Source organism: Hemibagrus wyckioides, linkage group LG23, assembly GCF_019097595.1.
Source record: "Hemibagrus wyckioides isolate EC202008001 linkage group LG23, SWU_Hwy_1.0, whole genome shotgun sequence".
NCBI lineage: Eukaryota > Metazoa > Chordata > Actinopteri > Siluriformes > Bagridae > Hemibagrus > Hemibagrus wyckioides.
This window is the reverse complement of record NC_080732.1, coordinates 10,140,228-10,428,585: the sequence shown is the minus strand read 5'-3', so window position 1 is coordinate 10,428,585 and position 288,358 is coordinate 10,140,228. Positions and strand designations below refer to the sequence as shown.

The 288,358-nt window shown below is 38.9% G+C and overlaps 3 protein-coding genes, 2 long non-coding RNA genes and 2 pseudogenes across 16 annotated transcripts; 2 read left to right on the top strand and 5 right to left on the bottom strand.

Moving 5' to 3' along the window:
* Positions 1-55,144: 55,144 nt before the first annotated feature.
* LOC131344071 (uncharacterized) lies at positions 55,145-55,786 on the bottom strand (annotated as a pseudogene).
* Positions 55,776-58,768, bottom strand: LOC131344070 (uncharacterized; annotated as a pseudogene).
* Positions 58,769-71,568: 12,800 nt separating this feature from the next.
* On the bottom strand, positions 71,569-130,559 carry tmx3b (thioredoxin related transmembrane protein 3b). Of its 8 annotated transcripts, XR_009203257.1 has the most exons (17): positions 130,404-130,555; positions 130,114-130,174; positions 129,182-129,221; positions 128,085-128,208; positions 123,446-123,491; positions 118,616-118,696; positions 118,123-118,222; positions 111,541-111,618; positions 110,013-110,082; positions 100,255-100,353; positions 99,378-99,435; positions 99,243-99,296; positions 98,198-98,254; positions 97,463-97,592; positions 81,227-81,295; positions 72,224-73,151; positions 71,569-72,122 (listed from the first exon to the last, which is right to left on the bottom strand). XR_009203257.1 is itself a non-coding variant. In XM_058375769.1 (16 exons), exons 1-16 carry the CDS (start codon positions 130,441-130,443, stop codon positions 72,882-72,884), a joined length of 1,377 nt encoding a protein of 458 aa, XP_058231752.1. In that variant the 5' UTR covers positions 130,444-130,555; the 3' UTR covers positions 71,569-72,881. The 8 variants fall into 8 exon arrangements, 7 of the variants coding, with proteins under 7 accessions (XP_058231752.1, XP_058231753.1, XP_058231754.1 ...); XM_058375769.1 differs by having other exon boundaries at positions 71,569-73,151; XM_058375770.1 differs by having other exon boundaries at positions 71,569-73,151; positions 110,013-110,079; positions 130,404-130,554.
* Positions 130,560-131,623: 1,064 nt separating this feature from the next.
* Positions 131,624-133,792, top strand: LOC131343907 (uncharacterized). Its single transcript, XR_009203259.1, has 4 exons — positions 131,624-131,762; positions 131,945-132,165; positions 132,458-132,602; positions 132,769-133,792. It is a non-coding gene; the product is annotated as an uncharacterized LOC131343907 (long non-coding RNA).
* Positions 133,793-136,532: 2,740 nt separating this feature from the next.
* Positions 136,533-139,935, bottom strand: LOC131343947 (mucin-2-like). Its single transcript, XM_058375830.1, has 4 exons — positions 139,869-139,935; positions 137,345-138,913; positions 137,200-137,250; positions 136,533-136,594 (listed from the first exon to the last, which is right to left on the bottom strand). Exons 1-3 carry the CDS (start codon positions 139,933-139,935, stop codon positions 137,243-137,245), a joined length of 1,644 nt encoding a protein of 547 aa, XP_058231813.1. The 3' UTR covers positions 136,533-136,594; positions 137,200-137,242.
* Positions 139,936-143,146: 3,211 nt separating this feature from the next.
* Positions 143,147-269,901, bottom strand: LOC131343903 (dnaJ homolog subfamily C member 13-like). 5 transcript variants are annotated; one of them, XM_058375767.1, is made up of 57 exons: positions 269,744-269,901; positions 260,026-260,106; positions 245,614-245,689; positions 238,140-238,289; positions 231,154-231,195; positions 230,501-230,701; positions 229,915-230,121; positions 228,711-228,806; positions 222,398-222,489; positions 214,671-214,837; positions 214,051-214,130; positions 203,270-203,439; positions 202,690-202,789; positions 201,953-202,060; positions 201,635-201,790; positions 199,395-199,451; positions 199,200-199,321; positions 198,898-198,973; positions 198,637-198,732; positions 198,407-198,547; positions 197,453-197,470; positions 197,111-197,193; positions 190,419-190,572; positions 188,657-188,760; positions 188,306-188,465; positions 184,197-184,259; positions 182,705-182,806; positions 182,442-182,546; positions 175,729-175,931; positions 175,362-175,446; positions 174,757-174,911; positions 174,377-174,422; positions 174,071-174,225; positions 173,720-173,921; positions 171,700-171,815; positions 171,348-171,426; positions 171,040-171,175; positions 170,069-170,253; positions 169,870-169,944; positions 169,541-169,660; positions 164,078-164,467; positions 163,361-163,474; positions 163,011-163,127; positions 162,077-162,254; positions 161,814-161,905; positions 161,545-161,644; positions 161,292-161,366; positions 160,686-160,798; positions 159,902-160,071; positions 158,232-158,274; positions 157,973-158,146; positions 157,704-157,883; positions 155,232-155,372; positions 154,574-154,717; positions 153,862-153,961; positions 148,924-149,018; positions 143,147-144,141 (listed from the first exon to the last, which is right to left on the bottom strand). In XM_058375767.1, the coding sequence occupies exons 2-56, from the start codon at positions 260,091-260,093 to the stop codon at positions 148,963-148,965; spliced, it is 6,738 nt and encodes a 2,245-aa protein (XP_058231750.1). In that variant the 5' UTR covers positions 260,094-260,106; positions 269,744-269,901; the 3' UTR covers positions 143,147-144,141; positions 148,924-148,962. The 5 variants fall into 5 exon arrangements, with proteins under 5 accessions (XP_058231750.1, XP_058231748.1, XP_058231745.1 ...); XM_058375765.1 differs by lacking the exon at positions 148,924-149,018 and adding an exon at positions 269,051-269,205 and having other exon boundaries at positions 269,744-269,898; XM_058375762.1 differs by lacking the exon at positions 148,924-149,018.
* Positions 269,902-269,998: 97 nt separating this feature from the next.
* Positions 269,999-282,560, top strand: LOC131343906 (uncharacterized). Its single transcript, XR_009203258.1, has 2 exons — positions 269,999-270,415; positions 271,092-282,560. It is a non-coding gene; the product is annotated as an uncharacterized LOC131343906 (long non-coding RNA).
* Positions 282,561-288,358: the final 5,798 nt, after the last annotated feature.

The window sequence follows — 288,358 nt, the reverse complement described above, 5'->3', positions numbered from 1 at the left end:
TAAACACAGGAAAGTCATAAAAAATATGAATTTTGATATGAAATATGATTTTTTTCATCAAAGTGCAAAAATTTGTTAGAAACATGGAGAAAGTGATACTCCATGAAAATTCACTTAACAAAGTCAACTTTCATCATTTTTCATCGAACTGCCTCGTTTCCTGCTTCGGCGCAGTGTGCTCTCTGCATTGTGCTTCTCTGGCGCTGAAGCGATTCCATAAGTCTCAGCGCTCTACGAGCAAGGGAAAGCGGATTTTCAGGCAATCGAATGTTTGCAGCTGAATGGGGCAATATTCTTTGACTTTTTCACATGTTTCAGTCGACTATGATATGAAATGTGAATGTTTACCTTAAAATGACAAAATTCATATTAAACACAGGAAAGTCATAAAAAATATGAATTTTGATATGAAATATGATTTTTTCATCAAAGTGCAAAAATTTGTTAGAAACATGGAAAAAGTGATACTCCATGAAAATTCACTTAACAAAGTCAACTTTCATCATTTTTCATCGAACTGGCTCGTTTCCTGCCTCGGCGCAGTGTGCTCTCTGCATTGTGCTTCTCTGGCGCTGAAAACGCGATTCCGCAAGTCTCAGCGCTCTACGAGCAAGGGAAAGCGGTTTTTCAGGCAATCTCATGTTTGCAGCTGAATGGGGCAGTTTTCTTTGACTTTTTTCACATGTTTCGATTCTGCTATGATATGAAATGTGAATGTTTACCTTAAAATGACAAAATTCATATTAAACACAGGAAAGTCATAAAAAATATGAATTTTGATATGAAATATGATTTTTTTCATCAAAGTGCAAACATTTGTTAGAAACATGGAAAAAGTGATACTCCATGAAAATTCACTTAACAAAGTCAACTTTCATCATTTTCATCGAACTGGCTCGTTTCCTGCCTCGGCGCAGTGTGCTCTCTGCATTGTGCTTCTCTGGCGCTGAAAACGCGATTCCGCAAGTCTCAGCGCTCTACGAGCAAGGGAAAGCGGTTTTCAGGCAATCGCATGTTTGCAGCTGAATGGGGCAATATTCTTTGACTTTTTCACATGTTTAGTCGACTATGATATGAAATGTGAATGTTTACCTTAAAATGACAAAATTCATATTAAACACAGGAAAGTCATAAAAAATATGAATTTTGATATGAAATATGATTTTTTCATCAAAGTGCAAAAATTTGTTAGAAACATGGAAAAAGTGATACTCCATGAAAATTCACTTAACAAAGTCAACTTTCATCATTTTTCATCGAACTGGCTCGTTTCCTGCCTCGGCGCAGTGTGCTCTCTGCATTGTACTTCTCTGGCGCTGAAAGCGATTCCGCAAGTCTCAGCGCTCTACGAGCAAGGGAAAGCGGTTTTCAGGCAATCGCATGTTTGCAGCTGAATGGGGCAGTTTTCTTTGACTTTTTCACATGTTTCATTCGACTGTGATATGAAATGTGATTGTTTACCTTAAAATGACAAAATTCATATTAAACACAGGAAAGTCATAAAAAATATGAATTTTGATATGAAATATGATTTTTTTCATCAAAGTGCAAAAATTTGTTAGAAACATGGAAAAAGAGATACTCCATGAAAATTCACTTAACAAAGTCAACTTTCATCATTATTCATCGAACTGGCTCGTTTCCTGCCTCGGCGCAGTGTGCTCTCTGCATTGTGCTTCTCTGGCGCTGAAAACGAGATTCCGCAAGTCTCTGCGCTCTACGTGCAAGGAAACGCGGCTTTCAGGCAATCGCATGTGTACAGCTGAGTGGGGCAATATTCTTTGCCTATTTTCACCTGTTTCGAGACGACTTTGATATGAAATGTGATTGTTGACCCTAAAATGACAAAATTCATATTAATCACAGGAAAGTCATAAAAAATATGAATTTTGATATGAAATATGATTTTTTCATCAAAGTGCAAAAATTTGTTAGAAACATGGAAAAAGTGATACTCCATGAAAATTCACTTAACAAAGTCAACTTTCATCATTTTCATCGAACTGGCTCGTTTCCTGCCTCGGCAGTGTGCTCTCTGCATTGTGCTTCTCTGGCGCTGAAAATGCGATTCCGCAAGTCTCAGCGCTCTACGAGCAAGGAAAGCGGTTTTCAGGCAATCGCATGTTTGCAGCTGAATGGGGCAGTTTTCTTTGACTTTTTCACATGTTTCGATTCTGCTATGATATGAAATGTGATTGTTTACCTTAAAATGACAAAATTCATATTAAACACAGGAAAGTCATAAAAAATATGAATTTTGATATGAAATATGATTTTTTCATCAAAGTGCAAAAATTTGTTAGAAACATGGAAAAAGTGATACTCCATGAAAATTCACTTAACAAAGTCAACTTTCATCATTTTCATCGAACTGGCTCGTTTCCTGCCTCGGCGCAGTGTGCTCTCTGCATTGTGCTTCTCTGGCGCTGAAAGCGATTCCGCAAGTCTCAGCGCTCTACGAGCAAGGGAAAGCGGTTTTCAGGCAATCGCATGTTTGCAGCTGAATGGGGCAATATTCTTTGACTTTTTCACATGTTTCAGGTCGACTATGATATGAAATGTGATTGTTTACCTTAAAATGACAAAATTCATATTAAACACAGGAAAGTCATAAAAATAATGAATTTTGATATGAAATATGATTTTTTCATCAAAGTGCAAAAATTTGTTATATACTTGGAGAAAGTGATACTCCATGAAAATTCACTTAACAAAGTCAACTTTCATCATTTTCATCGAACTGGCTCGTTTCCTGCCTCAGCGCAGTGTGCTCTCTGCATTGTGCTTCTCTGGCGCTGAAAATGCGATTCCGCAAGTCTCAGCGCTCTACGAGCAAGGAAAGCGGTTTTCAGGCAATCGCATGTTTGCAGCTGAATGGGGCAATATTCTTTGACTTTTTCACATGTTTCGAGTCGACTATGATATGAAATGTGATTGTTTACCTTAAAATGACAAAATTCATATTAAACACAGGAAAGTCATAAAAATATGAATTTTGATATGAAATATGATTTTTTCATCAAAGTGCAAAAATTTGTTAGAAACATGGAAAAAGTGATACTCCATGAAAATTCACTTAACAAAGTCAACTTTCATCATTTTCATCGAACTGGCTCGTTTCCTGCCTCGGCGCAGTGTGCTCTCTGCATTGTGCTTCTCTGGCGCTGAAAGCAGCGATTCCGCAAGTCTCAGCGCTCTACGAGCAAGGGAAAGCGGTTTTTCAGGCAATCGCATGTTTGCAGCTGAATGGGGCAATATTCTTTGACTTTTTCACATGTTTCGAGTCGACTATGATATGAAATGTGATTGTTTACCTTAAAATGACAAAATTCATATTAAACACAGGAAAGTCATAAAAAATATGAATTTTGATATGAAATATGATTTTTTCATCAAAGTGCAAAAATTTTTTAGAAACTTGGTAAAAGTGATACTCCATGAAAATTCACTTAACAAAGTCAACTTTCATCATTTTTCATCGAACTGCCTCGTTTCCTGCTTCGGCGCAGTGTGCTCTCTGCATTGTGCTTCTCTGGCGCTGAAAATGCGATTCCATGAAGTCTCAGCGCTCTACGAGCAAGGGAAAGCGGTTTTTCAGGCAATCGCATGTTTGCGGCTGAATGGGGCAATATTCTTTGACTTTTTCACATGTTTCAGTCGACTATGATGGGAAATGTGATTGGTTAACTTAAAATGACAAAATTCATATTAAACACAGGAAAGTCATAAAAATATGAATTTTGATATGAAATATGATATTTTCATCAAAGTGCAAAAATTTGTTAGAAACTTGGAAAAAGTGATACTCCATGAAAATTCACTTAACAAAGTCAACTTTCATCATTTTTCATCGAACTGGCTCGTTTCCTGCCTCGGCGCAGTGGGCTCTCTGGATTGTGCTTCTCTGGCGCTGAAAGCAGCGATTCCGCATGTCTCAGCGCTCTACGAGCAAGGGAAAGCGGTTTTTCAGGCAATCGCATGTTTGCAGCTGAATGGGGCAGTTTTCTTTGACTTTTTCACATGTTTCGATTCGACTATGATATGAAATGTGATTGTTTACCTTAAAATGACAAAATTCATATTAAACACAGGAAAGTCATAAAAAATATGAATTTTGATATGAAATATGATTTTTCATCAAAGTGCAAAAATTTGTTAGAAACATGGAAAAAGTGATACTCCATGAAAATTCACTTAACAAAGTCAACTTTCATCATTTTCATCGAACTGGCTCGTTTCCTGCCTCGGCGCAGTGTGCTCTCTGCATTGTGCTACTCTGGCGGTGAAAAGCGATTCCGCAAGTCTCAGCGCTCTACGAGCAAGGGAAAGCGGTTTTCAGGCAATCGCATGTTTGCAGCTGAATGGGGCAATATTCTTTGACTTTTTCACATGTTTGAGTCTACTATGATATGAAATGTGATTGTTTACCTTAAAATGACAAAATTCATATTAAACACAGGAAAGTCATAAAAATATGAATTTTGATATGAAATATGATTTTTTTCATCAAAGTGCAAAAATTTGTTAGAAACTTGGTAAAAGTGATACTCCATGATAAGTCAACTAACAAAGTCAACTTTCATCATTTTTCATCGAACTGGCTCGTTTCCTGCCTCGGCGCAGTGTGCTCTCTGCATTGTGCTACTCTGGCGCTGAAAATGCGATTCCGCAAGTCTCAGCGCTCTACGAGCAAGGGAAAGCGGTTTTCCAGCCAATCGCATGTTTGCAGCTGAAAGGGGCAGTTTTCTTGGACTTTTTTCACATGTTTCGAGTCTACTATGATATGAAATGTGATTGTTTACCTTAAAATGACAAAATTCATATTAAACAAAGGAAAGTCATAAAAAATATGAATTTTGATATGAAATATGATTTTTTTCATCAAAGTGCAAAAATTAGTTATATACTTGGAAAAAGTGATACTCCATGAAAATTCACTCAACAAAGTCAACTTTCATCATTTTTCATCGAACTGGCTCGTTTCCTGCCTCGGCGCAGTGTGCTCTCTGCATAGTGCTTGTCTGGCGCTGAAAAAGCGATTCCGCAAGTCTCAGCGCTCTACGAGCAAGGGAAAGCGGTTTTTCAGGCAATCGCATGTTTGCGGCTGAATGGGGCAGTTTTCTTGGACTTTTTTCAAATGTTTCGAGTCAACTATGATATGAAATGTGATTGTTTACCTTAAAATGACAAAATTCATATTAAACACAGGAAAGTCATAAAAATATGAATTTTGATATGAAATATGATTTTTTTCATCAAAGTGCAAAAATTTGTTAGAAACATGGAAAAAGTGGTACTCCATGAAAATTCACTTAACAAAGTCAACTTTCATCATTTTCATCGAACTGGCTCGTTTCCTGCCTCGGCGCAGTGTGCTCTCTGCATTGTGCTTCTCTGGCGCTGAAAGCGATTCGCAAGTCTCAGCGCTCTACGAGCAAGGGAAAGCGGTTTTTCAGGCAATCGCATGTTTGCAGCTGAATGGGGCAATATTCTTTGACTTTTTCACATGTTTCGAGTCTACTATGATATGAAATGTGATTGTTTACCTTAAAATGACAAAATTCATATTAAACACAGGAAAGTCATAAAAATATGAATTTTGATATGAAATATGATATTTTCATCAAAGTGCAAAAATTTGTTAGAAACTTGGTAAAAGTGATACTCCATGATAAGTCACCTAACAAAGTCAACTTTCATCATTTTTCATCGAACTGGCTCGTTTCCTGCCTCGGCGCAGTGTGCTCTCTGCATTGTGCTTCTCTGGCGCTGAAAATGCGATTCCGCAACTCTCAGCGCTCTACGAGCAAGGGAAAGCGGTTTTTCAGGCAATCGCATGTTTGCAGCTGAAAGGGGCAGTTTTCTTTGACTTTTTCACATGTTTCGAGTCAACTATGATATGAAATGTGATTGTTTACCCTAAAAAGACAAAATTCATATTAAACACAGGAAAGTCATAAAAAATATGAATTTTGATATGAAATATGATTTTTTCATCAAAGTGCAAAAATTTGTTAGAAACATGGAAAAAGTGATACTCCATGAAAATTCACTTAACAAAGTCACCTTTCATCATTTTTCATCGAACTGGCTCGTTTCCTGCCTCGGCGCAGTGTGCTCTCTGCATTGTGCTTCTCTGGCGCTGAAAGCGATTCCGCAAGTCTCAGCGCTCTACGAGCAAGGGAAAGCGGTTTTTCAGGCAATCGCATGTTTGCAGCTGAATGGGGCAATATTCTTTGACTTTTTCACATGTTTAGTCGACTATGATATGAAATGTGATTGTTTACCTTAAATTGACAAAATTCATATTAAACACAGGAAAGTCATAAAAAATATGAATTTTGATATGAAATATGATTTTTTTCATCAAAGTGCAAACATTTGTTAGAAACATGGAAAAAGTGATACTCCATGAAAATTCACTTAACAAAGTCAACTTTCATCATTTTTCATCGAACTGCCTCGTTTCCTGCTTCGGCGCAGTGTGCTCTCTGCATTGTGCTTCTCTGGCGCTGAAAACGGGATTCCGCAAGTCTCAGCGCTCTACGAGCAAGGGAAAGCGGTTTTTCAGGCAATCGCATGTTTGCAGTTGAATGGGGCAATATTCTTTGACTTTTTTCACGTTTCAGGTCGACTATGATATGAAATGTGAATGTTTACCTTAAAATGACAAAATTCATATTAAACACAGGAAAGTCATAAAAAATATGAATTTTGATATGAAATATGATTTTTTTCATCAAAGTGCAAACATTTGTTAGAAACATGGAAAAAGTGATACTCCATGAAAATTCACTTAACAAAGTCAACTTTCATCATTTTTCATCGAACTGGCTCATTTCCTGCTTCGGCGCAGTGTGCTCTCTGCATTGTGCTTCTCTGGCGCTGAAAACGCGATTCCGCAAGTCTCAGCGCTCTACGAGCAAGGGAAAGCGGTTTTTCAGGCAATCGCATGTTTGCAGCTGAATGGGGCAATATTCTTTGACTTTTTTCACATGTTTCGAGTCGACTATGATATGAAATGTGAATGTTTACCTTAAAATGACAAAATTCATATTAAACACAGGAAAGTCATAAAAAATATGAATTTTGATATGAAATATGATTTTTTCATCAAAGTGCAAAAATTTGTTAGAAACTTGGAAAAAGTGATACTCCATGAAAATTCACTTAACAAAGTCAACTTTCATCATTTTTCATCGAACTGCCTCGTTTCCTGCTTCGGCGCAGTGTGCTCTCTGCATTGTGCTTCTCTGGCGCTGAAAACGCGATTCCGCAAGTCTCAGCGCTCTACGAGCAAGGGAAAGCGGTTTTTCAGGCAATCGCATGTTTGCGGCTGAATGGGGCAGTTTTCTTTGACTTTTTTCACATGTTTCGATTCTGCTATGATATGAAATGTGATTGTTTACCTTAAAATGACAAAATTCATATTAAACACAGGAAAGTCATAAAAAATATGAATTTTGATATGAAATATGATTTTTTTCATCAAAGTGCAAAAATTTGTTAGAAACATGGAAAAAGTGATACTCCATGAAAATTCACTTAACAAAGTCAACTTTCATCATTTTTCATCGAACTGCCTCGTTTCCTGCTTCGGCGCAGTGTGCTTTTTGCATTGTGCTTCTCTGGCGCTGAAAATGCGATTCCGCAAGCCTCAGCGCTCTACGAGCAAGGGAAAGCGGTTTTTCAGGCAATCGCATGTTTGCGGCTGAATGGGGCAGTTTTCTTTGACTTTTTTCACGTTTCGATTCTGCTATGATATGAAATGTGATTGTTTACCTTAAAATGACAAAATTCATATTAAACACAGGAAAGTCATAAAAAATATGAATTTTGATATGAAATATGATTTTTTTCATCAAAGTGCAAAAATTTGTTAGAAACATGGAAAAAGTGATACTCCATGAAAATTCACTTAACAAAGTCAACTTTCATCATTTTTCATCGAACTGGCTCGTTTCCTGCCTCGGCGCAGTGTGCTCTCTGCATTGTGCTTCTCTGGCGCTGAAAACGCGATTCCGCAAGTCTCAGCGCTCTACGAGCAAGGGAAAGCGGTTTTTCAGGCAATCGCATGTTTGCAGCTGAATGGGGCAATATTCTTTGACTTTTTTCACATGTTTCGAGTCGATTTTGATATGAAATGTGATTGTTTACCTTAAAATGACAAAATTCATATTAAACACAGGAAAGTCATAAAAAATATGAATTTTGATATGAAATATGATTTTTTTCATCAAAGTGCAAAAATTTGTTAGAAACAAGGAAAAAGTGATACTCCATGAAAATTCACTTAACAAAGTCAACTTTCATCATTTTTCATCGAACTGGCTCGTTTCCTGCCTCGGCGCAGTGTGCTCTCTGCATTGTGCTTCTCTGGCGCTGAAAACGCGATTCCGCAAGTCTCAGCGCTCTACGAGCAAGGGAAAGCGGTTTTTCAGGCAATCGCATGTTTGCAGCTGAATGGGGCAATATTCTTTGACTTTTTTCACGTTTCGATTCTGCTATGATATGAAATGTGATTGTTTACCTTAAAATGACAAAATTCATATTAAACACAGGAAAGTCATAAAAAATATGAATTTTGATATGAAATATGATTTTTTTCATCAAAGTGCAAAAATTTGTTAGAAACATGGAAAAAGTGATACTCCATGAAAATTCACTTAACAAAGTCAACTTTCATCATTTTTCATCGAACTGCCTCGTTTCCTGCTTCGGCGCAGTGTGCTCTCTGCATTGTGCTTCTCTGGCGCTGAAAATGCGATTCCGCAAGTCTCAGCGCTCTACACGCAAGGGAAAGCGGTTTTTCAGGCAATCGCATGTTTGCGGCTGAATGGGGCAATATTCTTTGACTTTTTTCACATGTTTCAGGTCGACTATGATATGAAATGTGAATGTTTACCTTAAAATGACAAAATTCATATTAAACACAGGAAAGTCATAAAAAATATGAATTTTGATATGAAATATGATTTTTTTCATCAAAGTGCAAACATTTGTTAGAAACATGGAAAAAGTGATACTCCATGAAAATTCACTTAACAAAGTCAACTTTCATCATTTTTCATCGAACTGGCTCGTTTCCTGCTTCGGCGCAGTGGGCTCTTTGCATTGTGCTTCTCTGGCGCTGAAAACGCGATTCCGCAAGTCTCAGCGCTCTACGAGCAAGGGAAAGCGGTTTTTCAGGCAATCGCATGTTTGCGGCTGAATGGGGCAGTTTTCTTTGACTTTTTTCACATGTTTCGATTCTGCTATGATATGAAATGTGATTGTTTACCTTAAAATGACAAAATTCATATTAAACACAGGAAAGTCATAAAAAATATGAATTTTGATATGAAATATGATTTTTTTCATCAAAGTGCAAAAATTTGTTAGAAACATGGAAAAAGTGATACTCCATGAAAATTCACTTAACAAAGTCAACTTTCATCATTTTTCATCGAACTGCCTCGTTTCCTGCTTCGGCGCAGTGTGCTTTCTGCATTGTGCTTCTCTGGCGCTGAAAATGCGATTCCGCAAGCCTCAGCGCTCTACGAGCAAGGGAAAGCGGTTTTTCAGGCAATCGCATGTTTGCGGCTGAATGGGGCAGTTTTCTTTGACTTTTTTCACATGTTTCGATTCTGCTATGATATGAAATGTGATTGTTTACCTTAAAATGACAAAATTCATATTAAACACAGGAAAGTCATAAAAAATATGAATTTTGATATGAAATATAATTTTTTTCATCAAAGTGCAAAAATTTGTTAGAAACATGGAAAAAGTGATACTCCATGAAAATTCACTTAACAAAGTCAACTTTCATCATTTTTCATCGAACTGGCTCGTTTCCTGCCTCGGCGCAGTGTGCTCTCTGCATTGTGCTTCTCTGGCGCTGAAAACGCGATTCCGCAAGTCTCAGCGCTCTACGAGCAAGGGAAAGCGGTTTTTCAGGCAATCGCATGTTTGCAGCTGAATGGGGCAATATTCTTTGACTTTTTTCACATGTTTCGAGTCGATTTTGATATGAAATGTGATTGTTTACCTTAAAATGACAAAATTCATATTAAACACAGGAAAGTGATAAAAAATATGAATTTTGATATGAAATATGATTTTTTTCATCAAAGTGCAAAAATTTGTTAGAAACAAGGAAAAAGTGATACTCCATGAAAATTCACTTAACAAAGTCAACTTTCATCATTTTTCATCGAACTGGCTCGTTTCCTGCCTCGGCGCAGTGTGCTCTCTGCATTGTGCTTCTCTGGCGCTGAAAACGCGATCCGCAAGTCTCAGCGCTCTACGAGCAAGGGAAAGCGGTTTTTCAGGCAATCGCATGTTTGCAGCTGAATGGGGCAATATTCTTTGACTTTTTTCACGTTTCGATTCTGCTATGATATGAAATGTGATTGTTTACCTTAAAATGACAAAATTCATATTAAACACAGGAAAGTCATAAAAAATATGAATTTTGATATGAAATATGATTTTTTTCATCAAAGTGCAAAAATTTGTTAGAAACATGGAAAAAGTGATACTCCATGAAAATTCACTTAACAAAGTCAACTTTCATCATTTTTCATCGAACTGCCTCGTTTCCTGCTTCGGCGCAGTGTGCTCTCTGCATTGTGCTTCTCTGGCGCTGAAAATGCGATTCCGCAAGTCTCAGCGCTCTACACGCAAGGGAAAGCGGTTTTTCAGGCAATCGCATGTTTGCGGCTGAATGGGGCAATATTCTTTGACTTTTTTCACATGTTTCAGGTCGACTATGATATGAAATGTGATTGTTTACCTTAAATGACAAAATTCATATTAAACACAGGAAAGTCATAAAAAATATGAATTTTGATATGAAATATGATTTTTTTCATCAAAGTGCAAAAATTTGTTAGAAACTTGGAAAAAGTGATACTCCATGAAAATTCACTTAACAAAGTCAACTTTCATCATTTTTCATCGAACTGGCTCGTTTCCTGCCTCGGCGCAGTGTGCTCTCTGCATTGTGCTTCTCTGGCGCTGAAAACGCGATTCCGCAAGTCTCAGCGCTCTACGAGCAAGGGAAAGCGGTTTTTCAGGCAATCGCATGTTTGCAGCTGAATGGGGCAGTTTTCTTTGACTTTTTTCACATGTTTCGATTCTGCTATGATATGAAATGTGATTGTTTACCTTAAAATGACAAAATTCATATTAAACACAGGAAAGTCATAAAAAATATGAATTTTGATATGAAATATGATTTTTTTCATCAAAGTGCAAAAATTTGTTAGAAACTTGGAAAAAGTGATACTCCATGAAAATTCACTTAACAAAGTCAACTTTCATCATTTTTCATCGAACTGGCTCGTTTCCTGCCTCGGCGCAGTGTGCTCTCTGCATTGTGCTTCTCTGGCGCTGAAAATGCGATTCCGCAAGTCTCAGCGCTCTACGAGCAAGGGAAAGCGGTTTTTCAGGCAATCGCATGTTTGCGGCTGAATGGGGCAATATTCTTTGACTTTTTTCACGTTTCGAGTCGACTATGATATGAAATGTGAATGTTTACCTTAAAATGACAAAATTCATATTAAACACAGGAAAGTCATAAAAAATATGAATTTTGATATGAAATATGATTTTTTTCATCAAAGTGCAAAAATTTGTTAGAAACTTGGAAAAAGTGATACTCCATGAAAATTCACTTAACAAAGTCAACTTTCATCATTTTTCATCGAACTGGCTCGTTTCCTGCCTCGGCGCAGTGTGCTCTCTGCATTGTGCTTCTCTGGCGCTGAAAACGCGATTCCGCAAGTCTCAGCGCTCTACGAGCAAGGGAAAGCGGTTTTTCAGGCAATCGCATGTTTGCAGCTGAATGGGGCAGTTTTCTTTGACTTTTTTCACATGTTTCGATTCTGCTATGATATGAAATGTGATTGTTTACCTTAAAATGACAAAATTCATATTAAACACAGGAAAGTCATAAAAAATATGAATTTTGATATGAAATATGATTTTTTTCATCAAAGTGCAAAAATTTGTTAGAAACATGGAAAAAGTGATACTCCATGAAAATTCACTTAACAAAGTCAACTTTCATCATTTTTCATCGAACTGGCTCGTTTCCTGCCTCGGCGCAGTGTGCTCTCTGCATTGTGCTTCTCTGGCGCTGAAAAGGCGATTCCGCAAGTCTCAGCGCTCTACGTGCAAGGGAAAGCGGTTTTTCAGGCAATCGCATGTTTGCAGCTGAATGGGGCAGTTTTCTTTGACTTTTTTCACATGTTTCGATTCTGCTATGATATGAAATGTGATTGTTTACCTTAAAATGACAAAATTCATATTAAACACAGGAAAGTCATAAAAAATATGAATTTTGATATGAAATATGATTTTTTTCATCAAAGTGCAAAAATTTGTTAGAAACATGGAGAAAGTGATACTCCATGAAAATTCACTTAACAAAGTCAACTTTCATCATTTTTCATCGAACTGCCTCGTTTCCTGCTTCGGCGCAGTGTGCTCTCTGCATTGTGCTTCTCTGGCGCTGAAAACGCGATTCCGCAAGTCTCAGCGCTCTACGAGCAAGGGAAAGCGGTTTTTCAGGCAATCGCATGTTTGCAGCTGAATGGGGCAATATTCTTTGACTATTTTCACATGTTTCGAGTCGACTATGATATGAAATGTGATTGTTTACCTTAAAATGACAAAATTCATATTAAACACAGGAAAGTCATAAAAAATATGAATTTTGATATGAAATATGATTTTTTTCATCAAAGTGCAAAAATTTGTTAGAAACATGGAAAAAGTGATACTCCATGAAAATTCACTTAACAAAGTCAACTTTCATCATTTTTCATCGAACTGGCTCGTTTCCTGCTTCGGCGCAGTGTGCTCTCTGCATTGTGCTTCTCTGGCGCTGAAAATGCGATTCCGCAAGTCTCAGCGCTCTACGAGCAAGGGAAAGCGGTTTTTCAGGCAATCGCATGTTTGCAGCTGAATGGGGCAATATTCTTTGACTTTTTTCACATGTTTCGAGTCGACTATGATATGAAATGTGATTGTTTACCTTAAAATGACAAAATTCATATTAAACACAGGAAAGTCATAAAAAATATGAATTTTGATATGAAATATGATTTTTTTCATCAAAGTGCAAAAATTTGTTAGAAACTTGGAAAAAGTGATACTCCATGAAAATTCACTTAACAAAGTCAACTTTCATCATTTTTCATCGAACTGGCTCGTTTCCTGCCCTGGCGCAGTGTGCTCTCTGCATTGTGCTTCTCTGGCGCTGAAAACGCGATTCCGCAAGTCTCAGCGCTCTACGAGCAAGGGAAAGCGGTTTTTCAGGCAATCGCATGTTTGCAGCTGAATGGGGCAGTTTTCTTTGACTTTTTTCACATGTTTCGATTCTGCTATGATATGAAATGTGATTGTTTACCTTAAAATGACAAAATTCATATTAAACACAGGAAAGTCATAAAAAATATGAATTTTGATATGAAATATGATTTTTTTCATCAAAGTGCAAAAATTTGTTAGAAACATGGAAAAAGTGATACTCCATGAAAATTCACTTAACAAAGTCAACTTTCATCATTTTTCATCGAACTGCCTCGTTTCCTGCTTCGGCGCAGTGTGCTCTCTGCATAGTGCTTCTCTGGCGCTGAAAATGCGATTCCGCAAGTCTCAGCGCTCTACGAGCAAGGGAAAGCGGTTTTTCAGGCAATCGCATGTTTGCGGCTGAATGGGGCAGTTTTCTTTGACATTTTTCACATGTTTCGATTCTGCTATGATATGAAATGTGATTGTTTACCTTAAAATGACAAAATTCATATTAAACACAGGAAAGTCATAAAAAATATGAATTTTGATATGAAATATGATTTTTTTCATCAAAGTGCAAAAATTTGTTAGAAACATGGAAAAAGTGATACTCCATGAAAATTCACTTAACAAAGTCAACTTTCATCATTTTTCATCGAACTGGCTCGTTTCCTGCCTCGGCGCAGTGTGCTCTCTGCATTGTGCTTCTCTGGCGCTGAAAACGCGATTCCGCAAGTCTCAGCGCTCTACGAGCAAGGGAAAGCGGTTTTTCAGGCAATCGCATGTTTGCAGCTGAATGGGGCAATATTCTTTGACTTTTTTCACATGTTTCGAGTCGATTTTGATATGAAATGTGATTGTTTACCTTAAAATGACAAAATTCATATTAAACACAGGAAAGTCATAAAAAATATGAATTTTGATATGAAATATGATTTTTTTCATCAAAGTGCAAAAATTTGTTAGAAACATGGAAAAAGTGATACTCCATGAAAATTCACTTAACAAAGTCAACTTTCATCATTTTTCATCGAACTGGCTCGTTTCCTGCCTCGGCGCAGTGTGCTCTCTGCATTGTGCTTCTCTGGCGCTGAAAACGCGATTCCGCAAGTCTCAGCGCTCTACGAGCAAGGGAAATCGGTTTTTCAGGCAATCGCATGTTTGCAGCTGAATGGGGCAATATTCTTTGACTTTTTTCACATGTTTCGAGTCGACTATGATATGAAATGTGATTGTTTACCTTAAAATGACAAAATTCATATTAAACACAGGAAAGTCATAAAAAATATGAATTTTGATATGAAATATGATTTTTTTCATCAAAGTGCAAAAATTTGTTAGAAACATGGAAAAAGTGATACTCCATGAAAATTCACTTAACAAAGTCAACTTTCATCATTTTTCATCGAACTGCCTCGTTTCCTGCTTCGGCGCAGTGTGCTCTCTGCATTGTGCTTCTCTGGCGCTGAAAATGCGATTCCGCAAGTCTCAGCGCTCTACGCGCAAGGGAAAGCGGTTTTTCAGGCAATCGCATGTTTGCGGCTGAATGGGGCAATATTCTTTGACTTTTTTCACATGTTTCAGGTCGACTATGATATGAAATGTGATTGTTTACCTTATAATGACAAAATTCATATTAAACACTGGAAATCATAAAAATAATGTATTTTCATATGAAATATGATTTTTTTCATCAAAGTGCAAAAATTTGTTAGAAACTTGGAAAAAGTGATACTCCATGAAAATTCACTTAACAAAGTCAACTTTCATCATTTTTCATCGAACTGGCTCGTTTCCTGCCTCGGCGCAGTGTGCTCTCTGCATTGTGCTTCTCTGGCGCTGAAAATGCGATTCCGCAAGTCTCAGCGCTCTACGAGCAAGGGAAAGCGGTTTTTCAGGCAATCGCATGTTTGCGGCTGAATGGGGCAGTTTTCTTTGACTTTTTTCACATGTTTCGATTCTGCTATGATATGAAATGTGATTGTTTACCTTAAAATGACAAAATTCATATTAAACACAGGAAAGTCATAAAAAATATGAATTTTGATATGAAATATGATTTTTTTCATCAAAGTGCAAAAATTTGTTAGAAACATGGAAAAAGTGATACTCCATGAAAATTCACTTAACAAAGTCAACTTTCATCATTTTTCATCGAACTGGCTCGTTTCCTGCCTCGGCGCAGTGTGCTCTCTGCATTGTGCTTCTCTGGCGCTGAAAACGCGATTCCGCAAGTCTCAGCGCTCTACGAGCAAGGGAAAGCGGTTTTTCAGGCAATCGCATGTTTGCAGCTGAATGGGGCAATATTCTTTGACTTTTTTCACATGTTTCGAGTCGACTATGATATGAAATGTGATTGTTTACCTTAAAATGACAAAATTCATATTAAACACAGGAAAGTCATAAAAAATATGAATTTTGATATGAAATATGATTTTTTTCATCAAAGTGCAAAAATTTGTTAGAAACAAGGAAAAAGTGATACTCCATGAAAATTCACTTAACAAAGTCAACTTTCATCATTTTTCATCGAACTGGCTCGTTTCCTGCCTCGGCGCAGTGTGCTCTCTGCATTGTGCTTCTCTGGCGCTGAAAACGCGATTCCGCAAGTCTCAGCGCTCTACGAGCAAGGGAAAGCGGTTTTTCAGGCAATCGCATGTTTGCAGCTGAATGGGGCAATATTCTTTGACTTTTTTCACGTTTCGAGTCGACTATGATATGAAATGTGATTGTTTACCTTAAAATGACAAAATTCATATTAAACACAGGAAAGTCATAAAAAATATGAATTTTGATATGAAATATGATTTTTTTCATCAAAGTGCAAAAATTTGTTAGAAACATGGAAAAAGTGATACTCCATGAAAATTCACTTAACAAAGTCAACTTTCATCATTTTTCATCGAACTGGCTCGTTTCCTGCTTCGGCGCAGTGTGCTCTCTGCATTGTGCTTCTCTGGCGCTGAAAACGCGATTCCGCAAGTCTCAGCGCTCTACGCGCAAGGGAAAGCGGTTTTTCAGGCAATCGCATGTTTGCGGCTGAATGGGGCAGTTTTCTTTGACATTTTTCACATGTTTCAAGTCGACTATGATATGAAATGTGATTGTTTACCTTAAAATGACAAAATTCATATTAAACACAGGAAAGTCATAAAAAATATGAATTTTGATATGAAATATGATTTTTTTCATCAAAGTGCAAAAATTTGTTAGAAACATGGAAAAAGTGATACTCCATGAAAATTCACTTAACAAAGTCAACTTTCATCATTTTTCATCGAACTGGCTCGTTTCCTGCTTCGGCGCAGTGTGCTCTCTGCATTGTGCTTCTCTGGCGCTGAAAACGCGATTCCGCAAGTCTCAGCGCTCTACGAGCAAGGGAAAGCGGTTTTTCAGGCAATCGCATGTTTGCAGCTGAATGGGGCAGTTTTCTTAGACTTTTTTCACATGTTTCGGTCGACTATGATATGAAATGTGATTGTTTACCTTAAAATGACAAAATTCATATTAAACACAGGAAAGTCATAAAAAATATGAATTTTGATATGAAATATGATTTTTTTCATCAAAGTGCAAAAATTTGTTAGAAACATGGAAAAAGTGATACTCCATGAAAATTCACTTAACAAAGTCAACTTTCATCATTTTTCATCGAACTGGCTCGTTTCCTGCCTCGGCGCAGTGTGCTCTCTGCATTGTGCTTCTCTGGCGCTGAAAACGCGATTCCGCAAGTCTCAGCGCTCTACGAGCAAGGGAAAGCGGTTTTTCAGGCAATCGCATGTTTGCAGCTGAATGGGGCAATATTCTTTGACTTTTTTTCACATGTTTCGAGTCGACTATGATATGAAATGTGATTGTTTACCTTAAAATGACAAAATTCATATTAAACACAGGAAAGTCATAAAAAATATGAATTTTGATATGAAATATGATTTTTTTCATCAAAGTGCAAAAATTTGTTAGAAACATGGAAAAAGTGATACTCCATGAAAATTCACTTAACAAAGTCAACTTTCATCATTTTTCATCGAACTGGCTCGTTTCCTGCCTCGGCGCAGTGTGCTCTCTGCATTGTGCTTCTCTGGCGCTGAAAACGCGATTCCGCAAGTCTCAGCGCTCTACGAGCAAGGGAAAGCGGTTTTTCAGGCAATCGCATGTTTGCAGCTGAATGGGGCAATATTCTTTGACTTTTTTCACATGTTTCGGGTCGATTTTGATATGAAATGTGATTGTTTACCTTAAAATGACAAAATTCATATTAAACACAGGAAAGTCATAAAAAATATGAATTTTGATATGAAATATGATTTTTTTCATCAAAGTGCAAAAATTTGTTAGAAACATGGAAAAAGTGATACTCCATGAAAATTCACTTAACAAAGTCAACTTTCATCATTTTTCATCGAACTGCCTCGTTTCCTGCTTCGGCGCAGTGTGCTCTCTGCATTGTGCTTCTCTGGCGCTGAAAATGCGATTCCGCAAGTCTCAGCGCTCTACGCGCAAGGGAAAGCGGTTTTTCAGGCAATCGCATGTTTGCGGCTGAATGGGGCAATATTCTTTGACTTTTTTCACATGTTTCAGGTCGACTATGATATGAAATGTGATTGTTTACCTTATAATGACAAAATTCATATTAAACACTGGAAATCATAAAAATAATGTATTTTCATATGAAATATGATTTTTTTCATCAAAGTGCAAAAATTTGTTAGAAACTTGGAAAAAGTGATACTCCATGAAAATTCACTTAACAAAGTCAACTTTCATCATTTTTCATCGAACTGGCTCATTGCCCGCTCCGGCGCAGTGTGCTCTCTGCTTTGTTCTTCTCTGGCGCTGAAAATGCGATTCCGCAACTCTCAGCGCTCTACGAGCAAGGGAAAGCGGTTTTTCAGGCAATCGCATGTTTGCAGCTGAATGGGGCAACATTCTTTGACTTTTTTCACATGTTTCGATTCTGCTATGATATGAAATGTGATTGTTTACCTTAAAATGACAAAATTCATATTAAACACAGGAAAGTCATAAAAAATATGAATTTTGATATGAAATATGATTTTTTTCATCAAAGTGCAAAAATTTGTTAGAAACATGGAAAAAGTGATACTCCATGAAAATTCACTTAACAAAGTCAACTTTCATCATTTTTCATCGAACTGCCTCGTTTCCTGCTTCGGCGCAGTGTGCTCTCTGCATTGTGCTTCTCTGGCGCTGAAAATGCGATTCCGCAAGTCTCAGCGCTCTACACGCAAGGGAAAGCGGTTTTTCAGGCAATCGCATGTTTGCGGCTGAATGGGGCAATATTCTTTGACTTTTTTCACATGTTTCAGGTCGACTATGATATGAAATGTGATTGTTTACCTTAAAATGACAAAATTCATATTAAACACAGGAAAGTCATAAAAAATATGAATTTTGATATGAAATATGATTTTTTTCATCAAAGTGCAAAAATTTGTTAGAAACATGGAAAAAGTGATACTCCATGAAAATTCACTTAACAAAGTCAACTTTCATCATTTTTCATCGAACTGGCTCGTTTCCTGCCTCGGCGCAGTGTGCTCTCTGCATTGTGCTTCTCTGGCGCTGAAAACGCGATTCCGCAAGTCTCAGCGCTCTACGAGCAAGGGAAAGCGGTTTTTCAGGCAATCGCATGTTTGCAGCTGAATGGGGCAATATTCTTTGACTTTTTTCACATGTTTCGAGTCGACTATGATATGAAATGTGATTGTTTACCTTAAAATGACAAAATTCATATTAAACACAGGAAAGTCATAAAAAATATGAATTTTGATATGAAATATGATTTTTTTCATCAAAGTGCAAAAATTTGTTAGAAACATGGAAAAAGTGATACTCCATGAAAATTCACTTAACAAAGTCAACTTTCATCATTTTTCATCGAACTGGCTCGTTTCCTGCTTCGGCGCAGTGTGCTCTCTGCATTGTGCTTCTCTGGCGCTGAAAACGCGATTCCGCAAGTCTCAGCGCTCTACGAGCAAGGGAAAGCGGTTTTTCAGGCAATCGCATGTTTGCAGCTGAATGGGGCAATATTCTTTGACTTTTTTCACATGTTTCGAGTCGACTATGATATGAAATGTGATTGTTTACCTTAAAATGACAAAATTCATATTAAACACAGGAAAGTCATAAAAAATATGAATTTTGATATGAAATATGATTTTTTTCATCAAAGTGCAAAAATTTGTTAGAAACATGGAAAAAGTGATACTCCATGAAAATTCACTTAACAAAGTCAACTTTCATCATTTTTCATCGAACTGCCTCGTTTCCTGCTTCGGCGCAGTGTGCTCTCTGCATTGTGCTTCTCTGGCGCTGAAAATGCGATTCCGCAAGTCTCAGCGCTCTACGAGCAAGGGAAAGCGGTTTTTCAGGCAATCGCATGTTTGCGGCTGAATGGGGCAGTTTTCTTAGACTTTTTTCACATGTTTCGGTCGACTATGATATGAAATGTGATTGTTTACCTTAAAATGACAAAATTCATATTAAACACAGGAAAGTCATAAAAAATATGAATTTTGATATGAAATATGATTTTTTTCATCAAAGTGCAAAAATTTGTTAGAAACATGGAAAAAGTGATACTCCATGAAAATTCACTTAACAAAGTCAACTTTCATCATTTTTCATAGAACTGGCTCGTTTCCTGCCTCGGCGCAGTGTGCTCTCTGCATTGTGCTTCTCTGGCGCTGAAAATGCGATTCCGCAAGTCTCAGCGCTCTACGAGCAAGGGAAAGCGGTTTTTCAGGCAATCGCATGTTTGCGGCTGAATGGGGCAGTTTTCTTTGACTTTTTTCACATGTTGCGAGTCTACTATGATATGAAATGTGATTGTTTACCTTAAAATGACAAAATTCATATTAAACACAGGAAAGTCATAAAAATATGAATTTTGATATGAAATATGATTTTTTTCATCAAAGTGCAAAAATTTGTTAGAAACATGGAGAAAGTGATACTCCATGAAAATTCACTTAACAAAGTCAACTTTCATCATTTTTCATCGAACTGCCTCGTTTCCTGCTTCGGCGCAGTGTGCTCTCTGCATTGTGCTTCTCTGGCGCTGAAAACGCGATTCCGCAAGTCTCAGCGCTCTACGAGCAAGGGAAAGCGGATCTTCAGGCAATCGTATGTTAGCAGCTGAGTGGGGCAATATTCTATGAATATTTTCACATGTTTCGATTCTGCTATGATATGAAATGTGATTGTTTACCTTAAAATGACAAAATTCATATTAAACACAGGAAAGTCATAAAAAATATGAATTTTGATATGAAATATGATTTTTTTCATCAAAGTGCAAAAATTTGTTAGAAACATGGAAAAAGTGATACTCCATGAAAATTCACTTAACAAAGTCAACTTTCATCATTTTTCATCGAACTGGCTCGTTTCCTGCCTCGGCGCATTGTGCTCTCTGCATTGTGCTTCTCTGGCGCTGAAAACGCGATTCCGCATGTCCTAGCGCTCTACGAACAAGGGAAAGCGGTTTTTCAGGCAATCGCATGTTTGCAGCTGAATGGGGCAGTTTTCTTAGACTTTTTTCACATGTTTCGGTCGACTATGATATGAAATGTGATTGTTTACCTTAAAATGACAAAATTCATATTAAACACAGGAAAGTCATAAAAAATATGAATTTTGATATGAAATATGATTTTTTTCATCAAAGTGCAAAAATTTGTTAGAAACATGGAAAAAGTGATACTCCATGAAAACTCACTTAACAAAGTCAACTTTCATCATTTTTCATCGAACTGGCTCGTTTCCTGCCTCGGCGCAGTGTGCTCTCTGCATTGTGCTTCACTGGCGCTGAAAACGCGATTCCGCAAGTCTCAGCGCTCTACGAGCAAGGGAAAGCGGTTTTTCAGGCAATCGCATGTTTGCAGCTGAATGGGGCAATATTCTTTGACTTTTTTCACATGTTTCGAGTCGACTATGATATGAAATGTGATTGTTTACCTTAAAATGACAAAATTCATATTAAACACAGGAAAGTCATAAAAAATATGAATTTTGATATGAAATATGATTTTTTTCATCAAAGTGCAAAAATTTGTTAGAAACATGGAAAAAGTGATACTCCATGAAAATTCACTTAACAAAGTCAACTTTCATCATTTTTCATCGAACTGGCTCGTTTGCTGCTCGTGCGCAGTGTGCTCTCTGCATTGTGCTTCTCTGGCGCTGAAAACGCGATTCCGCAAGTCTCAGCGCTCTACGAGCAAGGGAAAGCGGTTTTTCAGGCAATCGCATGTTTGCGGCTGAATGGGGCAGTTTTCTTTGACTTTTTTCACATGTTTCGATTCTGCTATGATATGAAATGTGATTGTTTACCTTAAAATGACAAAATTCATATTAAACACAGGAAAGTCATAAAAAATATGAATTTTGATATGAAATATGATTTTTTTCATCAAAGTGCAAAAATTTGTTAGAAACATGGAAAAAGTGATACTCCATGAAAATTCACTTAACAAAGTCAACTTTCATCATTTTTCATCGAACTGGCTCGTTTCCTGCCTCGGCGCAGTGTGCTCTCTGCATTGTGCTTCTCTGGCGCTGAAAACGCGTTTCCGCAAGTCTCAGCGCTCTACGAGCAAGGGAAAGCGGTTTTTCAGGCAATCGCATGTTTGCAGCTGAATGGGGCAGTTTTCTTTGACTTTTTTCACATGTTTCGGTCGACTATGATATGAAATGTGATTGTTTACCTTATAATGACAAAATTCATATTAAACACTGGAAATCATAAAAATAATGTATTTTCATATGAAATATGATTTTTTTCATCAAAGTGCAAAAATTTGTTAGAAACTTGGAAAAATTGATACTCCATAAAAATTCACTTAACAAAGTCAACTTTCATCATTTTTCATCGAACTGGCTCGTTTCCTGCCTCGGCGCAGTGTGCTCTCTGCATTGTGCTTCCCTGGCGCTGAAAACGCGATTCCGCAAGTCTCAGCGCTCTACGAGCAAGGGAAAGCGGTTTTTCAGGCAATCGCATGTTTGCAGCTGAATGGGGCAATATTCTTTGACTTTTTTCACGTTTCGATTCTGCTATGATATGAAATGTGATTGTTTACCTTAAAATGACAAAATTCATATTAAACACAGGAAAGTCATAAAAAATATGAATTTTGATATGAAATATGATTTTTTTCATCAAGTGCAAAAATTTGTTAGAAACTTGGAAAAAGTGATACTCCATGAAAATTCACTTAACAAAGTCAACTTTCATCATTTTTCATCGAACTGCCTCGTTTCCTGCTTCGGCGCAGTGTGCTCTCTGCATTGTGCTTCTCTGGCGCTGAAAAATGCGATTCCGCAAGTCTCAGCGCTCTACGCGCAAGGGAAAGCGGTTTTTCAGGCAATCGCATGTTTGCGGCTGAATGGGGCAATATTCTTTGACTTTTTTCACATGTTTCAGGTCGACTATGATATGAAATGTGAATGTTTACCTTAAAATGACAAAATTCATATTAAACACAGGAAAGTCATAAAAAATATGAATTTTGATATGAAATATGATTTTTTTCATCAAAGTGCAAAATTTGTTAGAAACTTGGAAAAAGTGATACTCCATGAAAATTCACTTAACAAAGTCAACTTTCATCATTTTTCATCGAACTGGCTCGTTTCCTGCTTCGGCGCAGTGTGCTCTCTGCATTGTGCTTCTCTGGCGCTGAAAACGCGATTCCGCAAGTCTCAGCGCTCTACGAGCAAGGGAAAGCGGTTTTTCAGGCAATCGCATGTTTGCAGCTGAATGGGGCAATATTCTTTGACTTTTTTCACATGTTTCGAGTCGACTATGATATGAAATGTGATTGTTTACCTTAAAATGACAAAATTCATATTAAACACAGGAAAGTCATAAAAAATATGAATTTTGATATGAAATATGATTTTTTCATCAAAGTGCAAAAATTTGTTAGAAACTTGGAAAAAGTGATACTCCATGAAAATTCACTTAACAAAGTCAACTTTCATCATTTTTCATCGAACTGCCTCGTTTCCTGCCTCGGCGCAGTGTGCTCTCTGCATTGTGCTTCTCTGGCGCTGAAAATGCGATTCCGCAAGTCTCAGCGCTCTACGAGCAAGGGAAAGCGGTTTTTCAGGCAATCGCATGTTTGCGGCTGAATGGGGCAGTTTTCTTTGACTTTTTTCACATGTTTCGATTCTGCTATGATATGAAATGTGATTGTTTACCTTAAAATGACAAAATTCATATTAAACACAGGAAAGTCATAAAAATATGAATTTTGATATGAAATATGATGTTTTTCATCAAAGTGCAAAAATTTGTTAGAAACATGGAAAAAGTGATACTCCATGAAAATTCACTTAACAAAGTCAACTTTCATCATTTTTCATCGAACTGGCTCGTTTCCTGCCTCGGCGCAGTGTGCTCTCTGCATTGTGCTTCTCTGGCGCTGAAAATGCGATTCCGCAAGTCTCAGCGCTCTACGAGCAAGGGAAAGCGGTTTTTTCAGGCAATCGCATGTTTGCGGCTGAATGGGGCAGTTTTCCTTGACTTTTTTCACATGTTTCGATTCTGCTATGATATGAAATGTGATTGTTTACCTTAAATGACAAAATTCATATTAAACACAGGAAAGTCATAAAAATATGAATTTTGATATGAAATATGATTTTTTTCATCAAAGTGCAAAAATTTGTTAGAAACATGGAAAAAGTGATACTCCATGAAAATTCACTTAACAAAGTCAACTTTCATCATTTTTCATCGAACTGGCTCGTTTCCTGCCTCGGCGCAGTGTGCTCTCTGCATTGTGCTTCTCTGGCGCTGAAAACGCGATTCCGCAAGTCTCAGCGCTCTACGAGCAAGGGAAAGCGGTTTTTCAGGCAATCGCATGTTTGCAGCTGAATGGGGCAATATTCTTTGACTTTTTTCACATGTTTCGATTCTGCTATGATATGAAATGTGATTGTTTACCTTAAAATGACAAAATTCATATTAAACACAGGAAAGTCATAAAAAATATGAATTTTGATATGAAATATGATTTTTTTCATCAAAGTGCAAAAATTTGTTAGAAACATGGAAAAAGTGATACTCCATGAAAATTCACTTAACAAAGTCAACTTTCATCATTTTTCATCGAACTGACTCGTTTCCTGCATCGGCGCAGTGTGCTCTCTGCATTGTGCTTCTCTGGCGCTGAAAACGCGATTCCGCAAGTCTCAGCGCTCTACGAGCAAGGGAAAGCGGTTTTTCAGGCAATCGCATGTTTGCAGCTGAATGGGGCAATATTCTTTGACTTTTTTCACATGTTTCGAGTCGACTATGATATGAAATGTGATTGTTTACCTTAAAATGACAAAATTCATATTAAACACAGGAAAGTCATAAAAAATATGAATTTTGATATGAAATATGATTTTTTTCATCAAAGTGCAAAAATTTGTTAGAAACATGGAAAAAGTGATACTCCATGAAAATTCACTTAACAAAGTCAACTTTCATCATTTTTCATGGAACTGGCTCGTTTCCTGCTTCGGCGCAGTGTGCTCTGTGCATTGTGCTTCTCTGGCGCTGAAAACGCGATTCCGCAAGTCTCAGCGCTCTACGAGCAAGGGAAAGCGGTTTTTCAGGCAATCGCATGTTTGCGGCTGAATGGGGCAATATTCTTTGACTTTTTTCACATGTTTCGAGTCGACTATGATATGAAATGTGATTGTTTACCTTAAAATGACAAAATTCATATTAAACACAGGAAAGTCATAAAAAATATGAATTTTGATATGAAATATGATTTTTTTCATCAAAGTGCAAAAATTTGTTAGAAACATGGAAAAAGTGATACTCCATGAAAATTCACTTAACAAAGTCAACTTTCATCATTTTTCATCGAACTGGCTCGTTTCCTGCCTCGGCGCAGTGTGCTCTCTGCATTGTGCTTCTCTGGCGCTGAAAACGCGATTCCGCAAGTCTCAGCGCTCTACGAGCAAGGGAAAGCGGTTTTTCAGGCAATCGCATGTTTGCAGCTGAATGGGGCAATATTCTTTGACTTTTTTCACATGTTTCGAGTCGACTATGCTATGAAATGTGATTGTTTACCTTAAAATGACAAAATTCATATTAAACACAGGAAAGTCATAAAAAAAATGAATTTTCATATGAAATATGATTTTTTTCATCAAAGTGCAAAAATTTGTTAGAAACATGGAAAAAGTGATACTCCATGAAAATTCACTTAACAAAGTCAACTTTCATCATTTTTCATCGAACTGGCTCGTTTCCTGCCTCGGCGCAGTGTGCTCTCTGCATTGTGCTTCTCTGGCGCTGAAAACGCGATTCCGCAAGTCTCAGCGCTCTACGAGCAAGGGAAAGCGGTTTTTCAGGCAATCGCATGTTTGCAGCTGAATGGGGCAATATTCTTTGACTTTTTTCACATGTTTCGAGTCGACTATGATATGAAATGTGATTGTTTACCTTAAAATGACAAAATTCATATTAAACACAGGAAAGTCATAAAAAATATGAATTTTGATATGAAATATGATTTTTTTCATCAAAGTGCAAAAATTTGTTAGAAACATGGAAAAAGTGATACTCCATGAAAATTCACTTAACAAAGTCAACTTTCATCATTTTTCATCGAACTGCCTCGTTTCCTGCTTCGGCGCAGTGTGCTTTCTGCATTGTGCTTCTCTGGCGCTGAAAATGCGATTCCGCAAGCCTCAGCGCTCTACGAGCAAGGGAAAGCGGTTTTTCAGGCAATCGCATGTTTGCGGCTGAATGGGGCAGTTTTCTTTGACTTTTTTCACATGTTTCGATTCTGCTATGATATGAAATGTGATTGTTTACCTTAAAATGACAAAATTCATATTAAACACAGGAAAGTCATAAAAAATATGAATTTTGATATGAAATATGATTTTTTTCATCAAAGTGCAAAAATTTGTTAGAAACATGGAAAAAGTGATACTCCATGAAAATTCACTTAACAAAGTCAACTTTCATCATTTTTCATCGAACTGGCTCGTTTCCTGCCTCGGCGCAGTGTGCTCTCTGCATTGTGCTTCTCTGGCGCTGAAAACGCGATTCCGCAAGTCTCAGCGCTCTACGAGCAAGGGAAAGCGGTTTTTCAGGCAATCGCATGTTTGCAGCTGAATGGGGCAATATTCTTTGACTTTTTTCACATGTTTCGAGTCGACTATGATATGAAATGTGATTGTTTACCTTAAAATGACAAAATTCATATTAAACACAGGAAAGTCATAAAAAATATGAATTTTGATATGAAATATGATTTTTTTCATCAAAGTGCAAAAATTTGTTAGAAACATGGAAAAAGTGATACTCCATGAAAATTCACTTAACAAAGTCAACTTTCATTATTTTTCATCGAACTGCCTCGTTTCCTGCTTCGGCGCAGTGTGGTCTCTGCATTGTGCTTCTCTGGCGCTGAAAATGCGATTCCGCAAGTCTCAGCGCTCTACGCGCAAGGGAAAGCGGTTTTTCAGGCAATCGCATGTTTGCGGCTGAATGGGGCAATATTCTTTGACTTTTTTCACATGTTTCAGGTCGACTATGATATGAAATGTGATTGTTTACCTTAAAATGACAAAATTCATATTAAACACAGGAAAGTCATAAAAAATATGAATTTTGATATGAAATATGATTTTTTTCATCAAAGTGCAAAAATTTGTTAGAAACATGGAAAAAGTGATACTCCATGAAAATTCACTTAACAAAGTCAACTTTCATCATTTTTCATCGAACTGGCTCGTTTCCTGCCTCGGCGCAGTGTGCTCTCTGCATTGTGCTTCTCTGGCGCTGAAAACGCGATTCCGCAAGTCTCAGCGCTCTACGAGCAAGGGAAAGCGGTTTTTCAGGCAATCGCATGTTTGCAGCTGAATGGGGCAATATTCTTTGACTTTTTTCACATGTTTCGAGTCGACTATGATATGAAATGTGATTGTTTACCTTAAAATGACAAAATTCATATTAAACACAGGAAAGTCATAAAAAATATGAATTTTGATATGAAATATGATTTTTTTCATCAAAGTGCAAAAATTTGTTAGAAACATGGAAAAAGTGATACTCCATGAAAATTCACTTAACAAAGTCAACTTTCATCATTTTTCATCGAACTGGCTCGTTTCCTGCTTCGGCGCAGTGTGCTCTCTGCATTGTGCTTCTCTGGCGCTGAAAACGCGATTCCGCAAGTCTCAGCGCTCTACGCGCAAGGGAAAGCGGTTTTTCAGGCAATCGCATGTTTGCGGCTGAATGGGGCAGTTTTCTTTGACATTTTTCACATGTTTCGATTCTGCTATGATATGAAATGTGATTGTTTACCTTAAAATGACAAAATTCATATTAAACACAGGAAAGTCATAAAAAATATGAATTTTGATATGAAATATGATTTTTTTCATCAAAGTGCAAAAATTTGTTAGAAACATGGAAAAAGTGATACTCCATGAAAATTCACTTAACAAAGTCAACTTTCATCATTTTTCATCGAACTGGCTCGTTTCCTGCTTCGGCGCAGTGTGCTCTCTGCATTGTGCTTCTCTGGCGCTGAAAACGCGATTCCGCAAGTCCTCAGCGCTCTACGAGCAAGGGAAAGCGGTTTTTCAGGCAATCGCATGTTTGCAGCTGAATGGGGCAGTTTTCTTAGACTTTTTTCACATGTTTCGGTCGACTATGATATGAAATGTGATTGTTTACCTTAAAATGACAAAATTCATATTAAACACAGGAAAGTCATAAAAAATATGAATTTTGATATGAAATATGATTTTTTTCATCAAAGTGCAAAAATTTGTTAGAAACATGGAAAAAGTGATACTCCATGAAAATTCACTTAACAAAGTCAACTTTCATCATTTTTCATCGAACTGGCTCGTTTCCTGCCTCGGCGCAGTGTGCTCTCTGCATTGTGCTTCTCTGGCGCTGAAAACGCGATTCCGCAAGTCTCAGCGCTCTACGAGCAAGGGAAAGCGGTTTTTCAGGCAATCGCATGTTTGCAGCTGAATGGGGCAATATTCTTTGACTTTTTTCACATGTTTCGAGTCGACTATGATATGAAATGTGATTGTTTACCTTAAAATGACAAAATTCATATTAAACACAGGAAAGTCATAAAAAATATGAATTTTGATATGAAATATGATTTTTTTCATCAAAGTGCAAAAATTTGTTAGAAACATGGAAAAAGTGATACTCCATGAAAATTCACTTAACAAAGTCAACTTTCATCATTTTTCATCGAACTGCCTCGTTTCCTGCTTCGGCGCAGTGTGCTCTCTGCATTGTGCTTCTCTGGCGCTGAAAATGCGATTCCGCAAGTCTCAGCGCTCTACGAGCAAGGGAAAGCGGTTTTTCAGGCAATCGCATGTTTGCGGCTGAATGGGGCAGTTTTCTTTGACTTTTTTCACATGTTTCGATTCTGCTATGATATGAAATGTGATTGTTTACCTTAAAATGACAAAATTCATATTAAACACAGGAAAGTCATAAAAAATATGAATTTTGATATGAAATATGATTTTTTTCATCAAAGTGCAAAAATTTGTTAGAAACATGGAAAAAGTGATACTCCATGAAAATTCACTTAACAAAGTCAACTTTCATCATTTTTCATCGAACTGGCTCGTTTCCTGCCTCGGCGCAGTGTGCTCTCTGCATTGTGCTTCTCTGGCGCTGAAAACGCGATTCCGCAAGTCTCAGCGCTCTACGAGCAAGGGAAAGCGGTTTTTCAGGCAATCGCATGTTTGCAGCTGAATGGGGCAATATTCTTTGACTTTTTTCACATGTTTCGAGTCGACTATGATATGAAATGTGATTGTTTACCTTAAAATGACAAAATTCATATTAAACACAGGAAAGTCATAAAAAATATGAATTTTGATATGAAATATGATTTTTTTCATCAAAGTGCAAAAATTTGTTAGAAACATGGAAAAAGTGATACTCCATGAAAATTCACTTAACAAAGTCAACTTTCATCATTTTTCATCGAACTGCCTCGTTTCCTGCTTCGGCGCAGTGTGCTCTCTGCATTGTGCTTCTCTGGCGCTGAAAATGCGATTCCGCAAGTCTCAGCGCTCTACGAGCAAGGGAAAGCGGTTTTTCAGGCAATCGCATGTTTGCGGCTGAATGGGGCAGTTTTCTTTGACTTTTTTCACATGTTTCGATTCTGCTATGATATGAAATGTGATTGTTTACCTTAAAATGACAAAATTCATATTAAACACAGGAAAGTCATAAAAAATATGAATTTTGATATGAAATATGATTTTTTTCATCAAAGTGCAAAAATTTGTTAGAAACATGGAAAAAGTGATACTCCATGAAAATTCACTTAACAAAGTCAACTTTCATCATTTTTCATCGAACTGGCTCGTTTCCTGCTTCGGCGCAGTGTGCTCTCTGCATTGTGCTTCTCTGGCGCTGAAAACGCGATTCCGCAAGTCTCAGCGCTCTACGAGCAAGGGAAAGCGGTTTTTCAGGCAATCGCATGTTTGCAGCTGAATGGGGCAGTTTTCTTTGACTTTTTTCACATGTTTCGATTCTGCTATGATATGAAATGTGATTGAATACCCTTAAAATGACAAAATTCATATTAAACACAGGAAAGTCATAAAAAATATGAATTTTGATATGAAATATGATTTTTTTCATCAAAGTGCAAAAATTTGTTAGAAACATGGAAAAAGTGATACTCCATGAAAATTCACTTAACAAAGTCAACTTTCATCATTTTTCATCGAACTGGCTCGTTTCCTGCCTCGGCGCAGTGTGCTCTCTGCATTGTGCTTCTCTGGCGCTGAAAACGCGATTCCGCAAGTCTCAGCGCTCTACGAGCAAGGGAAAGCGGTTTTTCAGGCAATCGCATGTTTGCAGCTGAATGGGGCAATATTCTTTGACTTTTTTCACATGTTTCGAGTCGACTATGATATGAAATGTGATTGTTTACCTTAAAATGACAAAATTCATATTAAACACAGGAAAGTCATAAAAAATATGAATTTTGATATGAAATATGATTTTTTTCATCAAAGTGCAAAAATTTGTTAGAAACTTGGAAAAAGTGATACTCCATGAAAATTCACTTAACAAAGTCAACTTTCATCATTTTTCATCGAACTGGCTTGTTTCCTGCCTCGGCGCAGTGTGCTCTCTGCATTGTGCTTCTCTGGCGCTGAAAACGCGATTCCGCAAGTCTCAGCGCTCTACGAGCAAGGGAAAGCGGTTTTTCAGGCAATCGCATGTTTGCGGCTGAATGGGGCAGTTTTCTTTGACTTTTTTCACATGTTTCGATTCTGCTATGATATGAAATGTGATTGTTTACCTTAAAATGACAAAATTCATATTAAACACAGGAAAGTCATAAAAAATATGAATTTTGATATGAAATATGATTTTTTTCATCAAAGTGCAAAAATTTGTTAGAAACATGGAAAAAGTGATACTCCATGAAAATTCACTTAACAAAGTCAACTTTCATCATTTTTCATCGAACTGCCTCGTTTCCTGCTTCGGCGCAGTGTGCTCTCTGCATTGTGCTTCTCTGGCGCTGAAAATGCGATTCCGCAAGTCTCAGCGCTCTACGCGCAAGGGAAAGCGGTTTTTCAGGCAATCGCATGTTTGCGGCTGAATGGGGCAATATTCTTTGACTTTTTTCACATGTTTCAGGACGACTATGATATGAAATGTGATTGTTTACCTTATAATGACAAAATTCATATTAAACACTGTAAATCATAAAAATGATGTATTTTCATATGAAATATGATTTTTTTCATCAAAGTGCAAAAATTTGTTAGAAACTTGGAAAAAGTGATACTCCATGAAAATTCACTTAACAAAGTCAACTTTCATCATTTTTCATCGAACTGGCTCGTTTCCTGCCTCGGCGCAGTGTGCTCTCTGCATTGTGCTTCTCTGGCGCTGAAAACTCGATTCCGCAAGTCTCAGCGCTCTACGAGCAAGGGAAAGCGGTTTTTCAGGCAATCGCATGTTTGCAGCTGAATGGGGCAATATTCTTTGACTTTTTTCACATGTTTCGAGTCGACTATGATATGAAATGTGATTGTTTACCTTAAAATGACAAAATTCATATTAAACACAGGAAAGTCATAAAAAATATGAATTTTGATATGAAATATGATTTTTTTCATCAAAGTGCAAAAATTTGTTAGAAACATGGAAAAAGTGATACTCCATGAAAATTCACTTAACAAAGTCAACTTTCATCATTTTTCATCGAACTGGCTCGTTTCCTGCCTCGGCGCAGTGTGCTCTCTGCATTGTGCTTCTCTGGCGCTGAAAACGCGATTCCGCAAGTCTCAGCGCTCTACGAGCAAGGGAAAGCGGTTTTTCAGGCAATCGCATGTTTGCAGCTGAATGGGGCAATATTCTTTGACTTTTTTCACATGTTTCGAGTCGACTATGATATGAAATGTGATTGTTTACCTTAAAATGACAAAATTCATATTAAACACAGGAAAGTCATAAAAAATATGAATTTTGATATGAAATATGATTTTTTTCATCAAAGTGCAAAAATTTGTTAGAAACATGGAAAAAGTGATACTCCATGAAAATTCACTTAACAAAGTCAACTTTCATCATTTTTCATCGAACTGGCTCGTTTCCTGCCTCGGCGCAGTGTGCTCTCTGCATTGTGCTTCTCTGGCGCTGAAAACGCGATTCCGCAAGTCTCAGCGCTCTACGAGCAAGGGAAAGCGGTTTTTCAGGCAATCGCATGTTTGCAGCTGAATGGGGCAATATTCTTTGACTTTTTTCACATGTTTCGAGTCGACTATGATATGAAATGTGATTGTTTACCTTAAAATGACAAAATTCATATTAAACACAGGAAAGTCATAAAAAATATGAATTTTGATATGAAATATGATTTTTTTCATCAAAGTGCAAAAATTTGTTAGAAACATGGAAAAAGTGATACTCCATGAAAATTCACTTAACAAAGTCAACTTTCATCATTTTTCATCGAACTGGCTCGTTTCCTGCTTCGGCGCAGTGTGCTCTGTGCATTGTGCTTCTCTGGCGCTGAAAACGCGATTCCGCAAGTCTCAGCGCTCTACGAGCAAGGGAAAGCGGTTTTTCAGGCAATCGCATGTTTGCGGCTGAATGGGGCAGTTTTCTTTGACTTTTTTCACATGTTTCGGTCGACTATGATATGAAATGTGATTGTTTACCTTAAAATGACAAAATTCATATTAAACACTGGAAATCATAAAAATGATGTATTTTCATATGAAATATGATTTTTTTCATCAAAGTGCAAAAATTTGTTAGAAACTTGGAAAAAGTGATACTCCATGAAAATTCACTTAACAAAGTCAACTTTCATCATTTTTCATCGAACTGGCTCGTTTCCTGCCTCGGCGCAGTGTGCTCTCTGCATTGTGCTTCTCTGGCGCTGAAAACGCGATTCCGCAAGTCTCAGCGCTCTACGAGCAAGGGAAAGCGGTTTTTCAGGCAATCGCATGTTTGCAGCTGAATGGGGCAATATTCTTTGACTTTTTTCACATGTTTCGAGTCGACTATGATATGAAATGTGATTGTTTACCTTAAAATGACAAAATTCATATTAAACACAGGAAAGTCATAAAAAATATGAATTTTGATATGAAATATGATTTTTTTCATCAAAGTGCAAAAATTTGTTAGAAACATGGAAAAAGTGATACTCCATGAAAATTCACTTAACAAAGTCAACTTTCATCATTTTTCATCGAACTGGCTCGTTTCCTGCCTCGGCGCAGTGTGCTCTCTGCATTGTGCTTCTCTGGCGCTGAAAACGCGATTCCGCAAGTCTCAGCGCTCTACGAGCAAGGGAAAGCGGTTTTTCAGGCAATCGCATGTTTGCAGCTGAATGGGGCAATATTCTTTGACTTTTTTCACATGTTTCGAGTCGACTATGATATGAAATGTGATTGTTTACCTTAAAATGACAAAATTCATATTAAACACAGGAAAGTCATAAAAAATATGAATTTTGATATGAAATATGATTTTTTTCATCAAAGTGCAAAAATTTGTTAGAAACATGGAAAAAGTGATACTCCATGAAAATTCACTTAACAAAGTCAACTTTCATCATTTTTCTTCGAACTGCCTCGTTTCCTGCCTCGGCGCAGTGTGCTCTCTGCATTGTGCTTCTCTGGCGCTGAAAATGCGATTCCGCAAGTCTCAGCGCTCTACGCGCAAGGGAAAGCGGTTTTTCAGGCGAATCGCATGTTTGCGGCTGAATGGGGCAGTTTTCTTTGACGTTTTTCACATGTTTCGATTCTGCTATGATATGAAATGTGATTGTTTACCTTAAAATGACAAAATTCATATTAAACACAGGAAAGTCATAAAAAATATGAATTTTGATATGAAATATGATTTTTTTCATCAAAGTGCAAAAATTTGTTAGAAACATGGAAAAAGTGATACTCCATGAAAATTCACTTAACAAAGTCAACTTTCATCATTTTTCATCGAACTGGCTCGTTTCCTGCCTCGGCGCAGTGTGCTCTCTGCATTGTGCTTCTCTGGCGCTGAAAACGCGATTCCGCAAGTCTCAGCGCTCTACGAGCAAGGGAAAGCGGTTTTTCAGGCAATCGCATGTTTGCGGCTGAATGGGGCAGTTTTCTTTGACTTTTTTCACATGTTTCGATTCTGCTATGATATGAAATGTGATTGTTTACCTTAAAATGACAAAATTCATATTAAACACAGGAAAGTCATAAAAAATATGAATTTTGATATGAAATATGATTTTTTTCATCAAAGTGCAAAAATTTGTTAGAAACATGGAAAAAGTGATACTCCATGAAAATTCACTTAACAAAGTCAACTTTCATCATTTTTCATCGAACTGGCTCGTTTCCTGCCTCGGCGCAGTGTGCTCTCTGCATTGTGCTTCTCTGGCGCTGAAAACGCGATTCCGCAAGTCTCAGCGCTCTACGAGCAAGGGAAAGCGGTTTTTCAGGCAATCGCATGTTTGCAGCTGAATGGGGCAATATTCTTTGACTTTTTTCACATGTTTCGAGTCGACTATGATATGAAATGTGATTGTTTACCTTAAAATGACAAAATTCATATTAAACACTGGAAATCATAAAAATAATGAATTTTCATATGAAATATGATTTTTTTCATCAAAGTGCAAAAATTTGTTAGAAACTTGGAAAAAGTGATACTCCATGAAAATTCACTTAACAAAGTCAACTTTCATCATTTTTCATCGAACTGGCTCGTTTCCTGCCTCGGCGCAGTGTGCTCTCTGCATTGTGCTTCTCTGGCGCTGAAAACGCGATTCCGCAAGTCTCAGCGCTCTACGAGCAAGGGAAAGCGGTTTTTCAGGCAATCGCATGTTTGCAGCTGAATGGGGCAATATTCTTTGACTTTTTTCACATGTTTCGAGTCGACTATGATATGAAATGTGATTGTTTACCTTAAAATGACAAAATTCATATTAAACACAGGAAAGTCATAAAAAATATGAATTTTGATATGAAATATGATTTTTTTCATCAAAGTGCAAAAATTTGTTAGAAACATGGAAAAAGTGATACTCCATGAAAATTCACTTAACAAAGTCAACTTTCATCATTTTTCATCGAACTGGCTCGTTTCCTGCTTCGGCGCAGTGTGCTCTCTGCATTGTGCTTCTCTGGCGCTGAAAACGCGATTCCGCAAGTCTCAGCGCTCTACGAGCAAGGGAAAGCGGTTTTTCAGGCAATCGCATGTTTGCGGCTGAATGGGGCAGTTTTCTTTGACTTTTTTCACATGTTTCGATTCTGCTATGATATGAAATGTGATTGTTTACCTTAAAATGACAAAATTCATATTAAACACAGGAAAGTCATAAAAAATATGAATTTTGATATGAAATATGATTTTTTTCATCAAAGTGCAAAAATTTGTTAGAAACATGGAAAAAGTGATACTCCATGAAAATTCACTTAACAAAGTCAACTTTCATCATTTTTCATCGAACTGGCTCGTTTCCTGCCTCGGCGCAGTGTGCTCTCTGCATTGTGCTTCTCTGGCGCTGAAAACGCGATTCCGCAAGTCTCAGCGCTCTACGAGCAAGGGAAAGCGGTTTTTCAGGCAATCGCATGTTTGCAGCTGAATGGGGCAATATTCTTTGACTTTTTTCACATGTTTCGAGTCGACTATGATATGAAATGTGATTGTTTACCTTAAAATGACAAAATTCATATTAAACACAGGAAAGTCATAAAAAATATGAATTTTGATATGAAATATGATTTTTTTCATCAAAGTGCAAAAATTTGTTAGAAACATGGAAAAAGTGATACTCCATGAAAATTCACTTAACAAAGTCAACTTTCATCATTTTTTCATCGAACTGGCTCGTTTCCTGCCTCGGCGCAGTGTGCTCTCTGCATTGTGCTTCTCTGGCGCTGAAAACGCGATTCCGCAAGTCTCAGCGCTCTACGAGCAAGGGAAAGCGGTTTTTCAGGCAATCGCATGTTTGCAGCTGAATGGGGCAATATTCTTTGACTTTTTTCACATGTTTCGAGTCGACTATGATATGAAATGTGATTGTTTACCTTAAAATGACAAAATTCATATTAAACACAGGAAAGTCATAAAAAATATGAATTTTGATATGAAATATGATTTTTTTCATCAAAGTGCAAAAATTTGTTAGAAACATGGAAAAAGTGATACTCCATGAAAATTCACTTAACAAAGTCAACTTTCATCATTTTTCATCGAACTGCCTCGTTTCCTGCTTCGGCGCAGTGTGCTCTCTGCATTGTGCTTCTCTGGCGCTGAAAATGCGATTCCGCAAGTCTCAGCGCTCTACGAGCAAGGGAAAGCGGTTTTTCAGGCAATCGCATGTTTGCAGCTGAATGGGGCAATATTCTTTGACTTTTTTCACATGTTTCGAGTCGACTATGCTATGAAATGTGATTGTTTACCTTAAAATGACAAAATTCATATTAAACACAGGAAAGTCATAAAAAAAATGAATTTTGATATGAAATATGATTTTTTTCATCAAAGTGCAAAAATTTGTTAGAAACATGGAAAAAGTGATACTCCATGAAAATTCACTTAACAAAGTCAACTTTCATCATTTTTCTTCGAACTGCCTCGTTTCCTGCTTCGGCGCAGTGTGGTCTCTGCATTGTGCTTTTCTGGCGCTGAAAATGCGATTCCGCAAGTCTCAGCGCTCTACGCGCAAGGGAAAGCGGTTTTTCAGGCAATCGCATGTTTGCGGCTGAATGGGGCAATATTCTTTGACTTTTTTCACATGTTTCAGGTCGACTATGATATGAAATGTGATTGTTTACCTTATAATGACAAAATTCATATTAAACACTGTAAATCATAAAAATGATGTATTTTCATATGAAATATGATTTTTTTCATCAAAGTGCAAAAATTTGTTAGAAACTTGGAAAAAGTGATACTCCATGAAAATTCACTTAACAAAGTCAACTTTCATCATTTTTCATCGAACTGGCTCGATTCCTGCCTCGGCGCAGTGTGCTCTCTGCATTGTGCTTCTCTGGCGCTGAAATTGCGATTCCGCAAGTCTCAGCGCTCTACGAGCAAGGGAAAGCGGTTTTTCAGGCAATCGCATGTTTGCAGCTGAATGGGGCAATATTCTTTGACTTTTTTCACATGTTTCGAGTCGACTATGATATGAAATGTGATTGTTTACCTTAAAATGACAAAATTCATATTAAACACAGGAAAGTCATAAAAAATATGAATTTTGATATGAAATATGATTTTTTTCATCAAAGTGCAAAAATTTGTTAGAAACATGGAAAAAGTGATACTCCATGAAAATTCACTTAACAAAGTCAACTTTCATCATTTTTCATCGAACTGGCTCGTTTCCTGCCTCGGCGCAGTGTGCTCTCTGCATTGTGCTTCTCTGGCGCTGAAAACGCGATTCCGCAAGTCTCAGCGCTCTACGAGCAAGGGAAAGCGGTTTTTCAGGCAATCGCATGTTTGCAGCTGAATGGGGCAATATTCTTTGACTTTTTTCACATGTTTCGAGTCGACTATGATATGAAATGTGATTGTTTACCTTAAAATGACAAAATTCATATTAAACACAGGAAAGTCATAAAAAATATGAATTTTGATATGAAATATGATTTTTTTCATCAAAGTGCAAAAATTTGTTAGAAACATGGAAAAAGTGATACTCCATGAAAATTCACTTAACAAAGTCAACTTTCATCATTTTTCATCGAACTGGCTCGTTTCCTGCCTCGGCGCAGTGTGCTCTCTGCATTGTGCTTCCCTGGCGCTGAAAACGCGATTCCGCAAGTCTCAGCGCTCTACGAGCAAGGGAAAGCGGTTTTTCAGGCAATCGCATGTTTGCAGCTGAATGGGGCAATATTCTTTGACTTTTTTCACATGTTTCGGGTCGATTTTGATATGAAATGTGATTGATTACCTTAAAATGACAAAATTCATATTAAACACAGGAAAGTCATAAAAAATATGAATTTTGATATGAAATATGATTTTTTTCATCAAAGTGCAAAAATTTGTTAGAAACATGGAAAAAGTGATACTCCATGAAAATTCACTTAACAAAGTCAACTTTCATCATTTTTCATCGAACTGCCTCGTTTCCTGCTTCGGCGCAGTGTGCTCTCTGCATTGTGCTTCTCTGGCGCTGAAAATGCGATTCCGCAAGTCTCAGCGCTCTACGAGCAAGGGAAAGCGGTTTTTCAGGCAATCGCATGTTTGCAGCTGAATGGGGCAATATTCTTTGACTTTTTTCACATGTTTCGAGTCGACTATGATATGAAATGTGATTGTTTACCTTAAAATGACAAAATTCATATTAAACACAGGAAAGTCATAAAAAATATGAATTTTGATATGAAATATGATTTTTTTCATCAAAGTGCAAAAATTTGTTAGAAACATGGAAAAAGTGATACTCCATGAAAATTCACTTAACAAAGTCAACTTTCATCATTTTTCATCGAACTGGCTCGTTTCCTGCCTCGGCGCAGTGTGCTCTGTGCATTGTGCTTCTCTGGCGCTGAAAACGCGATTCCGCAAGTCTCAGCGCTCTACGATCAAGGGAAAGCGGTTTTTCAGGCAATCGCATGTTTGCAGCTGAATGGGGCAATATTCTTTGACTTTTTTCACATGTTTCGAGTCGACTATGATATGAAATGTGATTGTTTACCTTAAAATGACAAAATTCATATTAAACACTGTAAATCATAAAAATAATGAATTTTCATATGAAATATGATTTTTTTCATCAAAGTGCAAAAATTTGTTAGAAACTTGGAAAAAGTGATACTCCATGAAAATTCACTTAACAAAGTCAACTTTCATCATTTTTCATCGAACTGGCTCGTTTCCTGCCTCGGCGCAGTGTGCTCTCTGCATTGTGCTTCTCTGGCGCTGAAAACGCGATTCCGCAAGTCTCAGCGCTCTACGAGCAAGGGAAAGCGGTTTTTCAGGCAATCGCATGTTTGCGGCTGAATGGGGCAGTTTTCTTTGACTTTTTTCACATGTTTCGATTCTGCTATGATATGAAATGTGATTGTTTACCTTAAAATGACAAAATTCATATTAAACACAGGAAAGTCATAAAAAATATGAATTTTGATATGAAATATGATTTTTTTCATCAAAGTGCAAAAATTTGTTAGAAACATGGAAAAAGTGATACTCCATGAAAATTCACTTAACAAAGTCAACTTTCATCATTTTTCATCGAACTGCCTCGTTTCCTGCCTCGGCGCAGTGTGCTCTCTGCATTGTGCTTCTCTGGCGCTGAAAACGCGATTCCGCAAGTCTCAGCGCTCTACGAGCAAGGGAAAGCGGTTTTTCAGGCAATCGCATGTTTGCAGCTGAATGGGGCAATATTCTTTGACTTTTTTCACATGTTTCGAGTCGACTATGATATGAAATGTGATTGTTTACCTTAAAATGACAAAATTCATATTAAACACTGGAAATCATAAAAATAATGAATTTTCATATGAAATATGATTTTTTTCATCAAAGTGCAAAAATTTGTTAGAAACTTGGAAAAAGTGATACTCCATGAAAATTCACTTAACAAAGTCAACTTTCATCATTTTTCATCGAACTGGCTCGTTTCCTGCCTCGGCGCAGTGTGCTCTCTGCATTGTGCTTCTCTGGCGCTGAAAACGCGATTCCGCATGTCTCAGCGCTCTACGAACAAGGGAAAGCGGTTTTTCAGGCAATCGCATGTTTGCAGCTGAATGGGGCAGTTTTCTTAGACTTTTTTCACATGTTTCGGTCGACTATGATATGAAATGTGATTGTTTACCTTAAAATGACAAAATTCATATTAAACACAGGAAAGTCATAAAAATATGAATTTTGATATGAAATATGATTTTTTTCATCAAAGTGCAAAAATTTGTTAGAAACATGGAAAAAGTGATACTCCATGAAAATTCACTTAACAAAGTCAACTCTCCTCATTTTTCATCGAACTGGCTCGTTTCCTGCCTCGGCGCAGTGTGCTCTCTGCATTGTGCTTCACTGGCGCTGAAAACGCGATTCCGCAAGTCTCAGCGCTCTACGAGCAAGGGAAAGCGGTTTTTCAGGCAATCGCATGTTTGCAGCTGAATGGGGCAATATTCTTTGACTATTTTCACATGTTTCGAGTCGACTATGATATGAAATGTGATTGTTTACCTTAAAATGACAAAATTCATATTAAACACAGGAAAGTCATAAAAAATATGAATTTTGATATGAAATATGATTTTTTTCATCAAAGTGCAAAAATTTGTTAGAAACATGGAAAAAGTGATACTCCATGAAAATTCACTTAACAAAGTCAACTTTCATCATTTTTCATCGAACTGGCTCGTTTCCTGCCTCGGCGCAGTGTGCTCTCTGCATTGTGCTTCTCTGGCGCTGAAAACGCGATTCCGCATGTCTCAGCGCTCTACGAACAAGGGAAAGCGGTTTTTCAGGCAATCGCATGTTTGCAGCTGAATGGGGCAGTTTTCTTAGACTTTTTTCACATGTTTCGGTCGACTATGATATGAAATGTGATTGTTTACCTTAAAATGACAAAATTCATATTAAACACAGGAAAGTCATAAAAAATATGAATTTTGATATGAAATATGATTTTTTTCATCAAAGTGCAAAAATTTGTTAGAAACATGGAAAAAGTGATACTCCATGAAAATTCACTTAACAAAGTCAACTTTCATCATTTTTCATCGAACTGGCTCGTTTCCTGCCTCGGCGCAGTGTGCTCTCTGCATTGTGCTTCACTGGCGCTGAAAACGCGATTCCGCAAGTCTCAGCCCTCTACTAGCAAGGGAAAGCGGTTTTTCAGGCAATCGCATGTTTGCAGCTGAATGGGGCAATATTCTTTGACTTTTTTCACATGTTTCGAGTCGACTATGATATGAAATGTGATTGTTTACCTTAAAATGACAAAATTCATATTAAACACAGGAAAGTCATAAAAAATATGAATTTTGATATGAAATATGATTTTTTTCATCAAAGTGCAAAAATTTGTTAGAAACATGGAAAAAGTGATACTCCATGAAAATTCACTTAACAAAGTCAACTTTCATCATTTTTCATCGAACTGGCTCGTTTCCTGCCTCGGCGCAGTGTGCTCTCTGCATTGTGCTTCTCTGGCGCTGAAAACGCGATTCCGCAAGTCTCAGCGCTCTACGAGCAAGGGAAAGCGGTTTTTCAGGCAATCGCATGTTTGCGGCTGAATGGGGCAATATTCTTTGACTTTTTTCACATGTTTCAGGTCGACTATGATATGAAATGTGATTGTTTACCTTAAAATGACAAAATTCATATTAAACACAGGAAAGTCATAAAAAAATGAATTTTGATATGAAATATGATTTTTTTCATCAAAGTGCAAAAATTTGTTAGAAACTTGGAAAAAGTGATACTCCATGAAAATTCACTTAACAAAGTCAACTTTCATCATTTTTCATCGAACTGGCTCGTTTCCTGCCTCGGCGCAGTGTGCTCTCTGCATTGTGCTTCTCTGGCGCTGAAAACGCGATTCCGCAAGTCTCAGCGCTCTACGAGCAAGGGAAAGCGGTTTTTCAGGCAATCGCATGTTTGCAGCTGAATGGGGCAATATTCTTTGACTTTTTTCACATGTTTCGAGTCGACTATGATATGAAATGTGATTGTTTACCTTAAAATGACAAAATTCATATTAAACACTGTAAATCATAAAAATAATGAATTTTCATATGAAATATGATTTTTTTCATCAAAGTGCAAAAATTTGTTAGAAACATGGAAAAAGTGATACTCCATGAAAATTCACTTAACAAAGTCAACTTTCATCATTTTTCATCGAACTGGCTCGTTTCCTGCCTCGGCGCAGTGTGCTCTCTGCATTGTGCTTCTCTGGCGCTGAAAACGCGATTCCGCATGTCTCAGCGCTCTACAAACAAGGGAAAGCGGTTTTTCAGGCAATCGCATGTTTGCAGCTGAATGGGGCAGTTTTCTTAGACTTTTTTCACATGTTTCGGTCGACTATGATATGAAATGTGATTGTTTACCTTAAAATGACAAAATTCATATTAAACACAGGAAAGTCATAAAAAATATGAATTTTGATATGAAATATGATTTTTTTCATCAAAGTGCAAAAATTTGTTAGAAACATGGAAAAAGTGATACTCCATGAAAATTCACTTAACAAAGTCAACTTTCATCATTTTTCATCGAACTGGCTCGTTTCCTGCCTCGGCGCAGTGTGCTCTCTGCATTGTGCTTCTCTGGCGCTGAAAACGCGATTCCGCAAGTCTCAGCGCTCTACGAGCAAGGGAAAGCGGTTTTTCAGGCAATCGCATGTTTGCGGCTGAATGGGGCAATATTCTTTGACTTTTTTCACATGTATCAGGTCGACTATGATATGAAATGTGATTGTTTACCTTAAAATGACAAAATTCATATTAAACACAGGAAAGTCATAAAAAAAATGAATTTTGATATGAAATATGATTTTTTTCATCAAAGTGCAAAAATTTGTTAGAAACTTGGAAAAAGTGATACTCCATGAAAATTCACTTAACAAAGTCAACTTTCATCATTTTTCATCGAACTGGCTCGTTTCCTGCCTCGGCGCAGTGTGCTCTCTGCATTGTGCTTCTCTGGCGCTGAAAACGCGATCCGCAAGTCTCAGCGCTCTACGAGCAAGGGAAAGCGGTTTTTCAGGCAATCGCATGTTTGCAGCTGAATGGGGCAATATTCTTTGACTTTTTCACATGTATCGAGTCGACTATGATATGAAATGTGATTGTTTACCTTAAAATGACAAAATTCATATTAAACACAGGAAAGTCATAAAAAATATGAATTTTGATATGAAATATGATTTTTTTCATCAAAGTGCAAAAATTTGTTAGAAACATGGAAAAAGTGATACGCCATGAAAATTCACTTAACAAAGTCAACTTTCATCATTTTTCATCGAACTGGCTCGTTTCCTGCCTCGGCGCAGTGTGCTCTCTGCATTGTGCTTCTCTGGCGCTGAAAACGCGATTCCGCAAGTCTCAGCGCTCTACGCGCAAGGGAAAGCGGTTTTTCAGGCAATCGCATGTTTGCGGCTGAATGGGGCAATATTCTTTGACTTTTTTCACATGTTTCGAGTCGACTATGATATGAAATGTGATTGTTTACCTTAAAATGACAAAATTCATATTAAACACTGGAAATCATAAAAATAATGAGTTTTCATATGAAATATGATTTTTTTTTTCAAAGTGCAAAAATTTGTTAAAAACTTGGAAAAAGTGATACTCCATGAAAATTCACTTAACAAAGTCAACTTTCATCATTTTTCATCGAACTGGCTCGTTTCCTGCCTCGGCGCAGTGTGCTCTCTGCATTGTGCTTCTCTGGCGCTGAAAACGCGATTCCGCAAGTCTCAGCGCTCTACGAGCAAGGGAAAGCGGTTTTTCAGGCAATCGCATGTTTGCAGCTGAATGGGGCAATATTCTTTGACTTTTTTCACATGTATCGAGTCGACTATGCTATGAAATGTGATTGTTTACCTTAAAATGACAAAATTCATATTAAACACAGGAAAGTCATAAAAAATATGAATTTTGATATGAAATATGATTTTTTTCATCAAAGTGCAAAAATTTGTTAGAAACATGGAAAAAGTGATACTCCATGAAAATTCACTTAACAAAGTCAACTTTCATCATTTTTCATCGAACTGCCTCGTTTCCTGCTTCGGCGCAGTGTGCTCTCTGCATTGTGCTTCTCTGGCGCTGAAAATGCGATTCCGCAAGTCTCAGCGCTCTACGCGCAAGGGAAAGCGGTTTTTCAGGCAATCGCATGTTTGCGGCTGAATGGGGCAATATTCTTTGACTTTTTTCACATGTTTCAGGTCGACTATGATATGAAATGTGATTGTTTACCTTATAATAACAAAATTCATATTAAACACTGTAAATCATAAAAATGATGTATTTTCATATGAAATATGATTTTTTTCATCAAAGTGCAAAAATTTGTTAGAAACTTGGAAAAAGTGATACTCCATGAAAATTCACTTAACAAAGTCAACTTTCATCATTTTTCATCGAACTGGCTTGTTTCCTGCCTCGGCGCAGTGTGCTCTCTGCATTGTGCTTCTCTGGCGCTGAAAATGCGATTCCGCAAGTCTCAGCGCTCTACGAGCAAGGGAAAGCGGTTTTTCAGGCAATCGCATGTTTGCAGCTGAATGGGGCAATATTCTTTGACTTTTTTCACATGTTTCGATTCTGCTATGATATGAAATGTGATTGTTTACCTTAAAATGACAAAATTCATATTAAACACAGGAAAGTCATAAAAAATATGAATTTTGATATGAAATATGATTTTTTTCATCAAAGTGCAAAAATTTGTTAGAAACTTGGAAAAAGTGATACTCCATGAAAATTCACTTAACAAAGTCAACTTTCATCATTTTTCATCGAACTGCCTCGTTTCCTGCCTCGGCGCAGTGTGCTCTCTGCATTGTGCTTCTCTGGCGCTGAAAATGCGATTCCGCAAGTCTCAGCGCTCTACGAGCAAGGGAAAGCGGTTTTTCAGGCAATCGCATGTTTGCGGCTGAATGGGGCAGTTTTCTTTGACTTTTTTCACATGTTTCGATTCTGCTATGATATGAAATGTGATTGTTTACCTTAAAATGACAAAATTCATATTAAACACAGGAAAGTCATAAAAAATATGAATTTTGATATGAAATATGATTTTTTTCATCAAAGTGCAAAAATTTGTTAGAAACATGGAAAAAGTGATACTCCATGAAAATTCACTTAACAAAGTCAACTTTCATCATTTTTCATCGAACTGGCTCGTTTCCTGCCTCGGCGCAGTGTGCTCTCTGCATTGTGCTTCTCTGGCGCTGAAAACGCGATCCGCAAGTCTCAGCGCTCTACGAGCAAGGGAAAGCGGTTTTTCAGGCAATCGCATGTTTGCAGCTGAATGGGGCAATATTCTTTGACATTTTTCACATGTTTCGAGTCGACTATGATATGAAATGTGATTGTTTACCTTAAAATGACAAAATTCATATTAAACACAGGAAATCATAAAAATAATGAATTTTGATATGAAATATGATTTTTTCATCAAAGTGCAAAAATTTGTTAGAAACATGGAAAAAGTGATACTCCATGAAAATTCACTTAACAAAGTCAACTTTCATCATTTTTCATCGAACTGGCTCGTTTCCTGCCTCGGCGCAGTGTGCTCTCTGCATTGTGCTTCTCTGGCGCTGAAAACGCGATTCCGCAAGTCTCAGCGCTCTACGAGCAAGGGAAAGCGGTTTTTCAGGCAATCGCATGTTTGCGGCTGAATGGGGCAGTTTTCTTTGACTTTTTTCACATGTTTCGATTCTGCTATGATATGAAATGTGATTGTTTACCTTAAAATGACAAAATTCATATTAAACACAGGAAAGTCATAAAAAATATGAATTTTGATATGAAATATGATTTTTTTCATCAAAGTGCAAAAATTTGTTAGAAACATGGAAAAAATGATACTCCATGAAAATTCACTTAACAAAGTCAACTTTCATCATTTTTCATCGAACTGGCTCGTTTCCTGCCTCGGCGCAGTGTGCTCTCTGCATTGTGCTTCTCTGGCGCTGAAAACGCTGATTCCGCAAGTCTCAGCGCTCTACGAGCAAGGGAAAGCGGTTTTTCAGGCAATCGCATGTTTGCAGCTGAATGGGGCAATATTCTTTGACTTTTTTCACATGTTTCGAGTCGACTATGATATGAAATGTGATTGTTTACCTTAAAATGACAAAATTCATATTAAACACTGGAAATCATAAAAATAATGAATTTTCATATGAAATATGATTTTTTTCATCAAAGTGCAAAAATTTGTTAGAAACATGGAAAAAGTGATACTCCATGAAAATTCACTTTACAAAGTCAACTTTCATCATTTTTCATCGAACTGGCTCGTTTCCTGCCTCGGCGCAGTGTGCTCTCTGCATTGTGCTTCTCTGGCGCTGAAAACGCGATTCCGCAAGTCTCAGCGCTCTACGAGCAAGGGAAAGCGGTTTTTCAGGCAATCGCATGTTTGCAGCTGAATGGGGCAATATTCTTTGACTTTTTTCACATGTTTCGAGTCGACTATGATATGAAATGTGATTGTTTACCTTAAAATGACAAAATTCATATTAAACACTGTAAATCATAAAAATAATGAATTTTCATATGAAATATGATTTTTTTCATCAAAGTGCAAAAATTTGTTAGAAACTTGGAAAAAGTGATACTCCATGAAAATTCACTTAACAAAGTCAACTTTCATCATTTTTCATCGAACTGGCTCGTTTCCTGCCTCGGCGCAGTGTGCTCTCTGCATTGTGCTTCTCTGGCGCTGAAAACGCGATTCCGCAAGTCTCAGCGCTCTACGAGCAAGGGAAAGCGGTTTTTCAGGCAATCGCATGTTTGCGGCTGAATGGGGCAGTTTTCTTTGACTTTTTTCACATGTTTCGATTCTGCTATGATATGAAATGTGATTGTTTACCTTAAAATGACAAAATTCATATTAAACACAGGAAAGTCATAAAAAATATGAATTTTGATATGAAATATGATTTTTTTCATCAAAGTGCAAAAATTTGTTAGAAACATGGAAAAAGTGATACTCCATGAAAATTCACTTTACAAAGTCAACTTTCATCATTTTTCATCGAACTGGCTCGTTTCCTGCCTCGGCGCAGTGTGCTCTCTGCATTGTGCTTCTCTGGCGCTGAAAACGCGATTCCGCAAGTCTCAGCGCTCTACGAGCAAGGGAAAGCGGTTTTTCAGGCAATCGCATGTTTGCAGCTGAATGGGGCAATATTCTTTGATTTTTTTCACATGTTTCGAGTCGACTATGATATGAAATGTGATTGTTTACCTTAAAATGACAAAATTCATATTAAACACTGGAAATCATAAAAATATGAATTTTGATATGAAATATGATTTTTTCATCAAAGTGCAAAATTTGTTAGAAACATGGAAAAAGTGATACTCCATGAAAATTCACTTAACAAAGTCAACTTTCATCATTTTTCATCGAACTGGCTCGTTTCCTGCCTCGGCGCAGTGTGCTCTCTGCATTGTGCTTCTCTGGCGCTGAAAACGCGATTCCAAGAAGTCTCAGCGCTCTACGAGCAAGGGAAAGCGGTTTTTCAGGCAATCGCATGTTTACAGCTGAATGGGGCAATATTCTTTGACTATTTTCACATGTTTCGGGTCGACTATGAGATGAAATGTGATTATTTACCTTAAAATGTCAAAATTCATATTAAACACAGGAAAGTCATAAAAATAATGAATTTTCATATGAAATATGATTTTTTTCATCAAAGTGCAAAAATTTGTTAGAAACTTGGAAAAAGTGATACTCCATGAAAATTCACTTAACAAAGTCAACTTTCATCATTTTTCATCGAACTGGCTCGTTTCCTGCCTCGGCGCAGTGTGCTCTCTGCATTGTGCTTCTCTGGCGCTGAAAACGCGATTCCGCATGTCTCAGCGCTCTACGAACAAGGGAAAGCGGTTTTTCAGGCAATCGCATGTTTGCAGCTGAATGGGGCAGTTTTCTTAGACTTTTTTCACATGTTTCGGTCGACTATGATATGAAATGTGATTGTTTACCTTAAAATGACAAAATTCATATTAAACACAGGAAAGTCATAAAAAATATGAATTTTGATATGAAATATGATTTTTTTCATCAAAGTGCAAAAATTTGTTAGAAACATGGAAAAAGTGATACTCCATGAAAATTCACTTAACAAAGTCAACTTTCATCATTTTTCATCGAACTGGCTCGTTTCCTGCCTCGGCGCAGTGTGCTCTCTGCATTGTGCTTCACTGGCGCTGAAAACGCGATTCCGCAAGTCTCAGCCCTCTACGAGCAAGGGAAAGCGGTTTTTCAGGCAATCGCATGTTTGCAGCTGAATGGGGCAATATTCTTTGACTTTTTTCACATGTTTCGAGTCGACTATGATATGAAATGTGATTGTTTACCTTAAAATGACAAAATTCATATTAAACACAGGAAAGTCATAAAAAATATGAATTTTGATATGAAATATGATTTTTTTCATCAAAGTGCAAAAATTTGTTAGAAACATGGAAAAAGTGATACTCCATGAAAATTCACTTAACAAAGTCAACTTTCATCATTTTTCATCGAACTGGCTCGTTTCCTGCCTCGGCGCAGTGTGCTCTCTGCATTGTGCTTCTCTGGCGCTGAAAACGCGATTCCGCAAGTCTCAGCGCTCTACGAGCAAGGGAAAGCGGTTTTTCAGGCAATCGCATGTTTGCGGCTGAATGGGGCAATATTCTTTGACTTTTTTCACATGTTTCAGGTCGACTATGATATGAAATGTGATTGTTTACCTTAAAATGACAAAATTCATATTAAACACAGGAAAGTCATAAAAAAAATGAATTTTGATATGAAATATGATTTTTTTCATCAAAGTGCAAAAATTTGTTAGAAACTTGGAAAAAGTGATACTCCATGAAAATTCACTTTACAAAGTCAACTTTCATCATTTTTCATCGAACTGGCTCGTTTCCTGCCTCGGCGCAGTGTGCTCTCTGCATTGTGCTTCTCTGGCGCTGAAAACGCGATTCCGCAAGTCTCAGCGCTCTACGAGCAAGGGAAAGCGGTTTTTCAGGCAATCGCATGTTTGCAGCTGAATGGGGCAATATTCTTTGATTTTTTTCACATGTTTCGAGTCGACTATGATATGAAATGTGATTGTTTACCTTAAAATGACAAAATTCATATTAAACACTGGAAATCATAAAAATAATGAATTTTCATATGAAATATGATTTTTTTCATCAAAGTGCAAAAATTTGTTAGAAACTTGGAAAAAGTGATACTCCATGAAAATTCACTTAACAAAGTCAACTTTCATCATTTTTCATCGAACTGGCTCGTTTCCTGCCTCGGCGCAGTGTGCTCTCTGCATTGTGCTTCTCTGGCGCTGAAAACGCGATTCCGCATGTCTCAGCGCTCTACGAACAAGGGAAAGCGGTTTTTCAGGCAATCGCATGTTTGCAGCTGAATGGGGCAGTTTTCTTAGACTTTTTTCACATGTTTCGGTCGACTATGATATGAAATGTGATTGTTTACCTTAAAATGACAAAATTCATATTAAACACAGGAAAGTCATAAAAAATATGAATTTTGATATGAAATATGATTTTTTCATCAAAGTGCAAAAATTTGTTAGAAACATGGAAAAAGTGATACTCCATGAAAACTCACTTAACAAAGTCAACTTTCATCATTTTTCATCGAACTGGCTCGTTTCCTGCCTCGGCGCAGTGTGCTCTCTGCATTGTGCTTCACTGGCGCTGAAAACGCGATTCCGCAAGTCTCAGCCCTCTACGAGCAAGGGAAAGCGGTTTTTCAGGCAATCGCATGTTTGCAGCTGAATGGGGCAATATTCTTTGACTTTTTTCACATGTTTCGAGTCGACTATGATATGAAATGTGATTGTTTACCTTAAAATGACAAAATTCATATTAAACACAGGAAAGTCATAAAAAATATGAATTTTGATATGAAATATGATTTTTTTCATCAAAGTGCAAAAATTTGTTAGAAACATGGAAAAAGTGATACTCCATGAAAATTCACTTAACAAAGTCAACTTTCATCATTTTTCATCGAACTGGCTCGTTTCCTGCCTCGGCGCAGTGTGCTCTCTGCATTGTGCTTCTCTGGCGCTGAAAACGCGATTCCGCAAGTCTCAGCGCTCTACGAGCAAGGGAAAGCGGTTTTTCAGGCAATCGCATGTTTGCGGCTGAATGGGGCAATATTCTTTGACTTTTTTCACATGTTTCAGGTCGACTATGATATGAAATGTGATTGTTTACCTTAAAATGACAAAATTCATATTAAACACAGGAAAGTCATAAAAAAAATGAATTTTGATATGAAATATGATTTTTTTCATCAAAGTGCAAAAATTTGTTAGAAACTTGGAAAAAGTGATACTCCATGAAAATTCACTTAACAAAGTCAACTTTCATCATTTTTCATCGAACTGGCTCGTTTCCTGCCTCGGCGCAGTGTGCTCTCTGCATTGTGCTTCTCTGGCGCTGAAAACGCGATTCCGCAAGTCTCAGCGCTCTACGAGCAAGGGAAAGCGGTTTTTCAGGCAATCGCATGTTTGCAGCTGAATGGGGCAATATTCTTTGACTTTTTTCACATGTTTCGAGTCGACTATGATATGAAATGTGATTGTTTACCTTAAAATGACAAAATTCATATTAAACACAGGAAAGTCATAAAAAATATGAATTTTGATATGAAATATGATTTTTTTCATCAAAGTGCAAAAATTTGTTAGAAACATGGAGAAAGTGATACGCCATGAAAATTCACTTAACAAAGTCAACTTTCATCATTTTTCATCGAACTGGCTCGTTTCCTGCCTCGGCGCAGTGTGCTCTGTGCATTGTGCTTCTCTGGCGCTGAAAACGCGATTCCGCAAGTCTCAGCGCTCTACGATCAAGGGAAAGCGGTTTTTCAGGCAATCGCATGTTTGCAGCTGAATGGGGCAATATTCTTTGACTTTTTTCACATGTTTCGAGTCGACTATGATATGAAATGTGATTGTTTACCTTAAAATGACAAAATTCATATTAAACACTGGAAATCATAAAAATAATGAATTTTCATATGAAATATGATTTTTTTCATCAAAGTGCAAAAATTTGTTAGAAACTTGGAAAAAGTGATACTCCATGAAAATTCACTTAACAAAGTCAACTTTCATCATTTTTCATCGAACTGGCTCGTTTCCTGCCTCGGCGCAGTGTGCTCTCTGCATTGTGCTTCTCTGGCGCTGAAAACGCGATTCCGCATGTCTCCGCGCTCTACGAGCAAGGGAAAGCGGTTTTTCAGGCAATCGCATGTTTGCAGCTGAATGGGGCAGTTTTCTTAGACTTTTTTCACATGTTTCGGTCGACTATGATATGAAATGTGATTGTTTACCTTTAAATGACAAAATTCATATTAAACACAGGAAAGTCATAAAAAATATGAATTTTGATATGAAATATGATTTTTTTCATCAAAGTGCAAAAATTTGTTTTAAACATGGAAAAAGTGATACTCCATGAAAATTCACTTAACAAAGTCAACTTTCATCATTTTTCATCGAACTGGCTCGTTTCCTGCCTCGGCGCAGTGTGCTCTCTGCATTGTGCTTCACTGGCGCTGAAAACGCGATTCCGCAAGTCTCAGCGCTCTACGAGCAAGGGAAAGCGGTTTTTCAGGCAATCGCATGTTTGCAGCTGAATGGGGCAATATTCTTTGACTTTTTTCACATGTTTCGAGTCGACTATGATATGAAATGTGATTGTTTACCTTAAAATGACAAAATTCATATTATACACTGGAAATCATAAAAATAATGAATTTTCATATGAAATATGATTTTTTTCATCAAAGTGCAAAAATTTGTTAGAAACATGGAAAAAGTGATACTCCATGAAAATTCACTTAACAAAGTCAACTTTCATCATTTTTCATCGAACTGGCTCGTTTCCTGCTTCGGCGCAGTGTGCTCTCTGCATTGTGCTTCTCTGGCGCTGAAAACGCGATTCCGCAAGTCTCAGCGCTCTACGAGCAAGGGAAAGCGGTTTTTCAGGCAATCGCATGTTTGCAGCTGAATGGGGCAGTTTTCTTAGACTTTTTCACATGTTTGTCGACTATGATATGAAATGTGATTGTTTACCTTAAAATGACAAAATTCATATTAAACACTGCAAAGTCATAAAACACATGAATTTTTTATATGAAATATGATTTTTTTCATCAAAGTGCAAAAATTTGTTAGAAACATGGAAAAAGTGATACTCCATGAAAATTCACTTAACAAAGTCAACTTTCATCATTTTTCATCGAACTGCCTCGTTTCCTGCCTCGGCGCAGTGTGCTCTCTGCATTGTGCTTCTCTGGCGCTGAAAACGCGATTCCGCAAGTCTCAGCGCTCTACGAGCAAGGGAAAGCGGTTTTTCAGGCAATCGCATGTTTGCAGCTGAATGGGGCAGTTTTCTTTGACTTTTTTCACATGTTTCGATTCTGCTATGATATGAAATGTGATTGTTTACCTTAAAATGACAAAATTCATATTAAACACTGGATAGTCATAAAAATAATGAATTTTGATATGAAATATGATTTTTTTCATCAAAGTGCAAAAATTTGTTAGAAACTTGGAAAAAGTGATACTCCATGAAAATTCACTTAACAAAATCAACTTTCATCATTTTTCATCGAACTGGCTCGTTTCCTGCTTCGGCGCAGTGTGCTCTCTGCATTGTGCTTCTCTGGCGCTGAAAATGAGATTCCGCAAGTCTCAGCGCTCTACGAGCAAGGGAAAGCGGTTTTTCAGGCAATCGCATGTTTGCGGCTGAATGGGGCAGTTTTCTTTGACTTTTTCCACATGTTTGGGGTCGACTATGATATGAAATTTGATTGTTTATTTTAAAATGCCAAAAAATCATAAGAAACATAGGAAAGTCAAAAGAAATATCAATATTGAAATGAAATATAATTCTTTTCATCCAAGTTTCAAAATTCATATGAAACATGGAATAAATGATATTCCATGAAAATTCACTTAACAAAGACAACTTTCATCATTTTTCATCGAACTGGCTCCTTTCCTGCCTCGGCGCAGTGTGCTCTCTGCATTGTGCTTCTCTGGCGCTGAAAGCTTTAGTCAAAGACTAAGATTTATGCACAGCTTAAAGAAAACTCAGCGCTCTACGAGCAAGGGAAAGCGGTTTTTCAGACAAACGCATGTGTGCAGCTGAATGGGGCAGTTTTCTTTGACTTTTTTCACATGTTTCGCGTCAACTATGATATGAAATGTGATTGTTTAGTCTAAAATGAAAAAATTCATAAGACACACTGGAATGTCATAAATAATATGAATTTTGATATGAAATATGATTTTTTTATCAAAGTGCCAAAATTCATATGAAACATGGAAGGAATGATTTTCCATGAAAATTCACTTAACAAAGACAATTTTAAACATTTTTCATCGAACTGGCTCGTTTCGTGCCTGAGCGCAGTGTGTTCTCTGTATTGTGCTTCCCAGGCGCTGAAAATGCGATTCCGCAAGTCTCAGCGCTCTACGAGCAAGGGAAAGCGGTTTTTCAGACAAACGCATGTGTGCAGCTGAATGGGGCAGTTTTCTTTGACTTTTTTCACGTTTGGGGTCGACTATGATATGAAATGTGATTGTTTAGTTTTAAATGAAAAAATTCATAAGAAACATAGGAAACTCATAAAATATATAAATTTTGATATGAAATATGATTTCTTTCATCAAAGTGCAAAAAATCATAAGAAACATGGAAAAAGTGATATTCCGTGAAAATTCACTTAACAAAGTCAACTTTCATCATTTTTCATCGAACTGGCTTGTTTCCTGCCTCGGCGCAGTGTGCTCTCTGCATTGTGCTTCTCTGGCGCTGAAAATGCGATTCCGCAAGTCTCAGCGCTCTACGAGCAAGGGAAAGCGGTTTTTCAGACAAACGCATGTGTGCAGCTGAATGGGGCAGATTTCTTTGACTTTTTTCACGTTTGCGGTTGACTATGATATGTAACGTGATTGTTTACATTAAAATGCCAAAATTCATAAGAGACATGGGAAAGTGATAAAAAATACGAATTTTCATATGAAACATGATTTTTTACATGAAAGTTCAAAAATTCATAAACATGGAAACAGTGATATTCCATGAAAATTCACTTCAGAATGTCAATTTTCATTATTTTTCATCAAACAGTCTTGTGCCACAGCGCAGTGTGTTCTCTGTGTTGTGTTTCTCTGGCGCTGAAAATGCGATTCCGCAAGTCTCAGTGCTCTATAAGTAAGTGAAAGCGGTTTTTCAGACATACGCATGTGTGCAGCTGAATGGGGCAGTTTTCTTTGACTTTTTTCATATGTTTGGGGTCAACTATGATATGAAATGTGATTGTTTACATTTGTATGGAATCCAGCATCTTGGGTGAAGGGATCTCGTATTCTACCTTTCCTTTGCGCTTCCAGAAAATTTGCTTCATTTATTAAAATTTTGATTCATTCTTTGAACTCTCTGTATAATGATAATCTGACTCCATATAATAATTAATATTACTATAATCTGATGCTGATCACAGTTTAGAGGGTTGACTATTCTTTATTTATTAAGTAGATAGAAAACTGAAATGATTGAACATATCTCTATTTAAACTTAAACCTGGTTTTCTCCATATATGTTTAAGTTTCATTTTGTTCTAATTTAACTTCAAACCGAGGTATTCTCCATTCAAGTTTAAGTCGAGGCTACTCCATTCCAACATAAATCTAGGTGTCTCCATTCCAATTTAAGTTCACAATCTAAGATTAAAGAGGTGTATAATAATGATTTCCCATAGGCTCAGAATAAGTAAAAATTAACAATTTTATTTTGCCAGGCAGGTTCCATTTAAGTCAGTCTATTCAAATAGAAAAATACCAAACACAGTAACAATTAAAAGGATCAGCATAGCATGAAAAACACAAGTTACAGAGTTAAAGTCATACCTGGCAATAGAGACATAATAATAGTGTGCGAAATTTCTGAATGCAGATACTTCCCTGAGTCTTTTGCCATTGCACCTTATATACCCAAGAGAGACGAAGGGTCATACAATCTATGAGTCCACAGAAGGCCTGGTTTTGGACAGGTTGTAAGGACACATCTGGCTTTTAGTTTTGGTTCACACCAAATGGGTTGTAAAGGACATAGTTCAGATTGTTGTCTTGTGACCTGCGATGGGGTTGAATAAGGTCATAAGAACATATCTCCAGCAGGAGTACAGACTATGTGTAAACTTTAGTATACTCTGATTTGGAAATTAGACCTTTTTCAACAATCGCAATAGGAGCTTTAGAATGACATTAAACATGAATAACATCATACAATAAGTATATCATCATATCTTTTCAGTATTCCTTGAGATTAGAACGTGAAGGGTAAAAGAATGTACATTCTTGGTGAGATCCAGAAAATATTTACACCATTGACTTCTTGAAGAGGGGGAGGTACACAGGAATGTGAATTGTTTTATGACACACTTCCCAAAACCCCCCATATTCCCCAAAGTTTCTGTTTTTGCTTGAAGATATAACTTCAATATAACAGTCAATATTAATAATTTGGCCTGCCACATTACAGTACTCCCCTGGTCCCTTGGGACATTTTCAAAATAATTCCCAAGGGGACATTGCTGGGAATCTTATAGTAGCAGTCTCTGAATGGCTGGCACCTATAAGGGGCTAAGTGTGAAAACAGTGTTGGCAGATGTTTGTAAGGAGCGAAGCATAAATCTGAAATAATAGCATAGAAGTGTAGACAATATGAGAACAAGTCCACTGGCAATCACACAGCCACGGAACACCCAGTCCCACCAGGTGTATATGTACTGGGCTGAGCGGGTAGATGAACTTGACAAGATCTCTGCTGTTCCCTTGGTCAGGTTTGCTTCCACCTGAGCCTGGTTCAGATGATACTCAGTCTGTAGTATAGTTTGTTGTACCAAATATATTGTGTCTGTTTTTTTGTGCTATGTTTAAAGAAAGTGACTTCCTACCATGAGGAAACATCTGTGTCCAGTGGTATCCTCCCCAAGATATTTATCTGACCCAATGAGTAATCCTCTGTAACCTCCAAGCAGAAGGTATGGTTTGCAGGGCAGGTCAGACCGCCATAGGTGAAGGAATTCATTTCACTGACGAAACACCACTGTGTGTGAGATACTTGAATTGCATCAGCATGACCATGCAATGAATGAACACTGATAAACTTAGAATCATAGGAAGAGAAGGGTTGTAGTAAAGTATTACATAACTGTATGTATGTGCATAAAGTATTAAATAACATAACTGGAAGTTTCATGATACACTATATTGCCAAAAGTATTCGCTCACCCATCCAAATAATCAGAATCAGGTGTTCCAATCACTTCCATGGCCACAGGTATATAAAATCAAGCACCTAGGCATGCAGACTGTTTTTACAAACATTTGTGAAAGAATGGGTCGCTCTCAGGAGCTCAGTGAATTCCAGCGTGGAACTGTGATAGGATGCCACCTGTGTAACAAATCCAGTCATGAAATTTCCTCGCTCCTAAATATTCCACAGTCAACTGTCAGCTGTATTATAAGAACGTGGAAGTGTTTGGGAACGACAGCAACTCAGCCATGAAGTGGTAGGCCACGTAAACTGACGGAGCGGGGTCAGCGGATGCTGAGGTGCATAGTGCGAAGAGGTTGCCAATTTTCTGCAGAGTCAATCGCTACAGACCTCCAAACTTCATGTGGCCTTCAGATTAGCTCAAGAACAGTGTGCAGAGAGCTTCATGGAATGGGTTTCCATGGCCGAGCAGCTGCATCCAAGCCATACATCACCAAGTGCAATGCAAAGCGTCGGATGCAGTGGTGTAAAGCACGCCGCCACTGGACTCTAGAGCAGTGGAGACGCGTTCTCTGGAGTGACGAATAGCGTTTCTCCATCTGGCAATCTGATGGACGAATCTGGGTTTGGCGGTTGCCAGGAGAACGGTACTTGTCTGACTGCATTGTGCCAAGTGTAAAGTTTGGTGGAGGGGGGATTATGGTGTGGGGTTGTTTTTCAGGAGCTGGGCTTGGCCCCTTAGTTCCAGTGAAAGGAACTCTGAATGCTTCAGCATACCAAGACATTTTGGACAATTCCATGCTCCCAACTTTGTGGGAACAGTTTGGAGCTGGCCCCTTCCTCTTCCAACATGACCGTGCACCAGTGCACAAAGCAAGGTCCATAAAGACATGGATGACAGAGTCTGGTGTGGATGAACTTGACTGGCCTGCACAGAGTCCTGACCTCAACCCGATAGAACACCTTTGGGATGAATTAGAGCGGAGACTGAGAGCCAGACCTTCTCATCCAACATCAGTGTGTGATCACAAATGCGCTTCTGGAAGAATGGTCAAAAATTCCCATAAACACACTCCTAAACCTTGTGGACAGCCTTCCCAGAAGAGTTGAAGCTGTTATAGCTGCAAAGGGTGGACCGACGTCATATTGAACCCTATGGATTAGGAATGGGATGTCACTTAAGTTCATATGTGAGTCAAGGCAGGTGAGCGAATACTTTTGGCAATATAGTGTAACTGATGTGAGTGGTAAACAAGGTCTCATCCCCTTTCAAAGACATATATCCTGTTAGGTGGTCCCATTTAATGAACTGATCCTTCACTACTACACCTATAGAACGTATAGTCGTGGAGTTCAAAAATACTTGCTCTGGGTGTATAAAAGGAAAATTGGCAAAAAACCCAATGCAGCCGGTGGACTCATTCCCAGTGTATAACATCAATGTAGACAGTAATTCAGAGTATTTAATATCTTACATCTTTTCTGATGCAAACCATCTATGCAAGCCTAAAATTTCTATAAGATCATTTAAAGCATGCCTAGGTGTCTTAAGAAGATGAAGGCCTAAAATTTCTTGTCTTGCAGCAATAAATAAATCCTGTGCATATGATCTGCAGGCTAAGTCATGTTCAATGGTATGACTTTGATTGAATAATGTATGGTTGACCAGTAGAAGTGCCTGTACTTCAGATCTAACTGATTTGATGATATTTTCATTGCTATTGGTGATGTGTTGTAAACCAGTGGCCACCTGGTTTGCCAACCAAGCTGAGAATTGTGATTGTCATGTTATTTTGTAAGTGTTGGCAATTGAATTCACAGAGCCAAAGAGACCTGCTAAATTTCCAAACAGATCTCGCTTAGAACGTACAGGTGAAATTTGGACTGCAAGCCTGCCTTCGTAATCAGAGATTAAATCATCGATTCGTGACTGTAGCTGTTTTATCATCCTCACTACAATGTTTCACATAAGCAGACAAAATATTTGAAATGTTATAGGTTCCATGCGTCATTATCAAATGTACATCATGCAATAAAGTCGTATTAATGTTTCCCTTAATAAAACCACCTGGAAGGACCGGATATAATTTTGGGCATTGATTAGGCTTACTATACCCACAAGTGGTCAGGTTGAAACAGTGATGTAGAGTCCATGAACAGTTTTGTGGTCCACTATAACTATTCACATCAGCCTCACATTTTCCCACACAATATGTTCCTTCTCTTCGGCTAGTCCAAATGAAGGCTTTTGGTTTGTTTTCTTCCGGAACATATGAAGTAAGATTAAATTTGTATTCGGTTTAACTCATAAATGTGGTGTTGATTGTTTCAGTGTTTGCATCTATATTCTGCAGGTTGTAGATCCTTAGCATAGTAGCACATTTTAGGATCTACACTATTACTGGGTTTTTCATAGAGTGCGCATATTCCAAACTTCAGCTCCTGGCCCCAATCTAAGCTGAAAACAGACTATTATATTGTTATATTATGAAAGGACGGGTATGCCGGTGTGTCTCCTGAAATGTTTACTATTGTGGGATGTGTGGAACCTGCTTTACAGCAAATTTAGGTTGCACAATTTGGTTCCATGTGACTACTTCTCTAGGTGGTATTGTGCTATACGATGTGGATGACCTCTTTGAACATTTTCTATACCCTTTGGCCTAGTTTGATGCAAGTGTGCCCGGACACCTTCCTTTCATCTGGTCTCCATGGGATTGCTGTGATCAGCCTGAGAAAGAGCACAGAGAAACATTAGTTAATTATTGGCTGGACCTTTGAATAGTTTGCATTGGGACATGTGGTACCATCTTAATTTTCCCTTGATAGACACGGCCACACAGCTATTACAGATAGCTTTAATCTCATTAGGGCCCATGCCACCCAGGAGAGAATGCACTTTGCTTTACAAAGACACGTATCATTATCATGTCTCCTTCTGTAAATTTTGTTTCAGAGGTTGGATTGAAATGAGCATCATTAGTCAGGTCAGACTGTTGCTGTCTCAGCACAGCCTGAACCTGCAACACTTTTAGCCTTTTGTGAAGTGTCGGAACACTCCCCTCCGAGTGGACATATCACAGGGTGGAGTCTTTAACAGTACCAATTTCTATTATTTTCAACAATCATACCAAATGAACTCAATAAACTATCAAATAATCAAATACTCAGCCGAAATGAAGGAGATCTCAGTCAGCAGATGAGAAGAAGCAGGTTTTTTATTCAGAGATGAAGTCAATCACATGCATTTCTGAAGAGAGCAGCTGAGAGCAGCTCTTCCAAATTTAAATATTTCTAGAAATTTCCACATTATACTCAATGTATGTATACTTTTAATCCCTCCTTCCTTAATTAACATACTTACTATATTTTCTTATTTGTCCTGATACTGCCCCTAAATTAAAACATCCTCCCTTTGATGACATCAAACAACCTTTCGGATACATGATGTATGCAACAATGTACACGTACACACATACCGACCTCAATGTTTTCGATGTGTCAAAATTAGATGTGCTTCAATTTCTCTGAAAACCATACTTCTATTTCTAAGTTTAACTCTTTGTGTCTGGAACTAAATGTGCTCCTCTGTTGCTTATTAAGCAATGCTAAAGCTCATAAGATGCCTAGGTTATATCTGGGTGACTATTCTTGGTGAAATTCCCCTTACGTTTGCACTTTTCAGCACAAAACATCTCCTCTATTTCACCCATCTCAGCACTATTTCTGCCTGATGATTATGAAATTTACAAAAACATCCCTATCTCAGCACTGCTTGATGATTATGAAAGTTACACATGTGCATTAATCAAAAGCTCCAAAGCTCCAAAGCCTGATATTATAATATATTTATTTGATATACTTGCATTACTCAAAAGCTTACTACTATTCAGGAGCTAAATATTTTGATAGATATTTGATATTTGATAGATAATGTAATTTCTCCGACAGAAGCTGTTTCAGCAGTCTGCTGTGTTGCAAGCATCAGAGGCCCCAAGCCTGCTGGAGAAATTTCTGGATCAATGAGCAGTTTCATTACCCTTCCAGTCATAAGCTCATATGGGTTAACACCTGTAGCTTTAGATGGGGTTGCTCACAATACAGTCAAACTGTGGGCAATACATCAATCCACTTGTTTTGGTGCTGAATTATCTGTTTAGCAATGTTTTCTTTGATGGTGTGATTGGCATGCTTTACAGAACTATTACAGAACTCTGTGGTCTGTATGCTTTATGGAATTTTTGTTTTGCTTTAGTCTGGATTCTATTTTAGAGGCCCATTCCACTAGTGCCCGACAGGTATTTTCAGGTGCCTCTGCCCTATGGATCAATGCTTGTTGAATGTGGGATACTGCATTATTTTTTAAACGCTGTAGTAAAACTTCCTGGTCCCTCTCTACATCTTCTAACCCTGAGTGTTCTTTGTAAGACAACCACAATTGGTCTGCATACACTTCAAATGGCTCTACTTGCTTATGTCCAATATTTTGTTCGACTCGTTCGATGGTTAAGAGAGTTTTCTGGCACACATCCCTAAGCTCCAGATTATGCACTGATGCTTTCAGCATTAACTTATCCCAGTAGGGCTGAAATGGGCCTTTTAGTCTCTAGTTAACGGCCCTCTGTAGAGTACTAGACCAAAAGCTGGTCATTAGTTCATGTTAATTCTACAGTATTTCTATTGAGTACAACTGAAAAAAGCGGTTTGATTTGTAATGCAAGGGAATCCATTATCTCCTTATCTACACTGCCACTAATATAGTATAGTCTGATTTGGAAATTAGACCTATTCACCAATCGCACCATAACCTTTAGAATGACATTAAATATCAATAACATCATACAGTAAGAATATCATCATATTCATTCAGTATTCCTTGAGATTAGAACCTGAAGGGTAAAAGAATTTACATTTTTGGTGAGAGCCAGAAAATAGTTCCACCATTGCTCTTTGAAGAGGGGGAGGTACACAGGAATGTGAATTGTTTTATGACACACTTCCCAAAACCCCCCAAAGTCCCCAACGTTTCTGTTTTTGCTTGAAAATATAACTTCATCACACTCAATATTAATAATTTTGCCTGCCACATTTTACATTAAAGTGCAAAAATTCATAAGAAACATGGAAACAGTGATATTCCATGAAAATTCACTTAACTTTCCTCATTTTTCATCGAACAGGCTTGTTTCATATCACAGCGAAGTGCGCTCTCTGCATTGTGCTTCTCTGGTGCTGAAAATGCGATTCCACAAGTCTCAGTGCTCTACGAGCAAGGGAAAGCGGTTTTTCAGACAAACACATGTGTGCAGCTTAATGGGGCAGTTTTCTTTGACTTTTTCCATTATTGGGGTCAACTATGATATGAAATGTGATTGTTTACTGTAGTGGAATTTTTAACAAGTAACATAGATGAACAAGTAACCCTCTAGGAACTCTGGTGTGTGTGTGTGTGTGTGTGTGTGTGTGTGTGTGGAGAGGAAGATGTTAACCAGGTGGCTGTCAGTACCAGGAGCGTTTCTACTTGTGGAATGCAAGAACATTGTATATCTTGTCTTTCTATATGCTATTGCTGTTTTTATGGAAGTGAGATGTACCATTCTACAAGAGTTTCAGCAGATATCACACCCTATGAGGCACAGAGTTTCATGAATGGATTAAAAGAGGACATTGCAAGAAAAGTCAAATGAACTTGCATTACTTGGGACACTGGAAAGATATCTGTGATTGAACAACATGCTGTGCACGCAGAAAAGTTGTGGAATGCTGAAAGGCAAAAAGAGAAAGAAAAAAGAACAGAAATGAAACACCGTCTTACTGTAGTTCAATTATCTGAGGCTCAAGGAAATTTTTACAGGGGGAAGGGCCATGGCCGTGGCAGAGGTAGGGGTCAAGGACGGGGCAAGCCTGGATTCCAGAGTGGATGTTTCCTGTGTGGAAAAACAGACCACTGGATACGAGACTGTCGAAGAGACATCGCGGGGGAGAAGCGAACACTGAAGCATGAAGTTTGGTTGGGTCAGGGACGGGTGAGCAGCCAGGGAAGGGAAAGTCTGATCTTTTTGTGCAATGCAATGAAGAAAAGCTTAAGCTAACCGTTCCATTTCCACCTGTCACTAAACTAATGTCTAGCAAAGTATCAGAGGTTGCTATTTCACCTATGAATGAAACTTATGCTAAATATCATGAACCGGAATTTAAGAAAATGTCTGTTATATTACTTGTTGAGCAAATACCAATAGAGTTTCTAGTTGACTCAGGAGCAGAGCATTCTGTGAAACGATTGTGTGAATTTTCTATTTCACCTAGAATGAGCAATCACTCTCTGTGTACTACAGGAGCATAGGGGATGTCAGTAATTGAGACATTCTCTGTGCCCTTAAAATGTGAGATAGTAGCTACACAGAAACAATTTGAATTCTCTTTTTTAATTTCTGAGTGTTGCCCAATAAATCTGTTGGGTCGAGATTTGATGTGCTAACTAAATTTAAATCTGATCAGCACATCACTAGTCCTTAGGATAGAATGAGGAGATAACGCCTGCTTTGTAAAATATGATCCCAGACCCCTGCTCTATGTGTATGAATGAAAACTGAGTAATTCCTCTCTCACTGATGTCACGCACTCTCTAGTAGAGAAAGCAAAAACTCTCACCTCCTTTTCTCACACAGACTACATGATACAGAAAGTGCTGCACTGTATTGCTCACATACACAGATACGAACCAAATGAGAGTTATGAGAAAGAATGGTACAGGAAGTTAGATAGGCCAGACATATTGGGTTTCAGTTCGAGCTGGTCATCCACACCCATTCCAAATGAATCATGGATCTCCACATCTCTCTCTAGCCAAATCCATCAATGACAAGTGGGAATCTTTGGGAGAATGGATGTTACAGGCTACTCAAAGTCATGATTGGGAACCAACTGAGCAGCCAGCTGTTCTTTACAACCCAAAATTAAATGCATATAGCACAGCACTAAATTGGCTGGCTAGAGCTGAGAGAGGCGTGGTGATACTTCCTGATGATGGGACAGATCCCAACCCATGGTACAAAACCAACTTGGCCCTACCTAAATTGGAACTTCAGGATGTACGACTACGAAAAGTCCCCAAGGAATTGTGGGCGAGTGGAAAATATGATGTAGGTCTGATTAAAAATTGCCCTCCAGTGATCATTACACCAAAAAATGATAGGCCAAAGAGGACTCAATATCCCCTAAAACAAGAAGCTATAGCAGGAATAACACTGGTGTTTAATTCTATATTAAAATCTGGAGTTATAGTGCCATGTGAGACGTCTCCTGTGCAAGCACCACTCTTCCCAGTAAGGAAAATAAGAGCTCCAGGGGAACCGGAGGAGTGGAGATTCGTACAAGATCTGAAAGTGGTTAATGATGCTGTGATCCAACAAGCACCTAATGTTCCCAACCCATACACTATCTTGTCCCAAATTCCAGTTGACAGTGCATGGTTCACTGTTGTTGATATAGCTAATGCATTCTTTAGCTTCCAGTAGATCCAGATTGTCAATTTTGGTTTGCATTTTCCTTTAATAGAAAGCATATACTTTCACATGCTTATGTCAGGGCTATTGTGAGTCACCTACAATCTATAATGAAGCATTAAAGAACAGTTTAGATACACTGCAGCTAACTGAGAAATCTGTGTTGCTTCAGTATGTAGATGATATTCTTTTGGCCGCACTGACTAAAGAGCAGTGTGAAAAAGACACCATTAAATTGCTCTGTCACCTAGCTAAAGAAGGACATAAAGCAAGCCTGTCAAAACTGCAATTTGTACAACAAGATTTGAAGTTCCAAAGACATTTAATTTCTGCAGAAGGTAAAAGACTCGAGTCAAGTAGAATGGAAGCTATACAGAAAATTCCCAAACCAGTTACTAAAAAACAGTTAACCTGCATTTGAGCGACTGAAACAGACATTACAGACGACACCCACATTGGGCATTCCTGACCCAGTGGGACCATTTACACAGACTGTGGACGAAAAAGGGGGGTGCATGACATCTGTTTTGCTTCAAGAGCATGAGGGTAGGCTGCGACCAGTGGCTTACTTCTCAGCAAAGCTAGATCCGGTAGCAGCAGGACTTCCTATGTGTCTTAGAGTAGTGGCTGCAGCAGAGAAAGCTGTCAATGCCTCACTGTGCCTATCACCCAGCTAGTGGTGGAGCAATAGAAAGGGAGAATGGCACATTAAAAAATAAATTGGCAAAATGCCGCGCTGAGACCAGTTTGTCATGGGTCAAAGCCCTCCCAGTAGTGTTGATGTACATGCGAGCACGAGCAAGAGGGAGAGCTAACCTGAGTCCATTTGAAATCCTTTTTGGCAGGCCATTAACCACAGGAGTGGGTTTTCCAGGAAGCCTGAGACACAGTATTGGCAAATGTGAAGATCAAATGTTGAACTATTGCATAAATTTGTCTTCTGTGTTATCCGATATTCACAGGCAGGTGAAGGAAGCCCTTCCTAAACCACATGCAGACATCCTGCACGACCTGAATGACCTATCTTGATATGTTCTGTGTTATGCTTTTCTTTTCTCTGATTCTGATTCCCTGACTCAAAGAAGGGAAAAAAAGAAAATTAGAGGGGTTTCAGCAGAGTAACTATTTTTTAAGTTTTAGTTGATGAAGACATCATTGGAAAGCCAAGGGAAAAGATGATGTCTGATGTTGGTCTAAAACTGTCTGTGAAATGTTTAAAGTAAATATGTTACATTTTGTATATTTAGTTTGTCCTTAAGGACAAAAAGGAGGGAAATGTTGTGGAAATTTTAACAAGTAACATAGATGAACAAGTAACCCTTTAGGAACTCTGGTGTGTGTCTGTGTGTGATGTTAACCAGGTGGCTGTCAGTACCAGGAGCAACTCTACTCGTGGAATGCAAGAACATCATATATCTTGTCTTTCTATATGCTATAGCTCCTTTTATGGAAGTGTGATGTACCATTCTACAAGAGTTTCGTGCAGTTGGTCACGTATACATTTGGTTTAGAATGCACCTAGAAGTCCTATATGAGGGGGACCCATGAAAGCGGACCTCGCCTCTTCGCTGTGTAATCTCATTGCACTGTGCTTGAGATGCCTTTTGAAAATTCCTTTCTTATCTCTTTGCTTTGACTCGCACCCTTGTGTCCGTGTGTAGTTTGTTAATTATTCCGAATCAGTTTGCAGACTTGCCACCACATTTACATTAAAGTGCAAAAATTCATAAGGAACATGGAAACAGTGATATTCCATGAAGGTCAACTTTCATCATTTTTCATCGAACAGGCTTGTGCTCTCTGCATTGTGCTTCTCTGGCGCCCCTTCTATGGGGCAGTTTTCTTTGACTTGACATGACATGAAATATAATTGTTTACATCAGGGGCGATTCTAGGATTTTCATTTAAGTGGGGCCCAGCCCCCAATGACGGTATAATAGTAAAAATAAGTAAATAAAATCAAATATAATAAACGTTTGACTAACAGGGTATGATGGTAAATTTATTGCAGCATAATAAGACGGGGAGGAGCCGAAGTCTGCCCCCGTTTTCATATGAAATTTAAAGGGGACTGAGGCGATCACGAATTTGTGTACAGTTCATGGAGAATCGCTGAATTTGTAGGGGGGCTGAGTAGAAATATTAGGGGGCTAAATTTATATAGCTAGATTTATGACGAGTTCACGCCGCACGATTTTCAGAGTGGTCGGATCACGGTTGTTTTCCCACTGCACTACTATCTGGGGAGCATTCAGTCGCTGCTGTGTTCACATTGCACGATGGATCGGTGACAGGAGGTTTCACATTGGGAAATAGGAAGAATCGTCGGCAATTCTGTCTGGTCCGCACACTGCGTTTCACAACCAAACGTACGTGAAAAATAATAAGGAAATAACACAAAATCACACGTGATGTCAGAGTTCTCGCGCGAGATTGGTAATGGAACTCCGCAAAAAGTTCGCGAGCCAAACAGTTGGTTTTGGCCTCGATTGTTGCTGATACCACAGTTCAAGACGCATGTTTTTCTTCGTGTCCTATGTTCGGTAAGTGAAATTATGTAGATATTAAGTTATTTTGTGTGATTATTAAGAGTGAAATATGTTTATTTAAATCCCTGTGGTACGTTTCTATAATAAATGACAACGCAGCCATACTGTAATTACAATATTTCCCGGTCAAACTTTTACAGCGTAGCTATCAAGTAACGATATTTTATTGATGGTTTTGTGATGGTATGATAACTGAGATATTAAATGATTCTGTATTTGATTCGTAATACTGAAACATGTTAGTTAATACACTTAATCATCGTGCAATCGTGTATTTCTGCGGGAAAGAACATGGCAGCCACTTCCAAGACTAGTTAATTTCTGCCCGGTCAACTTGTTTCTTATTTGACCTATGAGAGATACATATTTGATGAAGTCGCTTAATCGTTTTTCTGTGCGAGATACATGACAGCTACTGCTTAACGTTACACCATGTGGGTTATTATTTGCTGGGCAAACGTTGTCAGTGTCGCCATTAATTAAAGAAAAGGCGCAGGTGATGTGATGTGTGATCTACGATGAACCTTAAATGTTTTGAACTGCGAAAGGTGTTAGGCTTTCTTCGTAAGTTGAATACAGGAGGTGGTCTGCCGGAAGCTAGACATTTTATTTTATAAAGTTTTAAATATGGATATTTTTCTTACACAAACATATCGATTCACTTCAGAAGTCCTTTATTAAACCCTTGGAGTCGTTTTATGATGGATGGCTGCATTCATCATAAAGATCATAGGATAAATGTCATTTTTGGGTCACTATCACTTTAACCTGTTTACATTTAAAGAGCCACCTGTGCTCCCATTATTCTAAGCATTTGTCAGAGAATCATGTTGATTTTAAAGCAATAGTTCAAACTAATATGAAAATTTGCAGGAAATGTTCTTACCTTCAGACTACCCAAGATGTAGATGAAGTTGTTTCTTCATATGAAAAGATTTGAAGAAATTTAGCATTACATCACGTGCTCACAAATTGATCCTCTGTAGTGAACAAATGCTGTCCAAACAGCTGATAAAAACATCACAATAATCCACAAGTAATCAACATGTTTGCTGTTTGGACTCATACAGCATCCATTTGCTACGGAGGATCAATTTGTGAGCAAGTGATGTAATGCTAAATTTCTCCAAATCTTTTCAGATGAAGAAACAAACTCCTGAGAGGCCTGAGAGTAAGTACATTTTCATTTTTGGGTGAAGTATTCCTTTAATATATGAATGTGACCAACTTTTTTGTACAGGTCTTCAAAATAATAAACGTCATTTATACTGCATACTTAATGTATACAAAATTCTTTGCAGGAAGCATGTACATTTACATAAACTCAAATGTATGCATGTCAATATAATTTTAGATTAGGGTTAGTGATTAGTTTTTTTCTTAATAAACTTGTGCGCATTCTGATAAACATGCCTTGATGATAAACCTTTGATTCCTGATCATAATACTCTATTTATATCTGTTTTTTCACTAGGTGTCTGATCATCGCAACACTATCCTGGATGTACCAGTGGGGATCTTATTTGATTTGGACACTGATCTTCAGCCCCCCAACTCGTTGCATTTGACTTCTTCAACTGGAATAATTCTTGAAGGCTAAGTGGTGATGGACAAAATGCAGGACCTTCCACAGGCAATGTGTCTTCTCTTCGGTCTAATTTACGCACTAGACCTAAATTACCCAAAATCACTTGCCAACACGTTTGATTTCATCTAGCGTGTACTAATGTCAATGGGACAGAATGCTCTCAAGCCTAGAGTGCAGTCTCTGGCAAACCAGCTTTTTGTTTAAGAAATGTCACTGTGAGACTTTAACACCACCCTTTGTTTTGGATGTTTTCCCCCTGTTACACCTCTGTAGTGTGGTTGTGACTCAATAATATTTCCATTACAGTATAGTCTATATTGTAATATTGTGAAATTTTGGTGAAAGACACTATACATGTTTGTTTTATTTTAGTTTGCACAAGGCATAAACGGTCAAATGTTAGTGTGGCTGTGACCTATTTCCATTTCAGTATAGTGTGTACTGTATATTTATTAATATTGTGACATTTTGTCAATAAACTTAAAGATTAAATATGCTGTTCATTGTTTTATTTCAGTTTGGTGTGCACAAAGCTTGCAGTCAAAAATTTGAACTTCACTGAACATTTCCAGTTAAATTTCCATGTTAACTTAAATATATAAGTAGACTTAAAATTAATGCCAAATTAAGTGAACATAATCGTTTAAGTACACTGAATAAGCAACAAGTTTGGTGAACTGAACAATTTAAGTATAGTCTATATAATCACTAAGTTAAACTTAAACATGCAAATTTTAGAAGAGTCCATTACTCAATTGAATTGAGGGAACGAGTTTACTCAATTTAGTTCAATCAACTTAAGGTTTTCAGTGTACACTGTAAAAAAAAAAATCTGTATATTTTACAGTAAAATACAGGCAGCTGGGTTGCCAGAATTTTACTATAAATTGTACAGACACTGTTCACCATTTTACAGTATGCTTTATTAGCAACCATAAATTTCACAGTTGAACTGTTATTTATTTACAGCAAAAAAGACAGACAGAATGTAAACCTGTTTACAGTAAACTACTGTAACAAATATACTGTAAACCTAATTACAGTCTTTCTCAGATAAAAACCACAACACAACCGCATATCATATTGTATTTTATTGTAAAGTTCAAATTAACGGTAAATTACTGGCAGCTGTGGTTGCCAGAATTTTACCATAAAAAACACAGTACAACACAATGCATTACAGTTGGTTTGCCTAGATTTTACTGTCAACAACGTTTTATGATTAATTACTAAGTGAATAAGGTCCATTGTAAACCAAGGCACAAAAATATCAGTCAGACTAAAGCAAGAAAACATGTACATATTCAGTGTTAACAGTTTGAATTGATCAAATACCTTGTCCAATACTCACAAATTAATAATGAAATCCTAAAAAAAAAAAAAACAGCACGTCCATATGATTGGATAATCCACAGTGAAACAAACATTATGTATCAGGGCTTACTTGCCCTGGCTGAACAAGACAAGTTGAGTCTAGACTTGTGTGAAGACATGGGACAATGGTGACATGACATGATGGACATGATGTCAAGAACCTAAGCTACAGCATGTACTGTCACTAGTTCAGCTTGAGGACTTGCATGTTGTCCACTGTGGGCTGATATGATCCTCTCTGCAGCCAGAAAACATACACAAAGCAAAAGGTTAGATTGTAGGCATCATGCTCAAACACTGCATCAGAGAGATAAACAGCCTTCTAGTAGTTCAAGAAGTGGTTCAAATATGTTAAACTTTGCTCCAATTAATTATACATTAATGAAGGTAATATTTATTAATTAATTAAATAATATAGTTTTGCAGGTTATTTTTTATAACTGATGGTCTCAGGGAGAAAGTTTTCATTTCAGAAACATTTCAAAAGCATTTATTTTATGTCTGTTGGCATGAAGTCTAAACACAGTTGCCTCCACTGAAGCAATCAATAATCAAATTTACTACAACACTGACCAGTAACCAGTCAAACGTACAACCACTTACCAATATTTATCCTGGACAAGACCAGCGTCTGATCAAAAGGGATGATTTGTAGAACAGGAAAGAGATTGATGAGGTCCATTTCAAGAACTGCTGGCAGATGACAGCAACAAAGACTATAAGAAATATATTGCCTTAATTGAAAGTAAAATCATCTCAAGCATTTCTATGTAGGTTGTAAACTACAAACAAATGGCTATATTAAATAAATAAATGGCTAATCAAGTGCCTCACCTGGTAGAACGCGTACCACATACTGTTATTCAGTCAGTCAAGCTTCATTTCCAGCTCAGGCCCTTTGCTGCAAATCATCCCATCTCTCCACTGTGTTTTTACTGCCACTGTCCAAAAAAGCAAAAATGTCAAAAAAAAAAAAAAATAAATAAATTTTTTTTTACAATCTTTAAAATACAAAAAAAAAAATGGTTCGCTTCTTGTAGTTTAGAATCTCACCATGTTCCTGGTCATCACAGCGGGCACGTTGTTTCCTCCAAGTCTATAACCGCTCAGGAGTTTAAATGCATACTTGAAATGTTGCAGAAGTGAAACACTTCAACTTCTTTTTTTTATTTTAATAATTTGTTTAAAATAAAAAAAATCAAAACTGTTCCGTTCACGTGTATGTGTGCGCGACGCCGGACAAACGAGTGTGTTGGTCCGTAAAATTTTGAAAAGCACGTGACTTGAGGCTGAGCTCTGATTGGCTTGTTTCAAATTGTCCTTGAACCCTCCCAGTTTTGTAAGCGAATCAATTTTATTTTTATATATTTGACCTCATGTGATTGGAGCATTCTCAACGAGTCTCATTAGCACATTAGCAGATTGTCAGTTAACAGCCGCAACTGATTGTGATTTTTCTCCGTTCACCGGGTGGGAAACAACCTCAACTAGCACTATAAAATATATTAGAGCATTTGACGTAATATTTCCTTAAAAGAACTCAGGCTTTAATGAGCCATAAACGATAGATATCTACAAAATATGTTTGTGACCATCTCCAAAGCACTTAAATAAACAACGTGGTTTATTTCTGTGAAACCTTCAATGAAGTACAAGTTGCAGCAACAAAAATAAACCGGGGCAATATCAGACACAAACACAACATAAACAAACACAAAACCACCAGAAACACCCAAACAATTACAGCCTATAATTTTTATTTGATATAGCACATTAATGATCAGATTCAACCCATATTTAAACATATTTTAATTTGAAATCAACCTAATTTAACAAACACATTCCATATTTTTAACATTTCTGTAGAAATGAAGGTATGTTTTTGCTGAATGGTGAAAGGTTTTATGTTGTAAATTTAAATAAACATATCACCAAAACCTGTAATTTAGACAGAGTAATACCTTTGATTTTAGGGTAATTACTTGTTTATTACATTATGACATTTTACCGTTATTTTTTGTTCTATTTTCACAGTAACATTGTGTATTTTTTTTTTTTTTTTTTTACATATTAGGACAGTAAAAATAAAAGTACTTACTGTTTCTTTATTTACAGTAATTTGATGTATGTACTACGGTGATATACTATTTTTTTTTCTTTTACTGGATGAACTGATAACCAACAGACAAAGAGGAAAAAGATTTCCATATTTATTTGACTTCTGTCAGCAGACAATATGCATACCAAATAATTAGTCTTTGCAAAACCCATTAACATCAAACACAATAAATTAATAAAGAAATGGTGACATCTTAAAACATGGCTTACGTGAACCTAACTGCAGTTTATGAACTAGCTGTACATGGCATTTTCTTATTATAGAGGACTTCTAACAGTATGTTATTATATATTATAATTTAATGATGCTTAAAAATTTAAAGGATGCATAAAAACATCTTGAATCCCCAGATGGCAGGTAGCTACATAATATAAAAAGGTACAGGCGCTGAAAAGAATTATTTACAACCCCCTACAGTTAATGGTCAGCTTTAAAAATGTTGCCTACCAAATAACATACAAAGAAATAGTTCAGGCCTGGTAGTTTAACTATTTTAAGATTGAAGGCCAAAAAGCTCAAAAAGTTATTCAAAATGCTGATTTTATTTTTAACCATCATATTTGTAACCATCATCATATTACTTCAGAAAATTACCACACATCATTGACAAAATACAGTCTCAAATGACTTTAATGATAAATATAGATTGCCTATAAGTGAAGCCAAACTCTCAACATTGTTTAAAATAAGAAAAAAAAATCATGCAGATGTAACTTTGGGTCATAACGTTTCTTTTGCAGGGAGTAACTGGACTTCATATTCCCAGTGTGTTCAGTGCATACTGTAAATCTAAATCTAAAATGCAGTGCAATGACATTTGCATAACATACAGGCATTCAGAACAGACAGATATAGACTGAATTCATATACACAGATGGGAAGATCTTGGTCAAAAAAAATATTTAAAACATTTTAAATTAATTAACCTGTTCTAATATGTGAAGACATCTTTGTTAAATTAAAGATCTCTCAAAAAAGGCTTTAGCATTAACTGCCCCTCAAACCATAAATAATGCTTCATAAGAAAAGTACAATTAACTTTAACTGTACTGAAAATGGTAATACAAAATTTAGAGAGTACAAAATTTTGAATAAAGTAGATATCTTACTACTTCTATATTCACCAATTGGGCATAAAATAATGGAAAACCCAGACTCAAAACTAGCTTAAAATACACCTGCTTGCATGGCAATGACATAAGCTGAGCCTGTATGTAAAGGCCCCATTAATTTATTTTACATCACATGTAACATTGATTCAAAATACCTTCGCATATCTTGATCAGTCTCTCGGTTTGTTACCACACACACAGAAACCATGACTGGATGATAGTTAGATGCTTGACAAACCTGTCAAATGTCTTTTTCTGTTTTTAGCATATTACCACTTTGCGTTTTGCTTTTTAGCAGGGACATTATACGAAGTCCTATCCTGAGACTTTGTGTTCAAATCTCATACCAGAGCTAGAAAATGGGCAAACTATAGACAATATCTACAGCTAAGATAACTATCAACAACACCAAAGCAGCAAACCAAAGCAAAGGCAATCTGCACAGAGGACATGTATAAACAAGTCCTGGACTAAAACGTTAAACAGAATGACCTGTTTGGCATATAACAGAATGACTGATGAAAGGGGACTTTTACGATTTGCTTACTCAATAATCAGTTTTTAATCCTCTTTATGCCAAGCAGAAAAAACAATCCATTTGGATTTAGATGAACTTCAGAGCTACAATTTCATAAAGAGATGTAAATTAAAAAAAAGAAAAAGAAAAAAAAGGAAATCACTTTTCAAACTCACCTTTTAAACCCTACAGCAGTAAGTCAGAGTTCAGGGGTGTTTAAAAAATCTGAAACTGAGTAAATGTTTAATGTTTGCATTAAATGTCATCTTCCTTTGCATCCATGCACCTCCCCAGCGTTAATCAAGCTTTTTATCTGCTGCACTCTTTTCAACTTGCTCTTCTTCTGCCTCATTGTCCTCTCCTAAGTCCTTGAGTTCTGCAGCCATGTGCCGTCCCACATCTAGTTCATCCTCTTCGTCATCCTCATCTGTCTGTCCTTCTCGCTTTATCAGCTCTGCTTCATCATCTGACTCGGCTGTGCATATACCATAGCACATTAGGCTAATCACACCTAATGGCAAGCCAAAGAGGAAACAGGCCAGGACTGGAGAACTGCGGAAGACAGACTGAGACAAACACACAGAGACACAGTAATGTAATACATTATGAAACATTAATGTGGCATTGTATAAAATATGCATCTACACACAAATTAGAACAAAAATTATATCAAATTAAACTCATACTATTTTTAAGTAGGGTGAAAGGAGAGCCTCCTGATCTACAGAAAATATCTTAGGGCTGTTAGATCAGTATATCCCTCCAACCTAATTGAAGACAGTCAAAAAAACAGACTATTAAGTTAAAAACAGAAAATTTGATAACTAACAATATTATTACATCAGATAAGTGTTTGGAATGTCTCGGTCCCTGTGAGTGAATAATTTAGTTTCACTTATTATTCACTTCTTCAAAATGCACAAAATCCCTTACCTACATGTTTCTTCAAACAGATACACCAGCAGCAACAGAGCCCCATAGGCCTCATCACAGCATAGAGACAGCATTGATTAAAGTGGTAAATGACCTTCTACTGGCCTTTGATTTGAGTGCTGTGTCTCCTTGTTGGTGTTGCTTGAGTTGTTGACACCAATTATCATATTCTACTTGACAGTCCATAGAATGTTGTTAAGTTAAGGCAACAGCCCTCTCCTGTAGCATGTCTTATTTGACTGATCATTATCAGTTTGTAGATGTAAATATATATATATATATACAAATACAAATATATACATACACCATATTGCCAAAAGTATTCGCTCACCCATCCAAATAATCAGAATCAGGTGTTCCAATCACTTCCATGGCCACAGGTGTATAAAATCAAGCACCTAGGCATGCAGACTGTTTTTACAAACATTTGTGAAAGAATGGGTCGCTCTCAGGAGCTCAGTGAATTCCAGCGTGGAACTGTGATAGGATGCCACCTGTGCAACAAATCCAGTCATGAAATTTCCTCGCTCCTAAATATTCCACAGTCAACTGTCAGCTGTATTATAAGAACGTGGAAGTGTTTGGGAACGACAGCAACTCAGCCACGAAGTGGTAGGCCACGTAAACTGACGGAGCGGGGTCGGCGGATGCTGAGGCGCATAGTGCGAAGAGGTCGCCAACTTTCTGCAGAGTCAATCGCTACAGACCTTCAAACTTCATGTGGCCTTCAGATTAGCTCAAGAATAGTGCGCAGAGAGCTTCATGGAATGGGTTTCCATGGCCGAGCAGCTGCATCCGAGCCATACAGCACCAAGTGCAATGCAAAGCGTCGGATGCAGTGGTGTAAAGCACGCCGCCACTGGACTCTAGAGCAGTGGAGACGCGTTCTCTGGAGTGACGAATCGCGCTTCTCCATCTGGCAATCTGATGGACGAGTCTGGGTTTGGCGGTTGCCAGGAGAACGGTACTTGTCTGACTGCATTGTGCCAAGTGTAAAGTTTGGTGGAGGGGGGATTATGGTGTGGGGTTGTTTTTCAGGAGCTGGGCTTGGCCCCTTAGTTCCAGTGAAAGGAACTCTGAATGCTTCAGCATACCAAGACATTTTGGACAATTCCATGCTCCCAACTTTGTGGGAACAGTTTGGAGCTGGCCCCTTCCTCTTCCAACATGACTGTGCACCAGTGCACAAAGCAAGGTCCATAAAGACATGGATGACAGAGTCTGGTGTGGAGGAACTTGACTGGCCTGCACAAAGTTCTGACCTCAACCCGATAGAACACCTTTGGGATGAATTAGAGCGGAGACTGAGAGCCAGGCCTTCTCGTCCAACATCAGTGTGTGACCTCACAAATGCGCTTCTGGAAGAATGGTCAAAAATTCCCATAAACACGCTCCTAAACCTTGTGGACAGCCTTCCCAGAAGAGTTGAAGCTGTTATAGCTGCAAAGGGTGGACCGACGTCATATTGAACCCTATGGATTAGGAATGGGATGTCACTTAAGTCTTATGCGAGTCAAGGCAGGTGAGCGAATACTTTTGGCAATATAGTGTGTATATATATATATAAAAAAAAAAAAAAAAAAAAATAATATATATATATATATAAAACACCTCTGGGTAAAGTTATTCATAAACATCGTACAATTTTACACTGTTATGCTGTTGACACAGTTATTTGTTTCAGCAAAGCCAGATGAGAGGCACCAGCTTAATAAAGCTGAAGAATGTGTGAAGGACAGTGAATGCCAACTTCTGCCTACTTAATTCTGACAATACAGAAGTGCTTGTACAAGGATCACTTGCAGCCAGAAGTAAGCTTTCTGATCATATATAACTCTGGGTGAACTTTCTGTTTTATCATCATTGATTCCAGTCTTTCATTTGAAGCTCGTGTAGAAAACTAGTTCATGCATTTGTTACCTTTTTTATGTTGGCTATTGCAAGGCCCTATTGTCTGGATGTTCCAGCAGGTGCATAAGCAAACTCCAGTTAGTTCAAAATGCAGCACCTAGAGTCCTAACTAGAACCAGAAGATATTAACACATCACTAATTGTACCCACACTGCACAAGCTCCCAGTCAAATTTCAAATTGATTACAAAATAATATTACTGACCTATAAAGCACTAAATGTGTCACAGTAAGTGAGCAAACTTTTTTTTTTTTTTAATGATCCATCACACTTACTTCAATCAAAAGGTGCAATCTATTTGTTGGTACTGTAGACAGTACCTTAAGTAGTAAAAGCTATAGCAGGGAAGTTTAGATGTTGTTGACCCCTACTCTTGCATGTTGACTCAGGTTTGCTGACAGTGGAGTGGCTGGACGCTTTACGTACAAGGACGCCCACATGTCTGCATCCTCTTCTGGCTCTTTCTTTTAGTTATGCAGTCTTATACAGTGTTTCTGGAGTCCCTGTTTGCACTCTGCCCACAAAACATTGTCTTTAACAATTTCATGCATAATACTGTCTCTCTGTGTCCCTCTCTTGTTCGGTCGAGCTACTCATGAAACTTCTAAGAACCCAGTGATCCTGACCGCTTCTGCTCTCTGGACCTGCATTTTCCATACAGATATCCTACTTCTGGTTTGCAGCCTCATCAATTTGAGGGTGTGCACTGCTGCTGAGGATGGCCCCACATGGACTTCCTGAAGATACATGAGACTGCTGTGGAGTACCACTTGGAGACCAGGGTGGTGGCCTTGAACTACTATTGGTAGGGTTAGTTTTGTGAAAGGGTCTCCATCATTAAACATTTGATGGCTTAAGCAGGAAAATATGTTAACTCTATAATGATAAATTATGTTAAAAATATAGTTTAGAAATTAAGCTGTGCTCATACTTAGTTGCTCAAAAGCTCCTGGTTACACAATTTCACTTGACTATATACAGCTATAGAAAATACATTATTTATAAACACACTCTCTGGTGTCACCCATATGCATGCAAGTTCTTTTCTGAGTCTGTTCCTCTCAAGGTTTCTTCCTCATTTTGTCTCAAAGTTTTCACTTGCCATTGTTTCCTCTTGCTTACTCATTCAGAACAAATCTAAATTAAATGTTTACAATTTATAAAATTTGTTCTTAATTTTTAAAGATTCTTGAAAGAAGCTTTAAAAGCACTGTTAAAAAGCACTATACAAATACATTTTAATTCAACTGACAGTGGTTACTGGGATGTCCAACCTTTTAGACATAATCTGACACCCTGTTCCTAAGCTATAAATTTTATATTTTACATTTTAATTTCCTGCGAATGTTTCTTAGTCTTCATTTAATACTCCTCTCCTTCATATTGGCAGTATCTTCAATAACAGTTCAACTTAGGAGGGTTTAATCAGCTGGAAGCTGCTTTAAAATTTCACAGGTCATTTTTTTTTTTTGTTAGATTTTTAATAACAATAATTAATTTTGACCTTGGCTTCAGTGTAAGATAACATGAGTTTACAAAAATTACTGACAGGAAGAATGTGTATTAATCATTTGCTATCCAGACAAATCTGATGAACTCAATGGGGACTGAATACTTTTGCAAGGAACTTTAGGTTGCACTCTACTGCAATGAAGAACAAGGTCAATAACATGTTTCTGCCTCTGCTATCCATTTAAAATAAACTACAAATAGGGGCCAGGCAAATCACACCAGAGGCAGCTATTTTTCACCAATTTACCCAGAACACTAAAGCAACCACATACTAAAAAACTTTGATTACTGCAAATACTGTAAAGTGTATGCTACCATACATACATTTGGGTTTGGCTGATGGCTTCCATGCTTTTGAAATAACCTAGTCCACACAGTAAAAGTCAACTTAAATGTTAGCACAATAGTGCAATACAACAAATTCAATACAAGAATGGAGGGTGGAGTCGAAGGAAGTAAGTGGTAAGGACCTATGCTGAATTATAATAATGAAGAAGTGAGCAGTGGCAGAGATAAAAGAGGAAGAGATGAGATGAGAGAGTCTGCCTGTTGTTTCCACTGTTCTGAACTCTCTGAACTAGCTACAATCACATTAAAAGATGAGTCAGGGGCTCATCATTTTGTTGTGTGCATTTTGTTATTTTCTTCAACCAAAGTAACCTTTTGCCCCAATTTCAGTCAAATATTAAATAACTGATTAAATGGACTCTATAACATTCTCTATAATATGCACTACATTCTGACTGGGTAGATAAAAATCATAAAGATCTCAAACATGAGGTCTTCATGTGCTAAATGAGTACTTCTCAGGTCCTTTTAGTGACCAACACAGCGGTACTGTGTCAAGGACAACCCATATAGATACATGCTTTACAAAAATTAACTTTGGTGTTTCAAGTAATTTATTTCACTCGTGTTTATTTACATTTTACATTCCTGATCTCACATTTCTGCCAGTTTTGCTTGGGGAGAACATACCTTTTCTATATATATACACTGCTCAAAAAATTAAAGGAACACTTTTTAATTGGAGTATAGCATCAAACCAATTAAACCCCTGGGATATTGATCTGGTCAGTTAAGTACCAGTGGAGGCTGCTAATCAGTTTCAACTGCTTTGGTGTTAAAGAAATTAACAAAAGGTGCACTAGATGGGCAACAATGAGTTGACCCCCAAAATTGGAATGGTTTTACAAGTAGAGGCCACTGACATTTTTTCCTCTTTTCTGACTGTTTTTCACTGGTTTTGCTAGGGTCAGTGTCACTACTGGTAGCATGAGGTGATACCTGGACCCTACACAGGTGGCACAGGCAAGTTCAACTACTACAGGATGGCACATCAATATGTGCCATTGCCAGAAGGTTTGCTGTGTCTCCCAGCACAGTCTCAAGAGAATGGAGGAGTTTCCAGGAGACAGGCAGTTACTCTAAGAGAGCTGGACAGGGCCCTAAGGTCCTTAACCCATCAACAGGGCCGGTTGCCTTTGTGCAAGGAGGAACAGGATGAGCACTGCCAGAGCCCTAAAATATGACCTCCAGTAGGACACTGGTGTGAATGTCTTTTACCAAACAATCAGAAACAGACTTCATGAGGGTGGCCTGAGGGCCCAATGTCCTCTAGCGGGTCCTGTGCTCACCGCCTGGCACCGTGGAGCTTGATTGTCATTAGCCATTAAGCTCGATTGTCATTTGCCATTGAGCTCGATTGTCATTTGTCATTGCCTTTGATCTGAAGCTAGAATTGTTAAATATTAGATTTCTTTCATCTGAAGCACTTATTTTTAATGAAACTATTACTGGTCAGGAGTTAATGTATACACAGTGTTTAACAGAAACATGAATTTGCAGATTTCATTTTAAACCTAGTTGTTTACCTTTGTGTACCTCTCAGACAACATTTCCAGGACACTACGCACCATCTGTCTGGTGAGCCATACCTTAGATCACACTTGTAATAGCCACGGTTCAACTCACCATACTGATACAAGTGCACACATAGCTCGTCCTACAGAAACTGTGCATGTTCAAATAGTGAGATCAAAGAATAATTTCGTTAAAAGTTCTCGAAATAATCTAATCACCATAAAACAGCTAAATAAGCAAACAAAAACTATTTCTAAAGTTTGGGCTTCTCAACTTTAGATTCATTGCACCTAAAGCACTTATTGTTAATGAAATGGTCTCAGATTATAGCCTTGATGCACTCTGCCTTACCAAAACCTGGCTTATACCAAATGAATACACTGGTCTGAATGAGTCTACTCCATCAGGATATTCCTATAAGCATGAACCCTGTCAGAGTGATCGTGGAGGTGGTGTTGCAACTATCTATAACAATTTTCTTACTGTTACTCAGAAAACAGGACCCAGGTTTAACTAATTCGAAGTGCTTATCCGTAATGTTGCACTCACTGATATACATCATAAATCCCTGCTATATCTTGCTCTGGCCACCGTATATAGACCCCCGGGGCCCTACGTTGATTTTGCATATCTACTGTCAGACCTATTGATTAATTTTGACAAAGTGTTGATTGTAGGAGACTTTAATATCCATGTATAGATGATGCTAATGATGCTTTAACCAAAAACAGCCTTCTTCCACCTTAGAAATATTGCCAAGATTAGAAACATTTTATCTGATGCAGAACAGGTAGTTCATGCATTCATGACCTCCAGACTGGACTACTGTAATGCATTACTAGGTGGTTGTCCCGCATCTGCAATAAAAAAGCTACAGTCCGGAATGCAGCTGCCAGAGTTATTACTATGTTAAGAATATATGAACATATAACCCCAATATTATCATCCCTGCATTGGGTACCTGTTCAGTTTAGAATTGATTACAGCACTACTTGCATACAAGGCTCTAAATGGTTCAGCTCCCACATATCTAGCCAGTCTTCTAACACGTTACAACCTACCATGCTCCTAAACTTTGGAATAGCCTTTCTGAGAGTGTATGGAGCTCAGACACAGTCTCCCAGTTTAAACATAGATTAAGGCCATATCTCTTTAGCCTGGCATACACATAATTCATCCCATAACCTTGTACTAGAGTACATCAGATCAAATGCACATTATCATAGAGTGCTGCTAATAACATGAACGGCAGCTACGCTAATTCCTTTCCACCTGTTCCTTTTTCTACCCATCCCGAGGCATCTGGAGATTGTGCTAGCTCCAGTAGACAAAGGCCAACCCTGTGAGGATCCTGAGGCATCCAGAGACAGACCAGCTCTAGATTCTGCTTCGTGAGGATTTGGGTAAAAAAAACCAAAAACACTGCCAACCCTATGTGGACTTCAAGGATGACAACAACCTCCTAATTAATTCACACACTTACATTCTACATATGCTGTATCTGAATCACACTACTGACTGTACACGATTGCAGAAAGGACATTGTTCATATCACACTCTATAGTGTTTAGAATAATTTATAAATCACACTCTCCAGTGTCACCCAAATGAGGATGGGTTCCCTTTTGAGTCTGGTTCCTCTCAAGGTTTCTTCCTCATACCATCTAAGGGAGTTTTACCTTGCTAGAGTCGCCTCAGGCTTGCTCACTAGGGATGATTTTGTCTAACATCTATTTTTTGCACTATGTTTTTTGTTTTTTATGTTCTGTAAAGCTGCTTTGAGACAATGTTCATTGTTAAAAGAAATAAAATTGAATTGATTGAAAAGCTACCTTTGAGAACAGCAGTTGTGTCCATCCTAAATTCTGTAGGGCTAATCAGAAGGTAATAGGATACACTCATAATGGAGGTCACATTTGATCTCATTCTAATATTTGAATTAAATATAGAAAATATAGTCACATTTCCACACTCACTTAAAAACTTTCTTAGACATGATATATGCACTTTGCCACATTATTGTGTAAAATGTACATTTTCGTCTGCTACTGCAATAACTGGATCACCATATGATCCCACAGAACTTGCCTATACTGCCCTTCCCAAAACGTTTCTGTTACAGTAGCAAACCAAACCCCTTTTAAAAATATCCTAATTTCTGTTGATTTCCAATTTGGTTCCTTTCAAGGATTCTTTAAAGGTTTCTTCCTCATATTGTCTCAGGGAATACAGCAATTATTTGACAATTTAGGCATGTGTTATTTGAACACTGGTATTTTGAGGGAATAAAATCTATTTCAGTCACTGAGAATTGTCCAGAGAAAGACATTTACTTAGATTTAGATTTACACAATGGTATCCAGATATTAACTAAATTCAACCCATACTTGTCATGTCATGATTAATTGAGGTAATCACTCACCATAATGGTGGATCTGGCATCATAGGCCACACGCTTGAGTCTCTGGAAAAATCCGTCTCCTCCGTAAGCCTGTCCATGTAAATACAAAGAAAATAAAAGTGGTCTTCTAAATATTTTTATTTATTAATATTTTTATTTATTTTAAAACAAATCATGGTGATAATAATGGTGATAATAATATGTAATAATAATAATAATAATAATAATAATAATAATAATAATAATAATAATAACAATAACAACAACTATTCAAACATCAGCTTGGTTAATCCGTCAGTTCAACCAAGTGGCAAAAAGGTTGCTTGCATCAGTGTCTCCATATTATGTTATTCTAAGTAATGCTGGATATTTGAAACTGGGAATTACCAAGCAATTACCAAATATCTACTTTTTAGATATTGATATTTTACTAAATATAGCTGTCAGATGTTTTGTAAGATTTAAGCTTTCTTTAGTTTTGTTGGCTTTTATTTCAACGTTCCAAAAAAGCTGTGCACTCCGAGATGATTCTCAAAGGGATACTTCTCAGAGATAATGTCAAATTCATGTTCTGTCTTATCCACTGAAATATGAGCCCTTGGCTGAAAATTCAATATTTGCTTAAAGAAGCCATTCTGATTTTCTGATATCCAAACAAATGTGCATGACAGATACATACTTACTACAAACCTACTCAAGAATTATAAAAGCTGGCTCTTGTGGCACTTACATCTTTATGGACAAGATGGAAATGTGGCAAGTAGCATGCAGAGGCCACTCTAGATCCAAAATGGTGCTATTCACGTTTTTTGCTTTACTTTTCACGGTACATGGACACCAAAAAAAGCGGTGTTCATATATGACCAAAAGACGCTAATACAGTACAGAAATCATGCGACAGCCAACCTGCACAATGATGTGCTGGAGAATTTTCACAATTTCAGCTTGCTGAATAGACCAGGCCTGTACTTGTTTCTAATTACTGCTCATCACTTGTGGAGTCTGTTTTCATTGGAGTGTACCTTCCCTCCAGCGCAAATGCTAAGACGGCACTTTGTGAAATCTATGGGGCAAATATTGATCTGCAAAATGCTCACCCCAACAACTATCAATCATTGTCAGAGATTTCAATCATGCAAATCCTAAATCAGTGCTCCATAAATTCCATAAGCATGTGGAATTAGAGGGCAAACATGCTGTACTTTGTTTACACAAACATCCCAAGTGTGTACCGTGCAGAGTCCTGCCCCCACCTTGGCTACTCAGACCACATATTCATTACACTAATTCCAGCATACAGACCACTCTCCATACGCTCTAAGCCAGTTCTGAAGCAGGTTAAAACCTAAAAATCAGGAGCCATCTCTGCTCTTCAGGACTGTTTTGAGTGCATTGACTGCATGCACTGAGAGGCTGTAACCATCAGCTATTCCACCAACTTGGAGGAGTACACAGCATCAGTGACCAGCTACATCGAGGCATCAAAAAGACAAAGCACACACATGCATAAAGAATCCACAGCCACTTCTGTGACGGTGGCAACACCCGGTGCACGTAGCAAGGCATACAGGGGATCACTATCTACAGGTCAAGTTCACTACCTGACAGTGATGTGTCCCTTCCTGATGTGCTGACCAACTTCTATGTTGGTGCAGAACAACGTGGCTGTGAGGAAAACCACTACTCGTCCCAACGACCTGGTGCTCTGTCTAACCAAGGCTGATGTGAAGAGAAATCTATGCAGAGTTAACCCATGGAAGTCTGCTGGACCAGACAACATTCCTGGTAGAGTGCACAGAACAACTAGTGGATATCTTCAATGAGATCTTCAACATTTCTCTGAGCAGCACCCTACATGCCTACCTACAAAGAGTACCTCCATCGTCCCTATTCTGAAGTCTGCGGAGTCCTGCCTCAATGACTATCCCATTGCACTCACACCTATCGTTACGAAGACCCTGCTGCTATCTTCACTAGACCTGACAGCCAGTAATGCTTCTCTGAATGTTGACAAAACAAAAGAGATAGTTGTTGACTTCAGAAGAGCAGAGAGTGAACATTGATGGATCCTCCGTGAATATCGCCACGAGCACCAAATTCTTTGGTGTTCACCTGGCAGAGAACTTCATATGGTCACTTAACACCAGCTCCATCAGCAAGAAAGCCCAGCATGGTCTCTACTTTCTGTAAAAGCTGAGGAAAGACCACCCCCACCACCCATCCTGACCACATTTTACAGAGGGATCATTGAGAGCATCCTGAGCAACCTGGCTTAGCATCACTGCCTGGTATGGGAATTGTACCATCTCTGATCGCAAGACCCTAAAACAAATAGCGAGGAGAGCAGAGAACATCAACAGAGTCTCTCTTCTTTCCATCAAGGACATTTACACCATACACTGCATCCACAAAGCCAACAACATTGTGGATGACCCCACACACTCTCTTCACCCTTCTGCCACCTGGGAAAAAGGTACTGAAGGATTCGGGCCCTCAGAACCAGCCTGTACAATTTACCCAAGCCATCAGACTTCTCAATACCAATAACCAGACTGAACTGAAAACACATACACACACACACACACATACTCATATTGAATTTACATCTACACTATATTGCCAAAAGTATTCGCTCACCCATCCAAATAATCAGAATCAGGTGTTCCAATCACTTCCATGGCCACAGGTGTATAAAATCAAGCACCTAGGCATGCAGACTGTTTTTTACAAACATTTGTGAAAGAATGGGTCGCTCTCAGGAGCTCAGTGAATTCCAGCGTGGAACTGTGATAGGATGCCACCTGTGCAACAAATCCAGTCGTGAAATTTCCTCGCTCCTAAATATTCCACAGTCAACTGTCAGCTGTATTATAAGAACGTGGAAGTGTTTGGGAACGACAGCAATTCAGCCACGAAGTGGTAGGCCACGTAAACTGACGGAGCGGGGTCAGCGGATGCTGAGGCGCATAGTGCGAAGAGGTCGCCAACTTTCTGCAGAGTCAATCGCTACAGACCTCCAAACTTCATGTGGCCTTCAGATTAGCTCAAGAACAGTGCGCAGAGAGCTTCATGGAATGGGTTTCCATGGCCGAGCAGCTGCATCCGAGCCATACATCACCAAGTGCAATGCAAAGCGTCGGATGCAGTGGTGTAAAGCACGCCGCCACTGGACTCTAGAGCAGTGGAGACGCGTTCTCTGGAGTGACGAATAGCGCTTCTCCATCTGGCAATCTGATGGACGAGTCTGGGTTTGGCGGTTGCCAGGAGAACGGTACTTGTCTGACCGCATTGTGCCAAGTGTAAAGTTTGGTGGAGGGGGGATTATGGTGTGGGGTTGTTTTTCAGGAGCTGGGCTTGGCCCCTTAGTTCCAGTGAAAGGAACTCTGAATGCTTCAGCATACCAAGACATTTTGGACAATTCCATGCTCCCAACTTTGTGGGAACAGTTTGGAGCTGGCCCCTTCCTCTTCCAACATGACTGTGCACCAGTGCACAAAGCAAGGTCCATAAAGACATGGATGACAGAGTCTGGTGTGGAGGAACTTGACTGGCCTGCACAGAGTCCTGACCTCAACCCGATAGAACACCTTTGGGATGAATTAGAGTGGAGACTGAGAGCCAGGCCTTCTCGTCCAACATCAGTGTGTGACCTCACAAATGCACTTCTGGAAGAATGGTCAAAAATTCCCATAAACACACTCCTAAACCTTGTGGACAGCCTTCCCAGAAGAGTTGAAGCTGTTATAGCTGCAAAGGGTGGACCGACGTCATATTGAACCCTATGGATTAGGAATGGGATGTCACTTAAGTTCATATGCGAGTCAAGACAGGTGAGCGAATACTTTTGGCAATATAGTGTATGTTTAAAGCACTACTCATATAAAACTCTGTTTATATGCTGTTTCATTTCACTATGCACTGAGTCAGCTGTATGGTTAAAATGACAAACTTCTTGACTTAAAACTAAATAATACTGCCACTCTTAAAAATAAAAATTTAAATTACTTAATTCATCAATTTTATTACTAATAACCACTCATAACTAGCATTTTGAAATACTAGTTATTGTATAGAATTATATTGTTTATAATATAATTATATTGTTTGTAGTATTATTTCTTGAAGGTTGTATTCTGCCATATGTTATATAGAATATAGCCCCCAAGTTTTATTTGGGAAGGACCACATTCATAGACCTGAAATTATGCATGCATAAACTCTTATTCTAGAACTATATGCATTCCAAACAGACAACCTGATTGGCACCCTGAAGAAAAAAAAATCAAGATCAAAAGACCAGCCAGTCTAACTGTCTAGCTTCTACAGTTTGTTTGTTTAAAGGTATTACAACATTTACTCTAGTAATCTTCAAATCCTTCAAGAAAACATTCTACGATAAATGGAAACATGATCTTCCACACCAATTCTTCTCAGTAGCAGAACACTTTACAGATACCCAGTCTATAGAACATTCTATGGGTATTCCCATTGCATTAGCATTATTTTTGGTACATGCTTTTAGAGATATAAAGACAACCCTTTGAAGCATATGTGCCATTAGTGCTGGAACCACTGGTTTAGTACTTGCTCTTAAAACTGTAAACTTTTGGCAATTTTCCCAATTTCAGGAATAGTGAATAAAACTAGTACATTTACATTACAACAGCACAATACAAAAGAAAAGAAAAAAAGAGATTATATGTTACAGATAATTTATATATTTCTTCAAATGAGTAGTTGCAAGTAGTAAAACTGGGGATGTTCCTAAATTTGAAACATTTTGAAGAGTAAAAGCAACATCTGGTGTTGTTTCAAGAGACATGTTTCAAGTCTCTGTCTACAGTTATGAAATTTCTTCTATCTATGAGAATAAAATTTTGTCAATAAAAAATGTCAAATAGAACTTTGCTATGAGATGAACAACATGCTACCCAGTCAGTGCATCATTCACTGTACTAAAAAACTGAAAAAAGAAGCATAAAAAATAGCCAAAAATAGTGTTCACATAAAATAAGATTAGAAAATGTATCACGACATGCTACATTCAGTCATCAGTCAGATTGCACAATCCTTTGTTTCACTAGCAGCATGTTATACTTTAGTTTTACTGAGTGTGGTTATTGCTGTGGAAGAGAAGCTGTTTCTGAATCTTCAAAAACAGCTTCTAAGCAATCTGCAAGATGGCACCACAGGTGGCCGTCCCAGTGTGCAGCTCTCCAGTGTTTGTAATGGTTTGTTAGTTTTTGTTGTACGTCCCAGGAATCAACACCACAATGTCCACATGTAAACGTGATATTTATTAACAAAAGCTTGTGATTAATACAAGAAACTTTTACACACTAGACACAGCGCACGTGCGTTTTTCTGATACCTAGAGCCAATGAGGGACAGCCTGTTCTTAAAGAGCCCTAACACATTTTTGGTGCATCACATTAAAATACACAATGTGTTGTTAAACAGATCATTTATCACAATGATCTACATCCCCTTTCTTTAGCTGAAACCTCCTATCCAAAGAAATAAAAGCATTTCACGATGAACAAATTTGGCATGACAAACTCGGTCAATGACTAAGAACATGGATGACTACTATTATAACAATGTAACCATTGCAGTAAAAAAAATTGAACTGCTGCAAACACAAATCTAAAGATGATCTCTGTATGCATTAAGAAAAACATGACCAATAGAATGATATCGGCAACATAGCAATGGCCACAATAAACACAACTGGCATCTATTCTAAATAATAACCACAGTGCCCCTAGATCCAGCACTAGTAGAACTCACTGTTCATATCTAGGATTAGGCTTGCAAATACGACCTGAAATGTGTTCTGTAGGGTGCACTGCTGACCTTGGTGGAGGACTGTACTGTGTGCTTTGGCAAGTCAGTAGGTGTGGATTCCGGTTGTGGGAGGTGTATTTGTGGTGAATGTGGTGCAGGGGGAGCACAGTCTTGTGTATGTGTAATGGTATTTTGAGAGTCAATGTCCTCATGAGAGAGCCATGATGGAGGGGGCTCTGCAATGGGAAGGATGTGGCGTCAGTTTCTCCTGTATGTTCTCCCAATGCATTGGATTGTGTAGGACTGAGGCTCGTTGTTCACCTCCTTTACTGTACCAAGGTGGTTGTATCCTTTTGGGGTTTGCATTCTGACAATTTGTCCCTCTGCCACTGGTTGCAGTGGACGACTTGAGGCATCATTGTATCGCTTTTGGGTCATCCTCTTATGGAGGAGTTGTGCAGTGATTTGCTGGGCATCTTTGGGAGCTGGTTCTAACAGCTTGGAGTTGATGGGAATGGTTGACCGTGTCTGTCGTGACAAAAGGCGTTGTGCAGGGGAACCTAATGTCAGGTCACGAGGAATGTTTCTCAGATTTAGGAGATTTAGGAATACATCTGTCCCATCTCTGTGAGATTTCTCCATCAGCTGTTTGGCACTGCGAACTGCTCTCTCTGCCAGGCCGTTGCGGGAACTGTGGACTACTGGTGACATGGATAAAGTCCCACTGTTTAGCAAAATCTCTGAATTGTTGACTTGTGTACTGTCTGGCATTATCAGAAATGAGTATGTGCAGTGTGCCATGCACCGAGAAATGTCTTTTCAATTTCCTGATCACAGCTGAGGATGTCATATCACAGAGAAGGTCTATTTCCTACCAACCTGAGTACACAAGCACCAGGTAGCTTTGCCCATGCCATTCGAACATATCTGTTGCCACAGTAGACCCAGGCAGGTCTGGAACTGGGTATGGTTTTAGTGGTTCTTTCTGTTGATGTGGCTTTTTGCTGTTACAGACTGAGCATGTGAGAAGTTCCGCTGTGATATCAGCCGTCATCGTTGGCCAGAAAATGATACCTTTTGCTCTGTGCTTGGTAGCTTCCAAACCAGGATGACCTCTGTGGACTATACCGATGTAGTTCATCTAGTTCATCTCTGTAAGGAAAGTATGGACGCATAGCTGGGCACAAACCATGTTCCTTACTCGGCCAACCTTGTTGAATCACAGTGCTGAGAGCCTGTAGCACCTCATCCTCTGCTGTTTGCTTTCTGAGTTCCTCCAGTTGAGCAGTGGAGATGTAATTGATGGACATGACCTCAAATGTGTCATTTTCAACATCTGGAGGGACTTCTGTGTTTGGAGCATGAGACAGGGTGTCCGCTAAATACATGTGCTTACCCTTCTTGTACACCACAGTGATGTTGTAGCATTGTAACCTGAGCATCATTCTCTGTAATCGTGCAGGGGCTGTGTGAATGGTCTGTTTCGACGATTGTTGGCTTCCCATACATGTAATCCCTGAATTTGGTACAGGCGAATACGACAGCAAGTAGCTCCTTTTCAATCTGTGCATATTGCGTCTCTGTGTGTGCACAAGATGCGTACGCAACTGGTCTGACATCCTGCATACATGCAGCACCGAGTCCAAAACATGAGGCATCACAGGTTAATGTGACTGGCTTTTTTACGTCATAGTATGATAAAACAGGTGGGGTGGTCAGACATGCTTTGAGGGTATCAAATGCGTGTTGGTGCTGCTGGTACCAGCACCATGCAATTTCTTTGTGGGTCAGCTTCCTTAGGGGTGCAGCAACATCACTAAAGTTTGGGATAAACTTCCCCAGGTAGTTTGCCATTCCAAGGAAGCGCTGTAATGCTAGAACATCCTTGGGAGCTGGCATCTCAGAGATTGCTTTTGTTTTTGAAGGATCTGCCTTCAAGCCTTCACTAGTAAAAATATGGCCTACATAGCTGACTTGGTCCAGACAAAATTTGCATTTGTCAGGGTTTAATTTGAGCTTGACTTCACATCCTCGATTAAGCACCCTTTTCAAATTAATGTCATGTTCTGCAGCATCACGGCCTCCGATGATGATGTCATCAACAATGATAGTACAGGGGAATCCAGAGAACAGCTGCTCCATTGAGCGTTGGAACACTTCGCTGGCGGAGTTTATGCCGAAAGGCATACGAAGAAACCTATAGCGCCCAAATGGAGTGCTGAACGTAGTCATCATAGAAGACTTGCGGTCAAGATGTATCTGCCAGAAAGAGTTCTTTGCGTCTAGCACAGAAAATACAGTTGCCCCCGACATCTGGGATGCTACCTCCTCTACACTGCGCATTGGATGATGGGGTCTCTTTAAGGCGGTGTTGAGATCTTTATACACAGTCTGATTTCTCGCCTGTCCTTTTTATGTGTCACAACCATGGACGAAACCCAGTCTGTTGGCTCGGAGACTGGCGTTATGACACCTAGGCTCTGCATGCGGTCCAGCACTGCTTTAACACAGTCCTGCATTGCCAGTGGAATGCGATGTGCAGGGAGAACTACCGGCTGCACACTGGGGTCTACGGTCATGGAGTATGTGATTGGGAATTCTCCAAGTTCGTCAGTGAACAAGTCTTTGTATTCTTTAAGGATTTGTTCAGTACTGCTCTCCATGCTGACTAGATGAACATGTGTGCTCACTGTGACAATCCCCATGTCTAAACATGGGGACGAAATCCTAGCAGTGGTTGGATATCTTGATCCACCAAGAAAAATGGAAGTGAATGACTTTGTCCCTTTAAACTACACAGCAGTGTGACTAAACCTTTTGTTTCAATTCTACCCCCACCATAAGCCACAAGGTTTGGCGTGCTACTTTGCTTTACTGGTTGTTCATTTTTGGCAATTCGCTTGAAGGTTATTTGTGAGATCACGTTACACTTTGCCCCAGTGTCGACTTTCACCTCAATTGGAGTTTTGTTTATGTGCAAAGTGACAAATCCCTTTTCCTGCTCGGCCATGAAAGAGTTGACAGTGTCGACACACCTATCAAATTCAATGCCATCAACATAGAAAGTATCATCATATAAAGGGGGCTTGTCCATTCAAGTTCATGTACCATCTTTTTGTAGTTTGTTTTCTTTGGACTGAACTGAGAGCGTGATCTCCAACATTTTTTGAAGTGATTAATTTTCCTGCAGTTGTGCCACAGCTGTCCAAAAGCCGGGCATTTATCTTTCTTTGCCAAGTGATTGTTTCCACAGTTCTTGCAGTTAGTTATGGTGGGTGAATCATGCTGTTTTATTCCGGGCTTTTGTCTTCTGCTGGAAACCGGATGTACTGCATGCACATTAGCGGGCGTCTGCGGCATCGCCAATGTTTTATTACTTGCCTCAGTCATTTCATGTATGCGACATATTGAGATACAGATGTGGCAGTTAAGAATGCACGTCAGAGGGACAGGAATCCCGCCACGACTCATGGCATTGTGCGGCATTGCGAGTGACGCTCTTGCGCAGGAAAGACGAGACCAGTAGACGGCAGTCGTGTTTCGTGTAGATTGAAATCGATCAACATAACGTGGTGCTGCGGAGAGCAATTGGTGTATTCAAAAGCTATTTAAAAGCTTATGGAGCAGTCTGTTCTTGCAGTAGGCTATTTTGATGTCATAAATCGATCGGTCTGCGAAGCTCTGCATGAAGTCAAACACATTAAATGATGTGCATGGATCACGAGATTCGTAGCAATACGGGATTAAATTCGTAATATTTTGAGAATGATGTCATTTATCTGATCAGTGGAGGTTTCTGTCACCGATGACGTGGTTGCGTCCTCCGTAACTCGCTTTGCTTCTGTCTCCCACTATCTTGATAAAAGGTGTGCAGTTCCATCTTCTTGGGATCTCTTTTGATCAGGCACACCATCAGCTTTTCTCGTGGATTTTAAAAAATTAAAAAATATGTTTGACGGTCTCTGACATTTTTAAAATATCATATTTATTTAGGTAGATCAATAAACCATCCTTTTTTCCGCTGCTCTCTGCGTGCAAAACAATAATCACCAACCAATGAAAGTAATTGTAGATGCGCATGCAACGAGTAAAGTTTCACTTTTATGCGTATTCTCAACGTAGCTTAATGCAATAAGTCGTTTTATTAATACATTAATTTCACTATACACAAATAGGCCTAATATATTATTCATCACTCTAAACACGTTAATGTAAATAATGACATTATTCTCAAAATATTACAAATTTAATCCCGTATTGCTACGAATCTCATGATTTTTACTTTATTCTCATAGTGTTAACTTTATTCGTGAAATATTACTACTTTGTCACAATTTTATTTAAGTTTGACTTTTTTTCTGGAATAACTACCAGTTAAATTTTGCATTATAATGACTAATCTCAAGAGGTTTTCCATTTTAATTTTTATCTTTGCAACGGCATCTTTAAAGTTGAACAAAAAAGTTACGCGCAAATGGCAGGAAAACACCAGCGCAATTAAGTATTTACAAAGCACATAAAATTGTAAATTGTAAAATTGTAAATTTATACATATTCATTTAAAATGTAAATATTACTATGCATTAAAGTATTAAAATATATATATAAGAACTGCGTTATACTGTATAATAGAATAGAATAGATTCAACTTTATGTGCAGTGACAAAGTTGAATGTAATCTAATCTAATATAATGTGCTCTGGCCAGAGTTGTACCATGTGCCACCTGGTGAAAATTCTGCGAAGTACAACACATGCATTTAAATACCAAAGCGCCGACTCGCAGAATCTTGCGGCACACTGCGGGCGGAACCACGGCATGCCGCGGGAAAAAGCGCACATTTTTAAATGCCACATTTGTAGCTTTTGCCAGAGTTAAGTCGATGTCTCTTAACAGTGCTTTCCTTAGGCTTTCGCTGTTAATACCACATACTATCCTATCACAGACTAGCTCATCCGTCAATTCTCCGAAATAGCATGCTTTTGCTTTAATCCTGAGATCACTGATAAATGACTCGATAGTCTCACCTTGTTTCTGGTTTCTGGAGTGAAACTTGTGCCTCTCCATGGTTTTGTTTTGTTGTGGGTTGCAAATTTCACGAAACTTCCTTTTCAGGCATTCGGGATCCTCTCTTGATTCAGCGGGAGATAAAACAGCGCCATTCTCACCCGGTGCACGCACCTCCGCTGCATAGACAAATGAACGCTCTTGTTCTATGGCATCCGGCCCCGCGAGATTGAGGAGGATATAAGCCCTTGTCTTTGCAGGCTTGTCGTGATGCACTGCCGCTATGAAAATGTTGTACTCCTGCTCAAAGATTCGCCAGTTATCGGCAACATTCCCTTCGAAAGAGAGAGGGTCGGGTCTCCGAAAACAATCCGCCATAGTTACTTACTATGCAGTCACGAGAAGAAAAAAACAAAACAAAACTTTTACGAGCCGTCTCCGTTTCCTACTAAAACGGCGCACTCACAGGTGAAAAGTCCATGCCGTCTTCTGACACCATGTGCGTCCCAGGAATCAACACCACAATGTCCACATGTGAACGTAATTTTTAATAACAAAAGCTCGTGTCATTAATACAAGAAACTTTTACACACTAGACACAGCGCACGTGTGTTTTTCTGATACCTAGAGCCAATGAGGGAGACCCTGTTCTTAAAGAGCCCTAACACATTTTTGGTGCATCACATTAAAATACACAATGTGTTGTTATACAATGTGTCGTTTTAGATCATTTATCACAATGATCTACAGTTTTTCCTGTTTTTTGTTTTTCAAACACGATCAGTTTTACCATGGATGAACTGCTGAACATTCGGCAGAACACACCACACAATCTTCTACCACTTTTAGATTATTTGGACGTTTTTCCTCATTCATTCTCGTGAGTGTTTACATACCACTGCAAGCGCACATGAGCTCGGCTTTACAACAACTCGGCTGATCAGGTCGCAGATACAGAGAGCCAACACCTGGACTCTTATCATCATTCTCTGGGACTTTAATAAAGCAAACCTCTCACATTAAATTCAAACTGCTACACCACAATTAAGGATGCATATCGCTCTATCCACAGGGCAGCTTTAAGACTCTCTGACCACTGCATGGTTCATCATTTCTCAACATACAGGCCAAAACTTAAATCTACTATACCTGTAGTAAGGACTGTAAAGAGATGGGCCAGCGAAACAGAGCAGGTCTTACTACAAGCCTGTCCAAGCTTACAGAGACTGTAACATCATACATCAGTTTCTGTGAAGAAATGTGCATTCCTACCAGGACTTATTTAACATTCAACAATGATAATCCATGGTTAACAGCATAACTCAGACATCTTCATCAGGCCAAAGAGGGTGCCTACAGGAACGGGGACAGAGTCTTGTACAATCAGGCCAGAAACACACTAAATAAGGAGATTACAGTGGCAATGAGGAGCTATGCTAAATAGCTGGAAAACCAGCTCTTTTCCAACAACCCTACTTCAGTGTGAAAAGGAATGAAAGACATTACAAACTACAAGACACCATCCCACAGCACTGAGGCAAATCAACAACTTGCTGAAGACCTGAATGAGTTTTACTCAGCCATCATTGAGTCTGTTCTGTGCACTTCATTAACTGTCTGGGTTGGCTCGGCTACAACTGAGCTGCTCAAAGGTTATTGGTGCTCCCCTGTCCACCCTTCAAGAACTGTATACATCCAGAGTGAGGAAAGGGCTCAGAAAATCACCCTGGACCCCTCGCATCCAAGCCATCTCCTTTTTGAATTTTTGCCATCTGGTAGGTCAGTTTCTACCTAATGAACTGTTAAATGTCCCCCCAACTGTGCAATAAATATGTGCAAATATGTACTTATATTTATTTGTTACCAACCTACATCCTAGTACATCCCTACATCTTATTCTGTTCTGTACATACAATTTATTTTATTTTTCTTTTTTTTTTTTTAAATGTGTGTATTTTTATTCTTATCCTATTTTTTATTGTCTGGGTATTGTTGTTGACTCTGTGTACTGGAGCTAGTGAAACAAAAATTCCTTGTATGCACAAACATACTTGGCAATAAAGCGCATTTTTTCACTTCTGACTCTGATTCTTGATCTTTTTATTCCTGATTTTAATTATCTGTACCGTCTACCTAATGGCAGAAGTTCAAATAGATGGTGTCCAGGGTGTGAGGTTCTGTTCTGTGCTTTTTTGAGACAGCGGGTACTGTGCAGTTCCTCCAGTGTGAGGAGAGCGTAGCCGTTGATCTGGGCCGTGTTAATGACCCTCTGCAGTGCTTTCCTCTGAGCCCCTGTGCAGCTGATGTACCACACACATTTCCAGTATGTTAGAAAGCTCTTTATGCAGCGCCGATAAAAGGATACCAGCAGTCTCTGGGTAATGTTGTTCTTCCTGAGAACCCTGAGTACTGTGTTAGTACGGCAGTTGTTATTGACATACACACAGAGCCCCCCTCCTCCTCTCTTACTGGAATCCGTTGTCCTATCATGACGCTGTGCGTTGAACCCTTTTAGCTAGATAGCTAAGTCCGGAATGGATGAATGAAGCCTGTGATGAATGAAGGTTTCTGTGATCAGCAGAATGCAGCTATCCTTCATAATGTTGTTAGTTGCAGTCTGTAGCCTCAGTTCATCTACCTTATTAGCGAGGGATCTGGCATTTGTGAGAAAGAGGGTGTGTAGCGGATGTCTGAGCTAGCTAGCATGCCGGCTCTGCAGCCTCGCTTCTTCTTCCTCACAGCACTGCCTTAGCCTTCTCCCTGCATGGATGATAATCCACAGAGAGCTGGGGCTCCTTGCTATGTCCACCAGAATGTTGTGTGAGTGGAGAAACTCTGCTGCAACACTCCACTCGTAACAAACTCGTATCTTAAGCAGATCATGCCGGCTGTAGATCTTGGTCACCCAACAGGATATACACAAGACGAGAAGCAACACGTACACAAAAGGCCAAACAAAGCACCGACCGGGAAAGCACTGAGCTGCTGCCACTAAAGCTGTGTGCCACCATTTTACGGCCAGATCACTACAGTATTTGAGATTTAGCAGTCCTTTCAGTCCTTATCAGATTTTATGTACAAAAAGTTTTTAGCAATTTCTGAAATCATGATGTAACCACCTCTGGTTTAGCTGAAATAAAATACCCAAAAACACTAATAACCATGAGTTAAAGATAAAAGCAAAACAAGACCAGCAATGTTTTCAGAAAACCCAGAAAGAAACTGGCAAAGACTGAATACATCCATTAATTCATGGCTGCAGCAAACATGCATTGGAACATCTGGAGAAGCTAAAACATCAAGACAACAGATAAGCACCAACCAATGAATGTCACAGAGAGTGAGAGCATCACTATCCTCTGGGACATAGCTTTCCATACAAGTCAGAAGAAAACAAAAGCAATAAGCCTGATGTCATCAAAGACAGGCAAGAGACTATGTGAGGGCTCACCACTGACCACAATGCCTCCACCAAAGTCACTGAGAAGCTGCCCAAGTAGAAAGCTGTTTTTGGCATAGCACTTGTAGAGCAATTGGCAACTGGATCCCACGTCAATATTACAACTGGATCCCACATCCATTTGAGAACATCAAAATTCTTGAAACGGCTTTAAATGATGTAGCTTGTCCCTTGCAGCCATAGCACCCATTAGTGCTGTTGCTTGTGGGTTTGTCTGGATTTTTCAGTGTGATACAAGAAGGTATCTTATAAATACATTTAATATTGTAGTTAAACCAAGAAAAACTTGAAACACAAGCACATCATGGCTTTTTCTGAAAGTTAGATAAGGTTGAACAAAAAATAAATGAAGATAACTGAAAATACACTACTCACAAAAAGTTAAGGATATTCGGCTTTCGGGTGAAATTTCAGGATGCACCTAAAATGCACTATAATCTTTACAGGTGAACTTAATTTGACCTTCTCTACACTTTTGAATGCACATGTCCAACTGTTCAATGTTTCAGTACTTTTTGCATAACTTGCTGTTCTCTAACAAGGTGCTTAACTGCAAAATTCACAACTGGTGTTTGATCCATGAATCGACCAATAAATTTTCTGGTTCAATTAGAATTGGTATTTAAACAGTCCTCTTCATCATGCTGTTCACATTTTGACATCATGAGAACAAGACAACACCTAACAACTGATCAACAGTACCTGGCCATTGCAAGGCTTCAAACAGGATGTCAAGTGGCCACTGAGCTTAGAGTGTCACAGAGTGTCATCAGCAGGTTGCGACAGAGATACAGAGAGACTGGAAGAGACAGAAAGGCATAGAAGTGGATGTCCTTTGGCCACATCCCACGTTGATGACCGCTTCATTGTGAACAGTGCCCTGCAGAACCGGATGATGAATGCCACTCAACTCCAGGCACATTTAAGGGAGGTGAGGAGCACCCAAGTGTCACGTCAGACCATTCGAAACCGTTTACATCAGCGTGGTCTGCGTGCTAGACGACCTGCAAGGGTACTTGACCACACCACCAGGCACAGGTGTCGGGCCAGGGAGCATTTACGCTGGACGAGGGACCAGTGGGCCTCAGTGCTGTTCTCTTGATGAAAGTCGATTCACGATGAGCAGAAATGATGGCCGCCAACGATGTTGGAAACGTCAAGGAGAGCGCTATGCATCAGCCTTTGGGGGTGGTGGTGTTACAGTCTGGGCAGGTGTGTCTACTCAATACAGAACTGCCCTACATCTTGTGAATGGTACAGTGACAAGCCAATACTACCTGAATAACATCATTAATCCAGTCTTTACGCCCCTGCATGAACAACACAGGCCTAATTTCATCTTCATGGACGACAATGCTCCAGCTCATCGAGGTCGCATCACTAAGGAACGGCTGATGGAGGCTGGGGTACCTCAAATGGAGTGGCCTGCACTTTCTCCAGACCTGAATCCCATAGAAAACCTATGGGATCAGCTGAGTCGCCGTGTAGAGGCTCGTAACCCTGCACCCCAGAACCTCAATGACCTGAGGGCCGCCCATCAAGAAGAGTGGAATTCCATGCCTCAGTAGACAATAAGTCGACTCGTAAACAGCATGAGACGGTGTTGTTAAGGGCATGATGGTCAAGGGCACATGACAAATTATTGAGACATTGACATTTTTTGTTGTAATATACCCACCACTGTTGTTGGCTTTTGTTTCAATAAATTGTTTGAGATGAGGAAATCACCATTGCACGCTTCTACTTAAATGCCCTACTTTCATGATATATCATCACTGTAGTGTGAACATTTTCCATAAATTTCACCCAAAAGCCAAATATCCTTAACTTTTTGTGAGTAGTGTATATTATAAGTTAAAATGGATGACTGGTAACATGGGGGCGGTCAAAGGAAATTGGGAGGATATATGAAAGGTTCTAGTTGTATTGGCTTATTATTTGCATTTAGTTGTGTCAGAAATCAGGATACATTATGTGTACAAATTGTTAGAAGCATGCATTACCTGAGCTGTGCCATCCAGGACACCCCTGATGAAGGTGATCAGTTGTTCAAGACTCTCAATGGGCGCACTGGGCAGGAAGTATTGCTCATTAGATGTGTTGAGAACAATGAAAGACGGCACAGCTACATCACTGCAAGGCACACAAATGACATGACTACTATTTTTTTGTTTTATACTAGACAAGAGTGAAAGTGAAAAAAGAACAGTCACAGAAATGTTAAGTTCATGAAATGTTGAGACTTAATAGACTGATGGTACTTCAAAAACAAATCCAAACAAAAAAAAACAGCAATAAAACCCATCAGGGAAATTAGTGCTTAAGGAAAGACAGAATTATGACAAAACAAAAAAACAAAAAACAGAATTTTGCAGAGTGGCACTTCTGACACACAGAGTAACATTCACATACAATTGTCGCATACAATTTATTTAAACAAATCTTTTTTTTTTTAACCAGTACACATTTCAGAACAGTGGATTTAGAGAACAAGAGAGCAAAGACAATCTTTTAACAACTTTTAGCTCCAACTGGAATTTCTGAACAGAGACCTCAGCAGCAATCTGTTATTATAGAAGAACAAAAACTGCCACTCACTTCTTTAATGATATGAAGACACTTTAGATTGCTACATATAATATGTATTTTACAATATGTCTGTTGGGTATCACTGGTTACTCATGGATGGAGGAATGAAGAAATTAAAATATGAAGTAAGAGAGAAAAGAAATACTCACCCCATGATAAAGCTGTTGATGTAGTCATTACCATCCATATGGCCAAACTGGAAATCCCTGAACATTTGAAGAGACAGTAATTTTGCCGTTGAGATTCATCATTGCACTGTATTCTTTGGTATTTTGAGTCACTGTCCACAAATTGGGTTTAGAATTTCATGCGATGATAACTCCTTTCTACCCTGTTAGTTGTCAGTATTTATTTATTTATTTTTTACCTATTATACAATGCATTCTCTGGGATGTCAGTTCATTAATATGTGAATTTTCAAGATAACTACCAACTGCAGAATATTGTTGGCATTTTATTTTCAGATTTAAAAAAAAAAAATCAGAGTACACACTTTTCATACACAAGCTACTGTATAAATCTCACAGGTTAACAGTATATTATGCTAATGTGGATTCAGAAACCAGCAGATGCAGGTGGATTGACCATTCATGTGCTGTCTAATTTTTCCCTGTCTAATTTTTCCTTTTCCACCCTCAATGGAGAAAATTCTGAAATGTAAGAACAGACTGTGCAGGGAGCGCGAATAGAGAGAGTATTTTTTCTGGCTCATTTTTTATCTCTCAATTACTTTCTTTTAGAAGGATTACAGATTACTACCCCCTTCATATGAGGGAAGAGTTACTGAGCACATGAATACATTTGAGCGAAACTGAGAGGCAGTGACTTCATGTTATGGGCTGTCCATGCTGATTCATAGTAAAAACACCTACTTTCCCCTCATCACGCTAGACTACATGGCAATTTAATTCCAATAAAGCAGAGTAATGCAAGAAAAGTTGTCTTGGTCTTAGTTTCCATCTTTTATACTAATAAAACTCTATTATTAAGTCTTTCTTCTTCATGTACCCCAATTTGTAATTAGATATGCCAATTATCATGTTCAATAAATTAATATGCCAGTTAGTCTGTGACATCATCTCTCAACATCTTGAGTCTGCTTCAGCTGCTTTTCTCTGAAAAGAGTTGGAAACGCAGTTGGCAAATTAAAGATGTTTAATATCTTATAACAATCTTCTTACTCTCCTTCTTTACCTGTAGAAGCTGTCCCTGTGCTCTGTTGAAACTCTCTGTATAAGACTCTTTATCCTAAAAAAAAAACATGAGAACATCTTTTTACTAAGAAAAGCTTATGTCCGGTGGTAAGTTCTTATGAAAAGGAAAAAATACCTCAAGCTTTCCTCTGGTGAATTCTTTTCATCAATGACAGCAATTGCTACCAGTTTACCTGTAAGACAGGTAAAGTGCAAGTATTTTCAAAAAGAAAGTACAATTAAATTGATTAATCTACATATGAATTCTTTTCATGCTTCATTACTAAAGGTCTTTAAGAGGACTGAATTTTACAGTAGTGTGCAAGTCAGAATGCATGTTTGACCCCTTGTGTCCATATGTTATAACATTATGCCTATACTTTTTAAACAGCAAATCAAACCCCTTCCACTGATCACGGTTCATCAGAATCAGGAATCAGCATGAACTTCATCATGAAGCAATTGGCATGAAGGCATGTGTTTTTAGTGGATTACATAACACAAATCACCAAACCCCATGCTCTTCTAAATCTTTACTGCAGCTTTATTCATTTTTTTGTTCTTGGATTGTTTTGCTTTCAGTTTTGGTTTCAGATTTAATCTGGATTTAGATTAATATGGAAGATGAAAGTCTTTGAGCTCATATTAAAGAGTTAAAGAAATTAAGGACCAATACTGTGGTAGACCACTAATATAACTGTCAATGTCCAAATATTAATGGACTTGGCTGTAAATGCTTCTTTTATCATTTAGAAGGCCAATTCAGAAAAACTAGCCGTGAAATTAGAGGCAAAACGTATCCTAAAATTTATAAAGACATAAATCGCATTTTTTTAAAAATAGTGAATTACAATGTGCACCATACCAGAAAATGTTTTTGGGATATATACACAGATAGACCACAATATTAACAATACAACTTGTCCAGACTTGAATATATCTGCATTCCTTCACACCAGTCACACCCCTAAACTTTTTTTTTAATCAATTTAATGTGTTATGCAAAACAATACCAGTCTCCCCCAGCTCATACAATGTGAAGCCATCAATCTGCAGGTAACTTTGGAAACGTTCCCTGTTCACCCATGATGCCAATCTGCCATCTTCATACTCTATAAATCCCAAAAAAGAGATTAAAATATTATAAATCAGTGAACAAATCATAATCAGCTCTACTAGCTTGACATGGCATAATCAATACAGTTTCGATGTGAAGCAGTGTTATATCATAAAATTCTCCCTCAGTAGTGTCAAGAGTAAGTTTCTTTTTATTACCATCTGCCTTGAAGTTGCTTTTTCTGAGAAGGTGCTGGCCTCATTTATCAAGTTAAATACAAATGGATTACATAAACAGTTCATACAGGTTTTGACCACAGAGCCTGCACCACCACTTACCAGCGGCAATTTTTTGCTCCTCACCTAACTGCTGCCTGGGTGCTGAAAAGACAGTGCACCCACGATAGGAGGAAATACTGAAGCAAGACCTCAGAAAGCTAAAACAGCTCATAACTTCCAGCAGGACAATAATTCTAAGATTTCCAATAATTCTAACATCTTAAAGACAAAATTGAAAGACCAGAAGGGCCCTCACAAAACCCTGACCTGAATTCCACAGAAAATGTAGGCTGAAATGAAAAAAAGTATTTGGGGAAGGAGACCCACAAGCATAAATGAGATACACCAATCTGTCAGGAAGGAATAAACACCATAAAACAGAAGACCATATCAGGATCCATCTGTCAGCTAGGAACAGAAAGGTTTCATGAATATGACAAAAGTTCACTGTGCCTTCCCAGTCACAAGACCTGAAATTAATTGAACATCTTCGGGATGAGACAAGTGCACATGAAAAATTTGTAGGATTTGCATGATACAATAATGTCAATCACCAGAATCTCAAAGGACTATTTTCAACATCTTCAACATTGAATACAGGCTTTTGAGAACAAAGGGAGGCCCTATTCAGTATTAGTATAGTGTTTCTAATCGAGATCTTAGTGAGTGTACATACATATTTAAATTCTATAACTAAGAGCAGAGTGTAAAGGTTTAGGAGAGCAATAACACAGCTGTACATAAAATATTGCAATCCACACAACATAATGGGAAACATATCAGTGTTTGAAAGAAGACAAATTACTGATGCAAATCTCACTGGCGCATCTGTGACTAAGACATCCAGCAGGGTATCTGTTAAAGCAAGAGAATGCTGTCTGAAAGCGATGTCTGGTATTAACCTAGAGTTTATCTAAAAAAAATTGTTCTCTTCATTGTCTTTCCCAGATCCAGGAAAGTTACGGTCTGGAGAAGCCCCAAAGAGCACTGGCTCAAAATACATCTGGCCACTGTTCAGAACAAATGGACGAATATAACTTTATTTTCTTTCATATATTATTGAATGCTTAATTGAAAAGACTGGGTTATCCTTATTTGCTTTAAGTTTGACTGTGTATTGTAGAGTCAACTTTAATCATCTGATTTCCAATGAAAGAAAGAACAATGAACCTTCCTTCATTGGCTTTCACATATACACTTTAGATTAGTGATGTTCTGTAAGCTCCTAAAGCTTGTTGTGCTCAAAATTATTTACACCCCTTGGACAAATCAATACTTTTAATTGTTTTCATTTATAAAAACTACTTTGGCGCAAATTCCATTGCATTCAATATTTATTAGTTGCTATGCACAACCCCACATATGTGTTGGCTAAACTTCATTTGTATACCAATAGATATGGCCAGAGATTCTCTTTTGAGCCTGTTCAAAATAAATCATATCCTATTCCCAATCTCAGGAAAAATTCCTTCTTTTGTTAAAGTGCACGTGGTTTCACACTCCAATGACTATAATCAATTTAGGTGTAATCAATTAAGGCCTAATAACATTAAATGGTAACATCTGCTCTGTAAAGTATAATTAAAGGGGCAAAGCTTTCATTATTCTCAGTCACTGTGACCATGGCCAAGAAGAAAGAACTCAGTCATGATCTTCGTATGCGTGTTGTCAATGCCCATAGTGGAGGCAAAGGCTACAAGGCAATTTCGAAATACTGGATGTCCTTGTTTCAACTGTACAGAGTATGTTCAAGACTGTCAAAAACCTGGATGGGCGTGGCAGGAAGCGCAAAGTATCCTCTAAAGTCACTAGAAAGATCTGCCATGATGCAAACAACAACCCCCGTATCACCACCAAAGCTCTAACAGACACCCTCAACCAAGCAGGGGAGACGGTATCAAGATCCACTGTTCAGCGAATTCTGCATCAACGTGGTCTCCATGGACATCACCCTAGAAAGGCACCACTCCTTACCCAGAGACACCGGGATGCGCGCCTGGCCTTTGCAAGGGGTCACCTAGTGTAGTCACCGAGTGTTATCGGATTTCTCCAAATCAAAAAAAACATCTACAGCATGTTCATTTCTTATAAAAACATCATGAATAGAACAAGGCAGACAAAGTGGTCTGTAGTTCTTTGACCTTTCCTGAATTACTGGAATTAATAATACTTAAGTGTTACTTCTGCTTCATGCTAAAATGTTGGAATCTTTCCTATATCCTTTCTATATCCAGATAAAGTTGAAGATTCTAAAAAGCATTTTCAGGAAATGGTGAGGTAGATGTTTTTTAAAAATTATAGTAAATTTTATCTGGTTCAGCAGCTGTGTCATGGGATTTTTTTAATGACTCTTTCACTGAAAAAAAGCTAGTTGTATGGCTCTATTTTAAGTTAATTTTTTTCCTCCAATGTTTAGCCTGAAAATTCGGAAAGCAGGAAGACAGTTCTTAAGTGATGAAATCTTCTCAAAGGTTTTTTCTAAAATGTTTGGCATTTCTTGTTTTGAAGTCAAGACTGAATCATGTTGTTTGATGTGCTGTAATTGAGGACCATTGTTTTTACCCTTCTTTTTTTCATATCCGTTCACAATTTACATCATTTGTTTGTTAGAGTACAGACTAATGTGTTTAATAGTTAAAACTGACATCTGCTGCAAAAAAACTTGCTGTTTAGAAATATAAAGAGGATTTGACATTTGAGGGTGGAATTTGGTGCTCAGTAATTTTAATTTGACACTCTGTAATTCCTTAGTGAAGATGTCTGCTTTCTCAATGCCAGAGAGTCCAAAATGTCCTGGGATCCAACAGAACATTATATTGAAGTTTGCGCTCTGTAAAATAAAAAAGAGAAAAAACTGGAGAATCAACAAAAAGATTAAGTGGCTACTCAAAGGCTTTGAAGGATGATGTCTAAGACGAATCTTCAGTATCTGTTGGGAGCAGAATATAACCAACAGAGAAGTGAGTGAATGCACAGGCATCAATAACATTGCGGACAAGGTGAGGAAGAGAGAGAAATGGCTGGAGAAGATTTGTCAAAGCCTTATGCTCCACCAGGAGCAAAGAGGATTAAATAAAGTTTCTATATGACCACAGAAACATCTGTTGGATAGAAAATTGGAAACAAATATTGGTAACTTGCCAATTTGATTAGTCAACTTTATTTAATCTAAGCCAGTTCTGTTTGATATTCACCAATATTCATGGATGACTACAAATGTGAAGGACTTCTCAAATGTGAAGTCAGTGAGCTTTACAACTTCTTTCCAGGCTTCTAAGTAGCTCACTTTAAGACATTTAATTTTTTTGGATTCTTTTAATTCCAAACAGGACAGTCTTGGGTTCCAATCAAGAAATATTTAAAAATTCCTTGCAATTCCTCTCATTGAAAACCTTCATTTCTTAACACATCAGTAGGTTGGCATGTTTCCGAAGAAAGTTCGTTCTTTCTGGCCATTTTGAGCCAGTAAAAAAAAGCAAAACTCCTGATTGCTCCAGATACTAAACTAATTTAAAGAAGGCCACATTCATTGTTCCCTTAATAAGTTCAACAGATTTCAGCTGTTTCAGAACAATTGCAAAAAGGCTTAACCTTATAAAATGATTAACTTGGATTAGCAAACATTACCATAAGACTAAATCAGAAGAGTAATGGTTGCAGATAATGGGCCTCTGTGAGACAGTGTGGATCTGATGTAAATTTGATGCTTTTGAAATAGATAAATTTGTGTTTTTCTTTGGAAAACAAGGGATCTTTTAAACAATAGTGTATTTCAACTCAAGTCCCTACTACAAATACATACAAAAGTAAGCAAAAAATAACTTTTAACCCTAGTAAGTGGGCCACAATGGTTGATGGTCTTTAGACCAAGGAGAAGACCCCAGCAGCATGCAAGGAAGAAGTGTGCCACTGTTTCTTTCATGAGCAACCATCAAAAAGATGGGTCCCGTGCCATACTCGGTTTTTTCATTCTCTCTTCTTTTAACAGTTACAATGACTGGGAACTGGTCACTTCCACAAAGGTGATGATATACTTTCCATGATAGGTCTAAAAAAAATTACTAGGCTGACAAACTGTTAAGTCAATTGTGGAGTATGTCACTGATGTAAGTAATAATCAATGCATGATTTAAAATGCATAAAGTATGATTTTCTAAAAATATCTTCAGTCTTCTTAACATTTGGATTGGAATTTTTACTGCTGTCACTTCAAACTAGCTCATGCTTTTGTTACCTCCATGTTAGATTATTGTCTGGATGTTCCAGTATGCCTTACTGTCTGGATGTTCCAGTAGGAGCATAAACCAGCCCCAGTTAGTCCAGAACGAAGAAGCTAGAGTCCTAAATACAGAAGATATGAACACATCACTCCTATCTCATATATATATATATATATATATATATATATATATATAAAAGATAGGAGTGATGGTTAAAGCACGCCGCCACTGGACTCTAGAGCAGTGGAGACGCGTTCTCTGGAGTGACGAATCGCGCTTCTCCATCTGGCAATCTGATGGATGAGTCTGGGTTTGGCGGTTGCCAGGAGAACGGTACTTGTCTGACTGCATTGTGCCAAGTGTAAAGTTTGGTGGAGGGGGGATTATGGTGTGGGGTTGTTTTTCAGGAGCTGGGCTTGGCCCCTTAGTTCCAGTGAAAGGAACTCTGAATGCTTCAGCATATCAAGACATTTTGGACAATTCCATGCTCCCAACTTTGTGGGATCAGTTTGGAGCTGGCCCCTTCCTCTTCCAACATGACTGTGCACCAGTGCACAAAGCAAGGTCCATAAAGACATGGATGACAGAGTCTGGTGTGGATGAACTTGACTGGCCTGCACAGAGTCCTGACCTCAACCCGATAGAACACCTTTGGGATGAATTAGAGTGGAGACTGAGAGCCAGGCCTTCTCGTCCAACATCAGTGTGTGAGCTCACAAATGCGCTTCTGGAAGAATGGTCAAAAATTCCCATAAACACACTCCTAAACCTTGTGGACAGCCTTCCCGGAAGAGTTGAAGCTGTTATAGCTGCAAAGGGTGGACCGACGTCATATTGAACCCTATGGATTAGGAATGGGATGTTCATATGCGAGTTCATATGCGAGTCAAGGCAGGTGAGCAAATACTTCTGGCAATATAGTGTATAATATATATATATATATATATATATATATATATATATATATATATATATATATATATATATATATATATATGTATATGTATATATACACACACACATACATACATATACTACATTGGCTCCCAGTCAAATTTCGCATTGATTATAAAATACTATTACTAATCTATAAATCACTAAATGGTCTAATACCACAGTACCTGAGCAATCTTTTGGTTATTTATGATCTGCCACACCTACTCCGATCAAAGGGTGCAGTTTATTTGGTAGTACCTCAAGTAGCAAAGGCTACAGCAGGGGGCAGATCTTTTTCTTACAAAGCCCCACAGTTATGGAACAGCCTTCCAATTAGTATTCAGGTCCAGGCTGAAGGCACATTTGTTTAGTCAAGCTTTCAACATAGTTTTTCTTAGGTAAAGGAGCAGATCTGGAAGGTTAATGGGCAGAGAGTGTTTCGTGTACTGGGATGTTTGGAAGCTGTCGGCTTACCACCCTAGCAATGCGCTCAGGTTTGCTGACTGAAGTGGTTGGACAGCTTTATGTCACAGGAAGCCCTCATGTCTATCACCTTCTGGCTCTCCCTTTTAGTTATGCTGTCATAGCTATAGTTTTCCCGGAGTCCCTGTCTGCACTTTTCACATAAACATCAAATGATAACAAGCATACTTAATATCTGTCTGTCTTTCTCTGTCGAGCTATATGTCCCACTCCTGAGCTCCCAGTGTTCTGAGTTTCCAGTGTGACCACTGGCTCTACCCCTGGTCGGAGTCTCGTCGCTTGGTGGTACTCACATTACATCTGTCAGCTTCTGACAGCAAGGAATTAGTGCCTATAATGAAATTACTGACCTAATAGTTCTTCATGGGCCCTTGATTGCTATTGTAGATAGGACATTATTTATCATTTACATAATTTACTGTCCAGTGTCACTCAAATGAGGATGGGTTCTCTTCTGATTCCTCTCAAGGTTTCTTCCTCATATCACAGGGAGTTTTCCTTTGTCACTGTTACCGCAGGCTTGCTCATTAGGGATAAAATAAGGATAAAACAGTTTAATAATTTAATTTAATAATTTTTTTCTCCTTTTTCTTCTTTTGCAAGGCTGCTTTGACAATATCCATTATAAAAGGCGTTATACAAATAAATTGAATTGAATTAAATGTGTCTTCTGAAAGCATACAAGAAGATTAAGGACTGCAGCTAATTGCAGCAACTCCGTAAAATTAGCTCTAATACCACAACAGTTCCAGTGGATGATGTAATTTTCCATTACAAATTAGGACGTTTAGGAACAGCTGTCATAGCTATGCCTTTAGGAGATGGGCTTCTATTTTCATTTCCACATCTTTGATTTGTGTCGTTTCATTTTTGATTGTGAGAAGCTTGTCTTTGTTATTTTTATTTAGTGTCAGTTCTTTTTTTCTGACTGGGGTAAATGTCATTTGAAAGAGTTTCGCTCTGCATATCTGTATTCTTGTTCCTTAAGGGATGATTACTATAGTTATCAGTATGGGGTTTGTTTTTATTCATCCAGGTGATGTATGTCTGGAAATCTACCGTACTCATAGCTTTTTAACAGTAGAGACAAAAGTTTTATTTAAAACCGGGCAGCAGCCACCATTTCTTTGCTTCAAGGTAATTGATAAACTGTGCATCTGACCTTTTGTATTTCCTTTTCTTTGATACACATGGGACACCGTTTTGATGCAGTGTAATTACAACATTTAGATGGTTTTTCACAACTTGTCACAGCCTTTCCCACCACAATTAACAGATGTGTTTGTTATTCCAGCCATTAGATTCATTTTGACAGCTGAAACAACAGAGCATTAGATACCAATAGGTCCCCCTGTACACTCAGATACCTAATTTGAATTCTCTCTAAGAGTATTGGCTTGTGACATATTAGTTTTAATCATTCATTCTTCTCTTTTGATTATTATTCTTTTTACAGTTGTGATCAAACAAATACAAGTATGTGAGTAAAAGTGCAAATATTTTTAACAACTTTCATGTCCATATGTTCAATGCGGTGAAAACATTTATCAAATTTGCATTATTTTTTACAGGAAGCAAAAAAGGAACATTAATGATTAAAAAAAAAAATAGCTGTGTTAATACTTTTCAAACATTTGTTTTCAAGATTTAACTTCACTTTAAATTACTGAACTAAAATTTAGTTGCATAACCACTGTTTTTAATAACTGCTCCGCATCTATTTTGCATCAAGTCAACCAACACCTGGCACCTAGAAACAGGTATTTGATGAATGAAATACATTTCCATGAATTTTTGGGTTTTGCTTCAAAAACTGCATAGGGTGCATTTTAATGTCACTCTACAAGTTTTCAATGGGGTTGAGGTCAGGGGATTAAGCTGGCCACTCCATTACCTGAGGCCTTTTTGTTTGGAACCAAGATGTTGCTCACTTGTGTGTCTGGAATTGTTGTTTTGTTGAAATACCTATTTCAGGGGCATTTCTGCTTCAGTGTAAGGCAACATAATCTCAAGTATTATGATGCATTCAAACTGATTCATGATCCCTGGTATACAGTAATCCCCTGCTATATCACGGTTCAGGGATATCACGGACATAGAACATTAATTTTTTTTCACGGATTTTCCCGGTATATTGTGGTATCCGCAAACCTTATAGTGAATTGTTTTTATGTTGAAATAAGGTAATTTATAAATAAAAATATAATTAATAATTACAACTATGCTTTTGAATTGTGGTTCCACAGAAGCATTTAATAAAAAATAAACTAATTAAACCGGCTTGGACAAAAATGATGGCACCCTTAACTTAATACTTTGTTGCACAACCTTTTGAGGCAACCATTGCAATCGAGCGATTTCTGTAACGCTCAATGAGACTTCTACACCCATCGAAAGGTGCTCCAGTTTTGTCTCCTCTGTCCAAAGGACAAACCACAAAGCTTCTGGGAGAAAGTCCTTTGGACAGAGGAGACAAAACTGGAGCTTTTTGGCAGGTCACATCAGCTCTATGTTCACAGATGCAAAAATGAAGCATACAAAGAAAAGAACTCTGTACCTACTGTGAAACATTGAGGAGGCTTGGCATTCTGGAGTGCCATGTGCTGCCCAGTGTCATAAAGTCTCAGTTACAGGTCATGGGTCCGCCAACAGGATAATGACCCAAAACACAGCTAAAAACAACCAAGAATGACTAAGAACAAAGCACTGAACTATTTAGAAGTGGCCTTCTATGAGCCCTGATCAAAATCCTATTGAAAATCTGTAGATAGAGCTGGAACTTGCACTCTTCAAACAACTGGAGCAGTTTGCTCACGAGGAGTGGGCCAAAATACCTGTCAATAGGTGCAGAAGTCTCATTAAGACTTACAGAAATCACTTGATTGCATCAAAGTAATGTGCAACAAAATATTAAGTTAAAAGGTACCATAATTTTTTTCCAGGCAAGTTTCATTAGTTTGTTTTTTTAAATGCTTCTGTTAAACCACAATTCAAAAGCAATGTCTGATTTTCATTAGTCAATTTTTATTTTTATTAATAATTTTTATTATTACTTTTGTCAGTTTCAAGTTATTTCAGTGACCAATGTGGGTTTTTCTTTCTTTAATGGAAGAGAACCAACAATTTTAATCAAATTTTCTTGTTTCTTGTAACAGTATTGAGATAGAAGGGGTCTATTATCTGCCAGGTCCCTACGCAGTGATGAAAGAAAAGGTTTTACAAAGGGATACAGAGATAGTAAATAAATATAACTGTAACCCTAGCAACCCTAGCCCACACACATACAGCTATGGCACAGGACCCACCTTTATGATGGAAGCCCATGAAAGGTAGTTTTACAGTTATATCTATTTACTATTACATCCCTATTGTGTAGATTTTGTATATCCAGTTTACTATACTATACACTGATAAAATTACAGGTTTTTGTGATCTAAAAAATTAAACCAAGATAAATAATGGCAGAACATTTTCCACCCTTGATGTGAAATTAGAATGTATAAAAATTAAGAAAGTGGAGAGATAATTTAGGGAAATAATTTGGGTTAAAAAAAATGTCAACTTGTATGTGAACTTGAATATGTACGTTACACATTATAATATGTACTAATACTTTGTTGAAAAATCTTTTGATAACCAATACAAGTCAGTCATATGTTCCAATATGTTTGCTCACTCGAAAAATGTGTGTTTATAGCAAATACAATAAAAGAGGTCTTGCTGTTCTATACTTTAAGAAATATCTGAATTTCATATTCACTTTGTGTGCCTTTTTTCCCAGCAGAATAAACACTCACCATCATAAGTGAAATGGGACCCATCTTTGAATACAACCACAGAGGGCAGTTCAGACAATGTCACATACTGCTGGGGGGAAAAAAGAATTTGGTTACAAAAAAACCCTAAAAAATATCACATTCATAAGATGAATGAATTCCTTTAAGTAAAACAAAAATAAGCATTGCCTCAATGTGTGCTTTAGGTTACATACACCGAAGTATCCAATCAATAACCTCATATCAAACAAAACGGTATGTCATATCACAATGCTACTAAGCAAAATTAGTTAAAAAGCATACAGGCACTTAGAAAAAAAAAGGAATAATCTGTATCATTAAAAAAAAAAACTTAACAGGCATAACATTATGAGCAGTAACAGGTGAAGTGAATGTTGTTGAACTTTCAGCTGCTCCCTACATGTGTGAGGGGTTGCCACAGTGGACCAACTGGTCCGCACAACAACTTGGCACAGATGCCGGATGCCCTTCTTGACGCAACCCTCCCATTTTTATCCGGACTTGGGACCGACACTGCATCCAGCAATCAAACCCGGGCCTTCCGCATGGTAGGCGAAACCTACCACTGAGCCACCACCGCCCTAACAGGTGAAGTGAATAACACTGATCATCTCCTCATCATAGCACCTGTTAGGGGGTGGGATATATTAGGCAGCAAGTGAACATTTTGTCCTCAAAGTTGGTGTTAGAAGCAGGAAAAATGGGCAAGCGTAAGGATTTTAGCAAGTCTGACAAGGGCAAATTGTGATGGCTAGACAGCTGGATAATCTCCAAAACTGCAGCTCTTCTGGGGTGTTCCAACTCTGCAGTGGTCAGTATCTATCAACAGTGGTCCAAGGAAGGAACAACCGCGAACCGGCGACAGGGTCATGGGTGGCCAAGGCTCATTGATGCACGTGGGGAGCGAAGGCTGGCTGGTGTGTTCCGATCCAACAGACGGGCTACTGTTGAGCAACAACTGAAGTTGCTGAAGAAGTTTATGCTGGTTCTGATAGAAAGTTGTCAGAATACACAGTGCATCACAATTTGTTGCAGATGGGGCTGGATAGCTGCAGACAGCATAGCATGCCTAGACGGGTCAGGGCTGTTTTGGCAGCAAAAGGGGGACCAACACAATATTAGGCAGGTGGTCATAACGTTATGACTGATCGGTGTATGTATCAATTTTATTTGCCAGATTTTTTAGACTTCCTGGCATAATGCATTTAGACAACCAGGACATTATGCAATTATGGGCAGACACAAAACAGTATTATTTAGGCAAGAGTTTAAAGCTAACTGCATGAAGGCAATGTACTCTACAGAGAAATAGTTCACTGTTTCATAAAGAAGCTAAATTATTGGCAATTTAATGCTGAAACAATATCCTACTCAGATTCATTGCAAGATTTTTTTTAAAGATAATATTAATTTAACCTGTTTCAATTATAGTGTAATACTATTTATAGCATTGCTCGTAATGCAATTGTTAAGGTTTTGTGGGGTAAACTAATTTAAACCTGAAACTACTCATGAACTCGGATCTCACCTCAGGCATGATGTCCTCAGAGGCAGAGAAAAAGTAGGTGTAAACAATTAGTTCGGAAGCCACGTCTATGTACTTTTCCTGAAATCACAAAACGGTAAAAATAAACAAACAATGAGAAATTCTTTTCATGGTCCCTGGTCACAGTGAACATAAGAGTAATAGGTTTCAAAATTCCTATTTAAACATCAAATTAGCGTGTTTTATCTTCCAACAGTGAACAAAGATATCTCGCTAAAACAACAGCTACAGGCGTGTAAAAGCTACACACCATACACATCATCCATTAGGGCTGCACAATATTGCAAAAAAATTGACATTGCGATATTTTTTTATTTCTGCGATATATATTGCGATTTTAGAGATACAGGAATGTTCATAAGATGTCTTGAATTGCTTAAAGATTAATAATTAATTATTCTAGAATAATTGGGGTGATTTTGTAGGCATCTTCATAGAAAATAAATATAATAATAATAAAAAAAATAACTAAAAAAAAAAAAAACCATGACCTGTTACGTTTTGCCTTAATTTGGGTTGTTTAATACACAATTTTACTCACCTTATTCACTATCAATTAAGGCAAGTCAAGGATCTAATATATTATATTAATAATGAATGTTGCTTCTTACCCTAAAATAAGGGAGCTCATTTGTGAATGAAGGATATATTTGTGTGTGTATTTCAGGTTAAAACAGAGCACTAAACTAAAGAGGACACTTCACTATCACATTAGCGAATTGACAAGATCGACAAAAGTAATTTAACATTTTATTCAACAAACATTGCAAACCTCTTTTTGACAATAAAAAGGTAGTAAACATCTTTTGTCACGAAATTTCAACACTAAAATTACAGCTATACCCCCTGAGTGGCTTATAAAATAAATATTTGTTATTAAACAAACAAAATACAGTATAATAAGCAAAACTTAACTTGTAATAATTAACAACTGTTAACTTATAATAAATAAGTAATAAATAATAGAAGCATTAAACAGTGCCAATGTAAAACAAGTGTTGGTTATCATAGTTAAAAATTAAATTGAACTTTTCAACAGCTGTATAAAAATAAATCTGGTTTCTTATTCACAACTCTTGCATACAATAAATATAAATATTCCAATTTATGACGTTTAAGCTTCTGTTTGCATTAATTTGCTCATTCAAGCTTAGAGGTTTTTGGCTAAGAACACCAGTCTATCCACCATTGCTGGCTTGAGGCCTGATGGGGAACTTGTAGCGGGAATAGAAAGATATTTGCAGGCAAGCTTGGCAAGATGTGGAAATCTTACTCTGTGTTTTCCACCATGCAAGTGGATCTTGCTCTTTGTCTATTGAAGGTGTTAGGAGGTAGTTGCTAAATTCTGCTTCCACAGTATCCTTAAGGGTCAGAGAGGAATCACCCTTTGCTGCTGCTTCGCTCAGTTTAAAGAAACTTCCCAAGGCCTTCTTGGCTTTTTTTTTGCCAGGGATGTTTCTGCAACTTTGTGCTCCAGCTCAGTGCTGCAGCCTGCTATCTCCTCCTGGCATCCCATCATTTCTGATGCAACTCTGGCCTTCACTCTGGGCTTGTTGTCTGCAATAATGAAGTCCACCTTGAGGGTCCAAACAAGAAGCCACATCTAGCAGCTCCTGAGTAGCATCATCTTTATATTTCTCATTGATGTAGTGCAACATCTCCTTCTTCAAGGTCTTAGTCAGGTCTGTGTCTTCCTCATGCATTAGCAGCATTGAAGTGTTGAGGTGAAGAACTGGCTTCACACAGGAGACACTAACAATCTTCTCCTGAGAGTGCATCTGTGAGATCCAGCAGTGGGCCCAGTATCTTGCTGACAGATTCCAGGTCCTCTTTATCTTGCCAGGTTGGAATCAGATGCCTCGCCTTCTTGACCTCAGACAGGACTGGAGTTAAACCTTCTGCTGCTCTAAAATCCTGCTAATCATCTTCTGTCTGGAACCCTATCTTGTTTGGCGTTCTGATATATGCCAGTAAATTCAACTCCTTCTGGGCTTTTTCAAGAGCACCTCTGGCTTTCCAGCTGTGAGAAAAGTGACCCACCAGCTTCTTGCAGACACGTGAAGCATGGTCAATGCGTCTATCCATTTTCACTGCATTCTCTAAGGGAAAAATAACAAAACTACTAAGTACATATTAATTATTAAATTTAATTAATGTGATTACATTAGTTATGAAAAATAAATTACTCATAAAACTTATCATAACTGATTATTTACTGATATTGTATAGTTTCTACAGTGTAGCTCTAAATCCTTTACTTCATCAAAACAAATATAGGGACAGATTAAATTGTTTTGTAAACACATGCAAAATGTAAACATTTGAAAGAAAACAATTCTTCCAGAGAAATAAGTTTGCCTTAATAAATTGCTTACAAAACTAACATTTATAATACGTTATTGAAAACATTTATTATATCAACTTAAGTCATGGCATAGTAATAGCAACAGTAGTAAAAATGCATAGGCATAACTTACCAATTGCAAGATGCAGTCTGTGGCCAAAGCACTACAGCCTGGTCCACTTGTTGAGAGTGGCAGCCTTTACCATGTTCGCTGCATTGTCTGTTGTCATCCAGGCCCCAAGCAGCCAATGCTTCTCTCATCCCCATTGCAATGTTCTCTCTTGCTTGTGGGAAAAATGCTGTTTGCAAACAAACAGCTGACTTTTCAGCTGGAAGTCCTCATCAATAAAATGTATGGTCAGACTTATGTAGAGCTTCGTTGTTCAAGTGGACCACAAGTCCATTGTTGCTGCATAATATTTCACGTGTGATAGCTCAGCTTCCACTTGTGACTTGCATTTGTCATACAGCTCTGGTATGACAACTTGTGAAAAATAAGTGCATGATGGCATTACATACCGCTTGTCAAGTGTCCAGATCATGTTGGAAAACCTTGTTAACCATATAAATAGTTACCATGTCTTTCGCGAGGTGAAATGTGATTGCATCAGTGATGTCTTTGTCATTTGGAACCCTTCTCATACGGAGTAACGCTGGCAAACGCATCCAAAATAGTTTTTTGCTTTGGACGGCAATCAGATTTATCTTTGCACTCTCCATACAGCGCTTTGTGGCAACAACTGCAAGGCACTCCCTACAAAATACCTGTTTTTGCTCAACATCATCCTTTCTAAAGCCAAAATATTGCCATATCATGGACGATGCATTTCTTTTTGTAACCAAATCTTCCATTTTGCTTTTTCCCCCCGTTGCTCGCACGCAGAGACTGCATGTCAAACACGTGACACAATGTTTTGCCTTGCATCACGCCTCCTGCGATGTAACTATTGCGCATGTGCACATCGCGGTTTCGATGCTGAAACGATATATTGTGCAGCCCCATCATCCATGTTCAACTTTTTGCTTATAATTTATTGTTCTTTATTTAGACAGATCACCTTGTTTGGTTAGTTCATATTTGAACAGTGACCAATGTTTTACTATATATATATATAAATTAAAGTTACTTCTATTCAACCAGCAAGTTTTTTCTTGATTAGAAATGACACAGGCGTCTCCCAGAAGATAATAAGACAATGTACAAGAGGCATCATTGTGGAAAAAATTATTACTCATCTTTTATTTACATTTGAACAAAAAGTGGCATGTCCAAAATTATTCATACCCTTCTCAATAATCAACAGAAAAGCCTTTATTGTCTATTACAGCAATCAAACACTTCCTATAATTGCTGACCAGCTTTTTGCATGTCTCCACTGGTATTTTTGCCCATTCATCTGTAGCGATGAGCTCCAACTCCTTCAGGTTGGAGGGTCTCCTTGCCATCACCCTGATCTTTAGCTCCCTCCACAGATTCTCAATTGGATTTAAGTCAGGACTCTGGCTGGGCCACTGCAAAATGTTAATGTTTTTGTCTGCTAACCATTTCTTCACCACTTTTGCTGTGTGTTTTGGGTCGTTGTCGTGCTGAAATGTCCACTGGTGCCCAAGGCCAAGTTTTTCTGCAGACTGCCTGATGTTGTTGTTGAGAATTTTGATGTATTGCTCCTTTTTCATGGTGCCGTTTATTGTGATTAGGTTCCCTGGTCCACCGGCTGAAAAACACCCCCAAAACATTAGGTTCCCACCACCACGTTTGACAGTGGGGATGGTGTTCTTAGGGTTGAAGGCTTCTCCTTTTTTACGCCAAAAGAAGGCTACATCATTGTGGCCAAACAATTCAATTTTTGTTTCATCTGACAGAAACAAAACAAAACAGAAGACCAGAAGTCTTCTTTGTCCAGATGAGCATTTGCAAAGGCCAAGCGGGCTTTTGTGTGCCTTATCTGGAGAAGTGGTGTCCTCCTTGGTCTGCGTCCGTGGAACCCAGCAGTGTGGAAACCGTGGAAACCAACAGCAGAGAGCTTCTGTTTTTCACCTGTTGAGTTGATTACAACAGCTGTTCCCAATGAATCAGGGTAATTAGGATGCTTTAGAACAGCTTGGACTATTTGGAATGGTATAGAACTTTGGATTTTCCCATAGACTGTGACAGTTTGCAAAGGGTATGAAAAATTTTGGACATGCCACTTTTTGTTCAAATGTAAATAAAAGCTACTAAACTATGTCCACTAGATTAAGCTCTTTCCCCTTTATTATTTTTTTAAAAATATGGCTTCATGTTCACAATTTATATAGAGTCAGGCAAAAAATGTGTAATATCATATCATCATCATAAATATCAATATATAACGTATAGCAATAAATGTAGTAATAAAATATTCAAATACAAATTTTTCTTTTCCTGAAATGTCCATACATTTTTCTGGGTGACTATACAAATATTAACTGATATTGTAATATAGTTTAGAGGGAAAGTCATTGTCCCTTTGGACATTGCTATGATCTGTTTCATTACACTCAAACTGTCACTTTTATATAGTTTAGGGGGAGAGTCAGTTTTCTTTTTGCCATCAGTGTACATTGACAATTGGGGTCTAATGAAAGTGATCACAGCAGTTTTGTCCTTTTGGTATTTCCCCTTTAAATGCATGTACCCACTGTGCTCACTGTGTCTGGGCGGCGAAGGCGCCATTGCTTGTGCCTGATCATCGTTGCTTGCAACTATATTTTAAAATTGTTTTCTGTCTGCCCTGTATCGGTAAATTCATACCCTGTTTTTGTCTGACCAATCTGACTTATCTTCTGTCAGTCCCTGTAAATAACTTGCTAACTAGTCACTGTCTATCACTATATAACACATTATATAACAGTTAGTTCATGTCTGACTCTGTTGACTTGTTCTCTACATAAAATTTTAATTCAAATCAGTTTGTTAGTTTGGTTGTTAACTAGCTTATTACAATAAAAACCATTACTACAGGCTGTCATCCAGGCTTGCATGTTGGCATGCACCAGAAATTTCAGGTTCAGTTTGCTGTTGTTGGATTTCTTTGGCACTAGCAAATGCCACTGCTAGCTGTTCAGTTGCTATCCTAGAACACCAAGACCCATAGCTTTACTTGCATTGGCCCTTTGCAGTTTTTAAAAGATTTTGTGCCCCTTTCTTCATTCATGACTTCTAGTAAGCATGCATTTTTATTTTCTTGTCCACTGTAATGACATTCACTGTGATGGCGGAGCCTCCTCTGCTGCTTCAAAGTGGCCTTTTTTCCCTGCTCCTTGTGCTTCCGCTGCCCGAGTGCTGAATGGACAGCGGCAGTTCAACACCAATGATGTTCTGGATAGCCAAGGAGCACGTGACCATAGGGCGGAGCAGGTGAAGCACAGCAAATTTTCTCTAACCAAGCAAGAGAGTAGAAGGTGCTGAGAGAGATTGATGGGGTGCAGAAGTTCAGAGCAGCTAAAGGCCCACCCGGCAAATTACTAATTGCCTCTTTTATGTTTGTTCTTTTCCAGAGGCATAGAAGACTGAGGAAGACAACACTCCCTATACAGTTGCACTCCGACTCTCACGTAGTACTTGCTGCCACCAAAGGCAGTGTCGAGCATTTGCATTTGTAAGAGTGGGACGTATTAAGAACAAAGGGTAAAGGGATACCTCAATAGGTTGTATTGGAAGATTAGTACTGCCAACTTAATGGCCAGACACTCCTATGCTAATATGGTGCACTTTATATTATATTATATTATATTATATTATATATATATATATATATATATATATATATATATATATATAATATTTTATGTTGCTTTATTACTACTGTTATATTATTTTATCATTTTATTATGTCTTTTCCATTGTGAAGCACTTTGTGGAGCATTTATGTATGAATGGTGCTATATAAATAAAGCTATTTTTATTTTTTAACCTTAAGATATATTTGGAACAATACTACTTTACAATATTTGATCACACCAAATCAATGCTCCCCAGATGGCTGTTTGATGCACAGCACCACATGTCATGTGTCTGATGCACAGCACATGACAAGGAGGCTTCTATGCACCTCACTTAAGTATATAAACCCGTAAGTATAAACTACACATTACATGTGTCTGTTTATGCAAGTGTGTTAGTGTGTGAAAGAAGGTAAGCCCCAAAATTAGCTTAACTATGTGTTTGTGTGTTTATAAAGGGATATTCCAAGGCTTACCTTGAGTGGTGACTCTCCCCCTATGTACATGAATAGTACATTGTGCCTCTTCAAGACATGCTCAAACATCTGTCTGCTTGGGAGTGACCGCACAGAGGGCCTTTGAATACAAACAATAAGATCCTCAATAAGATGCCAATATTTCATTTAAGCCCCATAACAGGAAAATGATCTATATAAAAAAATAGCTTACTGTAGATGTCTACATACTCTTTCTAGACAGTGCTAACTTAGCTATATACTGACAGCTAGTGGACATTACAGAAACCTTGGGTATAAACAAGACAGGTGTAGGTCTGGGTTAAATATTAGGGAGGCTAACCTTAAAATTTCTGAACAGCATAACTGAAGTCTGTTCTTGTACAATTGTCTGTACTTGTACAATTTGTATAAATGATTCTAAAGCTAAAATACTGCTTGATTTAAATTGAAAAGAAAAAGTAAACATCTGATTATAATGTTGAGCCTTTTGATTAGGCAGCAAACATCTCACCCAGCCACTCTGTTTGCAAACTCTATGATGTCATCTTTGGTCCTGGGTCCTTTGTAATTATAAGCGAGTTCTCCCTTTAGTCTGAGTAAGTAAGTGAATGAGAGCAAGAGCAAGAGCAGGTGACAGACAGACAGACAGAAAGACAGACATAGCGAGAAAGAGCAAGAGAGAATTTATTCTGGTTGATATAACAATTCTGACCTCAGAGCTGAAGCAGACACTTAAAATAAGCTAATGAGGCTTGCGTATAAAACCAGTCAGACCGAGTTAATTTAACACACAGAATTCTATGCAGGAAGAACACTGATGCATTTTAAATATTAAATATAAAACTTACAATGTGATCTCCAAAATCCTAGCTCTTGCCAAGTTGGACAACAACATTAAAGCAACCATAGATTGCTGTATGCAGTCATCCAAGCTTGATTCTTAAATGGTGTGAGAGAAGATGATTTTGTGACTGCAGTAAAGTTAATAAACATTGAAATAATTCAACCATGCTTGCTAGAGATCCAGATGTAATGATCTACTTGTTACCAATCACATAAAATGCACATATCAGTACAACATAGAATATGAAACCTCTGCAGATGCAGCCTAATGATCTGTAAAAAAAACAAAAAGGTTTTTGCCCCCTCCCTGTTTGGTTTATTTTTTTGCATATTTATCACACTTAAAAGATTCAGATCATCAAACGGAATTGCAAGTAAATACAAAATTATGATTTCTTTTATTAAGGGGAAAAAAAATCTGTCCAAACCTGCCTGACACTACATGAAAAAGTAATTGCCCCCTGAATCTAATAACTGGCTGTGCCACCCTTTGCAGCAACAACTGCAATCAAGCGTTTCCGACAACTGGCAATGAGTCTTTCACATCGCTGTGGAGGAATTTTGGCCCACTCTTCTTTGCAGAATTGTTTTATTTCAGCCACATTGGAGGGTTTTCGAGCATGAATGGACTGTTTAAGGTCATGCCACAGCATCTCAATTGGATTTAAGTCTGGACTTTGACTTGGCCACTCCAAAACCTTAATTTTGTGTTGCTCTTTAAGCTTGCTTCACTTTGTCAGACAGGTTCTATTTAAAGTGATTTCTTGATTCAACAGGTCTGGTAGTAATCAGACCTGGGTGTGTCTAGTGAAATTTAACTCTTTCTAAAATAATGTGGTTAATCACAGTTCTTTCATGATTTAACAGGAGGGGGCAATCACTTTTTCACATAGGGCCAGGTAGGATTGGACAGCTTTTTTCCCTTAATAAATGAAATAATCATTTAAAAACTGCATTTTGTATTTACTTGCATTAACTTTGTGTAATATTAAAATGATGATTTGGTTGGTTTGATGATCTGAATCTTTTAGGTGTGACAAATATGCAAATAATAATAAAAAAAAAAAAAAACAGGAAGGGGCAAAAACCTTTTCACAGCACCGTATATACACTTTAATTTAATGCCATTTATTACTCTTATAGCAGTTTTTTCTCATTTTCCCACTCACACAATTCCACACACTCTAGTTCCAAAAAGTGTACCATTTTCTGAGTGTTAACTTATTAGTTTAGTTAGTTGGCTATTTTATTTGAGCAAATTTTGATGAAATGTAGACCAACACAGTGTAGTCCTAGTGACTATGTAAAGTTTGGACAAATCAGAATTTGCATTCGGGAGATATGGCTCTTTTGGTTCTTGAGGCTGCTTCGAGTAGAATCTAAAGAATAAGACACGAGCCAGAACATAAAACACTTTGTGTATTTTTAACAAATTTGTCATAGATTTCTAAATTGGTATTGGACAGTACGCTTATGCTGGACTCATCAGACTAAAATGATCAACATTGTGGTGACATCCTAACCATCATACAAATTTGGGAAATAACATTTACAGTATACAGTTTTATATTTTGCACATAAGGAACCTAATAATATAGAGTAACACCTAAGTGAGCTATCCAAATATCCACCCTTCCATAAAACACGCTGTTGCTTACATTTGGTACTTTTGTCATTATACATTTTAAAGAGGCTTTTAAAAACCTATGTATTATACAATGATGAGAGGTACATTTACCATCAACTTTCATACAACAATTGGCAAAGGAAAAATGTATTGGAGTCAGACATACAAGTCATAAAGTTAAAATACTTTATATAATAAAGTATTATATTATTATATAATAATCTTTGGCTTAAGTTCCATGGCTAGATCTGATTTGTTCCATCATTATTTCATGCCAAATTAAGAGGATAAAATGCCGAGAGTGTACTCCAAGTGTTGAAATTGCATTTGGTAGCCCTTCATGGAAACAATCAATGTGCCATTCAAAGATATGAAAGTGCAACAAAAACAAAAAACAGACCAATCAGAGCAACATTTCTGTTAATCTCAGCAACAGCAAAAAGCCTGGAAGATTACAGAAAGCAACCCAAGTAGATGATTGTGGAATTGTTCTTTGGTGACGACAATAATGGCCAGAAAACCTCTAAAAACCTGCCCAGTTCTGGATCAAGATTCTTTGGACAGATAAAACTATACATCTTATATTCTTATCAATTTCTGTTCTTTAGGTGGAAGAATATCCACCGCCATCTTTATGGTTTCTGTTTGCTACCATCCAAAATAATCTCATGGTGATCTTTAGGCTGTCCATTTGGGGCCATCCTTAGCAGTAGCAAGTGATTTTCAGGCAATGAAAACTGCAAAAAGAAGTAAGGTATCAGGATGGATCGGGAAGGTCCAGAAAGTCAGGATCACTGGTAAGTTGGTAGTAGCATGAATAAAGTACAGATTCAAAAACATGCTAGCTAATATACTCTTGAAAATAGGATGTTAACTTGCAATATGGAATAATAATGTTACTTAGTGAAAACCATAATGGTTATATTATAATAAAGTATTAATTGTGGCAAGAAAGTAAATTAAAAGAGAAGAACTCTATGATGGTTAAAAACAAACTGGCCATAAAGTCTAGAAAAAAAAAGTTCTAGACAAAATGTGCAATATTAATTTTATGTTGCTTATAGCAGTACACTAAGCTAATTATGGCTGTATATCATGTATGATATCCATGTATGACTGTTTCAGATTTCTTACTCAATGTACTACTGGTTGCTTTTCCCAGTTCCACTAGATGAGCTGTGATGTGGTTGCAGCTTTGTGAACTGAGACAGTGCCGGGAATGTTGACAGTCATTTTCAATAGGTGAGTCCCTAAGGGATACCTCATTAAGGTACTTGAGAAGAGATTTGTGTACTGCTGTAACCTTAGCAATGGGTCACACAAAGCATGTAATAGCACTGTAGTAGTAACAGAAAACAGGCTGTTAAATAAAACCAAAGAATCAAAATACTTAATAAATAAAAATACCCACCACCACCACACACACACACACACAAAAGCATGAAGGTGTTTTACACTGGGGTTACTGGAATTATAAGCAGCATACACAAGATGTTTTCTATATTATTAGCAGTTAGCAGTTGCAGGGAAACAAATCCTGAAAGTCTGGGCTGGTGCAATACTGCCAATACTGTCCATTTTCCATGGACAACCCACATACCAACCAACATACTCCAAGTTTTAATTTATACCTTTCAAAATTTGCATTAATAATAACATTGATAATACAATAATGGTTGCTAGCTTTGATTTTACATACCACAAATTTTCACCACAAATAAAAAAAAAAAAATCACTCACACACTCAAGGTTTAAAATGTGTTCAATATGTCAACTCCTTGTGTTTGTGTTTGATACATCTATATAATATTGAGTATTAGTTTACTTTCTGCAATTTTACTCCACAGCTGTGTGTAACCTCTGAGAATAACTGCAACATCAACTTACTCCCCTGTTAGAAAAAGCCTTGGTCACATAGCCACTGGGAGCTCATGGGTTGGCTCACTTCTGCAGGCTTAGTTTCATCAACACCACATTTACAAAAATAACAGTACTCCAATGGAAGGTACCACTGTTGTGGAAATTTTAAGAAAAATAGCACACTGGTAGGCACGGGCAAGAGTAAAATGGTACACAATTTATTTGTGCTGTTGCACAACAGGACCCAATGCTTGCCATGCAAAATATAAAAAGGAAGGGCCCCGATAATTATTTTTTTCACTGAGCATTTATAATCAGAATTAAAATACAGACTAGGATCAAGGAAAGGAAAACACTGTCAATCATTGGCTACATTACAACGCCTGATTATCGCTTGATCCAGATAGCCATGAGTCTCAGCCTTGAGTCCTGCCATATAGTCTCCATCGCAGTTCTGTCCCTATAATATTTTGCTCAAACAATCTTTGGTCATAACAATTTCTAGTCACAACCAACTTCTAGTCACGCATACAGAAAGTCACCTCACACACAAGTAAAACTGTATGATTATACACCATATCCACTAGAGATAAATAAAATGGAACATAAGAGATTTTTGCCAGATACATGCAGAATATTTAAGACAGAAACAGGAACTGCCCCTTTGCACAAGGTATTTTAGGCACACTTCAGATAATGCACTGATATCAGTAGCTATAATCTGCTACAGCTGTGCACATACTGACAGTGTGCCAATACAAGACTCAATGAGAGCTGCACTCAGATGTTTAGCACTCGAATGTGAGCAGTCCACCATGACATTGTTCTTGAGGAATGGCAGATTACTCATTAAATACAATCTATAATAGATTTGAATTAAAGTTAAGATTAATTTCTTTACATAAAAATGCAAGTAAATTCAATAATATAATCAGTATAGCTGATCTGGCCTAATGAAAATAAAATGTCATGCTATGCAGCTACATAGAAAACTACACTCTAAATACTCACAGTTTTATTGTGGGATATCCTCGTACTCCAAACTCAGAAGCCATGCCTGTAATATAACAAATGCAATAATTACACACAGCCCCGAATTTCATCATTTAAGCATACATACACTGTGTGACAGGTTGCTTTAAATAATATTCTTGTTTATTTGATGTTAATTTTAGTTGTACCCAAATCAAGATGATCATGAAACAGAAAGATGTTAAAGAAGCACTAAGAAGGTGCCAAGGTAACAAAAATACTAAAAGACCTTGAAACCATTATTGCAAAGCACTTCCTTTTGTTTAGTCCACCTTTTGCACAAACTTAATTTTTTTTATTATACTTTGACAAACTGTCTCTTAATTGGTCTCCTGGTTCCTTTTGCTGACTTCTGAAAAGATTCTCAACAGTGGTTACATTTTTGCAAATTTACAAATGCTAAATAAAAAAAAAAACATTGTCTTTTACATTAATGGGACTTTGTTTGCTTGCTCCTCTATTAATTACACCATTATATTATGACTCATATAATACAGATCTTAGGGTCCCATAAATTATTATTTGCAATGGCTCTTTCCACTGTGTCTTTAAACTTGCTTCATTTCCTGGATTAACTGCTCTTAGCAGCTTAGTGGCTAGGATTCTGTGCTAGAGGGTCCAGAAAGTCCTATTTTCCACTCTCAGAATGGACAGAGACACCTCCTAAATACACTACTGTACACCAATAAGCCATAGCATTAAATTCAGTGACAGGTGAAGTGAATAACATTAATTATTATCTTATTACAATGGCATCTAGCATGTGATGTGCTGGAAGCAGGAAACATGGCCAAATCTAAGTATCTGAGCAACTCTGACAAGGGCCAAATTGTGACGGCTAGACAACTGGGTCAGAGAATCTACAAAATGACAGATATTCTGTGGTGTTCCCATTCCCACAATCCGATCAAGCATCTGTGGGATATGCTGGACAAACAAGTTCCATGAAAGCTGCAACTCAAAAATTAAAGAATTTAATGGATCTGCTGCTAACATCTTGGTGCCAGATACTGCAGCATACCTTCAGAGGTCTTGTGGCATCCATGTTTCGACTGATCAAAGCTATTTTAGCAGCAAGATGTTTCATGACCTCCACAATATTAGGCAGGTGCTTTTAACATTATAACTCATCTGAGTACATGGTTTAGATCAGACCTGGGCATTTTACAGCCCACGGGCCACATCCGGCCCTTTGGACGTCCCTGTCTGGCCCGCGTTTTAGTCAGTCATAAACATAAATGAACAAGTATTTATGCCGTGCACGCAGTACAACTGTGTTGCTTTTATTGTGAAAAGCCTGGCATTTTATTATTTACGTATGGACGTGCGTGGGTGCGTGTCTGAACAGTAACGGGCACGTTAATGCTGGTCAGCCACCCCTAAAAATGTCAGCTCCCGTAAAGAAAAGGAAAGTTGATTCCGAATGCCGCGTTTTCAACAAGACATGGACTGCAAAATATTTATTTACAGAAATCAAAGGTAAAGCCATGTGCTTAGTTTGTGGTACACAGGTCGCTGTGTTCAAAGATTACAATCTGAATCGCCACTACGTGATTAAACACGAGGAGAAATACAAGAACTTGTCTAAAGAAGAGCGCGCAAAGGAGTCAGAGGCTATGCTAGCCATGCTGCAAACTTGACAAGGACTTTTTACAAAACTTCGCACACCCAGAGATGCAGCTGTCAAGACAAGTTATGTCATATCTCACAAAATCGCTAGGAAAAAGTAAACTGTTTTCTGATGGAGAGTTTATTAAGGAGTGTATGGTGGACTCTGCTGCCCTGATATGCCCAGAGAAAAAGGGAGCATTTGAGAACGTGCCCCTCTCCCGACGCACTGTAACGAGAAGGGTTGAGGACATTGCGGGAAATCTGGAGCTTCAGCTGAGGAAGAGAGTGGTCAACTTTGACCATTTTTCACTGGCTCTGCAATTTGAATGAAGTTGAGCAGTTGTTTATCTTTAACATAATGCAAAACATCTTTTCAGTATTTGTGAAGATTAACAAGTTAAAAATAATATGAAAGTGATGCAATGATTGTTTTTGTTTTAAACTGTTTATTACTTCTATAGTATTATTTTCCTCTTTGACCTACACAATTCATGAATTTACATAAATATCCACAGAATATCCTTATTCTTCTCATTACCAGTAGCAGCTAATCAAAATATATAATTTATTCCTTTTTAGAATGGGAGAAAATTAATATTGAGCAGAATTAAGTTATTGTTGGTTCAGCCCTCCAACATAGTTCATATTTGTTATGTGGCCCCCTATAGAAATTAATTGCCCAGCCCTGGTTTAGATTCTGCTAATTGTAAAGCAGAATCTAAACCATATAAAAGAACACAGAAGGGATTCACGCCTATCCACATGTAATTAAATTAAATGCACTACACTTCCTTAAAACAGCTATTATTTTTTATGTAGTTTATATACACAATACCCAATGAAAACTGAAATGATCCAAACAACCCTGATCAAAAGTTTACATATACTTAAATGTTTGGCCACATTATAAACACACAGGTTGACACACACAGGTTTAAATGGCTAATTAAATTAGATTGTAAGTGTCTGTGCATACACAGTCAGTGAGTTTCTCAGCTCATGAGGTGATGCACTGACTTTGCTGAATATTGCACCATGGGGAACACATAACCCCATGACCCTCCAATGTTGTCAGCAAAAAAGGTAAAGGTTCTGGAGTGGCAATCACCTGACCTCAATATCATTAAGCCACCACGGGGAGATCTCAAACGTGCAGTTTGTGCAAGACAACCAAAACATTTACAGAAACTGGAGGCATTCTGCCAAGAAGAATTGGGAGCTATACTACCTGAGAGAATTAAGGACCTCAATCAAGGACCAGCTTTTATTTGCCAAGTACTAAATAACAATTTTTGGTCTTCACCAAACAAGCAAATAACCTCAGCTGTTAACAAAAAACAAAGCAGATTTCAATATGTAGTCATTTTTCCCAAAAAGTAAAGCAACATTTATAACATTCAGGCTGAAAAACAAGTAAACCTTTAACATCACTGATCAGGTGTATTCTGGGAGCCAGGGCACCAGACAATAACATTTATGAAATGTATCAGTCAGGATTTAGACCTCATCATAGCACAGAGACAGCACTGGTTAAAGTGGTCAATGACCTGTTACTGGCTTCTGATCAGGGTTGTGTCTCCATACTGGTGTTACTCGATCTTAGTGCAGCTTTTGACACCATTGACCACACTATTCTACTTGATAGGCTAGAACATGATGTTGGTGTTAAAGGAACAGCCCTCTTCTGGCTCAGGTCTTATCTGACTGAACGTTATCAGTTTGTAGATCTAGATGGTGGCTTCCCTATGCATACCAAGATTATGTTCGGTGTTCCACAAGTTTCTGTTTTAGGCCCACTGCTTTTCTCCCGATATATGCTACCGCTTGGTGCAATTATTCGTAAACACTGTATTTGCCTCCACTGATATGTCGATGACACACAGCTATATGTTTCAGCTAAGTCAGATGAGAGACACCAGCTTATTAAGACTGAAGAATGTGTAAAGGACATTAGACATTGGATGGTCATTAACTTCCTCCTGATTAACTCTGACAAGAGGTGCTTGTATTAGGACCACATGCAGCTAGAAGTAAGCTTTCTGATTACAGAGTAATGGTGGATGGTCTTTCGGTTTCATCTTGTCCAGCAGTAAAAGATCTTGTTGTAATTATTGACTCTCATCTTTCATTTGAAACTCATGTAGATAATATCACTAGGGTAGCCTTCTTTCATCTCAGAAATATCGCCAAGATAAGAAATATGATTTCACTTCATAATGCAGAAAAACTAGTTCATGCTTTTGTTACCTCTAGGTTGGATTATTGTAATGCCTTACTGTCTGGATGTTGCAGTAGGAGCATAAACAAGCTCCAGTTAGTCCAGGACACAGCAGCTAGAGTCCTAACTAGAACCAGAAGATATGAACACATCAATCCTATTTTAGCCACACTACATTGGCTCCCAGTCAAATTTCACATTGGTTATAAAATCCTGTTACTGACCTATAAAGCACTAAATAGGTCAGTACCTGAGCGATCTTTTAGTCTTTTATGATGCGCAATGCCTATTCCGATCAAAATGTGCAAGTTATTTGGTAGTACCTCAAGTAGCAAAGGCTACAGCAGGGGGCAGAGCTTTTTCTTTCAAAGCCCCACAGTTATGGAACAGCCTTCCAATTAGTGTTCGGGATTTAGGCACAGTCTCAATGTTTAAGTCTAGGCTGAAGACAGTGATACACTGTGTTTGGTTTTTGACAAACAAAATGACCAAACCTCTCCTTATAACCTTAGATTTGATTATCAGCAACAATAATTGCTACTCTGAGGTCATGGCTAATGTACCTTCTTCTTGGCATTATGTAGACACACACCAGAATGCTCCAGAACATCAAACTAGCAAACGCTCTGCTTTTATAGAGGTAGTCACACTTCTTGATGATAAACTAATCTTGTGCATTTTGTTAGTAGAACCTGGATGCTAATTACTCTCTTGATAATTTTGGAAGTAGGAAGGGTGTACTTATTTTTAGAAAAAAAATGACAAAAAAGAGAACAAACTCAAATGTACCAGTGTATGCAGTGGCATCCATCTTTCCCACTCTGACTGGTGATCCAGAGTTCTTTAGCTCAGCTCCTACCTCATACCAGATTGGTTCCAGCTTCTTACAGTATCCACACCAGGGAGCATAAAACTGCAAAACAATATACAGAACTAATTATGCAACCAAACTCAAAGTGCTCAACACAAACTGAAAGGCATGTACAGAAAACTGGTTAGACCATCATTCATATAATACCTGTAATACAAACCTCCTAGATGTAAGAACACTAAGTGATATATCCCACATCTATGATTTGGGCATTTAATTCCAAATCTTTAACTTAAAATCATTATCTAACAAACTTTATATGTGTTTTATGTGTGTTTCTCCTTTTCACAAATTAGTAGTATGTAGGTTTAAAATGGTAATCTCATTTAAACAGAAAGGCCTATTTATTAAGTTTGTGTTTTACTCTAATTTAGTCAACTCTAGTTTTTTTTTCTTAAGCTTACTCAGGGAATATTCTGCTAATTGGTTTCAAATTGTGATGAACAATAAAAAATAGTGAACTTGTAAAATTGCAGCCAGTCATCCCAGAGAGGTGAATTACAATTAACACACAAGAGAGAGAGCAGGCACTAAAGAGTGAGGTTGTGAATTTATGACATTCATTGTTCCATACCAGGCAAAAAATAATAAAATATTTAAATAAAATAAATAAAGGTATTAGTCACACTGGATTGTGGTTGCCAATAAAGCAAACTTAAAAAAAAAAAAAAAATTCAAAAGTTTGCTTTTTACTGTTAGCTGCTATTTGGGAACATCCTAAAAAGAGATTTTTGGAGAGATTATTTATTTAATTCGATCCCACTGCTTGAACACTGGGATGCTGGTCAGTGTCCTAACATGAACTGCTTGATTCAGGCCGATCGAACAATATTTACTGACATTAAAATTAGCCAGTGTACGAAAAGCCTTTAGTTTTAGTATAGTTAGTATTACATTGGACAGTGAGTGCATTTTTCATTCCATGATGGCTCACTCTACCAAACAGCAGTTCCACTTCTGGTTTACAACACAATGTGTAATTGTGTGTGTATGTGTGTGTAAAAATAACACTCACATCCACCAGCCAGACATCATCCATTCTATTGTCTTTGAATCTGCAAAAGGGATACAAGTGTAAGCACTGTGCATGCATTAAAAAAATTGACTTAGGACACTTCATACCAGAAACAGTGCAAATGGGAAATGGCACAATCTGGGTTTTAAACTCTTAATCTTTACTTGATCTGCAAGGTTAGACATCTTAACAGCAAATAAGCATGGGGCTAAGTACAAAGGTGGCAAAACAATTTGGATGTGACCGTCTGTAGTTTAGATAGAAGGAAATAGAAACATCACAGCTAAATGTGAAGAGGATCAATGATGCACAGTGATGTAAATGTAACTACAACAAATTATCAGCCAGCTGAAAAAAATCTATACAGCTACCTTTCAAAAAATAAACGGAGATGGTCAAACTGATAGACAACCTTTGACGACTTTAACTAAGTGCTGGTAGAAAGGAAACAGTTCCTGAATTAGTGTAGCTAATGCTACAGCATACATGTTATTTTTTATCAGCCTTGATTCATGTTATAAGGTAGGTGGAAAATTTACCAGCTGGCAAAGATAGTCTAACAGGTGAATAGTATACTATGTTAGGGTGATAGCAAAAACTAGAATTAGTGAGGCTGCTCCTAACTTGTCCATTTTATTATTATTTGTGATTGCTGGGATCATGCTGCTATCAGCTAACCTCAAGCTAAAATCACATGTAAACAAGTGAAATGAAATCATAATAGCGCATTTTTTCGTTAAAAAACCCACAAAGCTCATCAGATTCTCAGTGAACATACTTCCTGTTACTCCCCAATGAAGAAAAGACAAAGTGGGGTTAATCTACTGCTTAGACAACTCGAATTTAGGCGATCAGTGAAATGTAATTTTAAAGCAATTTAGGCAAGCTAGCCTGACCATTTGAAATCAGAAGTAAAACCAATGGTCACTTACGTGTCGTCGAGGTCCTCCACAAATGCAAAAACAGCGGAACTTAAAAGAACCATCGTGATAACTAGAGGAAAGTATATGCGGTTAAAAGCAATAAGCCAAAGCAATGCATCCACAGCAGACCTAACCTATTGCCTTAAAATTCATCGGCTTGTTAGCAAAGCCAACTCGCTTCACAACACAGAACGTAGATACAAAGCTAAACTTTTAATAAAACGATTCCTATAAACGAGCCCATAGATTTACATTCAGAAATAACACTCTAACAAGCCATTACAATTTGATATATGTACCTCCACACTGCAAAGCTTTCATTCCTTTCACTTCTGCCATCTTTGCCAATGAAAAGCATCAAACAGGAAACGCAAGATGTAACAGCATACTTCTGAGCATGCGCAGACAGAGCACTGTGGATTCGCTAGCAAATGAGAGTGGTATGCTCCAGTTTGAGTGCACAGCAGTGGAGTAAGGGAGGGTGCACGAAGAGAACACGCGCACATCCACCCATCCATACAACTAGGCGGGCCATAGCTAAATAGCTAGGCCATTTTTAGGGGGGCTTTAGCCCCCCTAACATTTCTACTCAGCCCCCCTAAACATTCTGCAATTCTCCATAAACTGTACACAAATTGGTGATTGCTTCAGTCCCCTTTAAATTTCATATGAAAACAGCGGCAGACTTCGGCTCTTCCCCGTCTTTCAGCGCGTTCTTCAATCCGCAGACCGCGGCGACGCAGAGCGAGGATCAGAGGACAAGTGTGTGTGTGTGATTAGGAAGATCTTTGGCTTGTTCAGTACTCAAATGTTATACACATCTACGCAAAACAGTGGAATGCTGCAATAAGTTTACCATCCTACCCTGTTAGTCAAACTTTTATTTTATTTTACTTATTTATTTTTACTATTATACCCTCATTAATGAAAATCTTATAATCGTCCCTTGCTCATGCCCCGAATGATTTTAATCTAGTCCCGAATGTTTTATCCCGATTTTTGCCACCGGAGTGTAGAGGAATTACGTAATGATCGTTTCATTTGAGCACTGTTGCCGTTTACAACAGTTCGACTCTGATAGAAATAGACCCCGCCCACCATCAATTTACATTTTACCCACAATTCTCCGCTGTAGTTTAAAGTGCACAACATGGAAGCTGTTTTTTCATGCTTAGGCTACAACAATATTGCCAGACATTATGAAGTTGAACTTCTTAAATTTATTATGTTTATTTTTCCTTTATGGAAACTGCAGTGTTCGACAGTACTTCATGGAATTACACGAATGTCTTCTTGCAACGGAAGGGGCTGTTCAAAGCAGAAATTTTAATGACCTACAATACAGTCGTCTTCATCTTGTGGAACACATGCAAGTTTTGTTGATCTCAGATTTGTACATAATATGCATCTTCGAATTTATTGATGTCTGAATATAGAATACAGGCTTAAACAGTAGCCATTTAAACCACTGGAAAATTGACTTATTTTATATCTTTTTACATCTTTCATATTCTTTAGAACCTTGGTGACCACTTTACCACAATGAATGAACTTCATGAGGCTTTAAGGGATTTATGCTTGCTGGTTAATAACATAATTAACCCTCCTGTGTGCAACCCAGTTTCTCTGTCTTTGGTACAAACAAGGGGACGGCCAAGGTATTGTAATTTTAACTGTGACTTTGCCATTCTATTTCAAGGCCTTTGTATTTGGCAGTCATGTTTGCTTTACTTACAGGAATACCTGAAATTTAACTCTTGTATTATATTGCTTCTTGTATTTAACTATTGTATTGTATCGAAACCGATCACATTTATCTTTGTGAAATACTGATTTCTAGGTATCATATAACTGTTGGACAGCATTCCCAGTTGAGGGAAACTGGGATGTTGTGGATTTCCATCGCAGACATTCTTGGTATCAGTTTGTCAACTCTTTCTCGGAGAAGAGATATGTTTGGATTAGTTGAAAATTATGATGCCATCCCAAACAGTCAGCTGGATGAAATAATCAGAGATATCACTGCACACACTGCAAATGCTGGTGAGAGACTGGTTCAAGGTAAGTTACATATTACTACACAGGCTAAATAAATGGCTACACCTTTTCTTTCTTTTTATGTTGCTATTAGGCTAATTGAAAGATTAAAACCTGAAATGAACCCTTATACTTTTTAAATTATGATGCCAAATCATAATTTAAAAAGTATAAGGGTTCATTTCAGTTTTTAATCTTTCAATTAGCCTAATAGCAACATGAAAAGGTGTAGCCGTTTATTTAATACATATAAATACATATACATTACGTTGCAGAAATGTTTTTAATTATTTCATTTTCATTGTTTCTTTTCAAGGTAGTATTCGAGGAAGGGGATACAGAGTTCAAAGACATAGGGTCAGAGAGAGGATGCGTATTATTGATCCAGCAGGAACTCTGATTCGACGAAGACGTGTCATCAGAAGAAGAGTGTACAGTGTCAGAGGATCAAACCACTTATGGTATCTAAGTTTAATCTCTACAGAAACAATATCTTAATACAGATCCTCATATACAAAATTAACTGATCTTTAAATTGGATTTTAAAATCAAGGAGTCAGAGGTTGCTGTTAATTTGATAGTTTCCCTTTGCACTGTCTAATAAACTCCTATTTCTCACCCCTCTAGACATATAGACTCTAACCATAAACTGATTGCATGGAGATTTGTTCTTCATGGCTGCATCGATGGATTCAGCAGAACAGTTATTTATTTGAGTTGTGCCTCAAACAATCGTGCTGCAACAGTACTGTCTTTTTTTCAGATTGGAGTCTCCCAATTTGGTTTGCCATTAAGAGTAAGGGGAGACAGGGGCCGTGAAAATGCACGTGTTGCACAGTACATGATTGAAAGAAGAGGAACAGACCGGGGAAGCTTTATTGTGGGAAGGAGTGTGCATAACTAAAGGATTGAACGTCTCTGGGGACATGTGAACAGGGTTGTGTCAGACTTTTATAGGCAGCTTTTTCAGTACATGGAATATGTGGACATTCTACACCCAGATAATGAGATGCATTTATGGTCCCTCAACTACATCTTCCTTAGGAGAATTCAACGGTCATGTGATGAATTTATCAGACAATGGAATTATCACAGTATGAGAACAGAGGGTGGCATGAGTCCACTAGCATTGTGGAATTCTGGTATGGTAATTGAGCCAAATATTGTCCTTAATGTCTCTGACATAGATGACTATAGTATTAACTTTAATAATGTTAATGAGAATATGACACAGATCAACACTGTACCAGAAAACACTTTCAGTGTAAGCACTGCAGATACTGATTACCTTCAAACATTATTGAATCCCTTATCAGATGATGGGAATAATGGGATACAACACTACTTGACTGTTTTGGACTATTTGTCATCACAATACACATAGCAAGAATCCAGACACATGCTTGTTATTTTCAAGATTATCTTTATCTACAAACTAACTTTGAAAAACAGAACTGTTTTTAATAAATCTGTTTATACAGTGCATCTTTCAAGTTTCAAATGTTTTAATCCACAATGAATAATTATTGAAAAAACTACACTTTGAATACACGTTGTACTTTAAGCCAAAAGTAGCTTTTTAAAACATGCATTTTTTGCTTTCCATAACAATAATTGTCATTTAAACATTATTAAACATAATATAATATAATGTTAATTTGTCATTATATTAATGAAAGATATCACCTTGTTTATAAATTTTGGTAACACGATCAAGAACAAGATCATGAGATTAACAATATTGTGCAAGATTAAAAAAATTGTACTAAATTTAAAGTTTTCCAAACCCCAATGAGCCTTTTACTGTTTCAGTTAGTAGATTTTCTAATTCAGTTTCATCTTGTACACCTCTTGGTAAGAAAAGAACCATTGAACAAGTTGATGCAGAAGGAAGTCTTCGACAACCAATGTCTTGTGTATAAAAGTCAATCTCTGCTTTCTTGTGAAACCCCAGGGGAGGGAGACAATCAGCACCAGACAGGAATGTCAAAAGATCCTCAAAAGTCAAAGGAGATGCTCTTTCTGTTGTTATGTACACAGAACAACAAGAGAAAATGCTTAAAATATAATGCTCCTAAAAAATAATGCTTAAAGCAAATCAGAAATAGCTGTATATGTGAAGAAAATGTCAGCACTTACCCTGGATGCTGTTGAGTAAACATTCCCATGAAAAGATGGTCTCTTCTTCAGCCTCTCTTCTGTTACTACCATCTTGACTCCAGTTCACAACAAGAAGGTCTCTAAACTCACTTCTTGACAGAGGCTTCTGTGTGTTGGTGAAAAGAGGCTTGAAGACTTTCCAGTTGTTTTCCACTATCTGCCAAAGTAACCCACATGAATTGACCCCTGCTTTGAACTGTGAGATCATGCTGGCAGGCCTAAGATGATAAAGAAAAATTAAGAAATAAACAAACCATTGGAAATTAAAGAAAAAGAAAACATCAAAAACTTTAAGTATTACTAAATACAAAAAGGTAACAACTTGTCAATAGAACAAAAATATATTTACTATTCTGTGTTCTATCAGTGATTGCTGAGCTACTCCCAACACTATGAAATAATTGTCTTCATAAGAAGTTTTTATACAAGATTACCTATGATAAATGAAGTGTTTAATGACAAGGCTATAAATTCTAAGCATGTCAGAAAGGCCAGCAGTGTAGATCCAGTGTACCCCACAATCTGCAATCCAGTCACCAAGATTGGCCTTCAGTGAAATTAGGTCACTCACACTTGTGCACTGATGGATCTAAACATGGCAGGAAATAGGAAATATTGTTTCAGATTAAAATGAATTGTTATTTATCAAGCTAAATATTTGTACATTATATACCTGCTGCATCTTGAAGTGCACTTCACTATCTGGCAAGTCTTGAAAATCAAACCTGTCCAACTCCCCTTCCTGTCCACACACATAAATAATGTCCGCAAATATAAAGCAGAATGAAGGGCTTTAATCCCTGGACCTCCATGAAGTATGGACCACGCAATGAGTTTCCCACCCGTGTAAAATCGGTTCTGTTCTAAAGCTGTCTGATTGTAGGCAAAGAAACCCTGGCCTTGTTTTCCTTCAAAAATTCCAAGTGCTGACTGTACTTCGATCATCAAGAGCCTGATGGAAAGAAAATAATGTCTGTTCATTAGAAAGAAAACAGAAATTTTCATTTAAGTTTCAATTGTTTTGTTGTGTCAAAAGTTTTAATCAGAACCATGAAGGAACAGAATACACATGATGTAAAAATTCTAAATTCTCTTTTACTGTAGCAATTTGGTTCACATTTTCAAGAAATATCTGAAAGACATTAGCTTTACATAGAAATGATTTACAAAGAGAGAAAAATCAATGAAATACATAGGCCCGGTTTCACAGACAAAACTTAGCTAAAGCCAAGACTAGGCCTTGGCTTTTGTTGTTCTGTGCTTTTCTGCGTTTTCTTTATTTCAAATTCATGTGAAGCTGCTTTGGAACAATGAACAATTGTGAAAAGCACTCTATAAATAAAATTGAATTGGTTAAATTAAGATGTTTAAGCATCTTTTATAAACATGCCTTAGAAAAAGACGTTACTGGTGTCTATCTTGAGACAAATCGATGGCACTGACATATTTTAAGATCTGTCAGTGCAAGTTATTTTCAGTTAAAACAGCTCAAACATGTGTCTTAGTCTACGACTAGCCTTAAGCCTTGTCTGTGAAACCAGGGGATAATTTTCAAAAGGGATTTACCAACCTAAAGAACTCCCTTTGTGGACCACCAAAATCATCAGCAGACTCTCTAACAAACTCAATACGTGGAGTTCGGTGCCATGCAAAGAAGCTCTTTGACAGTGCTTGACAGGCACTGTGGAGAATTTTTGACCTCCTTGCAACAACAACAGCGTGTTCATCCATGTCAAGATTTTCTTTCTGGAATGATTTCAGAATGTCAGGCAAATCACCTGCATCCCAAATATAAGTTTAAATATAAGAAACATCATAACATACAGTATTTTATAATATATTTTATAAGTTTATCATATTACTATTTTAAATCTGTTATTTTAGGTAAACTTTTTGGTAAATAATGCACTCACGTTGTCTGAAGTGTTTTTACTGGGAGAGCGCAACATAACTGGCTCTTCTTCTTCTGTATCTGACAGAGCCATGATGTTTTCTCTTAAATAAAAATAGAAAATACTATGTAACTACCAACCTTTCACAAAAATGAAAAGAACCAACATATTTATGCATCAGAAAATATAGTAAATGATTATTGTGATAATGAAGAGTGTGGGAAATGTTTGACTGTTGCACAAAGAAACCAAAGCTATACTGACTGCACAAATCTAACTGTAAAGTTTGCTATGCTTATTATTTAATAATAAAACAACGATACAAGAACAACAACAAACCTGATCAGAACATCTGTGCCCGAGTGTTCATCACTTGCTAGTTGGATTATCCTGTAATAGACCTAAAATAAAAACCAACAGCTAAGTAACAGGATCAATTCTTGCACCATTTTGTAATTTGACATAGCAAAGATTCAATAGAAAGGTCAATTTGTAAAATGTGACTGAGTGAAATCCAGGCAAAAGTCACATAATCGAATTATAAGATTTTGAGCATCAAAATTTGGCATAACTATAAAATGACAATAATAGGTGTGTGTTTATTGCTATAAATGATAGATTATATAATAGATTTTCAGATACAATACTCAAACCTTCATTTATAATACTGAAATTGATTTTAAATACTGAAATTGCCACTATGTTCTATTATTTTGCTTGCTAAACATTGACTTTAATCTTCGACATGGCATCTGTTGACAATCTTACTCAGTGAATATTATAGATATGAAGGTGATATTTTCACAGAATGTTCTTTACATTGTGTAGGTTGATTTTATGTACTGTAGAAAACAGTAAATCACAAAAAAAGACTTTAGCTGGGTCTTTATCTTTCACAGATGGGGCACAAATTCTAATTCTACTGTATCAGCCTTACCTTTACAAGAAAATTATTAAAACTGTAAGGAAAGTGCTTTTAAATTATGAAAGAATCTATAGTACTTACATCTGGAGTTCCTGCATTGATCCATTCATGCAACACAGGACCATCATTGTCCTGCATATTATCATATACATTTTAGGCAATCTTTCCAAGAAATACCATAATTTTGTATAATTACTATTAAGTAATGGTGGGTACAGAGTACTACCATAGCAGGTATGTGGGCTGGTGATGATGGCTGGAAATGAGTTGGTACTATAGCTGGTGTCTGGGCTGGTGATGATGGCTGGAAATGAGTTGGTACTATAGCTGGTGTCTGGACTGGTGATGATGGCTGGAAATGAGTTGGTACTATAGCTGGTGTCTGGGCTGGTGATGATGGCTGGAAATGAGATGGTGCTACAGCTGGTGTCTGGGCTGGTGATGATGGCTGGATATGATGTGGTGCTACAGCTGGTGTCTGGGCTGGTGATGATGGCTGGAAATGAGATGGTGCTACAGCTGGTGTCTGGGCTGGTGATGATGGCTGGAAATGAGATGGTGGTACAGCTGCTGTCTGGGCTGGTGATGATGGCTGGAAATGAGATGGTGCTACAGCTGGTGTCTGGGCTGGTGATGATGGCTGGAAATGAGATGGTGCTACAGATGGTGTCTGGGCTGGTGATGATGGCTGGATATGATGTGGTGCTACAGCTGGTGTCTGGGCTGGTGATGATGGCTGGAAATGAGATGGTGCTACAGCTGGTGTCTGGGCTGGTGATGATGGCTGGAAATGAGATGGTGCTACAGCTGGTGTCTGGGCTGGTGATGATGGCTGGAAATGAGATGGTGCTACAGCTGGTGTCTGGGCTGGTGATGATGGCTGGAAATGAGATGGTGCTACAGCTGGTGTCTGGGCTGGTGATGATTGCTGGAAATGAGATGGTGCTACAGCTGGTGTCTGGGCTGGTGATGATGGCTGGATATGATGTGGTGCTACAGCTGGTGTCTGGGCTGGTGATGATTGCTGGATATGATGTGGTGCTACAGCTGGTGTCTGGGCTGGTGATGATGGCTGGAAATGAGATGGTGCTACAGCTGGTGTCTGGGCTGGTGATGATGGCTGGAAATGAGATGGTGCTACAGCTGGTGTCTGGGCTGGTGATGATGGCTGGAAATGAGATGGTGCTACAGCTGGTGTCTGGGCTGGTGATGATTGCTGGATATGATGTGGTGCTACAGCTGGTGTCTGGGCTGGTGATGATGGCTGGAAATGAGATGGTGCTACAGCTGGTGTCTGGGCTGGTGATGATGGCTGGAAATGAGATGGTGCTACAGCTGGTGATGATGGCTGGAAATGAGATGGTGCTACAGCTGGTGATGATGGCTGGAAATGAGATGGTGCTACAGCTGGTGTCTGGGCTGGTGATGATGGCTGGAAATGAGTTGGTACTATAGCTGGTGTCTGGGCTGGTGATGATGACTGGAAATGAGATGGTGCTACAGCTGGTGTCTGGGCTGGTGATGATTGCTGGAAATGAGAGGGTGCTACAGCTGGTGTCTGGGCTGGTGATGATGGCTGGAAATGAGATGGTGCTACAGCTGGTGTCTGGGCTGGTGATGATGGCTGGAAATGAGATGGTGCTACAGCTGGTGTCTGGGCTGGTGATGATGGCTGGAAATGAGATGGTGCTACAGCTGGTGTCTGGGCTGGTGATGATTGCTGGAAATGAGATGGTGCTACAGCTGGTGTCTGGGCTGGTGATGATGCTAAAACTGGAGTCAGGTGTGTTGAGTTCTTAAAGAAACAAGAGATAACAAGAAACACAGTTTACATAAAAAGTAACTAGCCATTCCCAGCTGTGAATACAAAAATCTAAAGCTTGTAATATGGAGTGGTTTAATTTTATTGTTTTACATTAATTTCATTCATTTTTATTAGGATTAGCACCTACTGTTTGAAATACTATTGTTTTCCCTAAAATTACATGTAAATGAAACAGACAAATAAATATTCTGTCCATTTTCAAAATATCAAACCTTACCTGATCAAGCTGAGACAGGTTAACAGAAGGACGTATGTAAATGACTCTGTCCTTAAAAAGCATGCACAGAACTGATCCACTCATTTCAATTCCACGTTCTAGTGTAGGTTTTACAAGATGTGTGTTCGATGCTCTCAGGATTCTTAAACATATTCTTAAACAGAAAATAAAAGATTAATTACAGAATTTATACAGACCCCACCCACCCTTTTGATATACAGTACTTACTCTGTGCTATTCTGAAGTTTCAATTCGTATATGTAGCGAATGTGCTCCATGACTTCTTGGGCAGTCCAACTTTTTTGGAATTGGACACCACTTATAATATAGCCATCATTCAAGAGCTGCACTCTTGCCATTCCTCTTGGGACAACAGAGGTCTCAGGAGAGGTCAAAAGACACACTTCTCTACAAAAAGGAGCACCTGCATTTCTACGGCACCTAAAATATAGAGACTAAAGTTTGAAGTCATATTTTTCTCTCATGCTGTAACATACTGTACATTATTCTAGAAATAAATGTGGTGTGGGCTGCTTCAAAAATTACTTTATTATGACTTTATTACTTATTAATTATAATTAATAACAATACTTGCAATAACCAGAAGATCAGGTTAATGTAAATAATTTGCTAGCTGCACAATTTACCAAGTAATGTTTTAACCTTATATATTTACATTTATACAACAGTCTGGCTCTCAAATCTGACTGGCTGAGAGTCCAATTCCAGCTTTGCAACCACCAGTATCACCACAGGGAATCGCTTCACCAATCATTGTTTCAAACGCTCTAAGCAAATTGTGTTTGTCACAGACAAATGAGTCTGTCATCAAGTCACAATGGGTTCTTTAAACCCCGTTAAACGGTGGTTTGCACCCTAATAGTGCACTTTGTGCCACCAACTATTAGTACAGACTAAAATCTTTTGATTCATCGACACACTTGTACCATCGAATTGTTGTATAAACGCAATATCACTCTATATTAGCCTCTGGCCTAATCACAGCCATGCTGATAGAGCCATATCACTCCTACTCAAGCGATATTGCTTTAGTTATATTTATATAGTTTACCTTCTTCTCATGTTAATGGTTCCACGTGAAGCCTCACCACAGAAGTTCCTTGTGAACTGAAATGCTGGTCTCGATTGTGTTGCCGGTCTTGTTTGTGTTAAAACTTGAGGATTAAAAAGCCTTCTAACTTCATTTTCTGCATTTTGTGAAGTGTTTCTTCTATATTCCAAAGCCTCGTCAATTTTATTCAAAATGTCAGGACTATTTAATATTGTTTCTACTATGCGCCTTGCCATGCCTGGTTAGCACTTGCGCATCCCAGCGGAGAATTGTGGGTAAAATGTAAATTGATGGTGGGCGGGGTCTATTTCTATCAGAGTCGCGCAGCGCTGCCCAGTGGGTCGCGCAGGTTTGTGGTTCAAGCTGCGCTGCTGAAGTTGGTCCGCGCTGCGCTATCCACTGGGCTGCGCAAATAAACCAGCTCATCTCTGCGCTATCCAGATCGTCGCGCTGCTCTGTCCATTGGGCCGCGCAGATATTTGGTCCGCCCAGGGCGGCTCAATCGGGTGGCGCGGTTTCGTCTCACTTTTGATGTGTTTGGCTTCCCATACCTCTCTCCGCTTGCGGCGCTGCGCAGACCGATTGGTGTATGACGCCAAAATACCGCGAGAGTGTGCGCTCGACTATACTCTAGAACCGCTCTCGCGATACTTTTGTCATACGCCTATCGAACACACCTACTGTATACACACACCGCGTGACTAAAATACCTTTACAGCCCTGACCGCGACAGCAATAAAAAAAACAGCCACAAAACACAACAATCTTATTATTCAGATAATAGCCTAACTTTTCATTTTTAAATGTTAACACAGGTGATAAAAGTAGGCTAACAAATGTATGTTGTGTAAAAAAGGAGGCCCACTGTCTCTAATTATGAAAACTCCTGACATAAGGACCCTTTTGAATATTATTCCATACCCAAGACGTACAAACGCCTTAAATTAAATAAGCCTAAAGATAGATTTAAATCAAATTTAAACTGTTAAAGCACTAAGACATTACAGTATGAACATCATGACTTTCTATTGTTCAACTAATGCAGTATTTAAGTTAAAATACATGCATGACTTAGGTGAACAATGGGCCAGAACAGATTCAATCATTTGGCTGTTCTGTCACTTGAAAAAGGAATTCTCAGCACTATAATTACTAGTATGGTAATTGACCATTTTGCTCATGTCAATTCTCTGAGATACTCTCTGATGTTTCCACCCTCAAAGAAATAGTATAGAAAAGTCACCAAGAGCATGAAATAGACAAGATACATACAAGCAGCAAGACAGATGAGAGATGAGAGAACAATAAGAGTTGCTGTTAAAAAAAAAAAGAAACAAAGAATAATACATACACTAGTGCTAGCATAAATGAGGAATGAAATAAGAGGTGTAAGTGTAATATAGATTATTGTAAAATAATAATAATAAAAAAGGATCTACATGACACTGCTTCACACACAAGCTGTAAGAGAGATAATATTGCATGACATACCATAAATACACTGTATGTGGCTAGGCTAACTTACTTTTTAAACATTAGCTTTATGTTGTTCTTATGTAGCTCTGTGCTGTTTTAGGTAGCACCATGGTCCTGGAGAAGCATTTAATTTCAAATACTGTACATGGTTGAAATGACAATAAAAGCTTCTTGACTTGACTTTATTCTTACTGTTGTCAAGTGAAAATCAGCCACTACACTGGTTTATGGATTGTGGTTCAGGGTCTCTTGTGAAGAGTGGTGGCATGGATTCTTCTAAATACCATGACATTTCAGGAAAAAAAATCGGATGGCACTGCCAAGAGAACATTTGAAAGTCACAGCACTTTGAAAGTCAGTGTTTTTCAATGACTATCATTCTCTGGATCTTCAAATCCAGAGAAGTAAAATACAAAGGTCTCAACTAAAGAGAACTGTTCAAGAACCTCAGAAAAAACAGTCACCCTGAGCAGGAAGTTCTTACTGACGATAAAAAAAGAAAAGAAATAAAATTTTTTGAGGCTGATCTTGATCTAATTTATCATTGAACTTTATCTGAACAACTAATTGAATATACAAAATAATGACCTCAAGGATCTTGTTTATTTAAGAGAATTAAATTAATAGAGTCCGTACATGAGTGAGCACAACTGCAAAACACCTGTTTCAGCAGACGAATCAAACACTTATGAACACTGAAAGGTGTGGAAAACCTTTGTTCAGTGCACCCCAGTGGCAGTAATATACCACATAGTAACAAAAGCTGAATATAACTCTGTACAATAGAAATGTATCAGTTTTTTTTAAATGTTCATTCAGTGGGGGGCAACAACATCCAAACATTCCAGTTCACCAAAACACTTTATATCTATGAACCCTCCCGATCTGCTCATTTACTTTATAACTGTTCATAAAAGGCTTGACTAAACAAATGTGTCTGTGTCTGAGTCCCAATCACTGGAAGGCTGTTCCAAAATTTTTGGGCTTTGCAAGAAAATGTTCTGCCCCCTGCAGTAGCCTTAACTACTTGAGGCACCAACAAATAGCCTGTACCTTTTATACCTTTTTTTGTGCTCAGAAGGTAGGATTGCCGTTTCGGTTCCAGGGCCCCTGATTTGCTTACTGTCTGAGTTTCAAACATTCTCCCCATTGGACTGAAGTGCCATCCAAAATAAATTTTGACCTAATTAAGCAGTAAATTTACTTATCTTATACTTTATCTGAACAACTTATTAAATATACAAAACAATGATTACATGGGCCTCATTTATTTATATTTAAACTAGAGGGGAGAATAATCTGTACATGAATGAACACAACTCCAAAATGTCTGAATTAAATGAATTAAAGACTTTGCCATATAAATGGCACTAGAAATGTATCAGTTTCAAGTTCAGCTGTTGTTTGGACAAACAACAAGAAAAGTTAAACAAAAGCATTGTGGATTCCCTTTTATTCTTAAAATTGTATGTACAAGTGTGACAGATTTTTTTTTTAATGTACATTCAATATAGAAAGTTTATGTGTGTCATATATAGACAGTGACAACTGCACTAATTGTTCACATATATTTAATCAGTCAGTGTCATTTTTATGGGACCTTTTACAGACTCATTCTTTCAGGTGGTGAAAATCATCAGTTAAATGCTTAGCTAGTTATAAATATCGGAGTGATTTCCTTGCATTCTAGTTGAGAAATATAGAAAATGCAGGATGTCTAAAGACAAAAGAAGTTTGAAGACAGCTCAGTTTATAGGTTACTATTGTAGCTGACAGTGGCAGTTAGTTTTTAATTTTCTTAATTATTCATTAATTTTATTGTTAACAGAAAAGAAAACTAGGTGAGAAATCATTAAATGGCATGATTAAACTGCAGGTCTCGAAATTCATGGTACACCAAGATTAGCTTAAAATAATAAGCCATGGAGACACAGGATGAAGAGCATGGCACAGAAATTAAGGTGAAGGGGAAAGGAATAAAGGAAGGGTTGACTCCCTAAAGGTATATTCATTTCAGGGGTCTTTTTTCTTCCAGCAAAAAAATATTCTTATACAAAAGTAAATATTTTCCTCTTCTTGGAAAAGTAAAGAATGTAATATAATAGGAACAAGAGCAAAAAGATTTAAAAAGAAAAAAGGAAATAATTAATGACTGTAAGGGAACACTACAGACACACAAAGGACGTAGCAGCACACAATTAGAGGAAAGTTTACACAAGGGCTGTAATCTACCCAACCATTTCCTCTTTATTTAAGTCATTTATTGGTATGTCTCTTCAAGTTTACTTCACTTAGGAAAGTGGTGCATGCTCAGAATTGTTTTGCATGTTTGGTTTTATCCCAGATCTCCAATGTCATTGTCTACAGGTGGTGGGACGCTGGACAGAACTGTAGCACCTGTGCCAGCAGTTAGATAGCCTGCTACTGCTGGACCTGAAAACACAAACAAACATACACATACAAATAGCTGGTTTATATGGTAATATTTATATGGTATTTATAAAAGCAATAATATATACATACATACATACATATATACATACATATATACATACACATACACACATATATATATATATATATTACATACCCTGGCAGAATTTATGATTTCTTGGCTATTTTTCAGAGATTATGAATGATAACACAAAAACTTTTCTTTTACTCATGGTTAGTGGTTGGCTGAAGCCATTTATTGTCAAACAACTGTGTTTACACTTTTTAAATCATAATGACAACAGATACTACCCAAATGACCCTGATCAAAAGTTTACATACCCTGGTGATTTTGGCCTGATAACATGCACACAAGTCGACACAAATGGGTTTGAATGGCTATTAAAGGTAACCATCCTCACCTGTGATCTGTTTGCTTGTAATTAGTGTGTGTGTATAAAAGGTCAATGAGTTTCTGGACTCCTGACAGACCCTTGCATCTTTCATCCAGTGCTGCACTGATGTTTCTGGATTCTGAGTCATGGGGAAAGCAAAAGAATTTTCAAAGGATCTGTGGGAAAAGGTAGTTGAACTGTATAAAACAGGAAAGGGATATAAAAAGATATCCAAGGAATTGAGAATGCCAATCAGCAGTGTTCAAACTCTAATAAAGAAGTGGAAAATGAGGGTTTCTGTTGAAACCAAACCACGGTCAGGTAGACCAACTAAAATTTCAGCCACAACTGCCAGGAAAATTGTTCGGGATGCAAAGAAAAACCCACAAATAACTCCAGGTGAATTACAGGACTCTCTGAAAACATGTGGTGTGGCTGTTTCAAGATGCACAATAAGGAGGCACTTGAAGAAAGATGGGCTGCATGGTCGAGTTGCCAGAAGAAAGCTATTACTATGCAAATGCCACAAAGTATCCCGCTTACAATACGCCAAACAGCACAGAGACAAGCCTCAAACCTTCTAGCACAAAGTCATTTGGAGTGATGAAACCAAAATTGAACTTTTTGGCCACAACCATAAACGCTACATTTGGAGAGGAGTCAACAAGGCCTATGATGAAAGGTACACCATTCCTACTGTGAAACACAGAGGTGGATTGCTGATGTTTTGGGGATGTGTGAGCTACAAAGGCACAGGAAATTTGGTCAAAATTGATGGCAGGATGAATGCAGTATGTTATCAAAAAATACTGGAGGAAAATTTGCACTCATCAGACCGGAAGCTGCGCATGGGACGTACTTGGACATTCCAACATGACAGTGATCCAAAACACAAGGCCAAGTTGACCTGTCATTGGCTACAGTAGAATAAATTGAAGGATTATTGTGTTATCATCTATATTCCCTGAAAAACGGCCAAGAAATCATAAATTCTGCCAGGGTATGTAAACTTATGAGGTATGTAAACTTATATATATATATATATAAATAAATAATGTATGTATATGTAGCTCTGGAAAAAAAAAATAAGAACCCTATTGAAAACCTCTTGAATGTCATCAAGAGGAAGATGGATGGTCACAAACCATCAAGCAAAGCTGAGCTGTTTGCTTTTTTGCAAAAAGAGTGGTATAACGTTACCCAACAGCAATGTGAAAAACTGGTGGAGAGCATGCCAAAATGGGTTTATTCCACCAAATACTGATTTCTTAATGTTATTTAGCCAAAAACACATTTTGTTTACAAATTTTTGCATTTGGTTTTATTTGAGTTATTAAAGCTCTGCAAATACTGCATGATCTTGGGTTATTTTGATGTGTTGTCATTTCCTTTTAATATACAATCTAAATAACAAAAGTTATATTTTGAATTTAGGAGAAATATTGTCAGCAGTTCACCTGTAAGAAAAAAACATAGTGATTATTTTGCAGTGGTCTCTTATTTTTTCCAGAGCTGTATATACAACTTGATTTCAGCTATATTCAGCTACACTGAACAAAATTATAAACGCAACACTTTTGTTTTTGACCCCATTTTTTCATGAGCTGAACTCAAAGATCTAAGACTTCTTCTATGTACACAAAAGGCCTATTTCTCTCAAATTGTTCACAAATCTGTGTTAGTGAGCACTTTGCCGAGATAATTCATCCACCTCACAGGTGTGGCATATCAATATGCTGATTAGACAGCATGATTATTGCACAGGTGTGCCTTAGGCTGGCCACAATAAAAGGCCACTCTAAAATGTGCAGTTTTATCACACAGCACAATGCCACAGATGTCGCAAGTTTTGAGGGAGCGTGCAATTGTCATGATGACTGCATGAATATCCACCAGAGCTATTGCCCGTGAATTGAATGTTCATTTCTCTACCACAAGCCATCTCCAAAGGCGTTTCAGAGAATTTGGCAGTACATCAAACCAGCCTCACAACCGCGTGTAACCACACCAGCCCAGGACCTCCACATCCAGCATCTTCACCTCCAAGATCGTCTGAGACCAGCCACCCGGACAGCTGCTGCAACAATCGGTTTGCATAACCAAAGAATTTCTGCACAAACTGTCAGAAACCATCTCAGGGAAGCTCATCTGAATGCTTGTCGTCCTCATCGGGGTATCGACCTGATTGCAGTTCGTCGTCGTAACCGACTTGAGTGGGCAAATGCTCACATTCGATGGCTTCTGGCACTTTGGAGAGGTGTTCTCTTCATGGATGAATCCTGGTTTTCACTGTACAGGGCAGATGGCAGACAGCGTGTATGGCATGTATGATTGTGCTGTGTGATAAAACTGCACATTTTAGAGTGGCCTTAGGCTGGCCACAATAAAAGGCACACCTGTGCAATAATCATGCTGTCTAATCAGCATCTTGATATGCCACACCTGTGAGGTGGATGAATTATCTCGGCAAAGTGCTCACTAACACAGATTTAGACAGATTTGTCAACAATTTTTTGAGAGAAATAGGCCTTTTGTGTACATAGAAGTCGTCTTAGATCTTTGAGTTCAGCTCATGAAAAATGGGGGCAAAAACAAAAGTGTTGCGTTTATAATTTTGTTCAGTGTATATTTCACATGCACACTGCTCAAAAAAAAATTAAAAGAACACTTTTTAATAGAAGTATAGCATCAAGTCAATTAAACTCCTATGACATTGATCCGGTCAGTAAAGTAGCAGAGGGGGTTGTTAATCAGTTTTAGCTGCTTTGGTGAAATTCACAAAAGGTGCACTAGATGGGCAACAATGAGAAGACCCCTAAATTTGGAATGGTTTTATAGGAAGAGGCCACTGACTTTCTTTTCTCTACTCATTTTTTCTGACTGTTTATCACTAGTTTTGCATTTGGCTAGGGTCAGTGTCACTGCTGGTAGCATGAGGCAATACTTGGACCCTACAGAGGTTGCACAGTCAGTCCAACTCTTCCAGGATGGCACATCAATACGTGCCATTGCCAGAAGGTTTGCTGTGTCTCCTAGCACAGTCTCAAGAGCATGGATGAGATTCCAGGAGACAGGCAGTTACTCTAGGAGAGCTGTACAGGACCACGCTCGCCTGACCTAAATCCAGTAGAACACCTCTGGGACATTATGTTTTGGTCCATCTGATGCCACCAGGTTGCACCTTATACTGTCCAGGAGCTCAGTGATGCACTGGTACAGATCTGGGAGGAAATACACCAGGACACCATCCGTTGTCTCATTAGTAGCATTCCCTGAAGTTGTCTGGCATGCATACAAGCATGTGGGGGCCATACAAACTACTTAGTACCATTTTGAGCTGCTGCATTAAAATTTCAGCAAAATGGACTAGCCTGCTGCATCATTTTTTCGCTTTGATTTTCGGGGTGTCTTTGAATTCAACCCTCTGTAAGTTGATAATTTTCATTTCCATCAAACAATTTCATCCTTTCATTCCTAACTCATTACCCAGTCCATATTGGGACACAGATAATGCAGTAGTACACAATACAAACAGTAGTACAGTAGTACACATTTAAAAAGCCATGTTGTACAAGATCCCTGGATCATGAACACATTCCTTATGGACATTTAGAAAGTTTAAATGCTGAAACTAATCTGGCATATGTGTATTATGTTATATGTGCTTTATGGGTATTATGGCGTCACTTATCACTGTATTTTTTTCTGAGAAATGCAGTTTAATTGACTTTTGACTAGGGTTGGGAATCAAAAATCAATTTCACTTTTGGACTTGGATACTTAAGGTCAGGAATCATGCACTTTGTATAAAGTCTGCCCCGTCATTTGCCAAAATTAGTATTATGACAACTTCACCAGATGTTACCTGCGAGACACTGTTTTCCCTCACTCTGAAGGGAAAGGTGATAAAAGAAAAAAAAATGATTACACATTTTCTTTATTTGGCTGCAGCCAACAGGTTTTGTGGATTAAAAGAACTTTAACAGTTTTGCACACAGCAAAACTTAAACAAGGTATTAAATGAGTCCTCAATCAATAAGAATGGGAATCAATAAGCAGAATTAAAATGTATAAAATTTAAACACCCAACCATATTTTTGACTAAGCAATCATAACCCTATCCAAAAACAAATTAGACCTGGTTAATAACATATAGTGCTTAAAACCCTTACCTTAGATTAGGTAGTGACAGAAAACATATTAGAAACAATTCCATGATGCCTGCATTTTTTTGGGCAATGCATCAGGGATAGTCTAGGTTAGGAATTCTGTTTTAACAATATCTATGGCTAGATGCCTGGACAGACCAATGAAGCAGAAACTGAAAAGGCTAATTAAACAAAGAAAAAGGGAAAGAGATGCTGTGAGCATGGAAGGGAAAGTCTACCTGTGTAAAAGTTAAAGAGAGGACTATAGGGAAAGCTCCCTAGAGCCCACTCCGCAGTGGACTACTGGCAGCCAGGAGAGAAGGAGTGGACACACCTGAAGGGGAATAAGAAAGGAAGAAAAAGACAGCATAGAGAGGAACAGGTAGCAAGAAGAAACAAGCAAAGACAAGTGGTTTGTGCTAATTGCAGCTGTTTTATATAATTTAAATAAATAATTTACGCAGATTTTAGCAGGGCTGAGAAACTGAAATCATGGATGATGCATGCAGTTTAGAATTACTGCTAGTTTTCGAATCTGATAATAATACATCTAAATAAGAAATTTTTTCCATGCATTCAGAGATCTTATAAGAATTTATAGTAATGACTACAAGTGCCATTTACAACATCTGAGAGCTGTCTTTAGACCTTTGTGATTGGTGATTTCTTTGGATTTGCTGTGAGTCTCACCCGACAGGTTGAACTACGGCACATGGGCTGCCACTGGGGCCATAGGCAGGTATGTCCCCAAATTGATAAGAAAGCAGTGATTGTGGCCTACCTGAGACCCAAGACCAAAAGAAGGGGTAAGCCAGTTCCTGGGGTAGGCTGTATATTATCAATGTTTGTACCAAAGTCTTCTATCTAATTTTTCAGGTGTTACCAGCCCACTGACTGACCTTGCAAAAATGAAGCACATGATCCAGTCCAGGTTATGGCACTGTGCAAGCAGGCTTTTTACTAGGTAAAAAGTTTTTTGTTTTTTTTGTGGGGGACCGCTGTATTCTCTTTACTTTTCTCTCTTATTTGTTCTGCAGACTGATGTGCCAAAAAGAAGGCTGATAGCCATTTTGTCCCAGACGGGGGGGTGACATCAGCCAGAAGTTTTCAGTAAGAGAGAGTAGGTACAGCGCAATACATAAAGAATGTCCTAACAATCATGTAGACAGTCCTTAACTGCTGGTACTAAATCCTGGGGCTTCGTTTTACCCTTCGTACTGCTCATACCCCAATAGCTCCATGATACAAAGGATGACAGAGCTTAAAATGCGCACATATGTGCGCACATGCACACACACACCTACGCATGGAACATGATCTTGAACTTGAAAGAGTGGGCTAGTGTTGCCCCTTTTGGGAGTTAAATGAGCTAAAAAGCACTGCTTATAAATAAAAGTAAACCCAGAGCTCTTCTTCAAATTAACCTGCTGAGTCATCCGTTGGATCCTGCTGCATAGGTATGGCTAAAGGATGAATAGGGCTCTCCTCCAGCTCTTTCCCTTGCTTACGGTTGATGCCTAGCTTCCCCAATCTGACTAAACATCTGTAGGATGCTGGCTTCTTCTTCTTCTTCTTCAGCTTCACCTTCTCCTCCATGTGCTGAACAAACAAGTCCAATCCATTGGGTCCAACCTTGCAACTTACAGGCTTCCATTGGGGGCATGCTTTATACCACTACATCCAATGCTTTGCATTGTACTTGGTGATGTAAGGATGCAGCTGCTTGGCCATGAAAACCCATTCCATGAAGCTCTCTACACACTGTTCCTGAGCTAATCTGAAGGCCAGATGAAGTTTGGAGGTCTGTAGCTACTGACTGCAGAAAGTTGCTGACTCAGTATATGCCAACCTGGCTGATGTATTCTGAGTATATCTCGGCACTCTCTATCCTGGGCTGACTCTGGCCCTTGGCTGAGTGTGTTACCATTTGTTTATGACCTCATCTTATTACCGTGATATCCTTTGTTTTGTCCTAGAAATTCTTTCTGTTATGTTTTGAGAACGTGCTGAACACACTCAGTGACAGTTCCGTCTTCCGTATCTTAGATAGGCCTTTTCATAGTAAACTCACAAAATTCTAAATTCTCTACTGAAATATGCAGATGACATTTTGCTTACGGGGACTGCTGTAGAAGAGGCTCACTGTTCTCTTCACACCTGGCCCAGTGTGGTTTCAAGGCCTCGCCTTCTAAACTCCAATTCTGCAAGCCTCTAGTGCAGTATCTGGGGTTTCTCATTTTACAAGGACTCTCTCTGATCACCTGAGAGTCATAATGGAGGCCCATCTGCTCAAAAACATTAATTTCTGCCATCAGTACATACTGGACTGTTCACACTATGACAAAGTGTTGCACCAGTGCTGTCTCGGAGACATGCCGAATAATGTGGAATGGACTAAAGAAATGACGAACTCGTTCTATTAACCTCAAACAATCCCTGCTCCAGCTCTTTCCTGACTACAACATTCCATTTCATCTCTATGTCACCGAGGATGGGGGCATGGCCACGTGAGTCTTGGCTCAAGTGCACGGTGGTGTTTATCATCCAGTAGCAATCTATGTAAATGTCTCATAACTTTGGTCCAAGTTATGCTTGCATGTTTGCATTCAGTTGCTGCCTCTGCTCTGCTGGTCTCAGATGCTGAAAGAGTTCTTTCACACCCACTTACACTACATGCAACACATCAGGTAGTCAAAATTCTCAATAATATTCAGACACAACATATGACAGCACAACGTAGTTCAGGCTATGAAAGTTATCCTTTGTGCCACACAAAATCTCATTATCAAACCTGTAATGGCCCAAAATAGCCCAGCTGTCCTGCTCCACCACCTCGTGCGCTCTTGTTCTGAGGAACAGGTGACTGATGGCTAGCCGCAACACGACTGTCTGGCTAAGATTTTAGAATTGTCATCATTGCGTGCAGATCTGTCACAACATCCGTTGGAATGTGGGGCACACATATTTGTAGATGGCTTGTGCTCTAAACCCAATGATAATACCAACTTATGTGGGTATTCAGTCTGTTCTTTGCCTAATGTTGTTGTACACAAAGCTCACTCTATTCCTTTTCTTTCAGCTGAAGCAACAACTTTTGTTTAGATCATTTGAGTACTGTTTGCCCTTAGACAAGGACAGACTGCCATCTGTGCCACATTAAACTCCCCTGTTCTGTTTTGCCATTTCTCGTGCACCAGTTCAGTGTTTTTTTCACATGCCACACGAAGAGGGGTAATTAGTAATATAAACAAACAATTTTGTATTCTAAATGTATCTGAACTGCCAAATTGCTACTCAATGCATGTTTGATTTGTGCTATAGCTATCATTCAGGGTAAAAGTTCTTTGTGAAATTTGTATTTAAAATCACAATTCAAAATCACAACTATCTCCCTTTGAGATAACTAAGGGCAGGCCAATTTCAACCCTTTGGATTAACAGTAATCCTGGTGTTTTCTTTTCAGGTAACCTGGAGGTGATTGTCGGCGATTATACTCAAACACTAATTGAAAAATTAAACATTATGTATGATAATGTCTCTGCCTCTCTCCCTCTACTCATAGAGCAGCCAAGTCACGGGTTTTCTCCCAGGTGATGCAGTACAAGAAAAAGCCTCATCTCTACTCACTTCAACAAGATTCTTCAGAGAAAGGAGAAACTCAGCAATCAAGCAGCTCTTAGGGGGCCTCACCTTTTCACATACACATATAGGAAACTTATGTATTAGCTTTTACACCTGTCTGATAATCCGACTAAGACTAGGACTGTTAACATGCCTAGACACTGGTTTTCTAGACTCTTTGGTCATTCTTAAACTTGCTCACACTGTGATCCTTATAGACTAGACCACTGCTTAGAAAATGTTTATTATACACTAAGTAGGGGCCTTATGCTCCTGTGCATGTAGACTCATGCCTCAGCAGCAGCGTGGTGAGAAATTCGGCCTGTGCTTTTTTTTTTTTTTTTTTTTAGAAATTGCTTGCAAATTGTCAGACTCATTCATAATGCACAATGCTATTGGATTTTTGTATCCCATTGTACCAGTCGCTGTCATCATCATTTGGCCTCTCTGTTGTTACCATGTATTTTTCAGTACATTTCTGTAGTGTAGGCAATCCGTATGCACCCTAGACAACAACCCTTATGGAGCAGTTCCACTCAATAAAACAAAGTAGGTCTTGCTTCTTGCTGGACATGACCACCCTCTGACCTCTGGCATGCGCGGCCTTAAACGGTGACTGTTGTGTGAGGTTGGGACTGTGGGATGGCCCAGTTGGCAGTGAGGCTGTCTTTGATGCTCCTTAAGAGCATGCACAGGTCCCGTGCATAGGGCATTGATATATTCTGAGTATATCTTGGCACACTCTGTCCTGGGCTGACTCTGGCCATTTGTTTATGACCACATCTTATTACTGTGATTTCCTTTGTTTTGTCCTAGAAATTCTTTCTGTTATGTTTTGAGAAAATGTGCTGAACACAGACACTCAGTGACAGTTCCGTCTTCCGTATCTTTTCATAGTAAGCTCACAAAACTGCCAGTGAACACGTCATCCACCATGTCTGTTTCTGCTGACGTCTTTTGTTTACCTATAGATAATAATGAAGGTTATACCTTTTTTCTGTATAAATACTCCCTGTTTATCTCAGTAAATTTCGAAGAGTTTTGGTATTCAATCACTGTCTCTGTGTGGTTCTTTGGCAAAAGCTTCCCTGATATCAGTAAAGGTGACGGCAGCAGCGCAACTCAGGATTCTTCTCCAAGTGAACCCGAAAATTCTAACACCATCTCTGTGATTTTACCTGGCCTATCACTTCATGGAAGAGTTGTTGTTATTCCCAATTGCTTCCACTTAGTGATATTATAACAATCAGTTGACCAGGGAATATTTAGTAGTGAGGAAATTTCATAAATGGACATTACACAGGTGGCAACCTATCACTGTACCACTCTTGAATTCACTGAGTGCCTGATAGCAACCCATTCTTTCTCAAATGTTTGTAGAAGCAGTCTGTATACCTAGGTGCTGGATTTCATAAACCTGTGGCCATGGAAGTGATTAGAACACCTGAATTCAATGATTTGTCCCAAAACTTTTGGCAATATAGTGTATATAGAAAATTAAGACCCTGTATGTTTGTCATGTGGTTTCAACCAGTAAGTTTGTGTGGACTTTATACCTGACAGAAAGCCTGCAGTCTGTGATTCAGAGATGAAGAGATCATGCTTCTGATCTTTGAAGGCACTCCACACGGTGGATCGAGAAAGGATTTCATTCACCTGCAACAATACAAGCTCACATTTTGTGTCTCACCACAGAGTCTTTCAGTGTTGTCTACAACTAATTAAAGCCAAGTTAATAGCTTGACTTTAATTGACAAAATACTAATCAATGAATATTCATGTATATGAATATAAACGTTCTACAATATTACTTCTGCCATCTGCTGCCATATAAAGCCATCTTCTCTCAAGTAAATGAAGGAGAAATGCTCGTCAATTTAAAACACTTTGTTATTCAAGAGTTATTTCAATTTTACAGTTTCTGTCCCTAACATACATAAATACACTGTAAGCCTGTTGCAGCAAGTTTAGAACCATATAATGAGAAATACTACTGTATGTACCATAATAATAAGCATGTTTATGGTTTGTGAATATAGTGAACATGCTGAAGGAATATGACAGCATGATGCTGTGTTACAATGCCTGTACATAGTCAATAGATGTGAGTGAGCAGCTTCATATTAGACCTTTGAAGATGCTTTCTTTGTTTCCAGGTTGTGCTTAAGGCTCTTCTCACAATACAATCTTACTTCAATTATTTATTTGTATAAGTATATTTATTAATTCTGCATCGTTGTGTGTGTGTGTGTGTGTGTTTGACTTCACCTGTTCTCCAAACTGTAGACTGCGAGTCATGGATTTAAGTGCTTTAACTATTTGGGCTTTGGTTGCTGAAGGGTTGTCCACAGTCTCTAATCCCACTCCCTCTAAAAGCTTCAGTAAGTATGGTACCAGTTCTACTCTAAGAGCCTGCATACAACACACACAAAATTTATAAACATAGATATAACTATATAAATGTACACACACACACACATATATATATATATATATAAATAAATGTACACACACACACATATATATATATATATATATATATATATATATATATATATATATATATATATATATATATATATATATATATATAGAGAGAGAGAGAGAGAGAGAGAGAGAGAGAGGGAGAGAGAGAGAGAGAGAGAGGGAGAGAGAGAGAGAGTACATAAGTTTATAGATGTTATATATTTTTTTCTTGTTGCCCTTTCATCTCATTTGTTAAACAAACAAGTAAAAAAAAAAAAAGTTTTATCACTTGAGTGCACTTTATAAGTGCCCTATAACTTTCTAAATGCAAGAGGAGCTCATAGTGAAGTAAAAGCCCTATATATCTGTGTGCAGGTGTAAAAAATGTTGTTGAATCAGTGACTCCCTATAATCACTGCATTTTAAGGTGATTGAGAGAGACAGAAATTGAGTGTGTTACCTGCGCAACTAGGTCAGTTTGCTCTCGCTGGAACATGCGGTTGAGGGCTTCACATGCTAATCCTGCCATATCAGGCCTGACCTTCATCCCACACATCAATGGCCCAATGGTCTCCAAAGCTGCCATGGAGCGCACACATAACTGTAGAGAGTGGGTTCACATATGCACATCAAAATTGAGTGAACGTTGTTGGAACTGCAGGATCCCCATTTTTAAGTGACCAAAAGTGAATTAACAATTTGTTCATGAATAAATAAAAAATTCTTTGCAGTGAATGATTCTGGGTTTCTGATTTTACTGTAGCTTTAATCAGTTCTTGCTTGGTGCTGGGGCCTAATGCTTTTGGCAAGCAAAATGCATGCTTAATTGGATTCAGGTCAGGTGACTGACTTGGCCATTGCAATTTCATTTGTCATTTAGCAGAGGATCTTATCCAGTGTTACATTTATCTAATTTTATACAAATAAGCATTTGAGGTTTAAGAACCTTGCTCAAGGGCCCAACAGTGGCAGCATGGTGATTGTGGGATTTGAACACAACCTTCCGATCAGTAGTTTAATGACTTAACCAAAGCATGTGACAAATCACTGTTTTCGCCACATTAAAGTGCATTTCAGTAAGTTTTAAAGCATTTGACTGAATTTGAGTGGATAATATTGCTATGCCTCAGCATTCATTCTGCCTCTATTGTCAATACAAGGCCATAGGATGTTGTTTCAGAACTAATGTGGTCTTGCTGTTTTTGTGGATGGTCAATGGTATATATACCGATCAGGCATAACATTACCAACATGTGAAGTGAATAACACTATCTCATCATGGCACCTGTTAGTGGATGGGATGCATTAGGCAGCAAGTCAAGATTTTGTAATCAAAGTCGATGTGTTTAGAAGGAGTAAAAATGGGCAAGCTTAAGGATTTGACCAGGTTTGACAAGGGCCAAATTTGTGATGGCTAGAAGACTGGATCAGAGCATCTCCAAAACTGCAGCTCTTGTGGGGTGCTCCAACTCTGCAATGGGTCAGTATCTATTAAAAGTGGTCCAAGTAAAGAACAGCATCGGCGAAGGCGGCAACAATAAGCAGAATGTGAGCATCAGAATTGTACCACAGTGCAATGGAAGAAAGTGGCCTTGTCTGATGAATCATATTTTCAATCACGTGGATGGCCGGGTACATGTGCGTCGCTTACCAGGGGAACACACTACACCAGGATACACTATGGGAAGAAGGCAAGCCGGCAGAGGCAGTGTCATGCTTTGGCCAATGTTCTGCTGGGAAACCTTGGGTCCTCCTCCCATCCATGTGGATGTTACTTTGACACGTACCACCTACCTAAGCATTGTTGCAGACCATGTACACCCTTTCATGGAAACAGTATTCCCTGATGGCTGTGGCCTCTTTCAGCAGGATAATGTGCTGTACCACAAAGCAAAAATGGTTCAGGAATGGTTCAGATATATGCACAAAAAGTTTGATGTTTTGACTTGGCCTCCAAATTCCCCAAATCTCAATCCAATCGAGCATCTGTGAAATGTGCTGGACAAACAATTCCGATCCATGTAGGCCCTACCGCACAACTTACAGAACTTAAAGGATAAACATCTTGGTGCCAGATACCACAGCACAGCTTCAGGGATCTAGTGGAGTTCATGCCTTGAAAGGTCAGGGCTGTTTTGGCAGTAAAAGGGGAACCAACACATTATTAGGCAGGTGGTCATAATGTTATGCCTGATTTGCAAATTAACGAGCTCGCCAACAGATCGGGCTGTGATCGTGGGAAAATCAGTGGGTGATCAGCGCTCGGCAATCTTTGTATGTGAACTACTCAACGATGCATCAAAGAGGCTCGCTGACGCATCGCTGACACCTCGCAGACAAAATCCAGATATCTGGCATGTTAAATATCTGGGATGGTCGACCGACTCGACATCACGTAGTGTCAATTGTAGCTATGACCTCCAGCCAATGAGAGAGCAAGTCAACAGGTTGAGGACACCGGAAGAAAAGCAGCAGCAGCAACATGGCTTCAAAAATAGTGTGGACACAACATTTATTTTAATAAATTAACATTTATTTAGAGCGAGACACCTGCCGACATCCATTTTCAAAACAGACCTCTACCAAAAGTCTTGCGTCATTTCAAACTGGTAGATTGAGCTAGATTGTTGCTAGGTAGTTGCTATCATATTCCACTTGGTTACTGTGGTTATCCAGATGATTGCTAGGGTATTTCTAATGGTTAACCTTTATGACCTAAATGGTTAATATGATGTTGCTAGCTTGTTATTATGATATCCCAGCTAGATGCTAGCATGTTGCTAGATGGTTATTATGGTATTGTAAATGGATGCTAGGGTGAAGCTAGGTGGCTGCTATGGCATTACAGATGAAATGATAGATCATGTAGCAAAACATTTAGAAAACAGACAGAAAGCTTTGTTGGATCCTGGGATCCTGTCTGTAAGTGTACCTCATTCTCTGAGAGGACATGGATGAGCCGGATGGCGCTTTTAGGAACAGCGTTGTTCTTGTGGTTGAGGGCTGCTAAGATTCGAGGCAGGTGACCAAGAGGTGGAACCTGATCAGCCAACTGAGTCTGTGTACTGAACAAGCACACAGCGGCTGTGGTGGCTGTCTCTAACGCCTCATCCTGAGACACAAGATGCAAAGAGTGGTAAAGAAGGGAAAAATATTGTTATTTTAAATCAAGATAATGCTATGTTTAGTGCGCAGACTCACGTTGGGGTGGTTCTTCTCCAGCAGCTCAGTGAGGGCATCAAGCAGGGAGACCAAGAAATCTCGCGGCTTGCGCAGCACCCAGCCTGGCTGAGCAATGAAGATGCGCAGAAACACTCCACCTACTTCCAGCTCACCCTGCCCAGCTGCATATGATATCATAAAGTCTTCAGGAAGCTACACAAACACACACAAACACAGCTAATTAATTTTTATTTACTCTCCTAAGTTAAAACAAAAGAAACACTATTGCTTATTTCACCTTCCAGTTGACATCTGGGTTATCCTTCTGCAGCTTGAAATGTCTGGGGGGAAAAAAAAAAGTTGCTGAAAATAAAGAAAAAACCATTGCTAAAAAAGTATTTTGGGAAAGGACATTGAGGAAATTTTCTGATAAACTACAAAGCTTATAAACTGCATGTTTAATAGTAATAAAAATAATACACATTAGGCAACATTCACCAAGTTGAATGTGAACAAATTTATTTGTAAACCAATGGTAGGAGCATACACAAAAAATTAGGTGTGCAAATTTACAAATGTGAACCTCCATTGATCATTTTCTGCAATTTTATGATGAGTAATTACAGCAATTTTATGTGTAGATTATGCTGTCAAGATAAAGTGTATTTATTTTGAGCACACACTAATTTAATGAGCATTTAGTGAAACTCTTCATTTTATATCAATGACTTGAAAAACAAGTACATAAAATAGAACAAATGAGGTCATATATTGTCTATGGTTTCATTTCAGCTGTCTTATAAGAAAGCTTCAAATCACAGGCAAGACAGCAAACAAAATCTGCATACAACATCTGGATACAAGAAGTATTGGATACAAGGTTGCTGTAATCCTTAGCTTTTTTGTGAGCTTTGCCTTTCATGGAGTTTTGTGGGTGTCACTAAATATAGATATGTGATTATAAATGATGTTATTATGCTTGGTAAGCTATGTGTGATTTCCTGACATGGGTAGACATATGAATAAAATTAGCATTAATTAAACTTTGTCTGACTGCAATTTTCAATCAGCTTTGAGCTAAAATAGACACTGACCAATCATATCATTATGACCACCTGCCTACTATTGTGTTGGTCCCGCTTTTGCTGCCAAAACAGCCCTGACCCGTCCAGGCATGGACTCCACTAGATCCCTGAAGGTGTGCTGTGGTATCTGGCACCAAGATGTTAGCAGCAGATCTTTTTAGTGTAAATAATTATTGTAGTTGCGAGGTGAGGCCTCCATGGATCGGACTTGTTTGTCCAGCACATCCCACAGATCTGGAGAATCTGAAGGCCGAATCAACACCTCAAACTCCTTGTTGTGCTCATTAAACCATTCCTGAACCATTTTTGCTTTGTGCTTTCGCTCCCTACATGCATCAGTGAGCCTTGACCCTGTTGCTGGTTCACCACTGTTCCTTCCTTGGACCACTTTTGATAGATACTGACCACTGCATACTGGAAACACCCCACAAGAGCTGCAATTTTAGAGATGCTCTGATCCAGTCGTCTAGCCATCACAATTTGGCCCTTGTCAGACTCACTCAAATCCTTACTCTTGCCCATTTTTCCTGCGTCTAACACATCAACTCTGAGTTCAAAATGTTCACTTGCTGCCTAATATATCCCACCCACTAACAGGTGCCATGATGAGGAGACAATCAGTGTTATTCACTTCATCTTAATGTTATGCCTAATCGGCGTATACACACAACTTCATTAAATGATAATGAGGCCCATTGTCTCCTGTATTCAATTAGCTTATTTATTTATTTATTTATTTATTCAATTTCCATTACACTGTTGAGCAATTTGACCACCCACCATATAACAGACTATGCCACACAATAAACAGGCTTGTGTAATATACACTGCATGTGTGTGAGTGCATGTAATGAATATGAATTTGAATGAAGAAGTCACTTACTCAAGCATCATTTCCCTGACGGTGGTGGAGACAGTCTCTCGTGATGCGTCATTCCAAATCAGTTCTGGGTTTTCATGAGTTCCCTCAAAGATATGTACAGCAGCTTCAGCGTTGTCTCGCATGGCATCCATAAAGACACCTGGCAGAAAACGCATCAGTATCAGACGCACCTGTGACAGGAAGGAAAGAATACAAATCAAAAACAGAAATGAGCCTTTAGATTTAATAAACAGAATAAAACTTTCCTATAATGGTACTAAAGCTGTATTTACCCAACTGCATCAAACCTTAAAAAAATGATAATTTGTTTTTGCCACAGAGTAAACTTTAATATCACTACATTATGCATTCACATTATGCATGAAACTTGGAAGATAAAAAACTGTGTTTCTTAAGAAAAGGAAATCCCTAGAATAAAAACAACAATATAAACAATTCACATTCTCAAACCTACAGTACCATACAGTACTATTTAGAACATTTTACTCGTCTCTAACTGATTGTTTTTTGTCCTAATTTACGCAAGAATTGTGCTAAATGTTACTTCTGATAATCGAGAAAAATAAAAATGACAATGCAGTAGCAAAAAGTATATTTATTACATTTGGGTTACAGACACTCATTTCTATAAGTTTATTCCACAATTAGATTGTTTGGGGTCTACATTTGTGGTTGATCTATTTTTCAGAAACTTTCATATATTGTTTAGGCTAAACAAATGCATTTAGAGCTGTGTGTAAATGCTAAACTCTTCACACTAGTCTTACCTTGACTGGACTCTTACCTTGGGGCCCACAAGCTTGTCTGAAGTCATTTTGGAGAAGAGCTCAGCTGTCTGTGTGCGTACCTGAGGGTGGGTGGAATTACAGAACAGATCCAACAGGTAGATCAGTGCACCTGTAAAATGAAAACAGCAGCCTGAGTGCAGGTTCTGGAGCTGCATACAGTAAAGTTTTTTTTGTCTGTCTGTCTGTCTCCCATATTTTTCCCAAATTTAGTAAAGGCCAATTCCCAGAGCTTCCCCTTTAACATGGCATCCACCAACCAGGGCAGGCAAAGACCATCACATGCTTCCTCCAAAGAAACTGTAGCTTATACAATGTCAGGAGGCAACACACTCGAAGAATGTGCTTCCACATGTATGAGTTCACACACTCATTTGATAGGCTAGTGTAACTGTGATTTATAGGGGAGACACAGTATGCCACACTGTCCTGAGAGCACAGCCAAATGTGCTCTTTTGTGATACCTTAAGCTTCATCAGGATTCCACTTAATCTCTGGGTGATAAGGAAATGCTTTTCTATTGCACCACCCAGGAGCCATAAAGGATATTTATTTAGATATGTAGACAACAATACAGTGTTTCAGGTAAACAGGAACAGCATTACCTTTGGCCATTGCCTCTTTGACAATTTTGGTATTAGACATGAGGGCATGCAGAGTCTCCAGGACAAGCTGCCTGCCTGTGCAAGTAGAACAGAGACATGAGCAAAAAAAATCAGCTATTTTAAATAGCCAACCCATTTTTTTTTTTTTAAAAAATGATGAGATGCTGCTATTTGAACACTAGCTAGAGTGCTGTTTAAATCAATCAGTCAGTAATCAAAAATGAATCAGATTTATTCAAGAAGGCTGGCTTACTGGATGGTAATGAGTGCAGCAACAATAGCAGATTGGCCAACACCTGAGACTCAGCTATGTTGCTGACACATTCCTGGTTTGAAGTCACTGTGTTCACAACCTGAGATGGAAACAAATAATGTCTAATTAGACAATTAGATTCATAGCGTGGAAAAACTCTAACAACCTCTGCTCATGTGACTACACCCATACATTGCATCATGTATACATTGCATCATATTCACCCATATTACTGGGTGTTTGTGCATATATTGCATAATTAAAAGTACCTCCAGGACTAGCTGCTGAACTTTCCCAGCCCCATGGACTCTGAGCAGGGAAAACAGCAGTTTAAAATGGCCAATGCATTCTGTTTCAGAGCCTGTAAAAGAGCAGTAATGATAAATTAAGACATTTTAAGGTAGACATGAAGTGATTTTTAATAGAAAAACTAATCACTGTTTAAATGTAACTTGGGACCAGTGCTTCTTATGCCATTAACAGTAACTAGGAATAGATTCATTAACCTCTATAATCTTTTTATAAGAGTTACCTGGGTTGTTCTTGATAACATTGCACAGTGCTTCCAAAGCCATCTCAGCCCGATGTAGTCTTTGTGCATGTTGCTGTGACTCCACTTTATTTGTCTGTGTCATAGCTAGCAGGGTGTGAAGGTACTGTGCCTGAGAACCCACATAATCGAGAAGACTTCCCGCAAACACCTTTGGATACTGAGACAGGCAGAGAGACAGACAAAGAAGCATATTTAGAACTGGGTCTGTTTTTCAGACTCTTGAGATGACAGATTGCACAAAATCAGCACATTTTGATATGCCCATATAGGGATGCTGAATAATTTGAATCATGAAAAACACTGTGAACTGTTATAGTATAGTACAGTATTGTATAGTATTTTGTGTTCCAAGTTGAATTTACCAATTTACATAAAATGAACATAAATTTCTTTATACAGTGAGACATAAATTATATCAGCACAATTAAGTGTATTACATTTCACCAAACATCATTTGTTACAATCTGTAATGTAATGTCAAAACATACATTATTCCCTAAGATCTTGACTATGTACATATTAAGACACATTTCATTTGGAAATAATACTGCAGATATGTGCCATGTGGTCATGACTGTAATTATGGTCACTGATTGTTTGCAAGGAAATTTGCAAAGGTTTTTTTCCAATATCTGTTCTAAACTTCTTGCCCAACATCTATTTTACAGATTTTGCTCATTTTTAAAAAATGCAGAAACAACTCTGAATTGACGCATAATCAGCTGCATTTAAGCATCAAACACATCCACATGTATGAGTTTCAAAAGATCAAAACCCAATAATTTTGAAAGGTCATTGTAAATTAAATAATTTTCATCACTGCAGTTTGTAGTTTCAACACCAGACCTTTGTAGAGGTGCTCTAAACCAAAAACAACATATGGTTCAATAATGTATTAATAAATGTTTCTCACCTCCAGAGGAAAGGTAGGCTGCTCATTATAAACACGAACAAAAATCTCTCCCACAATGAGCTCTTTATTGTGCTCACTGAAGACAAACTCTGCTCCAAAGCTTTTGTCACATTCACCCTATAACACAGAGACATATGGAGAAGAGCTCAGCAGACTGAGTGCACACCTGAGGGTTGGTGGAATTGAAGATTTACAGCTTACAACTGTATACAAGCAATGCAGGGTCAACAGTGCTGAAGTCATTTATAAATTAAACCATGTGTGATATTGAGAGCAGGGCAGGTTATTACTAAGCAAGACATTCGATATGCCCCACAAATCATATAAGAAAGATGAGCCTTTTTTCATACCCTCTTTATATTTCCTTCTTGCTGAGCCTCAAGAAACTCAAGGAGCTCAGCTCTGGTTCCATTGTTCCATATTAGATATGGGGTCTCCGAGTTGCAATTGACCAACTTTAGCACCTACAATCAACAATTACCCACAATTCAGCACATGCTCAATATTTCGATACTTTTACTATATTTTGATATACAATATGGCAGGGGTGTCAAACTGTATAAAGAAAGGGCCAGTGTGGGTGCAGGTTTTTATTCCAACCGAGCAGAAGCCACACCTGAGTCTACTGAAAGCCAAGATCAGTTGATTAAACAGGTGGAATCAGGTGTGGCTTCTGCTCGGTTGTAATGAAAACCTGCACCTACACCGGCCCTTTGTGGATACGGTTCGTCACCCCTGCAATATGGTCACAGAAATGTATTTATTTTGGAATCCATGAAATACTAGTACATATGACAAAATATGTTTCAAACCAGCACCATGTTATATCAAAATCTACACAATGCATGAGAAAAAGCACAGCCAAAGAAGTACAACTTCAAGATTAAATATTTTTCTTACTAAGCTACATCTGATCATGAGAAATACTGACTTTACAGTTAGCCAATCCTCTTAGCATGCAACAGTGTCATAATGCATACAATCATGCAGATACAGAACAAAATAACAGGCTTTTGTCAGGCAAAAAAAACAGACGCATTTTTGGCTTCAATTTCCGTTGTTCTCACCTCAGCAGGTGGTTTGGTGCCTAGTTTATGGGCAATGTATGGTGTAAGCATGGCTGCCAGACTTTTCCTGACTGCAGGGTTCTCTGGAGGTTCCTTTAGCCCACACCCATTCTGATTGGTCCCATTCCCATCAACCTCTGCTACAGTTCCATAGCCTCCAAGGCAGGCTAGAGCTAGCAGACTGAGTTTGGCCAGATTGTTGGCCACATGCTGCTGGTTGGTCTCCTGGCTAGCCTGGACCCCACTTTCTTCGAGCGTGAAGTCATAACAGAACAGGTTGAGCAGCAGTGGCCAGAGTGCACCAGCCTGATACACACGCGTCTGGAGAAAGAAGTCCACAGAGAATGCACTCACACACTCCACAGCTAGCGAGGCTAGACGAGGAAGAACCTGTGAGAGAAGGAGACTTTAATAACCTTTTGGATTATTAATGTTCGACACACACACACCCACACATTATATATATATATATAAATATAAAGTTCCTTGCAAAAGTATCCCCCCCCCCTTGGCATTTTTCATGTTTTGTTACATTATAACCTGTAATTTAAAGGTTTTTTCTAATCTGAATTTTATGTGATGGATTTGCACAAAATTAAAAGTTGGTGAAGTGAAATGAGAAAAATATATATAAAAAAGAATTTTTAAAAATTAAAAATCTGGAAAATTGGCATGTGCATATGTATTCACCGCCTTTGCTATGAATCCCCTCAAAAGTTCTAGTGCAACCAATTACCTTCAGAAGTCACATAATTAGTGAAATGAAGTCCACCTGTGTGCAGTCTAAGTGTCATATGATCTGTCAGTATAAACACACCTTTTCTGAAAGGCCCCAGAGGCTGCAACGCCACTAAGCAAGAGGCGTCACACCATGAAGACCAAGGAACTCTCCAAACAAGTCAGGGACAAAGTTGTTGGGAAGTACAAGTCAGGGTTGGGTTATAAAAAAAAAAATCCAAATGTTTGATGATCCCCCGGAGCACCATCAAATCCATCATCTTCAAATGGAAAGAACATGGTACCACAACAAACCTGCCAAGAGAGGGCCGCCCACCAAAACTCACAGACCGGGCAAGGAGGGCATTAATTAGAGAGGCAGCACAGAGACCAAAGGTAACCCTGAAGGAGCTGCAGAGTTCCACAGCAGAGACTGGTGTATCTGTGCATGGGATCACAATAAGCCGTACACTCCATAGAGCTGGGCTTTATGGAAGAGTGGGCAGAAAAAAGCCATTACTTAGTGTTAAAAATAAGAAGGCACGTTTTGAGTTCGCCAAAAGACATGTGGGCAACTCCCCATATGTATGGAGGAAGGTCCTCTGGTCAGATGAGACTAAAATTGAACTTTTTGGCCACCAAGGAAAACGCTATGTCTGGTGCAAACCCAACACATCCCATCACCCCAAGAACACCATCCCCACAGTGAAACATGGTGGTGGCAGCATCATGCTGTGGGGATGTTTTTCAGCAGCAGGGACTGGGAAACTGATCCGAGTTGAGGGAAAGATGGATGGTGCTAAATACAGGGATATTCTTGAGAAAAACCTGTTTCAGTCTGCCTGTGATTTGAGACTGGGATGGAGGTTCACCTTCCAGCAGGGCAATGACCCGAAGCATACTGCTAAAGCTACACTCGAGTGATTTAAGGGGAAACATTTAAATGTGTTGGAATGGCCTAGTCAAAGCCCAGACCTCAATCCAATTTAGAATCTTTGGTCAGACTTGAAGATTGCTGTTCACAACCAGAAACCATCCAACATGAAGAAGCTAGAGCAGTTTTGCCTTGAGGAATGGGCAAAAATCCCAGTGGCAAGATGTGGAAAGCTCATAGAGACTTATCCAAAGCGACTTGCAGCTGTAATTGCCGCAAAAGGTGGCTCTACAAAGTACTGACTTTAGGGGGGTGAATAGTTATGCACGCTGAAGTTTTCTGTTATTTTGTCCTATTTGTTGTTTGCTTCACAAGAGAAAAAATAAATAAATAAATCATATCTTCAAAGCTGTAGGCATGTTCTGTAAATGAAATGATGCAAACCTTCAAACAATCCATTTTATTTCCAGGTTGTGAGGCAACAAAACATGAAAAATGCCAAGGGGGGTGAATACTTTTGCAAGGCAGTGTGTATGTATGTGCGTATATATATATATATATATATATATATATATATATATATATATATATATATATATATATATATATATATATATATATAAAATCTCAAGTCAGTTAAATTCCTGGGATATTCCTGGGAAGAGGGGGTTGTTAATCAGTTTTAGCTGCTTTGGTGTTAATGAAATTAACAACAGGTGTACTAGATGGGCAACAATGAGACAACCCCCAAAATAGGAACGGTTTTCCTACTCAGTTTTTCACTAGTTTTGCATTTGGCTAGGGTCAGTGTCACTACTGGTAGCATGAGGTGATACCTGGACCCTACACAGGTTGCACAGGCAGTTCAACTCCTCCAGGATGGCACCTCAATACATGGCATTGCCAGAAGATTTGCTGTGTCTCCCAGCAAAGAACATGGAGGAGATTCTAGGAGACAGGCAGTTACACAAGGAAAGCTGGACAGGGCCGTAGAAGGTCCTTAACCCATCAGCAGGACCGGTATCTGCTCCTTTGTGCAAGGATGAGCACTGCCAGAGTCCAACAAAATGACCAAACAATCATAAACAGACTTCATGAGGGTGGCCTGAGGGCCCAATGTCCTCTAATGGGCCCCATGCTCACTGCCTGGCACCGTGGAGTCACTGAACACCAGAACTTACAGGTCTGCCACTGGGCACATGTGACGTGAAAGGGTTTGGAGAAGCTGTGGAAAACGTTATGCCGCCTGTAACATTGTTTGGCATGACTGGTATGGTAGTGGGACAGTGATGGTCTGGGGAGGCATATCCATGGAGGGACATACAAACCACTACAGGCTAGACAATGGCACCCAGACTGCCATTAGGTATTGGGATGAAATCTCTGGACCCATTGTCAGACCCTACGCTGGTGCAGTGGGTCCTGGGTTCCTCCTGGTACATGACAATGCCCAGCCTCATGAGGTGAGAGTATGTAGGCACTTCCTGGAGGATGAAGGAATTGATACCATTGAATGGCCCCCACATTCGCTTGACCTAAATCCAGTAAAAGCACCTCTTGGACAATATGCTTCGGTCCATCTGACAGCAGGTTGCACCTCAGTCTGTCGAGAAACTCAATGATGCCCTGGTCCAGATATGGGAGGAAATAACCCAGGACACCATCCTTTGTTTCATTAGGAGCATGCCCCGACATTGTCAGACATGCATACAAACACATGGGGGCCATACAAACTACTGAGTACCATTTTGAGTTGCAGCAATGGAATTTAAACATAATGGACTAGCCTGCTGCATCATTTTTTCATTTTCAGCCATCTGTAGGTTGATAATTTTCATTTCCATCAAACGATGTGGCATCCTTTCATTCCTAACACATTACCCAGTCCATATCAGTACAGATATCCAGCATGATATTTTTCCCCATTGAGATCTGATGTGTTTTCCAAGTGTTCCTTTAATTTTTTTGAGCAATGTATGTACACATACAAGTGCATCTCAAAAAATTATATTATGGAAAATGAAAAGTATGACTCATTACATGTAAACTAAAATTTTCCAAGCGTTTTTTTATTTTAAATTTGATAATTGTGGCCTGCAGCTCAAAAAAAATGAAAAGGCGTTTTTCCAATTTTTAAAATATTTAATTTCCACTTTTTATGCAGTATAAATACTACAAAACTCCCAGTCAGGTTCAGTACACACTACCACAATCATGGGGAAGACTGCTGACTTGACGACTGTCCAGAAGACATTCACTGAAGTGTGGTAAGAAAAGGTGCACAAGCAACAAGGATGACCGTAGCCTTGATAAGATTTCAAGCAAACCTGATTCATGAATGTGGGTGAGCTTCACAAGGAGTGGAGTGAGGCTGGAGTCAGTGCATCGAGAGCCACCACACACAGACCAGGAAATGGGATACAAGTGTCTCATTCCTAGTGTCAAACCACTCCTGAACCAGAGACAATATCAGAAGTGTCTTACCTGGGCTAAGGAGAAGAAGAAGTGGAGCATTAATCAGTGGTCTAATGACCTCTTTTCAGATGAAAGCAAATTTTGCATTTCATTTGGAAATCAAGGTCTCAGAACCTAAAAAAAGAGAGGAGAGGAACAGAATCCAAGCTGCTTGAAGTCCAATGTGAAGTGTCTACAATCAGTGATGATTTGGAGTGGCTGCTGGTGTTGGTCCACTGTATATTATTAAATCCTACGTCAATGCAAACATCTACCAAGAGATTTTAGAGCACTTCATGCTTCCATCTGCTGACAAGCTTTATGGAGATGTCAGTTTCCTTTTTCAGCAGGATATGGCCACAGTGCCCACAATCCCAAAACTAATTGGAACTGGTATTACTGTGTGTAACTGTGCTAAATGACCTGACCTAAAACCTATAAAGAATCTATGGGGTATTGTTAAGAGAAAGATGAGAAACACTGGACCCCGCGATAGAGATGAGCTGAAGGCCGCTATCAAAGCAACCTGGGCTTCCATTACACCTCAGCAGTGCCACAGCTGATCGCCTCCATGCCACAACACACTGAGGCAGTAATATGAGCAAAAAGAGTTCCAACCAAATATTAAGTGCATAAATAAACATACTTTACTTTTCAAAGAAGTTTGACTTTTCTGTATTCTAAATCACTTATTTGATTATCTTATGAAATGTTGTAATATTCTAATAAATACTGGATTTTTAATTTTTCATGAGTTGTGAGCCATAATTATCTAAATTAAAAGAAAAAAAGCTAATTTTTTGACATGCACCTGTATATATGTATATTTATTTTCTTAAATCAGCATCTCTACATGTATGGCAGCCATTCCATTCCAGTATCTGGTGGATTCCAACACACAACACAGGTACACCTCATTCTACTTAATTAAGTTCTGATTAGGTCATCACCTAAACCAAATGTCTTTGAGGAAAAGTAAGGAGGAGTAAGGAAAAGTTAAAAAAGCAAAAACAAACAAACAAAAAACCCACGCTGCTACTGTCATCAATATTCTCTTCCAGTAGGACAAGCAAAGAGTGCTAGTAGTACCTCAAAAGTATTGAATTCAAATAATGACTATTGACCATGCCAAAAGAGTGGCAAAAAAGGTTTTGAGTGAGGAAAAGAAGGTTTCAAGTCTGGCCTTAGTGGCAGAGAGATACAGTGAGCATCAGGTTAGTTCCATCCTTAAAATTTCAAAAACACTGGTTCATAAGAACGAGGTAAAGCTGTAGACATTGGAGACAAACAAAGCTCCAATGACTCCACTGACCAGGATGACGGCCAACTCATTCAAATACGGATCAAGAGCAGTTTTGGTATGAGATGGGATTGAAAAAGGCAGATAAACACCAAAAAAAAGAGATGTGTTTACTCACCTTGCTATAGTAAAGTATGTGACAAACATCTCTGATGATGTTTGGAAGCTCGATGATTTTCTCTCTGCACTCCTCAAACTGAGCAGCAACACTGTAGCACCTACAGATGTGACCACACACCTGGAAACCAACACACAACTTCATAAATCTCTGCTAAGTCTTTCTACAAACAGCATGTGGAACAATATTGTTATGCCTAGTCAGTAAATTTCATACTTATGTACATAGAAGGTCTTTTGACACTTATGAAACTGTATGACGACATCTTATATCTTCAATTTTACTTAACATTTCAACACTTTAACTGAGCTTGGACCAGTGCCTCATACCTGTACTGCCATGTCCTCTAATTTGCTGGAAGCGGTAAGCACAGCCACGCAGCGAGACAGTGCCTCATGCAAGACCTAAAAGGAAAGGCATAGCTATTATTTTAACTTTGGCAGACACCATGCCCCTGCAAACCTTTTATATTTAATTCATTCGAAAATAGTAATAAATTTTCAAAAAACTTTTTTTTTGGTCTCTGACCTCAATGCCATTTTCTCGCCGCAGTTCCTCAGCATTGAGTGCTGAGCAGTTGACTGTATGAAAGGTGAGCTCAGATGCTGCTGGCAAGAGTGGAGATGCTTTGGAGAAAAGCTGCTTATCGCTGGTCTCCATGGTAATGGTTTTAATAAGCATGGGGTAACCTGCATATTTATATGGCTCCAGTTCTGAAAAGAGACAGATGTCTCATTTAATATCATTAAAACTCAAGATCCTGTGAAGAATAATTTTGTCCATTTCTATCTTCAACCTAACCATGCAGTACATGTACGTTGCTCAAAGTATTTAGCTTGCATGTATGTGAAGTCATAAAGTAAATAATAGTCAATTAATTCATAAAGTAATAAACATGACCTAAAATTTTGGGCTGTAATTTAAGGGTAGTTAAATCCAAATTCAGTAAACAATGAAGGTTACTGCCTTTTTGTTTTATGTTTTTTTTTATTTATTATTATCTAAGTTCAGATTGGTTGCTTTTAAATAAATAAGTCTGCACTTTGAGGTTATATTCATAATTTTATTGGACTCTAATATGTTGGACTCATCTAATATGTAGTTGCTAAAGTAGTTAAAATAACAATAACTATTAATATTATGGACCTGACTGTGTTTGGGTAATTGTATTTCAAGTATTTAAAATAAACTATAAAAGCAGCCGTCTCTCTCTGTGTCAATATGGCACAGAGAAAAGATAATAGAGTCTGTTGTCCCATTTTGTTGTCATGTACTTGACAACAAAAGCAGCATCGCATGCTTGTGATCTATATCAATGAGTGCAATCTGGAAATGTAAAGAAAAGTAACTTTGAGGCAGCTAGTCTAAATTACTCTTTATTTTCAAATTTACATTGCAAGCTGATATACAGTATGTTACAGACTAAAATAGTGATTAAAGAAAGGATCTAAATAAATTAAAGTCTGTACAGGTTTTCACTCTAGGTCTTGTAGATGCACCTTGTTTGTGGCGGTTGAAGAGGATGCTCTGGGCCTTGAGGATAAGGATGATGTTTTCAGGATCAGGTCTGTCTATGATTCTTGCAGATTTAGAGCACAGAAACTCATATGCCTTGTTCACCTTTTCAAATGTGTCCTGTATACATACAGATATCCATGTAGTTACCACACAGTTACTATGGCTACCTCTACTACTAAAATAATTTCTATCTAATAGTCTCTAGCAGGAGAATATGTTAACACACACATTTTCAAAATAATCCATTAACAAATATTTCTAAAACAAGCATATGTATGTGTGCACCTACCCTGCCATCTGGATTCTTGTCTGGATGGTATTTTTGAGCCAATCGAAAATATGCTTTCCTGATTTTGCTCTCCTCATGCCTGTTAATGACACATAGGCAAGCCAACACCCATTAATCAACAGTTAATCAACCACTGGTTTACCATTAATTCTAATATTATAATACCTTTAATTCTAATAACCTTCAGGAAGAAAAAAAAACATTTATATGTAAAAAATATATTTATTTATTGAATTTATAGTAATGCAATAAAATGGTATAATAATGGTAAAATATGTAAGGGCCAATTGTTAATGAAATTAACGAAAAAGGAAAGGAGAAAAATTAAGTGGAATAAAGAGAAAATACATACTGGCCCTGCCCTATGGGAAGATTCAGCACTTCATACGCATCATCCACTGACATGGAGGGAGGCTTTTTCTCCACCTCCTTCTTCCAGGCCTCCAAAGTGTCTCTTAATAACTTCACCTGTATGCATACACATTTAATATTGGGTAGTGTATATATTAGTTGTAGGCAGGTGTGAAGCTTTAAAAAATATATATTTTAATTGTTTATTTTTATCAATTTACAAAATGCAAAGGAAGCAAAAAGAACTACCTTTTGGCTTCAAACCAGAATCAATTCTTACACTTGCACAGTTTGCAAAAAGTCAGTTGTATGATTAACAAATTATACCAAGCAGGTGCTAATGATCATCAATTTCATCAATTCTTTGTCTAGATTTACATGAAGAGACAGAAGGACTTGAGCCTACATCCACAGAAGACCTGTGGTTAGCTCTCCAGAAGAATTGATGCTGTTTTGTAGCCAAAGAGTGGTCACACCAATTACTGATTTGATCTGGATTTCTCTTCTGTTCATTTACTTTGCTTGTTAACTGATAAGAATAAACTATTAAAATGTCTATTTTTAAAGCATTCTTTCTTCACATTTTTTCACACCTGCCTAAAACTTTTGCACAGTACTTATATTTTATATAAATATAAAATTATATATACAGTGAAAATTAAAAGAAGAGAACAATTTATGAATGCTTGAATTTTTTCTGAAATATTATAAATATTTATCATTCAAAACCTGAAAGAATATACCACTGTTTTACGAGCATGTTTACAAATTTTTTGCTGCTTAAAGTCATCAAACATTAGTAGGTAGTGTAGAGGCAGTTGCTTTGAATAACTACAGCACAGCTGCAGCCACACATAACCAAACCATTCTGGTGTGATACTGGTCCACTTTACTTCCAGTCACTTCCACAGTTCAGTAACTGTAGTGGGTTTCTTTTCAATAACTATTGTCAAGGATTTTTCAGGAGTTTAGATCAGGACTCAGGGTGCCCATTTTATCAATCTTCTTAGCTTCTAGGAACTGCTTTACCCGTTTTTCAGTGTGTTGGGGCATTGTCTTGAATAAAAATTGCTGGCTGGTTGGCAGCTGCTTGGAGGAAAGGAACCACATGTTGCCAAAGGAAGTTATTATAATAAATTTATAATTATTTATTTATAATTTATAAATAAATTTACATTCACCCTGCCATGTAGCTGTTTAAGAGACCAAACTACAGCTACAGAAAAGACACCCTAAACTATGACACTTCCTCCTACTCCTGCTGAAGTCAGTCAAAGCAAGGGCCTCTACACAGGCTGAATCTGGCTCAGGAAGGGCTGGAAGTTCCCCTTGTTATCTCCAGACTCTTTCAGATCTGTCACATGTGCTGTGAACATGTACACCAATAGCCTGTTGAAGCTGTTTTGTAGGCCTCTGGCAGTGCTCCTCCTGTTCCTCCTTGCACAATAAAGCAGTTATCAGCTGCTTCAGATATAGCTGCTGGGTTGTTGCCCTGCTATGGCCTGTCTATCTCTCATCGTGTAAAGGCCTATCTCCTCGTATCTCCTGCATCCTATTGAAACTTCTGGGAGACAAACCAAACTTTCCTGCATGTATGGATGCATCATCCTGGAAGAGCTGTGCAACCTGATTGCAGGTACTACCTTATGATACAAGTAGTGACAAGAACCCTAACAAAACACAAATCTACAGACAAATCAGTCAGGAAGGATAAGAACATTTGGGGGTTGTCTTACCCCTCTGGTGCACCTTTTGCCACTTTCATTTGCTCCAAATCAGCAATTATTAGCAGTGTATTTTAGCAGTGGTTTTCTAAGTTGTTCAGCATTCATTTACAAATACGAATCTTAGAATTCATTTCTACAAAGAGTTACCAAAAACAGGAACCTGGTCATGTGACTAGTTATACTGTTATAGCTAAATCTTAAATCACAGAATAAGTATCTGCATAAAATGACTGAAAAGCCCGAAAGACAATTTAGGTTTGCAACTAAGATTTATGGCTTTGTGTGTTGGCTTACCGGGTCCCGTATAGGCCAGTCAGGAAAGCGCTTTGAGTCACAGAGATGACGGAGGTAGTAGATGTTGCAGAACAGCTCATGTTCCAGCTGAGGAAAGCTAAGTACAGGAATGGGGCAGTACTGATACAGAGCACGTGTGTTGCTCTGGAGCCGAGGAGTGAAATCAGCCAGGTGGGCAGCGATCTTCTCTATCATCATACGCCTGCATTTGCACACACATGTCATATATATATATATATATATATATATATATATATATATATATATATATATATATATATATATATATATATATAGCACACTGACATTTTTATTCTACCAACAATCAACATCTGGCCTGTAATGATGTACCTCATCTCACTGCTCCAGATTGCTTCAGGAGTATCAAACTCTCCCAAAAAGATCTCTGAGAAGTGTTCAGCCTCATAATTCTCTAGGTAACACACCATTGCCTCAGGTAACACTGGTCCTAAAACACTCCTCTGTACAATGTCCTGACCTTTAGCCTTCCATACAGAAACACAGGAGAACCGGTAACTCTGTGTCCATATAATTCCTGACAAAATTTCTATGTTGTTTTCTGCGTCTTATACTACAAATCTCTTTATTATGAGAAGTTAATAACTGATTATAACTGGAATAATTGAAAAGATTTACCTCTTCTGATTTGAAGGCCTGCTTCAGGTGAGTGTACTTCAGGAAACTAGGGGAAACAAAAATTTTCCTGTTTGTGAATATCTGTCTAAAGCTTCTAACTTACATTAAGGTCCTAGAAATTTCCTTTAGACTTAAAAAATGGAAAACAGAGTAAGAATGCATTATAAAACCTCTAAGAGCTTATTTAAAGACATACATGATATACAGCAGACATAAAACAATTTTCCAGAACAACTCATCAGATGCATCCTAGTGCCATGGTAACAAAACTTTGTGTTATGATTAAAACATCACACTTTTCATATTTCCAAGTCAACTGATTACTACGGCCTGTTCATTCAGAATATAAACTGTTAGTGGTTATTGAATATGTATAATACCGTGCCACAGGGAGCACATTAGAGCCTGTGTACATCATGATGAAAAAGAAAACACCGGTGAGGTAGAGACGTGGCAGGTTGGGGTTATCCTGCATCACCAGGTATAACAAGATGGCCACCTTCTCAACCAGGATGGGGTCAAAGGTCAACAGCAGCTATGGACACAAAGCAGCCAAAAAAATTAAGGCTCACAAAGGGTTAAGTAAATATCAGGATTCATGCTAATTAAAAGATAATAATAATTTTAAAAAATAAAGTGTGCCATGGTCGCCTTAGTAAAAACTATGTTGGTTTTATTTTCAAAAAAATCGATTGAGAGATGAATTTTCAAACTTGACTGAAGGTGTTGATTCATTTTCTATTATAGACTTCTATAGATTTCTATTATGACATTAGACATTACAATTATATAAATTAAAATTTATTAGCACTGACAAACAGCTGTGGAATAAGAAGAATAACATAGGCTGTTGGAAAATACATTTTAGGGTGGTTACAGTAACTCGGGCTCATATATCTGCATGGCAGCACCTAATCATTACTTGTTTTTCTTATAACAGCATGCCCCATCGTGTTTATAGCCCATCTTAAAGTAAACTGAGTACCTGAACAATATGAGGCAGGCAAGTGTTATCACTTATTAGCCGCTTCACTTTGGGTAAAGGTCTGATAATGGCATTGTCCTGGTCTCTATAGAGATAGACAGACAGACAAACACACAGTATATATGTGAGATCACTGTTTTCACTGATACAACAAAAGGTTTGAGTAGAAGCCTAACCCTAATCATGAGATATATTTAAACAAAATGTGATATATTTAAACAAAATGTCATGTTTACATAAAACATAAAACTAAACCAAAAATGCAATAATCAAAAAAAAAATTCAGTGATGCAGTGTACAAAATAGGCAGGGCTATGCAACCCTTCAAATAGATATATGCATATGTGTATGTATATGTTTTTTGCACCTGCTAGGGAAGTAAGAGCACATGGTGATGAGCATATTGAGGATCAGTGTGGCCAGGTCTGTTTCATTCATCACTGCCTGACCACTAGCCAGTATCCACCACTTCAGCTGTGGAATTGCCTGGAGAGGGCGCCAGCCATCCATGCCCTGTGCCCAGCACCGTGTCTTTGCTGTTAGGGTGCCTGATTTCCAATATTCCTGAATCTGAGTGAGCAATTGAGAATATGCAAACATTTCTCTGGCACATTCTCATAGAATAGCAACTTCCATTTACAACTATTTATACATACATATATATACACATATATTATATATATATATATATATTATATAACTATTTATACATACATACATACATATATATATATATATATATATATATATATATATATATATATATATATACACATATATATATATATACACATATATATATATACACACACACACACTATATTGCCAAAAGTATTCGCTCACCCATCCAAATAATCAGAATCAGGTGTTCCAATCACTTCCATGGCCACAGGTGTATAAAATCAAGCACCTATGCATGCAGACTGTTTTTACAAACATTTGTGAAAGAATGGGTCGCTCTCAGGAGCTCAGTGAATTCCAGCGTGGAACTGTGATAGGATGCCACCTGTGCAACAAATCCAGTCGTGAAATTTCCTCGCTCCTAAATATTCCACAGTCAACTGTCAGCTGTATTATAAGAACGTGGAAGTGTTTGGGAACGACAGCAACTCAGCCACGAAGTGGTAGGCCACGTAAACTGACGGAGCGGGGTCAGCGGATGCTGAGGCGCATAGTGCGAAGAGGTCGCCAACTTTCTGCAGAGTCAATCGCTACAGACCTCCAAACTTCATGTGGCCTTCAGATTAGCTCAAGAACAGTGTGCAGAGAGCTTCATTGAATGGGTTTCCATGGCCGAGCAGCTGCATCCAAGCCATACATCACCAAGTGCAATGCAAAGCGTCGGATGCAGTGGTGTAAAGCACGCTGTCACTGGACTCTAGAGCAGTGGAGACGCGTTCTCTGGAGTGATGAATCGCGCTTCTCCATCTGGCAATCTGATGGACGAGTCTGGGTTTGGAGGTTGCCAGGAGAACGGTACTTGTCTGACTGCATTGTGCCAAGTGTAAAGTTTGGTGGAGGGGGGATTATGGTGTGTGGTTGTTTTTCAGGAGCTGGGCTTGGCCCCTTAGTTCCAGTGAAAGGAACTCTGAATGCTTCAGCATACCAAGACATTTTGGACAATTCCATGCTCCCAACTTTGTGGGAACAGTTTGGAGCTGGCCCCTTCCTCTTCCAACATGACTGTGCAGCAGTGCACAAAGCAAGGTCCATAAAGACATGGATGACAGAGTCTGGTGTGGATGAACTTGACTGGCCTGCACAGAGTGGGATGTCACTTAAGTTCATATGCGAGTCAAGGCAGGTGAGCGAATACTTTTGGCAATATAGTGTATGTATATATATATATATATATATATATATATATATATATATATATATATACACACACAGTTGCAAGAAAAAGTATGTGAACCCTTTGGGATTACTTGGATTTCTGCATAAATTGGTCATAAAATGTGCTCTGGTCTTCATCCAAGTCACAACAATAGAAAAACATAGTCTGCTTAAACTAATACCGCACAAAGATGATATGTTTTCATGTTTTTATTGAACACAACATGTAAACATTCACAGTGCAGGGTGGAAAAAGTATGTAAACCCCTAGGCTAATGACTTCTCCAGCCAGGAATCAACCAACCTGGAGTCCAATCAATGTGATTAGATTGGATGTGTTGGTTAAAGCTGCCCTGCCCTATAAAAAACACACACCAGCTTTGAGTTTGCTGTTCTCAAGAAGCATTGCCTGATGTAAACCATGCCTCGCACAAAAGAGCTCTCAGAAGACCTACGATCAAGAATTGTTGACTTGCATGAAGCTGGAAAGGGTTACAAAAGTATCTCTAAAATCCTTGATGTTCATGTGTCCACGGTAAGACAGACTGTCTACAAATGGAGAAAGTTCAGCACTGTTGCTACTCTCCCTAGGCGTGGTCGTCCTGTAAAGATGACTGCAAGAGCACAGCGCAGAATGCTCAATGAGGTGAAGAAGAATGAGTGTCAGCTAAAGACTTACAGAAATCTCTGGCACATGCTAACATTTTTGTTGACAAATCTACAATAAGTAAAACATTAAACAAGAATGGAGTTCATGGGAGGACACCATGGAGGAAGCCACTGCTGTCCAAAAAAACATTGCAGCACGTTTGAAGTTTGCAAAAAAGCACCTGGATGTTCCACAGCACTACTGGCAAAATATTCTGTGGACAGATGAAACCAAAATTGAGTTGTCTGGAAAGAACACACAACACTATGTGTGGAGAAAAAAGGCACAGCACACCAACATCAAAACCTCATCCAAACTGTGAAATATGGTGGAGGGGGCATCATAGTTTGGGGCTGCTTTGCTGCCTCAGGGCCTGGATGGATTGCTATCATCGACGGAAAAATTAATTCCAAAGTTTATCAAGACATTTTGCAGGAAAACTTAAGACCATCTGTCCGCCAACTGAAGCTCAAAAGAGGATGGGTGATGCAACAGGACAACGACCCAAAGCATAGAATTAAAACAACAGAATGGCTTCAACAGAAGAAAATACGCCTTCTGGAGTGGCCCAGTCAGAGTCCTGACCTCAACCCGATTGAGATGCTGTGGCATGACCTCAAGAGAGCGATTCACACCAGACATCCCAAGAATATTGCTGCACTGAAACAGTTTTGTAAAGAGGAATGGTCCAAAATTCCTCCTGACCGTTGTGCAGGTCTGATCTGCAACTACAGGAAACGTTTGGTTGAGGTTATTGCTGCCAAAGGAGGGTCAACCAGTTATTAAACCCAAAGGTTCACATACTTTTTCCACCCTGCACTGTGAATGTTTACATGTTGTGTTCAATAAAAACATGAAAACATATAATGTTTGTGCGGTATTAGTTTAAGCAGACTGTGTTTTTCTATTGTTGTGACTTAGATGAAGATCAGAACACATTTTATGCAGAAATCCAAGTAATCCCAACGGGTTCACATACTTTTTCTTGCAACTGTATATATACAGGGGTTGGACAATGAAACTGAAACACTGGCCAATTTAGTGTTGGAGGTTTCATGGCTAAATTTGACCAGCCTGGTGGCCAATCTTCATTGATTGCACATTCCACCAGTAAGAGCAGAGTGTGAAGGTTTAATTAGCAGAGTAATAGCACAGTTTTGCTTAAAATATTGCAATGCACACAACATTATATGTGTAACATATCAGAGTTCAAAAGAGGACAAATTGGACAAGTCGGTTTCAATGGTGCCAGCAGAGAAAATCTTGGGCTGTGGACAATGTGAAACATGTATTGTTCTCTGATGAGTCCACCTTCACTGTCTTTCCCACATCGGGGAGAGTTACGGTGTGGAGAAGCCCCAAAAAACGTACCACCCAGACTGTTGCATGCCCAGAGTGAAGCATGGGGGTGGATCAGTGATGGTTTGGGCTGCAATATCATGGCATTCCCTAGGCCCAATACTTGTGCTAGATGGGCGCGTCACTGCCAAGGACTACCGAACCATTCTGGAGGACCATGTGCACCCAATGGTTCAAACATTGTATCCTGAAGGCGGTGCTGTGTATCAGGATGATAATGCACCAATACACTCAGCAAGACTGGTGACAGAATGGTTTGATGAACATGAAAGTGAAGTTGAACATCTCCCATGGCCTGCACAGTCACCAGATCTAAATATTATTGAGCCACTTTGGGGTGTTTTGGAGGAGCGAGTCAGGAAACGTTTTCCTCCACCAGCATCACGTAGTGACCTGGCCACTATTTTGCAAGAAGAATGGCTCAAAATCCCTCTGGCCACTGTGCAGGACTTGTATCTGTCATTCCCATGATGAATTGATGCTGTATTGGCCGCAAAAGGAGGTCCTACACCATACTAATGAATTATTGTGGTCTAAAACCAGGCGTTTCAGTTTCATTGTCCAACCCCTGTATATCCCTTATGCACTGTTGGGGACGTTTTCGTCCACCAGGGGACACTTTTCAGGCTTCATTTGGTTATAACTTTCTCTCTGTTTCAGCAAATGGAATGGTTTTTGGTGAGAAACCTTATTCTGACATATATTTTGGAAATATAATTAAAAAAAATCCAGGATTTTAACTCTTTAATTGCCAAGTTCATAAATTAGGTCAATGATTTGGGAAAAAACACACAAAATGACTGATTTTCAATATAAAAAGTGATTGTGGACTGCATATTTTTTTTACTTTTTATCACAGTCTTGAACATGTCAAAAATGAGTAACAACATTAGCTTTGATGCTTTGTCAGTTTGCTTGCAGCATCAGATTTAATTTTTTTCTCACTAATTTACTGTTCATGGCTGTTTTTGCCCCATAGACTTCCACTATAATGACATTTTTTGACTGCACAGCCATGACACTATATAATCATGCATTCTTGATTGTTGGTGATTTTCCCTGTTGGAAAAAGGTAAAATTTGTGATTTTTACTGTTGATGACCAAGTGGCCCCATTAACCTTTTAGATAGGCCTGTGCAAAGAAAGCTTAGTTTCTGGCTTTTTATATGGAGTTATATGGAGTATATCAGCATATTATAGTGTGTGTGTGTATGAGAAAGTGAGAGAGAGACCTTTGCAAACTAACCTTGATGTGTCTGAGAAAATCAAAATATGCACCTCAGCTCTCAGAACTACACTAACCCTGGACTTTTTTGAACATTTAGTAGTTTTGATCAGAACTGAGGTTGATTAACAGATTTATGCAAAAAAAGTTAGTGGATGTTTTCATCCCGAACATAACGAAAGGGTGATTTTTACTGTTGATGACCAAGTGGCCCCATTAACCCTTTAGATAGGCCTGTGCAAAGAAAGCTTAGTTTCTGGCTTTTTATATGGAGTTATATGGAGTATATCAGCATATTATAGTGTGTGTGTGTGTGAGAAAGTGAGAGAGAGACCTTTGCACACTAACCTTGCTGTGTCTGAGAAAATCAAAATATGCACCTCAGCTCTCAGAACTACATGGAGTACACAAAAACAAAGTAAGTGTATTTATGCACCTGCGGCCTTTGGATGGTGAGAAGTACAGACTAAACCTATATATGGCCTATGTATGAAAATCTTGTCTTTTCTTGATGGTAAAGCCAGTGATACACTTTTCCATTTTTTCTGTAAAAAATCTACTCTGCATCAGATTTCTGAACATTGTCACCACTGCCTCGCAGTGCCTTGTGCTGATGAGGATCACATTCCTCCCCCGTTTCGAAATGTAACTCACAGCTGTGGTGTTCTTTGTGAAGGCGAAGATGGCGGAGAGGGCAAGTCGTCCTTTAACCTACACCAGGTTGGGTGGCAGCTCTGGTTTATTTTTCCTGATCGTCCTGACCAAGGCTACTTTCTTCTGCAGAAGCTCCTGAGCAAGTGAGTAGGAGGTAAAAAATTTGTCACGTGTGACAGTGACGCCCTGGAGTCCTTCTGTCATCTCTATGATGACATGCTTGCCTTGACGCACCTCTGCAGCATCACCTGTCTTTCCCAGGTAAATGTCATACCTCCAGTCATAGGATGTGGCGACATCAGCAGTCACCCATATTTGGCCGTTTTTTTTGGCATGTACTGCCGAAAGCTGCATCGTCCTTTGAATGGCACAAACTACTCGTCCACTGTGACATCTTTGCTGGGGTTGAATAGGAGGGGAAGGCGATGCATCCACATTTCCCGCAGGGATCTGATGGGGCAAGCTTGTCCTTTCTATGACCAGCTGGTCTCTGCATCTTGTCGTCAAAGTGAAGAGCTCTGCTGGTTTCATGAAATCTTGAGAGGGACATGGTGGCTTTGAAAATTGCACAACCACTGCAATCATTCCACAGGCAACGTGTGGACTCCCCTCTGGACCTGTAGATGCCAGCCAAAATCAGTAGCCCCATGTAGGCACGGAGATCTGTGAAGTCCACCCTGGTCCAGTTTCTCACTGTGCGGCGCCCATGGAGGTCGGTCATTCTGACAATGAGGTCAATCATCTCCTCCGTACAAAATGTGTTGAATCCACGTTCTGGACCCTTGCGATGGCATAAAGTGTTGGCCCTGGAGTCACTCCTCTGGCAGGCTGAAAAAAGGGAGTTGTCTCCAAGTTGGTGGAAAACCACACTTCACCGCTTGCCTTCAGAGGAAGAAGCTCGAGAGGATAATGAGGGTGCCACAACAAAATCAGGATCTGACTCTCCTGAGTCTGTGGTGTCAGAGGGAGAAGACAATATATCCTATTGCTCGGTGGAGGGGTCAGGCTGCATAATCATTTCCAAAACTACCAACAATCAAGAATGCATGATTATATAGTGTCATGGCTGTGCAGTCAAAAAATGTCATTATAATGGAAGTTTATTGGTCAAAAACAGCCACAAACAGTAAATTAGGGAGAAAAAAATTAAATCTGATGCTGCAAAAAAACTCCAGTCCACAATCACTTTTTAAATTGAAAATCAGTCATTCTGTGTGTGGAACTATATTCACTATATGTAAATAACTACACTGCTGTTTACTACTGTACTTAACATACTAACGTATTAACAGACCTACTGTATTCCAGTCCTAATATCACCTACATAATAGATCACTGTCTCATTAATGGAACCTACCTCCTCAAAACTAAAAGGTCCTCTCCGTTCCTTATCAGCATTCCCAAAGTACCACTCCTTCTCGCTCTCTCTCTTCATGTCTGGAGCTGCTTCCAATACGTTACTCTAACACACACACACACACACAGAGCCACATAAATCATGTACACAGACAGTAATAAAAGCTATTATTATTACTACATAGCTAGACACACGAACACATAAAGCCATCAAACACACAGCCACAAATACACAAAACACAAAAGAGTTACAAATATACAAACCTGTAGTGGAACAGTAGCTCTGCTGGTATGGAGGTGGGCTAAGGTTAACAAGTCTACTAGAATGCGCACACCATTTGAGTCTATTATGTCCTTTACATTTTTCTGTTAAAAAATGAATAAATAAAAATAAGTATAAGCAAAATAAACATATACTTTAATAAGATAATGTATATTTGTACACACACACATACACATCGATATACATTGGTCAGCCATAACATGACATTCATGTATTACATATATAATATTACAAATATTACATAACATTACATGTAATGTTGCATTAAATATGCTGGAAACAGATAATTGGATTAGTGCAAAGATCTGAGCGTTTGGACTTGATCAGACTTGTTTGTTATTAGATTGAGAGGGAATTTAGATGCCAAGTCAACACCTTCAACTCTTCCTCTTCCTGTCATCTCACACTGGTGACCACTAAGAATTCTTGACAATTTTGCAGTGCTGCAGGGTGCATTAACCAGCTAAATACTAGCATATACTATATACAGCAGATATTCTTTTTCCAACGAAAAGGTGCTTTTTACTGTACTAAACCTGAAGATCTGCAAAGTCCTGACCTCAATACCTTTGGGATGAATTAGACGGTGAGCCAGGCCTTCTGGTCCAGTGCCTGACAGTCCTAAAGCTGGAGAAAAGACTTGAAGAGTTGAAGCTATTATAGCTGCAAAGGGCGGGCCAACTCCATATTAAATTCATGTGCATGTAAAGGCCCATGTCCCAGTTTTGGCCTGGCTCACAGTCTCCATGATAATACATCCCAAAGGTGTTCTATCAGGTTGAGGTCAGGATTTTGTGCAGGCCAGTCAATTTCATCCACACCAAACTCGCTCATCCATGTTCTATGGACCTTGCTTTGTGCACTGTTGCACAGTCATGTTGGAACAGGAAGGGGCCATCCCCTTCCAAAGTTGGGAGCATGAAATTGTCCAAAATGTGTTAGTATGCTGAAGTATTAAGAGTTCCTTTCACTGGAACTAAGGGGCCAAGCCCAACCCCTGAAAAACAACACCTGAATTTAATGATTTGGAGGGGTGCCCCAAAACCTTTGGCAATATAGTGTATTTAAACAGGAATATCTGAAAACCTACTCATTTATCAAGTTATCCAAATAGTAAATCATGTTTCAGTAGCACAGTGTATAACATCATGCAGATACAGGTCATGAGCTTTAGCTAATGTTCACATCAAACGTCAGCATAGGGAAAAAGAGTGATAGCCTCCTAAGCTGGGATATGCTCAAAAAAGAATTTCACTGTGCTGAAATATGTGACGAATAAAGGTGTCCAAAATGGCATGCCCTACTATTTTTCTGGCTTGTAGTATTATAACAAAGCATTTTAGCAAAGGAAACAATCCCATATGTAAATTCTATCAGTATAAACAATATGTTCCCAGGATTTACACTGATGATAATACAGACAAAAGGAATGTCATGTAAAGGTGATGGTAGAGGAGTCATAGTAGAACTAACCTTGTTCAGAATGAGCTTGTTGAGGAAGAGAATAAGCCTGTCTCTCTCTAGTTTATCAGTACACTGCAGAAAAGAAAGGCAAAAACAATATTTAAAACATTTGGCTTTTCAAAGCCCTTGAAGTACATAGACAAAATATAAAAGCCCAATACTAAATGAGAAACCCGGCAATAGTTTGAATTAAAGCACTGTACACATATAATAAAAGCATGTTCTATGAGTTTCCCTTGAAATTTTATATTCATGTAAACACACAAAACAACAGGAATGTAAAATTCACACTGAAAACAAAGGGGATGTAAAAAAAAAAAAGGAAAAAGGGAAAGCAAAGATAATGTACACTGAACATTTAAAGCAAAGGCAATGCCAACTGCATACTAAAGACAAAAACTGAAAACTGATGGGAATGTAAATTGTGCTATGGACTGCCCCATTTCAAATGTTTTGTTGGTGATGAGCTTTTCAAAAGAATGCTGAAAAGCATGATGAAAAATATATGCGAGCACAAAAACTGAGGTCTCCTGAATCCTCCCTCCCAAACACATGCCAGGGCTTTACAGTAGTTCAGAAACCCAGACATCACTGAATATTCTTCATCAGCCTCCACTAGATGATCAGGCCCTCCTCGACCTACACTATGACCAATAGCTGTGATTCATGACAATCCCTCAGGAACAGACTGAGAACCAACAGGTGCTCCAGCTGCAGCACCAACACACACTCATATCTTCAATGATAAGCCAAAGACCCTTGTAGAACACTTTGAGTGTGTGGCAACTGCATCAGGACAGCCAAAAAATGTGGACCTGATGCCTCTTCCCCTTAATGGTGCTGCAATGGGCCAGCCGACTCTACAGGGACAATGACAATGCTTTTGACACCTAGCAGACCTCAAAACAAGTTTCCTCTCCACTTTTACTTCCCTCCTTCTTTTCATTTGTCTCCACCATTTCACTCTCTACACACAGGTAGAACCTCCTGTACCCACCAGGATTGGGACAGGACAGGTTTTCTTACAATTAGTGAAGATGTGCACTGGTATGTTGACAAGTTTGTTCACAATAGCCTTTGGAATTGGGTTAAGTGGCTTCAGCCCCTGTTTGTTGTAATTTGTTGTTAAAAAAAAAAAGGTCACACAAACCTCCACAGGTTTCTTTCTATTCAATTAACTTTACAAGTACAAGTCTGTTGCTGTCTTATTCATCATTTGTGAAAGCTAAAAAGAAGAAAGGTAACGTGATGATTCTGAACTTTGTATTTTTAGTGCCAGTCTACTTATATAAGTTTGTTGTGCTTTCAGACACTGCCATAACCAGAGAGCAGCACTTGAACACTGAACAAATCAAAAGGTGCAAGATGGTGATGGTTCATTTTCTGTCTGTTTGTCCCATTTGGTTAAGGGGTGAAAATTCTTTGAAAATCGCAGTAAAAACAAATGTGCACTGGGAGGTATGCTGAAATTATGCCTGCCTCCTGAGACTTCCTTCACACATATGCACACTTGGTTCCACAGGATGCCAACTGTAAACCCAAATGGTATACTAAAAACAAGGAAATGTAAAGTGTACATTAAAATGGTATGTGGGATAATTTTAGGCCTATATGAATTTGTGTCATTTTAAAAAGATAAAGCCACATCATAAGTAGTTTTGAACACCATTTTTGTTATTGGTTTAATAGAGTAAGGTTTTAACAAGACAAGAAGCATTGTTTAGGTGTGTCTGTTTAGCATGAATAGTCTTTGTGTAGCTAATGAATTAACAGTAACATCTTTAGTATTGCAAGTCTTATCAGACACACATGGAGTATGCACAGCAGCATCCATTGTAACGCTTCTAAAACTGAAGTTAGAGTCAAGGTCAGGTAGACTGCTTAGAGCAGAGTTCTGTGGGACACCTGCAGATCAAGCCACGGAGGTACACCATCAGGCTTAACTTTATGACCACTGATAGGTGAAGTGAATAACACTGATTATCTCCTCATCATGGCACCTATTAGTGGGTGGGAAATATTAGGCAGCAAGTAAACATTTTGTCTTCAAACCTGATGTGTTAGAAGCAGGAAAAATGGTCAAGTGTAAGGATTTGAGCAAGTTTGACAAGGGCCAAACTGTGATGGCTAGACGACTGGATCAGAGAATCTCCAAAACTGCAGCTCTTGTGGGGTGTTCTCGGTCAGCAGTGGTCAGTATCTATCTATAGTGGTCAGTGATGCATGTGGGGAGCGAAGGTTGGCCAGTGTGGTCCGATCCAACAGATGAGCTACTGTTGCTCAAATTGCTGAAGTTGTAAATGCTGGTTCTGATAGAAAGGTGTCAGAATATACAATGCATTGCAGTTTGTTGCGAATGGGCCTGCATAGCCTCAGACCAGTCAGGGTGCTTATGCTGACCCCTGTGCATCGCCAAAAGTGCCAACAATGGGCACATGAGCATCAGAACTGGACCACAGAGCGATGGAGGAAGGTGACCTGGTCTGATGAATCATGTTTTCTTTTACATCACATTAATAGCCAGGTACGTGTACGTCACCTACCTGGGAAACACATGGCACCAGGATGCACTGTGGGAAAAGGGCAAGCTGGAGGAGGCATTGTCATGCTTTGGGCAATGTTCTGCTGGGAAACCTTGGGTTCTGCCATACATGTGGATGTTACTTTGAGACAACCCCCTGCCTAAGCAATGTTACAGACTATGTACACCCTTTCATGAAACGGTATTCCCTGATGGCATGTCGCCTCTTTCAAAAGGATAATGTGCTGTGCCACAAATCAAAAATGGTTTGATGAGCACAACAAGTTTGAGGTGTTGACTTGGCCTCCAAATTCCCCAGATCTCAATCCAATCGAGCATCTGTGGGATGTGCTAAAGAAACAAATCCAATCCATGGAGGCCCCACCTCGCAACTTAAAGAAATTAAAGGATCTGCTGCTAACAGCTTGGTGCCCGATATCACAGCACACATTCAGGGATCTAGTGGAGTCCATGCCTCGACGGGTCAAGGCTATTTTGGCAGCAAAAGGGGACCAACATAATATTAGGCAGGTGGTCATAATGTTATGTCTACACCTGATCGGTGTAGACACTGAGCTTTGAAACTGTTTGTGGGGTTGATGACCTGTTCCATGTGAGCACCTTGTAATTTGTACTCAGCACTGACTACAATAAACATCATCTCTGCAATCATCCAGTCTGCATTTACATTTACAGTTCTGGCATTTGGCAGATACACATACAAGAGTGCTCTGACGACTCTATCAAATACATTGGTTCAACACTGGTTCAATAGGTCATAGACTTAAAATACCATTAGCCTAAAAACTGTTGTGAGGATTTTTTAAAATCAACCTACAACAATACATAAAACAAATAGGGAAAATAAGAACTAGTTTATGTGCTTAAGAAAGAGGTAGGTCTTCATCCGGCGTTTGAAAACGATCACTGACTTGGCTGTATGGACATCCAGGGGAAGTTAATTCCACCATCTTGGTGCTAGAACACAGAAGAGTCCAGATGTATAGTGGGACCAGTCGAGCAGTGCTAGTAGATCGAAGGGAGTGGGGTGCAGTGCAAGGAGTAATACGAGCTTTGAGGTATGAGGGTTTGTAGGCAAGTGTCAGCATTTTGAATCTGATGTGTGCAGCTAGAAATTCTGCAGTATTTGGCTTTTTCTTATTTGGCTTAAGTTTGCTCGTTTGACTGAGCTGGTCTGGTCAATGTGGTGATTGGAGTCAGATAGATTAGCTTCAGCAGAGCCTCACTTGTATTATTATTATTTTTACCACATATGCTAAAAACAAAAAAAATGGTAAACTGTATACTAAAAACAAAGGTAATCTACACAATGAAAACAAAAGGAATATAAAAGTAACACTAAAACTGCATAATAAAATTACACAATTATTATGTGCATCATTCTCTACATCAACAGGCTCAACAAAGCAAGCTGGATTCCTAACTGTACACTTAAAGAGAATGTAAAATTTTTCAATTCAATTTATTATTATAGCGCCTTTTATAATAGACATTGTCTCAAAGCAGCTTTACAGAAGTAGAGAAACAGAGAAGGAAAAAAAATTATTTATTTCACTAACAGAATAAAAGAACTAACCTTATCCAGCATGCCCACAATGTATTTGGTGTCAGTGAAAGGGCCGATTTCCTCATAGCACTTGCCATATACTATCGTCAGAGCCTGCAGGCACAAACACTTCATTGCCACCTTTGGTGTTAAGAGGAAACGATGATATAGTTCATTAAAGAACTCATACCTGCAAGAAAAATTAAATTTAAAAGAAAGAAACAAAGAAGAAACCTGGGGAATTTTAAACTGGATGGAGAAGAAACCAGAATTATTAACTGAGCCAGTTATGTAAAAGGGGAACTGACCTGGCAAAGCTATTTCTGAGCACAAAATATTACCAACCCAATCTATAATGTATATGTAGTGCTGTGTATTTACGATCTCTTGATGGCTCCAGACTCCTCATTCTCATCCTCCTCGAGAAGCAGGCGCAGATAATAATCCCCAATTTTTATTTCATCAGAAAGGCACTCATACTTCACCTAAACAGAAACACAAACATATATACACTGACCACATTTTCTGTACAGAAATGCTATTTTAAAAACTGCAAATAAAACCAACAAAAAAGTAATGCGTAAGAACTCGTTTCCTTGTGTGCTTGTTTCCTATAAAAATGGCTAAAAATCTAAAATGCCAAACTTATAACTCAGCATATAATAAATTGTGTTTGTGGAACAGTGAGAACAATTGTCTTTTCCACTTGTAAAAGTTTGAAAAAGTTGCTTAAGCAGTCAGATTATACAGAGGGCATTAGTGAAGTCTTTCCACAGATCCTCAATCAGACTGAGGTCTTAGCTTTCACTTGGCCATTCTAACACATTCAGATTCGTGATAAGAACTGGTCCAATTTGCAGTAGCATACAACTTTGAAAGAATGCTTGGAGTTGTCCAAGGTGAACCTCTGCTGCCCTCAAGTCTCTTGAAGACTAATATGTTTCCAGCTTGTACTAATCTATCTAATGTATCTAATCTAATGTATCTTGCCATCTTGCCCTCAACCCTGATTAGTTTCCTAGCAGTGATTAGTCGAAACAGTTACATTTTTGTCTTGTCATACCAGATAACCCTTTTTCAAATATTTCACATGCATCTCCAAATATGATTTCATATACATTTTTTTCAAAAAATGCTTACTTCTTGTAACTCTACCATAAAGCTCAAGTTGTGCTCTGTGAACATCTCCTCCTATGAGAGGGGTAGATGACTGTGGAGTGGCTAGACAATTTATGTTCCAGGAAGCCTTCATTGCTGTGTCACCTTCTGGCTTTAGTTATGCTGTTATAGCTAGTCATACCTGGACTTTGCACATAATATACATTGCCTTTAACCATTAGATCACAAGCATACCTAATATTTTCTCTCTCTCGTTCTAGCTATACTAGCTACTCCCGAGCTCCCAGTGTTCTGATCTCCTAGTATGACTGCTTCTTCTCTGATCTTATGACCACAATATCCTTTGTTTAAGACCATTAAATTCTTTGTTCTGCTTGAATAAAGAATGTGCCAAGCACAGACACTCTTGACACACTTGTAGAGACATCTACCACCACCTATGCTGACACCTTTACTTTTAACCCACCTACTTTTTGGCACCTTGGATAACGCCTTTTGTTGCACATAGACAATGCCAAAGACCACACCGTTGCTTTGTCTTAATAAACTTTGAAAAGCATTGCTACTCGGACCCCAGCCCTGTGTAGTTCTTTTGGCATTTTCTTCCCTGATACCAGCTCAGAGGTTGCAGCAGCAGCACAAACACTTCAACGACTTCTTAAAAAATTAACCCAAAAAAATTCTATCAAAGGACTTGCACACAGCAAGACAGCAAAAACATGCATCATTAAACACCAGTGATTTACCCACTTGAATGAAAGTTTGAATGAAAATTCTAAGGAAAGTTGCCAAGATTCCACAAAAATTGGCAGGATTCTTTCTGGCATGGAATTGTACCCATTTGTATTGACAGTGGAAGTGAGGCTATAGTTCTGCATTTCAGCAAGAAATTTCAGCCTGCCAAGTCCTGCCTTCTTATTTGGGGGTTTAAAAAAATTACATTTAAGTACACTTTGCACTGGCTGAAAAAACAAATAAAACAAAACCATTTTTGCTACTGAAAACCAAAAGCCTACACACACACCTCAAACTCTTGATGATTCCAGGAAATAACACTGGTGCTCCCAAGCTCTCGGTCTATGCTGAAGGAGCGCATTTCTCCCTCCAGAGCATCACGCAGCTCCTCACGGGTCTTCATGTTCCAGATTAGATTTGAATGTGCATGATCCATATAAAATCTGCAAAGAACCATCAACCACATACACACGTAATTTATTTATTTATGATTTTTAATAATTTCTCAGTCAGCAAGAAAGAAGACTCTTTCACATTGCTGATAGACTATGACCACAAGCATACTCCAAAAACAATCTGTGACGGCCACAGAGAATAAATTGTGATGCCTGTGGGTTTCAGATTTCAGATTATTCACTGCAATGTATTTGCAACCAAGTATGAAAAATTACAATTAAAGTTTTAATTAGTTTTCAAATGTTATTATTTCCAATAGTCTCCAATTAATTTTGAGAGTCACAATCAAATGAACAAGGCTTATATAGGTTGCTGCTAAAATTACTCACTTTTTACATGCATTTTAGTACAGAACACAAGCTCTGCAGACATTAGAAACTATGGCGTCAAATTCTAGGAACTAAAAAAACCCCCAAAAAAACACACATTTATAAACAATTACAAATATAAGGGTACTTTTTAATACTTGGATGGAAATCCTTTGCAGGTAATGCCTGCCTGAAGTCTGGGTCCCATGGACATTACCAAATGCTGACTTTTCTTCCTTCCTCCATGGCCGTAACTACAGCTGCCTTCAGTTGCTCCTTGCAGACTCCTGTTGGTCTTTCTGCCTCCAGTTTTGTCTTCAGCAAGTGAAAAGCTTGCTCAAATTGGCTGAGGGCTAGTGACTGACTTGGACATTTAAGAACATTTGATTTATTTGCATTAAGAAGCTCTTGGATTGTTTTTACAGTATGTTTTAGGTCATTATCCATCTATAATGTGCAGCTATGTCCAATCCGTTTTGCAGAATTTGACTAAATCTGGGTGAAAACTATAACTCTAGACACCTCAGAATTTATCGTATTATATCTATCAGAAGTATAGAAATATAGTCAAAAAACACCAGTGACCAAGTTTCACTGGCAGCTATAGAAACCCATGCCATAACACTGAGTCAGTATTCTAAGTTTACTGAAATGAAAAAACATTCATGTGCTAATATAGGAAATGCATTTGTTAAGTAACTGGGCAATTTGCCCATAAATTTTAACATAAGTTTTACCATACAGTTATGTTGTCCTCATCTAAATGAAAATTAAAGGAGCTGCCACTATATCCAAAGATAATCTAAGAGACATAAAATATTTTGGTTGAACTGAATTTCTTTAGTTTTAGTTCTTTAGTTTTATTTACTTTAGACATACTTTTCTGAAAACAGCACAGCACGTACTGCTTCCTTAATCAATACACATCAATGTGCTAAAAGATAATAAATCTTGATTTGTGAGATTTGCTCAGTGGATATTATGGAATACTATTAAGGGATTTTTTAGATGTAATAATATATAGTAATATTATATAGTATTTAGTAATAGTCAGGGGCGTAATTTCCACTGAGGACGGGGGGACACGCCCCCCCCACTTTTCAAAATCCCGTTTTTCAAATTTGTTTGTTGTGATTTTTTAACCACACGCAATCATCGCCATGGAGGAGCAGGACCGAGCAGGACACAGAGAGTCTGCTTGTGTCAATGCACGCGTCTGCGTCCAGGAACATCGCATGCACACTAAAACTCGCTCACTGAAAGGTGTAATGAACAGGTATCGCGGTTGCGGCACAATCAGAGATGAAATGCCAGAAGCAGCAACAGATGACTTTAATGTCATCATGGATGGAAAGAAAGAAAGGATATGCGAGTTGGTTGATTCAGTAAATTTGCTCAGGTCAGGATAATTATATTTTCATGAAGATTCTGTGTAGCATGAAAAAAGTTCACTTTAAACCGCACATTTTCTGTCAGCAATGTATGACAAGCAGACTGGATGCTAGTTTAATGTTAGACTCAATATGATCATAACTCAGTCGTTTTAATATTAGAGGACAGATGAGGTGGACAGTTAGGATACATGGAAAGATGTGATTGAATGGATAGATGAAGGACAATGAAAAATGTTCTTTATATATATATATATATTATGTTTGTGAGATGTCTATTGTGTTATCAATTTCCCCATCCTTTTGGATTACAGATGGTTGTTCCTACCCGTCCAGTGTTGGACGCATAGATCTACTTTCGGTATTTGTGCTGCACAGAAAATTAGCACCAGGAATGTAAATATTTTAATTTGTTCATAAACTAAGGGTGGTTGTTTATGCATGAGAGACAATTATAATAAGTAATAATCAACATTTTCATATAATTCCATATTAATTTTGCTGCTGTCTATCTGCAATTGATATTACAAAATAGTGCTGTAACACACAGTTGATAAAAGCCTTTTTTTTTTTCCTATTCTAAACATCAGCGGTTTGGTGGATGTGTCTCTGACAAACAACCCCTCCAAATCATTGAATTCAAGGGTTCCAGTGAAAGGAACTCTTTAATGCTTCAGAATACCAAGACATTTTGGACAAGTTCATGCTCCCAACTTTGTGGGAACAGTTTGGGGATGACCCCTTCCTGTTCCAACATGACTGCACACCAGTCCTGTGCAACAAGTGATTTAACATTTTAGCTACAGCGGTTAGTTTAAAATTAAAGTTTGTTTAACAGTGGCAATTGAGTGTCAAATTATTCAAATTTTATCCGCACACAAAAAATTAATGGTGAACATTTCTGATTTTATAAAATGATTTTCTCAAATCTTGGTGATCGGCCCCTATTAAACAATAAAGAAAGTAAGACATCTTTCTTATATACACAGTTTAGTAGCCTACTATTCTTTTTGGCAGAATTTATCATTATAATCAACTTAATTATTTCCTTGATTTTGTATCACCATAGTCTCTAAATGTATGTAAATGCAGGAACTGGGATTCAAATCAAAAACATTTTCCTCCATTTTGTGTCCCCCCACTTCTCAAACCAAAGTTACACCCTTGGTAATAGAACTATAGTAAGTATAGTATATAGTAATATATAGTAAAAAGTCATTTTTATGTGAAATAACATCACTTAATTTTTGTGAATTAACATCAGTTCCTGGAGCTCAGCTCTTATAGTCATTTTGGAGGGAAAATATCCTCCCCCTTTAAATATCTATTTTTTCTCATCAGACAATTGGTTTTCCAATAAACAATGGTTTCTCACCTTTTTGGATGAACTGTTTTGAACTCTCAGCAGTTCTAATTAATTGTGCCAATGAAATTACTCTGAATATCTGGATTGGAGCTGTTCATAAACTAATTAAGAAATTACAATTTATATCTGCCCACTCCCCAAAACCAGTTTTCAATATTATGAATTTAACCCTGGAATTTTAAGTGCCCTGTGTTTGTGTAAAAATAGGATTGTTTCAGTGTGTACTAGTGATTTCATATTGTATTTTTTTGCACATGTATGTAGTCTGTAAGATCATTATGTTTGTTTTTTTCAACATGGCAAATCCTAGCATACCTGTGTCTCATAATGATCAATTTAAGAAATATTTGATCACCTTTGATCACCTCATCAGATTTGACTCATCTTATCATTTACAGATTTGAACTATGTTCTAATATGGTCTTAAGTATATGCTGATCAGCCATAACACATTATGACCACTGACAGGTGAAGTAAATAACACTGATTATCTCCTGATCATGGCAGCTGTTAGTGGGTGGGATATATTAGGCAGCAAGTGAACATTTGTCCTCAAAGTTGATGTGTTAGAAGCAGGCAAAATGGCTAAGCAAACAAACTTGAGCAAGTTTGACAACAGGCCAAATTGTGATGGCCTAGAAGACTGGATCTCCAAAACTGCAGGTCTTGTAAGGTGTTCTCGGTCTGCAGTGGTCAGTATCTATTAAAAGTGATCCAAGGAAGGAACAGTGGTGAACTGGCGACAGCGTCATGGGCGGCCAGGGCTCACTGATGCAAGTGGGGAGCAAAGGCTGGCCTGTCTGGTCTGATCCAACAGACAAGCTGTTGTTAATGCTGGTTCTGATAGAAAGTTGTCAGAATACACAGTGCATTGCAGGTTGTTGCATATGGGGCTGCATAGCCACAGACCAATCAGGGTGCCCATGCTGACCCCTGTGCAATGCTGAAAGCAGCAACAATGGACATGTGAGCATCAGAACTGAACCATGGAGCAATGGAAGAAGGTGGCTTGGTCTGATGAATCATGCTTTACATCACATGGATAGCTGGGTTTGGGTGCGTCACTTACCTGAGGAACATGGCACCAGGATGCACTGTGGGAAGAAGGCAAGCCGACGGAGGCCGTGTCATGCTTTGGGCAATGTTCTGCTGGGAAACCTTAGGTTCTGCCATACATGCGGATGTAACTTTGACATGTACCACCTACCTAAGCAAATGTTGCAGACCATGTACACCCTTTCATGGAAACGGTATTCCCTGATGGCTGTGGCCTCTTTCAGCAGGATAATGCCCGTGCCACAAAGCAAAAATGGATCAGGAATGGTTTGATGAGCACAACAATGAGTTTGAGGTGTTAACTTGGTTGAATTCCCCAGATCTGAATCCAATTGAGCATCTGTGAGATGTGCTGGTCAAACAAGTCCGATCTATGGAGGCCGCACCTCGCAACTTACAGGACTTAAAGGATCTGCTGCTAACATCTTGGTGCCAGACACCACAGCACACCTTCAGGGATCTAGTGGAGTCTATGCCTTGACAGGTCAGGGATGTTTTGGCAGCAAAAGGGGGACCAACTCAATATTAGGCAGGTGGTCATAATGTTATCGCTGATCGGCGTATGTACATACATGACATGCATGATGTACAGTATCTCACAAAAGTGAGTACACCCCTCACATTTCAGCAACCACTTTATTATATGTTCTCAAGGGACAATACTATAGAAATGAAAATTGGATATACTTTAGAGTAGTCAATGTGCAGCTTGTATAGCAGTATAGATTTACTGTCCTCTGAAAGTAACTCAACACAAAGATATCATTATCTAAATAACTGGCAATGGAAATGAGTACACCCTAAGTGAACATGTCAAAACTGTGTCCAAAGTGTCAATATTTTGTGTGAGCACCATTGTTATCTAGCACGGCCTTAATCCTCCTGGGCATGGAATTCACCAGAGCTGCACATGCTGTTGCTGGGATCCTCTTCCAGTCCTCTATAAAGATAACACAGAGCTGCTAGATGTTAGACACATGGCGTTTCTCCACCTCCCGCTTGAGGATGCCCCACAGGTGCTCAATAGGGTTCAGGTCTGGAGACATACTTGGCCACTCCATGACCTTCACCTTCCTCAGCAAGACAGTTGTCATCTTGGCGGTGTGTTTGGGGTAATTATCATGTTGGAAAACTGCCATTTGGCCCAGTTTAAGAAGGGAGGGCATCATGTTCTGCTTCAGAATGTCACAGTACATGCTGGAATCCATGTTTCCCTCAATGAACCGCAGCCCCCCAGTACCAGCAGCAGTCATGCAGCCCCAGACCATGATGCTACCACCACCATGCTTAACTGTAGGCAAGAGACAATTTTCTTGGTACTCCTCACCCGGGCATCGCCACGCATGCTGGACACCATCTGACCCAAACAAGTTTATCTTAGTCTCATCAGACCACAGGACATGGTTCCAGTAATTCATGCTCTTAGAAAAGTTGTCTTCAGCAAACTGTTTGTGGGCTTTCTTGCGAGCCAGCTTCAGAAGAGGCTTCCTACTGGGATGATGGCCATGCAAACCAACTTGCTGGAGTGTGCAGTGTATGGTCTAAGCATTGAAAAGCTGACCCCCCACTTCTGCAACCTCTAAAGCAATGCTGGCAGCACTTATGCATCTGTTTTTCAAAGCCAGCTTCTGCACCTGACACACAGCATGAGGACTCAACTTCTTTGATCGACCCTTACAAGGCATGTTCCGAGTGGAATCTGTCTTGGAAAACCTCTGTATGACCCTGGCCACTGTACTGTAACTCAGTTTCAGGGTGTTAACGATCTTCTTGTAGCTTAACCAGTCTTTGTGGAGAGTAAAAATTCTAATTCTCAAATCCTCTGAGAGCTTTTTTACCATGAGGTGCCATGTTGATCATCCAGTGGTCAGTATGAGTGAAATGTACTCAAAGCACCAAATATTAAATGCTCTAATATAAGATACACACATTTGTATGGTCCTATCAAGCTGACAAACACATGAACATGATGAATAGGACATGTGACTTTGCATGGTTAAACGATGTACAGCTGTTATCAGTTAGGGTGTACTCACTTTTGTTGCCAGCTATTTAGACAATAATGTCTGTATGTTGAGTTATTTTCAGAGGACAGTAAATCTATACTGCTATACAAGCTGTACATTGACTACTCTAAAATATATCCAAGTTTCATTTCTACAGTATTGTCCTTTGAGATGATGTACTAAAATATTTGCTGAAATTAGAGGGGTGTACTCACTTTTGTGAGAGATACTGTACATACACTCACGCAGGACCATCAGTATTTTATCACACCTAAACTAGAAAAAAGGTCAATCTTACAGTCATTTAATTAGGTTATTATTTCACATGATGTACTAAAATAAACCAGGGCAAAAACAGCACTAAAAATTACAAAATATAAAAATAATTAAAAACATACTTATAGTAGAAAAGCTCCCAATTGGCCTCAATCTTGATTCGCTGTCTTCTTTTCCTCAAGACAACAGGTTTTTGGTTTGGGTTCTGCAATAAAGCATGCATTGAAATCACTGCGAATACATTCAATCATTTACAAAAACATGCAGACAATAAATTGAAACCTATGACAAATATTGCAGCTATATGCAGGTTTATAAAGAGAACAAAACAAAAAAGTTGAGCATGAATCAATATAAAGAATGGTCTTGTAGAATCGGGAATCCTGATTCAGTAACTGACTAAAAACCTAAGTAAAAACATACATCAATTTCAACACAATGTCTCAGTGGTCAATTATACTCACCAAGTTATTCCTGTCCTGCTGCATTGATTCACAGCAGACAACCACAATAAGAGGCAAGGAGGGCAGAAATAACAGAAATATTATTGATACTGTTGTCAGCTGATCACAGTTCATACTGTATTTGTGACAGGTCAATAAATATATAATTAATTAAAAATCACTTAATCAAATAATTTTCAATTTGATAGAAGAAAGATGAATAAAAAAGATTTACATTTTAAATAAATGATTTACCTGTTAATTAACAGTCAATGCTTTAATATTCTACAAAGTGGCAAAAGGATAATCTTAAAAACCCAGACAACCATCTGATAACACTTACTTATTAAATAACACCTAAAAGTCAGCAATATTATATCATACCTGAGCAGACAATGTGTCCCCAAAATAAGCTTAATAATAAGTTAAAAATCAATATAGCCAGTTATTGGCTTTTTGACAGGAGTGTGAATGAAATAGTAAACAATTCACATTAATTACATATGACAATTGTATCTTCAGAAAAGTGTAGTAAAGTAAATAATGTTAATAAAACTATACATGATAATGCTCTCACTGCGTGCTCTCATTTCGATTCTCAAGCAGGGAACCGATCCATCCATTGAGGCTTTAACTTTAAAGGCTGATCCTAAACCCGGATAAATTAAAAAGTAATGGCATCTGGCATAAAACCTGTACCAAATCAACATATGCAGATTGGATGATCTGCTGTGGCGAACCCAAAATGAGAGCAGCCACAGACAACAGGATACTGGTTCATTAGAAAGTTGAATTATGTAGAGAATGTATAGGTACTGGAGCACATGTGGACAAGGATAGTTAGGATTTTTAACCACTGTGTCTCATACTCTCACAGTATTTTCTCTTCTATGTTTATTCATTCAATCAATCAGATATTCTGCCTTTAATGGATTCTTTGAGTAGTTTTTGAGTTTTTCAGTGAACTTGGCTCACCTCCTTCTGTGCAATGCCCATCTTGTCTCTCCAGTGCATGAGCATCAGGTCAGCCTTTTCTTTAGCAAACTTTTCCACCTCTTTGGCAGCCTTGCCCGCTATTCTCTGCCACTCTGGCACCTTAGTGCGTCCAAACTGGTCCTAGCCAGACAGAGAAATCAGGAAGTGATCTGGTATGTGAAATAGTTATTACTGATTGTGACTCAAACAAAATAAAGCTCTATAGTTACAGAAGCAATCTTGAGGTTGTCACGGATGTGCATTCTATCCATGTCCTTTTCTGGCACAGGGTCTGAGCTGTCCAGATACGCTAGGAGCCCAGTTGGCTGGAGGGGAGAGGGTAGGGGGGCAAGGCAAGGCAAGGCAAAGAAACAGATGTCATATTAACGTCAATATTTAGAATTTAAACCAATTGAAACTTGAACTTTATTGAAAAAGATAAATCATAAATAATACCCTTAATGAGGCATTAAATCTGCATGTAATCTCACCAAGATTCTCTTGAGGAGGGTCATAGCAACAGGATTCTCAGCTGTCCACAAACCCACTAGGTGACGACTCAGCTGTCTACAAGAAAAACATTTTTCACCTAATTTAGTTAAATCCCACAAAATGCAATAATCCTAAATTGATTCAAGTGTAGTGGTTAACAAGGATCCTTCTGCATCTTTAGGTTCTTCTGTCTCTTTGACTGGATTCATTTTAACATTTTAACTTTAGTCACCTTGTGCAGTTTAATTGTTCAACTTTAGATGGCTTAGGAGGCCTGGTGGTAATTGGTGGGGGGGGTTACCTGTTCGTAAGCATCCTCTGATCAGTGCTAATGGTGAACATAGATGTATGTAGATGTCTGAGTAGAGCACCTTCACTCAACGCCAAGTCCTGCATCTTTGTGGCTATTTCCTTATCCCCCTCCTGAACACATACACAAAGGTATATATTTTTCACACAAAAGACAATACTACTTCACAAATGAATAGAATCTCACCTCAATAATGGCCTTCATAACCAGACCTGCACCCTTTACTATAGCCATAGAGGGATGCTGCAAAGACAGAGACAACAGAACAGAAAAAATAATCAGTATAAAACTAAAGAAACATATAAGAAGTAACAAAGTGCATACACTATATGACCATATATATATATACACACACACATGCCAGCTAACAAAGCCTAATATATTTTATATATATATCATTTGACAGATGAAACCAAGATTAACTTGTGCCAGAATGATGGGAAGAGAAGAGTATGGATGATGTATGCTTATTATCCAAAGCATACATCATCTGTCAAACATTGTAATGACAGTGTTATGGCATGGACATGCATGGCTGCCAATAGAACTGGGTCAGTGGTATTTATTGATGGTGTGACTGTTCATATAAGTAGCAGGATAAATTCAGCTACACTTTCTGCTCAGCTTCAGTCAAATGCTGCAAAACATGGCTTGACACTTCAAAGTACAGAAGGATAACAACCTAAAACGTACTACAAAAGCAACTCACAATATTCTGAAGGTAAAGAAATGGAATGTTCTTAAAAGACCAAGTCAGCCATCTGACCTCAACCAAATTGAGTATGCTTATCAAGTCAAGTAAAGTCACGTAGCTTTTGTCATACAGTGGGTAAAATAAGCATTGAAGACATCACCATGCAAAGAAATCGAACCACAGATGTCTATAAATTAAGTTATGCGTAATAATGTGAAATGACACAGGGAAAAAGTATTGAAGCAGCTTAGTGAAATTAATGTAAAACTTTGTTGGTAATTACAGCTTCAAGATGCCTCCTGTATGGAGAAACTAGTTGGATGCATTGCTCAGGTGTGATTTTGGTCAATCCTTCCACACAAACAGTCTTGAAGGTTCTGTGGGCCTCTTCTGTGAACTCTGATCTTTAGTTCCTCCCATAGATTTTCAATTGGTTTCAAGTCAGGTGACTGGTTGGGCCATTCTAGCAGCTTTATTTTCTTTCTCTGAAACCAATTGAGAGTTTCCTTGGCTGTGTGTTTGGGACCAGTGTCTTGCTAAAATGTCCACCCTCGTTTCAACTTCATCATCCTGGTAGATGGCAGCAGATTTTTTATCATGAATGTCTTGTACATTTTTCCATTCATTCATTCTTCAATTATTTGTAGTTTGCCAGTGCCACTGAAAAACAGCCTCAAACCATGATTTTACCACCTCCAAACTTCACTGTTGGTATGGTGTTTTTGGGGTGACATGGTGTGTATTATGGCATCCAAAGAGCTCAGTTTTGGTCTCATCTGGCCAGACTATATTCTGCCAGTATTTCACCGGCTTCTCCAAATGTTTGGCAGCAAACTTTAAACGAGCTTCAACATGCTTTTTCTTCAGCAATTGAGTCTTGCATTGTAAGTGTGCAAGTGGTCCTTGGCTCTTGGACAACTCTTCTGATAATTCTTTTCACTCGTCTGTCAGAAATCTTGTGAAGAGCACCTGGTTGTAGCCAGCTTATGGTGAAATGATGTTCTTTCCACTTCCGGATTATGTCAGAAACCAATGCCATCAGTAGGTTTTGCAACAATAAGGTTGCAAAAGTCTTGAGAGAGCTCTTTGCTTTTACCCATCATTAGATGTTTCTTGTGTGCCTTTCTGCAAACTCACTAAATCTTTACTAAACTTCATAAAACTGTGGTAGTTTATTGGTTAAGGTGGTTGAGTACTGAGTTCAAATCCCAGATCCACCAAGCTGCCACTGCTTGCACCATTGACTCTCAGTTGTATAAAATGAGACAAAATGTAAGTTGCTCTGAAAAATGGCATCTACCAAATGCCATAAATGTAATTGTAAGACACAAATCATCAACCACCAGGCAGCTAAAGTGAAGGCCTGACAAAGCATCTCAAAGTAACTCAGCATTTGGTGATGCTCATAGGTTTCAGTCATTGACTCCAAAGGATTTGCATCCAAATATTTATAAATATTTTAGTTGAATATTGAAAATGTGGAAATGTGAAAATGGAGGGAACATATAAAATAGCTGCAATTAATCCCCTTGAATCTAAGCTGAAATTCAACTCTTCAGTCACATATTGTGAAAAATTGTGTCACTCTCCAAATACTTATGGTCTTAAATACATGGATATGATAGTTCACAAACCTTTGGCCATACAGTGCATCTCTTCTGTACAAAACATGCAAATAACAAATAACTCAGACTGTGCCAACATACACACTGAAGAATGTTTTGCCTCTAACCTGAAAGAGTTTGAAGAGTGTGCGCCCATTGGAGGCCACCATCTCCAGCAGCATGTCAAACTGCTGTCCTTCACTTGTCTCGCTATAAGGAGCACAAAGTGCAAAGGTCAAGAAATCTAGCAGTGCACTGATCACTAAAGCACCTGTACCATGGCCCTGAAAATAGAAAACAGATGAAAATGCTGTAAGACACATGCACATAAAAACAATAACTTTGTATATTAAATTTTGATTATTATTATTATTATTTAAGTCTATTATTTGTCATTTAAATAGCTATGATCAAGTTACATGGAGGTGAACTAATTAGAATTGTACCACATTACTGATGAATTTTTCCAAAAGGCTCTCCAGGAACTTTTTGGATGATAGAAGAGAGGCTTTGTTCAGCTGCTCCTGCCTCAAGTCATAGTCATCATGCATTGGCTGTAACAGCAACAATACACAACTATATATGTGGTGCTTTTAAAAACAGGAAATATACAATCACCATCCACTTTACTATGAAGACCTGAAAATGCAAGTCAAAAGCTTCATTTTATATTTACAATGGGGAAAAAGTGATCTGAATGACGTGATGCCAAACAGGCTTGTTGCCAGACAAGCTGACTGAAACTAACACAAAACTAATGTACCTAACAATAAACCAACACACATCTAGCATGAAGTTAACAAACAAGCAGCATACTACCATGAAGCAACTGCAAAGCTAACAACCAGCTTTAGTGGACAGGTTCACCTGTGTCACAAGTTTTGCAGGCAGCTACCAGTACACAATGAGGTGAGAAGTAGTAAAACCAGTAAATCAGTAAGCATTACTGCTAGCTTTTTATAATGGGTCACATTTGAAATTTAGAAAAGGACCATGTCAGTCAGTCACTAAGATGCCATTTTTCCCCATTCAGACTTTTGATGTTAACATTAATTCAAGCTTTTGGCCTATATCTGCATGCCTTTATACATTTACCCTGCAACTATTTGATTGCATGATATCACAATTGCAGGTTCATTCTGTTTAACAGGTGTTTCTATGTGTATAAGAAAGAGCCACTTACACACATAAGAGCACAGAGCATGTCAACTGCAGCATGTGTTACACCATTGTTGTTCCTCTTCAGTGCTTTAACAGTCTTCACACCCAATCTCTCCCTAAACCTGAAACACACATTCAAACCTGTAAACACTATGTATTAGTACAGAGTGCATAGTTAAGAGTACACCAGGTCCATAAACTATAAGAAACAGTGAACATAAACTATAAAGGAAATGTCTATGAATCTGTTAATAAACAATGCTGAGAGCGTACAGCCAGAGATGACATAATGACTATATTAGGCAGTAAGCCCATTTACTCAGTTCTTCATGTGCTACAACAGCTCTGTTACAGATGGAAGACTCTGAAATGTTATGTAGATGTGTTTAAATTTATAGTTTAATGAGTAAAATTAAAAGCAGGGGTCCTAAAAGAACAAAGACAGGTTGGGGATTTCTTATGTATGTTTATTAATTTTTTTCTAATGTGTTATATTAAGCATCTTAAATACTGTAATTATTATTATTGGTTATTATTACTATTATTATTATTATTATTATTATTATTATTATTATTATTGCAATAGTAGTGGTCTGAAGTACTTAGGGAGCTGGGTAAAGGCCTGAAAGCCAGCTTTAGAGGCCACAAGTCGTCTGATGGCCTGGAATTGGGCTTCTAGCTCAGCATTGGACCCACTTAGCTCAGTGTCCTGAGACAGGAGTGCCAAGATGGCATTGTTGATCAGTTTCTCTTTGTTTTCTGAGAAAAGGCCCTGCAAATAAGAGAAACAAACACTTAGATTTACACAATTAAGATGTTACATCTGATTAAATGTATTTTACAGCAAGCTTCTAACATTTTAGATGGCACAAGCCATCCATTATGCTGGATTTGAAATAAAATCTTAGATAAGATCAGAACAAAACCAAGGTCTATAGACTTTTTAAGGGAATTTGTTAAATCACAGCTCTATTAAACTCTAGTCACAATGGGGTTGAGATCTGGACTTTGACTTGGGCATTCAAACAATTTTTTCTTCTTTAGCCAATTAGCTGTCCATCTGCTTCATCTGCATGTTGAAGCCATACATGAGTCTCATCCAAGCCAAGATAAAAAGATGAAGCAGGTGAAATCAGGTTTGGCCCTGCTAAGTTTGAAATAGAAACCCACACCATCCCTGTGTTGGACATTTTTCTCAAGAATTTTGTGGTATGATGTGGATTCATTTTTGTCTTAATGACTAAGCTTCCCAGGTCCTGTGTATGCAAAACAAGCCCAAACTATCACCCCTCTACCAACAATCTTGACAAGGAGTTTGTGGTGATCCACTGTGTTTGTTTTTAGCCATACAAAATGATTTGCATGATGATTAAATAAGGATATTGTTCCAGATCTTTGTTGGAATGCAATTTTGCATTCCCAAGACATGCTCAGGGGGGCATTTTCTTAGTCAACCTTCCAAAAAAATCATACTTCAAATATTTTCTGACTATGATCTCATGAAGATAAACATTTTGTGTGTTTAGAGGCTGGTGACATGACATAGAACACACCTAAGTGCTCCAGAACCCCAACTATCAAAAGATTTGCTTTTGTAGAGGTAGTCACAGTTCTTGATAATTAACTATTCTTGTGTCTTTCATTAACAACACTTGGCTGCTAATTACAATCTTAAATTTATGGAAGTTGGCCAGGCATACTTATGGTTTCCTCCTGGTTTCTGGATGATGCCTTGAATACATATTGAAATCTGTTGCAATTTCTATTGTTACACAAGTTGTGAGGATCACACATTTGTTATTCAGGCCCTGAACAATATCATAAAATTGAAGGAAGGTGTACTTTCTTTTTCCCCATGTGGTTAGGAACATCACTAAAATTTCAGAAAGTGGGTCCTAGTGGAGTCCAATCAGCAATCAGGCCCAGTATAAAACTAGATAGATATAGATATATACATATACATATAATGTATGTATGTATGTATGTATGTATGTATGTGTATGTATATATATATATATATATATATATATATATATATATATATATATATATATATATATATATATACACAGCTGTGGGGGAAAAAAAAGAGACCACTGCAAAATAATCAGTTTCTTATGTTTTTTTTCTTACAGGTGCATGTATTGGTGAGATGCACTGTTTTGTTTCATTTTTTGTGAACTGCTGACAATATTTCTCCTAAATTCAAAATATAACTATTGATATTTAGAGTGTATATTTAAAGGAAATGACAACACATCAAAATAACCCAAGGTCATGCAGTATTTACAGAGATTTAATAACTCAAATAAAACCAAAAAGGAAAAGCATGTATGTGTGTGTGTGTGTGTGTATATATATATATATATATATATATATATATATATATATATATATATATACACACACACACACACACACATACATACAGGGGTTGGACAATGAAACTGGAACGCCTGGTTTTAGACCACAATAATTCATTAGTATAGTGTAGGGCCTCCTTTTGCGGCCAATACAGCATCAATTCGTCTTGGGAATGACAGATACAAGTCCTGCACAGTGGTCAGAGGGATTTTGAGCCATTCTTCTTGCAGAATAGTGGCCAGGTCACTACATGATGCTGGTGGAGGAAAACGTTTCCTGACTCGCTCCTCCAAAACACCCCAAAGTGGCTCAATAATATTTAGATCTGGTGACTGTGCAGGCCATGGGAGATGTTCAACTTCACTTTCATGTTCATCAAACCACTCTGTCACCAGTCTTGCTGAGTGTATTGGTGCATTATCATCCTGATACACAGCACCACCTTCAGGATACAATGTTTGAACCATTGGGTGCACATGGTCCTCCAGAATGGTTCGGTAGTCCTTGGCAGTGACGCGCCCATCTAGCACAAGTATTAGGCCTAGGGAATGCCATGATATTGCAGCCCAAACCATCACTGATCCACCCCCATGCTTCACTCTGGGCATGCAACAGTCTGGGTGGTACGCTTCTTTGGGGCTTCTCCACACCGTAACTCTCCCGGATGTGGGAAAGACAGTGAAGGTGGACTCATCAGAGAACAATACATGTTTCACATTGTCCACAGCCCAAGATTTTCGCTGCTGGCACCATTGAAACCGACGTTTGGCATTGGCACGAGTGACCAAAGGTTTGGCTATAGCAGCCCGGCCATGTACATTGACCCTGTAGAGCTCCCGACGGACAGTTATGGTGGAAACAGGAGAGTTGAGGTGCACATTTAATTCTGCAGTGAGTTGGGCAGCTGTGGTTTTATGTTTTTTGGATACAATCCGGGTTAGCACCCGGACATCCCTTTCAGACAGCTTCATCTTGCGTCCACAGTTACTCCTGTTGGATGTGGTTCGTCCTTCTTGGTGGTATGCTAACATTACCCTGGATACCGTGGCTCCTGATACATCGCAAAGACTTGCTGTCTTAGTCACAGATGCGCCAGCGAGACGTGCACCAACAATTTGTCCGCTTATGAACTCTGATATGTCACCGATAATATTGTGTGCATTGCAATATTTTAAGCAAAACTGTGCTATTACTCTGCTAATTAAACCTTCACACTCTGCTCTTACTGGTGGAATGTGCAATCAATGAAGACTGGCCACCAGGCTGGTCAAATTTAGCCATGAAACCTCCAACACTAAATTGGCCAGTGTTTCAGTTTCATTGTCCAACCCCTGTGTGTGTGTGTATATATATATATATATATATATATATATATATATACACACTATATTGCCAAAAGTATTCGCTCACCTGCCTTGACTCACATATGAACTTAAGTGACATCCCATTCCTAATCCATAGGGTTCAATATGACGTCGGTCCACCCTTCGCAGCTATAACAGCTTCAACTCTTCTGGGAAGGCTGTCCACAAGGTTTAGGAGTGTGTTTATGGGAATTTTTGACCATTCTTCCAGAAGCGCATTTGTGAGGTCACACACTGATGTTGGATGAGAAGGTCTGGCTCTCAGTCTCCGCTCTAATTCATCCCAAAGGTGTTCTATCGGGTTGAGGTCAGGACTCTGTGCAGGCCAGTCAAGTTCCTCCACACCAGACTCTGTCATCCATGTCTTTATGGACCTTGCTTTGTGCACTGCTGCACAGTCATGTTAGAAGAGGAAGGGGCCAGCTCCAAACTGTTCCCACAAAGTTGGGAGCATGGAATTGTCCAAAATGTCTTGGTATGCTGAAGCATTCAGAGTTCCTTTCACTGGAACTAAGGGGCCAAGCCCAGCTCCTGAAAAACAACCCCACACCATAATCCCCCCTCCACCAAACTTTACACTTGGCACAATGCAGTCAGACAAGTACCGTTCTCCTGGCAACCGCCAAACCCAGACTCATCCATCAGATTGCCAGATGGAGAAGCGCGATTCGTCACTCCAGAGAACGCGTCTCCACTGCTCTAGAGTCCAGTGGCGGCGTGCTTTATACCACTGCATCCGACGCTTTGCATTGCACTTGGTGATGTATGGCTTGGATGCAGCTGCTCGGCCATGGAAACCCATTCCATGAAGCTCTCTGCGCACTGTTCTTGAGCTAATCTGAAGGCCACATGAAGTTTGGAGGTCTGTAGCGATTGACTCTGCAGAAAGTTGGCGACCTCTTCGCACTATACGCCTCAGCATCCGCTGACCCCGCTCCGTCAGTTTACGTGGCCTATCACTTCGTGGCTGAGTTGCTGTCGTTCCCAAACACTTCCACGTTCTTATAATACAGCTGACAGTTGACTGTGGAATATTTAGGAGCGAGGAAATTTCACGACTGGATTTGTTGCACAGGTGGCATCCTATCACAGTTCCACGCTGGAATTCACTGAGCTCCTGAGAGCGACCCATTCTTTCACAAATGTTTGTAAAAACAGTCTGCATGCCTAGGTGCTTGATTTTATACACCTGTGGCCATGGAAGTGATTGGAACACCTGATTCTGATTATTTGGATGGGTGAGCGAATACTTTTGGCAATATAGTGTGTATATATATATATATATATATATATATATATATATATATATATATTGTGATGGCTAGACAACTGGATCAGAGCATCTCCAAAACTGCAGCTCTTGTAGGGTGTTCCCAGTCTGCAGTGGTCAGTATCTATCAAAAGTGGTCCAAGGAAGGAACTACCAACAGTATCATGGGCGGCCAAGGCTCATTGACACACATGGGGAGCAAAGGCTGGCCTGTCTGGTCCAATCCAACAGACAAGCTACTGTTTCTCAAATTGCTGAAGAGGTTAATGCTGGTTCTGATAGAAAGGTGTCAGAATACACAGTGCATCGTAGTTTGTTGCATATGGGGCTGCATAGCCACAGACCAGTCAGGGTGCCCATGCTGACCCCTGTGCACCACCGATGGACATGTGAGCATCAGAACTGGACCACGGCGCAATGGAAGAAGGTGGCTTGGTCTGATGAATCATGCTTTACATCACGTGGATAGCTGGGTTTGGGTGCATCACTTACCTGGGAAACACGTGGCACCAGAATGCACTTTGGGAAGAAGACAAGCCAGTGGAGGCAGTATCATGCTTCATGCATCCTTGGGTCCTGCCATCCATGTGGATGTTACTTTGACACGTACTATCTACCTAAGCATTGTTGCAGACCATGTACACCCTTTCATGGAAACGGTATTCCCTGATAGCTGTGGCCTCTTTCAGCAGGATAATGCGCTGTGCCACAAAACAAAAATGGATCAGGAATGGTTTGATGAGCACAACAAGTTTGATGTTTTGACTTGGCCTCCAAATTCCCCAGATCTCAATCCAATCGAGCATCTGTGCGATGTGCTGGAAAACAAGTGTGATCCATGGAGTCTCAAACTCACAACTTACAGGACTTAAAGGATCTGCTGCTAACGTCCTAGTGCCAGATACCACACCTTCAGGGATCTAGTGGAGTCCATGCCTCGATGGGTCAAGGCTGTTTTGGCAGCAAACGGGGGACCAACACAATATTAGGCAGGTGGTCATAATTTTATGCCTGATCAGTGTATATACATACAGTTGCAATCAGAAATATTATATAAATATTATATAAATGTACATGTATTAAATACTACACATGCATGTGTTAAGAGTTAGATTTTTCATTTGAACTTCAAAGTTAAGTCAACTTCTGTTGTTAAAATAACTCAAATATGTATCAATAAATATTTTTTGTTGTTTAAGGTTTTTTGTCATTTATTGTCATTATCGTTCATCATCACTAAGTCTTTTGAGTTGAGGGGGTTGAATATTTCTGATTTCACCTTGTGTGTGTATATATATATATATGTATTAGAACATTATAACAGAGCATTTTGAATGAGGCTTTTCTTATTTAAACCTAAAACATTTAGCTCGATTTGCTTTAATTTTTGAAGTGAAAGGTATTCCCATGGTGCGATCTAAAGAGCTCTCTGAAGCCTTCAGAAAGAAGATTGTTGATGCTTATGAGTCTGGTAAAGGGATATAAAAAGGTCTCAAAAGAATTTCTAATCAGCCATTCCAGAAAATCATTTAACAACTGTCAACATGGCCAGGTCAGGCCGTCCAAGCAAATTCACCCCAAGAGCAGACTGCAAGATGCTTAAAGACGTCGTCAAAAACCCTAAAATATCACCACTAGACCTACAGCAAGCTTTTGCTACAGTTTATGCCAAAGTGCATTAATCTACAATCAGAAAGAGACTACACAACTTGAATTATTATGGAAGATGTGCAAGAAGGAAACCTTTGCTGTTTGACATGAGGGCAAGACTGAAGTTTCCCGAAGAATACAGAGACAAAGGCCAAGACATCTGGAATAACGTACTTCAGACAAATTAGTCTAAAATGTGATTATTTAGACACCATAACTGTGCAGGTTTGGTGTAAACCAAATACAGCATTTCAGCAAATGAACCTCATACCAGCTTTGAAACATGGAGGTGGAAGTGTTATGGTTTGGGGATGCTTTGCTGCAGCAGGACCTGGTCAGCTCACCATCATAGAATCCATTATGAATTCTACATTGTATCAGAAGGTGCTTGAGGAACATGCAAGACCATCTGTCAAAAAAATTGAAGCTAAAGCTGAACTGAAGCTTGCAACATGACAATGACCCAAAACATACCAGTAAATCCACCAAGGACTGGCTGAAAAGTAAAAAATGGAGAAGCCCAGATCTAAATCCTATTGAGATGGACTGTGCATGTAAGAAACCCCCTAAACATCACACAGCTGAAAGAATTCTGCATTGAGAAGTGGGGGAAACCTTTTTGCTAATCAATGTCAGAAACTGGTGGATGGCTACAAGAAACATCTCATTGATGTTATTTCAGCCAATGAGGGCATAGGGTGTCCTAACTTTTTCCAAAAGTGAAATACTAATTTTTGTTGATTTCTTTTGTTTAATAAGCGAAAAAAAAGTGATATTTTTGTTTACATGCAATATACAATATGCAATATTTTATACACACTGATCAGTCACAACATTAAATTCACCTGCCTAATATTGGGTAGACCTCCCTTACACCACCAAAACAGTTCTGACTCATTAAGGCCTGGGATTCACAAGAGCTCTGAAAGCTTTGCAAAACAATCAGACCAATCTACATGGGCACTCTGACTGGTCTGGCAGCTATGCAGCCCCATATGCAGAAAACTGCAAGACACTGTGCAACACCTTTTTATCATAGCCAGCATTAACTTATTCAGTAATTTGTGCTACATTAGCTCTTTTGTGGGATCAAACCAGACAGACTAGCCTTCACTCCCTATGTGACTCAGTAAGACTTGGGAACCCATAAATCTGTCACTGGGTTCATGAATAGTCCCTCCTTAGACCACTTCTGGTAGGTAACAACTATTACATAGAAGGAACAAAACCCACACAACCACCCCACAAAACCTTTTGGACATGCTCTGGGTCAGTGTCTATCCATAACTGGTCCTTTTCATAGTCACTCTTGCCTATTTACCTGCTTTAAGTACATCAAATTCAAGAACTGATTAAATGCTGACTAATATATCCCACATTTTGACAGGTGCCACTGGAACAAGATAATCAAATGTTACTCACATCAGCTCCTAGTGTTTTTAAAGTTATAGCACATATTTTTGACTTTTTGTCAATTTTTATATGAAACAGCTGCTTTTAGTATCATTGGTCAACTGGTCCTCCATGAGTTGACTGATTTACATCCATTGATAGATTAGCCAGAACGTGTTACATTGCTATTAACCTACAGCAGAACCACAAGAGAATAGATTGAACGGCACCAGGATACATTATGAAATTGCACTGACACTCATTGCAAAAGCATGCTTCAAAAACTTGATCCAAACTCTGAAACATTATTCCTATTAACATTAAACCATATTTTTCTCTCTTTCAAAAACCACATCATTTCAAGTAAAACTAAGATTTTGACTTACACCAATCAGCCATAACATTATGACCATCTGCCTAATATTGAGTTGGCCCCCCATCTGCTGCCAAAACAGCACTCACCATTCAAGGCATGGACTCCACTAGATCTCTGAAGGTGTGCTGTGGTATCTGGCACCAAGATGTTAGCAGCAGATCCTTTAAGTCATCCAAGTTGCGAGGTGTGGTCTCTATGGATCTGACTTGTTTGTCCAGCACATCACACAGATGCTTGACTGGATTGAGATTTGGGAAATTGTGAGGCCAAGACAACACCTCAAACTCATTGCTGTGCTCATCAAACCATTCCTGAACCATTTTTGCTTTATGGCACAACACATTATCCTGCTGAAAGAGGCCACAGCCATCAGAGAATACCGTTTCATGGGTGTACATGATCTGCAACAATGCTTAGGTAGGTGTTACATGTCAAAGTTACATCCACATGGATGGCAGGACCCAAGATTTCCTAGCAGAACATTGCCCAAAGCATGACACTGCCTCCACCAGCTTGCCTTCTTCCTATAGTGCATCCTGGTGCCATGTGTTCCCCAGGAAATCAACGTACACGCACCTGATCATCCACGTGATTAAAAAAAAAAAGTGATTCATCAGACCAGGCCACCTTCTTCCATTGCTCCGAGGTCCAGTTCTGATGCTCAAATGCCCATTGTTGCCACGATCGGTGGTGCACAGGGGTCAGCATGGGCATGCTGACTGGTGTGCGGCTATGCATCCCCATACGCAACAAACTGCGAAGCACTGTGTATTATGACACCTTTCTATCAGCACGTGCATCATTGAGCCTTGGCTGTCCATGACCCTGTGGCCGGTTTACGACTGTTCCATCCTTGGACACTTTTGAAAGATAATGCACCATGCATTACTACCGTTTCTATAAACAGCCCCATTTTCCCATCACTTTTCATCGATACACTTCTGTGTTCTAAAATGCTTTTAATTATGACAACACAGCATAATTTTTTATGATTCTAATCATCATGAGTAAGTATAAAAACAGAAAATCTAAATGGAATATATTAAGTAATGTCATATTTGAATGTGAACAGTAACTTGTTAGGGCCGAAGCATTAGCAGTGTGAAGGGCCCTCTTGTTCTTCTAAGGCATAGGTCACTAACAGGCAGACCGCGGTTTTTCAACACAGACCAGAAAGCATTCTGTGAAGACCTGTTAGGTGTCACTCCCCTTCAGACCAGTACAAGAGAAGAAGACATCTACCTGGTCATTAATAAAGAGAGAAATACAGCCAAAACAAGTAGTTTCAATAACCACAGATGGAGCCCCTGCTATGGCAAGGAGCTGTGGCAAGACTGAAAGAGGACAATCCTGAGCTCATAGCTTACCATTGCATTATTCATAAATCTGTCCTCTGTGCCTCCCTGTCAGATGAGCATGCTGAGGTGATGAATATAATGATGAAAATGATCAATTTTCTCAGGGCATCCTCTTTCTACCAGCATCGCATGCTTAGGGAATTCCTCAAAGAAGTTGATGCCAATGCTGATGATCTTTTGCTGCACAACAATGTGAGATGGCTCAGCAAAGGCAGGGTGTTAGCATGCTTTTGGTCCATCAGGAGGGAAGTAACATCTTTTTTGGCAGGGCTAATAAGTCAGAAGGCAACACAGTTTTCTCTCTTTTTAGAAAATGAGAAACAGATGGATAGTGTGGCCTTTTTGGTTATCACTTCACATCTGAATTAACTGAATTTGAGGCTACAGGGCAAGGACAATTCAATTTGGGAACTGATGACAGCTGTCTGCTCCTTTCAGAGGAAACTTGAGGTGTTCAAGGAAGACCTGCAGGGAGACTGTGCACACTTCCCAGCAGTGTAGCAACAGGTTCAGGGACAGAGAGATGTGTCTTCTTTTGTTGACTTTATTGACAAACTGATTTTAAATGGGTAAATTCTGGGCCTCTCCAGATGCAATTGGTTGAGCTCCAAGCAGATATGGCCCTGAAAGAGCAGTTTGTAAGAACTGACCCTTCCACTTTCTGGCTCCAAATAGTCCCTGAGACAGCTTTCCCAGGTTTGAAGAAAGTAGCCCTATACATCTTGACCATGTTTGGCTCCACATATAACTGCGAGGCAGCTTTCTCCACAATGAACATAATCAAAACTAAATATCATTCCAGCACTTCTATATCGACAGTCATACATATATGTTCAGTTCTGTGTTACATGACAATAAATATTGTCAAAGTTTTTGAATTGTACTGAATTCGTCAGTCAGGTATTGATTACATGCAGATGTTGACACAACTACTAGGCTACTTAAATATATATCACACAAACTAGTTAGACATTATGATCTTCTGGACCTTTGCTTCAAGAAATTTTCTCTAACTGGACCTCTTGAAAATTTAGTTGAATACGCCTGTTCTAAGGTTTATTAGGGCCCAAGCCCTAGCAGTGTGGAGGGCCCTCTTGCTCTTCCAAGGATTATTAGGACCCAAACAAGAGTGCGGAGGGCCCTCTTGTTCTGCTAAGGATTTTTTTTTTTTCCCCCAATCATCTGGGCACTTTTGGGGGTCTTAACATGCTCAAAAACTCATGAAAATCAGCAGACAGGTTGGAATCTGCAGCCATTAAGACATCACTGTGCCTCGGCCCTGGGCGTGGCACACACCAGTCACAGCGTCCCCTAAAAAATCTTGCTGCATAGCTGATACACACTTGCACGTATACATGTAAAACCTGGTACACACTTAGATCTTATTGAGCTGAACAACTTTCTCATTGCATGTCATTAATTCTAATCCACAGGAAGTCAGTTATTTTGAGTTGTTTGCAAAACATACCCAATGGAATTTGAAATACTCCTCGTAGGGAATTGATATTGAATATTAATAACTTTGAGGAACCTTAATGAAATATTGAGTATATTGGTTAATTGATCTATGATGGAGTCAGATCTAAATACCTGATAGAGTGTAACTTACATCCTGAGTAACTGCATGCAGAACACCACTGTAGGAGATGTTGGCGTTGAATCTGTACACTGCATCAGCAAAATTTCCATCTACATAAAAAAAGACTTATTATTATTATTAATAATTATTAATTATTAATTAATTATTGAGATGTTATTTTCCTACTTAAAAAACAATGATTGTTTATTAATCATTAGAAGAATCAGAGGTGAATATGTACTGTCATTTAAGAACGGATAACCTCAATTTAGTAATATAGCAATATTTAAGTACACAGGCTTGCAAGTGTTATGCTGACTTACTATATATCGTCATGAATAAGGTCTGTATAAGGTTTTGAACATGACCACATTTTGGCATTTGTGTCCAAATCTGTTTTAGTTAAATATTTAATTCATAACTGTTTTTGCCTATAATAGCAGGACCTATACAAATGTATATAGTGGGACAAAGTGCTCTAGAAATACAACAAACAGAACAATAGAGGAGCAGTGTCCAGAGTGGAAATAGTGCAAAAACTTGAGATTAATGTTTGTATTAAAAAAAAATTATTTATTTAAAAAAAAAAATAATACAAAAAAATCTCTAATCAGTGATCAGTATTGCTGATTAAAGAACATTCTACATACTGGGTGGTGCAGCAAGGAATTTGAGATGGAGGCTCTCCACCTCCTCATCAACAGGCATGCTGAGAAGTCCCCAGCGCTGCCCTCTTTGAGTGGGGGCCATTTTTACACACACATCTCTGTTACCGGAAGCCCGCACCCCATCCAACAGACTGGCCATCAGAGAATCCCTAGAGAGTCAAAGCAAGAAGCAGACAGACACAGAGGAAAAAGTGAATGAGAGAGTGAGTGTGTATGTTTGAGAGGCAGACAGAAAAAGAAAGAGAAACAGAAGGAGAGAGGGAGTGAGCATGTGAGAGAGAGAGAGAGAGAGAGATCCATGTTATATCTAGCATTATCTTTGTCCTCCTCTAGATGACACCCTTGTAATTCTAGTTAAATAACATTTGGGACACAGTTATATACACTATAAGTGATATACACTTTAGTGATGGAAAAACAGCAGCCATTCTCAGTAGAGCAGACTGAAACAGACGGGCAGCCTTGTGAATCTGCTTCAATCTGTTAGCCTTGAAAGCTGAGAAGCAACAAACAACAATGTCAAATATTTCGCTCAGTCAATTATGAAACAGATCAGTGGTATGAACTCTAGGAAGTTCAAGGTCATTGACACTAAACATGGTAGCAGCCAGAGAATGTGCCAAACTTGAAGCAGTGAGGGCACAGACCACCTTTGTAGTCAGGGAGGACAGGGAGTTGTGTAGTTGTATAGAAGAGATGTTATGGAGCTTACTAGCATCTTGTTCAGAAACTTCAAGCTTATCCTTCAAAAAGGTAGTCTTAGCAGAAGTCACATCCAAGGAGAATTTGGAGAGGAGCACATGGAAAGAGACAAAATCTGTCTCAAGTTTCTTCAGATTTCTTATACTTACTCTCTGCTAATCATAGTTTGCTCCAATTGCTGTGCAACACATCTACAGTCAGGGAGCAAATCTTTCTTGGTTTAGTAGACAAAGGGCAGAGGTGGTCAATGGTTGAGGAAAGAAAGAAGAGAAAAGTGTCTATGGCTAAGTACAAGGGTAAAGAGGAAAAGGACTCAGGGTCAGGAAGAGATGGATGAGGGCAGGATGCTACAGAGTAAGGGGAGATAGATTGGAGGTTTCAATGAGTAAGAGAGAAATGTTGGAAGTTGGTTTCAGGTAGGATAGGGAAAGTGACACCAGGTGATGAACAGAGATGCAAAGTGTGGAAGCAGTCATGTCTGTAACTGGGATAGGATGAGAGAAAACCAGATCCAGGTCAGAAATACCTACTACTGAGGCTGTAGAACACTATTGAATAGCTCATAACTCCTCTAAACCAAAATGCCCCAATTCTCCTCCTCATCAAATGTGATGTCCTGCAAGTCCACAAGGTAAAAGAAGAGCACAATAGACCATTAAATGCTTCCTATGCTCAGAGGCTGGATTTTGGCTGGGTCATAGTTGGCGAGGTGTGGCTAGATGATCCCCATACGTCTTTAATTCTAAGTGTTTACCACACACAAGTGTTTGCTACAGTGGTGTAAAGTAACGAAGTAAAATTACTTCATTCCAGTACTTAAGTATTTTTTGACAGTTTTTGTACTTTACTTGAGTTTTTATATTTCTGTCAACTTTTACTTTACTACTTTTTTTAAACAAATTCTATACTTTTACTCCGATACATTTTCTGTTCAGCATTTTCGTTACTTACTACAAAAAAACCTGCATCCAAATTTGCGGTAAAGGAAGTTTGTGGTTAATGATGAGTTTAGGCCATGTCCACACGTAGCTGGCGACTTTAAAAACGGAGATTTTCTACTTCGTTTTTTCTTATTCTGTCCACATGACTACGTGTTAAAAACGCCCTGTTAAGTGCTGTCAGGAGCCTAGACGAAACTTTATTACCGGTCCCCAGGAATGTAGAAGTCAGACCGGGTCTCGTCCAAAACCGCCATCGCTGTGTGTGTTGTCGGAGTTTTATGCAGCAGCAGTGAGCTTCATATTACATTCCGACCCCTCTGTTCATGAACGTAATGTGGGAGTAACTGCGTGTGTATGTACACGCATGTAAAAAGTCCAATAAACAACGTTAACACAGTCACTAGTTTATGTAAGTCTGCTATTCATGGGCGTCGCTAAGCCATTTTTTTTCTCTTCAGCCCCCCTAAAATTCTGCGATTCTCCATAAACTGTACACAAATTGGTGATCGCCTCAGTCCCCTTTAAATTTCATATGAAATGGTGGCAGACTTCAGCTCCTCCCCGTCTTTCACTGCGTTCTTCAATCCGCTGTGTGCGTGATCAGGAAGACTCGTATTTGGCTTCTTTAATACTCAAATGTACTCATCTATGCAATACAGTTGAATGCTGCAATAAGTTTACCATCCTACCCTGTTAGTCAAATATTTATTTTATTTTATTTATTTATTTACTATTATACCCTCATCTGGGGCTGACCCCCCCTTAAATCAAAATTCTAGAATCGCCCCTGCTGCTATTGCACAAAATATCTTCATAAACAAAGCTGACATCAAATCACAGAGACTGGCACACAGACAATGATGTCATTTCATCAAAATCTCCGTTTCACCTGTCCACACAACACCACTGAAAACGGAGTTTTGGAAAATCTTCACTTTGGAAGGAGTTTTCCAAAAGCTCCATTTTCAACGACCTCAAACTGCATTAGGATTTGGACGAAAGGTCAAAACACAGAGAAAAATCTCCCTTCTTAAAAATCCCCGTGTTCGTGTGGATATGGCCTTAGTTACAAGCGCACATGTATGGAAACACTGATACTGTACACTTCATTACAAGAGAGTTCTAAAGGCCTCTTCTTTCTTTCATGCATGTCTTATTTTATGGTGTTGCACTTATTGAGAAGTTTAAGAAAGAAAGAATAAAATTCATAATTCTCCAAATTATTACAGTCTTGCTTTTTAGTATTAATGTACTTCTACTTTTACTTTCCATACTTGAGTACATTCATAAAAAAATACTTTTGATACTCAAGTACAGTTTATTTCAGATACTTTAAGACTTTTACTCAAGTAGAATTATAATGGTTGACTTTAACTTTTACTTGAGTCATTTTCTAACAAAATACCTGTACTTTTACTCAAGTATGGCTTTTGGGTACTTTATACAACACTGGTTTGCCACCCATCTTATGTTATTCCATGCCATAATAAACTTTGCCTCAGAGATAACATAACTACAGAGTTAAAGTCCTTTTCAACTGTCATTAACAAATACAGAATGAAGGGTCACACATTTGTCTTCTCCACCTGTTGCTATAAATGGCCTCAAGCACACTGTTCAGCATGGAGAAGCAGGTCAGACAAAAGACACTGTTAAAGAGACTTTTATGTTGATGATGGACTTTAGTCCCTCCTCTCTGTCAACAAAGTGATCAACCTGCTGAGTCTCCACAAGATAGCATTCAATATCCCAGCAGTTAAGCAAGCATTCCCTTCAGCTGACTATTCTAAATGTTTGTGTGCAGTATAGTATTTGCGAAAACTGAGATCTTAAAATGACACATTCACATTACATGTCAACATCAGTAATTATTTGCAGAGGGGCTTTCGCAAGTGTGAATAGCCTGTTTCACCCCATTGTCAAATCTGGCTGGGCTCTGTTTCATCATGGTCAGCATTAAAAGGTGTCACTACTGATTCATTCATAGCTCAAGTAGTTATCACTAGGGTAGTCTTTTTTATATTGGAAATATTGATAAGATAAGAAATATGTCACTCCACAAGGCAGAAATGCTAGTTAATGCTTCTGTTACTTACGTTTTGGATTACTGTAATGCCTTACTGTCTGGATGTCCAAGTAGGTGCTTATGCAAGCTCCAATTAATCCAGAATGCAGCAGATAGAGTGCTAACTAGAATCAGAAGATACGAACACATCACTCCTAAGCTTATCCACACTGCATTGGTGCCCAGTATTTTATAATCAAATTTCGCTTTGATTATAAAATACTACTATTGACTTATAAAACACTGAATTCTCTCATGCCACAGTACCTGAGCAAACTTTTGTTTTTTTATGATCCGCCATGCCAAGTCAGGTTTGCTGACTGTGGAGTGGTTGGAAGCTTTATGTACCAGGAAGCAATCATGTCTGTGTCACCATCTGGCTCTTCCTTTTAGTTATGCTGGCATAGCTAGTCTTGCTGGAGTCCCTGCCTGCACTTTGCACATAATGTACTATTACATACCTAATATTTCTCTCTGTCAAGCTACATACTGTATGCTACACCCCTAAATAAAAGAAGACGGCAGCGCAGCAGTAGCACGCAGCGGCGAACCACACGGCGAGAGTTCAGAGACTGCTGCGTCTTTGTTTTCACAGAGACGTGGCTCAGGGACAGGGTTCCAGACGCCACCAATCAGCTAGCCGGACTCACCGCATTTCGTGCCAACAGAAATGCAGCTCTGTGCAGTAAGACTCGCAGTGGTGTTTACATCAACATGGAATGGTGCAAGAACTGTGCTTGTTTCTAGTTACTGTTCATCGCTAGTGGAGTTTGTGACTGTTAGATGCAGGCAGTTTTATTTACCATGTGAATTCACCACCACTTTCATTTTTGGAGTGTACATTCCCCCCAGTGCTAATGCTAAGGAGGTTCTATTTGAACTCTATAGGGCTATTAGCAAGCTGCAGAATGCTAACCCTGTGGGACTGTTTATCACCGGAGATTTCAATCATGCAAATCTCAAAACAGTGCTCCCTAAATATCACAAGCATGTGGACTTTGCAATGAGAGGGGCGAACACGCTGGATCTTGTTTACACAAACATTCCCAGCATGTACCATGCGGAGCTCCACCCCCACCTCAGCTACTCAAACCACATCTCTGTTTTGCTAATTCCAGCATACAGACCACTCGTCAGACGCACTAAACTGGTTCTGAAAAAGGTTACAACTTGGCCAGCAGGAGCCACCTCTGCTGTTCAGGGCTGCTTTGAGTGCACTGACTGGAACATGTTCATGAAGGCTGCAACCAAAGGCGACTATCAACTTGGAAGAGTACACAGCATCAGTGCCCAGCTACACAGCTACATCAGCAAGAGCATAGATGACGTGACCATCTCCAAGACCATCACCACACGCTACAACCAGAAACCGTGGATGACTGCAAAAGTGCGTGCTCTGCTGTCGAGAGACTCCACCTTCAGATCAGGGGACAAGATGGCCTCAAAAATGGCTCGGGACAGTTTGGCCCTTGCTATCAGAGAGGCGAAGCACACACACGCTCAGAGAATCGACGGACACTTTCAGGACAGCGGAGACTCCTAGCACATGTGGCAGAGCATACATGCGATCAGAAACTACAAGACCACATCACTTGCCTGTGATAGTGATGCCTCCCTCCATGATGCTCTGAATGACTTCTACGCTTGGTTCGAGGCACAGAACAACGTAGCAGCGCGGAAGACCAGCCCACCTCTTAATGACCAGGTGCTCTGTCTTTCCACAGCTAACATGAAGAGAACTTAAAGTTAACACACGAAAGTCTGCTGGACCAGACAACATTCCTGGCAGAACAGCTAGCGGATGTCTTCACTGACATCAACATTTTCCTGAGCAGCGCTGTTGTTCCTACATGCCTCAAGACAACAACCATCGTCCCCGTGCCGAAGAAGTCTACAGTTTCCTGTGTCAATGACTATTGTCCCGTCGCACTCACACCAACCGTGATGAAATGCTTTGAGAGGCTCATCATGAGGCACATCAAGACCCAGCTACCACCCTCACTAGATCCCCTGCAGCTTTCTCAGCAAGAAAGCCCAGCAGTGTCTTTACTTCTTGCGAAGGCTGAGGAATGCTCATCTCCCGCCCCCATCCTGACCGTGTTCTATGGAGGGACCATCAAAGGCATCCTGAGCAGCTGCATCACTGCCTGGTTTGGGAATTGCCCTGTCTCGGATTACAAGACCCTGCAGCAGATAGTGAGGACAGCTGAAAAGATCATTGGAGTCTCTCTCCCCTCTATCATAAACATTTACACCGCACACTGCATCCGCAATGCAGCATTGTGGATGACCTCACACACTCTTCACCCTTTTGCCATCTGGAAAGAGGTACCAAAGCATTCGGGCCCTCACAACCAGTCTGTGTAACAGTTTCTTTCTTCAAGCCATCAGGCTCCTCAACAACCAGAACTGAACTATACCAACTCTCTATCTCTCACTTACACACACACAGACACTCACCTGTGAAAAGAGACTCAGAGTATAATGTTAACTTCTCATTTGCACTACTGTGCTCATTCTACTACTTGCTGCTACTGCATTTTTTTGCACAATCTATACTGTCATTCTGCTATATGATACAAACATATGTTACTGGATACCATGGTTTTCACAGTTCTCAAGTTTGCACATCATATTTCATTTTGTTATTTCATGTTTTTTCTGCATTGTCTTGTATTGTTTTTGTTCTTCCTGTTCCTGCACTGTCGTGTCTTTGCACTGTTTGCACCTGGTTGTATACGTTACACTTTATGTAGCTAGGACAAACTCCTGTCCTAGCTCTGTGTTGTTGTCTGTTGTAATTATATGTTGCTTATGTAGCACCAGGGTCCTGGAGAAATGTTGTTTCATTTCACTATGTACTACGCCAGCTATATGTGGTTGAAATGACAATAAAAGCTTCTTGACTTAACTTGACCCAGCACTCAGTGTTTTGAGTCCCCAGTGTGCTGGAGATGGCCATGTGGACAGCTTGGAGACCAAAGGGACTGCTGTGGATAGTATCACTTGGAGACTATGGCATCAGCTTTGAACTACTGTTGTTGTGGTCAGTTTTGTGCTTGGCTCTCCATCATTGAACATTTGAAGACTTCAGTGGGAAGGAATTAAAATTATATCGATAATGAACTCAAAAATTATGCTGACCTATAAGCTGCTCAGGATCTCTACTTGACTAGGAGATCACATTATTTATCTAATCACACTCTCCAGTGTCACCCAAATGGGCATGCATTCCCACTTGACTCTGGTTCCTCTCAAGGTTTCTTCCTCATATAATCTCATGGAGTATTCCCTTGCCACTGTTGCCTCAGACGTGCTCATTAGGATAAATATAAATTTAATATAATTTTTTATTATATTGTATTTTATTTTATTATATTTTTATATTTCTCTAAAGCTGCTTTCAGACAATGGGCATTATTAAAAGCACTATAGAAATACCACCGAGTTGATTTCACTGTTCACATGTCCAATGATTGCTGTATTGAGAATGGCTGCTGTGCTTTTAGGGTGAAACACACATGTGGCCCCTTGAATCTGCTTCAATTTGTTGCAGAAACCCAGAAAAGCTTCATTTTTTTTAAAAAAAAAGACTGTAAAACTGAAATAAAGAGATAAAGAGTGGACATATCTTTTTCACTTTAAAGTGTTTAGATATCTGTGTACACATGAAGACAGCTTGACGCACAACAGCGTGCTTTAAGATATGCAATAATTTTGAGTTTCAGTTAAAATATCCACCAAGTCCTACTCAATATCTGTTTCTGTAATTGATATTACATATGAAGTGTACCATAAACTTTGCATTTTCACAGTAAAGACATTAAAAAACTAATACAAAATATGGGTCAAAACATGCAAACCAGTGAGATGATGAAATTTGCCTTAATTTAGCATTAGCATTTATGGAAATTTAAGGAAAAAAAATTCACTGAAACGAAAGCATGAGTGAGTGAGTGAGTGTGCGAGAGAGGGAGAAACAGAGAATGTGTGTGTGTTACCTATCTGTGGAGCAGTATTTTCGTATCTGTCCTCTGATGAACTCAATTGTGAATATTTGAGGGTTCTCTGCATCACAAATGAGTGCAAAAACCTGTAGAAGACCAATATTATCAGATCAACAAAAATCCTTGCAGACTGCAACCAAATTAGAACTAGCAAGTTCATTAGTTCATGATGAAATACTAGAAATAAATTAAACTAGAAATGAATTAAAACTAGAATAAATATAAACTTTTCTGTACAGTTTACAATTGCATTATTGCATTAATTGCTCTTTAATAGCTGTACCCACATCACATACACATCGAAGGACAGACATTTTACCCTCCCTGAAAGTTCCTCCACTACTCTGTACTCTAAGATACGGGGCACTTCACTATATGTAACCCAGCAGTCTGACCCATGCTTTAAATCTTAAATCTGCTGTGTTCTAACTATTTTTAGTGTCTCATGTGCAAGTGAACTTGTCAGTGTCCAAGTGATGCAATCTGTTTGAGATTTTCTTTACTTTTATGTGAATATGGTATACTCCTGTAGGCTACCTCCCCTCCCTACCTTCCTGCTGTCAAACGTGCAGTCTCTTAAACAAGACAGATGAGCTGGAAGCATGGATAAAAGGGAAACCTGAAATTAAAGAAACTTCATTTCTAACCTTCTGTGATACATGGCTCAGGGAGTCTAATCGGTATGAGGACCTGAATATAAGTGGGTATGGAAGCCCAAATTGGCTAGACCGGTCACTGGACATCACTGGAAAAAAGTTGAGGAGGAGGAGTGTGTTTGTACATCAACAAAAGGTACTGTAATACTGTTGTGATTAGAGGGAAAATATGTACTCCATGTATCAAACTGCTGTCAGTGTCTCTCTGCTCCTTTTATTTACCTCTTACTGTACATACATCTGCAAGTCAAGTGATGTGTCATCTGCTGTTTAGCTGATAGGCTGACATTGCATACAGATTATTCAACTTGTCTGAAGGCACCTAAATTCATCCTAATGAAATTTTAACCATTCCACTTTAAACACAAAAAGTGGTATCTCAGTGGTTAAGATATTGGACTACTGATCGGAAGGTTGCAAGTTTAAATCCCAGGACCAACAAGCTGCCACTGCTGGGCTTTTGAGCAAGGCAAATGCTCAAATGCTCAGCTGCCTAAATGAGATACATGTACGCCGGTCTGAATAAGAGCATCTGCTGTAAATGTAAAAAAGATTTTGAGCACAAACAGTATATGACAAACACTGTTATTGTAGAAAGCCTCAAGGGAAAGGTCTGTAAGGGCCATAAACAGAGATTATCTCATGCCTGAGTACAACCCTGTCTTTAGGAGCCTAGATTCAGAGGAGATGACCGTACAAATTTGTTCGGAGGACAAGAGATCTTCACTCCAGTCCTGTTTTGACTGTAAAGATTTTGTTTTTATGATCGTTGTTGTGACATTATTGAACTAACTGAGACAGTGTCCCCCTATTTAACATTTTGTGTGGTCATCCCAACCACAATGGTTCTGCTTTATCCAAATAATAAACCTTAGCTAACTAAAGAACTGAAAAAGAAGAATTAAAAAGAAAAAAAGGACTTTCAATTCTGGTGATCCTCTGAAGAAAAACTGAAGAGGAAATTAAAAATGAAGGCCAAAATCCGGAAAGAAAACTGAAAAACAGTACAGCAGTGGAGACCTAAGATCAGCTAGGCAAATAATTAAATTAATGGCATACATTAACCACAATACATGTGAGAACAGACAGCCCATCAGGAGCAGACTTGGATAATGTTTCCACATTAACAGAGTCTCTCTCTCCTCAAAATGGCTGTGATGTCACAGAAATTGGTCGCAACTCTATTTAGGAGGGTCAAAACAGGAAAAAAGCTGCTGGCCATTTGTAGACGCACTTTGCATTATTGTGAGGACCAGCTCTGTTAGGTCTTCTCCATTCTTTATCAAATGTGTAGGAAGTGGACAGATACCTAACTCTATGGAAAACCTCCGCTATAATTCCCATCCCTAAATCAAAGAATCCCAGAGAACTAAATTAATTTTGACCAGTGGCACTTACCTCTCTGGTAATTAAATGCTTTGAAAAATTATAATAAAATTGTCTCCCTAGTTTATGTCAAACTAGACCCATTGCAGTTTGCACATCAAGCTGGAAACAGTGTAGAGAATGCAGATCTTTTTTATCCTAGACAAAGTGTATAAACATCTTGAACAACCCAACTCACACACAAGACTTTTATTTGCTTTTAACAAGATGCAGCTGCATAGTTTAATTGAGCGATTAGCTTCTAATTTCAGGTTACTGGATTAGATTTTAGTGTTACTTTAAACAGAATCCAGCAGCTTCTTGTAAATGGACACATGTCCACCGTCATTAAGACAAACATCGGTTCTCCCCAGGGCTGCGTCTTGTCCCTCTTGCTTTTTTCTGTATACAGATAGCTGCAAATGCTACCAGAGAGGCAGCTGTCTTGTTAAATTCTATGAAAATACTGTCTTGTTCTCTTTTCTCCAGAGCCAGTCTAAACATGGTTGTGCCATGCCTGCATTTGTCGAATGGTGTAATGACAACTACTTTGATCTTAACAACACTAAATGTAAAGAACTAATTATGGACTTCAGGGAGTGCAGTGTCAAACCAAAAGTCAGCATCATTCATGGTGAAGATTTTCCAAATCCTACAAACATACAAGTATTTAGAACTGAGATTTAATGAGAACACTGGCTGCACTGTCAAGAAGGGACATCAAAGAATGCTCTTGCTGAGCTAAAGTCTTTTGGACTCTGTAAGAGCATTTTAAACCTGCCTAAATACCAGTGTTACGGTTTGCCCCAAGACTGACATAAGACCCATGGTCTCTCTGGAAGTAGCGAGTGGAGAGTTCCAGAGAACAGAATGAATAATCTCAACCCCACCATGTAGTTTCTAGGGAATTCTAAATTATACCCATAGGCCGGTGCTACTGCATGCCTACACAGAAAAAAAAATATGGTCATTCCTTAATTCCTTCTGCTGTCAAGTTACTAAATTCTGACAGTAATCTATCAAAATTTAACCCTTTACAATGAGTCCTATTAGACAAGCAATTTTGATTTCAAATTCAATTTTTTTTTGTCACATACATAATCGTACACAGTATGATATGCAGTGAAATGTTTACATGACTATTTTGACCCTTGAAAAGGACAGAAAAAAAGACAAGGATAAAATGTAAAATATAAGATACAAAATATAAAATATAAAACTACAATTTCCACAGTAGGTAAAAATAAAATAAAATAAAATAAAATAAAATAAAATAAAATAAAATAAAATAAAATAAAATAAAATAAAATAAAAATAAAGGAAGGTAGGGTATAATATGTATACAGAATATATGTATATAAAATATAGAATATGTATATAAACTAGAATATGTATAGAAAAAAATGTAAAATGTAACACCGGTATATAATAAAACTATACAAAGTGTATAATGTGCAATAAATGTACAATGTGCAGACAGCAGCAGTATGGGGTGGTCATGTAGTGAAATGAGGTGATAAGATGATGAGAAGCAGTGGTATTGTCTGTCTTTAAAGTGCAGATGTGCACAAGTCCTCTTTGTGTATAAATCAGAGCAGAATGTGCAACATATATGTTTATGTTCTATGTGTTGTGTATTGTGTACCACAGTCCTGTAAAGTGCAAATGTACGGTGTGGTTGGTTGTGCTGTGTTCCAACACGTGTGAAGGAAACATAGCAAGTTGAGTCCTATGTGGAGTTCTGGTTGAGAGACTACATAGCCTGCAGGAAGAATCTTCTCCTCAGTCTCTCTGTATTGGCCGTCAGGGAGCGGAAGTGCTTTCCTGAACTCAACAGAGAGAAAAGTCCATTGTTGGGGAGGTCCTTCACGATCTTCCTGGCCTTGGTCCAGCACCGCTTGTTGTAGATTGAGTGCAGGTCAGGGAGCTTGGTACGGATGATGCGCTCAGCTGATCGCACCACTCTCTGAAGAGCTCGTCTGTCCTGCATGGTGCTGCTCCTGAACCAGCTTGTGATGTTTCCCGTCAGGATGCTCTCTATGGTGCAGGAGTAAAAGTACCTTAGCGGGCAATCTAAAGTCTCTCAAGCATCTGAGGTGGAAGAGACACTGCCAGGCCTTCTTCACCACAGTGTCGATGTGACAGGACCATGAGAGGTCCTGCATGATGTGAATACCGGGGTATCTGAAGCTGTCCACTCTCTCCACTGGGCTCTCACTGATCACGGGGGTCTGGTAGTTTCTCTCCTGCTTTTTGCTGATTTATACCATCAGCTCCTTAGTCTTGCTGATGTTAAGGAGGAGGTTGTTCCTCTGGCACCAGTTCTCCAGAGTCTTAATCTCCTCCATGTAGGCAGTCTCATTGTTGTCGGAAATCAATCCGACCACAACAGTGCCGTCAGCAAACTTGATGATGTTGGTGGAGTTGGTAGTGGCCATGCAGTCATACGTGTACAAAGAGTACAGCAGGGGGCTCAGAACACAACCCTGGGGGGACTCCAGTGCTGAGGGTGAGTGAGGCTGAGACATGTCTGCCCATCCTTACTGCCTGTGGTCTGCCAGTTAGGAAATTGGAAATCCACTGACACAGAGATGGGCTGAGTCCCAGGTGCTTCAGCTTGGTGGTGAGTGTGGAGGGAATTATAGTGTTAAATGCTGACCTGTAGTCGACAAACAACATTCTAAAATAATTCCCCTTTCTAGTGTCCAGGTGAGTGAGCGATGTGTGAAGAAGGTGGTAAATGGCATCATCGGTCAAGTGGTCCGGGCGGTAGGCGAACTGTAATGGATCCAGTGTGTCTGGTAGTGAAGTGATGATGAAGTCTTTGACCAGCTGCTCCAAGCACTTCATCACTACTGAGGTCAGGGCTACAGGGCGGTAGTCATTGAGGGAAACAGGATGGGGTTTCTTCGGGACAGGAACAATGATGGACTCTTTATAGCACGTGGGGATTGCCGACCGGGTTAAGGAGAGGTTGAATATGTCTGTGAACACAGGTTCTCAGCATTCTCTTCCTGTCTGCAGCCATTAGCATTAGCTGTGGCATTAGCATCGGTAGCAGGTAGAAGGTGTTCGGTGCATCTGCCAGAGACACTTCCGCATTCATCATACCGGATGTTGGTGCTTTATAGTCAGTTATTGTCCTCAGTTCCTGCCACAGGCTCCTAGAGTCACTCTGTTGGAGCTGCGTCTCTAATTTCTTCCTGAAGCACTGCTTCGCCTCCTTCACCTCTCTCCGCACGTTTTATGACGCAGTCTTGTACGAGTTCATGTCACCTGACGCAAGTCCCGTGTTGTAGGCAGCGGTGCGAGATCTCAGAGAGTCGCGGATGGTCTTATCCACCCACGACTTCTGATTGGGAAACGTTCTGATGGTGGTTTTCTGCACAGTATCATCTGCTAGTTTCCCTATAAATCCCACAACCGTTTCCATAAACACGTTGATGTCATCAGAGCTGCACCGGAACAGAGCGTCCTGTAGAGCGGCCACCGATTGGTCCGTCCAGCGTGCGACCTCCCTCTGAACCGGAACCTCCTGCTTGAGGCTTTGTTTATATTTTGGCATGAGGAAGATGGCGGCATGGTCAGATTTCCTAAACGGGGGGCAAGATTGTGCCTTGTAGCCATCTTTGATTGTTGTGTAACAGTGGTCCAGTGTCCTTTCACTGCTGGTGGGGCAAGTGATCTCAGGATCTCACTCGGCCAGCTTGGATCCGGAGTTAAAAACACTGAATTTTGAGTACATTGTATACCAATACAAATAAGAGTATCTCTATCGTACCTAATGCACTCCATTGTGAAGAAATTGCCGGTTTTAATGTTCTGTAAGTTAACTTAAAACACAATAACAAGGAAAAAGGGGTCGGAGCAGTGGTGACCGCAGCCGACCTCACCAGCGCCATCTTGGAATCAGCTTTGTCTTTAAGGTCAGAGTTCTTTTGGTGTAAATGGCATTTGGATGGAAACAGGCAGGAGACAGCAAATTTCACAAACCCTCAGACATTTTCACTTTCACAATAACAGAAGAGCACAAATAAAATGATGTAAACAGCACAAAAAGTAGATGGTTCAAACTGCTGAAACCCTAATGTAATTGTAAGGAGTGTGCTACAAAAGATGCTATATTTGAAAAACGTACTCAAGTATCATTTTAAAAAGTTATTTTTTCAAATTTAAGTGCATAAAGCTTGCTAAATAAAATATATGCATTAAAGTGCATCAAACCTGATTACTTTGAAACATTAATTCTGGAAAAGAGTTGCTCCATTATAAACAGCATAACTCACCTCTCCAAAGGGCTTGATGGTGACGATATTGTAGGAGGCAAGGTCTCTTTCCACGAGAGATGTCTCTGTGAGGGCCAGGATCCTCTTTACAGGCTCCTGAAGAAAATCAAGCACATCAAACATCATGCACCAAAATCAGGACTATAATAATAGACCAGTATTATGGCATACTATAATCTGACAATAATCTTATTCCTATTTAATCTAATTCCTTTTTTTTAAGCAGGAAAATGTTTTTTAGAAACCTTTGTACACTTTTCTAGAAATATGTAGATAATAATAATAACAATAATAACAATACAGTGCAATAGAATTTGAAAAAAATAATTGTTATGCTTGCCTATGTGGGAAAAATTATGTATTAATGTGTTCTCTATAAGAAATTCTAGGTTCAGGTGCAGAGATCTTGCAAGAGGCAGAAATGCACACATACAGTCATTGTTTTAGAGAATTTAAACCCATTTTTTATTGCCTAGTTACTAATTTTATTTATGCTTATCTGCAACTGCCTCTTGTTCATGTTGAATCTTCTTCCCTTTTGAACTTTGGTTGTATTCAGCTAATGTACACAGTTCTTCAGTGGTTTTAAGCTGGTTTGCCAATATTTGGCGTTGGCTATTTTCAGTCATCTTCTTAGGGATAGTAAGAGCTTTTGTTGATTTGTTTTGGATTAAAGGGTGGGGATTTATAAACCATTTCATGCACTTCTGTGTAGCTTATTTGATAGCATATAGCCATGCATCAGATTATCTGCATATCTGATGCATATATCCATGCATCAGATTACCTGGAACATTCTACCAGCATCTATCCAGTCCATTTTTTTTTTAACATCTGACACTCTTGTCCGCTATGGCAGATATCCCCTTTTTGTATTGCAAAAGGGGATAGCTTTATGAGGGGCATAACAGACAGTAGGGATTCTAGGAGTAAAAATCTCTGCCAGGGATGCACAAAGCCACAGAAATCCTCTGGTTATGCACGGATACAGGAGATACAGGGGTTATTTACTCAAAAATGATTTCAGTGAAATTTTTAATGCAAATGAACCGTGTATCAGAGCACTGTTGAATTTCTGATTCTGACTGGTTAAAAGAGATTACTTTATTTATTACAAAGGTGGCCCTGATAATAGTGCTGGTTGTGAAACAGTTACACAGTTGCAGTGGATTTGTTTGTTTGTGTGTGTGTGTGTGTGTCTCACCGCATGCCGTGGTGAGATCTTTTGTACTACAAACTCGGCAAGGGACGTGATACTCTCGTCTGAGCCATATTTGCCGAGCCTCTCACTAACAAAGCCTTCAAAGCTTAAAGGCTCCTTTCTCATGCGCAAGATGATCCCAATAAAGTTCCCAGCATGCTCAATAGCACTGCGGATGATCTCATCACGATGCTCTGATGCAAAGAGGTGCTAAAGAAAACAAAAAAGATTTACTTTTATTTATCAAATATAGAAAGCATAGAGGAACCTGATAGAAAAATCAACAATAATACATTTAACATTCAACATTACAACATGCATCCAAAATGGAGCCTAGGGTGATTTAAAAAGATAAATACGGCTAGTTTTGTGCCGTTTTATTAGTGCTGGTAACAGCTCATACACAATTTATCTATCACTTTGTTTAACCATGGGTAGAATTGAATCTGTGAATATTTATTAAAATAAAAACAACTGAAAGAATTATATTTAATTATATTAATTATAAATAAGGAATACATTATTATTTAGTTAAAGGTAACCTTAAAGAATGGGCAGGTTGAGCAAAGTGACACAGACAAACACTTACCAATCTGCTGAAGCCTCCATAGATAATACAAAAACCCCCTTGGTAGTCTGAAACTTCTGCAAAGCCTTCAATGCAACGGTAATCATAAGAACAGATGACCCGGTTGGAGTGGAGGTCAATCTGGTCAATGCCACCTGGAGTTACCTCCAACCCCACCATCTTCCTTGTGTCACTCCAATGATGCTTGTAGCAGTTATAACGCTGACAAGATTCCAACATAAATTAACAAAACATCTTACAATCTAATCTGACAATATGAACAATCTAAACAGTAAACAGACCCAAACACAGCCCTATCAGTGTTCAAACTTTAAACTTAGCTAGAAGGCATTATTCCTCCTGTTTATGTAGTTCAAATTGTGTGTACATAGTATGCAAACTTGTAAATTACGCAATGTACTATTTTACCCTTAAGTAATACCTTACTTTGTATCTATCTGTGCAAACATACACACTGAATCTTTCCAGAACTTCTTATAAAATGACAAATATTACTCATATCACATGGTCATAAACCTGCTAGGAGAATATCACCTTTCATCTATCTAAACGTCCATCTAATCAACCACCCACCCATTCACCTATCAATCAGTATTTGGATAAGAGGAATGAAACATTGGTTTGCTTGTGTACAAAAGACTGACAATACTCACTCTTCCAGTTATCTTTCCTTCAGCAAAGTCTGTTCTAAACCTCTACAGAACAAAAAAAGGCAAATGTAAGAAAACAAACTTAAACCATATGTGTGGTGGCCTTAGAAAACCTTTAAATTTAAAACCTTAAAAAAAATACATAAGACTCATCAGCATCTTGTCACTCCACTGATTTCTGTTCACATTCACATGGAGGGCACTGTTTTTGGCATTATTATGATCTATTTTATTTTTTTTATTTATGATTTTTATTTGGGTAATTTAAACATTTTTCCATTAAGCTGTAGAATGACTTAATTGGGGCAGTGGAATTTAACTTCAACACAGACATGCAGGACACCCTATGCCTGAAATTCTTAAATCCAAGCAACGATTTGTTCTCAAAATCTATGACTTCATATAATATTGCCAAGGTTTTGGCATGGAGGCTATTTTGCCTAAGCTAGACCAAACTGGGCTAATAAGAATGCGATACAGTTTTGATAATAGACTGCTAAATATTACAGATTCCATTTCAGAAGATTTAGAGTTTGCCTTCAAGTTTGTTATATGTATATATGTCACTGACTGTTTGTACAATGAAATGCTTAGGTGAGGCTCAGGCAAACTACAGCAATAATTTAGGCGAAGTAAAAAAAAACAAACAAAAAAAAGAATAGTAATCTTATATACAGTATATGGATGTGTGTGCATATCTATTTATATATTTTATATTGAGGTAGCTAAAGGAAGGTGTGTGCAAGTAAGTAATACTGAAAATCAATTGTGCAGTCCCAGTATGGAACAGATAGAGTGCAAAAAAGGTGCAAAACACTGATGATTATGTGGTCTTATGTAAGATAGTAGAAGTATAGACTTTTTTGTGGTTGTGGTTTGCAGTGAGTCCATAATACAGTTTGCTGACAATTCAGATAGCCTGCAGAAAGAAACTGAGCCTTCCACAGACACTGAATGCAGTAGTTGTCCTGTAAGGCTGGGAGTTCATTTCCAATGGTGAGTTCAGCTGCTCTCCCAATTTTCCATTCTATCTAGTGCTGAGCAGCTGCCATACCAGACAGTCAGGTACCAGTTTAGGAGACTCTCAATGGTGCATTTCTAGAAGGTGGTGAGGATTTTGGGGGGAAGGCCAAAATTCTTGGGCTTCTGCAGGAAGTACAGTCACTGATGCTCCGCTTTGACTACTTATGTGGTGTGCAGGGACCACAACAGGTCATCAGAAAGGTGTACACCAAGGAACTTGATGCTCCTGACTCTTTCTCTAGTGGCTCTGTTGATGTGTAAGGGTTGTTTAGCTATTCTCCTGCACCCTCCTGAAGTCCACGATCATCTGTTTGGTCTTGTTGATGTTGAGGCAAAGGTTGCTATCAATGCATCACTGAGATAGCACTCATGATGACACTCAACTTATCTTAGAACTTATCTTATCAACTTATCAACATCATAGGCTGCTCAGGTGCTTATTTCTGCCTCTTTGTCTTTTTGAGACTGGACTCTAGTGGCAGGTCTACCTCTGAATGCAATTTGTCCTCTGCAAAAGATCCAAAATGCAGCTGCGCAACATGTTTTCAACCTGACTAAGTTCTCATGCACTACCCCATTGCTGCGTTCCCTCTACTGGCTTCCAGTTGTTGCCTGCATCAGATTTAAAATGGTTATGCATGCCCACAAAGCCAAGAAGGGACCAGCACCCTTTTACCTCAAAGGTCTTATTACTCCTCGCACTGCACCTCACTACCTTCGATCTACTAGCACTGCTTGACTGGTCCCACTATCTCGCAGGGTACAAGGTATACATTCAAATTCAAATTTTATGTCACATACATATACAGTATGACATGCAGTTCTAACACCAAAGTGGTGGAATAAACTTCCCCTAGATGTCTGTACAGTTGAGTCACTTGCTGTCTTTAAACAACGGATGAAGACCTATCTCTTCCTGAAACACTTAAACTAGCTCTTTTTGTTTTATGTATTGTTGTATGTTGATTTTTAAAAAATGTAGACTTCAAACTTCAAACTTGTATGTCGTCCTGGATGAGAGCGTCAGAAATGTAAATGTCAGAAATGTAAATGTAAAGAGCATTCTCACCTCATCTCTGTAAGCTGTCTTATCTCTGTTAGTGATGAGACCCAAGATGGAAGTATCAACAGCAAATTTAAAGATAATGTTGAAACTGTACTTGGCAATACAGTCGTGAGTGAACAGGGAGTACAGGAGGGGGCTGAGGACACAACCCTGTGGAGCACTTGTGTTCACAGTCAAGTAACTGTTACCAATTCTCAACACTTGGGGTCTGTTCGTCAAAAAGTCCAAAATCCAGTTACACAGTTGAGCATTCAATCCAAGGTTTTTAAGCTTTGCAATGAGTTTGGATAGGATGATGGATGAACTCTAACCAATAAGTATCATTCTTGCATAAGTGTTTTTCTTGTCCAGGTGTATAAGATCTTGTGTAATGCTAGAATGATGACATCATCTGTCAATCTGTTTTTCCTGTATGTGAATTGGAAAGGGTTCATGGCGTCTGGCAAGGAGGAACAGATGTGTTTTTTGACAAGCCGCTCAAAGCACTTCATGATGGTGGAGGTCAATGCCACAGGGTGGTAGTCATTCAGAAGCTGACAGCAGACATTTTAGAGGTGGAGATGATGGTGGTCTTCTTAAGCATGTGGGGATCACAGACAGCCTAAGGAAGAGTTTGAAGATATCTGCAAAAACCTCTGCTAAATGGCTGGCACATGACTGAAAACGATCAGGACCTGGCAATTTTCTTGGGTTGACTGCCCTGAGTGATCTAAGCACATAAGCTGGAAGATGGTTAGAGCACAGTTGTTGCCATCTGTAGGATGTTTCACAGCAGGGAAGGTGGTATTGTCCTCAAACAGAGCACTTCATCTGGTAGTGAGGCAAACATACCCAGGTCACAGATTTTCCCAACCTTTTTTCCTCTGTAGTCAGTGGTTGACTGTAAGCCATTCCACGTGTGCTTGAGGTCAGATCCTTGATAGTTTGCAATCAAAAAAGTCTCTGTAACTCTTTGCAGACCAATGTCTCTCTTGATGCAGAAAAGGTGTCTTACAGGAGTGTTTATTGTAAACACTCTGCGTTATTGTAAACAACTATTGTATACAGTGAATTTTATTATATGCAAAATATCTTTGTCATACATGACCCACCCAGAAGAGTCTATGCAGGAATAGTAAAATGCATCTCAAAATATAGTAAATTCTCTGGCTACAAGACACATTTATCATTAGCCTTGCCTCTGAATATACTTTTGACACAACAGTCAGTGACCTCAACAACAATAACCTCCACAGGTGCAGGGGTGAGGCTATGGCACAAGATGCAAAGCATTCATCAGCAGTAAAAAATTGGAAGGCCAGCTTGGAATTCTCAAAGAAATACAACGATGAGCCATAAAAGATCAGGGGCCAGAATTAACCATTACCAAATGGAATAGCCAAAGGTCGAAGAAAATGGATCTGCTCATGATGCAAACCATACAGCTCATTGGTTGAAGAGCACTGTGGAGGTAGTGTCATGGCTTAGGCTTGCATGGCTGCTTCTGAAACAGGCTCACTATTCTTTAATGATGAAACTTATGCTGGTGGCAAGTGAATAATTTCAGAAGTCCACAGAAACATTATATCTGCTAATTTACAGTTTCCAAACTAATAGGAAGGAACTTTATGTATCAAGGCAATAACCCATGATACATTGCTAAATCAAATAAATTCTAATAAATTAAAATGGTCAATTCAATCACCAGACCTGAAGCTATTTAAGCATGCCTTACAAAGAGGAGACTGAAAGTAGAAACCTCCCAAATAAACAACAACTTAAACTGTGGTGCAGGCATGGAAAAGCACCATAAATAAGAAAGCAAAGGCTTGGTGAAGTTTTGGGTTGATATTGTTATTACAAGCAAGGTAAATACAACCAAATATTAAGTGTTATTTACTTTAAGGCTGTTTCTATACTTTTACTCACCTACAGATTGAGTGGTCTGACACCAAACATGCCATATACAAGTTGTTTAACATACAGTGCCTTGCAAAAGTATTCACCCCCCCTGGCATTTTTCATGTTTTGTTACATTATAATCTGTAATTGAAATGTTTTTTTAATCTGAATTTTATGTTATGGATCTGCACAAAATAGTCAGTCACACAAATAGTCGGCCACAACTAAGTTGGTGAAGTGAAATGAGAAAAATATATATAAAAAACAATTAAAAAAAAAAATTGGCATGTGCATATGTATTCACCCCCTTTGCTATGAAGCCCCTCAAAAGTTCTAGTGCAACCAATTACCTTCAGAAGTCACATAATTAGTGAAATTAAGTCCACCTGTGTGCAATCTAAGTGTCACATGATCTGTCAGTATAAACACACCTTTTCTGAAAGGCCCCAGAGGCTACAACGCCACTAAAGCCTAGTTCACACTACAGGATTTTAAGCCCGATTTGCAAATTAACGAGCTCGCCGACAGATCGGGCTGTGATCGTGGGAAAATCAGCGGGTGATCAGCGCTCGGCAATCTTTGTGTGTGAACTATTCAACGACGCATCAAAGAGGCTCGCCGACGTGTTGCTGACACCTCGCAGACAAAATCCAGATATCTGGCATGTTAAATATCTGGGACAGTCGGCCGACTCGACATCACATGGTGTCAATTGTCACTACGACCTCCAGCCAATGAGAGAGCAAGTCAACAGAGTTGAGGTCATCGGAAGAAAAGCAGCAACATGGCTTCAAAAATAGTGTGGACACAACATTTATTTTAATAAATTAACATTTATCTAGAGCGAGACTCCTGCCGACGTCCATTTTCAAAACAAACCTCTACCGAAAGTCTTGCGTCATTTCCGGATCCACCTGTCGTGTGTGTTTTCATGACAAAACGTGGTTTGGGGACGGCGTTGAGTGACAAGAGTTGTTGTCAGATCGTGTGGTGTGCGACCCCCTCTTGTGGATCATTTACGAAGCGTCGCGTAGTGTGAACACCACAAGGACAAAAAGACATACAGTGAAGTCATGTAGTCTGAACAGCAAAGTGATCTGCCGATGGTTAAAGTGTTGTAGTGTGACCCGGCCTTAAGCAAGAGGCATCACACCATGAAGACCAAGGAGCTCTCCAAACAAGTCAGGGACAAAGTTGTGGAGAAGTACAAGTCAGGGTTGGGTTATAAAAAAATATCCAAGTGTTGAGCACCATCAAATCCATCATCTTCAAATGGAAAGAACATGGTACCACAACAAACCTGCCAAGAGAGGGCCGCCCACCAAAACTAAAGGTAACCCTGAAAGAGCTGCAGAGTTCCTCAGCAGAGACTGGTGTATCTGTGCATGGGATCACAATAAGCCGTACACTCCATAGAGCTGGGCTTTATGGAAGAGTGGCCAGAAAAAAAGCCATTACTTAGTGGTAAAAATAAGAAGGCACATTCTGAGTTTGCCAAAAGACATGTCGGCGACTCCCTAAATGTATGGAGGAAGGTCCTCTGGTCAGATTTTCGGCCACCAAGGAAAACGCTATGTCTGGTGCAAACCCAATACATCCCATCACCCCAAGAACACCATCCCCACAGTGAAACATGGTGGTGGCAGCATCATGCTGTGGGGATGTTTTTCAGCAGCAGGGACTGGGAAACTGATCTGAGTTGAGGGAGAGATGGATGGTGCTAAATACAGGGATATTCTTGAGGAAAAAGCTGTTTCAGTCTGCCTGTGATTTGAGACTGGGGCGCATCAGGATAATGCCTTTACACACCATCTATTTTTATAAACAATGAGAACCACTATGCAAGAAAAACTGAACAGTTTTATTAAAGCTTTAACCACATTATTTTACAATCTTAGCTCTTAGTCAAATTATTAACCAATACTAATTATTACCAATATATTAATGTTTTAAAACAGATATCATGTCAATAAGAAATTATTCCAAACAAGATAAATAATATAGTCTTTATATAAAAAAAACTTGTTTACTGAGAATGTGCACATTTGAATCGTATGAGAATGGTATTAGATTTTACTGTTAATCCGTACACAAGCATTTCTAAACCAGTATTAAGTCAGAGTATGATGTAAGAATTGTTTGCAATAACCTAATGTCATTAACCAATGTAATGTCATTTTGGTAAAATACTTTTGTTTTGTAGATATGTAGATACAGCTCTGTAAAAAAAAAAAAAAAAAAAAAAAAAAGAGACCACTGCCCAATCTCCAGATTTGAACCCTATTGAAAACCTCTGGAATGTCATCAAGAGGAAGATGGATGGTCACAAACCATCAAGCAAAGCTGAGCTGTTTGCTTTTTTTTCAAAAAGAGTGGTATAAAGTTACCCAACAGAAATGTGAAAAACTGGTGGAGAGCATGGAGCCAAAACGCATGCAAATCGGGGTTATTCCACCAAATACTGATTTCTTAATGTTATTTAGCCAAAGCATTAAGACGATTTGTTTACAAATTATTTGTATTTTGTTTGATTTGTTTGAGTTATTAAAGCTCTGCAAATACTGCATGTTGGGTTATTTTGATGTGTTGTCATTTAAATATAAACTCTAAATAACGAGTGTTATATTTTGAATTTAGAAGAAATATTGTCAGCAGTTCACAGAAAATGAAACAAAACAGTTCATCTCATCAATACGTGCACCTGTAAGAAAGTCTCTTATTTTTTAAATGTATTTTATTCATATTTCTGTATGTCAAATCTAGAAAAAAAAACTGATTTCTTCCAGAATTGATACTCACTAATAGGTTTTCACAGGCCACCACAGAGTCTCTCTCTCTCATACAGACACGCACACAGTCTTGAATTGCATGCATAGCTTTGCTGTGCAAACAAAGTAGTATACATTTTTTTTCGTATAATCCATGGAATTTACTTTCAGATTAATGCCCCATGTTTCTTTCAAAAGATCCTCCATTTATTTTCCTACTTATATTTTGCCACTTCCCTGCTTTTGCTTACCAGTGCCTCTGTCAATAGCTCTGTGCGATGTTCAGTGGAAAACTTGAGTGTCTCGGACTTCTTCCCACTACCCTTCCGGAAGGTAAGGTTAAATTCAGTGCCCTGTCCTTTTCCCACTGGTGTGATACCACATATATCCCCATAAGGCCACTGTAGAGGGAATCACAAAGTAAGGGCATGTAAAGTAAATACTTTTGGCAGGTACACTATTAAAACACTTTTCACTAATTTCATTGCATATACAATATTTACAAAAACATTACAATTTACAGTATTCAAGAAAGCATTTAAAGCTTACTGCCAATCACGGAATTTGATGTGGATAAATATTAGGCAGAATTATAATAAACTATTTACTGTTATTACTCATTTATCAAAATGCATGGAGCCCTCACAGGGAGCCTAGTATTTGCTTGTATTTGAATTTCCATAGCCTGTATCAATGCACATGATTAGTTTATGATGTCAGTTGCTGGACTAGTTAATCGGCAACTGGGGCTAATATTAGATGGGAGGGCTAATGTTGAATGTTGTTTTGCACCACTAGGTAATTGCGGAGGCGTGGCCAAGCACCGGTTTGCGAATGCAGGTCAGAGCCAGGAGCGGGGCAGATGGTGACTTTTGGGGGTTACATGGTAAGCTTTACACACCTGTGAGTAATGGCTCTAATGATGTGCTCTCTCACACAGTGAATGCAGGTGGTGATAAAAAGGGAGAATAGAAAGCATAGAAGGAGAGAGTTGATCACGCTGAGAGATGTGTATGTATGTGTGTGTGTGCTAAAAAGTGATGTGATAAATAGAAAATAAAGCCAAATAACTATTGTCAAGATGACCTCATTTGCCGCATGTCTCCTCAAAATAAAAATAATTAGAGGCAAAAAAATAGCACCCTGGTTTAACGAGCATGAGCACATACAGTGAGGGAAAAAATTATTTGATCCCCTGCTGATTTTGTACGTTTGCCCACTGACAAAGAAATGATCAGTCTGTAATTTTAATGGTAGGTGTATTTGAACAGTGAGAGGCAGAATAACAACAAAAAAAATCCAGAAAAACGCATTTCAGAAAAGTTATACATTGATTTGCATTTTAATGAGTGAAATAAGTATTTGATCCCCTATCAATCAAAGATTTCTGGCTCCCAGGTGTCTTTTATACAGGTAAGGAGCTGAGATTACAGTAGGAGCACTCTCGGGGAGTGCTCTTAATCTCAGCTCGTTACCTGTATGAAAGACACCTGTCCACAGAAGGAAGCAATCAATCAGATTCCAAACTCTCCATCATGGCCAAGACCAAAGAGCTGTCCATGGATGTCAGGGACAATATTGTAGACCTATACAAGGCTGGAATGAGCTACAAGACCATCGCCAAGCAGCTTGGTGAGAAGGTGACAACAGTTATGCGATTATTCCCAAATGGAAGAAACACAAAAGGATTGTCAATCTTCCTCGGTCTGGGGCTCCATGCAAGATCTCACCTCATGGAGTTTCAATGATCATGAGAATGGCGAGGAATCAGCCCAGAATTACACTAGAGGATTTTGTCAATGATCTCAAGGCAGCTGGGACCACAATCACCAAGAAAACAATTGGTAACACACTACGCCATGAAAGACTGAAATCCAGTAGCGCCCGCAAGGTCCCCCTGCTAAAGAAAGCACGTGTACAGGCAAGTCTGAAGTTTGCCAGTTCACATCTGAATGATTCAGAGGAGAACTTGGTGAAAGTGTTGTGGTCAAATGAGACCAAAATCCAGCTCTTTGGAATCAACTCAACTCGCTGTGCTTGGAGGAGGAGGAATGCTGCCTATGACTCCAAGAAGACCATCCCCACCGTCAAACATGGAGGTGGAAACATTATGCTTTGGGGGTGTTTTTCTGCTTGGGGGACAGGACAACCGCACCGCATCAAAGGGACAAAGGACAGAGCCATGTACCATCAAATCTTGAGTGAGAACCTCCTTCCCTCTGCCAGGGCATTGAAAATGGGTCGTGGATGGATATTCCAGCCTGACAATGACCCAAAACACACGGCCAAGGCACAAAGGAGTGGTTCAAAAAGAAGCACATTAAGGTTCTGTAGTGGCCTAGCCAGTCTCCAGACCTTAATCCCATAGAAAATCTGTGGAGGGAGCTGAAGGGTCAGCCACAAAACCTTAATGACTTGGAGAGGATCTGCAAAGAGGAGTGGGCCCAAATTCCTTGAGATGTGAGATGTGTGCAAACCTGGTGGCCAACTACAAGAAATGTCTGACATCTGTGATTGCCAACAAGGTTTTGCCACCAAGTACTAAGTCATGTTTTGCAAAGGAGTCAAATACTTATTTCACTCAATAAAATGCAAAATCAATGTATAACTTTTTTGAAATGTGTTTTTCTGGATTATTTTGTTGTTATTCTGTCTCTCACTGTTCAGATAAACCTACCATTAAAATTACAGACTGATCATTTTTTTGTCAGTGGGCAAACGTACAAAATCAGCAGGGGATCAAATAATTTTTTCCCTCACTGTACACGCACACACCTTAAAGCAGACCACTAGAATGAGAATGTTATTGCCATCTAAGTAATTAGTAGTATTGGATAATAGACTGGATAATAAACTGGACTACATCCGACTCCAGTGGACCACACGGCGAGAGTTCAGAGACTGCTGCAACTTTGTTTTCATGGAGACATGGCGTAGCAAGTTCCAGACGCCACCATTCAGCTAGCCGGGCTCACCTCGTTTCGTGCCAACAGAAATGCAGCTCTGTGCGGTAAGACTCTCTGTGGCGGTGTTTGTGTTTACATCAACACGGAATGGTGCAAGCTAGTGTTCATCTCCAGTGGAGTTTGTGTTTGTTAGATGCAGACCATTTTATTCAGCAGGCGAATTCACCACTGCTTTTATTGTCGTGTACATTTCCCCCAGCACTAATGCAAAGAAGGCTCTATGTGAACTCTGTAAAACATATTTTAAGGTCACTATAGAATCTACTGCAACATACATTCCTTTTTGAATAATAATTTACATATCCCAGCTCGCACCACCAAATGGTGATCAAATCAGGTGGTGATCAGGAACTGTGAACTAGCTGACAGTTGGGGGGCCAACTCTGGGGATCTTTCTGCCATTCAGTGCTTTGTTTAAGAGTATAACCTCTAAGCTTTTGTATCATCATTCCAGGGAATTGATACCTGTGAGGTCTACCTCTCCTTGGGGGTTTTTGTTTAAGAGTATCACCTCTAGGCTTTTGTATTGTCACACCTTCAAGGCCTGCCCACTCAAGGCCTTTAAAACTGTAACTGTCCTTTCCTCTGGACTCGGTGACTACAGTACTACCGCAGTGTGTTCTGATCTACAATAAAACATTCCTGCTGAACACTACTTCCGAGTCCCCTGGTCTGCTGCGGTGAATTCAGAACAACTCTATGGGGCTATTGGCGATCTGCAGAATGCTCACCCCGACGGTCTGTTTATCACCACCATATGATAATAGATGGAGATTTCAACCACGCGAATCTCAAAATAGTGCTCCCTAAACTCTGTGCGAAGCTCCGTCCCCACTTCGACTACCCAGACCACATTCCTGTTATGCTAATTCTAACATACAGACCGCTTGTCAGACGCTTTAAATGTGTTCTGAAACAGGTGAAAACCTGGGCAGCAGAAGCCACCTCTGCTCTTCAGGGCTGTTTTGAGTGCACTGAGTAGTATATACTCAGGGGGTGCAACCAACGGCGACTCTATCCACTTGGAAGAGTAGAACTCTATGCAGAGTTAACCCACAGAAGTCTGCTGGACCAGACAACATTCCTGGCACAGAGCTCAGGGAATGTGCAGAACAGCTAGCAGATGTCTTCACTGACATCTTCAACATTTCCCTGAGCAGCGCCATTGTTCCTACGTGCCTCAAGACAATGACCATTGTCCCCGTGCCTAAGAAGTTTACGGTTTCCTGCCTCAATAACCATCATCCCATCACACTCACACCCATCAAAATGAAATGCTTCAAGAGGCTCAACGTGAGGCACATCAAGACCCAGCTACCACCATGACCAGACCCCTTGCAGTTTGCGTATTGTCCTAACCACTCCACAGACAATGCCATCACCACAACCCTCCATCTGGCCCTCACACACCTGGACAACAAGGACGCACCAAAAAGCACCAAATTCCTTAGTATTGATCTGGTGGAGAACATCACCTGGTCACTCAACAGAACCTCACCTGGTTACTCCATCACCAAGAAAGCCCAGCAGCATCACTACTCCCTGCGGAGGTTGAGGAAAGCCCATTTCCCTCCTCCCATCCTGACTGTGTTCTGTGTTACCATTGAGAGCATCCTGAGCAGCTGCATCACTGCCTGCACTGCATCACAAGACCCTGCAGTGGATAGTGAAGACAGCTGAGAAGATCATTGGAGCCTCTCTCCCCTCTATCACAGACATTTACACCACACAGCAAAGCCAACAGTATTGTGGATGACCCCACACACCTCTCACAAACACTCTTCACCCTCCTGCCATCTGGAAAGAGGTACCGAAGCATTCGGGGCCTCACAACCAGACTGTGTAACAGTTTCTTTCCTCAAGCCTTCAGGCTCCTCAACATCCAGAATTGAACTGTATCAATTCACTGTCTCTCTCTCTCTCTCTCTCTCTCTAACTCTCTCTCATACACACACACCTGTGTGAACCGACTCACACTAAAAATGTTTACATTTTATTTGTACTAATTCAACCGGTGCACATATGTTATTTACACATATGTTTTTAGATACCACTGGTTTTACAGTTCCTTTAGTTAGCACATTCTATTCTGTTGCACGTTTTCTGGCACTATATGTCCTGTACTGTCTTGTGTTGTCTTGTCTTGCATTGTTTGCACCTGATGTAGCTAAGACAAACTTTCTGTCCCTAGCTCTATGTTGTTGTTTCTGTTTTGTGGTTATATGCTGTCTATCTAGCACCAGGGTCCAGGAGAAACATTGTTTCATTTCACTATGTACTGTGTCAGCTTTATGTGGTTGAAATGACAATAAAGCTTCTTGACTTGACTATTTCAAGCAGCATGGATGAAAAAGCCTCCTGAGCTACAGAAAATATCTTAGAGCAGCTAGATCAGGATATCTCTCCACCCTAATAGCAGATAAGAAAAATAAGCCTAGATTTTTATTTTATACTATAGAAAAGTATTAATTTAATTAGACTATTAATTTCAACCCAGACAATTTGATAGCTAACACTGCAGGACAATATTACTATATCTGATGAGCATTTAGAATGTCCATTTCCCTAAGAGAGACCGATTTAATTTCAACAATTTCCTTAAAATCATCAACTAGATCCCTTACCTACACCTTAATCTTTATCAAAACCCTGATTAAAAAACCTGACATTGACCCTGATCAGCTGTCCAATTATAGGCCAATATCAAACCTCCTCTTAATCCTGAAGAATCTAGAAAAACTATGTCACAGAAGTTATACACATACATGCGTAAGAGTATTATTCATTAAATGTATTAGTTGGGGTTTAGGCCTCATCGTAGCAGAGAGACAGTGCTGGTTAAAGTGATAAATGACCTACTACTGGGCTCTGATCAGAGCTGTGACACCTTGCTGGAATTCACTGAGAGTAGTGCAGCTTTTGACAACAATGATCAAACACCTATTCCACAAAAATTCATATGATTATGAGTATGTAGCTATAAATGGTGTGTTCCCTATGCATAATGAGGCAAAGTTTGGTGGTCTGCTTTAGGTCCACTCCTTTTTTCTTTATATATGTTATGTCTTTGTAAAACTGTTTGTAAACATTTTATTAGTGGAACTGTTATGCCACAGACACACAGTTGTATGTTTCAGCAATGCCAGTTGACAGGCACTAGGGGTGCCACAATACTCAATATAATATTGAACTGTTCAGTACGACCGCCACGGGTTTTTTCGTTTAAATAACTTCCATGCATTTTATTACTCTCTGAACTGCCTGTTTATGTTTGCCTGTACTGTATGGCTACACGCTGAGATAGACATGCCTCCCCGCGAGGAAATATCCAATCAGTGAGCGCTAAAGTTAGGGGCGCTTAACCATGCTTTGTGATGCTGGTGTCAGATTTAAACTCTAACCCTGGAGAGTTTAACCCTAACCCTAACATTATAATAGTGCTCAACCTGCGGTACACACTAACGCCCATGTCCTTTTTTTTTTTTTTTTAGCACCGAGGTAATTCCTGACCTCTACGAAAAGACGTGCAACAACAGATAGTTGGACCTCGTGGGCAACAGAGAGTTCTCACCCTTACTGTTCATTACATAGCAGTTTGGGGAAAAAAAAGAGCGCTGTACTCCAAACCCGTCCCCTGTATGAAAGTCATACAAGCGCTAATTTGGCAGAAGAGTAGATAAATGCAGTGAATATTGTACATGCAGTTCATTAAGCTGACTTGCTGTGAGCTGCCAATGTTAATTTTTTATCTCTCTTTATTTTTTAAATCTCACTATTTTCAGTACACTATGAATGTGTACAAGCTGATTTTTGCACTTAAGTAAAATAAAGAGAATTGCAACTAAAACAAGTTTTTTTTTCTTAACATCTTACTGTTCCTGTCACCTAAGCAAAGAATAATGAAAACAACACTTTAATTTGCCAAGCCATCAGAACCAAACCGAAAACCGTGGGTAAAAACCGAGGTACGTATTGAACCGTGGGTTAACAGTATTGTTGCATCCCTAATAGGCACCAGCTTAATATGGTTAAGAAATGCACAAAAGTCATTAAGTACTGGAAGCTAATTAATTTTCACCTACTAAATATATACAAGACAAAAGTATTAGTACTATACATACCTGCAGCCAAAAGTAAATTTTCTGGTTACATAGTACCTCTAGATGGCCTTAGTGTGATTACTGACTCCAGTCTTTCAGTCGAAACTCATGTAGATAATATTACTAGGACTTAATAGCCTTATTTAATCTCAGAAAAGACTCTTGACTGCTTTATGTCCTAGGGTGCCTGTGTCACCTTCTGGTTATCTTTTTTAGTTATGCTTTCCTAGCTACTCCCTCTGGAGTCTCTGCTTACAACTCTGCACACAATGTACATTGTCCTGAACCATTAACTGCACACCTTTCTGTGTTTCTCTCTGTCTATTGGTCTCTCTCTTGAGCTTCAAATGCTTGTTCTGAAATACCAGTGGTCTTGAACCTTTCTGCTCCCTAGACCTGCCTGCTACTGCTAAAGATGGACATGAGCAGCCTAGATACATATGACTGCTGTGGATTGTACCACTGATATGAAACCAGAGATGGATTTGGATTAAAACAAATAGTTTTGACTTAAGTCTCCATCAGTGAAGAGCTGATTACTTCAACAAGATGGGCTATATGTTATGACTAGAATAATTTTTCCTGGTTAAACGCAACATTTGTTACATTCACCATTTGTTCTTGTCTGCTTGATATGATTCAATGAATAGTACTCATACCTGGTTTGTAACTTCTAACGTTGTAGGGTTGTATGTTGTCATGCCATGTGTCCCAATAGAGAAAACTCGTTTGTACCTGGAAAGAGAAAAACACACATACATACATAATGTTTTAGAATTAAACAGAAATAGAAGGTAGAAACAGAAAGTCCCAAAATACATACATTACAATGGATAAGGAACATATGATTCTAATCAAAAATGAAATGATGCCACAATCTAAAAGAGCCATATGAAAACAATTTTTACCGGATAAATTGCACTGAACATAAGACAGATTATTTGATATTGACACTTTTCTGCAATTATAAAAGTAATTAAAAAAGTGTATGTGTGTTCATATACAAGAATATTGTGCAGCAACCTAAGTGTGGATTAACTTAACTTAAAACCAAATTATCTGATAGATAATCCTTCAGATAATATACCTATTTCTGATCAGAGCTTAGAATGCCTCACTCCACTTCAAGAGCCTGATCTAGGGGGGGCGCTAGAGAGTAGCACATGGAGTAAGATGCGTTTTCTCCCATCTCCGACACACTTGGTGAAATAAATCATATAAAGCTTCGTTACTCCTACTTAATTTGCTCAGTTTGCAAAGTCAATATATTAATGATGAATAAATCTAAAAAGACTGTCAAAAAGACTCCGGTCCCCGGCTGCCAACGCGGTGGAAGACATTTCAACTAGCCCAATGCTAACCGATGCTAAAGATGACGGTCAAACTGACTTGGATAATGACACCACTGAGACAGATGCTTCTTATCCCTCGGAGGATGAAGATGAGGCCTCAACTAGGGCTATTCTTCTGGCTATTAGAAGGATGGGCTCCTCTATGAATGCCCGATTTAACAATTTGAAAGCTTCTCTGTCTGTAGTGCAGTCGACGCTAACCACGAACATAGCCCTTGTCGTTGACCTGGAAGAGGCTAGCACTGATTATGAGCGCCGCATATCCCGCCTAGAGCAGCTTTGCTCCGGTCTATCACAGGAGAACACGTCTCTGAAAGTAAAGGTAACGGATCTAGAGGTCAGATCTCGCAGGCAGAATATCAAGATAATGGGTCTTCCTGAGAACATCGAGAAGGGCAACCCCACTAGATTTGTTTCTGAACTTCTTCCCTCGCTTCTAGGAGAATCTAATTTTCCGTGTGGCGTAAAGTTTGACCGGGTTCACTGCACTGGCCCCATCAGAAACAACAGGCCGTGAGTTATGATAGCCAGGATACATCACGACTCTGTTAAAACTGAAATACTGCACCTCGCCCGTAACCGGAGCCCGCTCTCGTTTGATGGTAGCCATATCAGCATCTTCCCGGACTTCCCTGCGGAGGTGTTCACCCAACGTAAGCAGTTTGACGGCGTGCGGGAGAAACTAAAAGCCAATGGAAAATACGGACTCCTGTACCCTGCTCGTCTCATACTCACACATGAGAAGACGAAGAGCCTGATCTAATTTCACTAATTTCATCTTCAAAACTTTCAAACTGCATTCTAGATCCTTTACCCATGTCTTTCCTTAAAAAGATATTACCAGTAGCTACCAAGACCCTTCTAAAAATTATTAATGCTTCCCTTAGTACTCGCTATGTGCCTAAATCTTTTAAGCTAGCAGTTATCAAACCCCTGATTAAAAAATGATCTGTTACTGGCTTCTGATCAGGGTTGTGACTCGATACTAGTGTTACTCGATCTTGGTGCAGCTTTTGACACCATTGACCACACTATTCTACTTGATAGGCTAGAACATATTGTTGTTGTTAAAGGAACAGCCCTCTCCTGGCTCAGGTCTTATTTGACTGACTCTTATCAGTATGTAGATCTAGATGGTGACTTCTCTATGTATACCAAGGTTATGTTTTAGGCCCACTGCTTTTATATATGCTACCCCTTGGTGCAATTATTCGTAAACATAGTATTAGCTGCCACTGTTATGCCAACAACACACACCTATATATTTTTCAGCTAAGTCAGATGAGAGATACCAGCTTATTAAGACTGAAGAATGTGTAAAGGACATTAGACACTGGATGGTCACTAACTTCCTCCTGCTTAAATCTGACAAGGCATAGGTGCTTGTACTAGGAACACATGCAGTCAAAAGTAAGCTTTCTGATTGCAGAGTAATGGTGGATGGTTCATCTTGTCCAGCAGTAAAAGATCTTGGTGTGTTTATTGACTCTGGTCTTTCGTTTGAGGCTCACATAGATATCACCACTAGGGTAGCCTTCTTTCATCTCAGAAATATTGCCAAGATAAGAAATATGATGTCACTTCATGATGCGGAAAAACTAGTTCATGCTTTTGTCACCTCTAGGTTGGATTATTGTAATGCCTTACTGTCTGGATGTTCCAGTAGGAGCATAAACAAGCTCCAATTAGTCCAGGATGCAGCAGCTAGAGTCCTAACTAGAACCAGAAGATATCAACACATCACTCCCATTTTAGCCACACTACACTGGCTCCCAGTCAAATTTCGCATTGATTATAAAATCCAGTAACTGACCTATAAAGCACTAAATGGTCTCGCACCGTAGTACCGGAGCGATCTTCTAGTCTTTTATGATCCGCCACGCCGACTCCGATCAAAGGGTGCAGGTTATTTGGTAGTACCTCAAATAGTAAAGGCTACCACAGGGGGCAAAGCTTTTTCTTTCAAAGCCCCACAGTTATAGAACAGCCTTCCAATTAGTGTTCGGGATTCACACACAGTCTCAGTGTTTGTCTAGGCTGAAGACACATTTGTTTAGTCAAGCTTTTAATGTATAGTTTTCTTAGGTAAAGGAGCAGATCTGGAAGGTTCATGGGCATAGAGTGTTTGGTGTACTGGGATGTTTGGATGCTGTCATCTCACCACCTTCACAAGTCGACTGTGAAGTGGTTGGACGCTTTACGTCCTGGGAAGCCTTCATGTCTGTCACCTTCTGGCTCTCCCTTTTAGTTATGCTATCATAGCTAGTCTTGCTGGAATCCCTGCCTGCACTTTACACATAATCTACATTGTCTTTAAACATCACATGATCAGAATCACACTTAATATCTTTCTCTCTCTGTCTTTACATGCCTAAATCAAACGCTGGTGATTGGCTGTAGCGAGGCCACCGGTTACGTCCAGAGACGCGGTTCACACGTGAGGCTGTTGTGTGTAGATCCCGACGTGTTTAAAACATGTGGAAAAGGTTGAAAGTGTGGCTGCATTTCACCAAGCTCGATGACAACAGCGTGTGATGCAACATTTGGAACAAAATAATTGCTGCCAAGACCGGCAACATGTCAAATCTGATGAAGCACTTAATCGTGCACGGAATAAACATAAGAGCAGAAAGTTGCTCCATCTTCGACTGCAAGAAGACAGCCGATGCGGTCATCCTCTCGGTGTTTTTCTGCCCCAGAGCCATCTTCGACATGCCCACCACACGGCCAAAACTACCGATGAAGACAGCAGCGTTATGACTGGGACTCCAACAGGTAAGCTTAACTTTTAGCAAACAAGCAAACAAAGTTGGCTAACCTGTAGTGCTACATGCATTTATTTATGTTTCTTTCTGTGCGCGGTGACTTCGTACTAACGTTATATAGTGACCAGCGTAACGTTAGATTTTGTTTGGATGGCTATAGATATATAGCTAAATCTATGCTAAAAATGTTAAGGTTAATAGAAACTGATCACATTTAACTCGCATTAAAGTATTTATGTTGTTAAAGCGTGCTTATCCTTAAGGTTGACTGCATTAACAGTTTTATTTTCTCCCTCTCCCCTTACATTAATGTTATAGCCTCTGCTCCTGCTGACCCTGGAATTAGGACACCATTAAGTGTTAATCCATTCACACTGGCAGAAAAAAGAAAAATGAAGAAGAAAAGCAAGATGAATGCCACAGAGCAGTCACAAACTTTATTGTTAAAGGTCAATTTTCTACTGCTGGGGACATTATTAGTCAGGAGCGGGCTTGTCTGTCTCCTGAAAAAGCAGACATGCTAATTTTTTTTGAAGAAGAACTGATGAGTTATTTAAAGATCTTAAGCAGTAGTAAGCAACATGTATTGACTTAAAACTGTGTATTGGGGTCAGGGTTGTGTATTGTGTTGGTTACATTTTGTTCATTTGTGCTTTTTTGTTTCCTTGTGGAGTGGCTCAGGAGAGTCTTTGAATCTGTATAAAAAAAAAAAGTCAACAACCTGAAAAAAAATAAAACCAAGTTTCTCTGAGGTAATGTGTAATGTACTTTTGTTAAAATTGATTTCATGAAATTGGTATCAAAAAAAGTATCGTTCAGGAACCGGTATCGAAGTCAAGGTATCAGTATCGGTATTGATATCGGAAATTTTTGAACGATACCCAGCCCTACTGTTTAGTGTCACCCAAATGAGGATGGGTTCCCTTCTGAGCCTGGTTCCTCTCAAGGTTTCTTCCTCATATCATCTCGGAGTTTTTCCTTGCCACCGTCGCCACAGGCTTGCACATTAGGGATAAATTAAAATAAGGATAAAATAGTTTAATAATTTAATTTAATAATTTATTTTTATTTCTAGTTATTTATTTATTTATTTACCCCCCCCCTTTCTTTATCTTCTTTTGTAAAGCTGCTTTGAGACAACGTCCATTGTAAAAGGCGCTATACAAATAAAACTGAATTGATTAGAGAGACAAATACCTCCCAGTTCTTATCTAACTCTGAGCGATCCAATGTCTACACCTCTACTGAGTTGCCAAGCCCTTGATACATCACTGTGGTTCAGACAGACAAATAAGAAGAAAATAAGTACCGAAAAAAACAGATGTGTTCTGGATCTGACTGCAAGCAGCATCTCTAGCAAGGTTGGATTTCAGTGAGAATGTGAGCTCATCAGCTACACTGACTCATTAAAATGATGCATGAGTACACTAAGGCAAAGACAGCAAAATGATGTGTTCAGGACATTTGAACAAATAAATAAAAAAGAAAGCGAAAAATAATCTTCATTAACCTCTTTGCTGGAATTCCAAACAGAATACTCACCATATACTGACTGGGGTGATTTTAATCTGGTCCAAGACCCAAATGTAGGCAGGTCATCATCTAAGCAAATCAGTTTATCGGAATCTGCTAAAGTAGTGCTTAATTGCTCGTCTCATTTAGGAATTTCGGACCCCTGGAAGGTTAAAAACCATAATAATAAAGTCTTTTCTTTTTCTCTCCGCACATCAAATTTTTTTTCGGATTGACCTTTTTGATTGATAATAAATTGCTACATCATCTGGCAAAGCTCTTAAAGGTTAACCTTTAAGTTACAACAGAACAACACAACAGCGAGGAAGACCATCCCTCCTCCTAATGACCCAGTGCTTTGTCTCACCACGGCTGACGTGAAGAGAACTCTATACAGAGTTAACCCACGGAAGTCCGCTGGACCAAACAACATTCCTGGCAGAGTTCTCAGGGAGTGTGCGGAGCAGCTAGCAGATGTCTTCACTGACATCCCTACGTGCCTCAAGACAACGACCATCGTCCCTGTGCCAAAGAAGTCCACGGTTTCCTGCCTCAATGACTACCGTCCCGTTGCACTCACACCAATCGTGATGAAATGCTTAGAGAGGCTCGTCATGAGGCACATCAAGTCACAGCTACCACCCTTGCTGGACCCCTTGCAGTTTGCGTATCGTCCTAACCGTTCCACGGAAGACGCCATCACCACAACCCTGCATCTGGCCCTCACACACCTGGACTGCAAAGACTCCTACGTTCGAATGCTGTTCATAGATTTCAGTTCAGCATTCAACACAATCATCCCTCAGCAGCTGATTAAGAAGCTGAGTCTCCTGGGCCTGAACACCTCTCTCTGCAACTGGATCCTGGATTTCCTGACTGGGAGACCTCAGTCAGTCCGGATCGGGAGCAGTATCTCCAGCACCACCACACTGAGCACTGGAGCACCTCAGGGCTGTGTGCTCAGTCCATTGCTGTTCACTCTGCTGACTCACGACTGTGCAGCAATGCACAGCTCCAACCACATCGTCAAGTTCACTGATGACACGACCGTGGTGGGTCTCATCAGCAAGAACGACGAGTCAGCATACAGAGAGGAGGTGCAACATCTAACAGCCTGGTGCAGAGCCAACAACCTCTCCCTGAACGTCGACAAGACCAAAGAGATGGTTGTTGACTTCAGGAGAGCACAGTGTGACCATTCTCCGCTGTCCATCGATGGCTCCTCTGTGGAGATCGTCAAGAGCATCAAATTCCTTGGTGTCCATCTGGCGGAGAACTTCACCTGGTCACTCAACACCAGCTCCATCACCAAGAAAGCCCAGCAGCGCCTCTACTTCCTGAGGAGGCTGAGTAAAGCCCATCTCCCTTCCCCCATCCTGACTGTGTTCTACAGAGGGACCATCGAGAGCGTCCTGAGCAGCTGCATCACTGCCTGGTTTGGGAACTGCACCGTCTCAGATCGCAAGACCCATCAGCGGATAGTGAGGACAGCTGAGAAGATCATCGGAGTCTCTCTCCCCTCTATCACAGACATTTACACCGCACGCTGCATCCGCAAAGCCTACAGCATTGTGGCTGACCCCACACACCCCTCACACACACTCTTCACCCTCCTGCCATCTGGAAAGAGGTACCGGAGCATTCGGGCCCTCACAACCAGACTGTGTAACAGTTTCTTTCCTCAAGCCATTAGGCTCCTCAACACCCGGGACTGAACTGTTCTACACTCTCACACACACTCTCACTCAGGACTGAACTGTATACTAACTCTCTGTCTCACACACAGATACACACACTCTGTCTTGACTGTGTGGACACAAACACACACACAATTTATACTGTTCATTACTTACTGCACTACCTCTACCTGTCATCCGCTGCTATAGTTATATTTATGTTTATTCTATTTGCACTACCTCAACCGCTGCTGTGTATTCTTGCACAATATTTTTGCACAATACTTTTTTTTTTTTTACATTTCACTTTATCTATTTTATTTCACTTACATTCCAGTACACGTTCTTTTATTTCTTTTCAGCGCTAAGTGTCCTGTGTTCTTTTGTGTTGTCTTTATTGTATTTATTGTCTTTTTTGCACTGTCTTGTCTATGCTCTGTTTGCATCTAGCTGCACACTGTGCACTTTACGTGGCTAAGACAAACTTCTGTCCTAGCTCTGTGGTGTTGTTTGTTGTTTAGTATTGAACTTGTTGTTGTATGTTTATGTAGCACCAGGTCCTGGAGAAACGTTGTTTCATTTCACTATGTACTGCGCCAGCTATATGTGGTTGAAATGACAATAAAAGCTTCTTGAATCTTGAATCTTGAAATACTTCCAGTATGACCACACATCTGCAGCTCCATCACCCAGAGATATCACTGTCTTTAATCGGTTAAAGCACAAGGCCTTGCTCTAATAACAGACAGTTGGACCTCGTGGGTAACAGAGTTATCTCACCATGACTGGTCATTACATAGCAGATTGGGGAAAAAAGAGCGCCGTCCAAAACCGTACCTGTAAAAGTCATACAAGCACTAATTTTTATATCTCACTATTTTCAGTACACTATGAATGTGTACAAGTTGATTTTTGCATTTAAGTAAAATAAAGAGGATTGCAACTAAAGCCAGTTTTTTTTCTTTTTAACATACTTACTGTTCCGGTCACCTAATCAAAGAATAATGGGAAAAAAACTTTAATTTGCCAAGCCATCCGAACCGAACCGAACCGAAAACTGTGGTTAAAAACCGCAGTACGTATTGAACAGTGAGTTAACTATTGTTGCATCCCTAGTGCACACTAACAGTTTTCCCCAAAGGGGAACATGTCAAGGGTGTCCAATCTCACCCTTGTTATTTAATATAGCTAGTGAACCTTTGGCCATCTGGTTTCGTAATCAAGATGCATTTAAAGGCATCGTCTGCCATGGCCAGGTCCATAAACTTTCCCTTTATGTGGATGATCGGTTATTGTATGTCTCAAACCCTATAGCCCTGTACTATACATTCTCAACCAGTTTGGCTGCCAATCAGGGTACAAGTTAAACTAAAAAAGCGAGTTATTCTTCATAAATCAACTGGCTACATCTCTTCCTTTCTATTCATTCCACTTTAAGTTAGCCTTGGATGGGTTCAAATATCTAGGCATATTTATAACCAATTCATTTAAAGAATTAAAAAATTTTTTTTTACTTGTTTTATACCACTTTTGGACAAATCTAAGTTAGATTTTACCAGATGGAGCTCCCTCTCCGTATCCTGCATAGGCCGTGCAAATCTTATTAACATGGTTATCCTGCCAAAATTCTTGTATCTTATTCAACATATCCCAGTCTGCATTAATAAATCCTATTTTACTAATCTAGACCAGCAACTGAATAGGTTCCTCTGGAATAACAAGCCAGCTCGTATAAGAAAATCAGTTCTCCAGCTTCCCAAATCTGAGGGGGGTTTATAACTACCGGTGCCTCTTCTGGGCCTGTAACATTATCAACTTCCTTTACTGGGATGGCCTCAGATTTTGTGCCTCTGGTCCTTCGGTTGAAGCTCATGTAGATAATATCCCTAGGGTAGCCTTTTTTCATCTCATAAATATTGCAAAGATAAGAAATATAATGTCACTTCATGATGCGAAAAAACTAGTTCATGCTTTTGTTACCTCTAGGTTGGATTATTGTAATGCCAGTAGGATGTTCCAATAGGAGCACAAACAAGCTCCAGTTCGTCCAGATCCAGAAGATATGAGCACATCAATCCTATCCCACATTGCATTGGCTCCCCGTTAAATTTCACATTGATTATATAAAACTATTACTGACTTATAAAGTACCAAAATGGTCTTGCACCACACTTCTCTGTTTCTATACTTCTATAAAGCTGCTTTGAGACAATGTCCATTGTTAAAAACGCTATACGAATAAACTGAATTAAACTGAAATTGAATTGAATCATCTATGGTAAAATAATCTCCTCAACCTCATCTTCAGTTCCCTATCTTAAACAAATCTGGGAGCAGGATTTGGATATGAACATATCTGAAGACCAGGGAAAGAACATTCTTAGTTTAATCCATTCTTCATCTATCTGTGCTAGACATGCTCTAAAACAGTGTAAAGTGCTTCACAGAACTCACTTCACTAATGCTAAACTGGCTAAAATATTAACCAACAGATGTGTTGAGTGCAACAGATGCTAACAAATTCCAGCTAATCACCTTCATATGTTCTGGTCTTGCTTGATGCGTATAGGCTACTGGTCAGACATTTTTGGAACACTCTCACAGGCCCTTTACAGCACCATCGGCCCTAAAGCACTGACTGCTCTGTTTGGCATTCCCCCTGCTTCAGTTGCATCATTCACAATGTGTGGCATTATTGCTTTTAAAACCTTGTTGGCTAGATGTGCCATCCTCCTTAAATGGAAACAGTGGAAGGTTGGAAACAATGGAAACACAAGGATTGAACATGAGAGATATTGCAATGCATCCACCTCAAAAAATTACACACTCCTCCAAAGGATCACTGAAATACTTTTAGAAAATCTGGAGCCCTATACTGGGTTTTATAGAGAACCTAAGTGTACCATTTGGACCTTCTCATTACAGTCCTGCAGGAGGACCACTATACCAGAACTTTTTAATTTATTTATTTATTTATACTTTTTTTGCAGCCTCTGGGGAGGGTTGTGGGCCATGGTTCAGATGCTGTATTGATCAGACATCCTGTTTCATTTTTAGAAATTTAATTTAAAAAAAAAATAAAAGAATCCAGGACACCTTTGTGTTGACCACATTCATATTGTCTGTCTTGGGTGGGTTATCCCATCTTACCAGGTTTTTCATTTTTTTCATTATTTCTGCAGGTCCCTCACTCTTGGGCACCAGCTTGGCAGAGAATTTAGTGGTGGCACTGGAAAGGGGGTGTGTTTTGAGCCAGACTAGATCTCGAGGGTGAAAGTGTGCATGCTTCCTCTAGCTATACAGTAGTATAGTCTTGCCCAATGAAACCCCATCCTCTGCTTAACGTCCTCTGTCATTCCTTTTTGTTTTTTGACCACTGGATAGGCGGCTTGTAGTGCTGCCTTCAATTCTTCAAAGCCAGCCTGATTTAGACTCCAATTTAACCCCTTTCTTTTCAGGTGGTTCAGGGCCAGGTCACTAAAACCCCAAATGAATTTGTGATACAATCCTGCCAGCCCCGAGAAGCACTGCAAACAGTACTTCAAGTCTGTTGGTGTTTGATAGTCTGCTATCACTTGAGTCTTCTCAGCATTAACTTACTCCTAAAGAGCCATGAACCAGGAGATGCCTTTCAAGGATTCCAGGATCTCATGGAGTATGGGCATTGGATAAGTATCTGCTATAGTCTTGCTGTTCAGTTTCCTGTAGTCGACACAAAATTGGTATGAGTGGTCCTGTTTCAGTACTAGCACCACCAGTGAGGACCGCTGCTTTTGTTTTGTTTACAGGCAGCAAGCAAAGGAAATCCACATCTGATCTTCATTATTAGCAGCAGTTTTAGCTGTGTTAAATGTATTTTACTTAGCTCAGTTTTGAGAGTAAGGATGGCAGGGCAGGACTGTGTCTACCTCACTCAGGAAGGTGGTGCTCAAAAAAGCCACAAAATAATCTTCTGTCTAGATTCCACCAATTGTTATTTACAGACCTCCGTGACCATATTATGAATTATTATTAATTATGAAGATTTTATTTCAAACATAGCTGCTTCTCTACACAAAGCATTTGTGAGAGATTTAATGTTCAATTTGATAATCTGAAAACCTTTGGAAAACAGCAGCTGTGTCCATTCTACACTATATTGCCAAAAGTATTCGCTCACCCATCCAAATAATCAGAATCAGGTGTTCCAATCACTTCCATGGCCACAGGTGTATAAAATCAAGCACCTAGGCATGCAGACTGTTTTTACAAACATTTGTGAAAGAATGGGTCGCTCTCAGGAGCTCAGTGAATTCCAGCGTGGAACTGTGATAGGATGCCACCTGTGCAACAAATCCAGTCGTGAAATTTCCTCGCTCCTAAATATTCCACAGTCAACTGTCAGCTGTATTATAAGAACGTGGAAGTGTTTGGGAACGACAGCAACTCAGCCACGAAGTGGTAGGCCACGTAAACTGACGGAGCGGGGTCAGCGGATGCTGAGGCGCATAGTGCGAAGAGGTTGCCAACTTTCTGCAGAGTCAATCACTACAGACCTCCAAACTTCATGTGGCCTTCAGATTAGCTCAAGAACAGTGCGCAGAGAGCTTCATGGAATGGGTTTCCATGGCTGAACAGCTGCATCCAAGCCATACATCACCAAGTGCAATGCAAAGCGTCGGATGCAGTGGTGTAAAGCACGCCGCCACTGGACTCTAGAGCAGTGGAGACGCGTTCTCTGGAGTGACGAATCGCGCTTCTCCATCTGGCAATCTGATGGACGAGTCTGGGTTTGGCGGTTGCCAGGAGAACGGTACTTGTCTGACTGCATTGTGCCAAGTGTAAAGTTTGGTGGAGGGGGGATTATGGTGTGGGGTTGTTTTTCAGGAGCTGGGCTTGGCCCCTTAGTTCCAGTGAAAGGAACTCTGAATGCTTCAGCATACCAAGACATTTTGGACAATTTCATGCTCCCAACTTTGTGGGAACAGTTTGGAGCTGGCCCCTTCCTCTTCCAACATGACTGTGCACCAGTGCACAAAGCAAGGTCCATAAAGACATGGATGACAGAGTCTGGTGTGGATGAACTTGACTGGCCTGCACAGAGTCCTGACCTCAACCCGATAGAACACCTTTGGGATGAATTAGAGAGGAGACTGAGAGCCAGGCCTTCTCGTCCAACATCAGTGTGTGACCTCACAAATGCGCTTCTGGAAGAATGGTCAAAAATTCCCATAAACACACTCCTGAACCTTGTGGACAGCCTTCCCAGAAGAGTTGAAGCTGTTATAGCTGCAAAGGGTGGACCAACGTCATATCGAACCCTATGGATTAGGAATGGGATGTCACTTAAGTTCATATGCGAGTCAAGGCAGGTGAGCGAATACTTTTGGCAATATAGTGTATGTTCAGTAGGGGTTAATGAATATGTTATAGGACCTACTCATAATGGTGGTCACATTATACATCTCATTCAAACATATAGATATATACATAATATACTCACATTTACATAGTCTGAAGTTATCTCAGACCATTATCGCATCTCATTTCAAATGTCTCCAAGATAGGATATATACACTGTATTAAATTTACAATTATGTCTGCTACTACAAAGAGGGTTATCAATAATCTCTCCAACTTATTATCCATGATTGGATCACTTTCTGACCACAAACAACCTGATCATTTGACTGATTACTTAAAGCCGAGTTCACACTACAGGATTTTAAGCCCGATTTACAAATTAACGAGCTCGCCAACAGATCGGGCTGTGATCGTGGGAAAATCAGCGGGTGATCAGCGCTCGGCAATCTTTATGTGTGAACTACTCAACGACGCATCAAAGAGGCTCGCTGACGCATCGCTGACACCTCGCAGACAAAATCCAGATATCTGCCATGTTAAATATCTGGGACAGTCGACCGACTCGACATCACGTGGTGTCAATTGTAGCTACGATCTCCAGCCAATGAGAGAGCAAGTCAACAGAGTTGAGGTCACCAGAAAAAAAGCAGCAGCAGCAACATGGCTTCAAAAATAGTGTGGACACAACTTTTATTTTAATAAATTAACATTTATTTAGAGCGAGACTCCTGCCGACATCCATTTTCAAAACAAACCTCTACCAAAAGTCTCGCGTCATTTCCGGATCCACCTGTCGTGTGTGTTTTCATGACAAAACGTGGTTTGGGGACGGCGTTGAGTGACAAGAGTTGTTGTCAGATCGTGTGGTGTGTGACCCCCTCTTGTGGATCATTTACGAAGCGGCGCGTAGTGTGAACACCACAAGGACAAAAAGACATACAGTGAAGTCATGTAGTCTGAACAGCAAAGCGATCTGCCGATGGTTCAAGTGTTGTAGTGTGACCCGGCCTTAAGAGTCAACATTCCAGTACACCCTAGATAACAGTTCCACTTAGAAGAAAAATAATTTGAGAGAAAAAAACTAGCACTTTGGCACAATGATCACACATTCATCTTAAAACAGAAATAGAAAATCAAAACATAAATGGCATCAATGTAAATTGGTAGTATTTCAAGTAGCATGGAAGGAAAGCCTCCTGAGCTACAGATAATATCCAAATAAAGTGCTGCTTGATCAGCATGTCTCTCCACCCTATTTAAAGATAACAAAAATAAGCAGACATTTTATTTAATACTCTAACAAAATTAACTAAGATGCACACCATCAATATGCAGCAGCATATTATGAATTATTGAATTATTTCACTTACATGAATTACTTTACAAGATTCTTCAAACAGGTAATACCAGAAGCAACACCTTTTAAAAATCAGCAGTTCTTCCATAAGCACTGGCCCTGTGTCTAAATCTAAAAAAAAAACCCCATTACCAAACCCTTGGTTTAAAAACCTGACCTCTACCCCATCAGCTGTCTAGCTATAAACTAATATAAACCCTCCGCCTTTATCTCCAAGATCCTAGAAAATCTTGTAGCACAGCAGTTATGCTTCCACTGATTAGTCATAACATTATGACCACTGACAGGTGAAGTGAATAACACTGAATATCTCCTCATCATGGCACCTGTTAGTGGGTGGGATATATTAGGCAGCAAGTGTTTTGTACTTAAAGCAAATTTTATCCTTAAAGTTGGTGTGTAAGAAGCAGGAAAATGGGTAAGTGGAAGGATTTGAATGAGTCTGACAAGGGCCAAACTGTGATGGCTAGAGGACTGGATCAGAGCATCTCCAAAACTGCAGCTCTTGTGGGGTGTTCCTGATCTTGGTGCCAGATACCACAGCACACCTTCAGGGATCTAGTGGAGTCCATGCTTTGACGTGTCATGGCTGTTTTGGCAGCAAAAGGGGGACCAACACAATATTAGGCAGGTGGTCATAATGTTATGCCTGACTGGTGTATAACCACATACGAATAACATTAATGAAATGTATCAGACCCCATCATAGCACAGAGAAATCACTGGTTAACGTGGAAAATGACTTACACTCTGATCAGGGTTGTACCACCTTGCTGCAAATAGTGCAGCTGTTGACGTCAATGTTCATATTTTTCTGCAGATGGCAGTTGGCCTACATTTAAATGAATTAAAGTTATTGGTGTTTAACATGCTAAGTTTATCTGCCAATTTTAAATCAGCAACACTTCTGTGCTTAAACATGTTGGACAAAAAGCACTTTCACACATGTTTAAGCTCAGTTACACTCAATGGCTCTCTCTAATCCAGCCAACTCAAGCTTTCAAAGTGAGCTTCAGTACACTGACTGTGGCTCAGAGTGGAGAAGAAAGAAGAGAAGGCCACTCACTTTCCTCTCCAGGAGTGTTTGGTTGTGTAGAAACAGGCCAAGTCTTTATTCTCTTTGGAGACATTCATCTTCCAAGAAGGGCTGCAACAAGAGAACAAAAAAATATGAGCATGAACATATTATGATAACTATGTGATCTTTATGTGAGGTTCTTTTAGATAAAGATGCATTATTAACAGATAACAGATTTGTATGTATTTGAAGGGCTTATGGTACATTCTGGAATAAATACAAAGTTATACTTTGGTTTAAAAAGGAAGTTGAGGTTTAGTGCAGGAACACGCAATACATGGCTACTTTGGTTAACATAGTATTACTTACTTTTTATATACATACATAAAGCCAAGACAAAGGCTGAAATTTTGTTTAATGCATATAGGAGAAAACTGTCTTCAAGAAAGCTTATTTTACTATCAGTGTAGTATATATAACTGATCTGTTTTTATACATGTTGTTTTCATTCTCTGTTTCATTCTCTGTTTTCCATGTAGTGAAAGTATTAGACATAAGAAAGGCCATAGTGCATTATCTGTTGCTCATATTATGTAGAAGGATGAAATGCAGTGGGTTCATTTAACTAGCCTGTCACATTCTTTTGTTCATCATCTCCCGGATATTCTGCTGTGATGTGATACTTCTGCTTAAGTGTGAAGTGTGAAACAGGCCTTAGACTTTAAACATGAATGTGGGACCTGAAGCAGTAAGTGATCTGATGACCTAATTACCCAGAGAGCAGAATAAAGGTGAGCAGAGACATATTCTGGAGCGCACGTATCTTTTTATCAATCCTAAATTTCACTGGTAACCAGTGAAGAGAATCTAATTCAGGGCTGATATCCTATGTATGTGTGAAATGATTAAGGTATGAAAAACAGTTTCAAGTTCTCTCTGAGAAAGAAACTGCTGTGGCTGGAACCACAGCATTTTTAAAGGTATTTGGCAACTGACCAAAGCTCAAAAATACAGCATATTACAACTGAAGAAATTTGTTTGTTGATGGACAGTGAACTACTGAAAACAGCTCCTAGGTTATTTACATTATCTTGGAAGTTAACTGGCAAGGGATTGAACATGGTAGTAATATCAGCAGTATACTCAGAAGTGCTGAAATGTTTTTTTGTTTTTCTGATTTATTTTCATTGAATTGAATAGCACCATTTTCAATCCAGCTCCTTATATTACCAGGGCAGTTAAAGAGATTACTGTCAAGTCTGACAGGTGGTTAATGTTGTGTATTATTAACAAAACAATTATATTAAATTGTATCTATTGAAGACAGTAGAAAAAAAACTAAAAGTGATAAATAGAAGTTATTTTATTTAGTTAGAGAAAACCATGGCACCGGTTAGTGGGTGGGATATATTAGGCAGCAAGTGAACATTTTGTTCTCAAAGTTGAAATGTTAGAAGCAGGAAAAATGGGCAAGGCAAGCATAAGGAATTGAGCGAGTTTGACAAGGGCCAAATTGTGATGGCTAGATGATTGGATCAGAGCATCTCCAAAACTGCAGCTCTTGTGGGGTGTGGGGCGGTCTGCAGTGGTCAGGATCTCTCAAAACTTGTCCAAGGAAGGAACAGTGGTGAACCGACGACAGTCATGGGCAGGAGGTGTTGACTTGGCCTAGAGTCTGAGGTGTTGACTTGGACTCCAAATCAAGCATCTGTGAGATGTGCTGGACAAACAAGTCCGATCCATGGAGACCTTGCCTAGCAACTTACAGGACTTAAAGGATCTGCTGCTAACATCTTTGTGGCAGATACCACAACACACCTTCAGGGATCTGGTGGAGTCCATGCCTCGATGGGTCAGGGCTATTTTGGCAGCAACACAATATTAGGCAGGTGGTCGTAATGTTATGCCTGATCAGTGTATCTGAACTTTAATGTAAGTACCTCAATGATCCAATTGCCAAACATTACCTTATATACACACACAGGAGCACAGACAAAGGAATTCTCTTTGTTAGAGGGGCCATAAAACCATGGACCCACATTCACAGATACTTACACACGTAGACAAAATTGTTGGTACACTTCCATTAAAGAAAGAAAAACCCATAATGACCATTGAAATAAGCTGAAACTGACAAAAGTAATAATTAAAAAAATTGACTGAAAATTGACTAATGAAACTCAGACAATGTTTTTGAATTGTGGTTCAACAAAAGCATTTAAAAAACAAACTAATGAAACTGGCCTGGACAAAAATGATGGTACCCCTAGAAAAGACTGAAAATAATTTGACTATTGGGACACGTTAAACTAAAGTGCGTCCTGTAATTAGCATCACAGCTGTCTTCAAACTTGTAATCAGTCAGTCTGCATATTTAAATGCTGAAAAGCAGTCACTGTGCTGTTTGGTATCATGGTGTGCACCATACTGAACATGGACCACATAAAGCTAAGAAGAGAGTTTTCTCAGGAGATTAGAAGAAAAATTATATAGACAAGCTATAAGACCATCTTCAAGCAGCTTGATATTTCTGTTACTACAGTTGCACATATTCAAGTTTAAGGTCCACTGGACTGTAGCCAACCTCCCTGGACGTGGCCACAAGAGGAAAATTGATGACAAATTGAAGAGACAGGTAATACGAATGGTAACCAAAGAGCCTAACTTCCAAAGAGATTAGAGGTCAACTCCAAGGTCAAGGTACATCAGTGTCAGATCGCACCATCCATTGCTGTTTGACCCAAAGTGGCGTCAATGGAAGATGGCTGAGGAAGACTCCACTACTGAAAGTAAATCATAAAAAAGCAAGACTGGAATTTGCCAAATTGCATACTGACAAGCCACAAAGCTTCTGGGAGAATGTCCTTTGGACAGTTGAGAAAAACTGGAGCTTTTTGGCAAGTCACATCAGCTCTATGCTCATAGATGCAAAAACAGCATGTTAGTGTCATAGAGGCACAATATAAAATATTATTCCCTTTCAAATTTTATTCTCAATGTCCAGCTAACTTCATTTTAAAAATCATTTTTTGCTTGTTTGTGTGTCTGTCAGTCTTCTTCCCATAGTGATGTAAAACAAAACATGACTTGTCAGATCAGCATTTTCCATTGCTTCATGACCAAGTTCTAATGCTCACGTGCCTACTGGTGGCATTTTTGGCAGTAGTCAGGGGTAAGCATGGGCACTCTGACTGCACTGTGAATTGTGGAACCATATAACCTCCAGCCAGAAGCTGTGGATGACTGCAAAGGTAAGTGCACTTTTGAAGTCTAGAGTCTCCACTTTCAGAGCAGGTCACAAGATGGCATTAAGAACAGCAAGAGCCAAACTGTCCTGAGCCATCAGAAAAGCAAAGTGTGCACACTCCCACAGAATCCAAAGCCACTTCCATGACAGTGGTGAAACCCAGCACATGTGGCAGGTCATCCAGACGATCAACAAATACAGAACTATAGCACCCACCTGTGACAGTGACGCCTCCCTTCCAGATGTGTTTAACAACTTCTTTGCTAAGTTTAAGTTGCAGAACAACATAACAGCAAGGAAGACCCTAAGTGCTCCGTCTAACCATGGCTAATATGAGAAGACCTCTATGCAGAGTTAACCCACAGAAGTCTGCTGGACCAGGCAACATTCCTGGCAGAGTGCTCAGGGAGTGTACAGAACAGCAAGTGGATGTCTTCGCGGACATTTTCAACATTTCCCTGACCACCACCATTGTCCCCGTGCCAAAGAAGCCTGCAGTGTAGTGCCTCAACAACCACCCTGTCACACTCACACCCTATCACACTCACACCCATTGTAATAAAGTGCTTCAAGAGGCTCGTCATGAAGCACATCAAGATCCTGCAGCCACCTTAACTCCTTTCAGCTTTCGTATCATCCAAACCACTCCATGGACAATACCACTGCCACGACACACCTGGACAAAAAGGACACTTAAGTACGAATGGTATACATAGACTTTAGTTCAACATTCAACACAATCCTCCCTAAGCACCTGATTGAGACTGAGCCGACTGGGCCTGGAATCCTCCCTTGGCAACTGGATTTTTTTAGCTTCAGTCTTGAAACTTACAGCACTATCCGCTCACAGTGATAATGGTAGCGTGCATGCAGAGAGTGCCAGAGCACCCTGGACCCATTACAAATCCCATAGACTCCCAATTGCTCTACTGAGTATGTTATCACACACCTTCTACACAGCCCTGAGCCATCTGGACAGCAGGAAGGGGAATTATGTTCATATTAGTGGTTGACCAATGTATCTGCAAATATATGCCATTTTTAAGCCTTAAATATTACTGACAGGTAATTTTTTTACTTCATGAAGTGCATAAGCACATTCTTACTTATTGTGGCATAAGTATGACCACTCAGACATGAAGAGAACATTTGACAGACAGTAAAATGATCAATGTTCGCTTTTTAATGTGACGTTATGTAGTGTTACACACAATACTCTGGAGTGCTGGGAGATCTCAGATGTGCAGCTCAGCGGTATTAAACCAGCTCATGGTAATCTCCAGTGGGGACACAAACGTGTGACAAATAAATTCAAATAAAACTAGAAACAATTTAACTCACAATCAAATTCTTTGACTGGTTAACCATGACACATGCTCCACATCATCTCTGGTAACATTTTAAAAAAAGATGCCATTTTCTTCATATGCCTGTGCACCACCAAGGGAAATCTGGGTCAACTGAGGTGGAGGAGAGTAGAAAACTAAGTGACATAATGCAAATTCCTGGTTTGAAATCCATTTGCGACATATTTAACTGTCCGTGATTAATGCAATATAATGTCAAAAAATAAACACTGTGTGTGTGTAATATTGTGCTAAAGTTTTGGCAGGTGTAAAAAAAAATGCTGTAAAGTAAAAATGTTTTCAAAAATAGAAGTGTTAATAGCTTATTTTTTACTAATTAACAAAATAGAAGGTAGATGAACAGAAGAGAAATCCAAATCAAATCAATATTTGGTGTGACCACCCTTGCAAACAGCATCAGTTCTTCAAGGTACATTTGTACAGTTTTGGAAGGAACTCAGCAAGATAAGTTGTTTCAAACATATTGGAGAACTCACCACAGATCTTCTGGGGATGTAGGCTGCCCCAGATATTTCTGTCTTTTCATGTAATCCCAGACAGGCCTGATGTTGAGATCAGGGTTCTGTGGAGACCAAACCATCACTTCCAGGACTCCTTGTTCCTACCTATGCTGAAGATAGTTCTTAATGACATTGGCTGAATGCTTGTGGTCATTGTCCTGCTGCAGAATAAATTTTGGGCAGACGCCTCCCTGATGGTATTGCATCATGGATAAATATCTGCCAGTATTCCTCAGAAGTGAAAACACCATTAATCCTGACCAAATCTCCAACTCCATTTGCAGAAATAACTCCAAATTTGCAAGGAACCTTCACCATGCTTCACTGTTGACTGCCGACATTATTGTGCCACTCTTCAGCATACGACCTGCTACAGTCAAATATTTTACCTTTTGACTCATCAGTCCAGAGCACCTGCTGCTATTTTTCTGCACCCCATTTCCTATGTTACTCACTTGTTTCAAAATTGAAGGTATGGCTTTTGGCTGCAAATCTTCCATAAAGTCCACCCTGGCCAGACTTCCACTGACCTACTGACAGTAGATGGGTGTACCTGGATCCCACTGGTTTCTGGTTCTTTGCTGATGGGCACTACTGGACATCTTCCAATGACAAAAGGAAGTAAGACTGATGTGTCTTTCATCTGCTGCGATATTCAAACAATCGTTCAAACTAGAATTTGCCCACATGAATATTAATGTGCAGCCCAAGCACATTAGACAGCTTTTAATTTTCTTGTTTAGTATTGATCCAGCAGTGGATGTCCTAAAAGATTGAATGCCCTCTTGACCCATCAATGTATTAAGCTAATGATACAAAAATGGAAGACAACAGCAAGCAGCAGAATTGCCTTGAACAGATAATTACAACCCAAAATCAACAAAAAGGTGTGTTTGGAATTATTTTGGGTTCTACACCGTAGATGGCAAAGTTACATCAAAGATAAGGTTGTTAAAACAAATCTTCATGATCACCTATTGACCTACAACATTAAATAGGCAGCATTTGGCTGTTTCTCAACCAGTTTTAAGCCTCCTATACAGCTGTCTGTGTTTTAATCTTTTTAGTATATACAATACAATATTTGCAGTGAAAATGGGGCTGCAACAGGGAAGAAAAAAATACCACAAACATGTGGAGTCAGCTAAAGACACATCACTCATCTGTAAATGAAGAAGCACAAAGCAAGACAGGCTGCTGCTGCTGACATCCAAAGAAAATGACAAAACTCTGATTCCATGATTGATATTGTAATAACAGAGATGACTTCCACAATCAGCCTTTTACAGTGGTTTCATGTGCTGGCCTTCACTGGTTGTTGACTGTGACTGAAACAAGGTACAACTTGAACGAAAAGTGCTACCATACCGACATGATTGACAGTGTGTCCAGATAAGATCAAAACATTGATTCCACCTGAAAATTCAGACCCCATTTGGCTTTTCATTTGGTTTATAAGAATGCTGGTCATGAGATGCTGAGTCCTTGATGAGTCTCAAGTGCTATTTTATTAACAATAACTGGGAAAGGAGACAAGTCATCTTAAACATTAAGGCCATGTTGACTTCCATATACAGGTTTATATTACTGAAATCTTTCTTGACCTGATTGACCAGTGGCATATTACATGACAAAGGGTAGTGCTTGTCCTTATAAATGGCAATGCTAAATTGAGGACATGCATGGCACAGTTTAATCACTCTGTACAAGCAAAACTACATCTGAGAGCCACAGAAGAAGAGTTTAGCATTCAAAAGCATGCAAGGATATGGCATCTGTCAAGCTGTGCCTACCTGCTGGAACTCTACTCCAGCATATATTTCAAAGGATGTTGGAGCAGGTGCATATTCTGAATATTTATGCAGGGGAACATGGAAATTTGGGAATGTAATGGTTAAGGTGTTAGACTTCTAATTGAATGGTTGCGAGTTCAAACCCCATCAAACCACCACTGCTGGACCACATCAATTCCTGATAAAACACTTCACGATACTGGTGTAAGTCTCAACCTCACCACTGGAAGTGAAACATCTCCCAGTCCACATGATCAAAACAGTCCTGTAGCACAAGGACCTAACAGCACTGGATCGTTCTGAGGGTAGGTAATTCTTGTTTCAGCTTCTGCTTATAAGCTGACAGCATCAAGACAGAAGAGCGATATGATTTTCTGATAGATGGGAAGGGGAGGGGGAGTTTAGTACAGTAGCATAATTTCAGATATAACAAAGGATTTCAGAATGCTGTCAGCTGACCAAGCTTCCTAGCTCTTAAGCATGAATAAATAAAATTAAAATAAGTATAAAAATTAAATAAAACTGCCATTACTGCACACACCCACATACATACCCAGGAGTAGCAGGGAACAGTATCCAGTCTCTAGCAAACAATTCAAAATTCCTACTCATTTGAGAAATGTTGGATAGACTGAGCAATAGACAGTGTCCTTAACATTGCAAATCAGTTTACAGAGAAATTGGAAGATTATCTTGATCTGTGATTATTTTCTCTTTGTTGAATTAGAATCTATAGATACAGACTTTAACTTGCATTCAAGGACATGCTTGGAATTGAAACAGGGCTTTATAAACAGACCTCCATAACTGAAGCCTGTAGACAACCAAAGCATATGACTAAAAAACATAAATAGGTTGTTTTGTACAAAAACTGGATTTTTGAAAACATTCCAAAATCATTTCTGAAAACAAAATCTCTAACAAATGCACAGACATACATGATTTTAACATGAAACAATAACATGATTTTAACAGAAAAATAATGGTGTCCTGAAATATTGTTGAATCTCCTGAACATACAAGTACAAAAACAGTTCCACATTCAGGAAGCAAATAATACTTTATCGTAGTATTACTTTTTAAGAAAATACAGCAATTTGATGAACAAAACATCAATATAAACCATTTCAAGAGCATAAACAAACAACAAATGCATTGCAATGCTACTGCACATGTCTGGACCTGAAGCATTTCTGGTGGTGCCATTTTTATATCACAGATCTGTCAACGACAACTGCATACTTTTTAAGCCTGGTTCAAAGAGAACAGTTAAGGTACTTGCAAAAATTCAAAGTAAATGATCAATTGGAATTACTGAACCCTCTACATAAGACGTTAAGGCAACAACTTTTCAGTCTAAACCGTTATCCAGATGTGTATTATTATCTAGTTGAAACTGAGTGTGTCTGTATGCGAGAAGCTGTAAAAGCTTATTGCAGTCTGGATGCTTAAAACTATTTTGTAAGCAGAAAAGTTTGGAACATCTGCTCATATAGTGTGGATGACATGTCCTGTCTGTGGTGAAGTTGGAGCAAGTCAAACAATATCAAGAACTTACTCCGCATGGTTCCTTGATAAGGTCGTTGGGGATGATCTTAGTGGACATTCCACTTTTATGGCTGGCTCAGTCTCTATGTCTATGCAAATAGTAAATTACATCATTAACCATATGCCTTATAAAAAATGTGCTATTATTACCTTCGTCAAAGGTAATTATTTTACACATTCCGAAATGCCTCTGAAACTTAGATGATGTTGCCATATTGCTGTGGAACAGTGTGTGAGACGGGGGCTTAAATGCTCTATCTGTAACATCTGAGACTTGTGTGGTCATGAATAAACAAGAAGGTGCATACAATTCAGTATTTGTTATTGTCAGAGAATATATACTTGTTAATAAAAGTAGATTAGTACATATATAATGCAATTTTGCTTTTGATTAAACCAAAGCCAGTGACAGACATTAACTTGTTTTTTTTTGTGTAAATCTAAACACTTTAATTTCCTAAAGTTCTTTAGTTACGGGTCTTGGAGAGCATTCAACAACTGAACAACACGGTCCCAATTTAACTGTTTAACATTTTTCGCACAATTAAATGAACGATCGTAATATCAGTGTGGATAAACGGCCTCCCGCCGATGTTTCGAATGTGCGCAACAACTAACCGGAAACATTCAAGGACCAAAGACGCCACTTCCGTAAACCCACGAACAGCCGCTGAAATGGTCTACACAGATTGTCAAACCGTCTCTACTCATCTGGCAGCAGAGCAAAGAGGGCGCTGACGCTCATCAGGAACAACTTTATCTCGTCGAAATATCTATATCAAAACAGATAGCTTGCATTACTTTCCGAGTATGATTTAAACTAGGCTGATATATTTTAAAAATTAACCCATTTTAGGGCTGACGTTTTACGCAATCACGCTGAATTAGAACTACCTGCGGCGAGCTTGCAACTAAATAGACAATCGACTGCATCAAGTTCAACTTCAGGCCTTTTAAATGAATATGAACAAATTTCATATAAAAACAACGCTACGATTAAATAACCCTAAATGTCAACTAGTTTAAATAATGTGTGAGGGCGTCTGGCCTGTATATTACGTTAAAGTATGTTAAGTAGCTAGTCAGGTGAGTTCCATGGTTTAAAAACACAAAATAAAAAGAAAAGCAAAATGTAATATAATTCTTAAGGCTTGATTATCCTTCACCTGCCATCTTTCAATACAGTTTATACTAGGTTGTAATACGGATACCCAGTAGAGAGAAATGACATTAGCAAACGGTGCATCAGTGTATCAAGTACTGCTAGCTACCCGTGGCTAAGAAAATATAGTCTTAAGAGAATCATTTTACCTGAGGGGTTAATACCAGATGTGACTTGTTTGCGTCCCTGTACCCCCAGTCTTCCAAAATGCGTAAACGTTTCAGTCCTTTTTTCGAAAATTGTGCCGCTGAGCATTGACAACTGCGCTTTGCTCAGTAATAAAAGTCAGGACGGCGCCATGTTCAGTTTACACAAAGCGCAAGTGTGCGCATGAGCCAACCACCAGCTTGTCACGAGGATGTCAGCTGGTTGGAGACACAGGAAGTATGGAGGAAACCGGTATGCAGGCTAGTTCAGAGCGTAAAAGAGAGTTTTATTTAATTTTACTTTATTTTATAAATAGAAAAAAATATAAAAACTATATACAACAAGTGAAACTCTTGTGCATACAACTAATCAAAAAGCCAGGGGGATACAAACAATAATGAAAGAAAAACAAATAAATAAAAAAGACTTGAATCATACCTAAACATTGTAAAGCTTACACATGTTATATGTTTTCACATTTTTTTGATTAGTGCAATCAACTACAGATTCAATATACTGTTTAATATTAGCGTAAAAGATAGTTGCGACACTGCTGTGGACTTCTGTTGTAGTCGGAGAATGCGGAAATGACGCATGTCGTGGGGCAAACCATCCACTGACTTGTTCCAGCACTTAACTGCGTTCATTTCAGTGATTCCCAAACACACTCGCTGGTAAGTTGATGAAATGACTGCATTCATCTAGAGTCATTACATAAGCAGACCTATTATGAATCTAGTCATTAGTGATATTTTATGTAGCCAGTTTTAGTTGTTTTTCGTTATATAATAGCGAGTTAGATTTTTAGATTCTGGTCAACTAGCGTGAGCTACCATAACTACTGGTCAGTTGGCCTACATCAACCCACATTAGCTGCAATTTTTGACGTGCGTTAACATACAAAACTTATCTTCGGTGATTAGATTTGTTGTTAAAGTTAACACATCCTGCTCAAATATTTTATACTATTTTTCCTGTTTGTAATTTAAATGGGGTTTCGCTTTAAATGAGTATCACCCAAATGGCCAGGTGATCCTACTGTCTAGCAGGATGTCCTTAAATGGTAATCATGGCCACGTACACCTTGACTTCGTATTGTTGCAGATGTTAACACACAAATGGTCGGGTGATACTTTTGTTCAAATGGTAATCACAGTCACGTGTACCCTTTGTTCAGTGATGATCCTTGATGTCTTGCTGCTGCTCACATCATTTATTATAATCATTTATTAAAGTTATTTGTTTAGTTTTCTAAATGTTTGGAAAGGCTGCTTTGAGACCATCCATTGTTAAAATCACTCTACAAATAAAACTGAATTGAATTAAACATATTTCTCTATGATATTTAAGCCAGTTTTGGGAACAAGCTCTTTCTGATGTGTACCGTGGAGTGGAATCTGGGTTGAGGCAGTCTGAAATTTCTTAAAACATTTTTTAAAAAGGGAGGTGACAACTGTAAGTACAACAGTGTTTTCTTTCTCATGTCTTTTATTTTCTCATGTCTCCCTCTCATCTCTCTCTCATGTCTTTATTTTAATTCTGGATGAATTTAAGTATGAGGCAATGGTGACTGAATGTTAGAATTTTCGGGTTCACTTGGAGAAAATCCTGAGTCTCGCTGCTGTTGCTGCTGCCTCTAGAGCTGAATTCAGGGAAGAGATGCTAAAGAACCACACAGAGACCGTGACTGAATAGCAAAACTCTTCGAAATTTAATGAGATAAACAGGGAGTATTTATACAGAAGAAAGGTATAATCTTCATTATTATCTGTAGGTAAACAAAAGACGTCAGCAGAAACAGACGTGGTGGTTGACGTGTTCACTGGCAGTTTTGTGAGTTTATTACGAAAAGGCCTATTTAAGATATGGAAGACAGAACTGTTACTGAGTGTCTGTGTTCAGCACATGTTTTCAAAACAGAACAGAAAGAATTTCTAGGACAAAACAAAGGATATCATGGTAATAAGATGAGGTCATAAACAAATGGTGACACACACTCAGCCAAGGGCCAGAGTCAGCCCAGAACAGAGCATGCCTAGATATAGAATATATCACTGAAGAAATCAGAAATGGTCAAAACAAGTAATAATGGAATTTAAGAGTTTTGAGTGCTTTTCTCTTTGCTCTAGTAAAACAGTACAGAAGTTAACAGAAGTAAACCACTTATTAAATATTAATTTAAAAAAATATTTAAAAAATATTAAAACAAACTGTTCTGGAATTAAAATTTGTCAGTATTCCATTGTAAGGATCAAGATATAAATATAGGTTTTGATAGAAGTACCCCACTCTTAGAGAAAGCAATTGGAAACCTTAAAACAAAATTTTTTTGTTACACACTACTTAATGTAAAATTTGTTTTTGAATTCTTTTTTTTTTCTTTTTACAAATCTTAGTCATACTTTCACACAATCTAGGCTTTGTCTATTGTAAGACACAGTATATATAGTATGTAGAATTATGAAAATGAATATGCATGCTTTTGGTATGTTATGGCAAGAGTGGGTTGGGGATCAAGACAATCGATTTCATAGAAATTCATAAAGCCAGAAGAAATGTCTATCCTGCAAAGTTTTTCTGTCTTCTAACTTGGTGCTATTGTCTCCTGTCCCTCAGACGCAAATTGTTCCTTAACATCTGTAAAATGAGATATTAGACAAAAAGAAAATGTTAAAAGTTACACATTGACCTGAAGACAATTTTTTCATGTTTGTGTACTATTACCATTTTCAGAAATTAATTTGCTGCACTGTGTTTATTGGTGGCAGGCACAAAAGTGCATGTGACATTGAAGATCCAAAAGTGCAGTAAGATTTTTAAACTAATTTTAGCTTTAAATGTTGCTGTGGCACAGCTGTCAGCAACAGTAGTGTACATTTTCTGTGCATCATGTCCTTGATATTGTTCACAGTACTTTAAGAAATTTGCCTTTTGTTCATGAGACCTAATCACCCCAGGCAAAATTTAATCATATCAGAAATGAGGCACTCATTAACTGTAGAAGCTTGAAGTCATGATTCAAACTGTATTTAAGGTTTGGTGTTTGTGAAATTACAGGATCACATATTAGTTAATTATAAAAACGAGTCAGTCTAAAGTTTCTTGAGCTAATTCTCATACCTGATTTTAAAGATTGGGTTCTTCGTGTTATGGGATGTTCTGTGTTAGGATGCAGTGTATATAAAGAACCTCATAAGAAATGTCAATTTCTCTTTCTCTCACACACACATAATAAAACGATTATACTATAACTAGACTATCCTTCCCAACTAGAAATTCTTAATGTGATTAAAACCTCAACTGTTTTTGTCCTTTTTTTTTTGGTAATTGTGTATGTGTAAATGTGGACCTTATCACATATCAAACACACACACACACAGCTCCCATCTGCCAATTTCCTGCCAAAAATATTACAGGAAAACTCCCTGTAAAGGCTAACACTTCCAGAAGTTTCACATTCTGGAAGAATGGCAAAAAAATTTAACATCTTTAAAATTCAGCAAAAGTCAAAGAACTTCCAAGGTCCCCAAAACTTCAAGAGACCATTTACTTCTCAACAGATAAGAAGTTTTGTTTTAAAATAAATTAAATCATTCCATTTTTTGCATTTTTGCATGTTTGTATTAGAAAGTAATTTTACTTTATTTAATTTCAGCAGAGATGTTCTGTCTACTCTAAAGTCATGTTTTGATGTTTTATTAAAGTTTTATTTTCAAGAAATGTTTTTTTTTTACAGTGCAAGATTATTTCTAGGAAATTGTTGGGAATCTGGTTTCTTAAGCAGTAATGCAAAAACATGATACCACAGAGCTCTTTTAACTGTATTAAAAAAAACCCTGTGTGCTCTAAGGGGAAGTACAAACTCTTGTGAAGAAACTTGATACAGATACTGAGTAAAGATATTTTATATAACTGCCCAAGAAAGAACAAGTGGATGAGAAGTACATATTTTATGATTATTGATTTTCACTGAAAGTTGGTGTCCGAGGGGGAGAGCTGCATCAATGTTCCATTGAAATAAATACTAGGGCTATATGTTTATTGCACATAGTACTAGAAGGTTGTATTCATATTTTTATTCAGTGAAAAAAGGAATCATACTTTGAATCATAATTCAAGGTGGTAAAATTGTTTCACCGATTGGGAGTTTAGCCAGTCCTACACTAATAGCCTATCATTCTTGCCCATTTGAGACATTAATCAAAACAAAGCCATTTGTTGACACAGTCAGTGGTGGACACAAAGTTCAAAACCCCAGGATGCCTTCATTGTTGGGGAAGGAAAATGTGATGGCATAGAAAAGAGAGATGAGTTGGGTTTCTTTATGAGTTGGGTTTCTTTTCTAGCCATTATTCTTCCTTCCTCTAGCCATTTAGCAATTCTGCCAAATTATGATTTGAATGGTTAGGGTCCAAGACGTATTTTAGTGTTAAATGAAATTTGAAATTGAAAGCTCCAAGTGTTCATTTTTCTTTAATTTAATTTTTAATTTTATTTAATAATCTCACCTGTTTTGTATATATTTGTAATATCACTTAATATTGTGATGCTTCATTTTTATTTTTCAGTGAGAAAATTTATGACAAAATACATAAAACAAGAATTAATATACAGTGCATGTTTTTTTCCATGTTTTACATACACTACTCACAAAAAGTTAAGGATATTCGGGTTCCGGGTGAAATTTCAGGATGCACCTAAAATGCACTATAACCTTTACAGGTGAACTTAATTTGACCTTCTCTACACTTTTGAATGCACATGTCCAACTGTTCAGTATTTCAGTACTTTTTGTATAACTTGCTGTTCTCTAACAAGGTGCTTAACGGCAAAATTCACAACTGGTGTTTGATCCATGAATCGAGCAATAAATTTTCTGGTTCAATTAGAATTGGTATTTAAACAGTCCTCTTCATCATGCTGTTCACATTTTGACATCATGAGAACAAGACAACACCTAACAACTGATCAACAGTACCTCACCATTGCAAGGCTTCAAACAGGATGTTCTCAGAGGGAAGTTGCCACTGAGCTTAGAGTGTCACAGAGTTTCATCAGCAGGTTGCGACAGAGATACAGAGAGACTGGAAGAGTCACAGAAAGGCATAGTGGATGTCCTTTGGCCACATCCTACTTTGATGACCGCTTCATTGTGAACAGTGCCCTGCGGAACCGGATGATGAATGCCACTCAACTCCAGGCACGTTTAAGGGAGGTGAGAAGCACCCAAGTGTCAGGTCAGACCATTCAAAACTGTTTACATCAGCGTGGTCTGCGTGCTAGATGATCTGCAAGGGTACCTGACCATACCACCAGGCACAGGCGTTGGGCCAGGGAGCATTTACACTGGACGAGGGACCAGTGGGCCTCAGTGCTGTTCTCTGATGAAAGTTGATTCACGATGAGCAGAAATGATGGCTGCCAATAATGTTGGAGACGTCAAGGAGAGCGCTATGCATCAGCCACTGTTGTGGTGGTGTTACAGTCTGGGCAGGTGTGTCTACTCAATACAGAACTGCCCTACATCTTGTGAATGGTACAGTGACAAGCCAATACTGCCTGAATAACATAATTAATCCTGTCATTGTGCCCCTGCATGAACAACACAGATCTAATTTCATCTTCATGGACAACAATGCTCCAGCTCATTGAGGTCGTGTCGGAACTCAGAGCCCCCCTCCGAGTGGACATATCACAGGGTGGAATTTTTGTTTGTATCTATTTCTCTTAGCTTTCCCAGTGACCTCCACAAGCTATAAAACTTAGCCGAAATAAAAGAGATCTCAGTCAACAGATGAGAAGAAGCGGGTTTCTTTATTCAGCCATGCAGTCAACAACATGCATATCTGAAGAGAGCAGCTGGTCTCTCTGACCCCGAAAAAGTCCCCTCTACTTATACCCAGGCGCCCCGGGGCGCCTCCTTTTCTCTAATTTAAATATTTCCAGCAATTTCCCATTATATTCAGTGTATGGCTACTTTAGTCCCTCCTTTCTTAGTTTACATACGTTTCCCAGTTCCCATTATTTTCACATTTGTCCCGATACCGCCCCTAAATTGATACCATCCTCCCCTTATTTTTAGGCTAAGTCTAAAGTTTAAGCTTACTTATAGGCGCCACTTCCTTATTGACTTCATTTGACCGTCACCTCTTAAAGGTGCTTCCTCAGCTCATCCTGACCTCGCGCATTGCCCCCCCCCAACAATGTGTAAGTACCTTGCTCTCTTCCTCTATGTCATGATGACTTTTCCCTCTACCTACTTGATCTAAGTTTTATTTACTATTTTTTAAAATAAGCTGTGCCATTAAGCTGCCTCATATCCTTTTCTCTTTTCATCACTGTTGGTTGCTAGTATTCCAATGCTATTGTCTCCTCTACCTGCCTATCACTGTCATGTCACAGTGACCTGGCCTACTTCCCACACTGTGTTCCTTTTGCCTTAGTACACGCTCTCTTTTACTGACTACATAGTCACGCAATATGCACTTCACTCATCTTCACTCATCTCTTCCCATTTCCCATTATTTTTTCCTAGCTCAGTCAGCCCGCCACACTATCTTCCGGAGAAGTCCCAGAGGTGCTCTGCGACGCTATCGCCAGTATCAGCTATCCTGTCTGGCCATTGAACTTACTGGTTTCCTGGAGCACCTATCTGAATCCTCTATTCCTGAGTCTCCTTACCTCGCTCACCATATCGTGAGAGATACCGTCTGTCTTGATCAGAGCACCCAATTTCACCCCACAACCTGTGATCAGTCTACTCAGACCTTCTATTGGCATTGGACACGGACCACCTCTCAAGGCGTCCAGACTGAGGATTTCCCTGTTGAGATCTCCTCTAATGATTCTTCCTCTGACACTTCTTCATCTCCTAATTCCCCTGACATCCCCCAACTTTCTCCTGAATTTGTGCCTATGCCTTACAGTGTTCATGATATTCCTCAGTCTTCTCCTGACTATTCGCCCCCAACTTCTCCCACTGATTACTCTCCAACTTCTCCTCAGGATCCCGAGATTCCGTCTTCTACAACTGACCCCCTGGTCCCACTGATCCCATTGGATAGGCTGGCTGACTGAGTTGTAACTCCTAATGTTTCAATAAATCTCTCCTCTTTTCTGTTTCTTCAGTCCCAGTGTGGTTATTATGCTAGCATGCTGCCATTAATAATTCTGCATGATTATTATAAAGACTATGAGGCTATATCTGATTATAATAGCTATTATTAATCAAAGTTAACTACTTAATCAATGGCTAAATAATTCTTGATAGATACACACTACTCTTAGGCAGAATATTGCTAAGTCAGAGCTTAGAGCATTGAGTACATTATTACTTAAGCTACTTTTAAAGCTAGGTATATAATTCAAAGCTGGGTATATTATTTTTTCTCCGACAGTCGCATCATTAGGGAATGGCTGGTGAAGGCTGGGGTACCTCAAATGGCGTGGCCTGCACTTTCTCCAGACCTGAATCCCATACAAAACCTATGGGATCAACTGAGTCGCCGTGTAGAGGCTCATAACCCTGCACCCCAGAACCTCAATGACCTGAGGGCCGCCCTTCAAGAAGAGTGGAATGCCATGCCTCAGCAGACAGTCGATTCGTGAACAGGGCACATGACAAATTATTGAGACATTGACATTTTTTGTTGTGGTATACCCACCACTGTTGTTGTCTTTTGTTTCAATAAATTGTTTGAGATGAGGAAATCACCATTGTATGCTTCTACTTAAATGCCCTTCTTTCATGATATAATATCACTGTAATGTGAACTTTTTACATTTTCCATAAATTTCACCCAAAAGCCAAATATCCTTAACTTTTTGTGAGTAGTGTATGTAAGTGAGATGTGCGCTGATCATGCTAGAAGGTGTTGTTACTTGTCTAGAATGTCTAGAAAGCAGCTAAAATAAGAAACTCCTAATGTAGAGTGGAAAAGAACAGATTATATATTATTTATTTATTTATATTTATATATATATTTATATATTATGTATTATTGAATACTTTTTGTTGCCTGGTTTTCCCAGTTTAGTTTACACAGTTATTTTCACTGATAGCTTATTTATATGGCCTGGAGCAGCAGTTCCATTCTTGTTCATTTTAGGCATAAGCATAGTTGTTCATAACCTTGTTCTTATTGCTGGCAACGTTGCAAATATCAGTAACTCAAAGTTTGTACATGTAGAATGTTTGTGGTCTCCCTTCTTCTCTTCACATGTCAGCAATTTTGCTTTGTCCTCCTTCTCCATGTTCCCTTTGTTCTCAAATTCTCACTATCATTTTGGAAGCAATCCTGCTTCATCCTGCTTTTCTTATGTTGCTGGCAATTCCTCTGGGTCCTCTTCTTCTTCCTGCTGCCACTCCTCCACCAATGGTGGGGTACTCTCCCACATGTGGTGTTCTGGTTCTTTTGAGTTGAGGTAACTTGTGTGTTTGTGGAGCTTGTGATGCTAAAGTTGGCTTTACTCTTCAAAGTATCTTAAAAAGGTCCTGCTCCTGTCCTTGAACTCTCACACCTCTCACACCTTCCTCTGATGTCCTTTGGTCTGGTACCCTAATACAGTGATTCTTCTGCTTTCACTGCTGTAGGTGTAGCTAACCACTTTAAATGCCCCAACCATTCTGGGACCATTCTACCTTCTTTTGAAGATTTTGATGTACACCCAGTCTCTTGGCTGTACTGTTCTTAGTTCTTCATCAATTTCACTTGTCCTTTAGAGGCACCTTTTACCTGTTGGAATATAGCTTCGTTTCAGTCAGGTTCTTCACATAATTGCACTTGTCACCTTGAAACTGCTCAAGTTGAGTACCTTTTATAAGGTCTTCATAAAAAGGTTATAGGCATAGGCTGGCCAGTAAGCATTTCATGTGGGGTTAGATGCGTTAAGCCATTAGTTTGCATTCTCATACTCATACAAAGCTAGGTGGCAAAGCTTGCACCCAATTCATCTTTCCAGCTTTACAAATCTTTTTTTTGATTTGCCAGTTTTGCCTTCAATATTCTGTTAACTCTTTCCACCATTCCCTGCAACTGTGGATGAAAAAACACACTGTAATCTGCGCCTTATTCCCAAGTACTGAAATACTCTTCAAATCACATTATTTACAAAATGACTGCCACTCTCAGAGCTAATTTTATCCAGAATTCCAAACCTCGGAATAACTTCTCTGCACAAAAACATGAAAGCCAACTTTAGCATCACAACCTCCACAAACACAAGTTACCTCAACAAAAACATTTTGAACTCCAAAAAAAAGACACTGGGTTGAAGATTACTTTCAAATAAAATACTATGCTGAGGCTCATAGTGCGAAGAGGTCGCCAACTTTCTGCAGAGTCAATCGCTACAGACCTCCAAACTTCATGTGGCCTTCAGATTAGCTCAAGAACAGTGCGCAAAGAGCTTCATGGAATGGGTTTCCATGGCCGAGCAGCTGCATCCAAGCCAGACATCACCAAGTGCAATGCAAAGCGTCGGATGCAGTGGTGTAAAGCATGCCGCCACTGGACTCTAGAGCAGTGGAGACACGTTCTCTGGAGTGACGAATCACGCTTCTCCATCTGGCAATCTGATGGACGAGTCTGGGTTTGGCGGTTGCCAGGAGAACAGTACTTGTCTGACTGCATTGTGCCAAGTGTAAAGTTTGGTGGAGGGGGGATTATGGTGTGGGGTTGTTTATCAGGAGCTGGGCTTGGCCCCTTAGTTCCAGTGAAAGGAACTCTGAATGCTTCAGCATACCAAGACATTTTGGACAATTCCATGCTCCCAACTTTGTGGGATCAGTTTGGAGCTGGCCCCTTCCTCTTCCAACATGACTGTGCGCCAGTGCACAAAGCAAGGTCCATAAAGACATGGATGACAGAGTCTGGTGTGGATGAACTTGACTGGCCTGCACAGAGTCCTGACCTCAACCCGATAGAACACCTTTGGGATGAATTAGAGCGGAGACTGAGAGCCAGGCCTTCTCGTCCAACATCAGTGTGTGACCTCACAAATGCGCTTCTGGAAGAATGGTCAAAAATTCCCATAAACACACTCCTAAACCTTGTGGACAGCCTTCCCAGAAGAGTTGAAGCTGTTATAGCTGCAAAGGGTGGGCCGACGTCATATTGAACCCTATGGATTAGGAATGGGATGTCACTTAAGTTCATATGCGAGTCAAGGCAGGTGAGCGAATACTTTTGGCAATATAGTATATCTTTGTCGGCTATGTCGGCCAGTTTCATCTCAAGATCGGGTTGACTTACACCTGCAAATGCAGTCATGTTCAATAGGAATGGATTGATGGTCAGGGAAGTGACAAGGAAGGTGTCGCGCATCAGCGGTTGTGACGCATATTTTGAGCGGCAAAAAATTAAACACGTTTTATTTTAATGTTACAAGATCACCATAATCTTTAAATTTAGAATTACATTTAAAAAGCTAATGGACTAAAATAAAATAAATTTAAATTAAATACTCATTACTTATTTTCCAAAGCCACAGGGAGCCACAGCGGAGGGATGAAAGAGCCACATGCAGCTCTGGAGCTACGGGTTGCTGACCCCTGGTCCAGACCATGTGCATCATTAATCATAGTGGTAAGTAGTGAAAGAGGAGCCACAAAATGTCCTCAAGGACCATACCATATTCCTGCTTTGTCATTTTTAGGTGCCCCCTTTGTTACCATTTTGGGATTTCATAAACAGAAGCAGCATCCTGTGCCTTAGATAGGGTTAAATCCCCTTTTTTATGGGGTTTGCCATATGGTTTCACAACTACAAATATGTTTGAGTGCCCCAATGCTGATTGTTTAGCTGCCTAATTTGCTGCAGTGTTCCCTCTACTTGCAAAGGAACTGTCTGTCTTGCGCTGAACATTTGACAAAAAGTTTTGCTGCCAGTGTGATAGCATGCAACAATGTAGTAATAGCCAAACCGTGTGAAAATGGTGTTCCATCTGCCCATAAAAGGTCTCTCTTTACCTAGGTGGAACCAAAGTAGTGACACAAACATAGGTGTATTGTGAGTTTATAAAAATTGTACAAAACTTTCCTGCAGGAAGTGCCCTCAGCTCTTCCAAATTGCACTGAATATGGCTCTGGACTGTACAGTAACAATACCTGTTAAGTAATGATTAAGCATCACAATTGCGTAACCAGAGTAAATTGCTTAAAGCATTGTTAGTTCCGTGGGACACCTGCAGAATCTGTGTATGTTGAAGCACACTGATAAATGTGTGGAGAAAATCAAGTTCAAAGCTAAAACATACAGTATAATTCAAAATGCACAAATTAGCCATAAGCTTAGAATAATTAACATGGAAAAGGGATGGTGACTCTGACATACCAATGATGTCTTCTCAACATGAAATGAGAATGTTTCACATTGCAAAAAAACATAATGATAGGGTATAAGACACCCTTTTTTTCACTCATTCAAGTTTCATATTGAAGCTGAATGGGAATGTGAAAGTAGAATATGATGATGTTTAGGAAAGCCCCAAACTTTCCACAAAAGAAAAATAGGTGGAGCTTTTTCGACTTGAGGAGTTAGGCGGATGTCATCATGTGTGATAAGAAACATGGATATAGACACTGAACTTTGAAACTAAAGTTTGTGGGGTTGATGACGTGAGCACCTTGTAATTTTATACTCAGCGCTAACTGCAATAAAACCTCATCTCTGCAGCAAGTCTGTAGTATCTGGCATTTTCTTATTTAGTTTAAGTTTGCTTGTTTGACTGAGCTAGTCTGGTGAATGTGGTGATTGGTGTGAGATAAATTAGCTTCAGGAGGAAGAATTATTATTATTATTTTTACCACATTGTTTTGGTGACCCCGACATGATTTGGAATAAAACACAATGGCACCCCAGATCTGGGAAATGTGGTTGTGGCTGCCACTCATAGACCAGACACCTGGCCATTTAGGAGAAAGGTACTATGGTCTGATCTAGCCTGAAGTGCCTTCTCCAACCTCAAACTCAGGTTCACTACAGATCAGATCTTGCGTCAGATCTTGTCATCTTAACCCAGACCTCCCCTTCATGGTAGAAGTAGGTGCTTCTAGCTGCAGAATAAGTGGTCTTATCCCAATGTCATGGTGAACATGGCAAGCTTTACCCCTGTGCATATTATTCCAGAAAACTAACCACAGCTGAGGCCGATTACGACGTGGGTAACAGGGAACTATTGTCCATAAAGGCTGCCTTGGAGGAATGGAGACACTAGTTAGAAGGGAGCCAGCATCCCTTCCTCTTCCTGACAGACCACACCCTGGAATACCTCTGTGGGGCCAAACGCCTGAATCCACACCAAGCTCGGTGGGCTCAATTTTTTTTTCATGATTTCAGTTTTCTGTCATGTATCGCCCGGGGTCCAAGAACAGCAAAGCAGACGCCCTGTCCAGGCTTCACCCTGAACCCATCCTCCCGTCATCCATTATTCTGGATCCTATTCAATGGAGCCTGGTGGAGGAAATTCAACGAGCTCCTGTAGAAGAACCGCCACCCGAGACCTGCCTGCCGTCACATCTCATCTAGATTCAGAACACCAGAGGGAGCCCTCTGCCAAGTTTTGAAACACACTTCCGGGTTTTCTACACAGACATAAAAGCACTGCACACACAGCAAACCATGCAAAGTATCATTCCTCTTTTGCTGACATACCAAGCCGTGCTACATTATTTGTGTTGGACTTATTATGTATGACCACTGCCTGTTTCTCTAACCCCGTTCTTGTTTTGTGCCTTTGGTTTTGTTTATTGAGTGTGTTGTTTTCCAGTTTTCTGATCCTTGCCTCGTTTTTGTAATAATAAACTGCTCATGAATCCTACACAGTCCGCCTCCGGCTCCTCATTACACCCATCAATCAAGTTGACTCAACAATTAACATGCTGCTTATGTTGTTATTGCAAAATAATACTGTTCGATATTAATTTTTTGTCAAACATTTACACAAAAATGGCTTATTAAACTGGTTTATGACAATAAGCTATGTAAATAAATGTTACTAATAATATAACACAAGTAGCTCTTGGCCACCTTTCTTTGTCAGAGTAGCTCAAAGGTTGGAGACCCCTGGCCTAGAGGAAGACCGATTGGCATTGCTGAAAAAAGATAACCATCAAATTAATAAACACAGAATTGTCACAATGTGCTTCAGTTATTTATCCATGCTTGTCCAAGCCTAAATGCTGTCATTGAATAACTACTCAATATATTTTTAAACATGAAAGCTATCCTAAGTAAAATCTTGTATCTCATAAATTTGTAGATTGCTGCTGAGTCCACTTGAATCACCACCGTCCCACTAATTCAGACATGTATGTCAAAACTGTATGGTTGCCCAAGAAAACTGGAATCTACTGAAGAGAAGAAAGAGTTGCAGGATGTAAAATTTACAAAGTAATGGCTGCCATTGACCACTGTATTTATGATTCCTGTGACTAATTTCAACTTTAGCATGAATTGTCATTTTCTCTACACTTCTATGGGATAAAATAATCTCAACTTGAAGAGCTTGCATTTTCTGTGTATCTTAATGAAGACTATGAAAGACTCATGGAGTAGGCAAGGCAGTCTTCTGAGAATATTTAAAGACATAAATTCACAAGGTTTTTGTAAGTTAGTGCAAACAAACCACAAACAGTCTTTTAATGAATCATTTAAGATGAATATCTTTGTAAGTAACTCAGGTGCAGTTGCAGTAGCATCAGTGATTGCTGGTGGCTATATTGTACCTTGAAATCTAGTGTGAATTTTTTTCCTGGGCAACTCATTGATGTGAAACATTAAGGAACGGACAATAGATACAAAATTCTCAGATTCTTTGCCTTTTGGGTGTATTGCAAGTGATGTTAAATTTGCAACCTGCATTTGATGATGCAATTAAAATAACTGAACAGTGTTAATGTTTTGTAGGACACAGACTTTGGGAATGCTGAGAGAGACATGGCTAATACAGTCAGTGGAATTCACATCATCAGATGCAGAGTTCTGTGATCTGCCAACGGATATTGGACTCATTGTTGAGAGAGTGAAATTGCTTCAGGGGCTTTGCCATGTCACTAAAGCTTATGCTCTTCTTTTTTGGAGTCATATACAGCTTGAGTCTCAGCTGTCCGTGAGACTTGGGCCCGTATTCACAAAGATTCTTAGAATTCTCTCAGAGAGCTCCTATCTTAGCCTAAAAAGTCCTAGCTGGAAGTCCTAGACTAAAAGTGATTTAGGAAACTTCTCAGAGCAACTCTGAGTAAGGAAAGTACAAAAACCTTTATCTTAATGAGGAGGTGTGGTTGACCCCATTGCTAGGGATGACGCAGCAATTCAAGGACTGTGATCGGTTGATAAAAAATCTGTAAATTTCTTTAAAATGCGCTCTTTGTGAAAATAAAATATATGATAATAGAATGGAGAGTGAAATCAATGTTTGTATATAAAGAAATTGTATAATCATGAATACAGGCTACTTTATGCAAAGTTTCTGTTATAGGCTAAATATCTTAAAGTTAATTAAAACAGCCAAATGTTGAAAATGTGTCTACTTATGAAGCAACCAATTTCCACGCAGTGGTTACTATATTTAAGTTATTACATTTATTTACCATACAGATTTTATTACTTGTAATCCATTTCAGATTGATGGGAGCAAAATGGCTCACCTTTTACCAATTTACATGATTGCAGGACAGTATATTTAAGTTGCACTTTTGGATGGTATGTAGCCAACAATCCAAGAGAGGTGGAAGGAAGGAAAAGAACAAGAAAATAAAGCAATTTTAAAAGGTAAATTTGGCTCCGGCGTCACAGCTCAAGGAAAGAGGCAGACCTGGGATAAAAAATATCTCAGCAGATAAACACCTCCTTCCCTCTGGTTGTGCGCACCAGCGAGGAATGTGAAAAGCGGTGGTATGTGTTGCAGTCTCAAGCCAGGAGGGAGATTGCTGCACACAAACGGGATTCTTCAAGCACAGGTGAGTGATATTGCAGTTTCTTACTTTTTCTAGCTTGGTTAAATATGCCTACAGAACTATACACCTAAGCTACTGTGTTTTTAGGTGGAGGACCACCTGATAAACAACTGTCTCAGGTAGCGGAAACTGTATTTAATGTACTTGGACACTCGGAAATATCTGTCACTGGGCTGAAGGAAGGCGCAGACAGCTCAGTGATCCAGCTAATGGAAATACGACAAAGGTAGGACAAGTAGGCAATAGGGAAATAAAGAGAAATTTCAAGAAGTGCTGTTTAATATAGACCATGTGCTATCTTTTGTGCGCTTGCATGTGAACAACAAACAAAACAATAAATAAAAGAATTGTTCTCCGCATTTTCTGCAGCATGGAGCCGTCAGAGGAACCGGGGCCGTCAACGTCGCAGGTGTGCGACCCTCAGCCTCAGTCAGTGTATCAGATAAGCCTGCCTGCTGCAGCCACCCCAACACCATCCTTGCTGGACAGAAAATTGGAGATTGAAACTGATACCCTCACACAGCACAAAAAAAGTTGTCTGTTTACAGGAGGGGCATTATAAGCTAAAAATTGAGCTGCTAAAATATAAGAAGAATGACAAATAGAAAGTGCATCACTGTCACATGGTCTTTATAACAGAATTTGTGTTCAACTACAGCTGTATGGAATGTTTGTTCAATAAGCTACCAACACCAGTTATTACATCAACTGTTACTTACCTAAAATGCAAATTTGTAAATTGAGCTCTGTGACAAATCCCACTCTGGGACATGTCTCTCCCCTGGGTAAACTGAATGTCTTCATCATCATCTTCATTACCATCATCTTCATCACCGTGACGATGGCTGTTTTCGAGAGGTTCTGGGATTTGTCGTGCTTTGCAGATGTTGTGAAGCACTGCACAAGCCGTGATGACTCTGCAGACCTTAGCTGGTGACAGGCGCACTTCTCCAAGCAACACATGAAACCTCCTCTTCAGCTGGCCAATACCCCACTCAACTACTAAGCGTGTTTTCTTGTGCCAAAAATGCCATTTTTAATGTTAGCTTTTTTGATGGCTCAAAAGATCTGTAATATTAGAAATGGAGTTCCGCAGCATTTTGTGGGCATGTTGCTTAATTTAAATAGAGGTTACATTCATTTAATATATTGTTTTTGTACACCCAGGTGTTCTACAACTTCGCTCCTCGTCGGGCATTATAAGGCCAAAAAAATGAATGCACTATGATAGGAAACAAACCTATTTGATGAAAAATCATCTTTTCTGAATGAATTTCACTTGGGCAAATTGTGAAATTTTGGATTTTAATTTAACAATCATATTTCTTATCAGAGTTCACCCCAAAGATGTGAAAAAAGTCAATAAAAACTACCCCATTCAGCTGCACATATGAGTTTGTCAGAAAAACCCTTTTCCCAAGCTAGTAACACCTTGAAATTTGCGGGATATCACAAATTCAGCGCAAGAAAAGCACAAAGCAGGTAGAACACAGCGCTGTGATAGGAAACAAGCCTGTTTGATTGAATGTTTTCTGAACAAATTTCACGTGCCAACTTTTCATTTTTATTTTGCATTTTGATGTAAACAATCATATTTTGTGTATAATAGAGCACCCTAAAGGATTGGAAAAAAGTCAGTGAAAATTGCCTCGGTCAGTTGCACATATTTGTTTGTCAGAAAAATTCTTTTTCCTAGCTTGAAGCACCTTGATCCCTCAGAATCGCTTTTTCATCGCCTGAAGACCACAATCCAGGCAACACACTGAGCTGTGATAGGAAGGAAGCGTACACAACAAATTCAGTAGTGTTAATTCAACACTTTTAAACTGTTCATATTGGTCCACACTAAAATGAGTTAAAACAACATTTTTAAAAGTGTTGAAATCCTAACACCATTACAGAGTTGAAGCGACACTCACAGTAGTTGAAATCCAACACTGGCAGTGTTGAATTTAAACAACTCTAGTGTTCAGTGTCAAAGGTTAACTCTGATGATGTTTTTTTAAACAATAAATAGAGTTAAATCTATATTAACAATATTGAAAATGTAAAATATAACTCTTTTTTAATAGTTGATTTCTATTTGAAAAACACTATATGGGAGTTAAATAACAATCCCTAATTTCAGTCCCACAAATACATACTAAAATTTAGAACAAAATGTACAAATCAACAGAACAAATCAACTGAACCAACTTTTATTTCAACACACCACATATAAGCACAACATATAAACAGCACTGCTTTGTCCCAACAGCAGAACTACACACTCCACAAAAATACACTTCACACAATATGACAATGTGTGATGTATGTTTTTTCATCCATCTCATTAGAAAACTGTCTGTCATAAGGTCTGTAATAAATCAACCCCTTACGTGAAAAAACAGCAAATGATTCTGCTCTGTCCTCTACACAGTATGCATTCAAATGATCTTTAAAATAAAGTGTTCATTCTGCAAGTCAGAATGAAAGCTTGATCACCACTTATAATCAGTGTTGGGAAGGTTACTTTGGAAATGTAATAGGTTACAGATTACAAGTTACTCTGTTTAAAATGTAATAAGTAGTATAACTTTTCAATTACTTTATAAAAGTAAAGTAACTGATTACATTTGATTACTTTTTGATTACTTTTAAATTTCTAATGGATATTGTCAACGAAATCATTTCCAAACATTTATACCAGGGAGGGTTAACCTTACAGTAGTACTCAACTCTGTTTACTGTTAGAATTTTAAATCTTTCATCACTTGAATTAAGATTATATTGATTTAATTTTATGCACAGGCACCACAAAACCAGACTTCATACTGTAACAAAAATTGTTTAATACTGTTTTAGGAATCAAATCTTTGCATAGCTATGACAGGACACACTGGCAAGTAACAATGCCTTGGGAAAAAAAAACAATCTTAAAAGAGTCATCATAATGTATGCTACAGTGATAAAATAACTAAGTTATATTAGAGCTGACATTACCAACACATTTTCAAGGAGGAAAAGTGTGAGCTATATATTTTCTGTCAAAGGGTTCATAAATAGAAGTGTGCCTGGTAAAGGTAGCTAGCAGCAGTCATGATTTTAGGATTTTCATTTAAGGGGGGCTCAGCCCCCAATGAGGGTATAATAGTAAAAATAAATAATAAATAAATAATAAAATAAAATAAAGGTTTGACTAACAGGGTAGGATGGTAAACTTATTGTAGCATTCCACTGTATTGCATAGATGTGTATAACATTTGAGTACTGAACAAGCCAAATACGAGTCTTCCTGATCACACACACACACACACACACGTCCTCTGATCCTCGCTCTGTGACGGATTGAAGAACGCGCTGAAAGACAGGGAGGAGCCGAAGAGCCTCTGTTTTCATATGAAATTTAAAGGGGACTGAGATCATCACTTATTTGTGTACAGTTTATGGAGAATTGCAGAATTTTAGGAGGGCTGAGAAATAGAAAATGTTAGGGGGGCTTTAAAATGGCCTAGCTACGCCCATGGCTAGCAGACTCGCTAATTTGTTCTGAATGTTTTGAATACAGGTCTTGAATACACTATGGGGTCGATGAACGCGCAGGCGCATTTTAGTGGATTTTTTTCCACAGAGCAGCTACAGTAAATCGACTGACCACTCCGTCACTTTTTATTATACAGAA

Excerpts from the sequence above, each read along its gene's own strand:
- LOC131343903 (XM_058375762.1), bottom strand. The coding sequence starts at position 260,093 with ATGAATGTCTCCAAAGAGAATAAAGACTTGGCCTGTTTCTACACAACC. Across the intron at positions 182,807-184,196 it reads ACAAGCTCATTCTGAACAAG|AAAAATGTAAAGGACATAAT; the intron begins GTTAGTTCTACT and ends ATTTTTTAACAG. Across the intron at positions 174,226-174,376 it reads AGGCCTTCAAATCAGAAGAG|GCTAAAGGTCAGGACATTGT; the intron begins GTAAATCTTTTC and ends TCTGTATGGAAG.
- LOC131343947 (XM_058375830.1), bottom strand. The coding sequence starts at position 139,935 with ATGATTGGTGAAGCGATTCCCTGTGGTGATACTGGTGGTTGCAAAGCT. Across the intron at positions 138,914-139,868 it reads TGGAATTGGACTCTCAGCCA|AACTCAACACACCTGACTCC; the intron begins GTCAGATTTGAG and ends TGTTTCTTTAAG.
- tmx3b (XM_058375769.1), bottom strand. The coding sequence starts at position 130,443 with ATGGCAGAAGTGAAAGGAATGAAAGCTTTGCAGTGTGGAG. Across the intron at positions 118,697-123,445 it reads GGATATCCCACAATAAAACT|ACTAAAGGGAGAACTCGCTT; the intron begins GTGAGTATTTAG and ends TTACTTACTCAG. Across the intron at positions 99,436-100,254 it reads GTATGAGCTGGGGGAGACTG|GTAAACTGGTAGCAATTGCT; the intron begins GTATTGTTTTGC and ends CCTGTCTTACAG.